Consider the following 243,997-nt stretch of genomic DNA (forward strand, 5'->3'; position numbering starts at 1 on the left):
AGGCTGCCCTCCTCCCCCTGCACCCACGCCTCCCCTCCTCCCAGAGCCCTGGGTCGTCCTGTCCCACGGGGGTCACCACTGTGCCACAGCCCATGCTTCTACTCCAACTGGCCTGCCTCCAACCCAGATTGCCTTCTTTTACCTCTGAATATTTTCTCATTTATATTTTAAAATTCAATATTCAAAGAGTATGTATTATTTATCTGACCCTGTGTAACTACTCCCGAAGTGTAGCAGCTTATGATAGCAAACATTTATTATTTCCCAGTTTCCGAGGGTCAGGAGTCCAGGAGCAGCTTAGCTGGGTGGCTGTGGCTCAGCATCGCTCACGCAGTTGCCATCAGGTTGCTGGCTAAGACTGCAGTCATCTGAAGGCTGGGCTGGATCCACTTCCAAGCTCACTGCACAGAGCTGTCGCCCACAGCAGCCCTCAGTTCCTTGCCAGTGGGGCCTCCCCATCAGGCTGCTAGGGACGTGGCAGCTGGCTTTCCCAAGGGCAAATGCTCCCAGAGAAAGAGAGCAAGAGAAACCAAAACAGAAGCCGCAGTGTCTGTTAAAAACTAATCTCAGACGTAACATACCGTCATGCCTGCCATACTCTATTGATAACACAGGCCAACCTGGCACAACGTGGGAGGGGACATGAATTCCAGGAGGCAGGGATCCTGGGGTCCTCCATGGAGGCTAGCTTCCACAAAATATATTTTTAGAAATATTAGCTATCAAACAAATTACGATCAGCACCCATGAACCCACCACTCACACAAGAACTAGAACATCATCTGTTCCCTTTCATCCACCCTCTGCCTGCCTGTGTAAAAGGTAATCACCAGCTTGAATTTCATGTTTGTCATTCTTTTGCATTTTAAACAGTTTTGCCATGTAGGTGCATACTCCTAAATGACCTGTTTAGTTTGCCTTTTTGATCTTTATAGAAATGATAGGTCGTTGGTAGTCAGGGGGTGCTCCCTCCTCCAAGCTCCTACGCAACTTGTCTTCTCCCTCCCGTTCCCCGCTCTGGGGCGGGGCCAGCTGCTTTCTTCTTATTTCTGGGTTACTTCAGCATTCTTTATTTATCCACTCTCCTGTGGACGGACATTGCACTCCTTTGCCATCTGGATAATGATGCTAAGTCCCTGTGGTACATCTCTCCTGGGACACGTGTGAGTTTCTCCACATTGATACCCAAGCACGGGACACTGGGCCCTAGGATATGCAAACATTCCATTCTACAAGAGAATGTCAAATTGTTTCCCGAAGTGGTTTACACTCTACATTCTCACCTGCAACTTATACAAAATCCTGTCGATCCACATCTTCTCCCTGAGGTGTGCGTGGTGGGGAGGTGGTCCAAGGGGCCTGGGAGAGGAGGGGGGCTGAGAGGCCCGGAGGCTGACAGTGGGAGGACCCTGGCCCAACTCAGCCAGAGGAGCTTGCAGGACCCCAGGAAGCATTTGGCTGGCCCTTCCTGAGGAGGGCTCACTTAGAGGGGTACACCTTTTTACCTGGCTGCTTCTATTGGTCTAGGGAAAACCATTTATGCCCTCCTCCTTGTAAGGATTGCATGTTATAAGGGCTTGATAAGAGTCCCAACGAAGAGTCCCATTGTACACAGCAGACACTCATTACAGCATCTTTCCTTTCTTCCCCGCCCCCACTGAAACTACTTCTTTGGGAAAGTGGAAGTAAGTAAAAGAAACAAACTCCTGAGCAAATCACAGTGCTCTCATCGCCATCATCATTAACAGAGCATTAATTAATTGCTTACCCAAGGAAAGGAAAATTTAATTACCTACCACGGAAATTTTCAAAAGAAAAAAGGAAACATGAGTTTAAATTTTAATTAGGGCCCCTGCATGGTGGGAATGGGAATGAGCTGGTTTCTCTTAGATCTAATTGTTGAAAATTAAAGTGAGGGGTGTAGTGATTAAGTTCACGCACTCTGCTTTGGCTGCCTGGGGTTGGCAGGTTTGGATCCTGTGCAAGGACCTACACACCTGGGCAAGGACGCTCATCAAGCCATGCTGTGGTAGCATCCCACACATGAAATAGAGGAAGACTGGCACAGACATTAGCTCAAGGCCAATCTTCCTCACCAAAATAAAAAGAAAAGAAAATTAAAGTGAGGGCCTCTGATCCCTGGGCAGTCTCCTGCTCCCACTACCTCCCTCCCATGCCTCCAGCTAGACCTCTTCTCAGAGGAGACATGGAGGGGGCAGACCACTCCCTCCAGGACTCTGGCCATCGCCCCTCAGGGAGCTGCTTCAGTGCAGGGTTTCAGAAGCATAGGACAGGTCCCGCTGCCTCAAATCCACCTTTCTTGCCTGGCTCACAGCTGCTCCCTATTCACAGGAATAGCCGTAGACGCCGTGATGTGCTGCAGCCCAGACCTCTCTCCAGGACAGGCTCCCCAGCCTCTGGGATTGCTGCCCGCAGACAGCCTCAGCTGCCAGCCCCTTCCAGATTGCCCTAGGTCACACCGCCTTCCCAGGCCTGCCCGCAGCCAGTGGGTATAAAGGCCCAGCATTCTTGCCTGGATTTGGGTCAACTCTGAAGGTCATTTTGGCTCCTGTGCTCCAGGCAGCATTGCAGGGCTTTTGTTTAGACTTCAGCGCAGCTCACCTTCTCCCTCCGGCTAGTCCTGCTGCTGTGTCCTCTCTTCCACAGGTGAAAATCCCAAGAAAACTCCCTAACAAATGTCCTGCAGGCTTAGCTCCATCTCAGAGTCTGCTTTTTGAGCGTCCCAACTTGTGACAGAGATTTCAATTCAGCATTGTTAAAAATTTACATTTTACAGAGACATCAAATTAAGGGAAGCTCAGAAAGCATCCAGCCCAGCCTCCTCCCAATACAGCAATACCTTTAGGATCTGACCCAGCTAATGGGGCCACGGCTTGAACGCTGACCATGACAAGGCCTCGTCATCTCAAGAGCAGCCATTTCAGTGCCTGGACAGCTCAGACTGCTAGAAGGCTCTTCTCATGCTGGTCAGCTCCTGCCAGACAGAGCCACAGAGCAAGGGTCTATGTGGGTGCCAGGACTGTGCCAGGCTGGGAGGAACACAGGATGGTGGAGACCCTGTCCCAGCCCTCAGGACAGACCAGGTCCAGAGCAAGGATGGCGGCAGGGTCCTGGCTCCCAGCCCCGGTGGCAGCCCTGAGGATGCACACTCGACCCACATTCGAAGTTCCCCTGGAAGATGGAGCACAGACACCCAGTGGGACAGTCCCTGATGGCCTGGACACTCCACCTCTGCAAGCAGCCTGGTCACCAGCTGGCTCATGCCTGATATTTCTAGGTGCTTTTGATAAGCCCAGTGCCCACATGGGGCTCCTCTGAGGGCCTCCCCAGCCTGAGCCTGCGCCTCCCTTTCAGCAGCCTAGGTCGCCAAGCTGGGGACCAATTAAGCTGAGGTTGTGTCACCCCCTGTGTGGTAGGAAAGGCCACTGGTCTGCTAAAGAATTAGCCAGCGCCCAGGGACTCCCTGGGTGATGCCCCCTTTGTCCAGGCCTGCTCTAGGTCCCTGTTGTTGCTCTGGCCCTGGGTGCAGCTAGATGGCGTTGTCCCATCATGCCTTGCACCTGCCCTGGCCTGAGCAGCGGGCTCACCTGGCATCCACTCATGTGACCCCATGGACGCAGAGGAGTCTGCACACAGTTCCTGGACCCCAGCCCTAGGCCTTTACTGAGGCCATAGTCACAGGCCATTGGAGACACTGCCCACCCCTTCCTCAGGGCTCAGAGCAACACATTGATTCAACAAGTATTTACTAAAGTCCTACTATGTGCAGGACTTTATGCCAGGTGCAGGCGATGCAGCACAGCAGACACTTCCCTGTCCTGCCTGGAGGAGACAGAGTAATATGGGAGACAGAAATAGACATAAATTCACACACCTGGGGAGCGCCCCAAAGCACCAGGATAACATACAGGTGTGTGCAGGGAGGACGTTGGACAGGCCTCTGCCGTGCTCTGAGAGATAGCAGCTCTGCAGTGAGGTTGGAAGGAAGGGTCAGGGTTCACCAGGCAGAGGAGACAGGGAGGAATGGGCTCCTGGAAGCTTGGGAAGCAGGGAGGAGTCCTCCTTGAGGTCCCAGGGCTGCAGGTCCCACTTCCCTCCACACCTGGCACAGGGCTGGGCGGTGGTGAGGGACAGCCCAGCTGTCTGGAGGATGGAGCCCTGAGAGAGGAATCCAGTCCCGGATGCCAGGCTGAGCTGCGCCAGAACCTGCATGTCTCGGCTGCCTTATGGGTCAGATGGAGTTTCAGACTCCAGCTTCTTCTGCAGCCCTGAGAGGTGGGCGCCACCCTCTGGACTCTCAAGTGAGCACATGGAGGCCCGGGGCCGCCCCTCGCAGGAGACCAGAGGCAGGAGCTGAAAACAGAGCCCAGCACACCTCTCCTGGTCTCTCAGCTGAGTCACGCTCTGGGATCCCCAGAGGTTTCACCAACTTCACAGGGATGACGGAGAACGGAGAGTCAAATGATGGTCATGGGAAACGTGCCATGATGTCACATGGCAGTCATGGGAAAGGACATGCCTGGCAATGGCGTTGGCCTTGTTTTCTTCTGGGATGGGGTCACTGGGCTGTGCTGGGACTGAGAGGATCTGGATCTGAGCCCCCAGCTGTGACAAAGCCCTGTGAGCCTGGGCAAGGGGGAGGCTGCATTCGCTGGGAAGAAACTCCTTTGATTCCAGTGTGGAAAGAGAGAGAAGCGTGCAGATTTAAATTGCATCAGGAGAGACTCAAGCCAGACACGTGGAAGAACATCCAGGCTGAGGGTGCTGAGAAGGAAAGGGCATGGAGGCATCTGCCGATGTCACAGTGTCATCTCCAGCTCTAAGGCAGGAAAGGCTTGGAGGACTCAGGGTGGGCACCAGAGGCGGCAGACATGCTCAGTGATGCTGACTGAAGTTGGCCATGACGTTTAGTGGGGAGAGCATGGATTGGGCCACAGGCAGGAAACAGACCCTGAGGGGCCAGGAGGGTTGGGAGCTGCCCAGAAGAGCAAAGTGAGTGCTGGCTGTGGGGAGGGTGGAGGGGTGGAGGGATGCCTGCGAGCCAGAAAGCAGCTTTCTGCAGGCTGGGCCCAGACACAAGGTGTGGAGTGGAGGGGTGGGCAGGACTGTTGGCTGGGTGGCTGCAGGACCCACAAACAAATGTGAGTGAATGAGATACAAAGAAGCAGGCAAGTCCCCTGAGCCGCACACAGCAGAGCGCTTCACCCTCTGGCTCCCAGCGCCACAGGACTTTCCCTCTCCTGACACCCCACCATCTCCTGAACCCCACAATGGTTCTCCCACTCTCTCCCGGGGCTGTTCCTCTGGGGCATCTACAACCAGAGGCCTCCAGATAGTCCACACAAAAGTTTCTCCAGGTCTGATGAAGAGGACCCAAGTGTTAACCCTCCAGGCCTCAATTCCCTGGGCAGGGGCGGGGGTGGGGCAAGCCAGAGCTGCAGTTAGGAAGCTGCCATCTGTCTATACTGGGCGAGCTGTGCATCAGCCTGAGAGCAGGGGAAGGGACAAAATGACCTCCTGGGGAGACTTCTAGCCCAGGGACTGCCATGGTAGCTGGATAAAGAACATTAAATATTCAGCAAATGCTCAGCAGGGATAGATGGAAGGGCCCAGAGCAAGGACCAAGTCCAGGGTGGGGCTGAGAGTTGGGCCTGTTCCCGAATTAGGACCCAGGCAGGGTTGATTAGCAAGAGCCACAGCCAAGGGGAAAATCTACACAGAGGTGGACCTTCTCCATGGTGTTCTGGACTCTGAACGCTGGAGAGGGTGGAGGGACGGTAAGGAGATGGTCTCCCGAGCCGAGGCCCAGGCCTATGTAAAGCCTTAATATTTGCAAAGGTCTGGGGTTGGGACAGGGATAAAGGAGGGCTGAATAATTCAGAAAGCAAGTGCAGAAGTGGCTGTTGCTGATGTTGACTGAGCTTTGTGCCTGGCTGGACTCCAAGCAGCACGCTTGGCCTCCCGGCTGGTGATGCTGGGGGCCAGAGAGGGAGCGAGCACAATCAGCCCTCAGTGCAGCTTGCTGGGCTTTGTTTCTCAAGGCTCTTTCACAGGCCTCTTCTCTCACCTCACCCCTCTTCCCCAGCACCCTGTGAGGTGAGCAGGGCAGGTAATGATACTCAGGGAGGCTGAATAACCTGGCCGTGCTCATGTGCCTGGTACATGAGGCTGGAACCCAGGAGCTCGTGAGTCTCCTCTCCCCATCCCCACCTCCCAGGCAGGAACCCTCACCTCTGCGTGGCGGTCTCACTTTTCATACCAGTTTCTCTTCTCTCTTACGCTTTCTGGTCCTCATGATAATCCTGCGAGGTGCATCAGGGATCACTGGTCCTGGAGCAACCAAGCAAGACCTGGGTTCTGAGCATGGCTTTGGCACAGCTAAGCTCTGCCATCCTGGGCAAGTTCCATCCCCACTCTCGGCCTCCATAGCTGCATCTTCTCCTCTGTAGGATAAAGTCATATGCATCGATACTCCTGGGGTCCCTTCTACCTCCGACATTCTCTGGTTCTAAGCACCATATAACAGATAAGAAAATAGAGGCTCAGCTTGTGGGTGGCACACATGGGAGAAAGACCTCTTCCAGTTGCCCCATGGGGACCTGCCTCCTGCCTGCACCCTTCCCTCAGCTCAACCCAGGAGCAGGAGAGGGAAGCACTTCCTGCCTTCTCTGCATCCCAGAGACTCATTTAAAGGAGAATCCAGTTTTTTGACTCCTTTTCTTGTCTGGACCCAGAAGCAGGAAGCTTATCAGTGTTTAATGAAGCCAGGACCAATCTAATTATCAAAGGCACTTGTGTTAATAAGCCCCTTTCAATCTGTGCAGGGAGCTAACACTCAGAATAAAAGGGAAAGAAAAGCCATTATCGTGAAATGTCTGGGCTCCTACCTGGGCTGAGCCCTATGAAGTCATTATGGGTAATTATGGGCTGTCAGCCCAGCACAGCACGCAGTCTACAGTCTCCGTTAGGTAGAGGTAATGAAGAGGAGCATGTGGCCCCTGCGAGGCAGACAAGTTGAGGTCATAAAAAAGGGCAACTTTCCATTTTTAGTTCCCTTCCATCTGGCTCCTTAGGAGTGTCCCCACCCCACTTCTCCACTTCATACTTCTAGTTTCACTCCCAACAGATTTGGCATCCCAAGTTTCCTTTTGCTCAGGAGAAAAGTCAGTGTGCTCTGAGATTCTGTACCTGAGTGCTCTAGAAGCTTTACTTGAAGAGCTTTCCTAATTTCCCACCTGACTCACGCTGAGCTGACGGTTGCTCGGACTAGGGTGAAGCAGTGAAGATGGTGAAAAGTAGTCAGGCTAGACTTGCTGATGGATTGGATGGACAAGGGGAGTGATGAGGGGAAAAGAAGAGTCTGAGATGACCAGGGATTTTTGGCCCGAACAGCTGGACAGATCGTGGTAGCGTTTATTGAGATGAAGATGAAAGGAGAAGTTTATTTGAAAGAGGAGAAACAAGACTTTATGTTTGGCCATGTTAAATTGAAGATGCCTATTATAGACCCAAATGTCTAACATTTCAAATATGAAGCATAGGGAAGGGTCACTACTACAGATACAGAGCTGAGAGTCATCAGGATATGTGGCACATAAATCCATAAACTGGCTGAAATCCGTTAGGCGGAGTGTGTACATCGGGAAGTGATGGACACACAGGACTGGCCCCTGGCCCTGAGACACCCAACGTTTGGAAGTTGAGAGGAGGAGGAGCAATTGCAAATTGGACCTGACTGCTGCTACTGGAATGAACTGCCTCTGCTGGTGTGAAGAAACAAGGATAGATGGTGATGACAGGAACAGGAAGCAAAGAGGAAAATTGTATCCTTTCTTCCTCCTCCCGCCTTCTGTCTACCTCCGGCAACCCCTACAGGCAACCTAACAGGGCGCTAAATAGGCGAGCCAAAACGTGGTTTTCAAAGTTCTTGCCCCAGCAGCACAAAGTAGAGTAATGAAGGATACGTTTGAAGCTGAGAGATCATAGCTGAATAACTGCACACACATCAAGGTGCTTGCCTACTGCCTAAGGCCAGTCTGAGTAGGGTTTTCTCCTATACAGTCAAGCGCCACATAACAATATTTTGGTCAATGATGGACTGCATATACGACAGAGGTCTCATAAGATCAATACCACATAGCCTAAGTGTGTCGGAGGCTATACCACCTAGTTTTGTGTAAGTACACTCTGTGATGTTTGCCCAACGATGAAAACGCCTAGTGATGCATTTGTCGGAATATATCCCCCCATCATTAAGGGAGGCATGACTGTACTAACCTCCTGGCCTCTGAGAGCTAAGAGGTGGTTGAGTAAAGCAAAGATTAGGGGAAGCAGGCATGAGCTGAGAGAAGTGCCATCTTGGGGAAAGTCTATTAGCGCGGAGATCAGACTGGAGCTGCTGGGAACCGGCAGTGTAAGAAACCCATAGAGAAAGCACTTGAGTGTCCTAAGCTGATGGAATGATGGGAGGGTAGGCAAGAGGGAGAGGAGGTCAGCATTCCCTAGGAAAAAGGATGAGAAAATATTTAGGCTTTCAGCTGGAATTCAGAGCGTAGAGCTCAGAGAGCTAATTCCATCTTGCCCCCCCTCTCCCCACATCCATCTCTGGTCAGGGCAGGGAGGAGGCAAGGAAGCCTTAGTAGAACTAAATGACCCTGTCCTTCCTTTCAAATCCCTTTGGATTAGGTTCTTAATGCACTCCACCTGGGGCGGGGCAGGGTCGGAAACGTCAGAGATCTGAGGAGGGTGTGGGGATACGGGTGATGGGGGAGCCTAGGCAATTCAGTCTCTATCTGGAGAGCTCCCCTACGCTAACAATTCTTTACCTCTAATTTAATGTTCTAAAAATTAACAAAAGATGCGGGAAATATCACTGCCCCACTAGGTCCAGACTCACTTCTGTCAGCTCACCCATCAGATTCTTCCCACACTCACCAGCTGCCAACCAGGATTGCAGCTCCCAAGCAAACATGATTTATAGACCTGTCACCCATCTCTAATCGACGGGCTACCTGAGCTTAGTCTTCTCAATCTCCAGCTATCCGAAGTTTCCTGTGGGGCTCCTAATGCTTGGTAATTTGAGTCCCCCTCCCAATCTACATGGTCATCTATATTCCCCTACTCTCCCTTTTCCCTACACAGCCTCAAGGGACTGGAACATTTTAGGTGCTGACAGTCAAGGACTGGGGAAGACATCCTATAATGCTCTGATGTGGCTTCCCACGATCAGATGAGCCTTGAGTCCTTCAGCCTAGCCAGTGCCAGTCCTGGGCCCCGAGCGAGGACCCTGGCCACTCCCTGCATCACATCCTCCAGCACCACATAGCTCTGTGCTTTCTGCCTAGGGCGGTCACTTGGTGCCTTTTCCTGGAGCTCTCAGCTTGCGCTCTACACCTGATCTGTGCGCAAAAGACGAGAGAACCTAAGCTCACCACAGATTTGGATGAAAGCCTTGGTGACTATTTAAACTGAAATGCATTAATAGCTCTGAATATTTCATGCCAGGTACATTAGAACAACCAGCATTATTTATTGAAGGCTGATCGCCCATCATGGGTATTAATATATTTGCTTCACAGTGTCAGCCAAAGGGAAGCTAGCTTCAAGGAACAAGGAAGGAGGCTTTTGGCCTCCTAGGCATTTTTGCCTCAGGAAATAAATCTTGCATAGGTGGAAGGTGTGGCCTCCTGGTATTAGCCAACCTCACTCCTGGCTTCTGACAAAACTTCTGGAAGGCTCATTTGGAGGGCCCTTAAATGACCATGTACGTAGGAGTTCCCCCATCACATCCCAGACACAACCAGGCCGGGCCGACACAGCTTTCTCCAGCAGATGTTAATTCCCCAATGTCTGAAATGGAGCCCAGTGTCTAGCTCTTCTGGTTTTCTACAGAGGATAGTAAAGGAGTAAGTGGGCTTATCTGATTAGAGAAGGAGGGATTTGGTTGATATGAGAAAGAAACTCACAGCAATGAGAGCTCTATTCTCTCTCGCAGGACTGCTGTCATCATCGTCTTCAGTCTCTGACGCTACTCCCTTTGGCCTGTGCCCTCAAACTCGTTTATCAGTCGGGGTCTGCGCAAGAAACAAACCACTCTAGCTGTTTTAAGCAGCAAGAAATTTAATACAGAGGCGTAGGTGCTTATAGAATGTTGGAAGGGTTGGAGGAGTGGGCTCCAGGCTAAGCTTCCGGGGAACTCACGGAACTTCACCTGGTGGACCCACCAGAATTAGCAGTCTAACCTTATCTTTGCCTTATTTGATGGTCTTGCTGATGTTAATTTACTACTAAAGAAATTAAGAAACTATAAAGAAAATATATCTTGATACTAAAGCAGTGTAAAATATTTTAGTTGTATTTAAAATTTTTTTGTCATAAATATCTGGCTCTTCAAGCCTGCTGGGGGAGAGTGAATTAGACAAAAATTCCTAGGAGCGTTTCATGGGCTCGTTTACTCACAGGACCATTTCACTAGTATGTTGCATCCTGCCTGTTTACCTGGCCTTGCTCTGATCCCTTCCGTGGGCTTGTCCCCTCAGCATTCGGCCCCTCCATCGAGTCCAGCCTGTTAATATCAGCAAGAGTGGAGTTCCTGGTTTGAAAGTCAAGAGAAAAGTACCACTAAAATATAAAGCCCTTTCCTTTCTTCCACATCTTCTCTCTTGACTTGTTATAGTGTTTATTTGCTATTTAATGTCATTCTAAATTAAAAAAAATAACCCTTATGTTCATTGCAGCATTATTCACAATACCTGAGACTTGAAAACAGCCAAAGAGCCCACTGATGGATGAACGGATAAAGAAGATGTGGTATATATACACAATGGAATACAACTCAGCCACAAAAAGAGAAATCTTGCCATTTGTGACAACATGGATGGACCTTGAGGTTATTATGCTAAGTGAGATAAGTCAGACAGAGAAAGTCAAATACAGTATGATTTCACTCATATACGGAAGATAAAACAACAACAAACACGTAGGTACAGAGAATGGATTGGTGATTGCCAGGGAGGTAGCAGGTAGGGGGGAGTGTGAAAGGGGTAAAGGGACACATGTTCATGGTGACGGATGGAAACTAGACTTCTGATAATGAACACGATGTCGTCTGCACATAAGTCAAAATATAATGATGTACACCTGAAATTTATATGATGTTATAAACCAATGTTACCCCAATAAAAAAATTAAAATTTTGAATTATTAGCATAAATTTTACCGTTTATCTTTATATTCACAATTCCAGGGGTTTTTTTAAGATTTTATTTTTTTCCTTTTTCTCCCCAAAGCCCCCTGGTACGTAGTTGTATATTCTTAGTTGTGGGTCCTTCTAGTTGTGGCATGTGGGACCCCGCCTCAGCGTGGCTTGATGAGCGGTGCCATGTCCACACCCAGGATTCGAACCAACGAAACAGTGGGCCGCCTGCAGCGGAACACGAACTTAACCACTCGGCCACAGGGTCAGCCCCTCACAATTCCAGTTTTAAATGCAAATATAAGGTCATTTCATTCACATGCAGAATCACCAAAGTTGCGTAATTCATATTTCACACTTTGTACGTCTATACGTATTTTGTTCTTTCCAAAATAGCGGAAATGCACAAAGCTAACTCAGCTGCTTTTACTTTACTTCCTGAGATGTGCACCTTCTACCGACACTTTCTACTTACAGTTTGCTCATGACTAAGAAAGACTGAAAGGAGAAGGAACTATGGGTTATCCTGTCTTTCTCTTTCCTGCTATGTCATCATTTTCAGTGTAAGTGGTTGGCTAATACAAGGAAGTAACAGGAGAAAGAAAGGAAGTGATAAGGCTCCTTAGTTGTTTATGTTTCTTAGAACTCTATTGCCTCCCTTCTGGTTTGAAGCAAGTTCTGATTTGAAGAGAAAGAGTGGCCTCCAGGGGCCGCCAGTGTCCTGGCACCTTACTCAGACTTAAATGTAACACACTTTACCTTGTATTCCTCCCACACATCTGGGCCAATACTTTTTGGACATCGTGAAAGCTACATGCAAAAGGGGCAGCAAGGAATAACAAACATGTAGATTGCACATATCTCTTCTGTTCCTGTGCAGACTCCATTGTCCCACTGGACTTCACAGCCATAAGTTCAAAGACAAAATTATTAAAAATTTCAAGCAGATAGCATTAAAACAAACATGTAGCCAGGGTGTAAGGAAACCAGAAGGGATAACACATTATTCTGGGCTAGCTGCAACAGAATAGTTAGTTAGCCCTTTATTCTGAAGGGACTAGCACCCTGGAAGGAGAGGGTGGTGTTAAAAGTGCTGCCTTGAGAGAAGCTGAGACTTTCAGTTGAGGGGCACAGCCACTCCTAGGCAACTCCACCAGGAAGGAACTGGTGAAATAAGTACCTCAACCTCATCTTCCTCCCTCTCTCCAGTCTCCTGCTGGAGCTCCCCATTGCCAAACCCAAAGGGAAGCCAGAGGGCAACTGAGCCCATTCATATAGGTCAGCTTCCCAGAGCAGGGAGCAGGGTGGATAGTGGAACTAGGGGGAAACAGAAGATATTCCTGGGCTAGAGGGTAGGATCAATACCCCAACTGAGCCATTCAGAGTCTGCCCCCTTGGAATCTGAATTCTGAGTTGAGCAATACAAAGATGGGAGGTGATTAGAGCTGATTCACCTTAACCATTGTGTTGTGACAAAACCATTAGTTCTTGCTACCTAGATCCCTGGAGTTGCCTTAGTTCCTGTCCTTTCTGAGCCTTGGTTGTTCAATTGTTCCTGCTATGCTATAGGATATTCCATATTCTTCCAGTAAATTCTTCTTTTGCTTTAGTTAGCAAGACAATTTTTCAAACCAACAAACCCCCAATGATAGAAACTCCTAAACATGGGTGAAAGGGAGGAAGGCCTCAAACTGGCCGCCAGATGGATTTCGTGGATTTGATATGGGAGAGCCAGGAAGCAGCAAGACCAACTAGGAGGCTGCTTCAATAGTCCATGTGCAGGATGATAAGGACCTGAACCAGGAACAAGAGGAAATGATCTGGTGAGCATCTAGCTGGTCTCTGCCACAATTTCCTACTTCACATATATAACATCATGTCAGACCGTGTGGTGAACAGTGAAAGTCTACTATTGGAAAATGTGGTCACCATATGTGTTGACCCCTAATCACGGGCCAGGCATGGTGAAATTTTTGGGAGAGGAAAAGATTAATAAGTTCTAGGGCTGGCTGGTCCTTTAGGAGGTCATCTGCATAAAGATCTCTAATGTGAGGTAGACATTAATGTGGGCCCTAATGGAGGCAGCAATGAAATCCAGTGGGAGAACCAGGGAGGAGCGAGATTCATTCTGACAGTGGGGATCTGAGAGAGCAGCAAGGAGGACTGGACTTGAAGTTTGTACACTTGATTTTCTCCTTAGTTTTGTTAAAGAAAAAATTTTTCTGAGCCAGCCCTGATGGCCTAGTGGTTAAAGTTTGGTGTGCTCCACTTTGGCAGCCCAGGTTTGGTTCCTGGGCACAGAACCACACCAGTTGTCTGTCAGTAGCCATGCTGTGGCGATGGCTCACATAGAAGAGCTAGAAGGACTTACAACTAGAATATACAAATATGTACTGGGGCTTTGAGGAGGAAAAACAAAAATTAAAAAGAGAAAGAGGAAGATTGGCAACAGAGGTTAGCTTAGAGTGACTTTCTCAGCAAAAAAAAAAAAGATGATAAATTCTTAAAAAAAGGAAAACTTGTTCTGACACTTGTTAAATTGGTAAGAAAGACTTTATTCAGGATTATTGTAAGAGAGGTATTGCAATAGGGGAGAGAGATTGGGCTCCACTCCCAATACAGCAAAGACAGCTGGGGATTTATGGACATAAGCAGAATGCAGGGGTCAGTGAATGGAAAATTATTAAGAGGAGACATCAAGGGTAGAAGGGTTCCTGCTAAACTGACTTAACAGGATGCCTGCTAAAGGCAAGGTCAAGGATTTATACATCAAAGGCAGGTGAGGAACTTGATCAGATATCAAGGTGAGGGAATTCTCACCAAAATGACTTCACAGGCTTCTTTGCTAAGACTGGGCTAGGCAGGCACACGGGGCAGAACACAGAATGGGGGCCAAGGTCAAGGCCTAGTTGAGAAGAGGGACTAGAGGAGCCTGACTACAGTTTGGTCAAGGAGAGTGTCAGTTCTCAGTACTTTGCCCAGAGCTATGCACGCATGTTTACTGCTGTGGCTGCAAGTGTGACTGTGGGTACAGGGAGGGACGCGTGTGGGTGGCAGGAGGAGGGCGGTACACAGACAAACACAGGCCTCAAGGCTGGAGATCTGGCTCTAGGACCTTAACTGTAGGAATTTCCTCTGCTTTGGGACAAGTGGCCGAAACCCTTGCTGTACAGAAAAAGGGGGTTTATATGAGCCCGCAAATGAAGCCAGCAAAAGCTCCAGGGTTCCTATCCCGACTTCAGTTTTTCAAAGCCCCACCGTCTCATTTCCAGGGACTGAGTTTGGGGTGGGATGGGAGAGCTGCAAGGACCAGGATGGGAGAGGGTGCAGGTGAACCTCATGACTGGAGCCTCTTGGGATGATCCACACTTCCAATGCTCACTCAGAGGCGTCAGCCGCCAGATAATTGAACTCTGGTAGAGTTGTGGGGTGCTTCTGGCTGTTAAGAAATCATCCAAACCTTGCAGCAAGGCAAAAATATCCCTGCATACCCTTTCAGATTTATACCAGAGCATTTCCCTGCCTACGCAACTTCTGACTCTCAAGGGACTGTCTTTGTCTGACTTTGATTGGAACCCACATTCTGTAAAGTTAGATGTTAACTTTTAGATGATTGATAAGTTGTGAACGATTTTTCTGTCCAGTAGAGGTGCAAATGTATTCTGTCCGGTAGAAAAATGGACCCAGACGTACAGTTTTATTGCCCTGTAGGACATTAAGCAAGTTTTGTAGTTAACTTAGCAATCTGTCTTTCTCTGGCTGTATATACAGTCTCACATATCCTTCTTTGCAGTGCCTTTACCACTCTGCTCGTTCTCTCATTAATGAATTAAAGAAATGCTCACTATATATGTGTACGTGAGAGTCCTGTTTTCACTTTTTGAAAATTATATATATATATATATATATATATATATATTTTTTAAAGATTGGCACCTGAACTAACATCTTTTGCCAATCTTTCTTTTTTTTACTCCCCAAAGCCCCCCGGTACATAGTTGTATATGCTAGTGTGGGTCCTTCTAGTTGTGCTATATGGGACGCCACCTCGGCATGGCCTGATGAGTGGCGCTAGGTCCACACCCAGGATCCGAACTGGAGACACCCAGGGCTACCGAAGCTGGAGTGCATAAACTTAACCACTTGGCCACAGGGCCAGTCCCTGAAAATTATATTTTGACAAGAACTGCCCTTCACCTGCAATTTCTATCCCCTGTAAGACTCCCTCATAAGCAACCACATTATCTAAAGACAACCAGGGAGAGAGACCACAGGATGTTTGAGCGATCGTGATGCGGGGTGGGGGCTCCCAAGGAGGCCACTTCTCATTTTCCCTGGGGTATAGGACATCTTCCCACATTCATCTCACAGCAACCATTTCACTCTGGAGTGTCTGAATCCCACAGGCCTGAGTGTGGGCACACAGAGATGGGTAAGATGACTGAGAATCCTGAACCTGAGTCCCTTAGGCCTTCCATTGTCCTTGCTTCACGGACCCATGTGAACAGTAATTATGCTGCCTCCTCTCGCTCTGCCCTGCTCTCTCAAGGGAAGGAGAGGTGAGAGGAAAGCACTCCATCCAATCAATCAGTCCGTCCACCCAATTTCCGTTCATAAGGGACAGTTTTCCTTTTTGCCCCCATGTGAATCCTTCTGTACCCAACTCTTTCTCTCTCTCATGCACGCACACACACACAGAGCTGGCTCTGTAGGTCTCGGCCACCTTTCCCTCTTTCCTACCACCCCTCAGTGCTCCTCCTCCTTTTTTCCTATATGCATTAGGGAACTTGGAGTTAGAATGAGAAAGACGTAAATGGCAAGGACCCAAAGCCAATTTGTTTTAATATGCTAATGAAGCATTGCTGAAATGTATTATTTTTGCATATATTACTTTGAAATGCAAATTACAAGAACTGTCAGTAACTATCTCACTAATCTCCTGGGGTTAAAGGACAAAGGGGAGAAAATGACTTGAAAACTCATTTGCCAACTCTTTTGTATTAGAGAAACCTCTGCCCTTCCCTAGCAGAAACCTCTGGTCCCGATAAACAGAGTGAAATCCTGGAGTCCTTTTCACACTGAAGTGAACTTGTTCTTTTCAGAGCCCATGGCCTTGCAGATAACTACCAGCCTGGGGGACAGTTCTGATAGTCAGGATGAAAACATGGTGCCTTGTTTCACCTATGTTTTCCTCTCTATGACACCAACCGAGATGCCAAAAGAAAAGGGACCAGAGAGAGTCAGTGAGGGGTGTTGAGGAACGACTAAACTGTCCTTGGCAAATTTGATTAGAACTCTGAAGTTCAGAGCCCAGGCTAACTCATCCACAGCTCAGCACTTCTGTTCCTAACCTTATATTCATTGGACCGGCCTTGTAGTTCACAGAAACACTGCTGGTCTGACATTCCTTTATTATGTACCTTCTGAGGAGTCTGCTTCCTGGTTAAAAACCTGCGTGATCAATAGCCAAGACATGGAAGCAACCCAAGTGCCCATCAGCTGATGAATGGATAAAGAAGATGTGATGGGGCTGGCCAATTGGCACAGTGATTAAGTTCACACGTTCTGCTTCTTGACAGCCTGGGGTTCGTTGGTTCATATCCCAGGTGCGGACGTGGCACCACTTGGCAAAAGCCATGCTGTGGTAGGCGTCCCACGTATAAAGTAGAGGAAGATGGGCATGGATGTTAGCTCAGGGCCAGTCTTCCTCAGCAAAAAAAAGAAGAGGATTAGCAGTAGTTAGCTCAGGGCTAATCTTCCTCAAAAAGAAAGAAGATGTGGTATATATACACAATGGAATACTACCCAGCTATAAAAAAGACAAACTCGTCCCATTTGCAACAATACAGATGGACCTTGAGGGTATTATGTTAAGGGAAATAAGCCAGACAGAGAAAGACAAACACTGTATGATTTCACTCATATGTGGAAGATAAACAAAGACATGGATAAAGAGAACAGATTAGTGGTTACCACAGGGGAAGAGGGTTGGGGGGGTGGGCGAAAGGGATAAAGGGTCACATATGTATGGTGATAGGTAAAAATTTGACTATTGGTGGTGAGCACAACATAGTCTACAGAGACCGATACATCATAACATACACCTGAAATTACACAATGTTATAAACCATTATGACCTCAATAAAACAATTGAAAAAAATAAAATCATTACAAAGTTAAATTTAAAAATTTTAAATTATTGGTTAAAATTAAATAAAATAATTAAAATACTAAAAAAAACCCCAAAAAACCTGTGTGATTTTTCAGACCAGGCCGTAGGCAATTACAAAGGCTTTACCTGGCAGGTCTCATGGGAGAGGCTGCCCTCCCACAGCAGACTCACAGTCTCTTCGGAGAACTGCAGCCAAGGACTCACGCTCCCTGATCACGCTCTTTCATTTATTTATGTTCCTCACCCGGTGCCTTCACTCCTAGATCTTTTCATCTGAGGCATTTGCAAGGTCCCCCTTCTGCCCAGGCCTCCTTACTGGGGAGGCGGGGAAAACCCTTTTCCCCTCCGCCGTTGTAACCATGGGCCCTCTAGGACCAGTTCAACTTACCCTATCTTATCAACAGAGTAATTAAGAGTGGTTTTGTAGGAACTGAGACCCCTCGACCAGTTCTGGCCAGTTGAGACCATCAACCCATCAACTGGGCTTGCATAAATGCCCAAGTGACATTTTTGACATCAAAGGGCAGAAAACTCCACCCTCAGATCATGCTAACACTACCATTTTGTGAACACGCGTCCTATGATGAGCCATGAAGCTTGACTACACTTGCGCAGATCATCAACTACCTCACTTCTCCTTACCTCCAATCACCGATGTCCAACTTCAGACCGCCCTGCCCTTCATCCCATAAATTCCCCAAGCCCTGGACTGGGGAGACAGATCTGAGGGCATACGCCCCCTGTCTGCTTGCAGTTTGATCTAGCAATAAAGCTATTTTCTTTTCCCAAAAGCTGATGCCATAATAATTGGCTTTTTGTACGCACCTTGGGTAGGAGAACCCCAATTTTGTGTGTAACACACTGACATAGGTCTTTCCACTCCCAGCCCTCCCTCCTCACTCCCCTTCCCCTCAGTGTCCGTAAAACTGCTGGAGCCTTTTGTTCAGGGGTCGGGGGTTGGGGGGTGGTCTGATGGGTGCTCAACAGTGCGATGACCTCTCAGCTGTGCTGATCTACTTGACCCTCGACTGGTGCACCACTCTATGGAGGAAAATGGAACAGAGGGAGGCGGTGCTTCCCTGGTTTTAGCCTCTTACACCAGCGCAGGAAGTGGTTAAAGGCTTAAGGCTTTCATTTTTGGCTGGCTGCTTTAATCAGCTGCACAGATACCTGACAGCTCATCTAGCACTCTGTCTCTGTCTCTGTCTCTACTCCAGCTCAGCTGAGCTCCTAACACCTTCTCTTGCAGTTTTCATATACATTAGACTACAAGAGCCTTAAGGTCAAAAGTGTTTTTTCCTGATAATAACAGGTAACAGTTAGCATTTGCTGTATGCCAGACTCAATGCTATGCACTTCAATATGCTTTATCTTGACTAATCCCCATGAAAATTGCCTTTACTATTGATGATTATATGCCCAACACAGTCTTACTCCCTTTCTTAAGATGGGAGAATTGTGGTTTAACAACATTAAATGACTTGCCTAGGGTCACACAGCTAATAAGTAGCAAAATGGGAATTGGCACGCAGATGTGTGTGATCTCATGTCTAAGAGTTTCATTACCCTGCTTTCTGACTGTGCTCCTAGGCTCCTCCACATCTGGAACTTGCCTGAATTCCTGGCATGCAGTAGGGGCTCAATAAACGTTTCTTCTATGAATAATTCTCAAGTCTCCATCTTCTGCCCTAATTGCGCAGTCCTATGTCTATCACTAAGGGCATTTCAGTTAGTTGCCCCAAAGTCACTTCTACACAACATGTCCAACACTGAGTTCATCTTCTTCTCCACTTATCCCTTCTTCCCAATGGTTCCGTTTCTCCTCATAATACCACCGTTTTCCAGTTCCCAGGCTAAGAATCCTATAGTCATTTTGTACACATTATTCCCCGACCCTGCCCAGCCTCATATCTAATCTGACATCAAATTGGATTGCTTTCCTCTTTGAAGTGATTCTTAGATTTACATCTTTTCCACCTCTCTGAAACCACTCTGATCTCAGCTCTCCTCACCCAAGCTGATGACCAACACAGTCTCCAGTCTCTGAGCCCATCCCCCTGAGGACACTTCTCCTTCCCCTGGCTTCTCAGACCCTTAACAGCATACATTCCCAAATTCATAGATCTTGGTGATGAGCCATACAAAATTGCATTTTATGATGAAATAATATGCTTGTTTAGGCTTGGGTTAGATGGGAGTTGAGGTCTGTGTCTTGTTTCTTTAAGGAAAGGAGATTGGCAGTTTCAGGTCATCCTAAATGAAATACGAATTCATGAACTTGTCATGCTACAAGGACTACAAGCTGCCCTGGTTGCCCTCCCAGATCATAATTTTCAGCCTTTCACTTCTGATCTCCCACCATTTGCTCCAAAATTCCAATTCCCATTGTTAGCAAACAAGAAAACAAACAAAAAACCCCACCTACTGTTTGTTTATTATGCTTATTATATTTATTATAGTTGTTATACATGGCAAGTTTTCTAGGCACAAAAAATTGCATTGAATAAGTATTTCTATGGCTTTAAAGTATAAACAGAAACAATCCTATTAATAATTGAAAATTATAAATATACTGGTAAGAATCACGTTTGCTGCTCGGGGACCATAAAACAAAGATTTTAAGAGGCAATACAATTGGCTGATTGAATCATGAATTATCGGACAATTAGACTTAGGGAAATGGGAAAACTACCCTCTCGTTCTTAAGATATCCCTACCCTGGGCCACCATCAGTCCCATCCACTAATGGGACCCCATCAGCTTTGAGGCCAGGCCATGAGGAGGGGGTGGAATGAAGGCCTGGAAGTGGGGGTCCAGAAAAGAAAGCAGGTCTGTGCACCCTCTTGGGACCTTGAAACCACTGGTGCCCACCAGCCCACAGTCTCTACTTTCCTGTCCTAAAATCAGAGCACAGGCATTTTAAAGACCATATCCATCAAGAAATATGAAGACTTTGCAGACTATTATGAAAGTTTACACAAATCTGATTATCTCCTCAGTGAACCAAATTACAGTAAGTTCTTCCAACAAGATTAGCATCAAATAGATTTGCTGAATTTACTGCCAGCAGCCTTGGCCAGTAATGGGGAAAGAGCAGAATAAGCAGACTTCTGTCCCTTTCTTAGTCCTTTCCTTCATTCTCCTTTCCCCTCCCCACGCTGAAACTTCTAGATCTTCAAGGGTGGGCTTGTAAATCACACATGCTATTCGTTCAATGATCTGCATCCACAGGGGCAGAGTTTCCTCTGTTTCCTGCTGCAGGCTGCTCTGTCCATCCCTCCTGCCACACGGTAAACAGCCCTTCATTCTCTCAGCAGCTTTGTCTCTCTTCCCTGGCAGTTCCTGCCCACTGGGAAGTAATAATTGAAGCAAAGGTTGGAGCTGAGATGAAAGTGATTTTTCCTCCCAGGGGTCTGGGTGTGGGTTGGGTGTGAATTGACCCATAATTGGGTGCAGCCTGGGGAGGTCCTGCCTCCATCATTACCTAACTCAGAAATTTAATCAAGATCTAAATCTAAAGTCATTTCCCCTTCGAGGCACCTGCCCAGCTTTCTCTTTGGCATTCAATTTCTAAATCTCTCTTTAATGTACCAGGAGACCAGGACTTGCCATTAGTCATAACTGTCAATCAGCATCCTCCTCCTCCACCTTACCGAGTGGTGTCACATACCTTCACTGCCTCTAACCTCACCACAGCCCAGCTGGAGAGGTGGATTGTTACCTCTCTCATGGAAGATGAGGATGAAGCTCATATGGCACTGAGTCGGGTGGAATTCCATCCTGATGAGACCTCAGGGGACTCTACCCCGTGCTCTGCCCACGTGCCCTTGGCATTCACCTCTGCACATCCAAGGTTGCCACTTAGAATATCTGCATGCCTGGCAAACCAGGAGTTCCAGAGAGCTGAAGGCCCCAGGAGCAGACCTCAGCAAATGAATACAGAGTAGGGGACAAGCACCTAGCTTCCTCGCCCTCAGTTGAGATGACCCCACAGCACGTTCCACACCACCTCCTAAAGTTCCCCAGCAGGACGGGGCTCCAGTTGTCCACAGTGGTAACTGGCTTGATAACACCTTTATTGGCTTCCTTCCTTTCCCTATTCCATTTTCCTACCTCCATGGGTGTTTCCTGGGATTACCTCCCAAAAGCACTCTTGGCCCTAGGATCCGTGTCTCAAGGTCTTGCTTCAGGAGAATCCAAACCAAGACGCATCACTCCAATCTTTGGTGCCCTAACTTCTGGCCTTGCAGTGGCAGCAGTAACAACAGTAGATGATGGGCTTCTCTGGAGCTCCCAGTGGGGCACAGCAGGGGTCTACAAGGTGGGATCCGGGTAGAATTACCTTCCCCCACTCAGAGGTGCAAATCCCACTACTGTGCAGCATGGGATGAATGATGGGCACTCATGAGAGGGCAATGGAGAGAATGCAGCACTGGAAGTCAGGACACCTGGCAGGAGAGAGTGGAAAATGCTTAGTAAAAACCTGAGTTCATTCTGCACTTATTCAACTTTTAAAAAGTGTTTGCTTTTCCATTTATAATCCTAGCTGAGTGACCTCAGGCAAACCATTTAACCACTCTGTGCATTGTTCATTCATCAGACATTTCTAAAGCTGTGTGCCAGGTACAGTCCTAGGTGCACAGATATAGAGATGTCCCTGCCCCCTGGGAGCTCCCAGTCTAGAGGGCAGATCCAGACTGGATCTCTGCTATGATAGAATTAAACTCAAGATGCAGTGAGGAGTGCACGGAGAGCTTCTAGCCAGGCTTAGAAAGCCAGGAAAGGGTTCCTGGAGGAGCTGCCACGTGAGATGAGTCTTGAAGTAGCAGTTAATAAAGGGAAGAGCATCTGCAGCAGGGGGAACAGTACATGACAGATATGGAGTGCAGAGAACCAGAGGGAGACGGCGGCCTGAAGCTGGTTCCACATGGCGTGCTCCTGAACAGGTCACTTCACCGGGTTGGACTGCGTCTTCCCCACTTGACCTGCTTTCTCCAACAATTGGTATAAGATTAAATACCATAATGAATATGCAAGTATAAAGTTCTTTAGAAATATGAAAGATTGAAGAGTGAGCCTGACAGCACTTACCCACCCCTGATGTTGGGAAAGAAGATGGTGGTGGGAGAGGGGATACTCTGAAGTAGCCAGAGTGGTTGGAGGGGCCATAAATCAGACTGAGCAGCAGTAAACGTAATCCTGTGTAATGGTATTTGACAGCTGAGGAGGCCCTTTTACAATGATAAATTCTGCATGCTTTTATTGAGCCCCTGTGTCAGGGACTCTCTAGGTGCTGGGAACACAATGATGAACAGGAAAGACACACTTCCGCCCTGGAGAGCACGGAGTGGGAGGGTCAGACAAGTAGACAGGTAATCTCCACAATCGCATTTCACCCTTACAACAGCCACGTGAAGGAGACAAGGCCGAGATTCCACTTCCTGATTTATCAATTAGGAAACCGAGGCCCAGAGAAGAGCAATGACTTGCCAAAAGTCACAACTAGTTCAGGGTGGTGCCAGGACCCACATTAAAGTCCTACCCTGACTCCACGCCATCGTCTGTCCACAGAGACAGACGTTGTCCTCATCCCTAGGCTGACCAGAGTCAGAATAAAGGAAGCCAACTGGGTCTCGCAAGGTGTGAGGTAGATGGGAGAGGTGGCCCCTGATTGCCTGGCAGTAGCCCCCAGGCAGCCGAGGTGGAGAGAATAAACAACTGAGCTTGGAAGTTTCTGGTCCTAAATCCAGGAGGGCCCTCATTTTTCGTATTGGATCCCTTCCACTGCCTCCAGCCCCTCCAGCAAAGCTTGACTCAGGCTTCCTCAGACACTAATTAATTTATTCTGAGAGGAAATAATGTATCCTTGGACTTCCTATGTCATCCTGGCTCCCTCCACGGCTCCCATCTGCTTCCTTCATGCCTGGAAACAAGGAGACGGAAAGGGATAAAAATAAGAGTACAGATAGGTTGCTGCTGATCTGAATGCCCCATATCGAAATCTCTCTTCCAGATATGGCTTTGGGGGCCGTGGAAAAAGGTTGCCGAAGCCTCTGATAAAATACAAACAGCTGTGGGGGGTGTGGCTTAAACTGGGCATGCTGAATGGGAGTCATCAATAATCCGGCGTTTCATCAGGCAGAGCCAGATGTTGAGGCTGGTGGAGGGGGCGTGCTGGGGAGTAGGAATGACAGCAGATTAGCAACCTGTTTTCCAGGAGTGGGAGGCACAAGAGCCCAGGTGCAGAGAGACGATCCCAGGCCAGGGTCAGGGGAGTGACCTTGGGGACCCTCTGTCCAGACAGCTGAAATCCTGGTTAGAGAAGCTCAGTTCACTCATCCACTAGCCACACGTTTACTGAGCACCAGCTGGGAACCAGGCGCTGTACTCAGTGCTAGGAAACAAGGTCAAAAAGACACAGTCTTTGTAATCAAGGGGCTTAGAGTTTAGGATGGGAGACAGGTTAACAACGAGTGAATAGAATATTGTAATCTTTGCACAGTGGGGGCACACAGATGCACCGGCCAATTCTACTTGGGAATATCTGAAAATATTTTATGGTGGAAGGTCAGTCTTGAAAGATGAGTAGGGTTTGCTAGGCAAAGAGGGAGGAAAGGCATCCCAACATTAATAACATTAATATCGACACCCTTTATTGGATGTGTAAACATTCCAGACACGATTCGAAGAGCTTTACATATATATTCTTTCATTCGATGCTCACAATGGCCCTATGTGGTAGGTTTTATTATTATTCTGGTTTTACAGACAAGGAACCTGAGGCCCAGAGCGGTTAAGAAACTTGCCCAAGGTCAGTCAGGGGATCTGAGGTGATTTAGTGGGACTGGACTCATGAAAATTTAAATGGGGGGGGGGGGTGTGCCTTAAATGATGAAGCTAGAAAGGTGGGCAGGGGTCGGGTCATGAAAGGCCTCGACAGCTTTGCTGAGCAGGATGGATTTCATCCTCCTGCACAGGGAATGGCATGACCTGGCTTCTGCTTTCCACGATTGCTTTGGCAGCAGAATTGAAGGCAGGTAGGCAAAGAGGCCAATTAGGAGAAAATTTCAAGTTCCAGCTGAGAGATAATGAGCTTATGACTAAGTCAGTGCCATTAGCAATGGAGACCTCAAGACCAGAAGACAAAATGGGCAAGAATTTCTGGCTACTCAAAGGAGGAAAAATATGCTTTGTAGAGGCACACAGACCTGAATTTAAGTCCTAGTCATGTCACTTAGCAGTCTTGGGCAAACTGTCCTTTCAGAGTCTCTCCATCTGTAAAATGGAGATGATAATATAAGAGATGATCCTCTGGATTCTAATCACTCAAATCATAATTTTCCATTTGACTGTGAGCTCCTCGAGGGCAGGCACTGAGCCTAAATATTCTTTGTATTGCTAGTACCTGGCACTGTGCCTGGAACACAGTGAGTGCTCAATGCTTCTTTGAATGAACGTGCAATGGTTAGGGATGAGGAAAGTGAAGAATCGAGGGTGATATCAGGTTTCTGCTTGGTTAGCTGATGGATGGTGGTGCCATTCACCAAGACAGAGGATATGAAAGGAATATGGAACATCTGAGAGGGAAAGATCAGGAGCTTTGTTTCAAACAGGGGGGTAGCATTCACTGTGATGAGGCCCCAAGAAATGGTCATGGGAGTGAGTGGCAGCTGAGGAGGAGTGGGAGGCTTTGAAGTGTTGGAGAAGTTTACTCCTAATGGGCCTCCTCATCTTGCTGCCTCTAATTCAGCCTCTCTACTGCTGCCAAAGTGATCCTGGGAAGCAGGAATCAGGCCGTGCCAGATGTATGTGGACTCTGCAAGGCACTGAAGAGTGTAAATAGTATACTATTTTGTTTAAAAAAAAAAAAAAAGTGAGTGGGGGCAGGCCTGGTAGTGTAGTGGTTAAGTTCGTGCACTCCGCTTTGTTGGTCTGGGGTTCATGAGTTTGAATCCTGGGCATGGACCTACACACCGCTCATCAAGCCATGCTGTGGTGGCATCCCACATACAAAACAGAGAAAGATTGGTGCAGACATTAGCTCAGCCACAATTTTACTCACCAAAAAAAAAAAAAGTGGAAGGTGTATTTTGGGTTAAATTATGTTCCCCCTAAAAGATATGATCAAGTCCTAACCCCTAGTACCAGTGAATAGGACCTTATTTGGAAATAGAGTCTTTGTAGATATAATCAAATTAAAATGAGTTCACACTGGATTAAGGTGGGCCCTAATCCAACGACCAGTGTCCTAACAAGAAGAGGGAAATTTCGACACAGCGACTGAGAAGAAGACCATGTGATGACAGAGGCAGACAGGGGAGCAATACAGCCATAAGCCAAGGAGCGCCAGGGATTGCTGGCAACCAGCAGAAGCTAGGAGGAGTCAAGGAAGGATTCTTCCCCAGAACATCAGAGAGAACACGGACCTGCCAACACCCAGATTGCAGACTTCCAGCATTCAGAATTGGGAAAGAATAAATTTCTGTGGTTTTAAGCCACCCAGCTTGTGGTACAGTTGGTTACAGCAACCTGAGGAAAATAATACAGAGGGGGATATGAATACATATATATAATTGCTTATGTTTTCAAAACTAAATGATGGAGAGACCTATGAGCTGTTGGCTGATCTAGGTTCGCCTTGTTGGAATGACTAGGGGGGCTCAGCTCTGCTTCATGAGTCTCTAGCAGGGTTGTCCAGGCACATTCTCAGGGCCTTTGTAGAGGTACAAGGGAAGAACAGAAACAGCCAAGGAGCCTTAATGCCTGGGCCTGGAACTGGCACACCATCGCTTCTACTTCATTCCACTGGCCAAAGATAAGCACAAGACCAGCCCAGAGTCAAGGGGATGGTAAAACCGACTCCTCAACTTCTTTGAGAGAGACTAAAAAACATGTACGGCAAAAGGTATGTATGTAGAAGCACACAGGGTGAAGAATTAGAGCCATTAATGCAGTCAGTCTACCACGCTAATATATATGTGTGTGTGTGTGTGTGTGCGCGTGCGTGTGTGTGTAACGGGATAAAGCAAATGAGTCATGTTTTTATTCATGTTTTTAAGATAAAAAATTTTCAGAATAAGAGACACAAATCAAAGGAAATGCAAAAACAAAAAAACAAGAAGTGCAAGTTGTCATACATATTTTGAGTTGGAAATAACAGTATGAACTCAGGATAAGTTTTTCTTTTTCTAATAAAAAGAAAAATATATTTAAGAATATATTTTACTTTTTCATTTAATTTTTAAGAAAAATTATATTTTCATTTTTCTAAGAAATATGTATTTCTCAGCTCTGTACACCAAAAGACCTAGAAGCAGTACCAAGCTGGTAGCAATGAGCACTGCTACTGTTCATGTTGTGTTCTCAGAGACCATTTCCCGCTGTCAAATGACACAACTAAAACAATTTAGTAGCGAGTTGATGGCCTTTATTCAAAGGAAAACAATCCACAGATTGCGTGAGTACAGTGCCTCACAATCCGCGGAGTCGTCTTCCTGAAGGATTTTGGGCAAGGGTGAGTTTTATAGAGCACTAGAAGCAGTGACATGGAAATAGGGAGAGATTAGCTGGGGTTGCACATTTGACCTCATTTAGAAAGATCAAGGAACAAAGGAAAAAAAGTATAGACCCCAGAGTTGGCTTGGCATTTGGAAATTGGCTGACTGGATATACTTCCTTTCTGGTCAAGAAAGGCGTTTACAGGAACAGGAAGCTCAGTTTGCGGACATGGCACCCCGAGCAGGAGCACTTCATCTTGGATCTAGCTCCATCTTGGCCTAGAAATTTATTTCAACATGCTAAAAGGAACCTGGGCTATTTAGAGAAATGGTTAATTCTGGGCTGGAGCTAGAAACGTACAAGATAACCCTGCATCTTCTTGTTTTGCCAAGAAGCTCTTGAAGACTTCTGGGTTTATGTCGAAAGAACATTGCAGTCAACTCGACTGGGCCCCTACTAGCCACAGCTGGGAAAAAATGAGCATCAAGAAGAATAAAGACAGCAATGGATTATAGCATGTCATAAATATAAATTCTAAGGTTCATAATTTAAAATACTTTTATATCTTAAAATAAAAAACTCATCATTTGTCACCTTTGGAGGTCGGTGAAAACTGATTTAAAAAAAAGAAAACAATCAATGAAGTGTTTATCCTGCCTTTCTTATATAAACTGTATTCAGGTTACCAAACAGATGATGTTATTTTTAATGGCGAGATCACAGCTAATAATTTCAGGAGGAATTATTGAAACAAAAAACCACCATCATTACAACTCATGATAAAATAATGAATCTAAGCAAGCCTCAGGCTTGTTGGGAAATTCATAATAAATAGGTTACGCTGACATTACTTGAACCATTGATCAGTCTTAACTTTAGCAAAAGTGGAACAACCGAACATCGTGTTTCCCTGACGTGACACAATAGGAAATATACAACACAAACTTTGCCACGTTCATTTGAAAAATGCGAACCAAAATCTAATTGTCTTGGTTTGTGTAACCACAGAAGCAGACCCTGAGACTAGGATTTGTTTGGGAAGTGACCCCAGAAAATTCCAGTAGGGGAGTGGGAAAATGAGACAGGTACACTGTGGATGACTGGACCTCAACCTCACTGGAGAACTTAGCGCAGAACAAATTTCAGAGTTCACCCAACGGAGGGATGATGGAGCTGGGGCCTTTTGCACCAATTCCCGATCCACTGGTTGAAGGTTGCTTCTCATGGATTCTCCCGCATTCCCATGGTGCTCAGAGCACAAGTAAGTGTGCTTCACAGTGAGACAAAAAGTCCTTAGGCAGCAAGATGCCAACCTTCAGCATGTGGAAATGAACGTCCAGGGGTACAGAGAATGCCTCAGTGTCTGCTACAGTAATCAAGACTCTACATCTCACTACTAGTCTGACTACTAGTCTGACTACTACTACTACCACAGTAGAGTAACACATCGAACACTACCACGAGAACAGAATCAGCCAAATCCAGAATGTGGGAAGTGCCTCAGGAGAAATGACCGAGTTTCTTCGACAAATTAATAGCTTCAGAAAAAAAGTGTTGTAGATTAAAAGAGACTTAACAGATGGACCAACCTTATGCAATTTGTAAACTTTGGATCCTCATTTACATAAAACAACTATAAAAAGACATTTTTGATATATGCAGAAAAGATTGAACATGGACTGAGTAGTAGACAAATGAAGAAACCACTCACTGCTAGTTTAGTTTAGGGTGATTATGGTGGTGTGGCAATGTGATTTTTTAAAGTCCTTATCTATTAGAGATTTTAAAAAATAAATGAAGCAAAGATGGCAAAATGTTAGCAACTGTTAAATCTAGGTGATGAGTGTATGGGAATTAATTATTCTGTCTACCTTTCTGCCTGTTTAAAACTTTATAAGAGAGGAGAAGGGGAAAGAGGAGGGGGAGAAGGAATGAGGGAGGAGGGGCCCCAGACTACTTAGGTTTCCATCCTGGCTCTGCAGCTTCTGACTGAGTAAACTTGGGCAAGTAACTTAAACTCTCTGCCTGTTTCCTCAACTGCAAATTAAGCTAATAACAGTGCCTAATTCATGAGATTAAAGACTAAGTGAGTCAGTACCAGTAAAGTGCTTACACCACTACACAGGGAAAACTAGCTATTATTACTCCATCAAGAGCGAATTCCAACCTATAACATCCGGGGACTGCTGAGTCGTGGCCCAATCACATCTGGCTGGGGGTGTGGTTGGGTAGGAACAGGCAGCTCTCCCTGAAAGCAGGCGGTTGGGGAGCGGCAGGGAAGCAGCGCTCAGGGGATGGCAATCCCAAGAGAAGGACAGGTCAGTGCCAGATACACAAAATATGTGAAGGGGACGTGTGACTTCCTAGGTGCATTTCACGACCAGGAAAGAGGTAGCAGTTAAACTGCAAAAAGGCAATTTGGGCACCAATGCAATGGGAGGTGGGGGTGGTGGGGTGAGGCAGAGCCCAAAGGTTTACGGAGGGTCTGGAGGGTCGGTGGGAGAACGCCAAGGAGAGCAGTGGGGGAGCAGGTGCTGACATTTGCTTTCTTCCAGCTGCCACGGGGAGCCCAAGGGTCTGGAACAGGAAGCGTCTGGAAGCGGCGGGTGTAGCCTATACCCATTCGTGAGGCCCCCACGTGCCCAATGACGTGAATATCCATGCTCATCAGACTTCTAGTGACTCTCTCATTCTGGAACATGAGTGGTGTGCAAACTTCAAAGAGCTTATAGGGCCGAAGTTCTATTTTTCTGGCTCAACTCAAGGTTCTGAAACCAAAGGAAGCATTAATGCCCCACCCTGGAAATGCGGTTTATGTTTCAGTTCTCTCCAGTGGCATAAATACACTTAGCCAAACAGAATGAGCAGTTTGCAGAACGGCTTAGCATACTGGGCTCCGCTCCCTCCTGCGGAGCTCCTGGCAGGTGCAAATCCCTCTGAGGTCACCTCTCTTGACTCCTGGGTGGGGCGTTGGGTTTGCTAGGTTTGGGGGACAAAACTTGCTCCCACACCCCAAACAGCCTTCTGGGCCCTGGGGAGAATTCTCAGGCCCCAGAATTCTGCTAATGCTGCTTCCTCCTACGCTCCACCCAAAAGTGACCATTTTCAGTCTGTCCTGGACTTGAGTGCCCTCTGAGCGAGCACCAGCCTCAGCACACACATTGCCAGGAGCGTGGGAATGAGTGGAGAGAGCAGTGTGGTACAATGGGAAGAGGTTTGAATCTGCAGTTGGGAGAACTGGTTTCAAGCGTTAGCTCTGCCCCTTACCTGCTTATTTATTCATCTGTGTATTTGCTTCTTTCCCTTGGGAAAATCAGTCAACCTCTCTGAGCCTCTGCTTCCTTATTTGTAAAATGGGAATAATAATAAAACCTTGATTGCCTGTGGCTCCTGGGAGACAATGGGAGAGCAGAGGAACTCTTCAAAATTCAATTTCATGCAGAACCCCAATATAGAAAACAGATTTAAATGGTATTTTATATGAATAAATGTATTTGATAAGTTAAGATTTATAATATTAAGTTATTAAAGCCAATAGCTGTAATAATCAAGAGGTTGCTTTGATGAATAGAAAAATTTGAAATTGAGATATTGGCTGATTGTTGCAATCTCATGGATCCTATTTATTTCCCAACTTTATTTTGGTTACACAGAACAAAAATCCTAACTCACACAAATTAGTAGCTGTAAATAGTAACAGTATTTTAAACCTTGTAATCTTAGGATCCTCTTTAATTCTCTTAATACTGGAAGCTTCAAAGAAGAATAATGGGGATTTCCCCTCAAACAGAATCAAGAACAATTTCCAACAGCAGTGCAAATTCTTTATTTTAATATTGAAGTTGAACACAAGGTAACCCACACTGACAACAGATGCTAACCGTCTAGAAAGACAATATCGTCACAATGCATTGTGTTAACTAATTGTGCAGCAACAATCATGCCGTGAGACAAAATTCACTCCAAACCCAGGAGCCTCATCTTGCATTTTACTCAGTGTTTTTGAGCCTGCTGTTTCTGTGTTCTCGCCAGTACGACTGCCAGCAGACACAGGTAGGCCTGGATTTTTAAAACAACAAAGCTACACCTTCCTAGTCAATGAGGCTTAAAAGTTCTAACTGAGTGCACGGCAATGGTGAGAAAAGGTTTATCTGGAGGTCTGTCTGCCAAAGGGGAGTTGGGGAAATATTGCCTCCTGTCCTGCCCCTACGTACCCCTAACCTGAGCACCTGGAGGACGGGGGCAGTTGTTTCCCCTCCCCACTGGGCCATTCTGGAACTCCACACTGGTGAGGCAGGAGGGGCCCCGGCAGGTGGTCGTTCTAATACCTTCCTAGCAGCAGACATCCTGCTTCATCGCTCTCGGCTGTGGATGGCAGGAAGTCCTTGCGGCCCTCCAGGATGAGAGACCCCTGCTGTTCTGCCCTTTTAAGGGGGCTGGGGGACCCCACTGCCCCAAGGGTTGTCCGAGACCTGGGCAGCCTGTACCCCAACCCCCTGACAGACTTGTTTGCTTCAGAGAACTAGGTTGGTTGAGGTCAGTTGGAGAATCCAGTCGGAAAAAAACAAGTCACAGAACCATGCAAGGCTTCCTGAATGAGCACAATTAAGACAGAGGGCTGCCCCTTGAGGGGACTTGGAATCCGTAGTCCAAGAGTAGCTGGCACTTGACTTACTTTCCAGGGAGGAGAGGAAAGTTTCCAGCAACTTCTGCAGTGACTGGACTTCACGGGATGGGCCCAGTCTGTTCTGAGGAAGCCAGTAGACAGCTGTGGTACGTTGAAAAGAGAACTAAACTCGGAATAAGGAGACCCTTAGCTCAAAATTACCAGCTGAGGGACCTTGAACAAGTCACTCGACCTCTTAGAGCCTCAGTTTCCTCATCTGTAAAAAGATACAATACCTTCTAGGGTTGTGGTGAGGATTTTTAGAACCATGTCCTTGGAGCACCCAATGCTGCACCTCCAAAATTAGGACTTACATCTGAATATAATACATCTCAATAGGATACAAATCCTTTAAAAGATGCTAACAGATACTAGGAGCTGGGGAAGGAGGAAAGTGTGAGGAGATATTTAAGTAGACTAATGTCACTGTCTAAGGAACAGTAGGTATCCAGTCAATAGTAGCTACTATTATCTCACTTTCGAGAGTTGAAAGGGACCTGAGAAGTCATCTAGGCAGGCCCAGAGCAGAAGAACTGTTCAAGTGGCCCACAGAATTGTGAGTATTATAAATGCTTGTGTTTAGCCACTAAGTTTGAGGGGGGGACTGGTTATACAGTAAAAGGTAACTGATACAAAATATAATGGACATCTTTCATTCTCGCCTCCCTAGCATCCGTTTTCCTTTGTGTTTACAGCACCCATTTTTCTCCCACTAGTTTCAGTCCATGTAATTGTGGGAAAGCAGGGTCTGTCACAGCTCCAGAGGTGAACTTGTGAACAGGCCTGGCCAATCAGAGCACTGCATCTGTGGCAGACCCCATTGACTGGCTAACGCAACTCCCATTCCCAATCCCCTTCTCCCTAACCCACTTCAATTAGAGAGTCTGGAGGAGCAAAACGTTTTTCCCGGCCTCCCTTAAAGGTAGGAGTGGCTTTGTCAACCTGTTGTGGCCCACAGGTTGTAAACAGAAAAAATCTGCCAGCAGCCTCTGGAAAAGCTTTTCTTTTTTTCATAAATGAACAGTTGATGCTAGTACCTTTCTTTTTCTTCTTACTGCTTTGATTTTTGGAGTTGCAGCAGCCATTTTGTAACCACGAGGCCAAGGCTGAGAGCATTTTCAAGATGTTGATCTGTTGGTGAACCACTAAAGCAACAGTGGCAACTGCCTACCTCCAGACTTCCTAACATACAAAAAAAAAATCTCTATTTTGTAATCACTCTTATCTTTGTGTTGGTAGTCAAGTTGTCTATTTCTTACAGTTGAAAGCATTCCTAGCAGAGCATTTTGCTAGCTACAATAATTATCAAAACCATAAAGAAAATAGAGATCACTATGGATTATGAATGATTTTTATATTCTTTTTTGTAACTTTCAGTATTTTTTAAATGCCTTTTAGTAAGCATGCATTTACTTGGTAATGTGGGAGGGAAAATGAAGACTGAAATATTTCAATAGCAACAAACCAAACTTTCAAGACCCAAAGGATAGAAGCAGCCTCGTCCACTATCAGGAGACAGGCTCAGGCCTGACCTTTTGATGTTCAATATCCTTGTCTATAAAGTGGAGATAATATTTCCTAAGTATCTACTTCATATAGATATAATTAGAATTAAATAATATAGTGTTTACAAACATACCTGGTGCTAAACAAAGATTCATTTTTTTGTGCTTCCTATTAAAGTAGGAGTTCAGATGTAAGTGGTTGGGGGTTAGCGGGTTCAGGGAAGAAAGACTGGATGTGAGAGCCTGGCCAGCTACCCTCAGGTCACATCCCATACTCCAGCACCTACTGTGCCCACCGTGGGTGGGCTCTGCCGTCCTTGTGCAGGGGGCACCTCAGCCCCCTGCACTTGCCTCTTTGCAAAGGGGAATTCTCATGCCAGCTCCATCTCTCGTCCTACTTACTCATCTCTGGGATCAGATCCTTTTGTTGTCTATACTTAGTCTTTTTCACCTTCATGAGACAGGTGTATCCTTAAGGTTATTTTACAGAATTCAAGGAGTAATTCCCTTTTCCCCTGCTGTCCCCGCAGCATTTTTCTGGCCCTCTACAGCTCGGTGTCTGTTTGTGTCTCTCTTCTATTCTCTTCTTTCTCCCTCTCTAGAGGCTAATTAGCATTCACAGACATGTTCTTTATAGTTATATCTTCAGTGTTAAAAAACGTGAATGGCAAGGAAATTTCTAGTCTGAAGTCTCCTTTGACGTCTTTTAACAAGTCACCGGGGACTGAAGTAGACTGTCGAAGTGATGTCTAGAATACTGAGACAGGAGCCGAGAGCTGTTGCAGCGACAGAGAAGGGGTGCTGCACCCCCACGATTCCCAGACAGCCCTTGAGGAATCCCCTCTGAGGCTCCCTCCCCATCTTGTCTAGAGACCTCTACAAGGACAGAGAATGAGGACTTCTCACCTACAGAGAGACCACACCACACAGACTCTCGGAGCTCCACTGACACACAGCTGCCCTCCACACGCTCACCCTCCACATCACGTACTTACCCCGCCCCTCACACACGTCATATATCCTGCTCCCCACACCCACATATAGGTAAAATTCATAATGTCTAGCATCCAATCAAAATTTATTAGACATGTCAAGAAGCAGAAATGTGTTACTCAACATCAGAAGATAAAATCAGTCCATAGAAACAGATCAAGAAATGATGAAATTAGCAGACATGGATGTTAAAATATCTGTTATAAATATGCTCTTTATGGTCAATGAGACCAAGAGGAATATGAAAGTGACAGAAATGGAAAATATTAAAAAGATTCAAATGAAACTTATAGAGATAAAAAAATATGACAGCTGAATTGAAAAATACATGGGATGGGATTAACAGCAGATTAGACCCTGAAAAGGAAAAAAATGAGAATAAAAATTATACAAAATGAAGCACAGAGAGAAAAAAGACTGAAAAAATTGTTCCTTAATGACCTGTCAAACAACACCAAGTGGTCTTGTTTTACATGTAATTGGACATGTATAACAGCTACAGGTCATACATGTATTTGGAGTCCCAGAAATAAAGAAAAGAAAGTGGCAAGTAGAAAAAAAATCATGGCTGACTAAAATTATAATCTCAATGATATAAGAAGCTCAATAAACCCCAAGTAGACAAATTATAATCAAATTGTTGAAAGCCAATGATAAAGAGAATATCTGAAAAATAGTGAGGGATAAAAAGACAATATCTACAGAGGATAACAAGGGTAAGAATGAAGCAGATCTCTCATCAGAAACTATGCAAGCCAGAAAGCAATATTACATCTTTAAAGTACTGAATGAAATAAAACAAAAATCCTGTCAAGCAAGAATTCTATACCTAGCAAAAACGTGTTTTTAAAATGAAGGTTAAGGGGCTGGCCCCGTGGCCGAGTGGTTAAGTTCGTGCGTTTCGTTGGTTCGAATCCTGGGCGCGGACATGGCACTGCTCATCAAACCACGCTGAGGCAGCGTCCCACATGCCACAACTAGAAGGACCTACAACGAAGAATATACAACTATATACTGGGGGGCTTTGGGGAGAAAAAGGAAAAAATAAAGTCTTTAAAAAAAAAATGAAGGTTAAATAAAGACTTTTTCAAACAAAAAAAAAGTTGAGAGAATTCACTTTGAGCAGATCTACACTTTAAAAAATATATTAAAAGAAATGCTTGAGGCAGAAGGGAAATGATGCCAAAGGAAATCTGGATCTACACAATGGAATAAAGAACACCAAAAATGGTAAACATGGGGAAAATATAAAAGATATCTTTCTCATTTTTAATCCAGTTTTTAAAACACTGACTGTTTAAGACAAAAATAATAACAATGTATTGTGGGGTTTATAGTATATGTATAAGTAAAATGTATGACAACAATAGCCCAAAGAATGGGAGGGGAGAATTGGAACCATCCTGTTAGAAGGATATTACATTATACATAAAGTGGTATACCATTACATAAAGGTAAATCCTGGAAAATTAAAGATATGTACAGTAAATATTAAATCAACAGCTTAAACACAAAATTAAAAGGTGTAAGCTAATAGTGAAGACAAACTGTAATCATACATATACTCAATCAAAAAGAAGGCAGGAAATGGGGGGAAGGAACAATAAACAGATAAGACTAGTAGAAAACATGAGGCCAGCCCCGTGGCCGAGTGGTTAAGTTAGTGTGCTCCACTTCTCGGCCCAGGGTTTCACCGGTTTGGATCCTGGGCGCGGACATGGCACCGCTCGTCAGGCCATGCTAAGGCAGCATCCCACATGCCACAACTAGAAGGACTCACAACTAAAAATACACAACTATGTACTGGGGGGATTTGGGGAGAAAAAAGTAGTAGAAAACAAATAGATGTTAGATTTAAACTTAATCATATCGAAAATTATTTCAAATGTAAATGCTCTAAACATTCCAGTTAAAAGGCAGAAATTGTCAGATTAGAAAAAAGCAAGATTCTACAATATGCTCTCTACAAGAAATCTGCTTCAAAATATGAAGATTCAGTGAACGTAAAGGTAAAAGGATGAAAAAAGATATGCTGTGCAAATGCTAACCAAAGAAAGCTGGAGTCACTGTGTCAACATTAGACAGAGTAAACTTTAAAACACAAATACTACCAGGGATAAAGAGGAACATTTCATAATGATAAATTCATCAAGAAGACACAATAGTTTTAAAAGTATAATCAACTAACAACAGAGCTTCAAAATACAGAATTATAACCTAATAGAATGAAAAGGAGAAATCTACAAGCATAGTCGGAGGTTTCAAACTCTTTTTTCAGTAATTGTAGAAATATACAAAAAAAAAAAAATCAGTCAGGCCATAAAAGACTTGAACAATCCTAACAACCAACTTGATCTAACTGAATTTGTAGAATACTCCACCAACAGTAGAATACATTTTTTTTTTCAAGTGAATACTAAATATTTACCAAGAAAGACCATATCTTAGGCCAAAAAATGTCACAATATATTTGAAAGGATTAAAACCATGCAGAGCGTATTCTCTGACTAGAACGAAATTAAACTTAATAAAAAGATTTGAATCCCCAAATATTTGGAAATTAAGCAACACACTTCTTTTTTATTTTTCTGCTTTTTTTCTCCCCGAATCCCCCCAGTATATAGTTGTATATTTTAGTTGTGTGTCCTTCTAGTTGTGACATGTGGGATGCCACCTCAACGTGGCCTGATGAGCAGTGCCATGTCTGTGCCCAGGATCCGAACTGATGAAACCCTGGGCCGCAGAAGCGGGGTGCACGAACTTGACCACTTGGCCATGGGGCGGCCCCTAAGCAACACACTTCTTAATGACCCATGAGTAAAAGAAGAAATCACAAGAAAAATTAGAAAATATTTTTAATTGGATGACAAAACCACAACATATCAAAATCTGAGAGATGTAGTTAAGCACCTTTGAAGGAAATTAAGAGCATTAAATGCTATAGTTGAAAAGAACAAAGATCAATGATTTAAGACTCCACCTTAAGAACTAGCAAAGGAATGGCAAATTAAACCCAAAGTAGGCAAAAGGAAAGTAAAAATAAAGATGAGCAAAATAGGGGCTGGCCCCGTGGTCGAGTAGTTAAGTTCGAGCACTCTGCTTCGGCAGCCCAGGGTTTCACCGGCTCGGATCCTGGGTGCGGACATGGCACCGCTCATCAGGCCACGCTGAGGCAGCGTCCACGTGCCACAACTAGAAGGACCCACAACTAAAAATACACAATTATGTACCGGGGGGCTTTGGGAGAAAAAGGAAAAATAAAATCTTTAAAAAAATTAAAATTAAAATTAACAAAGGGGAGGAATCAAGTCAGCTGGCACTTTTACCTTGGACTCCCCAGACTCCAAAACTGTGAGAAAGAAATTTCTGCTGGTTAAAGCGCCTAGTCGGCCGGCCTGGTAGCACAGTGGTTAAGGTCGCACATTCCGCTTCGGCCGCCTGGGGTTCACCGGTTCGGATCAGATCCCAGGTGGGGACGCGGCACCGCTTGGCACGCCATGCTGTGGCAGGTGTCCCACATAGAAAGTAGAGGAGGATGGGCACGGATGTTAGCTCAGGGCCAGCCTTCCTCAGCATAAAGAGGAGGATTGGCAGCAGTTAGCTCAGGGCTAATCTTCCTCAAAAGAAAAGAAAAAGGGGCACCTAATCTGTGGTATTTTTGTCATCAGCCCAAACTGACCAAGAGAAACATTGTATTGATTGCACAGATCAGCCATATTCTACAGGGGCCTGAGTACAGAAGGTATCCATTAGGCGCCTTCTTAAAGGCTGACTGCCGTCAGTGCCAAGGTAATTTAATGGGGGAAAGGGCAGACTATTCAACAAATGATGCTGGAATAATGGGCTATCCACATAGAAAAAAAATGAACCTCAACTGCTATCTCACACCATAGTCTACAAGATTTAACTTGAAATGGATCATAGATCTAAATATAAGAACTACAACTCTTATGTTTAGGATAAGAAAACAAAGGAGAAAAGCTGTGCAGCCTTGCGTAAAGCAAAAGATTTCTTAGATAAGACTCCAAAATCACAAACCATAAAAGAAAATATTGATCATTGGACTTTATCAAAACTAAAACTACTCTTTGAAACATAGAGTTACAATGTGAAGACAATCCACAGACTGTGAGAAAAACAGGTGAAAACATTTATCAGATAAAAGATTTATATCTGAAATATATAAATTAAAGCAAATAACCTGATAAAACTGAACAAAAGATTTGAACAGACATGGCGCTAAAGGAGGTGTATGAATTTAAAATATGAGCATATGAAAAGATGCTCAATATCATTAGTTATTAGAAAAATGAGATTTAAAAATACAGTGAGATATGACTGGGCACCTACTAGAATAACTAAAAATTAAAAGACTAACAATACCAAATGTTGGTGAATATGTGGAGATGACAGGAACTTTCAAGCACTACTGGTGAGAGTGCAAAATGGTTCAACCACTTTGGAAAATAGTTTGGTAGTTTCTTATAAAATTAAAAATTCACTTTCCATATAACTTAGCAATTCCATTTCCAGGTATTTACCTAGAGAAAAAGGAAATCATACATCCATACGGACTTGTTCAAATGTTCAGAACAGGTTAATTCAAAATAGCCAAAAACTGGGGAAAAGTGCAAATGTTCATGGACAGGAGAAAGGATAAACAAATTGTGGTACAACCAGATAATGCAACATTCCTCAGCAATAAAGAGGAGTAAACTACTGATGCTTTCAACACTATGCTGCGTGAAAGAAGTCAGACACAAAGGAGTTCACACTGTATCATTCCATGGATACGAAATTCTAGAAAATACAAATATATAATCTGTAGTGACAGAAAGCAGGCCAATGGTTGCCTGGAGTCCAGGTGCCGGGTGGGGGTGGGGGTCGCAGGAGCCCCGGACGGGGCACGGCCCAAGGGAACTTTCGAGGAGACGGAAGTGCTCTGTATCTTGATCATGGTAGTGTTGTACAAATGTGTCAAGCCTAAACTTAAATGGGTGCATTTTATTGCATATAAATTATACCTCAATAAAGTTGACTTTTAAAAATAAGGAGGCACAGCATTCAATTGGGCTTCAATTTGAACAGACAACACGTGCACCTTCTGTACTTCTCCATTGGTACCCACGGGGCCCTGGGCCTTCCTGCCTGGGTACGTTTTCCGAGCGCCACAGGGCTCCCCTTCGATAGGAATCCGACAGTTAAGACCGTTAGCAGCTCCGGTGTCCTTCTGGGCCGCGGAACGGGCAGAGGTGACGCCGAGTTCGGTCACAAGGGCAACCGTAGGACGGGGTGGCGAAGGACCTTCACGGTCGCCTCCTCGCCCGGTGAGGAGCTCGAGCCAAGCCCGCCGCGAGGGGCTGTTGCGCGTGCAGAGGACGGAGATGCAGACCTCTCAGCGGCAGCGCATCTCCGCTCCACCTGCTCCCGGCACGGCGCGCGGAGGCGGGATGGACCCGGACGACTCGGAGCGCGCGTCCACACCGCAGAAACCCGCCCTTGCGTCTCCGAGGACTCGGAATCGCACCGTCTGGTCCCGAGACGTGGATTAACCTGACTCGGCGGGACGGGCGCGGGACGCCGGCCACCGTGGGCCCCCGGGCACTGAGGGGGAGACAGGAGCCATGCGGGAGAGAACAGCCTAAGGGGCGCCGAGTGCGGTCGCGCGGGCCGGGGGTGGAAAGGAGAAGCCTCCGCCGTGCTGGGGGGCCTTGGGGAGCACCCTGCCTGACCCGTCGAGTCGGCTAATGGGCGTTGGGGCTCAACCCTCCGCCTTCCGCGATGGAGTCGCCTCTCCGCGGGCCGCCTCCCCCGGGACGGGCTCCTCACTCTGGCCGCGGCCTGCGGCTCGGAATGGCCGCGAACCTTCTCGGCCCACGGCGCTGTTCGCCCACCAGGGCGCATCTTGTGAACACCGACAGCCATGGGGAGTTCCCTCTCTCGAAGCCGCTGCGTGCCGCCCCCAAATCTCCTGCGGGCTCAAGGGCTCCCCTCTTGACACGGCCAGACTCTCCCCATCCCACCGCAGAGACGCACCTCCCTCCCCGCATCTTACACTCATCCCTCTGTCTGCCCAGACCCACCACACACACACACACACACACACACGCACGCACACACACACACACCCCTGCACCCTGGTCCCCGCTCCCTCTCGCTCTAATTGGCTACATCTTCCAATTGACTAATGTCTATAATTGCAACCAATTGTTTCCATGTAAACGTAAAAGATTTTCTGGAAAGATTGTTGATGTTCAATCGGCTTACCAGCAGCTTAATCCTTAAAAATCAGCAACTAAAAGCAAACAACGTGGGAGTGAGGGCGAGAACCTCGACCATCCAGCCTTGAAGACTGCCCCAGGGATCGCTCCTGAGGAGAAAAGTTCAATGCTCTCGTCCTGGCGGCCGCTTGGCTCAGTCCTTGGCAAGCGCTTTAGAGACCGTGCAAGGCCACACTAGGGTGCAGCTGCTACTCCTCCTGCAATTTGGCCCTCAGCTCCAGGAGCTCTGAGGGGCCCAGAGCTGCCCTGGGCACCTTTGAGAGTCTTAGCCAGCTAGGAACAGCTTTTCAATGTCCACCTCGCAATCCTTCTTGAAAACACATCAGAGGAGATGCTGAATCACATGGATTCTCTGGGTTGACCCAGACTCTGGCTGGAATAGACCAAACTGGGTCTGGGAATCCATGTGCATAAGGAGAAGGTAAAGAGAAACTTGACTTTTGTGCCCGAGTGAAAGGAAAGACCAATGCCACAAACCTCGTGGGAGACAGAAGGCAGGAATTATTTACTGCGGTGACTCCCTGCCCCACCCCAGCTCCCATCCCTTCTGGGCAGTGTGGCCTCCAATCTTGCCCGGGAATTCCTGGGCATCTGGTCCCCTGGAATTGCCACAGTCCATCTCCAAACTCCAGCCTTTCCTCACCCTTAGCTAAGTTTTGATTGGTAGCCCCTTAAAATGTCATTAACTAAAACCACCAAAAGGGCTTTGCTTTTGTAGGAATACTACCCCAAAAAAGGGACTCTAGTGGTGGTGGGGGGCGGGGGGGGGGGGGGGGGGCGTGGTGGTTACAGGCCATGGAGAAGGCAGCATGTTGGGATTCTGGGCTTTCAGTGTCCTTCAAACAGCAGAGAGGCAGACACCTGCATCGTGCATGGGGTCATTGTTGGCACTCATACCTCTGTGACTGTGGGAGAGAAAAAAGCAAGCATCCATTAGGGAACAGAAAGAGACCTCAGAGCTTGAAAATGTCCCCATCGTCCTCTCTCCCCTCTCTGCACCTCTAGGCAACCACTGCTTTGGGTTCAAGGCCTCATTATTTCTTATCTGGAATATTGCCAAAGCTTTTAGCTGCTCTTCCTGTTTGCATATTCACCCCCTCTTCTGGACTTACAGCTCTGTCTCTGATGTGGCAGTGTGCCTCTGCCCTTGTCCCTGGGCTCTCGCAAGGTTCTCCATTGTCTTGAGATAGCACTCAAATTACACATCATCCAACTTCTTTCTGAGCTTACCCTTGGCCAACTTTCAGCTTCATCTCTCACCATCTCTCATTGCCCCTTATATTCCAGCCACAGCTAGCTACTTACTTGAACTTGTCTCAAGCCTTGCTCCTTTGCAGAGGTTTTCCCTCAACCTTTACTCTCCCTTTCCTTCTTTTTTTTTTTTGAGATTACCTCTGAGCTAACTACTGCTAATCCTCCTCTTTTTGCTGAAGAAGACTGGAGCTGAGCTAACATCCATGCCCATCTTCCTCTACTTTATACGTGGGATGGCTACCACAGCATGGCTTTTTGCCAAGCGGTGCCATGTCTGCACCCGGGATCCGAACCGGCAAACCCCGGGCCTCCGAGAAGCAGAATGTGCGAATTTAACTGCTGCGCCACCAGCCAGTCCCTCTCCCTTTTCTTCTAACACACACACACACACACACACACACACACACACTCTTTTTACCTGGTGATTCCCACTCATCTTTAAAGACTTGGTCTTTGGCATGCCCTCTCCATGTTGGGTTTAGTTTCTTTTCTAGTTTCTCCTACAGCACAGAGGACACACCTCCATCATGGCACTCATCACCCAGCCCATCCCCTAGCCCCTCTCACCTTCCCTAATTGTGAAGGGTTTGGACTCTGGCCAGCTCAGTCTTGGAGGAGGTAACCAGAACACGGTTCATGCATGGTGAAAGGATATCAGCTTTCGAATGGAGCAGACCTGGGTTCAAACCCTGGTTCGTCTGCTTTTTTTGCTATGTGGCCTTTAGCAAATTACTTAAACTCTCTGAGTCTTAGATTCCTTGCCTGTAAAATCAGAATCATAATGCCTACTTTATGGAATTATTGTCAGGATTAAATGAGACAATCCACATAAAAAATGTCTGTCCCTCAATTCTCACTTACCATGTGCTTTTTCCTGGTCCTGAACTCCCAGCCAGGAAGACAGCTATTGAAGGCCCTCGGGCTCTTTTTCCTCTGAGCATCTGCATCTGTAAACTGCTGTTAATAGTACTTACCTCACAGGGTCTTGTGGAGATGAAATGATTCAAGGTATGTGAAACCAGTTTATTGACATGATAGGGCTCATGCAGGAAACACTTTTATTCTTGCCTTCATCCTGAACCTCAACATGTGGACTCATTTTTGTGGTTCTGGATGAAATCTTGGGCATCTTCTGTAGATTTTTCTGATAGCTTTCAGGTAATAAACAGTCCTGGTCACTTTCAGGAGTGGGAAAAGGGAGGAAAATCATTGGTTGAGATTTGCATTAGTACATTCATATTAACGTAAGGAAGAAATACTTGTGACCACTATATTCTTCATTTCTATCATTGGTCATGTGTTCAAAGCTGATATTTTTAACTTCCTTCTCTGCTATTCATTCCATAGTCTCTTCGCTTTCAGCAAATACCTCACCTAATATAGTCATTGAAAGATATTGATATCAACATATTTTAACCAAGGCAGATAAATTATTTTCTAAATCAGAAGAGCCCAAAGTTGTCGGTCCGGCAAGAAAAATTTCCCCTAGTGGATCATGAGGAGTAACAATGAGAGGAGACGTTACCATTTCAAGCCATTCTCATTCTTGATTTTCAGACTCATGAATCCTGGCTAAGGGAGAAACAGCACCATACATTGCTCACTGACTGGGGGCACCTAGAGTGTCCTGGAGGACTTTGTCCTGCCCAGTTTTGGCACTCAGCTAGTGTTGTAACTGAGTGTCCAAAAGACCGTTCTACCATTCTTTCAGGCCATTTACTTTAAGGCGATCAGGTACATTGTAAGACCTGTGAATTCTGTGATCACGAGCCCCTGGGCAAAGACAAGGATGACTGGAGAAAACGGTTGTAGAAAGAATGTGGCATCTTGGCGTCCTGACTATTAAGAGCCTCATCTAATGAGGTTGCCTTTGGAGAACATTTATGAAAGACACGATATTTTCACACTTTGTGTAACTTTAGAGTGGCTCATCCACATACCTCGTCCCCAGACTTCCTTCCTTATCACCAATTTCCAAACGTATTCCCTCCAATCCCATGAACATCACGTCAAACCTTTAGCCACAGCACACACACACTCTTTGTTTAGTGTGTGTTTGTACCTCTGGCCGTCTTCCTCGCAAAATGAGCAACCATGTGTGCTGCTCAAAGTTCTGTCCACTGGGAAGATTCTCCTTTACCCTTATCCTTTAGGGTCCCCTCTGAGTGGAGCAGTTGTGCTGCAACTTCCCACCTTCAGGTGGTACCTGAAATAATTCAAATCATGCAGAACCAATTCAGCAGTGCCCCCCTATGAAGATGAAGTATATGTTATGTTCAGAATCCAACAAGGCCCACTAAGCATTGTACTTCTTTTTTTTTTTTAATGATTGGAACCTGAGCCAACAACTGTTGCCAATCTTTTTTTTTGGGGTGGGGGGGGTTTCTCCCCAAACCCCCCCCAGTACATAGTTGTATATTTTAGTTGTGGGTCCTTCTAGTTGTGGCATGTGGGAAACCACCTCAACATGGCCTGATGAGTGATGCCATGTCCGTGCCCAGGATCTGAACCGGTGGAACCCTGGGCCACCGAAGTGGAACTCGTGAACTTAACCACTCTGCCATGAGGCCAGCCCCAAGCATTGTACTCCTTTCCTACCGGTAGGAGAAGCCAGAGGCAGCAAATTGTCTTTCTCCTTAGCAGGGATTTTTGACATGCCTCAGAATGCTGGGCCCCTAGAAAATTTACCAGGGTGGCAAGCTCCTTAATTTCTAAGGGATTTATTTCCCAGTCTCTGGCATGCTTGTGTCTTACCAAAGTATCTAGAGCACTTCTCACTCACCAGGTCCATCCAGCATGATATCATCCACGTAGCTGATAAAGCCCTGAGGAAGGAGAGTGAAGGTGTATTGCTGGCCCTGCCAGTTGAAAGTAAACTGCTTCTGGTGATCTTTACTAACAGGTATAAAGAAAAATTATTTGCCAGATTAATAGCTGCATACCAGGTCCCAAGGGATGTCTTTGCTCTAGTAAAGAAATTGTGTCCTGAATAGGAGCTGAAATTGGAGTTAGCCTGATTAAGTTTACGTCACTGCCATTCTCCAAGGTCTGTTTGTCTTCTACACAGAACCAATAGACAAGTTGAAAGAGGATCTGGTAGGAGTCACCACTGCTATATCATTTAAGTTCTGATGGCGACACTAATCTCTGCAATCTCTCCAGGAATGATGTGACTTTGGGTTTACCATTTTGGTAGGTACAGACTGTTCTAGAGGCTTCCACATGATATTTCCCATTGTAATAGCCCTCGTTACATGTGTTAGGGAGCAAATGTAGAGTGGAATTGGGAGCAGCTCTTCTCATTGCTCTCCCTAATGGTTCAGTAGCAAAAGGCTACTTCTTCTTCCTAAAACTTTGGGCCTTGCTGGTTTAGAGGTACTAGTCCCCAGGAGAAGAAGGTCTCCACCAGGGGACATGAAAACAATTCTCTTAAAATGAAAGTAGAGACTGCCCCCAGGCTACTTTGAGTGTGTTTTTCAGAAATCTCAATCCTGCAGCCACAGGAAATAAGAGTCTCTTTTAAGGCAATCATAGAACAATCCTGCTTTCTCATCCAGGCCTTGAGCTGAGAATTTAAAGCCCAGAGCTCCTAATTTTCTTTCTCCAACTTCTTGAGTATACTTAGAAGCAAGCAAATAATCCCATTATACTTTCTATTTTCATTAAGTTGTTCAGTGGCAGCAAAACTTGGTCACCCAAAGCCTTGCCTTCTATAGATTTTTGATTACAAGTGACTACAGCGCTGTCTTGCCACTGCATGCCATAGTCTACCAGTGTCACCTTTACCATTGACAACAGGGTTATTAATGCCTTTAAATGTAATCAGATCAATTCAAGATTCCTTTCCTCAAGATTCTATTCCTCTAGAACCATTTCCAGTAGCTATAATGGTATTTGATCTTGATTTGATATTGATACTACTGATATTATTCAGGATTCATTCAGGGAAGGAGAAACACTAAGAGTATTATGCAATAAGGGATTTATTAGTGGAATAAGACATTACACATTTTGGAGAAACTGGGGAAGTAACCAACTGAATGGAGAAGCTGGTGGATCAGAGAAAAGACACTAATCAACGCTTCTGAAGTCAGGCATGTCCAGGTGTTAGAGCAGGATCCTAGAGAGTAGGTGGAGAAGTTTATATGGAAGCCTGTTGCCTCCATCTGGGGGTTGGCCTGGGGTTGCTGTGGGTTGGCCTGAGGTTGCCATCGGTTGGAGGAACCAAGAATTGCTAAGAAAAGTTTCATGTGGAATGAGGGGACCTGGAACCTACTGGCACTTCTAGTCATGACAACTTTCACAGAGTAATTGCTACTACTGAACTTTTCTGCCTTCCCAATCATTCACAAATTAATCTTTTGGACAACTCTAATCTAGAATCATGCAGGGAAGAGGATTCTGGGAAATGTAGTTTCAGCTTACCCAAATTGACAGAGTACAAAAGAGTACACCACATGCCATTTATTAGCTGCTTGATATTGAGCAAACTATTTTGTCTGTGAGCCTCTCTAACTCTCTTCCCATCTCAGGGTTTGGACAAGATCTTCTGGGACATTTTCCTGGATTTCTATAAGATCCTCTGTTGCTGGGGATCTTCCACTAACAGGTCCCTTGATATGGGCCATACTCCCTCCCACTGGCCACTTGTGACTCTCAGCCTCATGGCTCCTGGCAGTCTTTCCCTAGCTGGGGTCACCTATCCCTTCCAGGCAGCCCTCTTGGGCAATACACATCTGGCCCTTGGAAAACATGCAAACATCCATGCTCTGCTAAGCTCTCGAGGTGCAGCTCACTCCCAAAATAGTTCTCTAGACTCACTATCCAGGCCAGCAAGCCAGTCACAGCCACTTGCCTTCAGATTATTTTCAGGCCTGAGTCTCTCTGCCACTGCACTCCAATGGATTCAAGTCAGACTCCTGGAGTTCTTTTCTGCAATCTCCCTCTTAAGTGGATTATAGTAAGAAAGAATCAGCACCTAAACCTTCCCTTTGGCTGGGGGAGGAAGGAAGTGACCACCCTCTCCAGATGAATCTTCATTACCACATGCCTTTCAACCTGAACTCTTAGCCCTCTCTTACACAGTCCGGAGGTGGGTAATGGTCTAATGACCATCCTTTTACAAATCTGTAGAGTCTACTGTCTTGATTTAGAATGTTGGGGTAGTTGAGAATTGCTGATACTCTTCTTTTCCTGACCTTTAGGGCCTGTGCTCAAATTTTGAGATGGGAAGAGTCCCATTAACATACTGTTACTAAATAAAGAGCCTAGCACAGTGCTTGGCACATGGTAGACATTCGCTAACAGAAGTGATGGTGTATTGCCAATTACTCAGCATGTAGATCAATCCAGCGTTTGAAAATGGTTGGAATCCTCTTCCTCTAAGACAGACTGAAGGGGAGTTTGTACCCTCATGTAAGGCTTGAAAGGCAGTTGCCTGGTCCTCCTTATGCCCAGTCTACGTGTCTATTCCAAATACAATGTTTACAGCCATCTAAGTCCAGTAGCATCTGCACCCAAGCACACACTCGGACCCACATTCAGTGACAAATCACAAGCCCAAGGAAGTCAGGAACCAGCTTGGCTGCTCACACTGCGGGAAGGGAGAAATGAGCCCTCCCCTGTTCTGAAGTCCCATCTCAGCCACAGCAGGTGGAGCGAGAACGTGCTGCTGTGCGCTGGGCTACGTGCAGCCAGCGTGCCCTGGACTGACGTACTGACGTCTGTCTTGATTAGTCAGTCTCTGCGCTGAACTAGTTTTTATATAGTTTGAATATCATCCTTGCTGTGGGCATAGAGATACTCAAATCCACGGATGCACAGAAACACCAGCAGCATACGTGCATACACCATTACATCTTCATACAGGGGTGCACATGCAGTCACTTTCCTTAAGTTTAAAAGAAGTTACGTGAACTTGGAAAATATGAACTGAGCTGATCTGGGGTGTGACAACATGTTAGGGAAACACTGATGTATGTGTTTCAAGTCTTTCTCTTGGCCTCTGTCTTAGTCTTTAGGTCTTCATTTCTTTGGTTGTTAGATCTCACAGGCAGCACTGGAAAGGATTAAAGAGGACACAAGCATATCCTCCAAAAAAAACTCCCAAACCCAGAAATACAACATAGAGTCATCATTTTCTAGATTGTAAGGGTGTACTGAGAAAGGTTCAATAAACACACTAGGGCAGGGGTTGGTAAAAGTTTTTTATCAAGGGTCTGATAGTAAATGTTTTAGGCCTTGTGGACCATATGGTCTCTTTGCAAACTCAGTTCTGCTGTCATAGCAGAAAAGTAGTCATAGACAATAATAAACAAATGAGCATAGTTATGTTCCAATAAAACTTTATTTACAAAAACAGTCAATGGGCCAGATTTGGCCCATGGGCTGTAGTTTGCAGACCCCCACCGTAGGGTCTAAAGAGCCCAGAAGCCATCAAGACTGGCTTCACAGGTCTTCCAAAGGTTGATAGGCGCTCCATTCTGTCTCCTGCAGGAAGGACAAAAATCAACTGTGTTGGATGCGGCACCAGTTTTAATTATTTCGTGCTGTGCTGTGGTGTTTTGATGTTCTTCTTAATGAGTGATCTCAATTCCTGCTTTTTGTCTCTACTTCCCTCTTTCTGTGTATATATTTCTAAATGCTTCCCATTCTTCTTCGTTCTGTCCCCTTGCACTGACAGGGTGGGTGATTTTGGAATGAGAATCTTTCACATTCATCCGTGCTAAAATCCTGGCTTCTTTTCAGGCTCCCTGTCTTTACTGGAGTAAAGAGGCAGTGTGCAGTGATGTAAAGAGCACTTGTCTGGATCACTGGGCAGGACACGCTACCAGTTTACTGTGCGACTCTGAGCAAATTACCTAATCTCTCTGAGCCTCCCTTTCCTCATCTATCAAATGAGAGAGTTGGCGAACTGATCTCTAAAATCCCTTCTAGCTCTAAGCTTGTAATTTTAAGAAGCTGCAGCCTCAACTCTAGGAACTGTCTGGGGCCATTAATTAGGATGTCACTCACAGACCTTAATGAAACTGCCAGGAGGTCACAGAAATTAGCCACACAATCTCCTGTAGTTGGCAACCTTCCTGAGGCCTCCACAGCTGAGGAGGTGGGGATAGCAGCTAACTTCAGGAATCTGAGATGGCATCCTACTAAGGGGGGAAAGGAAGACAAATGTCTCCAGGACCCCTATGCTCCAGGGAGATTAATTTGCATTCCTAAACTGCACTGAAGCAGCTATAAATGTGCACAGAGGTTGACTTGGTTGGAAAGAGGACCCTAGGTAGCTGGTGTTGGGAGGTGGGATACTTTCCCTTCTCCGCCACCCCTCGCCCTGTGGGACTCTTCTGGCCATATAAGGGACACCTCTCAGAGCCCACCAAATACATATACGAATAGGTCAGGAGGAAACAGAGGCTTTGAGGGATTAAAAAAATGCATTAGCAAATCCCAGCATGTGCCAAAGGAAGGAGGTCTTCTCTGGAAGCAGAGATGAGGGAGGTCAGGGAAGCAGGATGTCAGCTGGGCAGGGCTGGCGCTGGTTGGCAGCCTGGGGGAATTCGTACAGCATCATCCCCATTCTGTCAGGCTCATCCCCCAGCTCAAAGCCCTGAGGCTTGTGGATGCAGCAGACAGACAGGCAGAGGGCTGGAGCCCTCTCCCCTCCTCCGGGACAGTCACAAGGCGGGTGGGGAGGGAGTGGAAAAGCCCACAGCCTGGCCTCCAGGAGAGCAGGCTCTTATTGTCTGACTGCTAAAGCTGTCTCATTCGTAGCCTAAATAATTCACTCACCAATCTCTCAAGGAGCATTAGAAGAAAAACAGAACCCGACCCAGCCCTCACGCTCAGGTTGCCACTGCACTGAAGGCAGGCTAGGAGGCTGGGAGGCAGTCCCCAGCTGCAGACACTGCCGGTCTGCAAAGAGTCATTGGGGCTGACAACCTTCCAAGAATGGCCTGGGGCCTGCTTTTGTACAGCCCTCGAGCTAAGAATAATTTTTACATTCTTAAAAAGTTTTTTTTTTTTAAAACAAAACAAACAACAACAACAAAAGATGCCAAAGAGACCATATGTGGCCTGCAAAACCTAAAATATTTACTATCTGGCCCTTTGCAGAAAAAGTTTACCAACCCCTTAATCAATTCCCCAGCCTTGAAGGAGGTGATGAAAATCTTTGACCTAATCTCCGACGACCCCACTACCTGCAGAGATTTAAAGTTTCAGAGTTCTGATATTTACAGTCTAGTGAGAAGGTGGCATCATTGTTCACCCCATTACCAAAAACAAAACAAAACAAAAACAAGAAGATAAACCCTGGAGTGGGGTGAACAGTCTTGATTCTACCACATGGTGAGGGAGGGAGAGAAGGGAGAGGCTGAGACTCAGACTCAATCCCTTGTCTCATTCACCTTCTCTGAGGGTCAGACTTCAGCCCTGTCCAGGTCGATCTCTACTGAGAGCCCTCCCCTCAAGGCCCCCACCACACCCTGAAATCCCAGTGATCCCAGCTGATCCCAGCAGTCACTGAGGCTGTCATTCTCTTCCTGATGAGATATCCAAGTAGCCCGCGTCTCTGAGTCCCTGAAGCCCGTGTGTCAGCCTGACTGTCCCAGCCCTCAGTCTGAGACAGAGGCTCCATCCAGCCCAGCAGGGGATCCCCTCCCGCCCAGCATGGCCTTTGAAGGGAGAGGACTCTGATCAGCCCTGGACCCCACTCAGACCCCCTCTTGGAGCCAGAGCCTCTAAGAGTTACAGCCTAAGGACTCCAGAAGAGACGGGCAGAGGTGGGCAATGGGGCTGCCAGCTCAGAGTGCCCCAGACATAACTGGGCTGAGTGACCTCTGGGCTGTCATGGGTATGTTTGGAATTTTAGGGGCTGAGGGCAGAGCGGCGATCCAATGGCCCTGCATCCTGGTGTGTATTCTGGATTATTTCAGATAGGAGAACAGTGAGCTAGGGTAAAATGCCTGCCCTAGCCTCTCTCAAGAAAAATGTTTCTGCTGTCCAGCCAGTTCTTTGCAGGTTCCTGTTCTTGAGATGAAAACAACACATGGAACGTCCAGGCTGGAGTCCCAGCACCCAGGCTAACGGAAAGGGCAGCAGTCCTAGAGACTTGGGAGCCCACGCTGTAAGACCTTGAGCAAGTCACCTCACCTCTCCAGGACTCAGTTTCCTCATCTTTGAAAAGAAGCAAATAAACAAAAACCTGAGGAGCTTGTATGGGGGTGATTTTAAGGTCCTGTCCATCCCCTACCCAACGAGTAGCCCAAACCAGGCCATGCCTCTGCAGAAGCTTTGCTGGGAAGTTGTGTGGCTTCATCTCTGCTTTCCTTCCCCAGATCAAGCCAGTCCCATCCAAACGAGATCCAGCTGGTCTGGCATAAGGGGAGCAGGTTTTCCTTCAGTATGTCAGCTGCTTTTGGGGTCTTTGGACTGATGTGAGGAAGGGAAGTGGTAGGGAGAGAATGTGACCTTTGTCTCTGTGCCCTGTGGCCAGGGGGTGGCTGAAGAGCTGTGGGAGTCTCAGCCCCATGCCCCCAACACGCCCACAGCATATGGCCCAGAAGCCACAGTCTGATACCACACGCTTTAATCTAACTTATCTAAATTGTCTTTTGTCAACTCTCCAACTTGACTGGACATTCCTCGAGGGCAGGAATTGTATCTTGACCTTCTTCTGTGTGCCCCGGCAGAGCACAGCACAACACTAGGTATGTGGCTGGAGATCTGTCCACCTCTGCTGAGCAGCTTAACTGAAACGCCCCTGGAAGAGGGATGCTGCATTTGGCAGGGCCGCGTGTCCACGTAAGAGAATCTCCATATTTGCTGGCTGATAACCGGATACCATTCTTCAGTCTGTGGCTCAGTCAGGCTGTCCTGTCCAGGCCATGACCCCAAGAGCTATCGTGTGACCTAGCAAGCAAGTAATGGAGGAAGGTTAGAGAAGGGAAGGCCTATCCCATCCCAGCATGCCCAAGACTCCCCAGGACATGCAGGCCACGGAGAGGCCGCTGCTGCCCATCCCCTGCCCGTGCAGCAGTCCAGACTGGGAAAATGTGGCCGGGGGGGGAGGGGGTCCCTTGCAGACATAAACCAGGTGCGCCTCACACTGTTTGCTGCAGAAGAGCCATCCAAAGGGCCAGCACAGTGCTACAAACCCAAACCTATCACATGGTGGCAAATGCCACAAGATCTGTGGTGGGTCTCACTCTCTTCTATTCTCCCATATCCTCAGAATGGCTGTCTCCCTCACCTGCCTGCAGACAGGAAGCTCTACTTTATATGCAGCCATACTTTTTCTTGCTGTAGTTCCCTCTGTTCCGTGCTCTAGGAGAATTCCGCTCTCTTCAGAACCCCGAGGGCCACCTTCCCTTCTCTGTTTTTCTGTTTGCTCCTTTGCTGTGTGCGGTGGTGGGGAGGGAAGGCAGAGGTAGAGTTTTGGCTTGCCCCACAGTGTCACTCATGTGTACAAATGGCGATGACACAGCGATGCAACTGATTAACCGTGATACACGTGGAATTGCTAACGAGTTTGATAAAATTTTAATTACCCTTGTTCTGCAGGGCAGGCAGCAAACCATGAAAATAATAATCCTCTCGGGTGCTGTCACGGCAGTTGGACTAGAGGAAGGCAGGTGTGAGCTGTAGGAAGTTAATAATCATGGGAGTGTGGGAGTGGGGCCTGTGTAGGGGAGGAGGGCAGAGTGGCTACTGTAGAGATTGGCCACTGAATTATCTAGATAATTTCCTCAACTCTCTACTTTGTTCTTATAGACCTGACATTTTCTGGGAGGCAAACTTGCTCTAGGCAGAGGAAGAAACCAAAGCACATGGAGCATCAGGAATTTGCCCATAAGGACACAGAGAATTTCAAATCCAGAGGCCCTAACTTGGGTCCCCAGAGTTAGGACAAACTCGGCGGGACTGTCCGGGGATGTGCTCACACGGTTTGCAGATCTCATTGGACACTGACATCCTAGACCCTCAAGGCTCTTGTGCCCCCTTTCCCACCTTTAGCAGCTTAGGTGAAGGGGGAACAGTGGGGGGATGCAGTGTCCATCCTTGGATACCTTGGTGGTTTTGACTTTGTGTCCGCTGCTGCAGCTCCATCCCGAAAGGTCTGGAAGCACTTTACATTCTTCCCCCGGCAGGCAGGGCTCCATCTGACACCACCACTTCTGCAGGACAATGGAGGCTGTGGGAGCAGGAGGCAGTGAGGCAGCTCTAAGCCCCCTGCAAGTGCAGCATGCAGTCCAGGGGGTCTATGTAGAATGAAGTGCACCTTTGCACACACCCCGGGCTTTGAGCCCTGCATTTTCCCCTTGTCTTTCCCCTACTTGGGCTGCCCAGAGAGGCAGGACTCAGGCTAAGGCCTGAACACACAACCGCATCAACTTCAATCCCAGTGACAGCGACACCTCATCAAAGACAGCACAGGGGGAAGGCAGGGGAAGTCGTCTCTAAGGCAACCCGTGAATTGAGCCACCACATCATTAGCAGAGAGGCACAGTCTTCAACATGCTCCCTAGGTGTACGCGAACAAGTCTGCGAGCTGTTTGGAGGGGTCTACAGACCAAGAGTGCCAAGCAGGCGTGCATGTGAGCACAAGCGGGCATGCTTACAGTGCCACCATGAGCATGAGCAAATGAGCATGGGTGGCGCCGTGGGAAAGGGGGTGGGTATGAAGGCATGCACGTGTGAGCAATACACATGTGTCCATGAGAGAGGAGGGTAAAGTCTGCTGGAGAATGAGAGGAGGGCACGTGTAAGAGGCCTGGGAAGGAGCAGTAGGTGAGGAATTCCATGTCTGGAGAAGTGACAGAGAAGTGAGTGTACGGCAATGAGTCTGACGGGAGGTGTGACAGGATGTGTGTGAGGGAATGCGTCTGTGCATGTGCCAGGCAGTGGGCGTGGATGAGGGAAGGCGAGCGCATACCAGGGCCCTTCCTTATCTGTGAAACGGGGATGGTCACAGCTGCCCTCTCCCCTGCAGAAGTTACCCCATCATTTGAGACTCTGAGCACAGAAGCCCTGGGATGGGTATGAAATTGTATCCCCAGCAGATGGTGAGGCCTAGACGCATCTTCTTATCTCTCTGATCAGGCCCTCCTCCCGGGTCCTGGCCTCTCACTCACCGTCCACACAGGAGGGCTTTGCCCGCGTGGTGCCAGCCACCTGGCCAGAAAAGCAAGAGCATTTCACAGTCTGGGAGCGCTCTTCGATGTGGTTCCGGTTGCAGCAGCGATGAGCAGCAATCACCTCACAGGTGCCCTGCTTCACGAGGACTGAAGGCGCCAGCGCAGGATCAGGTTCCCAGCCCAGGCCTGCAACCCTGCCTGCCTCCCGCCCTCCCTGGATGTTCTCAAACCCCTCCTCCCAGCTTAGGGGAGGGGTGTTTAAGAGATTTTCAATTGCAGGGGAGGAGGAGACAGATGAAATCTCTCTGCCGCTTCACAATGTTCCTGTCCTTCCTTCCTCCCCAGGGAGGCCACACTCATCACCTATTGGCAGAGCCTGGCCCTTGGGCAGAAGAAAGATGGAGTCCCACACCAACCCCCACCTCCCCTGCTTCCTCTGGGTGAGGGCAAGGGCCCCGGGGGCTTACAATGCGTGGGGAGGATCATCCGCTTACACAGGCTTTAGCCATCCCAGAAGGAAAACCACAGAATTAGGCCAGGATGCTAGACTTAAGCCCCCACCCTCAGGCCTCTCTCCCTGCAGAACACCTTCCAGCCTGGAAGGGAAGGTGAGCAATGGGTCTGCCCATGCCTTCTCCAGGCTGGGAGAGCAGAGTGGGCAGAGTTTTCTGGGTGAAGAACAAAAGAGGAGGCAGAACCTTTAGAATCTGTGGATTTCAATCCATCTTGGAGATCTGCCTGCTGTGGAACGGGGCTGGGTGGTGTCCAGCTCTCCAGGCATCCTGGGAAACCCCCTCCCCAGGCCCCACCACCTCCTTCAAACCTGTGGGAGCTGGAGGCTGCAAGGAAGCAGAGGCCAGGAGGGTCCACAGCCAAGCCAAGCAAAGTGCCAGCAGCCAGCCGCCAGTGCTCCAGTTCTGCGCAGCCCTGTCATGCATCCTGCAGAGAGAGTGACACCTGCTAGACTCCAGGCAGGTTTTCCCCCAGTGCCCAGCTCTAGCACCTCTGTGCCAGGCATGCTGGGAGGCACAGAGGTGGCTGGGATGCACACCTTATCCCCAGGCAGTCTCAGCCCGGCACACTCTCTATGGAAAGTGGTGAGGGCCACAGTAGAAAGGGAGCAGGAAGGGAGACTGTCCTGCTGGGAGAAGCATGGAAAGCTTTATGGAGGAAGTGACATTGAAGAAGGGTCTTAAACAACGAACCAGATACGGTCCCATGAAGGGCTGTGACATGAGGTGAACAATAAGGCTGACACCTAGTTTTTGAGCACTTCACAAATATGCTCTTGAAGACTTCCCAACTGAACTACAAAGGAGGATTATGTGTACCCACTTTACAGATGAGCAGACTGATACTCAAAGAGCCTGGACACGACCTAAACAACCATCATAAAGGACTGGCTAAACACACTGTGGAGCATCTGTACAAATGCAGCCCCAACTAGGCAGCTGTAAAAAGGAGGAAAGGCTTCATGTACTGAGGCATGCAACGATGTCCAACAATAACCCACTATTAAGGGGAAAAAAGCAAAGTGCAGGGTGCTGTGCATAAATTGTGTAAAAGGGGAGCCAGCCCCGTGGCCGAGTAGTTAAGTTCGTGTGCTCTGCTTCAGCAACCCGGGGTTTCGCCAGTTCGAATCCTGGGCACGGACATGGCACTGTTCATCAGGCCATGCTGAGGCAGCATCCCACATGCCACAACTAGAAGGACCTACAACTATGTACAGGAGGGCTTTGGGGAGAAAAAGGAAAAATAAAATCTTTAAAAAAAAAATGTGTAAAAGGAAGGGATTATATGTTGCTCAAATATGCATAAGCTAGCTCTGGAAAATATTTAAAAAAAGAACTAATACAATTGATTGCCACCAAGAAGGGGAATGGTTGGCTGGGAGACAGAGGTAGAAGGGAGATTTATTTTTCTCCTTATTGTTCTTTCACTTTTTGGGTTTTGAACCGTGGGCAGGTAATAGCAATTCAATTTAAACAAATTTAAATTTGAAAAGGAAGAAATGAAACAAGGCTAATGGAAGTCAAATGACTTGCCCAAGGCCAGGCAGCACGTGGGTGGCAGAGCCCAGAAGCCTGCTCTAGTCCCACTGCATCACCTTGCTTCTGCTCTCTTCCTCATTCCTTCTACTCCTCCATCGTTGATAGTTTAGGCTTTCCAGATCTGTTGCAGAGGGTGGGCTAGAAATGGAGGGAATCCCAGGAAAGCAGAGCCACAGAGCGGCAGGGAGCTGTCCAGGCATAGAAGGTGCCTGGACCACCCCGTCTGCTGCACTGCTGACCCCTTGGGGCATCGCTGGGCTCCTTCAGGTGCCAGCACAGTGCTGGGAACACCAGAGGCCAAACCAAATGCCAGGACCCTGATGCTCCCCTGGATAGGATGCCGGATCACTCTCCCTCCTTCAACTCTCCCTCTTCAACTGCCTCCTCACTCACCTTTTTTGGGATCTTTCAGCTTCTGTCTGTTCATCCACTGGCCTCAGACTCGCTCTACCTAGACAAGTAGGAAAGATTCTTAAGAGGTTGTATAAAGGACGGAGGGAGCCCATGGTCCTGCAGGGGGTGAACGGGGTCTGGGTGAAGTCAAGCGGGTGTGCTGGGCACTGAAGTAGAACCCAATTGTGAAGCTGTTCCCCAAGATGCCAGGGCAGGGGGCAGAGCCTTCCTCTGCCCTGGGAATTCACAGGGGTCCTTGCAGATTCTGGCAACATGTAGGGTAGGGAACATGAGAAGAGTGGCCTGAGGGAGTCTCTCTGTCCCCAGAGTGAAGCGGGGCTGACGGTAGGAGGTGTCTAAGAATCAACATTCTCACCTCCCTGGCCTTGGGAGGGAGCTGAAGGCCAGGGAAGGGTTCCTGAGCAGAATCTGACAGAACGCTGCTGGAAGAGGCCCCTGAGGTCCTGAATCCTCTCTGCCTCCTCCTCCTCTCCCCGTCGCACCTGCTTCCTGGACTCATATGGAGCTGGCTCAGCTCCGCCGCCTTCGCCCCATTCCCACTCCTGAAGGCTAGAAGGGGGGTCCTCCAGGTCTCTGAGCCTCAGAGGCCACAGCCCCAAGGGCTTCTCCATTTCTCCCTACGACCTCTCCTCCCTCCCTCAGCCTGCAAAGGGAGGTGGAACTGAGGCAGGTAGGATGGTGGGGCCCAGGAAGGACGGGGAGCCCTGTGTCCCAGCTCCCCCAAGTAAGAGCCCAGAGAGGACCATGGGGGCAGATGGAGGAAATGGTGCCAGCACCCCAGGAAAGGGTGTACTCTATGGGCCCTTCTAGATGTACCTCTTTCCTGAGTAGGTGTCTCCTCTCCCTGTCCATATCACAACCTTCATTTTGATACTTACAAACGCAGCTTTGTTTTCTTTCTGGTGGTCCCCATCCCATTTCTCTCTGAGCTGCCACACCCTCCAATCCAGCTCTCTCATCTCTCCTGTGAACCCCAAGACCCAAAAGACTGGGGGTGGCCATTTGAGCTGGGTTCTCTGGCATTCTATTCCCTCCCTCAGAGACAGCTGGAGAAGGAAGCTTCTGGGATTTGTTCTGGGGCTTCCACACTCCTGCCTCAGTTTCCCAGGCCGTTTTCCCCAAACCCCAATCCAGGTTATGTTGAGGCTGACTTAGCAGTCTGCTAGCAGCCTGGGGTTGCGAATGGAATCCACAAGCCCTCTTAACCTTTCCCTACCTTCCCCTCCCCCAAGGCCCACTCCCTCCACGTTCTGAGCCCCCACGCCTGAGACCTACCCGGCCCACGGCGGTGCCACCGGTTCCACCGCCAGCCTGAGGTTCCCCCGGCCTCGAAGCCCGGGACCAAGACTCGGAAAGGCAGACTTCGCGCTGGAGCGGCCAGCTCGGGTGCTGTCTAATCCGGAGCCCTGTCCCCCTTACCAAGTTGCTGTGTCCCCGAGGCAGCGGGGCTCTGGCCAAACCGGGATCATGGTCATGCCTGATCCCGCTCCGGGCCCGTCGGCGCTGCAGAGCTCAGCCGGGGTCCCTCCGAGGCTCGGGCCGGCAGGTGGGGAGCGCTCATCTGCCGCCGCCTCCTTCTCGCCGGGGCCGCCCTCGCTTCACCAGCCCCGCGCGGGCCCCGCCGCCGCCACCCGCGGAGCGCTTGGCCGGCCGGGGGGAGACGCAGCGGCCCCTGGCGGCCGAGGCGAGACGAAGGCAGAGAGACCCGCGGCCCCCGCGGTCCCGCCCGGTTGGACTTCTTCGCGGTGCAGGCTCGGGTAACTCCGTGAGGGCCCTCAAAACTCTCGAGGTCTTGGGGATTCTGGGGACTAGGGGACGAGGGGACGGGGCGGGGGGGGCGGTGCGCTGAGCGCGAGGAGTGATTGCTCAGACCCTCATGGGTTCTGAGCCTTGAAGATTCTAGACTGCACTGTCCAATACTGTAGCCACTAACCGTATGTGGTTAAATTAAAATGTAAATTAAATAAAGTTAAAAAATTAAATGTCTCATTCGCACTCATCACATTTCAAGTGCTCAATAGCCACATGGAGCTAGGGACTACTGTATTGGGCAGAAAAGATATAGAATATTCCAATTATTTGCACAAAATTCTAGTCTACAACGCTCGTCTAGATTGATATGTTAACCCTCCGCTGTTAAAATCGAGGCGGGAATAGCAAGTATCTCTACCCCAGGAGTGGCGTCCTCAGGGACAGGAAGGCCCAGGGGAGGTATGAGGGTAGAGGCGGGCAGGCAGGAGGGCTACCATAGGCTTGTGAGTGGTCCCTATGAATGGTGGGTGTGACCCCCAGCTTAGGAACCAAACTCTGAGACCCACTTTTTAATCAAAAAAAATGCCACATAATTGCAATTTTATAATTCTTTTACAGGGTAAGATTTTAGATGTGACAGTATTAGACAAATGGGAGAAGGAGGTGGTCTGTGAATTTGTCTCAAAGTGAGGGACATTCCGTATGGTTTAAGAGGGCTTTGTAGTTGGAGTAATGGGGAGGAGAGAGGCAATGGGAAGAAGCCCGTTTCTGGGCCCTGAGCCACTGCGTGTGGCCGGGGATAAGGGGACCCGTCTTGAGGATGCCCAATCCCCAGTTCTAGCTGAGGCCTTATGCCCCCCCCCCCGCAGGGCCAGCCAGAGCAGAGAGTCTCAGTTCTGAGCAGAGCATCTCACAAGTCTGCTTCTTCCCACCCTGCCTCCTTCTCCCTCTTCCTCTCTGCTGCCTCAGGGACAAGTAGAGGTGTCGATCTTCCCGCCAGGTTCTGGGGCAGTCTGAGGATGGAGGAGGTGTGACGATGCCAGGAATAGGAGGTGAGAGTTTCAGGGAGAGGAGAGCCTTAGGATTTGGGTATGGTCAGGGGGCTGTTCTGGAGCCCAAGGGAGCCGATGACGTCCCTGCTGACCATCTGGTGCTGGAGCCAGGGGGTATCTGGGTCCTGGCTCTGTGGCCCACTTGCAGCCACACCCTGGTGTGTGCTTTGAAGAGCTGGGCTTAGGGAGCTGGGTGACACGGCAAAGTGGTAAGTAAATTGTCCCAGAAACACTGAATAATAAAAATAGCCAGGATGTTATATTTTTTTCTTCAATCTTTGCCTTTGTTTATGCCATTTATCTTAGAGCTGGCTCCAGTTTTTCTCAAACAGGAGGGAAATACTCATAGCACAGCATGTTCTTTGTCCCCCGGTCTGCCTGTATGTGCCTTAGGGTCTGATTTTTTTTCTCATGACTTCTTTTTCTCTGGCTGTCTCTGTTCAGAGTGCAGGCATAATTATAACAAGTCTACAAACCTGAATGACTATTGAGATTTTCATGTGGAAGCTGCCAGGAAAGCCACCCGTTCTAGGGGCACAGTTTAGCCCAGGGAACGGAGAGGGTTATGATCAGGCAGCACTCTGCCAGCGGAGCTCAGAGGTAGAGTCCCAACCCTCAGCTGGGTGCCAGGGGTCCCTGAGGGCTACCCCTGACTTGCATTAGGACCACAAGGGCCTTGTCCCCATCTGGACCATGCATGGGGTAGGAGGTTCCTCTGGAGGCCTAGTGATCAATTCCCTGACACCAGGTTTAGGTACGGACCTCTTCCACCATAAGTACCATCCTCCCCGCAGGCAGGCGCTTAGCTTGGCCTTTGTCTCCCCCTGGCGGCAGCCACAGAGATTGTTCAGCATCCTGGGACTGCCCTCAGCCTCGGCCTCAAGAGGAGGAGGAGGGTGGGAGAGAAGGCACCCCCCACCCCTTCTCTCTGCCATTCACCTCCTTAACCCTTCCTCTGTCAGACCCACAGATCAGCTTGGTTCTTAACACAGAATCAAGTTGGCTGTCCAGGGAGTGACAGTGAATCCCTGTGAGGGAATGTGAATCCCTCACTGGCTGTGTGACCTCTTGAGGCAAGTCATGTAAAATGAAAGGAGTTCCAGTACTGCCTTATCAGTAAAAAGAACATAATAAAACCCACTTGAGGGGTTGGTGTGAGGTATACATGGCCTAATACATGGAAAGTGCTTTGTAGAGGGCCTATGATGTAGTAAGTCCTCAACAAACGGTAGTAGTTGTTGTTATTGTTATCCTTACTAACTAGTCCTGCTGGGGTCAGGTAAGGTCCAAATGTGGGGGGAGATTGGCTCCTGAGAAAGAAAGTGGAGTCGAACTGGTAACCGCTCTCCCACATCTAGAGGTGGTCTTCACCGGGAACACCGCCGACAGGGGCCCAGGACCTTACCTCCGCTCCCTAATTCAGGGTGGTGGCTCCAGCCTGGGTTGTTACAACTCCCATCCCCCGCACTCCCGCACCCAGCACCAGCTCGCTCGCCCTCACTCTCTCTCCAGCAGCCCCAGCCAGAGGTGTGGTCACACCAGGTGCTTCACACTCAGCGGTCGCCGAGGCGGCTGGTTTCGCTGTGAGGTCATCAGCTCCATCACCCTCTGGGTGGGCTGGCCACAACGAACCGAGGGGCGAGGGGACACCACCCTCCCGTCACAATGGGGAAGTTCTAGCTGATTCTAATCCAGAGCACGACTGAAATAGGGTTTCCTTCTCTCCGTCCCCTTCCAACAACAGCAGACCCTTCTTCCCCAAAGAAGCTGAGGCAGGGCGAAGCCGGAACGGGGCGGGGAAGAGGCCGCGAGCCGGCTGGGCGGCTCCTGGGGTGGCCCGAAGTGGGAGGAAGTTTTGCCGGGGACCGGCCCTGCCCGGCGCGAGCCAATGGCAGCGGAGAACCGGCAGGACCGAGCACCGCCCACCGCCGGCCCTAGGGGGCGGGGCCTGCCTAGGGGCGGGGCCACGGCCGAGGGCGGGGCAGGGAGGCAGCATGCTAAACCGGGTGCGCTCGGCCGTGGCGCACCTGGTGAGCTCCGGGGGCGCCCCGCCTCCGCGCCCCAAGTCGCCGGACCTACCCAACGCGACCTCCGCGCTGCCCGCCGCCCCTCCAGAAAAGCCCAGGAGCCCTCCGGCAAGGAGTAGGGGCGGGAGCGCGGCGCCCGCGAAGACAGTAGAGGCTCGAGCGAGCTTCTCCAGACCGACCTTTCTGCAGCTGAGCCCAGGGGGGCTGCGACGCGCCGACGACCACGCTGGCCGGGCTGTGCAAAGCCCTCCGGACACTGGCCGTCGCCTGCCCTGGAGCACAGGCTACGCCGAGTGAGCGCCCCCAGGGGCTCCCTAACTGGGGTGGCAACCTCACCCCTACCCCCTCCCCACCTCAGCATCTCGAGCCCTGGGATGCGTTCCCCTCGCCGCGCTCCGTGCCAGGAGTTTCGTTTTCCCAGGACCTTTGCAGTCCTCTGGGCTTTGAGCCGCACTCCCTCCCAGCCCTTTCTCAAGTCGGGTGCAGCCTTCCTCAGGACCTTCCAGCTCGTTGACTACCCTCATCCGCGCCGCCTCGGGACCTTCTTCCCTCCCGGAGCCCGAGGGTGGAGGGCCAGAGAAGGATGAGTTGGCCAGTTCTCGGTCTTGGCCCTGTCGTTTAATGGCTAAGGGAGGAGGGGTTTCAAGGAGCTGGGGGTCCCTTTTAATAGGGCAGATGGCGGCTAGGAAGACTCGCTCCTGGACTTCCCGACCCCAGCGCCCCAGTTCCCTGTTCCTCTTACCGTTCCCCTCCCCCTCCACACCCAGAAATAGCCCGCGACACCAGGCGGCCGCAGTCTTCCCCAGGGACGGGGGAGGGGGCCGCCCGGGGAAGCGGGAGGGTCCCCTTTGAGCGCCCCTCGGCGGGTGAACTTGCGCTGGCCAGGCGAGGAAGTGGATCCCCGGCCCGGAGCGGTCGGAGTGGCGGGAGCAGCCGGCTTGCTACCAGACTGCGTGTATTTTTAATGCATCTGCTGGGAAAGCGGAGCACTGAGAGAGATGGGGCCTCTGAGGTCGCTGAGGGTGGTGGCTGGTGGGCCCGTGGCCCCACAAGCAGCTCTTTTAGCGTCCTATTTGGGAAGAATTGGTGGTTATGTGGCCGCTGCGCAGTCCAGGTGGGCTTCCTCCCCTACCCTATTTCAATTCCTCTTTCCCGATGTGGGCTGGAACACTTCCTCATTGCCAAAGCAGCAAAAACTTTCACTGAATGGTTTTAGGATAAGGGTGGTCATGCCCATGAGGGTGGGGTGCTGTGGACAAGGTACTAGAAGAGTTCTCTGGGGTTCAGGGTGGGGTGTAGGGTCTTGGTAAAAGGAAGTAAAACCTCTTGCCCCCTATGCAGACCCTCCCCCAGCAGTATCCTTAGAGATGCCCCCCTTTGCCTGGGATGGGGGAACTGAGGCAGGCAGGTGCTGCTGCTCGTCTTTCTAGGAGACGGTAGGGCCTGCCACCCAGACAGTACTCCTTGTGCCTTGCCCTGCCTCCCTTCTCTTCCTCCCTCTGGCCTGGATCCCAGGTGGCTGTGACCTTTCTCAACTTGGCCAGCAGGCCAGAGAGGGTGTGTGTGTCTAAGGTGGGGGTTATTCCAGGACCTGGTCTGGTGTCCAACCTGATGTGGTCACTCTGGCCTGGCAGGGTCATCAACGCTGGCAAGAGCCGGCACAATGAGGACCAGGCTTGCTGTGAAGTGGTGTATGTGGAAGGTCGGAGGAGTGTTTCCGGGGCACCGAGGGAGCCTAGCCGAGGCCAGGTAAGCCCCCACCCCTTTTCCTAGCCTCCAGACACACAGTGACACTTCCTCAGGGATTCCAGGCATCTAGTTTTCAATCTGAGACATGTGGAAGACATACCTCCTAATTCACTGACTTTCCATCTTCTGGAATAGAACTTTTATCTGGCATTGATCAGTTATCTTCTACCATGTCCGTATGAATGTTTAGTTTTCCACTTAAACTATAGATGCGTATGAATTTATGGATGTTTTAATTAATTACCAATACTTATTCTTATCTTTTATCCTCTGAGTTTGGTTTTTTGATGCTTTCCTTTCTCTGACACATAGTAGGCCTTTGGTGAATAAGTGAATAAATCTAATTTGCCTTTACTACCAGGCTCTGACCTCCTCTCTGATGTTTATAAGGATGTCCAGAGTCTTGCTCTTCTCCTGCATTACACATACACACACTCACAAACACACTCATCTCCAGCTTTTCCTCCACCAGGGACTCTGCTTCTACTACTGGGGCCTGTTTGATGGGCATGCAGGGGGCGGAGCTGCTGAAATGGCCTCCCGGCTTCTGCATCGCCACATTCGGGAGCAGCTAAAGGACCTGGTAGAAATACTCCAGGACCCCTCGCCACCTCCGCTCTGCCTCCCGTCCACCCCAGGGGCCCCCATTTCCTCTGATTCCTCTCACTTGGTTGGTCCTCAGTCCTGCTGGTCTTCGCAGAAGGAAGTGACCCATGAAAGCCTGGTAGTAGGAGCCATTGAGAATGCCTTCCAGCTCATGGTGAGTGGACAGTCTGGGCCAAGGGCCTGCTAAGCAGACACTCTGGTCAACTCTGTATGGGAGTCGGGTGGCCTGAGGGGGTGACCCCGGGGAATTCACAACACCTTTGAGAGCCTGAGCGGAGCCTAGTTCAGAGGGCAGGAGAAGGGGAAGTTATACCCATGTCTTCCCTCCTCTCTTTCAGTGTGGCTTGGCTGGGCCAGTTTATTTCTGCAGATGGAGGGTGGGTGGCTGTGTGCCTGGAACCTCCTCTTCATCCACCCCCTTTGACCCTTCCTCACGTGGCAGGATGAGCAGATGGCCCGGGAGCGGCGTGGCCACCAAGTGGAGGGGGGCTGCTGTGCACTGGTTGTGGTCTACTTGCTAGGCAAAGTGTATGTGGCCAATGCAGGTGACAGCAGGTATGGAGGGGGGACTTTGAAAATGGCTACAGGGGTCATACTCTCTGGGATGGGAGAATAGAAGAGAGTGAGGTGGCAGGTGCTAAAAATCATATTGGAGCGGGTCAGCAGGGATCACAGACATAGGGAAAGGCCTGAAATATCCACAAGGGGAGAAAATATAGGGGTCTGGGTGAGGGATCCTAAGGGTCATTATGGAGAGGGCCTAGTCTTTCTGGAATTCTCCATGAGGGGGCTGAGGAAAGCCAAGCCCAAACCTTTTCTTTTTCTGGGCAGAGCCATCATTGTCCGGAATGGTGAAATCATCCCAATGTCCCGGGAGTTCACCCCGGAGACTGAGCGCCAGCGTCTTCAGCTGCTTGTAAGTAGGAACCAACTCTCTACTCCCGTTCTCTGTTGAGTCTTTTACCTCTCTGTACCCTATGTCCCCAAGAACTCTCAAACTCCCACCACACAGACAGCTCCTTACTGGGAGCTTACTGGGAAGGCCGCTCTGCAAACTATGGAGGGCTGAGCTGGTGGAGGGTGCAGCAGGAAGTTCGTGGGCTGCTCCAGGGCTCCCACTGTGGCCCCAAGTGAGGAAGGAAGTGGACTCAGAGGATGGGGAAGGAAACAGCAAAGGCCCCTGAGAGGCAGTACAGCTTAGTGTTTTAAAGCACTGGCTCTGGAGCTCGACTGCTGGGGATTGAATCTGGGTTCAAGTACTTTGCTAATTGTGTGACCTTTGATAGTTCCCTTAATTTGCATCAATAGTTCCTGCTTTAGGGTTGTTGTGAGGATTAAATGAATTAATATATGTTAATATTAGAACAGTGCATGGCACATAGTAAACTCCTTTTAAGGGTCTGCTGTGATTAACATCATCTCTACACCAAGGTGTGCTGTAAGCCTAATGCCCCCCTGGCCCTTCTGCTCTCTCTGCCCACTCCCAACCCCAGGGCTTCCTGAAACCAGAGCTGCTGGGTGGTGAATTCACCCACCTTGAGTTTCCCCGCAGAGTTCAGCCCAAGGAGCTGGGGCAGAGGATGCTGTACAGGGACCAGAACATGACCGGCTGGTAACACTTCCCTCAGAGCTGGGGCCCGTTCCCATGGCAACACAACCAATCCCTCACCAGCAGCAAGGTGGAAGCCAGAGGCTGGACTAGGCTGGGAGCTGGGGGGATGTGGCCCTTCTAAGGGGTTTGTGTGAGGGGAGTGGCTCCTAGGGGAGAGGGGCTTTGATGCCTAGGTGATGCCTCTTCTACTCCCCCCTCCCAGGGCCTACAAAAAGATCGAGCTGGAGGATCTCAGGTTTCCTCTGGTCTGTGGGGAGGGCAAAAAGGTAAACTCCATGGTAGAGGTGGGAGAGGGCAAGAGGACCCACCACAACTTCTCTAGGGAGGTGGAGGTTCTACCTGAGGGTAGGGTTGGGAGGGGTCCTCAGTTCCAGAGAGTCGGGGAGAGGGCTATAGCAGCACCCCCTCCTCATTTCCTCTAGGCTCGAGTGATGGCCACCATCGGGGTGACCCGGGGCTTGGGAGACCACAACCTCAAGGTCTGCAGTTCCACCCTGCCCATCAAGCCCTTCCTCTCCTGCTTCCCTGAGGTGAGCCCTACGGGGGCCCCGAACCACACCTTCCCTCCTCTGGGGGTCTCAGGCTGGCTTTCCCCCCAGGTCCCTTTATCCCCGTGGTCCCTCTCCATCCTCTTGCCTATCAGGTGCGAGTGTATGACCTGACGCAGTATGAGCATTGCCCAGACGACGTGCTAGTCCTGGGAACAGATGGACTGTGGGATGTCACTAGTGACTGTGAGGTAGCCACCACGGTGGACAAGGTCCTGTCGGCCTATGAGCCCAATGACCCCAGCAGGTATGGGTTGTATGGCAGCAAGGGGATAACAGTGGGGAAGGAAGGGGTGGGGCAAGGGAAGCAATGCTCGGGGACCCACATCAGGGCCTGTGTGTCTATCTTCCTATATACATGTTGGTACATGAATGTGCACATATGCTCCTGGCAGGTACACAGCTCTGGCCCAAGCTCTGGTCCTGGGGGCCCGGGGCACCCCCCGGGATCGTGGCTGGCGTCTCCCCAACAACAAGCTGGGTTCCGGGGATGACATCTCAGTCTTCGTCATCCCCCTGGGAGGGCCAGGCAGTTACTCCTGAGGGGCTCAGCCCTGACCCTCCTATCACCGTGCCAGCCTCTCCATGTTTACCCCTCTTCCAGTGCAAATTCTGAAGTTGTCTCCCTGACCTTCTTTAGCGGCAAATTAACTGAAGAAGGGGTGTCAGTTAGATCCAAAATTATAGCTATTGGTAAATAAATCAGATGGATAAAGGTCTGTGTCTTCCTTTATTTTGACTTGAAACCAAAAGGTAAGGAAAAGCTCTTTGGGGTAGTGGAAAGAACAGCAGAAAAGTCCTGAAAATGTAGTGTTCCCAGGTTCTTTCTTCCACCCTCTGCCCTTCCGACTCCACACACACTCATCCACTTCTGTGGCTTCACTCCACCTGCTGGTGTTTTCCAAATCAGGGTGTCTAGCCCAGATCTTTCCTGAGCTTTAGACCCACATATCCCAGTCATCTCCCAAACATCTCCTAGACATCCCACAGGCACTTCAGCTCAACATACCTCAAACTGAATTCATCATTTGCCTCACAAACATGTTCCTTTTCCTGGTTCATCATCTCGCTGGGCACCAGCTCAGCTGCTTTAGAAATCTTGGAGTTGTTCACCTTTGGCTTCCATCTCTTCCTCATCAAGCTAATCAGTCACTAAGTATTGTTGATTATATATTTAAAAATATATTGCATATTTGTCCGCATATCTCCACCTCCACTGTCATTACCTTAGTTCTTTACTACAGCAGCCTCCTAACTCATCTCCCGGCTCTGTCTCCAGGCCACCCCCCTGCGTCCCCCAATATGCCAGGGACACAGCAGTTGGGGTGACCTTTCCACAGTGTGAATCTGAGTTGGTTATTTCCCTGAGAGAACATTACAGTGGCTCCTTACTACACCTACACCAAAATCGACACTCAACTCTTGAGCATGGCATATAAGGACCTTCATGATCTGGCCACTGCTTCCTTCTCCCACCCCCTCTTTCACCACCACCACCACCTTCCTGGGGTTTCGGTAACTCTGTGGGCCTCTAGTAGCTCCAACTCATTTAAAGTCTACTGATCAGCTTATCTTGAACACTTCACCTGCCTTCCATGACTGGGTATCCCACAGCCCACAGGCCCCACTACAGCAACTGCCTCCTGTATTATGACTATCTATGTGAGGAGTTGGTGGGAGCAGCATCTAAGAGCAGGGGCTCCAGAGTCCTGCTGTCTGGGTTCTGGTGCCAGACTCAACACTAGCTCTGTAACCTCCCTGAGCCTCAATTTGCTTCAGTAAAGTGGAGATAACTAACAGGACTACCTATAAGGTTGCTGTAAGCTCTAAAGTAATTCATGTGTGTAGAGCCAAGTCCAGGTATTAAGGGTTCGGTAACTGTCAGCTAGCTTTAAGATATCTGTATTCCGAATTTAGGCTAAGTTCTTTGAAGGCAAAAATCGATCTGAACTGAGCACACAGCTCTCAGTTCACACTCAATAAATGTTTTTTTTTTTTAAAAGATTTTATTTTATTTTCTTCCTTTTTCCTCCCCATAAGCCCCCTGGTACATAGTTATGCATTTTTAGTTGTGGATCCTTCTAGTTGTGGCATGTGGGACGCCACCTCAGCATGGCTTCATGAGCGGTGCCATGTCCACGCCCAGGATCTGAACCTGTGAAACCCTGGGCTGCCAAAGCAGAGCGCGCAAACTTAACCACTCGGCCACGGGGCTGGCCTCTTGATAAATGTTAACTGAGCAAGTTAAGGGGCCTGGGGACCAGACTGCTCTAGACCTGTTTCCTCATTTATCAAACGTGTGGGTTGCACTTCATATCTTTAAAGTATGACTTCTACGACTTCTAACATTCATTCATTCAGAGGGTAATTGTTGAAAAGTGATTATGTGCCATCCCCTGTGTTAGGTGGTGGGAAGAGCCAGGCCGGAGGAGCACGGGGGCCAGCAGGAGGGATCACTGCCGTTAGAGCCAGACAGGCTTGACTGTGTGAATTCTTACTCTGTCACAAATTGCCAAAATTTGGGCAAGCCACTTAACTTCTCTGAGCCTCAATTTTCTTACAGGCAAAAGGGGATGGGTATACTAAACCCAAACATCTAAGGGCTGAGCTATACAGTGTACGGAGCTAGCAAGCTGTTGGGAGACTTCCTCATCCTCTATCCTCCACCTCAGCCCCCTCACAGGGAAGGAGAGACACTTGTAGGTGAATACCCAATGGGACACATCAGACCAGGCTGTGTCTCTAGCAGCTGAGAAACAATACAGTGGGGGTGGGAACTGAATTCCCAGCTGGGGATATGGAAGGATTTCCAAGAGTGCCCTTTGAGGGCTACGTAGGAATTGGCTCATGGAATTTCCAGGCAGGGGGAAGGAAGGGGATTGTGAGGTGGAACCATGGCATGGGCCTCATAGGTTCCGAAAGGTCTTCAAGACGCGGGGATGACGTTCAGCTGTACTTACTCTTATTCTAGGAGCAGAGGGTGGGCATGTTCCGCAGGCCCCTCCCCGGGCGTCCCGGAGGCCGCCCTTTCCCAATCCCGCCTCCCGCGAAGTCCCAGGTGTTGTAGGCGCGGGTGGCCGGTTGGCCACCGGAGGGCAGCAGCGGCCCTCTCCTGACCCCACCCCGAGCGCCTTCAACTTTCCCGACGCCGGTCCGCCCCTTGGGGCTGGAAGGCGGGGCAGAGGCACAGTCCTCGGGGGTCGCCCCCGCTCCCCGGCCTCGCCTCGCCGCCCATCCTCCACAGTCCAGGCATCTCTGCTGACCCCAGGGGTCAGCCCCGCAGGTTCCACGGCAGGCGGCGGGAACAGCCCGCGGCAGCCCCGGGCTGGGGCGGTGGGCGGGCGGAGCCAAGGCCCGCCCCCGGGCGGCCCTCCCCGCGGACCCGCCCCTCTCCTCCCCTCCCTGCCGCCGCGCCGAAGGAGGGCGGGGCGGGCCCCTCGGGTCAATCTCAGCCTCCGGCACCGGCCGCGCAGCTGGAGGCGGCCGAGCGGAAGGTACCCTGGGCCGGGGGTTGGTGGCAGCGGGCGTCCCGGGACCTCGTCCCCGGGCCAGCACTTTCCCCTTCTCTGCTGAGCGGGAGCCCGGGGCGCCGGCCGGGGAGGGGGCTTTGGCCAAAGCGCGGGCCGTCCTCCCTCCTCCCGGATGCCGGTGTCTGGCCTGTGCGGGGTCGGGCTGGCTGGGCCCCTCCCTGGGCTGCAGTGGGGCACCCCCGGGAACTCCCCGCAGGGCCTCTCGCCTCTTGGTGTCCGAGCCGGAGTTCCTTCCCTTCCCCTCCCGGCTTCCCGGAACCTGCCCCGCCGGCGAGGGGTGAGGGGCGAGGGGGCAACTTGGGTCTCCGCGACGGAGTCCCAGCCTAGCTCCCAGGCCGGGCGGCCCGAGGTGGACCTCGGTGGGGTGTGGGTCTGGGCCCCAGTCCGACTGTAGGTGGGAATTCCCCCGGGCCAGGCCGGTGGAATGGCGGGAATAGGGGCGGGGTGTGACCATTGGGGGCTGCCACCGCTCGGCGGGATCTGGACGCCGCCCTAGACGGTTCCTGGAGCCTGCCTGGGGTGGGAGGTAGGGGGGACTGGGGAGGATCCAGCTCCTCCGTTCATGTGTGTCCTCCCAGCCCTCTCCGTCACACTCCCCAACCTGGCTAAAGATTATCCTAGGGGTTTGGGCTGGCGCACCCGACGCTGAGTCCTGCCCTAACTTGTGGTTTTCAAGTTGAAGGGAAAGTATCTGATTCCTTCCCTAGACCCTAGGGGTGGTGGGCAAGGTACAGTGGACCCCTGGGTCATCTGGAAATCTAGAGAATGATTGAGGAAAGGGTGGCTGTCTTGTCTCAGGGAAGTGTCTTATCTCTGGGAAGGCCCCCGGAGTTCCAGGCTCCATTCCAGGCCCTGTGTGGGGTTTCGTTGCCCCTCTTAGGGTCAGTGGGGCAGTTCCTCTGAGGCTGTTTCTCGCAGGGAGCTGTTGTGCTTGCCATCTTGGCCTTGGGCCTAGTGGCCGGGCCTGGCCTGGCCTGGCCTGGGGTAGCTTCTCCTCTGGCTCAACCAGAGCCTGAAGGGAAAGTCTTCTAATTGAGCTGGGGGGCTCCAGGTCACTGAATGCATGCCCTTGCCCCTGAGTTCTGGCCTGTGCCTCGCACGGTCTGGTGCCACCTAAACTGCCCTGCTGGGGGAGAGCAGTGGCATGAGCATACCTAAGCAACTGGTATTCATCCTCCACCGACACTGCCTGTCCCAGGTTGGGGCTCTCCCCACCTGTTTTCACACAGCTAGACCAGTGGAACTGGTGGGAGTGGGTGGGGGGAGTTGGTCACCTGGGTAGGATTTCCAGGGATCCCCTTTTTGAAGGATGGTTTCCATTTTCGGAAGGGACCTGCTGGCATGGTGAATGTCTTCTTGCTTGTTTTTTGGGGTATCGGGGAGAGTCCCTTTTGTGGTGGGGAGAGTGTGGCTGTGTACTCTCAACTCCTATAAATTCTCTCTGACTCATATCCACTTCCCCTCATCCCAGTTTTCTGTGTGTGTGTGTGCACTTGTGTGTAGGGGAGGGAAGCCACCCAGGATCCCACTGTTGAAGAGAGCTAGCCTTAGGCTGGAGTATTCACTTCCTAAAAGGCAGATGGAGGCAGGGGTGAGGTAGTGGTGGTATGTGGGGAGTAAAGGAGTTCAGCCCAGTTTGACAGGATGTGGGACTGAGAGAAAAAGCCAGGGTTGGGGCAGAGATCGGGTTACCATCCCTTTCTTTCTTAAGTACTCCCTGTCTGGTTGGTGCTGGAACTGGCCCTCATTTGTCTCTTTTTTGGGGCTCCTCCCAGCTCAGGCTCTAGCCCCCTCCCCCTTCCCAACAGCCTCGACTTCATCTCCGCTCCAGAGCCCGCCCTCTCTTCCTCCCCAGCCGGCCGTGGGCCTGGGAACTTCAACCGACTGGAGGTCAGCTCCTCTCCCCAGGGAAGGAGGAAGTGAGGCTCAGCTTAGGGGCAGGGAAGCTGGGAAGGTGTGATGAACTGTGCAGATGCTCATTCCTGAGTGTTGGGGGCGGGGGACACATGGAAACCCCGGGAAGCTGACTCCTTGCCCTGAGTCACGGGGAGGGGTGGGCAGGGCCTTGGGGTGAGCTGGACAGAGGGGAGGAAGGGAGTGGGTGGAGGTGTTTCCCTAGTGGATTATTCTCAGTCACTCTGCTGTGGTGGATGAGTGGCTCCCTACAGTGTGGTCATTGTCCCCTGCCTCGGGCTGAGTGACCCAGTGTTGCTGCCAGGCCCAGGAGGAAGGGGGGAGGAAGGCAGGCTGCCCGAATGTGGGCTGTGGGCACTGCTGGGACTGAGCCTCCTTTGTGTCACTCGGGGCTTTGGGGACCAGTTTTGGGTGGGCCAGAGAAGCCGGCTGGCTGCTGCCACTGCCCTCTGTCTGGGATTCCCTCCCTCTGCTCTCCGTCCCACCTCTGGGGTGATATGTAGAAAAGGCAACAGACTTTCGAGTCACACAGCCCTGCTTTGAGTGCTGTCCCTGCCACGACTCTGAGCATGTCTTAACCTCACTGTGCCTCACTCTCCTAGTTTCTCAAAATGGGAAGCGCACCATCTCTCTTCCAGGCTTCTGGGGACAGCGAGAGATGATTTTTGTCAAAATGCCCAACACAGTGCCTGGCACCTAGTGCCTGGATAACTATTCTTTTCCTTACCCGCCACTCTCATAGCTGGGTCTGCTAGCTGTGGTCTTGGAGAGGGACTCCTCATTTGTGACTGGGCAGGCATGACTAGTGTCGAGGGAGGGACAGTGTGTTCTAGATTGGACCTCAGCCATTATTAAAGTTTAAAAGTATCAAATTCCTGGTAACAAATGAAGTCTGACTTGAAACCCTGATATGGACAGTTAGGTGCCACATAATGATGTTTTGGTTGATAGCGGACCACATATATGACGGTGGTCCCATGAGATTAGTACCACGTAGCCCAGGTGTGTAGGAGGCTGTGTCATCTAGGTACACACCAGCTAGAGTGTGAGTACACTCTGATGCTTGCCCAACGACGAAATCGCCTGACGACGCATTTCTCAGAATGCATCCCCTTGTTAAGTGACGCATGGCTGTATAGCAGATAAAAGCTGACTCTTCTGGACTTGTCCCTGATCCCTGAGCACCCCTCTGGGTGTCCAGGGTCCCACAGTTGGTGGGTAGGTTGGATAAGAACTCATGTTTTCTTGGCTCCCAGGTGGGTGGTTCTTCCACCTCCCACTTCTGTATTCTGACCTGTTGGGGAGACCTGTCCCTGACCCCGAGATTAGGAATTTCAAGCTTAGTTGCCTGAACAGTTGGTTCTTGGCCAGAACATGCCTGAACAGGTCCCTTTTGCCTCCCTTCCCTCCTTTGCTGGATGCCTCAGTTTCCAGGGAGGTCTTGGGGGCCGCAGAGGTGTTTTTGGATTTGTTGGCTTTTCCCAAAATGTCCATTGCCTTTTCCCTGCCAGCCCCAGCCATGGCTGCGATCCGAAAGAAGCTGGTGATTGTGGGGGATGGGGCCTGTGGGAAGACTTGCCTCCTCATCGTCTTCAGCAAGGATCAGTTCCCAGAGGTCTACGTCCCTACTGTCTTTGAGAACTACATCGCAGACATAGAGGTGGACGGCAAGCAGGTGAGGCGAAGAGCCCCTTCCTGTCTCACCTTGGGACCCCGCCCCTGCCACTTCTGGACCGGGCATGTCCTTCCTCATCACCTACCCAGTGCTTGCTCCACTCTCCCTGCTGGAACCAGTACAAGTTAGGAAGTGGAACTGCAGTCTTGGGACATCTAGATACACCTGGCTCTCTACACACTGGCTCTGTAATCTGGGCCCAGCCCCCTTGCCTCTGAGCTTAAGCGCCTTGACTGCAAAGTAGGGACAATGAAGGAGAGTAAGGCCTCCTTCAAAGGTTTTTCTGAGAATTAAGTAAAACAGTGGTACTCACAATGACAACGGTGCCATCGCAGACTTTGCCATTGCACAAACTGCACAAAGATCAAGCACTGATGTCTCAGTATTTTAAACAACTCACGTAATTTATGTCGTGTGACAGTCATTAGCACTATCCCTGGCACGTAGAGGGTGCTCAATAGATGTCCAGTAAGCCTGAAGGGCCAGTGGTTTGAGCTGGGTGGGAGGCTGGGGGTGTAACTGGGGCCCTCAGACCGCTGCTCGCTGGCCCTGTGTCAGGTGGAGCTGGCTTTGTGGGACACAGCAGGGCAGGAAGACTATGATCGCCTGCGGCCTCTCTCCTACCCAGACACGGACGTCATCCTCATGTGCTTCTCCATTGACAGCCCCGACAGCCTGGGTGAGGTGGGGCTGAAGGCACTGGAGGGAGGGAATCGAGAACCCCTTGGGATCAACCAACCAGAGGTATCTCTTGCCTTGGCTCATTTCAGCCGTCCTCAGAGGCGAAGGCTGTGTGGGAGCAGGGAGGGGGCTGTCAGCCTCCTTCACTGCAACTCTGGCCCTTGGGAAGGCTCAGAGGGTACTGTGGGGGGGTGAGGTATTGAGCTGTGAAAGGGACTTTCATGCTGAATAGCCTCTAAGACTGCTAGGGGGAGACAAGGTGGCCCCCCTTCCCTCAGGAGCTTTCTAGCTTGAGAGGAGGGACCAACGTCTTTTCGGACACATCTCTGCAGAGAACATTCCTGAGAAATGGACCCCGGAGGTGAAGCACTTCTGCCCCAATGTGCCCATCATCCTAGTGGGGAATAAGAAGGACCTGAGGCAAGATGAGCATACCAGGAGAGAGCTGGCCAAGATGAAGCAGGTGGGTGGGGCTGCCAGGCCAGGAGCCCTGGTGGGAAAGTGTTCTCTGAGGGGTTGTAGGCTGGGAAAGGGAGCCCGCTCTCTGGCTGACTGCCCTGTGCTAGGGGGCATGGTGGTATCCACCTCCTACTCCTTGTAGTCTGCACCCTGGTGAGGAAGAGCCAGAAGGGCCCTAGTGCCTGACCCAGTATCTGATGCAGTTGTCACAGAGTGATTTGTCTAAGGCCACTGGCATTCTAATTTATTCATCTCTTGTCCATTCTGTTTGGACTTGGGGCTGTTCAGTCAGATGAGGAAGTCCCTTTCCTCAGGGAGACAGCTTCTCATCAGATGGTTCCCTTGGGGTGTGCAGGGCACGCCCTCCCAGCACACCTGGGGAGGTGTGGCCTGAAGAGCATGTGGGAGGGCGGGCATTATTTTAAGTGGCTGGGAGAAAGGCCCAGAGGGAGGGAGATGGCTTATTTGGGCACCTGGTACATGGGTCTCTAACCAGAAGATGAGTGTTTATTAGAGAAAGCTGCCAGGATAAGGAATATAGACGATCCTGCGAGGACAGTCATGGCAAGGTTTTAAACTGGGCACAGACACAGTCAGGTTTGCTTGTTAAAATTATTCTGGCAGCCACAGAAGATGGATTGGGAAGGAGAATGGAGGTGGGGGGGGTCGGTTAGGAGATGCCAGATCCTCATTCAGGCACGAGAACGGCACACTGTTTGGTATAGGGCTGCTGGAGAGAATTTTCAATGTAACTGACTCTTGAGTGCCTGGCCCTAAAGCCGCCCAGGGTGGCTAGGGTTTGGGTGCTTTGTGCAGTCAGGGCTGGAGGAGATATTTTAGTTACACTTATAGTTGAGGTGGTCAGAGGTGCACCTAGCTACCAGCTTCCTTTGACCTCTCACCTTCCGTCTTCCCAGGAGCCGGTTCGATCCGAGGAAGGCCGGGACATGGCGAACCGGATCAGTGCCTTTGGCTACCTCGAGTGCTCAGCCAAGACCAAGGAGGGGGTGCGGGAGGTATTCGAGATGGCCACTAGGGCTGGCCTCCAGGTCCGCAAGAATAAGCGCCGGAGGGGATGTCCCATCCTCTGAGATGCCCAAGGCTTCCCCTACTTCCCCGCTCTCTTCACAGGGGTACAGAAACTACCCACCCCCCAGCCCCATCATCTTAGGGCTCCATGCCCAAGGTTCCCTTCTTCAGTTCCTCCAGCCCCAGGACTGCATTGATTTCCGGTGGTGTAGACTGCCCTCCCTCCCAGCTCTGGGAACCTACGGCTATGCCCTGTCCTTCCAGAGTAGAGTCCTTCCTCCTGCTGCCTCAGTCCACGGGTGGGGCTTCTGATCCCTGATCCCTTTGGCCTTCCCCAGAGGATCATCACACACCAGCACTTTAGACACACCTGGCTCACAGAAGTGTCTGGGGTAGGGCACTGGGAGGGTGTAATCCTGAGCCCCTGGTGTTTCTGCTTTGGGCAGGGGCCTTGTCTCTGGCTATACTTAGTAGGGGGCATGAATAAAGGCCACAGGCTCCAACATGTGCGTAGCAGCTTCTTGTCTTTCTCTCCTGGTCCCTGTCTTGGCTGTGAGCCTGGAGTCCCATCTCTCCAAGTTGCTGGCCAGGCTAGCCCCCTGTCTGCAAAGGCAGGACTCCCGGGCAGAAGGGTGCAGTCTTGGAGGCAAGCATGAGGTCATGCCTGGCTCTGGGCCTGGGAGGCGGGTGAGGGGAGTGGTCTGGAGCAGAGGCTAAACTTAGAAACCTGTGGGTGGCTTCTCTGCCCCCTCCCACTAGCTATCCTCCCCCAGACATGGGGGCTGGGTTCCTCTCTAGTGGGGATGGGGAGATGGCCCTGGGCGGGGTGTGAGAGTCCCATCCTTCCCTGGGGGGCCAGCTTGCGAGCTCAGGAAGCTGAGGCCAGGCGAGGAGACATGGAGGCTTTTGCATAGAATAAGGTTTTGTTTACAGAGTTTTTCTTCCTCCCCCTTCCCCCAATTGTTAGCAGCTTGATGTGTCATTCTCTCCAGCAGGGGAGGGGGTGGAATGGCTTGGGTTGTAAACTCCCTCCCCCAGCCTTCCGGTCCCTTGGAGGGGCAGCTTGGCTGGGTTCTGGTTCAGGGTCGGGAGGGCGATTAAGGCTTGGCTGGTGTGAGAAGGCCGCTGCCGTGTCTTTAGAGCTCATTCCTCCACTCTGGCTCCACTTGCAGGGACAGGCCGCCGTCACCCTCCCTCTCCTGGGGGAGGTAGTCATGACTCTGGGGCCCTAGAAAGAAAGGAGGTGAGCTTTGTCTTCCTTACCTCCTCCCCTAGCCCTGTCCCTTACCTGGCCCACCCCGGCCCAGCCATACCTGAGGTAGAGGGGCTGAGCTTGCTCAGACCTTGGAGTAAGTTCTGTCCCTGTTGCAGGTCCAGTTTGGCAGGGAAGGGGCACCCGGTGTACCCCCCATTTTCTTTACAGAACTCCAGGAATCTGTGGGGAACAGGGACATGCACACACACAGCTGCACAGGCCTGGATGAGGAGCATCAGAGGCCGGACGCTAAGCCTTGGTCCTGCTACAGCAGCCTTTGGGCAAGTTGCTTAACCTCTGACTGTCAGGTAACTTAAACGGGGTTATTATGAAGATGAACAGACCTGAGGATTAACTGAGCCACGAAGACTTGCTTAATGAAGATCCACCTGCCCTAGGCTGGGGGATGTGGCCACCAAGAAGGATTTACAAGGTGGGAATGCTCACGTTTTCCAGTCGGGGTCATGGCCCAGGAGGAGTGGGTTGCCCACCACGATGAGCAAGGCCTTTGCCCGGGTCACAGCCACGTTGAACCTCTGAAGGAAGAAGTGGTGGGGGTCACAGGAGGGAAGGGCCCCAAGGAAGAAGAGCTCCAGTCACCCACCTGCCCTCAAACCTTGGGGTTCTTTAGGAAACCCAGGTTGAAGTCCAGATCCAGCTGCACAAAGCTCTGGCTGCTTCGCACGGTGGAGATGAGGATGACGCTCCGTTCTTGGCCTTGGAACTCTTCCACGGAGCCCACCTAGATGGGGGAGAGCCAAGGCATGAGCCCAAGGGCTCAAAGGGAACCAGAGGGACAAGCCCTGCCTCAGAGGGCTTCAGCTCCAAGGGGGTGTGGAGAAGTCACGGTGGAGTGAGTGAGTGTCCTGACCGGGGCAGGCAGGAAGGAGGACCGGAGGATGCCGAGGAAGCTGAAACCTGAAGGGTGAATCCAGTTAAAGGAGCGGGAGGTGCAAAGTGATCTAACCAAAGAAAACAGGGTTGCAAAGAACATGGAAACTCAGAGCAGTGTTTTTCAAACTTTCCCGAAGATAATCCCTAAGTACTTGTTTAAAAATATACAACCAGACCCCCTGAATCAGAATTTCTAAGGGAGAGGCCTCTAAATCTTAAAGCCCCAGTTTTCAGCCCTGGCTGCAGACTAGATCACCTGAGGGGCTGTAAAAAGTACCAGCGCCCTGGCTCTGCTCCCAGACAGCTGTGTTAAGTGGTTGGGTGGGGCCCTGGCGCCCTGTACCGAAGGCTCTCCAGGTGATTCTTATCTGCAGCTGGGGCTGAGAACCACCACCTGAGACAAGAGTCAAGCTACTGACTGACTCAAAGGGTGGGAGAGGTGAGCGGGGACACTCATGACAGGTGGGACAAGTTGGAGAGTTTGGACTTTATCCTTAGGGCAAAGGCCTTAAACCAGCCTGATCATAGGAATCATGTCGGGTGTTTTCTAAGCACGTAGGCTTCCTGATCCCATCCCAGACCTACAAGGCGGGAGCTCCAGAAGTGAGAGGCTTGGGTTCCGTCTCAGGCATCAAGGGTGGGGCGGGGACATTTGCTGGCCTGGAGCATCAGAGCAAGAGCCTGAGGTTGTCTCAGGAAGCAGAGAAGTGAGGGGCACAAGGCAGGAAGGGACTGTGAAAAAGCAGTTGAGTGTCACCTTCAAGTCCTTGATGTCATCCAATCCCCGAAGCTCCTTGTCAAGTTTGGTGATGCAATAACGGATTTTCTCCACCTGGAAGATGGGGACAGGTGCCTTTCTCTCATGCCATTACTCCAATGCAAGAGGGAGCCAGGCAGGAGGCCAGGGAGCTGGGGGCAAAAAGGGAGGGGGCCTCTGACCTCTGAGCTCTTTTGAGATATGGGGCCAGCGGAGGCCTGAGCTCCTGGAACCTGCGCCTACTGGTCTGGCTACGAAGGAGGTACCATCTAGCGGGTCCCAACCCTGATGGGAACTGAGGGCCTGACCTGCTTCCGGTATGGGGAGATGACGCCCACGCTTCGGGGGCTCAGGCGGGCTTTGCCCTTCTTGGAGGAGGGGGCCAGGAGCAGCTTCAGGTAGGAAGTCACTGTGGCAGCCTCTTCGGGGTTGAAGAAGGACGGGCTATTGCCCTCACGCTCATCCTTGCCCATTACGCCATGAAAGATGATGGGAAAGCCCTGGACATGGGGTCAGGGGAAACCCTCAGCCGAACCTCCCTGCCTCCCTTCCCTCCCACCCCCAAACCCATCCAGGGAATGTGGGATCCCAGGCCAAGGTGACAGAGAGGGGCCTATAGCTTCCACCCAGAGGCCCCTCCTACCCCCTACCTTCCATAGGAGGGCAGCTAGGGTCCAGGGGTGGGAGCCTGAGCCCCTGCCCTGCTCAGCCTCACCTGTCGAGGCAGACCCTCCCAGCGGCAGAAGCGCTCTCGGTCCACAACATCAGCACAGGCCTGCAGCTCCCCATCATAATAGAGCCGGTTAGGAATGTCCAGGATGGTGGGGTGGGACCTGGTATGCAGAAGGAGGAAGGAAGAGCAAGACCAGGGGCCCATTACTTCTCCCCTGCCCACCCGGCCCCCGCTCTACCTGCTCTGGGCCCATACACATTATCCTCCTGCCCCACTGCCCCCTGGATAGCAGACTCGTTCACCTCCAATGTCTGCTGTTAGGCACTGTAAACCACAGAAAGCAGAACCAAATGTGGTTCCCGAGAACCTCTGGACCAAGAATTTCATAGACCAAGCACATTGAAAAGAAAAAAACAAGAAATTAGGGACCCACTCTCAGGTTTCACTTTTGCCAAGGAAGGATAGTACAAAAACAAGTACCATCTACTATCACCATTATTTGATGAGATAATGTGTTAAATCCAAAAATATAAGTAGTACTAATAATAGCTACATTTATTGAACTCTTAGTGGACTCATCTGAGGAACTAAGCACTTAGGAACCATCTGAGTATTTTAGATGTGTGAACTCACTGACTAAAGGAAGTATAGCTCTTAAAATTAGGTTTATGAAAAACTACATTGTTCCTGTTTTTCTCGTTTCTCTTTGGATTTCCTGGGAACTTCCTCTGGGACCAGACACATCCCAGTGTCTGACCATCCCCATACACAGACAAGCCAACTGCTCTAGAGGGAAGCCACTTGCTAAGTCACACAGCCAAAGAGTAGCAGTGACGGGGCTGGAGAGGAGACCTCCGACCTTCCAGTTTATAGTTTTTCTTCGTCACACAGCATCTGAGCAACAGGACTGCAGGAGGGAGCCTCCAGCCAGGGCTGCACAGAGGGTGTGAAGGCATGGGATTGCAGGAGAGGGGAGGGTGCAGGGTACCTGTAGTTGCGTAGCAGCTTGGTTATGAACTGGGGGTCGTAGCCGTCAGGGCCCTTCTTGTACAAGGCGTTGTAGGTGAGCAGCCGCTCCAGCAGTGAGTACCCCAGCCCATGCTTCTGGGTCAGTGGGGAACGCAGCACAGGCCCCAGCTGCCGAGGGTCTCCTGCCAGCACCAGCTGCCCTCCTGGATTGTCTGTTTCCTTGACTTCCATCAGCCCTGGGAGGCAAGGTAGGGTGGGGAGAAAGGTGTGGTGAGACGGCCCCGACCCCCACACAGGGTGGCATACCCACAGCCCACCTTAAGCCCCTCACCTGCTATGGCCACCAGACTCTCAGGCTCCATGGAGTGGCCAGCTTCATCGATGAAGATGTGTGTGAAGTGATCAATGGGAAACTGGGCCGAGACCAACCTGGGAGGTGTCAGGCCGTGCAGGGGTCATACCCAGGTACCCAACTGCAATCTGAATGCTCATCCAAACTGCCCCTCACCCACCTCCCCAGGCACCATTCTTCCCCATCTCCCCAGCCTGCCCTTTCCTTACACACGCCACTGAGACACACATACACACTTCCCACCTGCTGGCAGTGATGAGGGTGGTAATTAAGACACGATATTCCTGCAGCTTCTTCTTGGCGGGAAATACGTAATCGCCCTTCCTTGCATCCCAGTTACAGCAGGGCTGTGATTGTGAAGGGAAAGGGGGAATCAGCTTGGCTCCACCCATTCTCACTCTGTCTCTGGCTCTGGGGTCCCCAGGCAATTTTATTTACCTCTCTCTTTATACATGGGGAAACTGAAGCCCAGAGAGGGGTCCTAACCCACCCAAGGCCACACAACAAGTATCAGAATGCAGGTCTCCTAGTTTCCTGGCCCCAGTGACTACCCTGAGAGCCCTCACGGCATCCACCATCCCTTGCTCTTTGGCACTTCCCCAGGTACCTTGATGTCCTCAGGCACCATGCGGATGTCCCTGCTGGGGGCCAGGAGACGGTAGATGGAGCTGGGCAGGTGGACCCGGAGCCGCTGACAGAGGAGGTCAGCCCCCGAATTGGACGGAGCGCAGGCCAGGATGTGGGCATCAGGCAGGTGCTTCACAACCTGGGGTGGGGATAAGCACAGTGGGAAGCAGCTTCCTGGTCTCCAGACAGAGGGAGGGAGGGAGAGACTTGGGGGTGCCTCAGGCTGGTGCAGTATAGCATTTGCCTCCCCTAGCTGAGGGAGCTAGTGACACAAATGGCAAGTTCTGATCCACAGCCCCTTGCTAGTCCAAATAGCACTTTAATGCTGGAAAACTGCTGCAGTAAATATACAAGCCTACGATGACTGACTCATGAATGGTGACTCCAAGAGTCATGCAGTACACAACCTGTGCAACAATGCTCAACAGTCATACTGACCCTTGATGTTAGCTCAGGGACGTTCAGGAAGCTGGACAGAACCAGAAATCTGGGGACAAGGGCTTGATCCCAGGGAAGTCAGAGTGTAGGCCCCAGGTCTTGGCTCATGACCCACCTGCTTGATGGCTTCCACTAAGGTGACAGTCTTGCCAGTGCCTGGAGGCCCAAAGATGATGTAAGGGGCTGGACGAGTGGTGCCCATAACAATGTGCTTCATGGCCTGTAGCTGCTCAGGGTTTGACTCCAGACTCCGGTCATACAGCCTGGCAAAGGGGCCAGGAACATGAAGTCATCCAGTGTCCCAGAGGCCTCCCCGACTCCATCCTCTATGCCACGCTCCAGGTAGCCCCAGAGCCCCCCTGCCCACAGTCTCACTTGAGCTTCACATCTGAGGGCAGCAGTGGGACCCCACGGGAGGCCACAGGAAAGAGCATGGGCCACAGCAGCCAGCGCCCCGTCAGCTCCAGGGCGCGATGCTGCACCCTCAGAGGCTGGCGGTTAAAGGTGAAGTTCACCTTGAAGGTCAGCCCATCCACAAAGCGGCTCAGGAGGCTTTGGGAAGGGAGAGAGGGGGAAGAGTTCCAGTTAGGTGGGTGGGCAATAAAAGGCCAGGACTCCCTCCATCTACCCCGACTCTACTCCCTCTTCCCAAGACCTCCACGCAATCCCTCCAGGAGAGGAAGCTGCCAAGGTATCTCAGGGTCCCCCTGAAGAAAAGCCTCTTGCCCCGTCCCTGGGGTTCCACTCATCTCAGGGAGAAAGACCCCCCCCCTCCCCTGGCCTAAGGGGCATCTGTAGACCCTTCTGGCAGCTCAGGGTTTCCCCAACACCTACCTCATGGAAAAGCTCAGCTTGACACGGTCCAATTCTACCTTGTGTACAAAGCCCTTATAGGTGACGGGGTCCCCTTGGTGTGTCTCAGAGGACAAAAGGGCAAACAGGTGGTCCCCTCGTAGCACTGAGGGGCGGCTCTCGGTCACCCCGGGAACCTAGGGGGTATGAACACAAGCAAGCTTCTACCCCCTGGAGGGCCCAACCCCCAGGCTCTCCAGGCCTCCTCTGAGCGACAAGGACTGAAGCTCTACCCTTCGCCCCAAGACGCAGGGAGCTTTGCCTTTTTCCTCTCCCACCAGATAGCACAAGAGTCAGGGGACAAGGAAGGAGATAAGTCTGTCCAGGCTGCTCAGCAATGCTAAGCCCAGGAATCCCAGAAACCCTCCAGTGCACGATTTCAGGACGTGGAAGCCAGCTTTCCAGCCGGTTCAGTTGCCATCTTGGACAGCTCAATTCCTACTCTGCTTTTAAAATCTTTTTCAAAACTCAGTTCCTGCAGGAATCCTTCCCTGACATCCTCATACCCGCCCCCCCCCCCCCCCCTCCACCGGGTCCCTTCCTCAGCACTCAGTGTGCAGGATCCATTCTCATGTGTAATTCTGGGCTTATGTGTACACGTTCAACATCTGAGAGCTGGAAGGGGCTCTAAGAATTATCTAGTCCAGCTCTGTGCTTTTCAGATGAGGCGACTAAAACCGAGAGAGAGCAAGGGACTTGTGAAGGCCACACAGGCGGTGGTAGCAAGTCTAAACTAAAACTCAGGTCCTCCCCACTGCCTTGCTCTGCCACCTCTTTTGGGGCACGTTGCTAAGCCCTCTGGGGCAGGAACAACTTCGTCCTTCCTCTTGTTATGCCCTGCCCTCAGGAACAGTGTTCTGCCCATAGCCTGCGGGCTGGTGGCTGACCTGAGCCCACCTCCCCGCACACAATCCAAGCCCCAACCTCCAGTGTGAGCAGCCTGGGGTTCTGGTCTACAGGGTCCCAGGTCATGGGCACCGACTCCAGGTCATAGTGCCGGATGTCATGTTCCATCTGCAGCTCCTCCAGGTGCAGCAGCAGCCGGAGCTTCACCTCGTAGTTCCTCCACTTGAGGGCTGTCTCCAGCTGGGCCCTGGCAGTGATGGTTGGGCGGGTGGGAGGGGCAGGAACAGGAATAGGATGAGTCAGGTAACCCCCATGCCCAGGAGCATCCACCCTCTCCCATCCTCGGCTCTGGGACTATGAAAACATCAGGCATCAGGGAAGACTAGAAGGGCAGAGAAGTGGATGGCTCAAGGCCTCGAAGAAGACAGCCCTGGGCCCTGCTTCTCACTCCCTTCCTTGAATGCCCCTGCCCTCTACCTCAGATCTGACTTGGCATTTGCACTGTGGACCCTAGGGTCTGGAACATTCTCTCCCCAGATCCTCCTATGACACACACCCTCACCCCATTCAGATGTCATTCCCTGCTCAGACGTCATCTCCTCAAAGAGGCCAGGACTAACTGCCCTCAGTCTGGCCCAACCCCTTACCCTGCTTTAGTTTTAGTGAGCTTCAGTTTACTTCTTCATAGCACTCATCATGACATGAAATTATAAGACAGATGCTCACTGCTCCCGACTAGGATGGACAAGGCCATGAGTGATTCACCTTGAACAGTGCCCGGAGCACAGTGCGTGCTCAGTAAGGGAATGAACGAACGGAGCATGGGAGGCCGAGGACAGAGGTTTCGGGGCAACGTGAAGAAGCCAGCAGGGAAGAGACAGATAAAGCAGCATGAGGGGTGCAGAGCAGTGGTACTTACTTGATCTCAGCAATCTCCTTTGGAGCAGTGAAGATACTTGTTCCCTGAAGAAGGGTGGGGAGCAGCTGCCGGAGGCGGGGTGGTGGGTAGTACGTCCCCAGCGCCATACTTAGCTCCAGGTCATAGCCCTTAGCGCTGCAGGGGTGGGGAAGGAAAAGCTATCAGGAACACAGAGACCCCTCACCTTCAGAGACTCTGAGAAGGCCCCTCCCTGGAGGATACACAAGCCCTTCTACAAAACTATCATTGACGGGGGTCAGCAGCCTGGGCCCGAGGAGGCAGAACTCACTACCTCATGTGGCCGCTCGCTTCAAGGTTGGGCTGTTCTCATTTTTGGAAGCATTAAGAAAATATATATGTAATACATATATAGGAATAGAATACGTATATAAGCAATACATGTTCATTAGAGAAAAAAGGTAATAAATAAATGAGTAAATAAATAACATTCTCACCATCCAGGGATAACTGACATTAACTTTTTGGTAGGTAGTCTTCCAGACTTTTTTGTTGGTTTGTGTTATATACACTTTTTTTTTTTTTTTTGAGGAAGATTAGCCCTGAGCTAACTACTGCCAGTCCTCCTCTTTTTTTTTTTTTTGCTGAGGAAGCCTGGTCCTGAGCTAACATCCGTGCCCATCTTCCTCTACTTTATATGTGGGACGCCTATCACAGCATGGCGTGCCAAGTGGTACCATGTCCGCACCCGGGATCTGAACCAGCGAACCCTGGGCCCCCGAGAAGCGGAACGTGCGAACTTAACTGCTGCGCCACCGGGCTGGCCCTATACACGTATTTTTAATAGCAAAAGCACAATGGTCTATAGCGTGCTTTTACAGTTCAGCATTTTGTGAACACCTAACCATGTCAAGAGATGTCTACACATACTATTTGACTCCAGTCATATGAAATTTCCAGAATAGGCAAATCTATAGGGACAGAAAGTAAATGAGTGGTTGCTTAGGGCTGGGAGGGAATGGGGAGCTAAAGGGTGGTGGGTAGTACGTCCCCACCTAGGTAGTACCCATTCTAGGGTAATGAAATGCTCTAACAGGGATTGTGGTGAAGGTTGCACATATCTGTGAATATACTAAAAACCAACGCACTGCACACTTTAAATGAGTGAACTCTATGACATGTGAATTATCTCAAAATTGTTAAAAAAGAGAGAGATGTCTACCACGGGCTGCCTGACAATCCATCATACTGTCAAAAATGCTTAACATTTTTTCACACTGTCGTATCTGCTGCCCAGAGGAGTTAAGAACTCGCCGTTAGGAAAGGGGGCTCCGGCCCCCAGCTCTGTGCTCTTCCCCAGGGCCCGCACGGTTGGGTTGGGGCCCCCCAGCCCCGACTGCGCTGGAGAGAGGAGTTACCGGTCAGGTCTCTCTCCTTCCTCTATCCGGTTGGTCACTACAGGGTTTCCAGTGATCCGAGTCCGCTTGAAGGGAGTCGTGGGCTTCAGTTGTGCTGCAAGGGGACTGTGGGCGACAGCAGCCAAGAAGCGGGCAATGTAGAAAGTGCCAGCTCCTTCTGAACCCGGTTCCCCGGGTCCCAGCAGCTCCCAGAGCACCGTGGCTGGGAAGTAGCCCACAAAGCTGGTCTGACAGTGGACATGGAGCTCATAGCATTCACCTGCAAGAGGATGGGTGAGTGAGCGGGGGGCAAGGAGGGAGCCTCCTCCCACCAGCCTCTCTACCCTGGATAACCCCCCGCCAAATAGCCCCATCCCAAGCCAGGAGCCCAGAGGACAGCAATGGTAACCCTTCCTAGGGCAAGACCCTATCCACCAGAGGCCTTTTCCTTTGGAAACCCACTCACCGGGGCCCAGCGGGCAGGGCAGCTCCTGGTCTCCATTGTAGAAGGCAAACTGGGAGGTCCGGCAGAGTGGGAAGAGGTGGGTGAGGGTGACCGGCTGCGTTCCTCCGTTCCGAAGCCTCAGGGTCAGCACCTCCTTGCGGTTCAAATCCAGGCGGATAAGGAGCTGCCCATCTCGGGCTTCATGGGGCCCCTGGACTTCCACGTCCACCCCATGTTTCCCGTGAAGATACTCAGCCCTGGGGAGAGTGGGAGTCAAGGGCGGGGGCTGGGGCGGGAGGGGCCTGGACTGGAGGCAAGTTGCTTGGGGCAAGTTTTAGGCTGGGGAGGCTGGCAAAGTGCCAGCTGTGCTCAGGCAACCCACTCCCTCCCCCCAAACCAATTAGCTCCTTCCCTACCCTTCCCCCACTCCTTGAAGGAGGGGCCTTACCCCAAGCTGAGACAACACACTCTTTTCTCAGCCGGACAGCTTCCCCACACCCAGGCCCCTCTCTACACAACCCCCTCACACACATACACACCTGTCATAAAAGATCTTGGCTAGCAGTGACTTGTGGTGTTTGCTGATATCTGACCCCAGCTTCATTCTCCTCTTTTCTGGGAGCCACACGTCAGCCCAGCGGTCGAGTCTGAAGAACCTGACCCGTGTCTTGGTGACGTAGGCCAGATTTGCAAACTTCATTCCATACAGCATGGAGGAGAAGCCAGGGGCGGGGGTCCCAAAGCTGCCGGAAGCAGAGGAGACTGGGAAGTGAGGGAAGGCAGGGCGACATGTTGGGAAGGGCGTCTGAGGGTCACTCTGTGCTGGACACACCAGCCCTGCTGGGGAACAGGACAGGGCCCAGGGACAGAGACTCAGGCGAGGGATCGTAGGAATTTTTAATGTTTTAAGGGAAGGCAACGGGACTTTCCTAGACAAAATATGATTGTTTTAAGCAGCAGATTGTGGATTGTGCAATTCTGAGAAAAGCTCAATCATGGGCTGTTGATTTGGAAAGCTAAGGGAAGAGAGAGAAAGAAATGAAGATTTTTTGGGAAAACTATTGGGGACAGAAAAGATACAAATAACCCAGTGGAAAGAGCTAAGGCTAAGGGGAAGCTGAATTGTTGATTCGAAGGGGTGGAGCTGGGGTCCAGCCTGATGGTGCAGAGTGAGAGAGGGGTCACAGAGTACAGATGTCCAGGGTGTGTGGGCAAGGTGGCTGATCAGACAGCAGTTTCCACCTGAAGTCAAAGGGTGCAGGTGGAACCCAAGCAGGAAGGGAAAGGATCCTTCTCCAGAGATCAAATAGCTTGGCTTTGTGCCTAGAGAAGGTGAAGACAGGGAAAAGTGGTCAGAAGGACAATAACCGCAAGATTCAGCGCCTGGAATTCAGTTTAGTCAAGTCAACAAACACTTACAGAGACCTGTTATGTGCCAGACACTGCGCTAGATGCTGGGGGTTCAAAGAGGCAAAAGACTCAGACCTGCCTCCAGGAGCAGACTGAACATAGCAATTCCAGCAAGCTGCCGGGAGCACAGCAAAAAGGAGGCTTCCGGGCAGCCTGGGGACAGCGGCGGGTCTAGGAAGGCTTCCCCAGGAGACAGGGTCAGAATTGAGTCCTGAAGGACCAATGGGGGTCAGCCAGGTAGGGTGTGAGCTAAGGTGGGCGGATATACAAGAACAAGTGCAAGGGGCTGGGGGGACTACCCACTCTGTCACTAGTAGGCCACCTCGGGTCACTTCATCTCTCAGAGCCTCGCTTTCCTCCCTATACAATGGGGCTAACTACAGACTTACCTCGTGGAGGTGCTGTGAGGATTACATGAGATGGACATTGCAGTGTCCACTTAGCCCAGTGCTTGGCACATAAGGAGATCTCAGTAAGAGATGCTAGGATTAGTATCACACACAGTCTGGTTGTACTAGAGTGAAAAGTGCAAGGAAGGGAGTGGCAGAGGGCAGCAGAGGTGGGCAGGGACCAGGTCACACATAGTTTTGTATGCCAGGTCCTAAAGCCTGGACTTGACCCTGAAGGCCAGCAGTCGTCCTCCTTTACTAACATCCAGGAGCCAGAGGACATCCCCATATGTGACATACTTCATGGAAATATTCAAGATCTGGACTACTGAACACCCTCCCTCTTTCCTTTGTAGGGAATGAAAGCAGATGCTAGTTCCTAAGGACCATGGTAATCCCTATATAACTATTAAAGCTAAATCAGCACGGTCACTCATGAGCATATAATAAGATCATTTATGGTTATGGACATCTCCCTGGTGCCCCCTGCCTGTAACTCTGCCCCTCTCCCTCACCCCGGGCCAATGAGAATGATACTATTTGGAAGACTTTGAATTGGCTCTCACTTGTTTTAAAAAGATAATAAATCATTTGAAAACATCTTAGCAAATACTCAGTAAATGTTAGCTACTATTATTAGTATTTGTATTAGTAGTAAACAATAGTACTAACAGTAGCAGGAGGAGGAGGAGTAACAACTTACTTTCAGCCCGCCTCAGATGCTACACTGCGGTTACAGAACCACCAGGCGGTGGGTTTTAAGCAGGGGAGTGGCAAGATCAGATCTGCATTTCAGATCACTCTGGCATCAGGATTGGAGGATGGATTTGCTGGAGGCAAGACTGCAGGCAGGGAGACCAGTTAGAAGAAAGCCATTGTAATAGTCCAATTAAAAGGTGACTAGGGTCTGAACAAGGCTGTGGTAAGAATAGAAGAGGGGCTAGATCTGATAATATTTAGAGTATAAAATCAGCAGAATTTGGTGATTGACAAGAGGGGGAACGGAGGCTGGGCTTTGGGGACTATTTGGGGACTATACCTGAGACAGGAGGTAAAGGGAGGGGGGAGAGTAGGAGGGGAGGAGGGGGAGAAAGAGGTTGCTGGAGGGACTGACCATGACCTTTGGATTTGGACATGCTCAGTTTGAGACTCCTGTGTCCAGAGGCAGCTGGTTCCATGAGTCAGAAGCTGAGAACTCAGGCTAACGTTAAGGTAGAGCCTAATATTCGGCAGTCCTCAGGTAGTAGTTACAACCATGAAAATGTCTGTGATCGCCCCAGGGAGTGTGAGCAGTCTGAGAACAGCCAGGGCCAGGACAAGCCAGGGAGGAAGAGAAAACAGAGAAGGAAATGCCCCCAGGAGAGGGAGGAGAATCAGGAGGAGTCTCAGAATCAGGTATCAGGCTCAAACGCCACTGAGAGGCCCAGTCCTAAAGGGACTGAAACCAGGAAGCCACCAGTAACTTTCACCAGGGCCCCTTGGTCAGTGAATTCCATGGATGGGGCACAAATTCAAATGCTGACAGAAGCCAGGCCCTGCAGGTGTCTTTGATACCTGTAGCCCTCTCAGGCACCTGTACAGTCCCATTTTTGAATCATTAGAGTAAGAAGGACTCCACGCCCCTCATAACTACTATAAGAAAACAAATGCTGGGGTTGGCCCCTGGGCCATAGTGGTTAAGTTCAGGGTGCTCCATTTTGGCAGTGGGGGGTTCCTGAGTTTGGATCCTGGTAGGGACCTACACTACCCGTCAGCCATGCTGTGGCAGTGACCCACACACAAAATAGAGGAAGATTGGCACAGATACTAGCTCAGGGCAAACCTTCCTCAAGCAAAGAGAGGAAGATTGGCAACCGATATTAGCTCAGGGCCAATCTTACTCAACAACAAGACAACAAGTGCAGGTGCCGTGAAATGCCGCGGAGCTCTAGGCTTGGTGCAGGGGAGGAATCAGGGCTCTGAAGGGACTGAACCATGCCGTCGAAAGGGATAAGTGATGCTCATCTCCAGACAAATGCTCCTAGCAGGAAAGGTAGGCCCAAGATAGCCAGATCTTCTGGGTTTTAGGAGAAGCCCGAATCAAAACATTAATGTGAAATCTGTCTTTAGAAACTTCTGTGTGGGTGCATGGGCAGGAGGAACTCAACTTTGCAAGTTTTGTAACATCTACTATGGGTGCTACCATCTAAGTATTTCTCAAAATTATTCCCCATATCTGTTACGACTACCCTAATTCACCTATCCCTGCCCTAAGGTGACAGCCATAATAAATATTCATATATATATTTTAAACCCACAAACTTAGTACATACTTGAGAAACAAGCCCCAATTCCTGTATTATACATCTAGTCACCTAGATTTCTAGGGAAAAAAGGCAGACAATTCAATTGAAAAATTGAATATTCAACTTAAAGAACAAATCCAGATGATCAAAGAAGTATAAAAAGATCTCCAAAAGTAGAGAAACGCAAATTAAAGTAAAAATGAAATATTTTGTTTGTTAGACTGACAAAATGGAAAATAGTCACAACATGCATTGCTGTTATGTATATTTGGAAAAGTGAACTCTCATACATTGCTGGTAGAAAGGTGAAGTGTATTACAATCTTTTGGAAAACAATCTGCAAACATCTGCTAACATTTGAAATACAGGTATCCTTTAACTCAGGAATCTCATTCTTGGGAACATATCCCATGGAAAGGAAAGTACCAATGTGTAAGGACATACAGGCAAGGATGCTTCTGCAGTCATTCACAGTAGCCAAGAACTGGAAACAAAACAAATACCCATCGAGAGAGAGGGCTGAATAAATTCTAAACACCTGTACCATGGAATATTATACAGCCATCAAAAAGAATGCATCACACCCACCTGAATGGCTAAAATTTAAAAGGCTGACAACACCAAACGTTGACAAGGATATGGAAACACCAGAATGCTCACGTGTTGTTGGTCAGAATATAAAATGGTACAATCACTTTGGAAAAAGGTTCGATAGTTTCTTGTAAAACTAAATATATATTGTAATGTTCTGACTTTTAATGAAAAGAATATTATATTATAATTGCAATAAAAATTCATTAAAAAACAGTGCAACTCTAATACCTGGTGTAGACCTAGTGCTGGTATTTATTCAATAAATACTTGCTGGTAGAATGGGTGAAAGTAATATCAAAGTAACTCTAGATTGTTGTTTTATAGACAAAAAAGATGACAATGCAAACACTGAACTGCTGGCTGACATATAGCCCCACCGTGCAATGGCCTGGAATGTTAGGTGTCAGGTAACATACCTGTCCAACTTGCACAATATAGATAAAGGAAGGAAGGAAGTGGAAGGGAACTAAAATGTATGAAGGCATGGTCACACTACTTTCAGATGGCTGTGTACATTTGGAGTCATTAGTTGTAGGCAACAGAATAAATTATGGATGATTTAAGTGAGAAGAGCTTAATTAAAACTGCTGAGAGGTTTGAAGAAGGCGGCTCAGAAAACCGGCAGGAAGTAAGGAAGGCTGAGCAGTCTAAACCCCACACAAGATCACAGCAGACCAGTCCAGAAGACTCGGCTGCTGCCACCGAAAAAGAGGTTAAGCATTCTGCCCAAGATTAAAAATAAATAAGTAAATACCCCCTGACCCAGCAATTAGACCCCTAGGGATATCCCCAAGAGAAATGAAAACATATGTCCACAAAGCGACTTGTGCAAGAATCTTCATGGCAATTTTTTTTTTTTTTAAAGATTTTATTTTTTTCCTTTTTCTCCCCAAAGCCCCCAGGTACATAGTTGCATATTCTTAGTTGTGGGTCCTTCTAGTTGTGGCATGTGGGACGCTGCCCCAGCGTGGCCTGATGAGCAGTGCCATGTCCGCGCCCAGGATTCGAACCGACGAAACACTGGGCCGCCTGCAGCGGAGCGCGCGAACCCAACCACTCGGCCACGGGGCCAGCCCCCTCTTCATGGCAATTTTATTCATAATAGCCCCAAACTGAAAACAGTGTCCGTGAACAGAACAGATAAACAAACTGTGATTTGTATTCATACAAGGAATACTACACAGTGATAAAAAGAAACTACTGATGCACACTACAACACGGATGAATCTCAAAAACGTTACGTCAAGTGAAAGATGCCTTACTGAAAGAGTGCGTGCTATTTGAGAACAGGTACTCTCTCTGAAAAAAGCAGAGCACTGGTTGCTTTTGGGTGCTCAGGGTGAGGACTGACTAGGAAAGGAGATAAGGGAACTTTCTGGGGTGATGTCATGTTCTGTATCTTAACAGGGGGTTGCACACAGGCATATGAATTTGTTAAAATTCATAGAATGGTACACTTAAAATGTGTCCATTTCATTATATGTAAATTTTACTTAAAAAAAAAGAATCGTAAACAAATTTTGAACTCCTATAGTTAATGATAATCATGCTGAAGCGTTTAGGGGTTAACTGCACTGATACCTGCAACTTACTTTGAAATGCATCAAAAAATTACGATGGCTGGAGGGATGGATCGATGAGCAGACGTATAAAATGCTAATTAACAAATCTAGGTAAGGGTGTAATATGGGTGTTCACTGTACAATTATTTCAACTTTTCTTTATGTTTGAAATCTGTCACCATAAAATATTGGGGAAAACCCCCAATGCATTTGACGGTCAGGAGTGATTTCCACGACATATTTTCGAGTAAGAAAATTGAGATGTAGAAAATGTGCGTAACATGATCTCTTTTCTAATAAAATAACAACTAAAAAGATACCCTGGTTGATATCATGAATTCCTGAGCATGGGGCAGAACAAGGAAATGGAGGTGGGACGCTGATATGGGGAGGGTCCATAATAAAAAAAAGGTCTATTATAATGATCCCATGTGGGTAAATTTACATTGTGTGATGGAAGTATCACGCATAAGGAGAGAGACGGACGAAAGGGTGGTCACCAAAAGTACTAAAAAACATTTAAACAAGATAAACATCTAACATAAAATATTAAGGACCCCTACTCACTCACTCCCAACTACCTGTTTAAGTGCTTGATGTATATTTTTCCACTTTCTTCTCTGCACACAAAAGCATTTTTTAAGCATACATATTTTTTATATTACACATACTATTCTGCAACAGAGTGCTTTCACCACCATGGATATCCTTCCATCACAACATTTTATCAAGCCACTTCGCTCTTTTGAATGGCTACAAAGGATAGCACAGTTTGAATGCACTGTGGTAGGCAGGCTAACTACAATTTTTGCCTACTGTATTTCAAATGTTATAATAACCATCTTGCACAAAAACTGTTTACTATAGGTGATATATGGGACAAATCCCTTGAAGTAGAACTTCTTCCGGGTCAAAGAGAAGGAATCTTTACAACTTTAGTAAGTTCTGCCAAACTGTCCTGTAAATAGGTTGTACAGACTTACAGTCTCACTAACAAGGATTTGAGAAAACTCCTTTTCTTAGACACTTAACATCAGAAACCTCCAATCTTTTAAATTTCTGACAATCTGAAAAGCAAAAAATGTTATCTTGTTTAAATTTGCACTTCCCTGATCTCTAATACAGTGGAGGATCTTTCCTTCTGTTTATTAGTCATTCTATTTCTTCTGTGAACTGCCTGATCATATTTTTCTAAGCCCTATGAACTGCTGGTTTTCCTCTTCACACCCCTGTCCTGGTCCATCCCCTAAATCAGCAGGAGTTATTATCACACACAAATCAGGGCCGGTCCCTCAATTTATGACTCCACAGTCAACAGGATTAAGTCCTCTACTTGGATCCTCCCACATTAACAATGATAACGCAACGACAACACCACCATCAACAACAACAATAGAGAACATTTATTGAGCACTTACTGTGTGCTGTTCTAAGTACCTACATGCGTTATCTCATTTAAACCTCATGACAACCCTTTGAGGTAGCAATTATCATCACCCCATTTTACAGAAGAACCTGAGGCACAGGTCCGCACTCCACACGGGGCCTCTAGTCAATTCATCCTTCACGGCACCTCAGCCATTCCCAGCTACTTGTACCACTGCACTCCCTTCCAGACTTCTGCTGCTGTGGACATCCTTGGTCTGTAATGCCCTGCCCTTGGCCTCTGTTATTTGTTGGGTGAACGATGACTAATCTTTTTAGACCAAGGAAAGACTAATAGCTAGAAGAATGGTTATTCAGAACAGAATATCAGATTTGGAAGTGATCTTAAAAGGACATCTAGTTCTGTGTGTTACAAACTGTGGGTTGCAACTCTCATTAGTGGGTCAAGGCCAGGATTTTTATAAAATTGAAGTAAAATAGAATAAAAAATATCAGAGGGCAGGGAGTGAGGTTAAGATTGTTTCAAGGACACATATTGTTCTGTGAAAGCTGTGTGTACCAGACCCCAGAGTAAAATGTAGTTTTTTTTTTACCGTGGATAGGGGTCCAACCACCAAGCCATTCTCCACCCGGAAGCCAGGATGATCTTTCTAAAACCCTGATTCTGTCAGTCTCCTACTTTCAAACTGTCTGTGCTTCCCTATTCTGTTAAGGTTAAAAAACAAAACTAACCAAAAAAACCCCACAATACCTCTCCACCACCCACAAGGACCTGCCCAATCCAGCCCCTGCCTCCCTGTGGCCTCATGTCACTGGGTTCTCCCCAAGCCTTTGAAGGTTCTACTCCCTTTGTCTGGAGTGCTCTCTCCTTGCCTCTTACATCTGCTAACTCCTGTTTATCCTTCAAGATTCTGTTCAAATTTCACTTTCTCTCACAAACCCCTGATTCCCAGACTAGGTCAGATGTCCAAGATATACACTTGCAACGCACGCTGGACTTTTTCTTACAAGCCCTTATCACAACAGTAATTAAATACTTACTTGCCGCCTCCTGAAGACAGTTAGGCTCCTTCTGTGTACCTGCAGCAACTCCCAAAGCAAGAATAGTCTTCTCTCAGAAACTTTTCACGACACCAGTCCTTACTTCACACAACAGACTCCTAGCCATCACTGTACTAATGACAGCTACTACTTCCAAAGCCCGCACAATATGCTACTCAGGGTAAATCCTTTACCTACAATAACTCATTTTGGCCTCATACAACCCTGAGAGAAAGGCATTATTTTACACACTTAACAGTTAGGAAAATTTAGATAGTTGTTCAAAATCAAATGCAACTAGCAAGTGGCAGAGCCGGGATTTTAACTCCAGTTGTCTAACCACTATACTAGCACCGGCAGAACTGTATTACATGTTTGTCTACACATCTGCCACTCCCTACTAGACTACACCCTTTAGAGGCAGGAACCAAGGCACAGGCTCATAGTGAGCCTCATTCAATACGTTTGCTAAATGAATAACAAGAACTGAGAAAAGGCAAGAGTTGGGAGCAGAGCATCTCATCACATCATAAAATAACCTAGTTGGAAGGGCCCTATCCCTGCCAGTGTAGGAATCTCCTTGGCATTCTTGACAGACGGTGACTTGCTATACCTCCCCTACAGCCTATTCTTTTGTAGCTCAACTCTTTACTAATTCAATTAGATTCTGCAAGCATTTATTGAGCATCTACTACCTACAAGGCTCTATGATGGGGACTGAGGGCAGGTGCAACCATGATGAAAAGCCTGTCTGTGCCTTCAGAGGATCTGACAGGCCGGTGGGGGAAGACAGCTCCGTACTAGCTCTAACACAAGGCCGAGTGTAACTGGGCCATAACCAGGGTGTGAAGAATGAGCTACAAGAGCCCAGAGGAAGAAGCAATGAATTCCCATCGGGAGGATGAGGGTTGACGTCACAGCATTCCAGCCTGGGTTTAAAGGATGCATAAGCAATTTCTCTCTAATCAGAATTAGAAATCTCCTCCACCCGAAGGACGGAGCATGAGGGGGCATGTTCAGAGAATCTAGTTCTGCCTTCTGGAATGACACGGAAGTACAGTGTCTCCACCAGGACAGTCTTTAAAATATTCAAAGATAACTACCTTGTCCTCTCCAATTTTTCCTCTTTTTAGGGCAAACATTTCTTCGTTTCTTTGACTAGATCTCAGGACAGAATATGGATCAACACAGAAGCCTTTCCTTCTCCTCCAAATACTAAAACTACATCCTTCAAGGCCAAGGTCAATGCCACCTTTTCCATTGAATTTCCTAATAATTACAGGGGAGCGGTATCTTACTTGCAGAAAAAACAAGTGCATACAAAAAAAATTACTTTTGAAAACCTCTTAAATTCACCCATAATGTACAGTATATTTGGTGTTCTGTGTGTAATCTCACATAGCTTGTTTTTCCCCAGTATTGGGACATAGTGTGTATCTTTGCTTTAGAGCTGACAAACTCCTCCTGACCAAACTTAAGTCCGGCCCCTCCAAACCCTCTTCTTGATTGGGTCTCAACTTTGCCTCCCCGCCCCTGCCCACCCATCTCTGGCCAGCCTAGCACAGTCTCAGCAAGAATCCTGCTGTCAGTTGTGTAAGAATCCCGGACCCTCGATATCTTACCAAATTCCTCATCCCATACCTTTCATATGTAAATCCTTAACCTTGCCTTTAGCCAGAATCCCTCTACTCTTCATGTCTCCTCTTGGTAATTTTCTATCTGCTGACGTCCTTGTTCTGCTCCTTGGCTATAAATTCCCAGCTGTCTTTGCTGTATTTAAAGTTCAGCTAGATCTCTCTCCCCTATTGCAATAGTCTCGACGAAAGTCTTCCTTACAGTTTTAACAAGTGTCAGAATAATAATTTCTTTAGCAGAGCCAAAAGAAGTAGTTGACTTGTGTTTAGAGCCATGTTGTACTCATTTTTTGTGGACACAGCTGAATTCACATATGTGAAGTGTTGATGATGTGAACTCAGTGGTGTCTGCTTTATGTTCCTCCAGCATTTTTCTTATTATCTCTATTATAATCTTCATTTTATTTACGATTTATTCTAGTATCTTGGATGCATGTATATTGTATGCACATCATAGTCTCTACTGTTCCCCAGGGATTGTGTATTTTTCATCTTTCTATTCCCCATAGTGCCCAGTACAGTGGGGGAGCATAAAACAGATCTCATCTTTGCCCCTTCTTCAGATGGTGCTCAAGCCCGTTAATGCCCCTCTTAAAATGTGACACTCATTATTGAAAACAATAATCCAGATACAATCTGGTCAATATGGAGAGTCACTACCTCCTTCCCAACCCCAAACCACACTGTTAATACAGTCTAATGCTCCTTTCCTCTGGCAGCAGCCATACTGGCCTTTTCGTCTGCGAAAACCCAGTCTTTTTCAGGAGGTCTGTGGTTAAGCCTAAAGTCCCACCACGCTGTATTTATTTGTATGTCTTTACATTTACTCATGTTAAATTGTTTCTTGGTTTTCGGCCCAAGGCTGCAGCCTGCTGACAGAGGTGTTTTTAAAGCACAATTCCGTGGTCTGACAGAGGGAAGTCTCTTTTTTACTTGGATGGTAACAGGAAAGGGGGGTGACAAGGGGCCTCCATGATCCTGGTCCTGGCCCTGGGTCTCCATGGAGAAGCCACAGGTGTTAACGGAGGTTTGGTACGCATGTAGTTCGTGCTTTTTTCTTCTTTGCCGAATGCCCTGAGATTCTCCCTCCCACACTAGGTCTCTTAGCTCTCTGGGATAGCGGCCCCCGAAGATGCAGCCCATCCAAAAGGGGGCGGGGGTCCCGGGAAGCCCAAGCCCGGGCTCGGCGCCTCCAGCAGGCAGCTCCCTCCCTGCGCTCCCGCGCCGCCCGGGCCCCCTCCCGGGCTCCCCTCCCCCACGCCCAGCGCCGCCCCAGCCCCCGCCAGCGGCGCGTGGGCGCAGGACGCGGCTCCCGGCCTGGGGCCGCAGGGAGCGGGCTGCCTGCGAGGCTACCCGCGGGGACTCGGCGCAGGGGCCCGGCCGGGGCAGAGCGGGCGGGCTCCGGGCGGCGCTGGCGGGGCGTGGGCACGGCGCGGGAGGGGAGGTCTGCGCCGCCCCGGGACCGGCCTGAGCCACTGGGGGAGCTGCCTCCTTCCGCGCCCCGGGGCGGGAAAGGTGGCCCCGCCGCGGGGGTCTTGGCGGCGCGCTGGGCCCACGATTCTGGGCCAGGGAGTGGGCCGGCCCGTACCTGCTCTTGAAGTCCCGATTATAAATGGTCCGCAGCCGCTCGCGATCTGTCTCCATGTCCAGTCCCCGAACGACCAGGAAACTCTCGAAGCATTGGCCCGTCTCCCGGAGCTGCCGGCAGCTGAACTTACTGGGCATCGCGGCGGCGGCTGCGGCCCAGGCAGGAGGGTTGGTGGAAATGAAACTGAAAGTCACCGCCGCAGCTAGAAGTTAGCGGCCCTCGGATGCGGCTGCAGCAAGGGGGGAACCCCCTAACTCTGACCCCTGATCCTGCAGGATCCCTTCTCCCTACCACGCTTCCCACCTCCGTTCTTTTCCTACCTGAGCCTTCCCTTCGATCTCTTCGTCCTATCCCCTCCCCCTCTTCCCATTAACTCTTTCCTCAGGAGCCTGACCCCTCCCTCAGGGCCCTCCCCTTACCCCAAGCTCCCTCCCCTGGCTTCAAGCCAGAATCAGAACGTGGCTACCGCCTGGGGCCCCCGAACAGTCCAGGAGGACTTCCGAGGCTCAGCTAGGGCTACTCCCACGCCCAACCCCCAGAGCCTGGGGACCTAGTGAAAAGCAGAAGAGCAAAGGGCAGGGACTGGGACCTGGGTCGGCTGCAGCTGGACTGGGGCAGCTCATCCAGCACCTCCCCCAGACTGCCAGGGACATAAACCAGTACGGAAGCGAGCGGCACGCCCCCCTCCCCCATTTTCCCTTCTTGGGCTTTCAGACTCAGGGAGGAAGGCATAAGAGCCAAAGAAGTTTGGGGAAAGAACCAAGTGTCTCTGAGATAAAGGTGTGTACGTGTGTGGGAGGGAGGGACAAGGGGCTCTGCCAGAACGAACAGTCACTACTTTTCTCTGCCGCACAGACTTCGCGATGTGGAAAGGCTGATAATCTCTACCCTTGAGCCACATATTAGGGCACTTAATTGCATTCCAGTCTGTATTGCCTTTTAATTGTTACTGGCATATAAGTAAGGGTTGCCCAAGTCATCAAAATATTAGCTTCTTGAGAGGAAAAGACTGTTATGTTAGGCAGTAAATGGTTAACAGCTACAGCATCAGTACCAGGAAGAAAAGTAAAACACGGGCTAAGACTGACTAAGACAAACTAAAGGGGGTGGGGCCAGCACCACAAGCAACAGAAAACAACAAGCCTCTGCATCTGCTTATCCTCTGCAATAACAAAAACACACACTAGAATGGGGCAAAGATAATAAAAGTATATAAAAAATGTTTTAAAAAAAATATACCAGCATTCCAAATATATCTATTAAAACTGAGGCGGCAGGCCCAAAGTGGAATCGTTTGCCCCCCAGGAGAGCCAACCAAAACTCAAATGCAATTTCCCCCTTCCTAGAAATGTGACCTTTAAAACAGTCAATCTGAAATTTCCTGATTACCACTAGTGAGGTAATCTGCATGATAAAACCGCAGCGTTTCCTTCCCCCCAAAACAAGATGACCTGGTCTGAAACAATTCTTTTCTTTTGCAAATAACTTTTGTGCCCCACCCTCCTCCCTATAAAAACCTTCCATTTTGTTCCACTACTCGAGTGCCCTTCCGTTTGCTGGATGGGATGCTGCCAGATTCATGAATCGTTTAATAAAGCTAATTAGATCTTCAAATTTACTTGAATTTTGTTTTTTAACATATCAAAGGTAGTGTTGTTCTTCAAAGTAATTCCTTGTAGGAGGCCACACCCTCAATATGACCTAGTGTGAAGAATATCCAGAACCCAGGTCATGCAAGCTGGGCTACCTTTTTGCCTTTCCCCAGGCTACCAACTAAAGCCAAGAATAACAGGCTGTAGGCAACAGGAAATGCAATGTCACTGGGAACCAAAAATACAATGTGGGATGGACAAAAGTGGGGAGGGGGAGGTACATTATGTCTTAGAAATTGATTATGCAAAGTAGGGGAAAGAACTAGAAAAGTACCCACAGATTATACCATTTTTCTTTCCCAATTACCTGATGAAGACTGAGAGTAGGAAAGACAGTGAACTCCTCAAAATTGCTTTGTTACTTACCATTTCAAAAACCTACTTACTATCCACCAAACCCAAACTGAATGTCTGGCTCCATTCTGGGCAGCAAATCTAAATTCCCTTATTCTTGGATACATAACCTCCTATCTCTGGTTAGGCCTATCTCTTGGATGTTCTAAAAACACACAAACAGCTGTGAAAAGTAAAAACTTGGGTACAAATGTGATGTTATGTGGCCTTGGTTACAACGGAACCTCTCTAACCAGTTTCATCTGGAAAAATACACTTTACATGGAATTGTAATTGTTTTTTCACACTTGGATGTCTAGGTGTCTAGAATGGTCTTCCCACCTTTCACATACAGCTCAGGTCTCACTTCCTTGGATCCTTCCCCATGTGCACTTAGAAGAATCTGACTTTAAATAAGTAATAAGGTTGATTTTAGTATGGGTCCAAATAACACTGAAGGCAATCTGAAAGTTAACTTTGGCCAGCAGTGTTACTGGAATAAACCTATGGCCTCCTAGGATAACTACTTTGGAGAAGATTAAAAGCTCCATATTTTCTTAATTCTCATTACTCCAGTTACTTGGGTTCTACAGTTTGGCACTGAACGTTCTTTAACTGTATTCTAACCAGACTGTATGTACTAAGGCAACCAGAAACAGCCATTAAACTGAAATTCTGAAATTGGTCAGTCTACCATAGACCAGAGGAGAGGCCGTGGCTGGTACAGTGGATCCTCATTATTTGCAGATCATGTATTTGCCAATTCACCTACTCACTAAAATTCGTAACCCCAAAATCAATACTTGCCGTACTTTTGCAGTCATTCATGGACATGTGCAGAGCAGCAAAAGAATTTGAGTTGCCCAATGAGCACATTTCCAGCTGAAATGGAACAAGGTATCTTCTGCCTTCTTGTTTCAGCTCACATTATAAACAAATGTCCTTTCTGTGGTCACATTTTTTGAATTTTTGTGCTTTTTATTAGTGATTTCACTGCTTAAAATGGCCCCTAGGCCTGTCTACAGATGTCTAGTGTTCCTAAGCACAAGAAGGCTGTGACGTGCCTTACAGAGGAAATTCCATGTTAGGTAAGCTTCGTTCAGGCATGAGTTATATAGTGCTGTTGGTCATGAGTTCAATGTCACTGAATAAACAATGTATATTAACTAAGATGATTTAAATAGAAACACACACGAAACAAGATTATGTATTATTCAGTCGACAAAAGTATTGTGACCATAAGCTCACAGGAACCTTACCCTGTATTTCTCCTTGGAGCAATGTTTCAGTATTTGCTAATTCAGTTTTTGCTGGCAACTTTAGAGAACACAACTACAGTGAATGATGAGAATCAACTGTATATATTCTTATACATAAGAGTGCTTTTTGATACTGATAAATAAATGAAAAGCAATAATATATATTGGAGTTTATGAGGAAGCCATTTGTGTAAGACTAATTTGGCTGAATCTTGTTTTTCCAAAAGGGCCTGACGTGGCCTGTTGAGCATGCGTTGTATATCTGCTTTAAACATTTACTATGTCCCAAAGACAAGAATGATGCCCTTAAAGATAGGGATGTAACTTCCACCCCTAGATCGGCATTCTTTAAGGATAAGCATCTCTTCCTGGAAACTAAGGATTAATTACCATCCTGCTATGCTCACCTTGTGACCACTGATCTGCTGTGCCAGCTAAGCATCTCGTGACAGTAGCAAAAGATATACTCCTGTCATGTGTGATGTAAGCTTTGTTCCAAGATGGTATATAACCACTCTGTACACCACACTTCTTTGGTGCGCTTCCTTCCTTGGGGAAAGGTGGCTCTGGGCTATAGTCCTCAAACTTGGCTCATAATAAACTCACCCCAATTTTGATTTATAGATTGACTATGGAAGTCGTGTTGACAATTCTCTGAATTTGAGGGGGTGTGAAATTGGTTTCTGCCATCAGAAGGTTTAGATCTACCTTGTCTTCTTATGCATACCCCATCTGTTCTAGGGAGAATTTTAGTTAGTTTAACTTATCTTATGGGACCATCCAGGTTTGTTCTCTATTTACCAATCTTCCTTTCTTATTCTTTGACTTCCCCAGTAGTAGGTAGCTTGGTAGTTCTATATACAATTATAAATTCATAAATTGGCATTCAGGTATCTATCATTCTTTTGTGAGTTTGGAAAGAATGCGCCAAGGTTTGCCAAGTATCCTATGAACCTAGGTGAGTCCAGCATCAAAGTTCTAGATTATAAAACAGAGAACAGGCACTGAAAATAGCCGACTAAGAGGAGCACAACCATCCAGGCTCAAATGAAACAAACAGTCTTCAGCAGCGTAATTTCAAACAGACAAGTGAGGCCTCACAGAAAAGTCCTTTCCATCTGGCTGGGAAACCTTTGCCCTAGGATACCATCAGCTGATTTCAGCAGCATGTGATAAAATAAGACACAATTCAAGCAAATATTCTGTTGAAGGAGGTTAAGGAAGTCAGGAAGTCTCTGCAGGACTTGGCAAGGAGGGTTGACTTCCTCCCAATTAATACAAGTAACTAAGGGCTTTAGATAGCCAGGAGATTAAGAGTTTTTATGCAACTCTGTATGGGTTAAGGAAATCGATGGGATACCCTGGGGGCAGGCTGACAGAGTTAATAAGTTAAAGGAAAAGGCAAGAATGTTTGAATTTGTTTGCACTACAAGTACAGTATAGTACAGCTGAATGTCCCTCAAAAAGGTGGGAATTTTTACTGGCCTTGGATGGAGGTGAAGCACTGTTTGAAGCTTCTCTGGTTCTCTCTTGGGAACCAGGATAAAAGCCTTTCCCACATGTCTGTAGCTAAGCCAGACTTTTATGGAAGGAAAGCAGCAGAGTTAAGTCAATGTGAAATATTACCCAAATTCAAAGTACAGGGATTCTTTCATTTCTACTTCCTGCCTAGTAACTACAACCATACTTGGACCTTGTTTTCTGAGTGATATGTAGAGAAGACAACTAGATTCTTCTTTTTGACAGAAATGAAAAACCCAAAACAAAACCTTTGAACCACCGGTAGCCTCTGAGAGAAGAGCTGTATGATCCATAGAGACACTGCTCAAACTCAAAAAAGGAAAGACCTGTTCTTTGCAAGTCTTTGGACATTCAATGAAGCTGCAATAGTTGAAGGTAGGAACCAATTTCAGAATCCCTGAACGTTCTCATCAAGTAAGATCAAATACAGTTCTACATCTTACCTTGAGAACAAAGGCTAAAGAGATGGATCAAAGAGGAGAGACTCAGACAATTTAAGAACAAAACAGGTATATTTCTATTGGACTACCTGATACAGAGGATAGTGTGGTAGGGATGGATAGTATGAATGACAAATAATACAAATATATTTTATTTGAAATAAACAAAATGCTTACACAGCTCAACGGATCACCTGGAAACAAACTCTTGCTTGACTGTATTACTGAGCAAAAACAAAGCTTGAAGCACAAACACCCTTCTTTTTTGACATGTATTTGGAGATAGGTGGGAAGACACTACTTGGTTTTTAAAAAACTGACCTTCCCTTAAGGCCTGGTCATAGAAGTGTAAACAATGTAAATGAATCCACCATTACCGGTTGTCATATCAAATCTATGTCACCTGCGTATTCTGAGATCACACATATACCTGCCAATATACCTGGGAAGGGTTGCTATATCACAGTTACATTTGAGTTCTTGGCAGGCAGGACTGAAGAGGAGCAATTTGGAACAAGTTGTACATCCTATTTAGAACAAATCACTAGTATTTCCTTAAATAACAGGTTACAATAGAAACATACTGCCTGGAAGCTATCCTTTTCACTTTGGTTCATTTTTAGTTTTTGTTTGAGATTTACATAGTAGTTTGACTCATTTGCTTACAGTACAATCCTGCCACAAAGTATTAAAGCACAAGATACCTATTACTCCTTCAACATCTGCATTTTTCAAGTTTTATACTCTACTACATCCCTAGTATGTCAGCAGTTCTTGAATATAAAAAAAAATAATAAATGGGTAAAACTCTTCTAAAAATGCAGATGTCTGTAACTATAATGGTGCTAAATGAGGGAAGACAATGAGGGAAGATAAAAAGGCAAACATGTTCATGTGCAGGGAATGTGGTTCAAGTCTTTGGATTAAAAACAACTTCCCCAGAGAAGCTGGCTATAATGGAATTTCCAGAAAACTTCCTTTGCCCCCCACCAAAAGGACCTGAGAAGTCCCAATCCAAACTTTCAAAAACTACAGTTATGAGATGCTATAAATGATGATCAAAGCAGTTGCAGAGGGAGAAGGATGAGTGTGTCTTCCATTCAGCTATAGTTTGTAGCATGGCCTCTTTAGCTGTTGGTGGATCAGTAAAAACCACTGAAGTACCAGAAGTGCTTGGAAGGACAGGGGTTGAAAAGTACTGAACCTATTACCTGTCTCTATCGATACAGGGCTTCATGGCTAGGAAAATTTTCTAAACAGTAAAACAACTCCAGGATAGAACTCTTTCTTCATCATTAAATGTGGCAGAATTAAAAAAAAATTTACAAGTAGATATAGTAAAAACAGAAAATTACAAGGCAGAGAACACAAAGGAATCAAGACAATGCTATAGGTTCAACAGTATTCCATGAGGCTAGAAAACCTGTTAACTCTGAAAGCCCTAGCAAAATACCACTCTTGTTTATAAATCACTTATTTATCATATGACCACACGTTGAATCCTTTCTTTCCACATATTGATGAATCCTACATCCAGCCTTTAAGCATTTTGCATTTCTTTGCCAATCTTGTAGCTGAGTATCTTGTTCCAGTCGATTTTGGTGCGGGTAACTGGAAGCTGCCGGCGCAAGGCCTTGAACGTGGTGTCTGACATTGTTTGATAGTTTTCACTAATTGCTGTCTGCAATAGACAATTGAAGATAAGTTGTTTGAACAGAAATGTGATGGCTGTAAATAGGAAAGTAAGTCTGTAGTTAAAGGACATGCTTCAGCCCCCTAAGAAGGACAGACAGGACATAATGTTTCTAGTAAGCTCTTCTCCAAACTCTAAAGTGGGTTAAGAAGCGCACCTATATTATTTCTAAAACTAGGGCTATAGTCCCTTCCAATGTTGAAACCTTGATTGTAAGCAGAAGACCAAGTTGCAAGGTCTACAAAGTCTCCATACTTAGTAACACTGAACAACACATGTATTTATGTTAAAAGGACACAGAGAAGTCTAATAAAACATGTTAACAGCAAAATAATAACGTACTAGATCTAGAAAAACTAGTTCCACATCTTCTTACCTGATACTCATTTTCTGCATGTTCTATGATTTTGATAAACTCCTTGGCAGTTTGAGCTTCATTCTAATGAAAGGAGGAGGAGAAAATATGAATTTTTTAAAATGTGTAAGCAATGAGTGAATAAAGATACTGAAAAGTCCATCTTTTTTTAAAGATTTTTAATTTTTCCTTTTTATCCCCAAAGCTCCCCAGTGCACAGTTGTATTTTTTTTTGTTGTGGGTCCTTCTAGTTGTGGCATATGGGATGCCACCTCAGCATGGCTTGATGAGCAGTGCCATGTTGGTGCCCAGGATCCACACTGGTGAAACCCTGAACCACTGAAGTGGAATGCGTGAACTTAACCACTTGGCTGCGGGGCTGGCCCCATGAAAAGTCCATCTTAACTTACGCTTTATAACAACTTATAGTTTATCCAGTGTTGCCATGCACATTACTTTCTTTGATTCTTACAACTCTGTGAAGTAGATCTGTTATCATCACCTTCCTTTTGCAGATGAGATAACAGAATCCTCTCAAGTGATTTGACCAAAATTATACAGCTTTTGAACGATAAAGATGGGATCTGAATCCAGGTTTTTGCCCGAAAAACCCATGCTCTTTCCAATCTACCGCAGTATGCCCAGAAGACATCATTATGATGTCTTGAAATTTTTACGCCTATATCTCTGGTTTAATATGACATAAACAAAGCCCTCAGACATATCAGTCACATGTGTTAAGCTCATATACTCCTCTATTTGCTACTTATGATATTAAACCAACCAATCACATTCTGTTTTACATGATTCAGGTACAAAATAAACTGAATCTCTCTCTTCCTTTCACCATTAAGTACAACAGAATTAAGGGTAAGAGGGTAAGATTTAACGTCTAGAGCAGTAGTCCCAAGATTCTTTCAAATAGTCAAAACTATTCTATTTTCATAATAATACTAAGACAAAGTTACTTGCCTTTTTCATTCTCACTCTCATGTGTATACAATGCAGTTTCATAGAAGCTACATGATGTGTGATGACTTCATCACTTTGAGGGCTAATGGAATGTGTGAAGCACATATGAGAATCCAGTTGTCTTTTATTAAGTCAGACATTACACAATTTATAAAAAGGTAAACCAATGCCATTCTTTTCACTAATTTTTTTTTTTGGTTTGAAAAACAGTTGTTTTTCATGAAAATGTTATTTAGGTTAACAAGTAATGGGTTTGTTACTGTTATTAATAAATATTTTTAGCATTTCTCAGTTTTAATTTCTAATAAGGATTTGATAGATATGACACACCTAAAGAAAAGCCATTTGAGGGTGTTTGATAACGTCTAGGAATATAAAGAAGTACTGAGAATGCAAGAAAAATTATGCCCCTTCTTTCTAGGTATAGAGCACCTTACTTTTTGATTGAATACTCCTAAAGATGTTCAGTTTCTCTAACGATATGGATGCAGCTCCACAGGATTTAGTCTGGCAAACTTTCCTGCCTCCTGGTATTTACTGATGGAAGATACTGCTGTTGTTGAGTAAATCTCACAACTGAGAAAGAAGGAAGTTTGAGCTCTCCAAAGCCATTAGCACTATTCTGAGTCAGACTAGGAACTAATATAGCTGGTTGGTTATAAACTCTTATAAGCTGCCAAAATCAAAGCACTGAAAACAAACTGAATTTCTAGTGGCAGAATCAGTACTCAGGATCAAAACTAATTTTTTAAAGAAAAAAAAAAAGACACAAGTCAGGCAGATATTAAATATTTCACACTCACCGAAACAGTTACTGAATCCTGTACATCTTTATGACTAACCAACTGAACATTGCCATCTTCATAATAGTGAACCTGTGTGAGACAAGTTTGAGCAAGTTTATGTGTAGTTCACAGAGAAACCTACTGCTTAGACACAAATCTATGCCTTACGCCATCCCCAATCTTTATCAACTCTGAACGAATAATTAATATGACCAATGTTAATTTACAATAGTGGTTAAAATTCACAGAACATTTAAATTGAAAAATTCTCTCTTTCAAACAGATTAGAGGTTACCAGAGGGGAAGAGGGTTGGGCGGGGGCCGGGGGGGGGGGGCGAGAGGCATAAGGGGTAAAGGGGCGCATATGTATGATGACTGACAAATAATGTACAGTTGAATTTTCACAATGTCATAAACTATTATGACCTCAGTTAAAAAGAAATCCTCTCTTTCCTTATCAGGGAAAACTATTAATTAAGTTCAACAAACATTTTATTATATGCTTATTGCATTTCAGGTACTATGCTAGGCAGTGCAGACACAAAGATCCTAAGATTCCACTCTTAACAGTATTAAAATAATTTAAATCATGGAACATTAGCATTCCTCTGTGAAAACCAAGGAATTTTAATGGATTTTAATCCCTTACACATCTCTCCAATACTCTATCATCAATATTGGTAAGTAGATCTGATCAGGTGCAGGAAAAGCTTAATTGAGGGTTAAAGATAGGATTGAAAAACAAATATTCTACTGGTAAATTAGACTACAGAAATAAGTAAGACAAAAGCAGTTCTGAGGATATGAGGTAAAGTAGGGTGCTACAATTATGGAAACAATTAGCAAGAAGGAGGGGTACACAAGACACAGACTAACCAACCAACACCATATAAGGCTCAGGAATTTTTGGCAACTTACAAGAGAGGTTCAGTCACCTTAACATGGCTACAAACTGGTCGTACAGAACAGGATGAGAGTATCCTTTTATTAAGTGCATTTGAACAGGGTCTTGAAAATAGGAGTTGTCACCTAAGTGGACAAGGTAGAGAAGGGGATCTAGCAAGGGGATTAAAAAAACCACAAGAGAATGGAACACAACCTTTTTAGTTTAGGGAGGAACAAAGAACTCACCGCAGATGAGTATGTGTAAAGAGTAGTGTGGCAGGAGGACACTGCTATGAAGTAAGCTGGAGACAGACTGTGAAGAGCTAATTGCCTTCTAAACCATGTTAAGAATTCGGGCTTTATCCTATTATACAGGTGATGGGGACTCAGGGAAAGGGAATGTTTGAGATTACACAAGATTACACTTGTGTTATGAAGAAAATAAAGTGGAGGGAGCTGAAATCGAGGGCATAATGCTAGAACAGCAATCCAGGTAATGCCGGTTTCCTTCATCTAGTCCATACTACCAGGAGATATTTGAACAAAAAGGAATATTTTTAGAGATAAAGCAGAAAAGGAGAAGAAAGGAGCAATAATTTGCATTACTATAGCTATTATTTATTGATTCCTTACTATTTGTTAGGCACTACGCAAACATTTTACTTATTACTTATTATCTCATTCAATCTTTACAAAAACTCTGAGATAGGGACTACTGTTAATCCTATGTTACAGATGAGGAAACTGAGGCTTGAGGCAGTTTAATAACTTACCCACGTTCATATATCCAGTAGGAGAAGGAGCTAGGATCTGAATTAGGTCAAATACCCAAATTAAAGCCTTATTTAAAATGCATAATATTTCCCAATGCTATGTTTTGTCAAGAAATTAGAAATTCCCTCATCCAGGTAGAAGTAAAGTGTATCATAAGGGACTCCTCTCTCCTAAGATGTCATCAGAAGGGGATAAAAACAGCCAAGCTTCATCTAGGCAGAAACCATGATCCCATTAGAAACAAAAGGACTTCCCTGGACAACATAAACCCACTATGTAGCCTTGTTTAAGGGATAAAAATTGGTGTCTTCCCTAATGGGGACAAATAGCTGGCTCTGTCCAGACAGGCAAGAGATGCTAGACTTTCTATACCCTCTCCAAACACTTAAATTTCATCTTTTGGCTTTCTAAAAGAGATTAGAGAGGAAAAGACAATCTAACAATATACTGGAAAAGCAGGGAGTTGATAAATGCCTGTGATACATGCAAAAACCAGAACAGCAAAGATATGGGCAAAAAAGACTGGGTTAAATAATGATGACATATAAAGGCTAAAATTCCAATAGACAAGGACAAAGATATTCAAAATACAGGTGAATCACAACCCCAAACACCAGTTTTGTTTTTTTAACTAAAAAAACTGAAAGTCCAGAGGTTGAAAAGAACACTGGGAAGGGGAGAGAATACAAATAGCATGGAAGACAGTAAAAAAAATAGAGATCTGTCCGGAGAAGACACAAGAACTTGTATATTTGCAGCATATCTCAGAATCCATGCAGGACACATCTTTTTTGTCCAAGAATAAAAACTATGCAATTCGTTTGAATGTCTATCATGTTTCTCACGAATCAGGACATGGATAGGAATATAGGGTAAGGCCAATAAGTCTTGTAGTTCATGAACTCAACTGAAAATTCTAAAAATATCAATTTCATTATCTAACACACTAATGATAACTTTACTTTTTGCGGGAGGCGGGGTGGGGGGAGGAGGGATCAAACATTTTACTGAGGGGTTTGGGGGAGGAGTTGAAGGGCTGGGAGGACAACGAGATCTGATATTGTTGGCTTGGCTGGGATCTCCCCAGCTTCACAGTTGCCAAAAGCAACGAAACCTTTTCTTTTTCTTTTTTTTTGAGGAAGATTAGCCCTGAGCTAACTACTGCCAGTTCTCCTCTTTTTGCTGAGGAAGACTGGCCCTGAGATAACATCCATGCCCATCTTCCTCTATTTTAAACGTGGGATGCCTGCCACAGCATGGCTTTTGCCAAGCGGTGCCATGTCCACACCCAGGATCCGAACCAGCAAATCCCGGGCCACCGATTAACTGCTGCACCACTGGGCCAGCCCGATGAAACCTTTTCTAAGTCTCATTCACTAATAAAAATTTCAACATGACTCCAATCAACATAAATCCTCAGAAACTGCTGCCTTCCCAGAGCTACTCTTTTGCCTATAGAATAACCAAAGGGCTAAATATCTTAATGACTTTTCCAAATAACTCTCTGATTATTAAAAGATATGTAAATGAAGTAAGCCTTTCCCCAAAATGTGATGGGACACACTGTGGTTAAAAGGGGTAAATAAGGTCTGGGTACTGGGCCCTGTTATAAAAGTCTTATCAGAAACTATCACTCTTTGTGATGTGTGCTCTTAATTTATAGGTTTGCATTGGCAAAGCTGAAACACAAGTAACTATTTCCTTCTAGAAGGAAAATAAATTTACTTACATAAATTTATAATAAACTGCCAGGTTAATGCTGACGCCATAGTTACAAGAGGTCTAGAGCGTTAGGCTCCTCATAGATATGATTAATAGAAATAGAACAGTATGTTATCTTAGTTTGGGCTCCCCCAGAAGCAGACCTAAAGATTTGAAAGGAAGTAGTTTATTTGAAACGTAATCTCAGGAAGCACTAGTAAGGACTGAGGAAGTGAGACACAGAAGGGAAGAAGTATGGGTGCATTAATGATCAGGTTACAACTGTGGGCACTGGACTCTGGAAGACTGAGTAGAACATGCTTCAGAGTTACCCCACCAGAGGGGCGAGGAAGCTGGCATATTTATCTACCAACTCTTACACCACAATAAGGGCTGCTCCAGAGCTGTGAACTTAACACTTCCAGCTTGCCTCATCTGAGCTGGGCATGATCCTATAGCCAGGAAAAGTTCCCAGGAAAAGTTGCAGCTACTTGTATAGCAGGAAGCTATCGGTAGGTATGAAAAGAGTGGGTACAGACATCTATTACATATGTTTTGATTAAATTATACCATTAAAAAAGGCAACTCTTGCCAACTGTTATTAAAGCAAGACTTAATACAGTATAACAAAAGTACAATTAGGTACTGCTCTTCTCAGTTATCAGTAACTGTTTACTCTGACCTTAAGAGTTAGTTGGGCCTAAGAACTGAATCACCCTCAATTTTAAAAGTCAAACCTCTGCTAGCATATCAGAAGACTTCAGTCCAGATAGCCATCAAACGAGTTGATAAGCTCCTTATTCACCTTTCTGTATTTCCTGACACCAGCATTAGAAATCTAGTCTGCTTGGTTATTTATATTCCATTACGTGATGACACTTGACCATTCTCTCTAGTTTCTGTTTTATTTACTTGATTTTAAAATATGCTGTCACTACTGTAAAAAAAACAAAACAGCAAACCCATTCGTGTAGCTTTCTTCAGAGCTAAAAGTTAAGTTTTATATTCAGTAATGTGCTGCATAACGACGTTTCAAAGATGGACCACATATACAACAGTGATCCCACGGTGATCCCATAAGATTAGTACCATATAACCTAGGTGTGTAGTAGGCTACACTATCTAGGTTTGTGTAAGTACCCTCTATGATGTTCACACAACAACAAAATCGCCTAATGACACATTTCTCAGAACATATCCCCATCATGCAGCAATGCATAGCTGTACACGTTTATGTGCACACTTAAATGAGATGATATACACGAAAGACCCTAAGTAAGTCACAGTAGCTGCTATATAGTTACTTCTTAATAATTATTTATTCTCTTCTTTCCTAGAACTGCTGTTTGATAATTTCTGGAAAGATCTTAGGTTATCTTTGAAAAAGAAAAATAACAAGCAAGCAGTATACTCTGCATGACCATCCTTTATCAGCCCAGAATAGCTCTCTCTGTTTAACTACTTCCCCAGGAAAGAAGTTTCTATTTCCATTCACTACCATAGATCTCCCTTTGCATCTACATATACTTGTTCCTTATTTCTAATACCAGCACAAACACCAACTTGCATGTTTGTTTTAAAGATGTGATGTTTTAACATGACCTATTAACATGTTGGGATCTCACCTGAATCTTAAGTACTCCAACCACCTGGGCTGTAGGTGGTGTGATAGTGAACTTCCACTCTGATCTCCAGCGACCATTCCTATAAATTAAACACACACACATATATCACTGCAGAATTAGCAATAAGCTCAAAAAAAGAGGAGATTTCCCACTGAGACAGAGAATTTAGGGAAGAGGAAAAAAAAAGAAACAAGTCATTTCCAGTTTGACAAATGCAAAGTTCTCTCCACTCAAATTTAAGTTTGTATCCAAGTGGCCTAATCATAAGCCTTTTCTGAGTTATTTTGACTTTCATTTTTCTTTTTTTTTATATTAGAGTAGAAAACCATACCTATTCTGTTCATGGGAGGGTTTCCCACAAACAGATGGATGGGCACCTGAGTTATGTAATTAATTCAAGTATTAATACCTAAACCCAAGCAAAACTCAGACTTTCAACTGGGCATTTTATTAATCACTTATTCTCACTCAACAGTACTTTTTAAAAAGACAGATTATAAAATCTTAGAATTGGGAGAAATCTAAATGATCATGTCTAAATCCTTCATTTTGCAGATGGGGAATAGAGCCTCTAAGCCAAATAACTTATCCCAGGCTAGTTACATTAAAAACCAAGTCTCAACTGCTGGTTTGGTTTCTTTCCAATAGAAATTAAATACAAATAGAAGAGAATATTACTTTCTTACCAGAAGTTTTTGGGCTGAAACTGGTGGCTTTCAATACATGCAATAATGGTCTGTTGCCCATCTATAGTTTTAGCATAAACCTATTGTTTAAAAAAAAAAAAGTTAGACTCCGAAAACATATTTACTCTAAATGATAAACACTGTACAAAAGCAGTGTGTTAAATCGTTGGGGGAGACAAAGAATCAGATAGGATGAGCTTACAACATGGGATATGAACACAAAGCAGAACAGGTTAAGTTCTAGAGGAGACAGTGACACAATGAATACAGAGGGGAATACTGCTCCTGGTTTAGGGTACAAGGGAGGTGGCCATTAGGCTGGGCCTTACAAGACAGATGAGATTCTGATAAGCAGAGACTAAGAATAAAGGTAAGTAAACAGTTCAGGCAGGAAACTGGGGGCTTGTTCAGTGAAAGGCAATTAGTTCTGTCAGGTTAGAGAGCGTGTGTGAAGTAGACTAATGGAGACAATATAGGATGGTAGATTTAGGTGATGTAGTAGTAGATGTAAGGTAAGAAGTGTGGATTTTATTCTACAAGCAATGGACAGACACCAAAACAACAGGACCAGAACTATTACTTTGGGAGAATAACCAATATGAGTGTGCAGGGTAAAATGGAAGAAAAGCTGGTAAGTTGGTAACGAGGCCACAGAATTAATCTAGGTAACAAGTTAGGGCAGTATCAATGGGTATCAGGATGCAGAAGCACAATCAAAAGTCTAGGAATACATTGCAAGCGAAGGGCAAAAGAAAGGAAGGAGCCAAAGTACTTGTATGCTTGGATGACTAGAAAGATGGTGGTGTCATTAACAAACTGGGAAATTCAGATGGAGATGTCCAGCTAGCAGGTAGAAACACCAACTGTTATTTAGTGTGACGGAGGTGAACAGAAATGTGATTACCAAAGGAAAGCAAAAAAAATAAATAGTGCTGTATAATCCACAAAATGTTTTTACATGTACTTTCTTTTGCTCTAATAAATCTGGTGAAACACATTGTTACCATCTACAGATGATAAGGTCGAAGTTCCTAGAGCTTCTCGCCCAAGGTCATTCAGAAAGTCAGAGGTAAAGGTAGACTCCAAACACCAAATTCTGTTACTTTCTCTACATTAAATAAAGAATGAGTTTTCAAGAGAAAGAAATACAGCAATGGGAAATGCCTACATTTATAAAAGTAGGGGAGGAGAAAAGAAATAAGTAGAGACAGAGTAAGAATAATGAGAGGGTGCTGACATACCAGTCTAAGGAAAAGATAATTTCTAGAAGTAGCTGGTTGGTTTCAGCGTGAAATGCCATATACATGTCAAGGACCAAGAAAAGGACACTGGATCAGGCAATTCAGGAACCATGAGTAACCTCAAAGAACAGTTTCTATACAATAGAGACTGAAGCCAAACTTCACAGGGTTAAGAAGAGGGTAAGTAATGAGGAAATGGCACTGGTAGGAGCAGAATGTTCCCTGGTTTGGTTGTGCAGCAGACAGAGGTGAGGGCAGGGAGACAGTGGAGGAGAGGGAGGAAGGGCAGGGTGGAAAGAGGTGAAAAGAGAAGTAACTTACAGGAATTATTATGACTGAGGAAAAGGTTTTTTCCCCCTTAAGGACAAGAGAAATAAAAATATTTCTAGGTAAAGAGAAATAGATCAGAAGAGAAAACAAAGTCACAAGAAGACATCTTGAAGTAGACAGAATAGTATGAAATCAAGAATAAGGATCCTTCTTCCTCAGATTCAAGTACAATGGAAGAAGAGGAAGACTTCTGAGTGTAGAAAGAAGAGAAACAAAAAGGTTTCAAGTCATTCTCAATCCTGTTAAAATGAGGGGGATTAGATGCCTGTCTAAGGACAATGAGAAAGGTTTGGAACACACTATATGGAAAATATCATAGGAAATATTGCGATGAAATTAAGAATTACTAAGCAGAACAGATTAGGATATAAGACACTTGGGTACAGTGGATACTGTTAGAACAACTCCATGACTTTCCATAGCTCATTAGTTAGCTAAGAGAAGAAGCGAGAAAAGGACAGTAGGGTTATTCAGTATGGAAGCTTTCCAAATTAGGAATGGGTAGTGACAAACTTTGAATACGTAACAAATGGTAAGTTGAAAGTATATTTAGAATTGAATAGTCCATTTCTAAAAGAGAGTGTGTCATATCTCCCTTATCCACCATAATGAGTTTTCTCCGTTATTTAAAAAGAAAAAACCTCAAACACATAATAATAATGATATCCAACATTTATGCAGAGTTTACTTTGTGTCAGGCACTTTTCAAGCACCTTATAAGCATTAATAACTCATTTAGTCCTCACAAAAAGCCTATGAGGTAAGAACTATTATTTCCATTTTATAGATGAAGAAATTGAAGCACAGAGATGTTAAATAATTTGCCCAAGGTCACACAACTAGTTAAGTGGCAGGGCTAGGATTTAAACCACTTAGTATGGCTTCAAAGTTAGTGTTCTTAACCAATATTCCATACTGCCATTTAACTCAGTATCATTACATACTTAAAATATTCTAACCAACATTTTTCTTAATCATATGCCACAATTTTACAAAGGAGAAATCATGATAGAGCCAAATTTATCGTTTTTTTAGAGCCAAGAGGTAGTAAAAGAAAGTCACATCACCCATGATTTTTAAGACACTGTTTTGTTCAAATAGTTTTGACTATCCAGTGAAAGCATCTAAACTATGCAGAAACAGCTTTCTGCAAAAATATCTATACCCAAAAGTCATAAATGCGGCCAGTGGCTTGACAATCTTTACTTTTTTCCCATGTCCAAGCTAAAGACCTTTAAAAACTTTTTTTGGATGGATATAAGGGAATTTATTTGTTTTTAAAGATTGGCACCTGAGCTAACAATAGTTGCCAATCTTCTTTTTTTATTTCTTTCTGCTTTTTCTCCCCAAGTCCCCCCAGTACATAGTCGTATATTTTAGTTGTGGATCCTTCTAGTTGTGGCACGTGGGACGCCACCTCAGCGTAGCCTGACCAGCGGTGCCATGCCTGCGCCCAGGATCCGAACCAGCAAAACCCCAGGCCGCCGAAGCGGAGTGTGCGAACTTCACCACTCGGCCATGGTGCCAGCCCCCAAAGCAATTTCTGATGAGTAAATAAGACAAATGTGAAATAGGTTACACTGGAGGTCTAAAATTTTTATGCACTGAGGTTTTAAAAAGGAATTTTCCATATAAAATTTTCCATTTATACCCCTTTCAAAAACTATTTAGGGAATACAATGCAGAGGAGACAGTAACTAAGAAGAAGTGATGTTTGGCTGGCCAAAGCCCCCAAAGAAGAAGGTAATGTAAGAAATAAAACACTCTGTAATAATGAAGCAAAGAGATACTTAACAGTACAGAAGCCGTTGGAATAATGATCTTTCACATAGGCCTTTAAAGCACTGTCACAGGATTCTCTCCACGACTTCAGACCTCCATCCACTTCCTCTGGCTGGGGGTCACTTGCTTCTTTCCGTAAGTGATCAAACTTAAAGGAAATTTTGTTTCTTGGATCTAAAAATCTGCTATTACCCAGGTCACCGTGTTCTGTAATTAAGACCTTCCAAAGAATAATTACAAATATGAGTAACTATACAAAAGATAGTTCTTCCTGTCACATTTTACAAAACAAATAAAAATTCTGAAGAAGACAGTTAACTTTTCATTTAGTCACATTTCTCTGTCATATCAATTTTTCAATCAAGTCACATTTTTATTCTTATAAAGTACTATGTTTATGGGCAAGTCAACTCTAAACTGCAACATTTCCCTCATTCTAACCATACCCTTCATTTCTTGGTTTCTATCTATTACCTATGTATATATACTTTATACATAGCTGTAATAACTTACATAAACACGTTTGTTATTTGTTTTTTACATATTTCATGAATCTTTTCCAGTCATTATACTTAGCATTTAAAATAGGTAATACATTTACATGGTTCAAAAATGAAACAAATATATAGTCATGTCTTTTTCTCACCTTTATTTCCCATCCATCAAATTCCTAACAAATTTCCCATTCCCCACCAGGTAACTGGTTTTACTAATTGAGAACAAGGGTTGGCAAGCTATGTGTGTGGGTACCACCTGTTTTTCTAAATAAAGTTTTATTGCACACAGTCCTGCTTGTTTGTTTTTGTATTGTCTACAGCTGCTTTCCTGCTCTAACAGCAGAGCTGAACAGTCGTGACTGACGTTATGTTCCACAAAGCTGAAAATATTTACCATCTGGCCCTTTACAGAAAAAACTTGCCAATTCTTGATTTAGAGTATTCTTTCAGCATTTCTTTTTTACAAATACAAACATGAATATGTATTCTCCACCCCGCCTTTTACACAAAAACTAGCATACTATACTGTACTTTTTTTCTTTTTTTAACTTAATGTATTTAGAAGATATTTCCATACAGTACTCAGAGAACTTCCTTCTTTTGTATTACAGCTGTATACTACTCCATTGTATGGATGTACAAAAATTTATTCAAACAGTCCCCTACCAATGGACAGTAAAGTTGTTTCCAATCTTTTGCTATTATGAACAATACTGCAACAAATGTCCTTGTATGTTTACTATGTAAAAATTATGTACATGTTTCAAGTATGCCTGTGGGATAAATTCCCTGAAGTGGGACACATAGGCCAAAGGGTAAATGCATCCAAAATTCTTTTTTTTTAAGATTTTATTTTTTTCCTTTTTCTTCCCAAAGCCCCCTGGTATATAGTTGTATATTCTTCGTTGTGGGTCCTTCTAGTTGTGGCATGTGAGACGCTGCCTCAGCGTGGTTTGATGAGCAGTGCCATGTCCACGCCCAGGATTCGAACCAACGAAACACTGGGCCACCTGCAGCGGAGCGCGCAAACTTAACCACTCGGCCACGGGGCCGACCCCTGCATCCAAAATTTTTATAGAGATTGACAAACTGCCCTCTATCAATAGGGTGTTGTACCAAGTTACAAGCCCATCAGTAGAAATTTTAATTGGCATTTCTTTTCACCTTTTAAAAATAGTCATTTATATTTCCTCTTCTGTGAAATGTCTGCTCTTATCTTTTGCCCACTTTTCTACTGGGTCTTTTCTCTCTCTCTAGTTGAACTCTATTAATTAGAGAGATTAACCCTTTGCATGTGTTTTTGGTTCCGTGTATTTTCCCCCTAATTTGCTATTTGTCTTTTGACACATGTACCATTTTTAATAATTCTACATGATATCACAATATTTACGTACCAAAGTATACTTAATCATTTCTGAACCGAGGGAGGTTTAAGCTATTTACAGTTTCTACCATTAAGAAAGCTGCTATAAATTCTACATAAATAAAATCTTCTCTTTAAAAAAAATTCATTGGAAAGAATTCATAGGTTTGAGATTCCTGTCCTTATCACCAGACTACCCTTAAAAAAGCTTGTTTGTAATGATGGTAGAAACAATACATGTAACTGTTTTCCTAAGTCTTACCCTCATAAAGCTTTCTCATTATAACTTTGTAACTTTTATAACTAAAACGTAAATATATTCACATTAAAATTTTAATCTGCACCTCCTTAATTACTATTACTAGGTGATGTAACACTTTTCCAAGTTTACTTTCTATTCCCCAATTGGGTGCAATAGGTTCATGTCTGTTGCTCATTTATCCACTGAACTCTCGGCATCATCCTTAGATATTCAAATAACCCCTTTATCTATTATGTTTGAGGTACATATTTTCTCCTTTTTAAGTCTTATTTTTAAAACTTTTTATTATGCAGAAGTCACTTTGTAAATAAACTTTTCTAATGTTTCATCACTCAAGTTATGATTCTCTTTCCATTTCCTTCCTACTAAATTTTTATAATTTAGGAAATGCCTTTAAACTCCACTTAATCTAAGCATATTGTTGACATGAGGAATCAAAGTTAGATTAATCTCAAATATTTTATCAACTGTTTCCTCTTCCCTTCTGTTTTATGATACTTAGGTTTAAGGACTCTACAAGTGTTGCTTTACATCTTTGTTTGCTAGTATTAGTGTTCCTTCATTGTTGTTCTTGATCAGAATAATCTTGTACAGTTTATTATAATTTTCATAGGAATTGTATGAAACCTATTTCAAAAACAAAATTGCCCATACCATTTATATTTCTTATTCAGAAATGTGGCCTTTAAATCTATTTAATTTTCCACTTATTTCTCTGATTAAAATGTGTGTGTGTGTGTAAGTGTATATGAACTGTGTGGCAGACTCTTGCTAGTTTCTTATGCAATATCCATTCTTTTCTCCTTACTAACAGAACCTTAAAGGTTTTCAAGAAGCAGGTGTAGAACTAAAAAAATGACACTTCTCAGCTAGGAATGATAAAGTGATATGCATTCTGGCAGTAACTTATCAGTGTAAGTTGCTTCTAGAATGGCCAATAGCACCTTTTGCACTTTCCTGCTTACTCCTTCCTGGAACACGGATTTAGTGCCCAGAAATAAAGCAGCTATCTCAAGAGCATGATAATGAAAACCATACCTAAGGATGGCAGAATAGAGAGCTAGAAGCAGCTTCGGTCTCTGACGACATCATGGAGCTGCCATAACAGTCCTAAATATTATCTCTTTACTTCTTATGTGACAAAAATAAAATCTCTATTTAGTTAACCATTGTAGTTGATTTTTTTAATATGCAGTGATGGCATCTACTTTAATAACTCACACATCTTTCCTTATTTTAGTGTCCATATAATGTCTTCTTCCTGTTTTGTTACGGCTAAGAATGTGATCTCTTCTTGACTACATTTTTAAGCTGGCTACTACTGGAATATGGGAATGTTCTTATATCATGCATCTGGATACAGATGTTATTATTTCAATAATTCCTCTACATTATTAAAGTATACAATATCAACTACAAGCAATATTTATCATTTATTTTCCAGTATTTTTGTATTTTATATTTGTAATTAATCTATTCTCATTGAGAAAATTAAGATAAGCAAAAATATAAACCAAAACAAACAAAAAATAACAAACAAAACAAATTCCAGTAATCCTGTAATCCCAACACATAGGGAGTTAACATTTTGGGGTATGTTTTCCCACATTTCCTTTTCGATGTACAACTATATACTCTGATTTCTTTGATTCTTAAGATGCATATATTCATTTCCCCCATGATTTAACATCTCATAAAACGGGATGCATCTTACACTTGGTGCATCTTAGGACTGTGTCATAGTTTGACTGGCAGTGTTTTTTTTGTTGCTGTTTGTTTTCTTTTGAGGAAGATTAGCCCTGAGCTAACATCTGCTGCCAATCCTCCTCTTTTTGCTGACGAAGAATGGCCCTGAGCTAACATCCATGCCCATCTTCCTCTACTTTGTATGTGGGACGCCTGTCACAGCATGGCTTGCCAAGCAATGCCATGGCCGCACCTGGGATCTGAACCAGCGAACCCCAGGCCGCTGAAGCAGAATGTGTGCAGTGAACCGCTGTGCCACTGGGCCAGCCCCATAACTGGCAGTGTTTTTTTCTTTCTTGGTGGTAGATAAAATGATGCATCTTTCATTGAATTTAAAATGCATTGATTCTAATACAGTATAACTGTTCATTTAAATATTTAAAAAATAAACTAGCATAATTCAACATATGTTGCCTTATGTTCTAGCTTAATACATCATGAACATCTTCCCAGATCAATATTTATATCAGTTTTCAATGGCTACATAACATTTTGGTCTATAGATATTTAATTTAATATTGGACATTTACATTACTCCAAAATTTCCAATATTAGAAACCTTGCTTCAAATAATCTTTCTACACATTTATATATTTACTTTCCTCAGATAAATTTAGTGGGCTTGTGGCCTCGATTCAGACTTTTAAAAGGCATGTGGTCTTTAGTGCCACATTGCCTTTGAAGTGTACCTTAATGAATCTGCACAGCCCTGTCATACAATGTTAATAACTATAGTAATAATGGGAACATTTGCTTTGTTCCTGTATTTGAATAGGAATACCTGTTTTCCCATTAAATATGTCTCCTGTTATTCTTACCAAGGAGAATTAGAGACAGCAGGAGAACTTGTGTAAAACTCAACTCCTTTTATTTTCACTGCTTTCGTTAGGGCCAGCTCTCTTTTCCTGTCAAAGAAACTCCTAGTTCTATCAGAGAGAGGAAGAATTTCCTAATATGTAGAATATTTACAAAAGCTATGAAAACTAAGACATGAACTTATTCAGCATCTTATCTTCAGATATCTGATTTGGTTTACAGGATTTCTACTACCTTCCAGGCATAGCCTATCTAATAGGAACAATTATTACCTGATCTTCATATCCTTCTATCTTCACAGGCGTGAACTGATCCATGTTATACTGGGCAAATGCACTGTTTTTTAAAAAATTTAAAAAAAGGGGGGGAAGGGAGAGAAAAGAATTACATATAAATAAACACAAAAGGTAGTTCACATAATAGTGAAAGAGAATGTGAAAACACTCTCTGGTGCTTTTTCCCTTTCTCTCCAGACAACTGCTTTCATCATAATGCCTTCTAGTTCTCTGAAGGAATGCTTCTTCACAGAGATCTCAGAAGTGCCCCAAGCTCTGAAAGCACCTTCTCCTCTCCACTCCTAAACTCCAACAGAGCTGCCACTCAGAAAATTCCCAAGCTTTAAGCAATCTGATTATTGTGACCTACTAACAATTTTAATCACTGAGACAGAAGCTTTCAGTAATTCAAAAGAATCTTCAATTGATGCACTATTTTGGAAATGTCATCTTCTTTATTCTGGACTGTCTGAGGCAGGAAAGGGTAGGAGAGACCGTAATTAAATGTACTGGAAGGCATCTGACATGGGGAGAAGGTGAGGTGAAAGCTGAGCATCAGTCAAGTCTCAGAGGAGAGCCTAAGGCAGAGTAGAAGTTATTAAAGAAAAGGGATATGAATAATCAAAGTGCATGTCTAATATTATTATTTGTCAAGTGCCTAGATTCATGAAACTCCACATTTTCCGTGGCTCTCTAGAATATCTTAGAAAGTAAGCTAAAGTAAAAGGCAAAAGAAAGATGGAAATAAGCTGTAGTATAAGAAAACATAATACACTTCTATTATTATAAAGTTATCAGTCTTCTCACAGAAGTCACTTGCCAAGGCAAGAGAGAAACATCTCTCTAGCCCAATTTTAACCTACTAAAACACCTGCTAACTAAATACCTCTTTGAAACTTTGATGAAAATGAATGCTGGTGTGTTTAGTGTATGTTCTTTGTTCTAAAAAGACGTACTGAAAACCACACTTCTCCACAATGCTAAGGCCTTCTCAGGTTATAGTCCTCACTCTGGCTCAAGTAAAACTCACCTTATTTCTCTTATCTATTAAAAAATAAAATAAAACACCTGCTAGACCACTGGTTTTAAACAGAGCATTAAAGTTTTCCTAGACTTGTCAAGAGAAACCAAAGTAACAAATATTTAAACTTCTTCAAATATTTAACGCTAATCTTCAATCTTCTCATTTTAAGTTACTGGTGTTTTCTTTAACAAATCCTTTCCTTATAACACCACATCTCCATGCAGCAAAATGAGTCTTAAAGACACTGGCTCTTCAGAATGGAATGAAAATTAAATGTTCATGGAAAATGGATTAATTTTTTTAAAAAAAGGTTAAAGACTAGGGAGTAAATAAGCATTCCATTCTAGGATATGTCCTAAGACTATAGATTACAAATGCCAACACTAAAATTTAACATTTAATCCCATCTCAAGTAAATGGCATTTCCATTCTACCAATTGCACGTGCCAAAAACTTGGGATCATTCTTGATTCTTTTTTTCTCTCACACTTTACATCCATCAGCAAATTTTGTAGATTAGACCTTGAGTATATATTCAGAATCTGACTCCTTCCCACTGCCCCTACTATCACCACTCTAGTCCAAACCACCACAATTTATCTCTGTCCTAATCTAATCATCTTCTAAGTAAGTACTCATCTTACTTCAATCTTTGGCCTGCTGCATAGCAGCCAGTGATAATTCTAAAATATAACCCTCATCATGTCATTCTCTGCTCAAAATACTCAATAATTTCCTGTCTTTCTGAGAATAAAATCTACTCTTTAACGTGGCCTACAGCACCCTACTTAGTCCAGAAGTGCTGGGAATTATCAGAGAATGGTTCTGGTGGTCAGAAGCATAGGTGGAAATCCAGAGAAGACGGTAAATCCTAGGTAGTTCAGGCCTCCATCATTCTATATAGAAGGGAATAATGATGAGGATGATGATTACTGATACAACATGTACTGAGTGCTTACTATGAGGACTATGGTCAAAGAACTAAAGCGCCTCATTAGAAATAAAACTGAACTCTTCATCCCTATGGAAAATCAAATATTTGGGCATAAGACCATTCTCCTTTAGCAAGAAGGTTCTTCAAGAATCTAGAGTCTGTAAGAACCCAAATATTTCTAAACATAAAGCTTTATTGTCAGTGCAGTGAAAGCACTTGAAGCTTCTGAACTGCATACCAAATTCCACTGTCACTCTTAATTAGAAATGGAACAATAGGCTTAGGATGCAATTACCCTTGGGTCTTGGCATTCCATTCCCATCCCTCCTTTAGCAGTACCTTATCAAGTGAAGTACATATAGATTTATTCTGGGTAGCTCTCAAGGATAAAACTAAGACCAATATGGCCGGCAAATTGAAGAACTTGCCTTATGAGACAGTGAATTCCTTACTATTAGAAGCATTCTGATTGGATAACCATGTATTGACAGCAAGTAGATGAGATTCTTTCTATGAAAGGGCAGAGCGTAGACAGGGGTTGAACTAGCAAATCACAAATGTCTTTTTCTATGGCAGATTCTACGCATCTAAGGGAAATCAGCATTAGAATGTATCTTTAGTGTGTGCCTAAATTAATGCAAAATTTTCTAAATCAATGTATAATTAGGGTATCATTCATGATAACAAATTAGAGTAATGGTATGCAAATTTTAGGTTTGCAGAATCTGTGTCCCAAAACGAGTTCCAAAACAGCAGCACGGACAGGGCAGGAAAAGAAGACTGTTTCTCAGGAAGCAGCTCTTAAAGCAGTTTTCCACAGCTAAAATCTAAATCAATTAAATATCATACCAAATGCCTTTATGATAATTATTCTTGTTCTGCATCAAAATCTTTGTCCCATCTCCCCACCCTACCCTTTCCAGTCATTATCCAATTCTGGTTTCCTCTTTACAAAGGAACTCTGGGCCAGCTGAATAGACTGTAACTGAAACAGAACTTTCTACGAAGAGTAAAGGACAGTGAGCAGTGATAAAGCTAGATAACAGGGGGCCTTGAAAGCTAGACAGTGCTCAGACTTGATGACAAAAAACAAAAAACACCACTAACGCTTTTGAGGACAAGGACAAAATAAAAATGGTATTTCAGAAAGATTAATTAGCCTGACCATGATAAGGAGTCAACGACTGGGTAGAATAATCACGCTATTATCCTATGGTTAATTCTAACTATTAAGGCACTTTACAAATATCTGCTATTCTTTGGCAATTTGAGCAATATCATTTCTCAACAGTAGCCTAATCTTTCTATAACTAGCAGTTCTAAAAAAATTCAACAAGGAACTATAGAAAAAAACCTAACAGTTAACATTAAATTCTGCTTTAATAGGGAAAATCTGGACAAAAATAAAATAAAAATAAATAAGACCATATATAACAAGCTTTAAGGAAGTAAACAACACTTTGAGGAAGCACGTTTTCTCCAAGAAAAAAACGACTAAAACTGCTAAAACCAACTGCTTTAATTTGAAGAACTTAAAACTTAATTTTCAGGTTACTATTAACATGGTTTGCCCAAAATTGGAACAACATGTAAGTGGATTTGAAAAGAGACTTACTGTGCTGCCCCTTCCCTGAGGAGATTGTCATTATTAAGTAGTAGCCGAACATCTGAGGAGGAAAAAAATGTTAAAAGATGTTAAAATTAAAATGTTCAGTAGAAGACAAACTTGAAAAATTTTAGCAGATTTTCAGATTAGATTTTTTAAAAATCAGGCTTTGTGAGGTCAGTCTTTGGATACAATGTATGTGTGGAAATTCTAAAAATGCAAACAGATGCGCATGTTCATAGATTTGTAAATAATTATTTGTGGTACAATAATCCAACAATAACTTCTCAAGGTATTCCATAGCAAATGAAAAACATGGTTTACAGAAGGTTACAGTTAGGACTGTTAGTTTTGTATCTAAAGAATTCTTTAAAATTAGATTAAGAATTGCAGGCTTTTCTATAACATCAGACCAAGAAAGCTGGGCACCACTCAGTTAGTAGCAGTGAAACTGCTAAACATATTTTTCTTTGGAGAATCTAACGTGGGTGCCTACAATCTTTTTAAAAAGCTGTGTGTCAAGAGCCCAGTCACTTATCTTTTGGAAGAAGAGGGTCCTTGTTACTAAGAAACTACCAAGCATTAGCTCCAAGAAGGAAAGCTAATTATAAGCCAAATGCCACTGACACTCAGAGCTTCTGAAAGGTGCTGGCAGAGGCCAATGTGTAGCATGCCAATAAAAACCAGCCCTCAAGTCACAAGTAGCTTGCCAATTCTTAATCTAATGCTTTGGTATCAATTATTCTCATGATTTTCTTGTAAAGTACTTTCAATTGTCAGAAATAAAACAAGATACTTCTAACTACAAAGACCATAAATTTTTGTTAAGTCAAGAATTTATCTGAGCTAATCAGTTGGATAAAGTTTAAAATAGAAGGAGAATCTTCTGAGAGCTCAGTTACTGAAAGTTTACATTTGGTCAATATGGAAGAAAGACTAGGGAAAGAAAGGCTGCATTTTCTTCTCTTGATGTTAGTACTCAAAAGCCACAAACAAGTATAAAAGAAGAATGTCTTGATTTACTTCTATTGTATTATTTACTCCTTATAGTAAATGTTTATATGTTGACCGAGTTACTTTTCCTCTGAATCATTAATTTACCAATGGAAATTATTGGTTGTTCTCTGACGTGTGGGGCTCTGGGCCAGGGACAGATGAATATCACACAGTTCCTCTAAACAGATAACCTTCTAATGTAAAACTAGAATTTCAAAATAAATGTTTGCTAAACTGAACCAAGATGCACAAAGATTATGATTTTATTTAAGGGGCAGGTAAAGAATTAATTTAATAACTTATAATGGGATTATGATGATTGATATTACCATGAAGTTCAAGATGCCTCATCATTTTTCATTCTGTAAGTTCAGACAGTGAATAGTATGGAAGGTTGTAAATGTATTGGAATAGTCATTCTCAAACTGGCTGTGACTCAGAATCACCTGGGATAACTTGATGAAACAGATTATCCAATTCTACCCCAGACCTCAAGAATGAGAATCTTAAGAGGATGATGATACTGGAATCTGTATATTTAACAAGGTTCCCAGATAGTGTCAGTTCAGTGCCAATGGCTCTAGAAAGTGTCCTATATTATGCCTCTTTCTGAGTAAAAGCAGTGAAGAAATTTATGATTTATAATGACAGATATAAAACTATGAAAATAATTTAGTATTGTTTCTACATTTGTTCATATTAAACTACTTTAAATTTTTTCTCACGTAAGATATGTGTCCCAGCTTATGGATTAAGAGCATGCTTTTTCCTCAGACCTGGGTTTGAATTCGGGCTCTGACATTTACTAGCTGGGTGATGTTAGATAAGTTATTTTAACCTCTTTGAATCTTGATTTCCTGAGCTATAGCTATAATGTTGTAAGGATTATAAGAGATAGCAAGCACTTAATAAGTGCTTATATGTAATTAAAGAGAGCTTAAAATAAAATAAATATTAACCTTTACTCACCATTGAACACTTCGTTAAATTCCCCTGGGGGTGCATGAGTGATGAATTTAGCAGCTATGCGTACCTAAAGAGAAATAAAATTTACAATAAGAGAATAATGAAGAATAACATAAAAGGAGAAGAAATTAACAGATTACAAAATTTTCATCACATCACATGAAATAAAATTTCCTGTTTAAACCTTTACTGTTTAGGAGCCTTCAGTCTTCTTTTCACAAAACATCCCAAAGCTTTCATATCAATACAGGTTTGTACTGATTTGGGGGATAAATGTGCTGCTTTGATTAACTTTGACTTTTTCTTTTAAAAAAGCTGAATAATCAGTTCTTGGCCAAAATATACAACAATCACAAAAAGAGAAAGCTATGATCCTATTTCACTTCTGAACATTTAAGCAAAACGAAACAAAATATTAGCAAATTGGTAGTATACCAATTTGTGTTTACAGTGTTTATTCCAATGCAAGGATGATTCAATACTAATAAATCAATGTAACTTGCAAATTAAAGGAGCAAAATCTTGTGATCATCTTAACTCATGCTGGAAAAAAGAAAATTCAACACCCATTCAAATATCGTAAAACAACAACAAAACTACTAGTTTTTGGTAGGAATAGAATAAACTCCCTCAACTTGATAAAGCGTTATCTACCAAAATTCTACAGCATATCTAGTACCAGTGAAACATAAGCAGTGTCACTAATTTTAAAAGCAAGACAAAGATGGGGCTGGGCCAGTGGCGCAGCAGTTAAGTTGGGCGCTCTGTTTCTGTGGCCTGGGGTTCGCTGGTACATCAAGCCATGCTGTGATGGGTGTCCCGCATATAAAATAGAGGAAGATGGGCACAGATGCTAGCTCAGGGCCAATCTTTCTCAGCAAAAAGAGGATTGGCGAAAAAACAAAGAAAGATTAGGGGAAAAAAAGGGCTGACCCTGTGGCCGAGTGGTTAAGTTCACAGCAGAACCAGAAGGAACCTACAACTAGGATATACAATTGCGTACTGGGGGGCTTTGGGGAGAAGAAGGGGAAAAAAAAAAGATAAAAAAATTTAAAAAAGAGCATTGGCGGGGGATGTTAGCTTAGGGCTAATCTGCCTAAAAAACAAAAAAACAACAGAAAAGCTGGCAGGACAAAGATGACTTATCGCTGAAGCTATTCAACACTGTTCCACAGGTCCTAAAGAATGCTATGGAAAATATTTCTTCTGTTACTCATTCTGATTCCCTCTCCTGCCCCCTACGGCCATTCTACTTTTCTGGATCTCCTATACAGATGGATGCTGAAATGTTAGGATGTAAACTGTGTATCTCATTTTTTCTCCTATATTTTATCTTTTTTTTTCATTCTATGTTTTGTGTGAGAATTCCTCAGTTCCAATTTTCAATTCACTAATATGTTCTTCAGCTATGCCCATTTTGCTATTCAGTTATTTTAACTGTTCTATCTTTAATTTCTTAGACTTTTATTTCTTTTTTGTACATGCAATAATCTCTCAAGTCTCCGTGAGGATATTAACTATACTTATTTTAAAGTCTTGTTCTTTTGACCATTTTCTAAGAATTTACATCTACTGTTTGTTGAATTTGGTGCTTTTCTTTCATGGTACCAGTTTTGCACAAATGTTTGGTGCTCCTCTTTGAATTTAATTTAGCTTGCCTGTTCTGTTTACCTAGAGTGACTGTAGGGGAGGGACTTGCTGTTGCTGCTGAGGGGGTGTGAGCAGATTATCTTCTGAGTGAGCCTCCTAAGGGCCACAGGCTACCTGGGGCACTGCGCTAGTTACCTCTGCTCCCAGTGCTCATTCTCAATGCTATATTCTGAGGACAAACACTATTTGTCTGCAGCTTAGCCCAAATGGGAGAGAAGGGAGGAGCCAACTGGTCTGGTTAGCTTAGAAAACAATTCCCCAATTAATCTACTCCAAGATTGTTCTGAGTCCTTTTCTTCTTGCTCCTTAAATTGAGCTCCTCCAGAAAGGCTCCTACTTCCATGACAGTTTTCAATGTATATTGGGCTATTGTTTCCTCTGATCTTATTTTTTTTAATGTATTTGAACCATTCTTCTTCCTCTCTATCAAGAATGGCTCAAAAAATTTTGGTCCACTGATGGCACACTCACTTTCTAAACTGTCACTAATTTATTTCTCTTTCTATTCTATTTTTTCCTACTTTTTCATTTTAAAAGGCTTGGAATAAATGTGACGTAAAACCATGTGCTCAGTCTGCCATGTAAATTAATCTCATCTCTCATCAAGTAAAATGTGAAAGACAAAGAACGTACAAACCTATTTAAAAGAAAAAACAATTTGGAATATCATTTGGCAGTACGTATATATACGTAATAGTAATGTTAGCAATAATAGGACTGATCTCAAATGGGCCTACCAGTATAACTTTAACATACTGAGAGCAAAGATGTTGAAAATTCCCTAATATTTGATGTGATGAGTATGATGTGATGTGATTTAACTCACTGATGAGGGGCAAAGAGGAACATGGTATATCTAACAATAAACTGAGCCCTACTTTCCAGATAGGCATCCTCTGTTGAGTTTTCAATTCCTTCAAACTATTTTAAGTTCTTGTTGACCCAATCAAATTAAGATTACCATCAAAGTCAAAACATTCTTAAGTAGAAAAAAAGAGAGACTTTCGAAAGTCATCATTATTTTTTTTTTTAGAGATTTTATTTTTCCCTTTTCTCCCTAAAGCCCCTGCTACATAGCTGTGTATTTTTAGTTGTGGGTCCTTCCAGTTGTGGCATGTGGGATGCCGCCTCAGCATGGCTCAATGAGTGGTGCCACATCGGTGCCCAGGATCCGAACTCGTGAAACCCTGGGCCGCTCAAGTGGAGCACACGAACCCAACCACTAGGCTACGGGGCCAGGCCCTCAAAAGACTTTTGAAAATAAAACTGGGACTGAGAAGAAAATTAGATAAAGACAGAAATAATTTTACAACTTCAGTATCCTTAGAATAAAAGAAAAGCTGCTCCATGGCCAAACATCTTTTCAGTCAAGAAAGGCCTACTAATTGATGGAGTTAGTAAAATGGAAAACCTGGATTCTAATTACTGGCTCTGCTGGTCCATTATCTAACTAGATTTGTGATTCTGGAAACATTACTAACCTTTTTTAGTCTTGAGTTTCCTCATTATAATCCAATTCCTAAAAGAGATTAAAAGATCTGCAAAATTTCTTTCAGTCATAAAATTCTACATGGCTTTTTAAGACTTAGAATACAAAAAGTTTGAGAACCCTGCCACGAAGGGTAATACAGATAACATATTATTTTTCTGGGATCAAAACTGGTGAAGATTAAGAGGAAATACTCCATAAAGCTCTTTTTTTTGGGGGGTGGGGGGAGATTAGCCCTGAGCTAACTGCTGCCAATCCTCCTTTTGTTGCTGAGGAAGACTGGCCCTGAGCTAACATCTGTGCCCATCTTCATCTACTTTATATGTGGGACGCCTATATGCGTGCCTAGCAGTGCCATGTCTGCACCCGAGATCGGAACTGCCAAACCCTGGGCTGCCAAGAAGCGGAACGTGTGTACTTAACCACTGCACCACCAGGCCACACCTCCATAAAGCTCTTATATTAACTGAGCAACAACAGTAAAAAGGGTTCTAATTATGAGGTAAGAAATGCTGCTCAACTCATGAAAATTACATCACACAGGACTAACAGTTCCAATATGGATTTCAAACTGTGTATATTTGCCTTGGCATGTACACTTAATCATATTTCTATACTTGTCAACTGTTAGTGTTAATCACTTAAGGAATTAGTAAACCTATTTTGAATAGCAAACCTGTTTTTTTTTTAGTCTATTTGTGGCAAATCTGCTGAGCAGCTATAGTATATCCCACTTTCTGTCAAGGTGTATTTCCCATAATCCTCACATAATTGTGAAACTCCCTTTAGTCAAGCAAATTTAAGTGTATATAGTTCAAAACTATATTCATACACCACCAAAAAACCATCTTCCTTAAAAAAAAGCCACAGTCATATTTTACATACCACTTATGTAACATAACGTTTGAATGTATAACAGTAAAAGTTACCAAACTGAAAATTCAATTCACTAACATTTCTGAAGTTATCCCCAAATTTTCAAAAGTTACAAAATCTGGGACGAGCCCAGTGGCCGAGTGGTAAAGTTCCACACGTTCTGCTTTGGTCAACCAGGTTTGTGGGTTTGGATCCTGGGCACAGACCTACTCCACACTTCAGCCATGCTATGGAAGCACCCCACATACAAAATAGAGGAAGACTGGAACGGATGTTAGCTCAGGGCAAATCTTCCTCAACAAAAGAAAAAAAAGTTACAAAATCTGATGGAATTGACATAATTGAAAGAACAGTCATTCCGATAATGGGTGAACTGACACAGCATATAAAAAAGTAATAGTTCATCCATTCAGCAAACATTTACTAAGCACCCATAAAGAGAAATATCAGCAAATAAAGATTAAATACTGACTAATATATTGTCACTGTCCTCAAGGACCTGACACTTAGATAGTAACACAGCAAGCAACTATTAAAAAGCACAGTGGGCCACAAAGGAAGGTGCACTCAACTCTACATTTGTCTAAGGAGGGAGTGGGGTGGCCTTCAAAGGCAGTGATGTTTGAGCTGGATTGGAAGATGAGTAGATACCAAGGAGGGCATTCCAGGCAGAGGTAACAATATGTACAAACTAAGACAACATGGCACAACAAACTGAAAGTAGATATTAAAAAGATCGGTGAAATGTAAAACAATGCTACTTTCTCTGCTAATTCTTTCTGTGTTTTGGAAAATAAAGGGTTTTTTCCTTTAAACAAAATATTAATCACTTATGTTAACCTGTAATAGATTTATTACAGTATTTTTAAATGAATTAATGTTTTAAAAATCTCTAAGTTTTTATATCTAATACAATAGATTTAAGCCACATAAATAAAAACTCAATTTCTAAGAGTTTAAGGGGTCCTGAGGGCAAAAAAATTTGAGAGGTGCTCTTTTGACATGGGTTGATGTTTGTCATATACTGTTAAGTAAAAAAAGTTCACAAAATGACGTATTCCTGTTTTATTTAAAGTACGCATATTTAGAAATAGTATAGCTACTAAATTTTAACTGGGACCATTTTTGGTAGCAGTAATACAAAATATATTTTTCTTCTCTTTTTTGGCATATCTCTGTTCTAAAAGTTGTACAATGAATGTAAATTATTTGTATGAAAAAGAGGATTTTTAAATTTTTTAAAAATCAAAAAAGAAGTATGCCAACATCCTACACCCAATAAATAAACTTTTTTAAAAGATGAAATGGGGGGCTGGCCCCGTGGCCGAGTGGTTAAGTTCGCGCGCTCTGCTGCAGGCGGCCCAATGTTTCGTTGGTTCGAATCCTGGGCGTGGACATGGCACTGCTCATCAAACCACGCTGAGGCAGCGTCCCACATACCACAACTAGAAGGACCCACAATGAAGAATGTGCAACTATGTACGTGGGGGCTTTGGGGAAAAAAAATCTTTAAAAAAAAAAAACAGATGAAATGGGACATAAACAAAGATAAAGGCTACTGAGGGACACCAAAATTGAAAGAACCAGGTCAAGGAAGCCACAGGTCAAGGAAGCTAAAGGATGGAATAAAGTGAGGTTGTCAAAATGCTAAAGACAACAAGGAAGGCTTTTTAAAGTTATACTTTGCATATGATCATTGACCAAGAGCTTTGCCTTATTCATTTCATATCTGCATAGTGCCTTAGCTTGAAAATATCAGTTGATTAACTCGTTAAATGAGAGGATTATACCAAAAGAGAAAAGTAAACTAAAAGCTTGCTTTCATTTTCTAAAGGAAAAAAAAATGCAGTGTACAAAAGTCAGAGAGGAAGGAACATCAAGTAGTAGTATTTGAATTCAGGTTCAAATGCTGAAAAAACTAAGTGATCCCACTACATTTGAGAATATCAAGAATAGGAGAAATGTCCAATTAAAGAAACCAAAACGTCTCCAAGTTTTTAAATGAAAGTGGGGAGATTTGAAGAGATGTATGCAACGGCAAGAGTGAAATTTTAAATGAGTGGTTAAAAAGAATGCAGTCATCATTAGATGCCATCATGGTATCCTAAAACATTGTCATGGTAAGCAAACCCCATGTTATTTTCTGAGTTACAAAAAAGGTGGATTACTTAGTATTAGATAAACATTTGACAGTCTTTACAAACAGACTTTCAAGTGTTAAGTTGATTTTATAACAATACCATAAAAATACCTTGGGGTAGTAGTAGAAATCATAATGAACATTTACACAGTCACTATAAAATCTAAAGTCGGCTCCATGGTCTCCAAGGCCCTTCACTACTTGGTACCCACTCTCCCATCTCCCCATCTCTTACTGTGTAGCTTCTAGACCTACAGCTACACTCCTGCCCCAGGGCTATTGCATTTTTTGTTCCTTTTGCCAGAAATGCTATTCTATCAGAGAGTTTACTTCCCTCTTCATTCAAGTCTCTGTTCAAATGTCACCTACTAAAGTACTCTTCTCTGACTTCCTGACTCCTATAAATTAGCTACTGTACCCTCGGCATCCTTCACAATTCTAGCTCCTTCACCTTCTTTATCTTTCTTCAAGGAACTTGCCACCACTGAACATATACTTATGTTTACTGCTCAAAACTCCAAAAAGAATTCCAAGAGCACAGAGCAGAGTTCAGCAAACTGCTAATGTAAAAGGCCAGATTGTGAATATTTTAGGGCTGTGTAAATGTGTGTGTACATATTTAGTGTACACACTTACAATGTGTATAATATGATTTATGTATACACATACCTATACTACATTATGAAAGCATTACCCGTTGAGTTAATTAACACATTATTTTGGATGCTTAAATATGTATTTTATGCAATATTTTATGAAATATTACTCTTCTTTTGATTTTTTCCAGTCATTCAACAAACATTAGCTTGTAGGCTATATAAAAACAGGCAGTGGACCAGATTTGCCAAGCCCTGGCACAGAGCATAAGAACTCATTTTGTTTGTTCACCGCTGTATACCTAAGACTGAGACCTAGCACACGCTAGGAATGTAAATAAATGAATATTATTTTATTGTTTACAAAACTGTCACACTCTGTCTCTCTTTTGATCTTAAAACAGCTTGTTAAAATAGGCAGGGAAGAGACTATGACCCTTATTATAAATGAGGGAATAGGTTCAGAGAGTATAAGTGCTCGGTCCAAGGTCATGTCCCTATACAGGGGTGGAGCTAGAACTAGACAGTCTACTGTGCAGTAGTAACAGGTAATAAAATTCAGGAGGATGGGGCCAAGTGGTTAAAGTTTCATGCATGCTCTGCTTCGGTGGTTCAGGGTTCATGGGTTGGGATTCTGGGTTTGGATCCCTGGTGTGGACCTACTCCACTCATCAGCCATGCTGTGGAGGCATCCCACATACAAAGTAAAGGAAGATTGGCACAGGCTCAGGGCTAATCTTCCTCAGGGTGAATCTTCCTCACCAAAAAAATAAATAAATAAATAAACAAAAATTGTGGTGTCACATGAACTTGGCCTTGTACTTTTAGAAATTTTTTTTAACCAAGAATTGAGTCAAAACTTTGCTTGTGAAAGCTGCAGTTGCCACCAAGTTGGGACAGATAAATAAAAAGATAAAAAATAACTTTAAAAGTCAAAATCTTATCATCCAGCTTCAAAACTGGATCAAAACTAATAAGATGAAATTTAACAGAGATAAACAAGATCACTGGCACAAGCAAAAGGGGAAAGAGAAATGGCTAAACAGCTAGTGACTGCAAAAATGTTTTTGCTGCATTACAAATGATGGATGAAATCTCAATAATAGGGATTTAGTCAATCATTCTCTAGATTGGAGTGGGAAAAGAAAGTTGAAAGCAGGTATACCCCACAGAGGTGAGGCATGTCATCTCCTGCCTAACTGAGAACAACTGATAGGGAGATTTTAGTTGGAAAAAAACTTCGTTGATGCTTTAAAAAAAGTGTCCCTTTTCCATAAAATAACAGTTTCACTGTACACAGTAGTCATCTGATAGTATGTGCACTAACGGGTATAACTCCATGTATATTTTAATTAATTAATTAATTTTTTGGTGAGGAAGATTGGCCCTGAGCGAACATCCATGCCAATCCTCCTCTATTTTATATGTGGGACACCTTCACAGCATGGCTTGATGAGTGGTGTGTAGGTCCATGCCTGGGATCCAAACCTTTGAACTCCGAGCTGCAGAAGCTGAGCATGCAAACATAATCACTATGCCACTGGGCCAGACTCTCCACGTACATTTTAAAGGGAGAGTAGCTCAAGCCTTATACATAATTCCACTCCTTCATATATTTAAATATTCCAATAATGTTAATTTCATGGAATGCATTGTATTATGTTTCTAACCAACCTAAAAAAGGGAATTTAAAATCTGTAAGTATCAATGAAAGAGAAGTTTTCCTATATTTCAGTTTCTTCCCGTTCTCCTTCTCTCACCTCTCCAAAAGGGGAAACAAAAATATCCCATCTTTGCAAGATTCAGAATTTCATTTTTACATTACTAATACCTGTAATGAAAGTTTAAAAATCAAACTGAGAAAGTAATATATCCCACTGCTCCCCAGAAACTATTTAATTTTGCTAATTTTCACATACCAGATTTTAGTAAGAAACTTTAGAAAACGAATTAGAAAAAGAAATCTACAAAATTTATAAAGCTCAAGTTTTCAGCTCACTAAATAATCTTTTACTAACAGACTCCACACATTTCAATGTTATATCTATTCATAACTAGCTTCTGAAATGATTTCCTTGACAATCACATACAAAAGTATTCCAAATTGAGTATATTTAACAACTGTAGCTCTTTGTCAATATCAGGTGGGTATTCTAGACAGGCAAGGAAGAAATCTTTCACTAGATAATATCCACATTCCACTTTATCAGCAAGGCCCAGGTCAGTTTATACTCCTCAAATTTTGTATACTTCAGGAGTCAAATGTCTGCCAGCATGTTTCTTGGGTGTCTACAAAAATCTTTACCTCCCCCATTAGTTTCTGAGTGCATAAAAGACTGCTTCTGAGCCTTGACTTGCACTGTCCTCGAAAGTTGTGCCTCTCTCCTCACCTAAATCTTAGTCTATCTAAACAAGGATTAAATCCCTCCTATCTTTTAAGGTTGGTTTCTCCTTTCTTTCCAAGAACTATTCCCCAGTACTTAAGAGTTTCAAGAATCTACTGTCCTCCTACCATACTTTGAACATTTATCACAGCACCTGAAATATAACTGCTGTTGATAATTAGTTCTATAGATACCATTCTGTCCCCAAAGACTATCAAGTTTTCTTTGGGTAAAATGCCTTGCTTTCCTTTTCTGTACTACACAGGGTCTAGCAAAGTAAATGGCACATGACAGGCAATTAGCAAATATTTACAAAATCTCTTAAATAAAGTGACACTAAGGAAGTGTTCTTAGTTTTTAAGATTATGAGGTACTATGGCAAAATGGAAAGATATAGGTTCTAGAGTTGGACTGACCTGGATTTGAATTTCAGCCTCTTAATCTCTTTGAATCACATCCTCTCCCTAAAGAGGGATAGTATCTACTTCTTAGAATTGTTTTGAATAGATTAAATAAGATAATATATGTCAAGTCTTTAGCAGAATATTTAAAATATAATAGGCAGGCTTAATACACGTCAGCTACCATTAACTGGTCACAGAAAGACAACTGCTGCTTTAAATTATTAAACTGAACAAAGTCTTCAAATTACTGAGAAAATAATTCTTTTCCAGAAATTCTTTGGGTCCTAACTACCTTATATTCTCCATCATTACAATCTTTACCAGTAAGCATAAAGAGCAGCAACTTTTTTGCTGACCAAAACAAAGTTTTCCAAAATGTCTCTGCTCCACTTCCCTTTAAACACATCTTTCAAAGTTTACTTATGTTTTCAACTAGGTTAAACTTCAAAAAGGAATAGTAATAAATTGTACTTTTGTAAATACTTATTTTACTTATTTTTATTCTACATCATTCCAGAAGTATTCAAGGATAAATAGTTGCGTTTCTCCTCCTGAAAGAGCTATACCTTATTCTTATCCTGGTGAGAAAGTTAAGTTCTATTTGCATAGAATTCAACACTATTTCCTAAGGGAGTTTTTTCTATTTGAAGATATTTAGGATATTATTATTTTTTATTTTAAGACTTTATTTTCTTTAAGAGCAGTTTTAGGTTCACAGCAAAATTGAGAGGAACATACAATCATTTCCCATACACTCCCTGGACCCCCATGTGCATAGCCTCCCACATGATTAACATCCTCACCAAAGTAGTATATTTATTACAATCTATGAACCCACACTGACACATCATTATCACCCAAAGCCTACAGTTTACATCAAGGTTCACTCTTTGTATTGTACATTTCTATGGATTTGGAAAAACGTATGACATGTATCTACCATTATAGTAACATAGAGTGTCTTCACTGCTCTAAGAATCCTCTGTGCTCTGCTTATTCATCCCTCTCCCTCTAGGACATTATTCTGAAAAGAGGAAAGAAAATAACTTTTTAAAAAACACACGTTGCTTCAACATGGTTCATTGTTTTCAGTCTGGTTCTAAGGTTTTCAGTATACCAACAATAAATTGTCTGGGGCAAAGATTTAATAGGTGTAAGTTCCAAGCTGCTGAGATGCATATATTTCAGTATCAAACTAGCTCTAGAATTCCAGTTTCAGTGTCTTTATCAAATAAGCAAAACCCGTGTTGGCTGAGGTTCTCAGAGGCTAGTGAGAATTTATTTTGGGGCTGTAATTCTGGAAAAAAATATATTCTCAATGATCTCCAGGACCAAACGGCATACCGGTTTCACTAAATAAAATTTACTGTTACTTATGTTTTTTTAAATTTCAAATAAGCTAAATATTACTTTCCCAGTTTAAACTTGGAGACACTATAAAGACTCAGAATGCACTTAGAAACAAAACTTTAGATGTATATAGTTTATTTTGATTTAACATTATTATCAATAAGGGCTAAGGCTTAAAAAGCATAAAAATATGTCTCAAATTAGGATCAACATTATGAAAAATACATGGTGACACTTTCAAATAATTTGCTTTATGTTTACTCTTTTAAAAGCCATTTTAATACCACAACTAGAAGGACCTGCAACTAAGATATACAACTACGTATGGGAGGGGGTGGGGGGGCAGGGATTTGGGGAGATAAAGCAGGAAAAAAAAAAAAAAGATTGGCAACAGTTGTTAGCTCAGGTGCCAATCTTTTAGGGGAAAAAAGCCATTTTAAATAGTTCTTAGAAACCCTTTTCTCTATTATAACCAATTACAAGTTTTGTCAAATACAGACAAATAGGTAGGGAAGGCAGGCAGGTTTTTTTAATTTATTTTTTTAGGAAGATTAGCCCTGAGCTAACTGTTGCCAATCCCCCTCTTTTTGCTGAGGAAGACTAGTCCTGAGCTAACATCCATGCCCATCTTTCTCTATTTTATATGTCAGATGCCTGCCACAGCACGGCTTTTGCCAAGCGGTGCCATGTCCACACCTGGGATCCAAACCGGCGAACCCTGGGCTGCCGAGAAGCGGAACGTGCAAACTTAACTGCTGCGCTACCAGGCCAGCCCCGGCAAGTTTGTTTTAAGGAGAGCAATTTCATTTTTAAAAATTCTACCAACGCTTAAGGAATATTGCTCGAAGATTTACGAAACTAATTAACACACACAGAGTGCCAAAGACTCTCTCCTCAACCAAACTTTAGTCAGGCTCCTCCGAGTCCTCTTCTCAACTAGGCTTTGTTCTTGGTTCCATCCTGTCTACAGCCTGCCTAGCCCAGTCTTAAGGACCCTGTCAAGTTTAGCGAGAATTTCCCTACTCTTGATATCTGATTACCCTTGATAACTAATCAAGTTCCTCATCTCCCACCTTTGATGTATAAGTCCTCAATCTACCTTTAGCAAGAATCCCGTTAGGTCAGTTTAGCAAGAATCTCTCTACCCTTGATGTCTCCTCTGAGTAGTTTTTCATCTACTGACCCCTCACTCTGCTTACTGGCTAAAAATCCCCAGAGGTCTCCTTTATTTGGAGCTGAACTCTTCTCTCTCCTCTAAAGCAAAAGTACTGAATAAAGTCTTCTTATCGTTTTAACAAGTGTCAGAAAAGTTTTTTCTTTAACAGAGAAAAGTTTTTTCTTTCTTTCATCAGTGTATTTTTTGCGATTTGGTATAATGGTATACAAAAACAACATACTTAAGCATAAAATTTACAACATACAAAAAAGAACCAAAAAAAACAGCTCCCATTTTATTTTCTAGTTATCTCTCCCAACCATTCCCTTTTAATTTACAACTTCTCTATGAACCAAGTTAAAAGAAAATCCTTCCTTAGTTCTCATTCTGGACTCTCTTAATATAAGACATACAAAATGCTGATAAAAAGATTTCTAAGTATACATTTTAAGTGTTCATTTAGAAGTTCAAAGTAAGTGGTAAGCCTTAAGTCATCAACTATTAAACAGAAAAATTTTAAGTACTGGCTCAATCTCAGTGAAGATTAAAAAAGTTGTCTTATCTTAAACGAAAAATAGCATTTCTATACATATGGAAGGAGGGAAAGGACCTCACTTGGTTTAATTAGAGGATCTGCCTAAATGTCTAGATGAAGAACACAGAAGTAAAAAAATCTGAGATACAATGTTTTAATGAGTTAGAAAAGAAGATAAAAATGAATGAAAAGATCATATAAGCAACTTACTGCTTAGGAGATTGAATGTGTTAAAATACACAAACTCTCATCTCCTACCTTAGGTGACTGGGCAGACAGGTAAAGGGTTTCAAGTGGCCACATACAATGAGTATTGTTTTGGAAATAGGACCAAATTAAGAAATTAGGGGAAAATCCACACCAAACACCCTTAGATTCAGGTGCCAGAGAGCAATGATGCAAATGCCAAGTTCAAAAGGGTAGAGTTCAGCAGTGAGAGCCCATGCCGGATAGAAACAGAGCAGTGGGAAACAAGTATTTTGCTTTTAAGCTCTGGTGCATATCTGACATGTTATGGTATTCTAACTTAAAGGTGTATCTTTTTACCAATTTTATTTTTTCTTCAAAATCATTGGGAGTCAGAACTGGTTTCAGATGCCAGGTTTAGCACTTAATTGCTTGGGTCTTAGTTTCTTCATTTGTGAGTAAAATACCTGTTTGCATCTAGGACTGTTTTAAGAATCCAATGAGGTAACTAACACGAGACGAACTTAGACATAGCAGATACTTAACTTTCTTTCTCTAAGCAAATGCCTAGATGTTACTGAATTTTGAGTAACATATCTTCTCTAAAAGTTCAGATCTTTGTATTTACCAATTTGTTCATTCATTCAAAACAAAACAAAAAATACATTATTGGGTCCCAGGCACTGAGTACTAAAGATAAAGACAAAAAGGAGAATAGTGAAAGAAGTAAGCCAACAAATTCCAACAAAGCCTTTTTGCCTTAAGCCTGCAGTTCTGAATGTCAGCTATATACTAGAACCACCTAGGGACCTATAAAATTACTGATGCCTGGGTTCCACCCACAGAGATTCTGATGTAACAGATCTGGGATAGGGCTTGGGCATCAGGATTTTTAAATGCTTCCTCAGATGATTCCAATGTGCTGCCAAGGCTGAGAACCCCTACCTGAAGCTGATATTAAGTGCAAATCAATACGATGGACACAAATAACGTAAGACAAGCATACAGGCAGCATCTTGTCTTTTCAAATCTTTGTATACATTACCACTGATAGCAAAACAATTTATACAAATAATAGCCCTCAGTAAAGATGTGTCAATTATTTAAAAATGACTATAATTTAAAGCAGCAAAACTGCCAAATCAGTAGTACAAATAATATAATATATATCATAGAACTTAAGAGGAAGGAGACGGATATGGGTTGGGTTGGTGAAAGCCAGCTACAAGGAAGGGGAAGGTGGGATCTAAACTGGACTCTACCAAGTGCTTTAGACAGTAGGGGGGAAAAGAGGGAGGGCATTACAAATGAGGAGATGGAAAGAATGAAAAAAAGGTGGGGAAAAAACAGCCTTTTCTAAGCCGACCAGTTAGAAGATTTATTTGGAGATAATAAAAGAGAAGGGCAGAGTAAGATAAGATGAGTCAGATGGCAGTAGTTATGCTAATATCAAGTCTGGTTTTACTCTACAGGTAATGGAGAACTGCTGACGCTTTCTGAGTGGGAAGCTCCATTAATAAAAATTAATGTTAGTATTACAGAAGTAATGGAGCCATCAACATGGCTTCATAAAACCTGGAAATCAGTCTGTTCTCTAAGAGTTAACTAGGAAATCAAGACAGATGCTATCAAACCAAGAATCATTCACTCATTCATTCAACAAATATCTGAAGGCCTACTATGTGTCAGGTGCTATTTTAGGCTATAGTGATTGAATAGTATATGGTCCTAGTGGAACTTACACTCTAGTGGGTAAAGAGACAATAGATAAGATTAAAAATTAAACTACACGGTATGCTAGCTAGTAATAAATGCTAAGGAGTAAAAAATAAAGCAGGGAAAGAGGTTATGAAATGTTAGGCTTTGGAATTGAATAGGGTGACCAGAGAAGGCCTCACTGAGAAGGCGACTTCTAATTAAATATCTGCAGGAAGTGAGGGATATAGAAGGAAGAGAACTCCAGAGAACAGAGGAAATGCAAAGATGCTTTAAGTGAGAGTGTGTGGCTCAGAGAGGACCAGGGAAGAAGAGGTAGGAGATGAAGTCAGAGAAGTAAGTGTTAAAGAGGTAAAATCATAGATCATGTAGGGACTTGTAGGCAGGGCAAGAACTTTTATTCTGAAGAAGATGGGAAGCCACTAGAGGATTCTGAGCACAGGAATGACATTGTTACGACTTACATTTTTTAACCAGATCACTCTGGGTGCTGTGCTGAGGACAGACTGCTGGTAGGGAGGCAACAGCAGGAGGAAGACCAGAGAGAAGGCTAATATGATAATCTGGGTGGGAAATCACAGTGGCTTCTTTCAGAGTGCTTGGAATAAGGATGTGGTGAGAAACAGTCAAATTCTGGGTAAATTCTGAAGGCAGAGCCTACAGGATTTGCTAATGGACCATAAGCAGATTGTGAGAGAAACAGGAATCAAAGATGACACTAAATTTTTTGGCCTGAGCAACTAAAGAATGAAGATGTCATTAACCAAGAAGGGAAAGACTGCAGGAGAAGCTGTCATATGCAAATTTTTGATACATAAGGGCTTCCTTTCAGTCCTGTAAAATCTGCCTAGAGAAAGGATGTCCACTGCTGTTAAAAGTTAGAGGGTGCCCTACCCAAAGACCTGATGTGGTTTTGGTATTGGGTATATATCCCTACTATGGAGGAAAATGCCATGATAACGTTAGACTGCATGGTTAACTTCCCTGGTTCTGACTCTACATTTAAACTGCGAAAAGATTATAATTTGATTTCCCATGTGCCTGACCTACCTGAAAAAGAATCTTATCCTTTCTGTATTTATTAAATTAGTTGTTATTCTCCTTTTCTACATTAGTTTCATTAGGCTACCTAATGTGAGTTTGTCCCTGAGAGATCTGGTCTAAATATCCTGATGAATCAAGCTTCTGAGCTTAACAGGCAGAGGAATAAGATTTAGATAGTGATTCTCAAGCTGCACGATAATTATTGGGAAGCTTATTAACAATAAAAATAGATTCCTGAGCACTGGTCCCCCCAAATTCTGATTCAGTTGGTCTAGTACAGAACCCAGAAATCTGCTTTTGAAAGAAACACAGGTGATTTTACTGTAGGCAGTAACATTCTAAGGTACTGTCATACCCTAAGGTTCCCAAGAAGACAGACAGTGTCCTTGCCCTTGTCATGAGGACTTTCATGATCTTTAAACTCAAGTCATGTTTCGCAACACCTTGAGTTTATAACATTTTAAATACTAGAATTCTTAGTAGCACACTTGAAGTAAAGAAGCTCAAAAGAGCACTCAGTTAATTTAGCAGTAATTATAATGCAGTCACGACCAGAGAACATCAATGTTTCAGTGTCTACAGAAGCATCCATGTTACTATGTCATTAAACTTGACTGCTCTTTAGGGCTGTGCCATTATTTCAGTAAAATTGTTTGCTATCTTAACTCACTACCTACCATCTCCTCAAAGGAATCAAAGTGGGTAGGAGCACAGGTCTGGAAGTAGACTGTCAGCATTGTATCTGCTCTACTAATACTAGTTCTGGACACTTGGCCATATTTTTTTAACCTCAAATATGCCTGTTCACTCAACTGTAAAATGGAGATGACATAAGTATCTATCCTGTGGGGATGTTTTGAGATGAATACATGTTAATACATAAAGTATCTTGTACATAACAAGTACTTAGGTGTTACCTAGATGCAAAACCAAGAATTCACAAGGCAAAGTTCTCTCATGTTCCAATACACCCACAACCTTTCTTTGGTGTAGTTTGGCACTATGCTGTCTTCTTATTTATAAGTTATACTGTGACCTACAATGCATCATATGATCCATTCAACCAAACATTCCATCTCATAGACACTGCCTTAACAATATGTATGTGCAGTTATAGTAAAGATAAATTTTATAAACCACTCAAAATTTAGTACTGTGAAGGAACTGTGGGAAATTAGTGAAAATGTGCAAAGAAAGGAGAGGCTGGAGGCAAAGAGAACAATTAATGCTGTTAAAAAAATAATTCAAGCGTAAGAAAAGGTCCTGAATAAAGACAATGGTAGAAGGAATGTGGATAGGTTAGACATATTGTTAAGTGAAAAGTCTACCTGTTTGTACATTCATAGAACAGAAAAGATACAAAAGAAACTGGTAATATTGGCTGCCTCTCAAGGGAACTGGGTGGCTGGAAAACAGGGGTGGAAGGGGACTTTTTACTCATGTCCTTTCCTATCATTTTAATTTTAAGCATGTGATTATGGTTCCTATATACCTAAAACAATTTTTTAAAAAAAGAAATGGAACTGGAGGAACAGAATCTAATGACAGGAAGGAAGAATTTACAGGACCGGAATACTAATCGAACACAAGATGAGAGGCTAAGGGCGAAAAACATGATGCCAACGTTGTGAGCCTGTGTGACTAAAAGAGCAAGACGGTGGGATGAACAGAAATGCAGAGGTTAGCAGGAGGTTCTGATAAAGGGAGAAGGGAAAATGACAGTAAGCGTATATGAAAATTATCACCTAGTTCAGAAATCCCCAAGTAGTCAAACTGTCTTCAGTATCATGACTAATTTCCCCTATTCAGGATTTTTATTTTCAGAAGCTGATCCATATAAGGACTTTTAACTTTTTTTTTTTTTGCAAGAAGATAAGTGTGTGCACTGACGAGACAAAAGAGCAAACGATACCTGATCCTATAGTGTGCATTTTTCTGAGCTTTAAAGGAGAAGACTTTCCGTAGATGAAGTAAATACTTTCATAAAAGGTTTTGCAAGGCTCGGAGTATATATACACAGTCATTCTGGTAAGTATAAGGCTTTGCAGCTTTATGAGATTTCCTAGGAAGATGCTTCCAGGGTGGGTAGAATGTTCCCAGCAGTGGTACAACAGAGCACCAGTAACGGCAGCAAATGCTCAAGCACGATGGATGCCCACAGAGCCACTCAGAGTGTGGACACATTCCTGAACACAAGAAATACCTAGAGATTACTGAAATAATTGGGGGGATGAGGGAGCACGAGCTGGGGAAATAGGAGAAAGAATAAAGCTGTGACTGATTGCTCTCTTTCACACAATAGGTTGTGCCTACACTATGTATACCTGGTGCTATGCTAGGCACTAGATAAAAAGACATGGTTTCAGTTAGCAAGGAATTCAGTTTTGTTATCAGAACAAATGTGTAAAAGCAGACAATGACAGCAACTCCTGGAACATTTTAATGTTTCAATTTTTAAAACAGAGGTTTTTTGCTGTTTTTTTTTTTTTTACTAAAGTTCAAAAAAGTACATTAAACTTTTTTTTTTGATCCAATTCCCCTTACCTCCCCATTTTAGAAGAAAACTGAGGGCCACAGAGGTAAGAGATTTTTCCAAAATCATACTGGTGACTAAAAGCACAGTAAGGAGAGGCCAAATCTCCTGACACTCAGAATCACTCTCTCCCACTACATCACAATACCTCATTTATAATTCATCAAATAGATGCCTCTACTCTATTTTTTTCATTCATGGTTACATGAAAAAAACTGTAATAAAAAAAGCATAGCTTCTGAATCAGACCAACCTGGGCTCTGAATTTTCTAACAAATTACACTGTTTTGCTTAGCATTAAGGCTGGTCTTAATAAAATAGCTAGATGTTCTAGAAGAAATGATAATAAACCTACACTCTTAACCAAAGATTGGCATCTGAGTTCGCACCTGCTTAGGCTTTAGGCTCCTTCCAAGGATATTGTAACAGATTATATGAATACTACTTGGCAAAGCTAATTAAAAAGAAGGGAAGATAAACGAATGGCAGTATTGATACCAATCGAAGACTTGTTAGAAAATACCCCCATGGCAAACAAGCTTTAGAGTTTACGTCATTCTAAATTAAGGAAGTAATATATAATCAAGGAAATCCAGTTTTAAAGTATAAATATTTTTCATGAACTCTAACAGAACCCTCAAATTTCTACATCTATTTACAATTATTTTCCACATCTCTCCTAACTAATTTTGATAAACCTGTTTCTCAAAAAGTGCCTTAAACATGACATACATCATTGTCTAAACTTAAAGCATACAGATCCATTTCTCATTTACGGTATTTTTGAAGTAGTACATAAATATTCTACTAGTTAGGCTGAAGGGAAAAATATGCTAATTATACTTTTTTTCAGCCCTAAAATTCTCTCTGCATTTATGTTTTAAAAATGCTGAGGGGCTGGCCCCATGGCCAAGTGGTTGGGTTTGTGCTCTGCTTCGGCAGCCCAGGGTTTCGCTGGGTGGAATCCTGGGCGTGGACGTGGCACCACTCATCAGGCCACGTTGAGGCAGTGTCCCACATACCACAACCAGAAGGACCCAGAACTAAAATATACAACTATGTACCGGGGGGCTTTGGGCAGAAAAAGGAAAAATAAAATCTTAAAAAAAAAAAAAAACGCTGAATCATGAAATAAAGGAAACACAAGGTGCAAAGAACCCAAACAAGCAGTTCGTCTCATATTTCAAATTTCCTAATTATGGTATCCTGTCATTTTGGTCTTGTTAAGTATTTCCAACCAAGTAACTGAGGAGTCAAAGTACCTAGAGGAGTAGAGCTCATTCTCAGAAACCGAACTCGAGGATAAGGCTAAAAGCATTTATTTCTGCAAGTTATCACACTTTCAACTTCCTGTTTTATTTAGGCAGTTCATCATGACCATTTCAGGTAACAATGCAGAAGTTAACAAACCCAACTTCCTCTTTATAAAGTGATAAAAACTTCAGCAGTTAGTTATGAGCATGGTTGATCTTACCAGCTTTTACAGAAATACTTGCAAGGAAATCAAAGACCATCACACCAAATTCAACTCTGGGTTCACTGCTTTCAGAAAATGTTACAAAGATAAAAAGAAGTACTAAACTATATTCAGAATCATGACAGAGACACCTTAAAAAAATAAATAAATCAAATGCAGTTTGAGTCTTAGCTAAAAAGAGAGAAAAAAAGGAAACTAGAGTTCCCTCAAGGAAGAATCAATAGAAACTAAGGCTTAAAATACCTTGTATTAGTGTCTTGGTTGTGAAAGTTTTATAGGACAAGAATCTCATTTAAGGGTCACATTGCTTATGAATGCTAAAATATTCACATCAAGAAATCTTGTTGGAAGACTACTTTCTCAATTCTTGAATTCAGTTAAAAGGAATCAGGAGCCTGGAGGAAAAGGAGGCAGAGTAGGTAAGAAGTTGAAGGAGAACTGAAGTAATCTTACAAGTCAAAGCCCTTTCTTTTTACTTAGAGATTCACAACAGAGAGAGAGATGGGTTTCATCTCTGTCTGGGAATAAGGATCCAACAAAATTTCCGTAATCTCAAATCACATGTATTTATCCTACAAGATTTTTACTGTATCAGATATTCTTAATTATCCACACTAATGAAGACAATGTGGTTAACCTAAAAACTGTTTACTGAATATGAGATTCACCAATATTTTCTTGCAGTCGATTTACCTTACTAATTATGATTTGCCTGCTATGTCATTATTAAAATTAACAAAAGCAGGCTGAGAGACAAGAGGAACCTGGTCACAGATCTGCTGTTATAAAATCAAGACTATTAAGTTATTAATTTAAACACTGTTAAGATCCAAAGACATCTTAATTTGCACTTTGAAATATATACATATTTTCCGAAGTTTAAAGAAAAGGCATTCTAACCTCATGTCAAAGTCAAAAACCCAACAGCACTGGTAATGTATCGCTTGGGCACAATAAACTTCTAAGTTTATTGTTATTTAAATCATTAGTGAATTAGTGTTGTAACAATATTTTTGCTTAAAATAAGTGGACCATCAGCTGAGCTAACAAATGTTTTGTTATCCCACAGTCTTCACTGTAACTTAAGTTCATCTGAATCAAAACTATTTGCCTTATAATAAGCATTTTATTATAGTTTTCTCTCCAGCATAAGTTCACATGTAAGATGCCTTTTTTCCCCCTAAATCTTATACATCTATGAGAATTTCCAAGGAAGAGAAAATCTAATGCTGAAATGTTGTTCAATGGCTTGTGAGTGTTTAGCACATTCTTCAGCATTTCAAAATGGCATGCCATATTTAGGTATGATGTATCAAATTATCTGGTACAGAGGACTCATGGATCATAAACAGCCCCCTGACACCTCCACCTCTTTTATTAAAAAAAGAAACAGCTCAGATACACTTACAGAGCACTCCAGGGTGCACATTTTGTAACAACCACTGTGGAAACAAAAGGCATAATTCTTGTCCTCTAACGAGTCATCTAGTGAAATCATTCTAATTTCTACAGATCCTAAAATCACCTATTTACCGAAAAGCCTGACAAACTGTTAAGTGTGCAGTCGCCAGAAAAAAAAATTACTGCATCTAAAGGAGAATACACTTTTGTATTTAAGACACTTTTTAAGAAATAAGGATACAAATTACACACTGGCAAATTCAACTATAATCAGACACCACAGTGGCGCATCAAAGAAGGCACAATGCTTTGTCTAGACTTGAAAGTGTTAACATGAGGTTTATGTGCTATATAAAGGCTTTCTGGAGTTTTAAAAGAAAATCCGTTGGCTATTCTTGATTTGTTAACAAGACATCGAAAACTGTTTTTCAAAAATTATCGTAAAGAGGATAGGATGTAAGACGCAGTGGACGGAGGCACCGCAGGGCCGTCTGTACATACAATCAATCAAGGGGGTGCCTACAGGGAAAAGAGTGGTGTTCAAATTCTGAAGCAAATGTCCTGGGGCTTACACGTTTATTACTGTGAATTAGTTCAGCCGATAGCATGTGACAAAAGAGATGGATGTGTGGAGAGGCAGACAACACATGGGGACCTTTCCCTGTCGAGGAGTCGTGACAGCAAAATCACTTCCTGAGGAAGGAGGAGCAAAAGGGAAGTTAAGAGGCCACCCTGACCAGGAAGTGACTCGCCCTAAACTAGCCTCAATCATATCAAAAAATGGGGGATGGGGTGAGCCCCAACAGCTAAAGGCGGGTAAAATAACTGCTTCCTGATACGTCGCGACATCACCATGGCCCCCTCTTAATTACAGAAGAGAGTCCAGTTAGGATTAAAAAGGGAAAGTCTCCTCTCTTGTAGAAAGGCCACTGGATTGTGCCTCAGGCCCCAGAGGAAAAGAGAGTTGAGGAACGGGGAACTGGAGCCACCGTGAGGCAAAGTAAAGCCCCTCAAGAGGGAAGCGTCCCGACTGCGGAGAGCGTATACCAACACGGGCTAGGAAGCTGCTTTCTCCTGGGGATGCTGCCAGGGTTCCCACCGCAGCCGGGCCGGGCCCCTGTTCCCTGTCGCGTGACCAGGTAGGAGAGAGAGGCGGACCCCTTACCTTCTCCTCATCCGACACCCGATCCTCGAAGTCGGCCATCTTGGGCTGCTCTGGCCCAGCCCGGCCCCGGCGCGAGGCAAGCCGGGAAGGAAGCCGAGTGATGGAATCACCGCAGGGGCCGTTGGAAGGACCCGCCCGGAAACGCCGACCGAGAGCGCGCCATGTCAGTTACGGGCGGGGGTGCTGGCTTTGGGCGTCCACGCCTCAGGAAGTCGGCTTTGCCTTAAATGATTTTAAGTCTAGTATCTTTCTCAATGAGTTACATTTATTTCCGCATTCATCTATTGGACGCTGGGAGCGGGTTTTCACTGTTCTTGGCGCATGAGCTCCATCCGACCAAATAGCAGTTGCTACTCCTATAGGTTTTCCCAGTGCCAGTGATCTCCATGGCAGCCGAGTCCAAAGGGCTAAGGGCTGTTCGGCCCCTGGAACGATCGGCGGCTTTTCCAACCCCAGGAATGACCCTCACTCGTAGGGAAGCAAAAACACTTCATTCCGGGTTCACATCTCGGTCCATTTCCTCCGGAATAGGTGCCGCTACCCGCCCCTTCCCGCCCTTCGAAGGAGTGGGTAGCCCCCGTCCTAGCGCGCTCCTCCACCTTCCAAATCCTCTCGGTTCCCCGTTCCCTGGAACGCTCAGCCTTCACAGAGGCCGACTTCAGGTCCGCCACTATCCCAGGATTCCCGACTCCCGGTTTCCTGCCCTCCCCTCCCAGCTGCCGGCGTCTGAGGGAGCGGCAAGATGGCGGACGGTGACGGCTTGGGTGAAGCCGCGGCTGCGGCGGCCTCGCCTCTTGCACCTGCTCCCGGCCTGATCCCGCCGCCGGGCTGGAGGGAGCGGCTGCGGGCCGGGCTGGCGGGGACTGGGGCCTCGCTGTGGTTCGTGGCGGGGCTGGGGCTGCTTTACGCTCTGAGGGTCCCGCTGAGGCTGTGTGAGAATTTGGCAGCGGGTGAGAGGCCCAGACTTCCCCGGGGATGGGCGGCGGGGCCAGGAGAGGTGCCGGGGGCAAAGGCCAAAGGGCAGAGATCCTCAGTAGTCACTGGAGGGCGTCGGAGAATGAGTTGGTGGTCCGCGACCAAGTGGGTTCTTGCCTCTTGGGCCGCAACCCCGCAGCTGATTGTCAAACCTGAGCTGCCGCTGCCGGCTCCTCCCTAGAGCTAAGATCCGCCCTCTCTCTTCTGTCCGCGTTTGCCCGAGGAAGAGCCACCTGAGAAACTGCAAGCATCAGGTGGTAGGACAGATGAGAGCAATTTCAGAGTTGGATGCAGAATTTATATACACCCCCTACCGTTGGTAGGATCCCTTAAAAACCGTTCTTTGAGTCTCCCGCCGCTCAGCTGAGAGTACCCGCACCCAGACGACAAAGAGGAGCGCTTCTGTAATTCAAAGATCTAAAAGAAACAAAATGCCTTGATCTTAGCCAACTATTCTTATGTTTTAAAATAGTTCTGTCGAGAAACCGTTTTCATGATATTTTTGTCTGTTCTTTGCTTTAGGCTTTATCTTGAGTAATAAAATAGAACAGTGCAGGAAGTAAAGAGAAAGAAAGACACGAACAGCAGAGGTTCTTTCCTTAGTTCTTTCTTTCAACATTTATAGAGAGCTTGCTATGTAGCCTGAAGATAGAAAGATGTGTAAGAAGTGATGATCCTCGTGGATTCTGCAAATATTGTCCCTTAGGCGCAGCCGAGACTAAGTGGATGAGAGCCAGGGCCTCTCGCCCTGTCGTTAGAATATTTCAACTCAAGTTCTGAGCGGCAACCTTAGAACAAGATGGAAGTATTTCTGTTGTGTGATGATTGTGAACTATCGGTACTATGGTTTATTTTTCCGTAGCAAGAAAAGGGCAAATATCTGCTTTTGTATTCTTTGAGATTACATGAAAGACTGTGAGATAATGTTCTGAAATATTTTGGACTTTTTAGCGCATAGGTACTGTGTAAATTTGGAGATGACTAACACACTAAAACAGGCTAAATAAATTGGCCTTCCTAGACTGAAAGAGCTAATTCTGTAACAGGTTAATGAAGTGCTTACTAGTGGTTTGTATGCTCAGTGAAATGTTATTAATTGGGTTTATCATTTATTTCTCTACATTATCTAAATACACCATTTAGATGAGAGTAGTTGACTATTATAGATTTTTATTTCTTTCTAAAACCCAAAGTATTTATCAGACAATTATTAGAACTGACGAATCTGGTCCAGGCTTTCAGTCAATCAGGCCCAGGGAGCTCTCAGTTTGTTGCTGTTGTCTTTGGGCTATTTTGCCTCTCTAGCTGACATACCTCGCACATACATTGTTTGCTGCCCTCTAATTTGAAACACTTGTTTGTATCTCACCAAAATCATTAGGGAGTGGTTTTAAACCTTCTTTGTAACAGGATGTTTATTTAGCTTATCCTTATAGATCTGCAAAGCTTCTTGTCTAAATTATGATTTATGAGTTCTTAGTTTTATTCTCAAAAGTAAGCTAAATTATCAAAATGACATAACTGTCTAACAGATCAACAGTGTAAAATTCTACCCTTACATGTGTGAAGGCATTTTTAAGATATGATACAGTGGGAATTTAGAATAGCTTTTTAAAAAATTACAGCTTTCTCAAGTGAATCTCATACTAGGTATTAATACCAGTTGTGTTCCTCTACTCATAAAGGTACCTGGCGTATGTGTAATTTGAGTACTTTGAATTTGCATTTTTTTAAACTAATTTTTTTTTTCCTTTTGGCAGTGACAGTATTTTTAAATTCATTGACACCCAAATTCTATGTGGCACTTACAGGGACATCTTCTTTGATATCAGGACTAATATTTGTAAGTAGTTTCCACTGCTTTCATGCTTTGGTATTTATCTAAAGATCAAATCTCTTTATATGGTTGCAGTAATTATAAATACTTATAATCAGTTTTCTCAAAATGTGTTCAGCATTTGGAAAAACACTGCATCTTCCTCTCCACTTTTAGAGATTGGCAGTATTCATTTGCATATAAAAGACTATTGTATAGGGGGCAGAGGCTGGGAGGTAGGTTGTGAACTAAATACCTGCAGGGCCCAGCTGGGTAACAAAAATGAGTGAAATGGGCAGTGTAAGAATTAAATTCCTTTTACTTTGAGGACTGGGTAATCTGGACAGCGCATGCTCCTTCTAAAAGGGACTAAAGCTAATTGTTGCCGTATAGACTTCAGACCAGTATTACCAGATCTTCCAATTCTTTAAATTATTTCCAAAGAACCTTATTATACAAGTTTTTATATAAAATCTCCCAATACTTGGCAACATTGGGTGGACTAAAAATTTATCTCTGTCTTGAATTTAGCCTATAGGCTGCCAATTATCTTCTCTGGAGTGTTTAAGAACAGGGTTTTGAAGCCAGGCCAACCATCACTTTAGTTGCATGACTTTGAGCAAGTTAACTTTTCTAAACCCTAATTTATTCATCTGTAAACTGGGGATAATAATAGTATCAACTTCATAGGATTTATGAAGACTGAATGTGATAATGCGTGTAAAAGCTTGCAGCAACATGGTAGCTAGCTCAGAGTGAACACTTAATTAATTTTGGCCATTGTTATTCTGAGAAGTCCCACAATAAAGAAATCTGTTTAACTTTAATTCAGCTTTTCCTTGTTTTATTTGACTAAACTATCATTTTTAATTAAAAAAAATTTTTTTAATTTTATAATCTCTATTAACATCCCTAGGAACTAGTGTTTCTTAGTATAAACTTTGTAAAAATACTGCCTCAGCTAAAAATCTTAGGAAGTATTATGGCATGCATGACCAATGAATTTTTCTGTACTTTTTTCTCATCTCTAGGTGGTGCTCTCCAACTGTAGTGGAAATAATGGCATTTGTATTGGAGTGTTTTGGTTTTTAAAATTTTTTGTAGAGACTAACACTTGACCATTTTGTTGAAGTGAAATGCTAGACAAGAAAGGGATTTTTATTTTGACTTAAAAAAAATGATTGAGGAATTCAGGATGAAAATTATGTATAAATATAAGCTTCAAAATTTATTGATTTATAAAGCCCACTCATAATTAAGCATATTTTAGTGTATTTATTCAATAGCATGTAAATGTCTGAATAAACTGTCTTTAAACAGCTGATGTAGTGGAAAAGGCATTGACCTTGGAACCAGAAAATAGAGTTTTGAGTCTTGACTCTGCCACTTACTAGCCGATAACTTTGGGCAAGTCACATAAATTCTCTGAGTCTTAATTTCTTCATTTATAAGAGAGGGGAAACTTACATATATATTATATATATATAACATATAGCTTACATATATAATACATAAAGCAGCTTTAAAAATTTGCTGTTATTCTTTTTAAACCAGAATTTTAAATTTACAAAAATTAGGAAATTCAAGTAACATTTCAAAGGTTAAACTATGTCATTACCCTTGTGATATTAAGTTTTATTAGCAATGGTTATTCTGTTTATAATTTATTTTACCGCCTGAAATGAGGAAGCTAGCTGTACTGCTTGTGTTACATCTACCTGATGGGGTAGTATGCTTGGAAGCTTAAAGAATAGCAACAAAGCCAATTGTCTAACTAATTATTACAAGTGAAAAGATTACTCTGAAAGGAAAACACAAGATCCAGTAGGAGTGCATAATACAGCTTTCTGTTCTGTGGAATCAGGAAAATTTCCATGAGGATGTGTCTTTTAAGCTAAAACCCAAATGAGCCAGGCAAAGGGAGTTGAGAAGGCTGGAGTGTCCAGATCTGAAACCTTCTGCTAACTCAGCACAGAGAGCTTCTGTTTATAACAATGATAAACCATGGAGATAGAAAGAAGTGAATAGCCTGATTTTTCAATAGTTCAATTTGGGCATCAACCTGGCACTTAACCTACATTAATAATACTGCTGAATACTGGAGTAGTACTTTATTGTTCAAAAGGCACTTATAATTCTTGTTAATCATATTTAATAAATAGGACGTTGAGGCTCTGAGAGGTTAGAGGTTAAGTGATTTGCCCAAAGCACATGGCTGACGTGGCTGAATTGGGAGTTAAATGTGGGCATTCTAACCCTAATCTAGTGCTTTATCCACCACATTAGATGTCCCTAAATTGTTTTTCTTTTAATTATATTACAAATAGAATAAAATGACAATGTAACATGACAGTTAAATTATTTGTAGATTAAACGCTTCTTATTTTTTAATGCTTTATTTACAGATGTATTTCTTCTAGTTTTGCCTGGGCTTGTCTAAATTTCATGACAAAGCTATAAAAAAAATCATCCACTTTTGCTTGGCATGTGTTATTGGGGAATCTTGTGTTTGATTATTTTTTTAAAAGAGAGCACATTTAAAATGCTGAATTAAACAGGAACATCTTGAGAGAATGTTTTGATTTGAGCTCATTTTTCTGCTGATCAGTTCCTTTATGAATGAAGGATGTTTTTTTGTTTGTCATAGATATTTGAATGGTGGTACTTCCATAAACATGGCACATCTTTTATTGAGCAAGTATCTATAAGCCATTTGCGACCGCTAATGGGAGGAACAGAAACCAGCATTTCAGAGCCAGGTTCTCCTTCCAGCAACAGAGAAAGTGAAACCAGCAGACATAACTTGTCAGGTGACTACTTATCTAATATGTTTTCAGAGCTATATAGTTAAGACTGTGGCTATGGGAGATAGAAAACACACAGCAACATAGAGAAATTTCTTTGTCTTTCATGTAAATATAGATAATCCATGGCTGATATGGAGAGCAATGATCTTCAGAAACCCAGACTCCTATTTTGTTAGCGTGCCATCTCCAAATGCAGTTTTTCCTTGTGGTCCGAGACAATTGCTTTGACATTAGCCATCATATCCACATTTCAATCATCAGGAAGGAGAATAGGCCAGGAGAAGACAGCCTTTCCCTGACTCCACCCCACCGTAGTCAAGAACACTTCCCAGAATGTTACATACTATTTCAACTTAACTTCCTACTGGTCAGACTTTTGTCAAATGGGTAGAATTATCTGAGGGAGGCTAGAAATTGTAATCATCTTCTCAGTGTATATATGCCCAGCTAATAATGAGGAGATTTTATTAGATGAAGGAGAGAACAAAGAAAATTAGCCATCTCTGCCAAGAGAGCAAAGTTAAGAAAAATACTTTTTCTTCTCAATGTATTTACAAGGACATGAAAAGCTCATTTATGTATGATATTCCATTGTCGTAATATAATTGTAGATTGTTCCTCTTTATGTATCCAATAATACAAAGTAAATATTGTTAATGATATGCAATGGGGAAAGTAAAATTTTCAAAGCCAAATAGAAGTGATATTTTTGGATTATTGTTCCTTTCATTTGGTATAGGTAATAATCATACAGTAATAATACAAATGACTTAATTCTACAGATTGCCATAATATCTCATTTGTTCAATAAACCTAACCAGTAGAGTTATATTAGTTTAGTAGAAAAATACTACCTGAGTGCAATTGCAGGCACTTTTTAGGTGTAGTCAGGGAAAGTCTCTGAGAACGTACCATTAAAGCTAAGCCCTGAAGCATGAGTAGGTGTTGATTAGGAATAGCAGAGATGGGATTGGCAGCCATTCAAAAGTACAGGAAGGAATAATGGTAATTTTCTTTCCCCTTCTCCTTTTTCCCCTTTCATAAAATAATTACAGAGCTCCTAAGGATGAGATATATTAAGATGAATATGACATAGATCTGTCCTGAAGAAGCTCAGAGTCCAGTATGTAAATAATTACAATAATGCATTATATAATCTTATTCCCTGTTGTAAGATTGAGTATGCCATTGTGTGAAAGTGAAGATAACCTTAAAAACATTCCAGCTTGGTAGAGGATACAGACATATAAATGATGGCAAAAGATATGGAAGATACTTTTATAGAGTATATTGAAGATACTGTGGTGACAGAAAAGAGAGAGTAGTCAGTTATTCTTGGAAGGAGGGCCACAACATTTCACAGAAGAGATGCTTGAATTGACCTCTAAAGTGAGTCAACGTTCTCCTTTGGTTCAACTTTCTCTGCCTGGGTAACTGCTTCTCATTCTTTAATATTATTTTCCATAGATATATATGCTGGGAGAACTAATTTTAAATTTCTACCACAAAGGTCTCTTTAAGTTTTAGACCCACATTTCGAATTCTTTGCTAGAAATCCACACTGGGGCCGGCCCAGTGGTATAGTGGTTAAATTCGAGTGCTCTGCTTCGGAGGCCCAGAGTTCACAGGTTTGGATCCTGGGCGCACACCCAGCACTGCTCTTCAATCCACACTGTGGTGACATCCCTCATAGAATAGAGGAAGACTGGCACAGATGTTAGCTCAGTGACAATCTTCCTCAAGCAAAAAGAGTAAGATTAGCAACAGACGTTAGCACAGGGCCAATCTTCCTCAAAGAAAAAAAAGAAAGAAAAGGAAAAGAAATCTGCACCTTTGATGGCCCTCAGCACGCTGAACTCACTCTGTCCAAAACGAAACTAATTATGTTCTTTCAATAGTCCTCCCTCCACAATCCTAAAATCTGTGAACAATACCCAATTCCCATATCAGAAACGTTTGAGTTGTTTCAGATTATATCTTTTTTATTTCCCCTTCTTCTCCAAACAGTTGACCCTCATCATATTCTATTGATTCCCCTCAAAAGTTATCTCAACTCTAGCCTACCTACTTTTATTTCAACATTTGTTGCCCTATATCTATACCCTCAACATTTCCTTCCTAGACTATTGCTATAGTATTAGCATCGTAACTGGTTTCTCTGCCTCTGATACTTCTCCTTTTAGTACATCCTCTTCCCTTACTGTGTAAAAAAGTGGCTCTCAAACTTTTTGGATTCAGGAATTCTTTACACTCTTAAAAATTATCGAGGACCTCAAAGAGCTTGTGTTTATATATATTGATTATATCCTTAGTATTTACCATATTAGAAATTAAAACAATTTTTAAAAATATTTATTAATTATTTGTAAAGTAACAGTAAACCCATTGTTAACATATTTTTACGGACTGAACTGTGTTCCCTCCAAAATTCATATGGTGAAGCTCTAACCTGTTATGTAACTATATTTGGAGATAGGACATTTAGGAGGTAATTGAGCTTAAATGAGGTGGTTAGGGTGGGGTCCTAATCTGATAGGATTGGTAGGTTTATAAGAAGAGGACGAGAAAGAGTTCAATTTCTCTCTCCTCTCTGTAAGGAGACATGTAAGGACACAGAGAGAAGGCAGTCATCTGTCAGTCAAGAAGAGAGGTCTCACCAGGACCTGATCATGTTGGCACCCTGATTTTAGACTCTCAGCTCTCAGAACTGTGAGAAAATAAATCTCTGTTGTTTAAGCCACCCAGTCTATGGTATTTTGTTATGGCAGCCTGAGCTATTACAAAAAATAATTGTATTTTCCAAAACAATGTTTTACATTTGTTTAAATCTCTTTAATGTCTAACTTAATAGAAGACAGCTTATTTTGATATCTACTTCTGCATTGTCTTTTGTGATATGTTGTTTTGGTTGAAGTATATGAAGAAAATCTGGTCTCAGACAGATATGTAGTTGGAAAAGGGAGGATATTTTAATAACCTTTTCAGAAAATTATGGATATTCTTTTTTGACAGTATACCAAAACTCACTAAGAGGTACTTTCTTAAAGTTTAGTTGCCATGTGGCATCTGAAGCTATACCAATGAATTTTTCATGCTCTGTTACCTTAAAATCCATTGGTATATCTTACGTTTTGAACAAGTCTTACATAATTTTATACCATCGTGCATTGATCATTTAGAAAATACTTATTCAATGAGTTATGCCTATCTTCCAAATGTTGACATATTTTATTGTATAATTTTTGAGAATCACATTTGTTAATATCACCACCAATCTCACAGAAAAGCCTTCAAGTATTGGGAAATTGCCAGGCTTGCTGTAGCAGATACAGGTTTTTCAAAATTCTAATATTTACTTTAAAGCTATGCTCTGTGATTTTATGATACTTCCTCTGCTTATCTGGCAACCTTCTGCTCATCTTTTACAGTGATTCAATGTTAGTTCAAATACCACCTCCTTTCTAAAGCCTTCCCTCATTTCCCAGAGCAAAATTAATCACTTTTCTAAATTCTTAGACTCATACGCCTCCCAAAACTGAACCAAGAAGAATTAGAGAGTCTGAAGAGACCAATGACAAGTAAAGAGATTGAAACAGTAATCAAAAACTTCCCCCAAAATAAAAGCCCGGGACCAGATTGCTTCTCTGGAGAATTCTACCAAACATTCAAAGAAGATTTAATACCTATCCTTCCCAAACTATTCCAAAAAATTGAGGAAGGCAGAATACTTCCTAATACATTCTACGAGGCCAACATCCCTGATACCAAAGCCAGACAAGGAAAACACAAAGAGCGAAAATTACAGGCCAATATTGCTGATGAACATAGATGCAAAAATCCTCAACAAAATATTGGCAAACCGAATACAGCAATACATCAAAAAGATCATACACCGTGATCAAGTGGGATTTATATCAGGGACACAAGGATGGTTCAACATCTGCAAAACAATCAATGTGATATACCACGTTAACAAAATGAGGAATAAAAACCACATGAGTATCTCAGTAGATGTAGAGAAGGCATTTGACAGGATCCAATATCCATTTATGATAAAAACTCTCAATAAAATGGGTATAGAAGCAAAGCACCTGAACATAATAAAGGCCATATATGACAAACCCACAGCCAATGTCATACTGAACAGTGGAAAACTAAAAGCCATCCCTCTGAGAACAGGAACAAGACAAGGGTGCCCACTCCTACCACTCTTATTCAACATAGTACTGGAGGTTTTGGCCAGAGCAGTTAGGCAAGAAAAAGAAATGACAGGAGCCCAAATAGGCAATGAAGAAGTGAAACTCTCGCTGTTTGCAGATGGCATGATTTTATATATAGAAAACCCTATAGAATCCATTGGAAAACTATTAGAAATAATCCACAATTACAGCAAAGCTGCAGGGTACAAAATCAACTTACAAAAATCAGTTGCATTTCTATATTCTAAATAACTAACAGAGAACTCAAGAATAAAACTCCATTTATAGTGGCAACAACAACAAAAATATCTAGGAATAAATTTAACCAAGGAGGAGAAAGACCTATACAATGAAAACTATAAGACATTATTGAAAGAAATCGATGATGACATAAAGAAATTGAAAGATATTCCGTGCACATGAATTGGAAGAATAAATATAGTTAAAATGTCCATACTACCTAAAATAACCTGCAGATTTAATGCAATCCCAATCCGAATCCCATTGAATTCTTCATGGAAACAGGACAAAGAATCCTAAAATTCATATGGGGCAACAAGAGACCCTGAATAGCTAAAGCAATTTTTTTTTTTTTTTTTAAAGATTAGCACCTTAGCTGGCAACTGTTGCCAATCTTCCTTTCTTTTCTTTTCTTTTTTTTTTTGTGGGGGGGAAGATCAGCCCTGAGCTAACATCTGCCAATCCTCCTCTTTTTGCTGAGGAAGACTGGCCCTGAGCTAACATCCGTGCCCATCTTCCTCTACTTTATATGTGGGACACGTACCACCACATGGAGTGCCAAATGGTGCCATGTCTGCACCCGGGATCCAAACTGGTGAACCCCAGGCTGCCAAAGTGGAATGTGTGAACTTAACCGCTGTGCTACCGGGCCGGCCCCCTTTCTTTTCCTGCTTTTTTCCCCAAATTACCCCAGTACATAGTTGTATATTTTAGTTGTGGGTCCTTCTAGTTGTGGCATGTGGGACACCACCTCAGCTTGGCCTGACAAGTGATGCCATGTCTGCACCAAGGATCCGAACCGGCAAAACCCTGGGCTGCCGAAGCAGAGTGTGCAAAGTTAACCACTCAGCCACCACAGGGCTGGCTCTGCTAAAGCAATCTTGAGCAAAAAGACCAAAGCTGGAGGCATCACAATCCCTGACTTCAAAATATACTACAAAAGTATAGTAATCAAAAACAGCATGGTACTGGTACAAAAACAGATCAATGGAACAGAATTGAAAGCCCAGAAATAAAACTACACATCTACAGGCAGCTAATCTTGGACAAAGGAGCTAAGAACATGCAATAAAGGAAAGTCTCTTCAGTAAATGGTGTTGGGAAAACTGGACAGCCACATGCAAAAGAATGAAAGTAGACCATTATCTTTCACCATACACAAAAATTAACTCAAAATGGATCAAAGACTTGAAGGAAAGACCTGAAACCATAAAACTCCTAGAAGAAAATATAGGTAATACACTCTTTGGCATTGCTCTTAGAAGGATCTTTTTGGATACCGTGTCTACTTGGACAAGGGAAACAAAAGAAAAAATAAACAAGTGGGACTTCATCAGACTAAAGAGTCTCTGCAAGGCAAAGGAAACCAGGAACAAAATGAAAAGACAACCCACCAACTGGGAGAAAATATTTGCAAATCATGTATCTGACAAGGGGTTAATCTCCAAAATATATAATGAGCTCACACAACTGAACAAAAATACAACCTGATCAAAAAATGGACAGAGGATATGAACAGACGTTTTTCCAAAGAAGATATACAGATGGCCAATAGGCACTTGAAAAGATGTTTAACATCGTTAATCATCGGGGAAATGCAAATTAAAACTACACTAAGATAGTGTTTTACACCTGTTAGAATGGCTATATCACCAAGACAAAAAATAAGAAATGTTGGAGAGGATGTGGAGAAAAGGGAATCCTCAGACACTGCTGGTGGGAATACAAACTGGGAAGCTGCTATGGAAAACGGTATGGAGATTTCTCAATAAATTAAAAATAGAAATATGATATAATCCAGCTATCCCACTACTAGGTATTTATCCAAAGAACTTGAAATCAGCAATTCAAAGAGACTCATGCATCCCTATGTTCTTTGCAGCATTATTCACTATAGCCAGGAAGTGGAAGCAACCCAAGTGCCCATTGACTGATGAGTGGGTAATGAAGATGTGATATTATATATATATATATGGAATATGAAATATGGAATACTCCTCAGCCATAAAAAAAGACAAAATCGTCCCATTTGCAACAACGTGGATGAACCTTGAGTGAAATGAGCCAGACAGAGAAAGACAAACACCATATGATTTCACTCATGTGTGAAAGATTCACACACGGACAAAGAGAACAGTTTAGTGGTTACTAGAGGGGAAAGGGGTTGAGGAGTGGGCAAAAGGGGTGAGGGAGCATATTTATAGATGACTGACAAATAAGAATGTACAACTGAAATTTCACAATGTTATAAACTATTATGACCTCAATAAAAAAAATAATCACTTCCTTTTTTCCTCTCGGATCAGTGTATCTCTACTATAGCACTTATCACACAGATTAGTGGTGGTTTACATGACTAACTCTCGTGCTGCATTTAATTCAGTTAAACAAGCTAGTTCCAAATCCTGTGCTAGGTTCCAGGAATACAAAAATGATCAAAGTTTTAAGGACTCATATTTCAAAGGGAGAAACTGAAAACCAAACAGATAATCAGATTGTAAGATGGTAAGTGCTGTAATTGAATTATGAACCATATGCTCTGGACACAGAAATAAGAGAATCACTAGATTTAATTGTATGTTGTGTGACAGCAGCCTTATTGATGCCTTATTTATCTTTGTGCTCTCTGTGGCTAGGACTGTGATTAGCATATGGTGACTATGCAATAAATGTTGGTTAAATTAGGGTTTAACTGCATTTGATTAAACTCTCTCATTTCCCCCCTTTTTCCCTTTGTTTTTTAGAATGCAAGGTATGGAGAAACCCTCTAAATCTTTTCAGAGGAGCAGAATATAGGAGGTATTACATTTTGCTTTCAGTATAATTATGGCATTGGTTTTAGAGTGAACGTGTTATGGAAACATTGGTTTTTATAAATATATCACAGCTCTTCCAATTGGAGATACTGATGTATAATAAGGAAAATGATTAGCCCAAGGTTTACTTGGCAGCATCTTGACTGTATTTACTTTTATAATCAGGATAAACATTGCTTCAAACCGTATGTTTGTGATACATAATATGTATACATTTGGCCCCTGGTTTATGGCAGAAAGCCTTTTCAAATAATTCATGAGATTAAGAAAAAATTACAAATGTCAGCATGTTCCTATGCATATGTGCTCATTTTAAAAATTTATTTGAGGATTCGCTAGGAAATATCAATATGAATATGAGCTTTATTTGTGCAACAGTACAGGATGTACTGTTTTTATACTGTATTTTATATTGCCATTTCCTGTCTGCACTACTGTGTCGTTTCTCTTCCAGTTTTTACTCTAAACAAGAAAACATCTTTTGAAACTTATAACCAAAGATACTTTACTTTTGTTTTGAGAAGTCTGTGTTTTACCTGGATGTAGACTGGGGCATGTTATTTAATTTATTGAACAAGAAACATTGCGTGTCAACTATGTATGGGCACTGTGCAAAATGATAGGGATACAAAATGATCAAGCAGTAGTCCCTGTGCTTAAGGACTTGATAATGTAGGACATTCACATCCTGGGAAGGGAAAGCTAGTCTTTGGTGAGAGATGCTATTAGCCTGTATTAAGGGATTCTGCAAGAAACAGATCCTTGAACTTCTCACAGTGTTTATTAAAAAGTTTTTAGGCTATTCCTTGTTAGGTGATACGGTGTCCACTTCATGAAGATCTTAAAGAGAAATTTCTTATCTTAGTATCAGGAACACTTATGCTTCTTTTTGAATGATTAGTTTATCTTTACATAAAAGTCTAGGTTGCATTGGTAATCATCGTGTGGTTCTAGAAAGCTTAAAGTCATATTGTAGCCAACCTTACCAAGTGCATAGAACTCTTTGGTATGCGTTTCATATGGTAGCTTCATTCCAGGCTCTGTTTCATGGCCCAAGCCTTGTTTCTACTTTACTGAGGCTTTTTTATTTACTTCTAATTTAGGTGATTGATATTGTACATTACGTTTTTAACTGCTTAAATCATTTTGGGAATAATGTAGATTGTTGATAAATAATTTTTTATGGTTTTAGAATGTGTAGCAAAACTTTACTAAGTGAACAAGGATTTGTGTGTTTTTTCCTTCATGATAATTTCTCACAAAATAGCAAAAACTTTAAATGGCAAGGCAACTTACACTATTAAATAACTTAAAATCATTGATTGTATATGTGAATAACACATATAATGTGCTTTTTAAATGCTTATTTTTGTGGTTATAAAATGTATGCATGTCCGTTGTATAAAATTGGAAAATAAAGAGAGGTATAAAAGAGAAAGTAAAAATCGCCATTTGCTACCACTAAGTAACAACTGCTAATATGTATTTCCAGCCAGTCTCTCTTCTATATGCATATATAGAGATAAAACTTGAACATCATAATGTATATAAAGTTTTACGTCCTTTTTTTCTAACACAGTGTGTGAATTTCCCACAGAATTTCTTCAAAATATGAATTTCTTCAAAAAACATGATTTTTAATGGTTGTACTATATTCTATTACAGGGAGGTACCTTAAATCACCTACTGCTCCCCTATCTGGGTCACAGATTATATTTCGCTGTTAACATTTACACTAGAGGGAAATCTTTATGTATATATATAAATATTTAGCCACATCTATGATTATTTCCTTAGAGTTGATTTGTAACACTAGGATTACTGAATCAAAAGGTGTGAACAGTTTTTTTTCTTCCCTTTAATCTTTTCTTTTTTTAATTATGGAAAATTTCAAAAATAAACAAACGTAGAGAGAATTACTGTTCCATATACCAATTCCCTAGCTTTCTGTGAATATTTTTAAGACATCTGATAGATATTCCCTAATTGGTTTCTGGAACGAGACGTGTAAATGCCAATTTACATTTATACTAGCAGTATGTGTGAGTCTGTACCCCACCTCACCCTTGACAACGTGCTGTATTAGCCGATTTGATAGGTGAAAAGTAAAAATATTTTAATTTGTTATTTGTTAATTACTAATGGAATTGGACAGTTAAAAATGTATTTATTAGCCAGTTTGTTAACTTGAAATTAATTATTGTGGGTTTCAGGGGAATCTGAAAGCTTAAATTTATAGTTTAGTAAAATCTAGAAGAAGTTTCTCTTAGCTTTAATGCTTTGAAAGCCCTTTACGATCTTGACATCTGGTGAAAATCCCTATGTTTCCTCCTAGTGTCTTTCTAGTTTTACTTTTACTATTTAATTGTAACTCACTGAGAATTTATTTAAGTGTGTTTAATAAGGTATATATCTAAGTCAAATTGTTTTATCCCTTCAAATCCAATTTTGAAGCATTGTCTATTGAATAATCTAGGCTTTTGCTTTTTGGTTTTTGATGTTTTATCATCATACTCTAAGTAGTTTGTATGGGTTATCTCTTTTGTTTTACTGATTATAATAAGCCTTTAAAACATCCTGAAATAGAGTTTGTAGCAGTTTATTTCTGAAATTTAAATAATGTCTGTTATAGCAGACAGATGCTTTCTCATCTTGAATTTGCCTGTTCTCTTGTGTTTTGGTAAAGATACACTTGGGTGACTGGTAAAGAGCCTCTTACATACTATGACATGAATTTGTCAGCTCAGGACCATCAGACTTTTTTCACCTGTGACACGGACTTTTTACGTCCTTCAGACACAGGTACGTGTCATATCTGTGCATGGGGTAAAACGGTAGTCATGAGAATTATTTTTAAAGTTCTTTAGAGTTATTTGTTATAATATACAAAGTTATTTGGCTTGGAGTTGTTTGCATCACTGATAAGAAACCCAGATTAAATTGAAACTAACTATGATTGTAAGCTAGATTGTTATACTGCCTTTTCCTCTTATAAAGTATTTTATAAAAATATTAAATAGCTTCTTTTATTGCTTAAAAAACCTTTCAGATCAAACATGGCAACTGCTTATGCAGAGAACAGTGTACCCACTTTTGGTCTGGGAAATTAACACCTGCGATTATACATAAAAGAAAAGAGTAAGACAAAGTGTAAACATTGGGGAATGGCACGTAGAGAAAAATGGGGTATATTTTATTCCAGTTGTAAGTTAGAGATGCATGTACAGTGGTGGAAGATCATAGAAATGTCTATGTTTGGTACTCTCTAAGCTCTTCTCTGTAGAAGAGAGTATTGAGACTCTTAAATGTACCACTTAGAGACAGGGATCTTTATCACAACTATTCTACTTTGAACGCGCTCTTCCTTCTTACTTATCCATCTACTTTTATCCCTCCTACTTTTATCCTTTAAGATCCAAATTAAAAGCCACGTTCTCTAGGAAGCCTTCTCTGGGATCTCCTGTCAGAGTTAAACACTTTCTTCTCTGTGGTTCTACAGTACTTAGTCCAGACCTCAGTGAAATAATTTTAGTTAATTTGTTCAACCACAAATATTTATTTGTTAATGTTATCATGTTGCTTTAATATTTGTCCTCCCTAATAGGGTGTGAAACTTTGGAAAGCAGGGACTATATTTGTCATGTTTCAATCCCTATCATCTAGCACATTGCCTGGCATACTGTAAATATTAATATTTATTCTTTGATGAAAATACAAATGAATAAATTACCTTGGTGTCACAGATGCCTTAAACAATTTGACTAGTAAAAGCTAACACTTGTATAACACTTATTATGCACCAAGCACTATTCTAAGCAATTTATATAAATATACTAATTTAATCTTCCCAATCATTTTGTAAGATAGGTGCTGTTATCAGCCTCATTTTAAAAATAAAGGAGGGGCCAGCCCGGTGGTGTAGCAGTTAAGTTCACACATTCCACTTCGGCAGTCCAGGGTTTGCCAGTTCAGATCCTGGGTGCAGACCTACTCACCACTTGTCAAACCATGCTGTGGCAGGTGTCCCACATATAAAGTAGAGGAAGATGGGCACAGATGTTAGCTCAGCGTCCCACATAAAATAGAGGAAGATGGGCATGGCAGTTGGCTCAGGGCCAGTCTTCCTCAGCAAAAAGAGGAGGATTGGCAGCAGATGTTAGCTCAGGGCTAATTGTCCTCAAAAAATAAATATGTAAAGAAAAATAAAGGAACTGAGGCAAAGGGGAATCCAGTAACATGCCCTAAGTCACCTAGCTAATAAATGATAAAGTTGGGTTTCAAACTCAAGTCTGGCTCTTAACCACTACACTATTGCTGCGTCTCCTCACCACATGGATATGCGGAAGAAAACCACCAACAGTAAGGGTCTGAAAAATAGCTAATTTTCTGCCACTGAAGTGAGTTCATTGTGATACACCTCTGCTGGATTAAATATATTAAGTGTAGATGGTAGCAGGAAACCCAAGGATCTTTGGTGTGGTTTCATGAAATGGTTTAATTGCAAAAAGGAGAAAAAGGAATTGCTTTATGTTTATATGCTTAATGTTTATATTAATGGCAAAAGTGTAGGTGTTGGGGAAGTAAGCAGTGGAAAATCAGTATTGTGTGTTAACTTTAAGGACTGAGATGACTGGAAATTAAGGCTTCACCTCCTTCTCACAGGTAGAATTGCAGTCATTGGCAGTCTTTTCAAGTAGCAACTATGACTATCCACCAAAGCTGTGGTCTTAAAACACTTTTGTTCAGGACCAGCCCGGTGGTGCAGTGGTTAAGTTCACACCTTCCACTTCGGCAGCCCAGGGTTCATCAGTTCAGATCCTGGGTGCCGACCTACACATTGCTTGTCAAGCCATGCTATAGCAGGTGTGCCACATGAAATAGAGGAAGATGGGCATGGAAGTTAGCTCAGGGCCAGTCTTCCTCAGCAAAAAGAGGAGGATTGGCGGTAGATGTTAGCTCAGGGCTAATCTTCCTAAAAAACTAAAATGAAATAAAAAAATTAAAAAATTAATTAAGGGATTTTGATGTATGAGGACCTAAGAGGAGTTGACAGGTCACATGGTCTCTGAAAGCACAGGGCTGGCAATCCATTTAAAAAAAAAACATTAAAACATTTTGTCCTAAAAGAATTTTGAAAAACTATGGATCCCTTCACACATTTTTAAATTGACATTATAAGGTTAAATAATTGCAAAGAATGTAATTTTCAACATATTATAAATATAGACATTTAAAAATAAAACTAGAATACGCTATATTTAAATGTATCTCAAGAATCTAATGATTTGATAGCTACCATTATCCATTGAAAAATACATGAACAAGTACTCTTTAACAGTAGTTAATTTTATATAAGACCTTTTTCTTCTTGAACTCATATTCATTCCACAACTCTATATGATTTTATTATAATTATTTTATATTTGAGTCTTTTATTTATCATGCTTATATGGTTTTCCACAATAAAATCTTTTGTATACATTTTAAAAAATTTAAATATCTTTGATAATAAGGTTCTAAATGGTATCATATACTTTATATTTTTGTCAAATCCTTGGAGATACATATTTGGCTCTTTCAACTTTGGAAAATGTCCTCCATATAATCTGATTGGCTGGGTGAGTTCTCATTGTCAATCCTATCAGTCATATCAGACTTACTTTCTGGCAGAGAAGTCTGACTTCATTTTTCTTTCGTTTTTTTTTTTTTGAGGAAGATTAGCCCTGAGCTAACATCTGCTGCCAATCCTCCTCTTTTTGCTCAGGAAGACTGGCCCTGAGCTAGCATCTGTGCCCATCTTCCTCTACTTTATATGTGGGACGCCTGCCACAGCATGGGTTGCCAAGCGGTGTGTAGGGCCCATACCCGGGATCCAATCTGGTGAACCCTGAGCCACCAAAGCGGAACGTGCAAACTTAACCGCTCCCGCCACCAGGCTGGCCCCATCATTTTTCAATTCAAATAAACATGTTAACATGCATCCCCATGACAACCATCTCCCTTCTGAATTCAGATTCTAAGATAGAAAGATAGATAAGTCTTGGAGCTTTCCCTCGAGCTTATCACTTCTCCAAAATAAGATTCCACCGCCTTTATTATCCCTTACTAATGCCCTGTTTGCCTTATTGTATGGGGACCTTCCCTTAGGAGCAATGCATTCTTTGATAGTAAAAGGAGAGGGGTACTGAAAATAGAACTGATAAAAATTGTTATCACTCTCTTCTCACTCTACAATATACTTGAACTCAGCATATCCAGAGGCCAAAACTCTAAGGCGAGCTTCACTGTTAAATAAGTAAAAGGCAGGAATCCCTATTATAGGTGCCTTGATTTAAAATGGCTGCCCCCAAACCTGAATTTGAATTGTTCCTTTGGCCGCTGGAGATTTTTACGCTCTAGGGCAATGCACCTTGGAAAGATTCAGGATGGGTGAGAAGTAAGCCTTTCTTTTGTAAAGTAGGAGAAAGGATGATATCTTTTGAGGAGTAGGGGAGTGGATTTTGGTTAGGAAAGGGAAGTCAGCATGATGCATAGACCAATCAGAGGAAGATTCTTAAGGTAAATCAGTTATAGGAAAGAGTCATATAAAGTTGAGGCTTTAAAAATTGATTCTTTTAAAATCATGCATCCCATTTTGGTCTTTGCAAAGTTTCATGTACTTCTAGAGGTGTGCATAATCCCAGCTAAAGATTGAACTCAAGGATAGACTTTATCTGTGAATGATAACCCAGAAATGGACTGTTGATTCCATAATGATCTTTTCAGACAGTCATATAAAGGTAATGTTTAAAGCTGTAGTTTTATATTAAAAAAAGACAAATGTGTATATATGTGTGATGTGACAAATTTCTCTTGACTATTGTCATCAGTAATTAATAAATTAGTAGATTTTGTTTTACTCCTTGATTTGTTTATCTAAGACAGAGAACAAACATATCTTCAAGGCCAGACAGTGATGTTTTTTGGATAATTTGTATTCATAGTATTTCTTTTTTCAACACTTAAAAATCAGGAAATTAGCATTAAAATCCAGATTTCTTCTTCTTCTTCTTTTTTTTTTTTTTTGGTGAGGAAGATTGGCCCTGAGGTAATATCTGTTGTCAATCTTCCTGTTTTTGCTTGAGGAAGATTATTGCTGAGGTAACATCTGTGCCAATCTTCCTCTATGTAGTATGTGGGATGCCGCCCCAGCATGGCTTGACAAGTGGTGTGTAGGTCTGTACCTGGCTCCAAACTCGTGAACCCCAGGACACCAAAGCGGAGCACATGAACTTAACCACTGCACCACTGGGCTGGCCCCTGGATTTATACTTTTTGAAAGTTGGAAAATACGGCAAAACTGGACCTGCATTTCGGCTTGGCAGCAATCACTTAGAGCTGAGCTGTGACTCTCTTTTAGACAGTGCATGTGCTTTTCACTCATTTATGTTTTCTCCTGGTCTTTAGAGGCATTTATATTTGTGACCCTGACCTTGGGATAAATGCTAATCTCTTTTCTGCTTGTTAGCATATTGGAGTATTATTTAACTTGAAAAATAGGTAAATTTGATTGAATTGCTAACAGCTTGTATTATTTTTTAAAGCATATTAACAGTTCTTAAACAGAACAGTTGAATACTAAATCAGCATTTTGCTTTAAATTATTCCTTAACCTTGTTTTAGAAAGAAATAGATATTTTTCTCCCTCTACTTTATTTCCCTTTCTCCTTTGGCTTAGAATTGCATAGGTTGTGAGGAATAATCCTGAAAGGCTGGATAGAGCCATTGAAAACATAAGAATAAGAAAAAATGCTTAATGGTGCATTTGATGACCTTACTAGAAATATAAGAATTGGAAATGGAAATGAGATAGTTTTCGTGTTTTAGCAAATGATACTCCTCAGTGTTGGTAAGGAAGTAGGGAAACAGTCACTCTCCTTCACTGCCTGAAAGAATGTAAATTAATACAATTTTATTTAGAGGAGTTTGGGAGTATATATCCAAAATCTTTTAAAAGATGCATATATTTTAACCAACTATTCTACTTCTAGAAAGGAAATATTTGGTCACATATGCAAAGATAGATGTTGAAAGATGATTAACACAATATTTCTATATTAGTAAAATTTGGGTGTAACTTAATTGTCCATCAAAAGAGAATTGGTTAGATAAATTATGATACGTACTTAATGTAGAAGAATACCAAATAACCATTTAAAATATTGGTAAAGATTCAGTATCAGAACTTGCCTTGTAAATATCACGTAACTTATAGAAGAGAGCCTCATCATCAAAAATGGCAAGTCTAACATTATACTTGATTTTTATGTACTATTTTAATGTTACAGCAAAATGCTATTCTTTACCTGGTTATGATCAGATGAGTGGTGACTTACATCAGTTTGTCAAGTTCAGGAAGCATTAGCTATCAGCTAGCTGGTGACACGTTTGATATGAGAAATGTATTTTTGTTACACATATAGAATATATTGTCTCCTTTTCTAAGCCAAGACTAATATTTTGTTTCCAAAGGAAAACTCAAACATTTTCCACATTATTCTTTCTGGACAGTTGTAGGTTTTGTTCCAAAAGCAACATTCATAAATTCTCTATTTTTCTTATCAAACTTGAAATAGGCCAGATAGTTTCATGAATCTAGTTTGTTTATTTGTTTGTTTAATTTTTTGAAAACTTTATTAGTGTGAAATTTCAGTTTGGTACAGTAAATGGTAGCAAAACTGCTATTGTTATTCCAGAGAGATTCTAATTATGGCTTTTGTTGAATCTTGGTAGAGACTCTCATTTTTCACAAATGTACTATATTCTGAATTAATTTTTTGCCCCTTTTTATACAAATTGCAAACTCAAACATTCTTCCTAGATCAAATAATTGATTAGACAAAGACTTTGTTTTTAAGTCTCTTGTATATTTTCAGCAGTTTTGTAGAACCTTTTCAAAATGATGAAAGAACTAGAATATTTCACAGATTATAATCTGATGTCACTCAAACTCAATTTTAATATGCATTTAGATATATAAATATTCCTGTATAATAATGATGTAATTAACTTAAGTATCTTATATGTTGTTATTCAAATAAATCAGAGAAAGAATATATTTATTAAATATGAAGCTTCCAAATTTAATGTAAATTTCTCATAACATTAATGTGAGCTAGCACCCCAATTTCTTGTTTCTTATGTTTAAGAACATGTTATTTAAATCTTTGTTTTCTCTCCTAGCTCATTTGTCATGCATTTTGCATAAGATTATTTATGTTTACCATCTCATCTACTTTTTGAAATATTTTTTCTACAGTTATGCAGAAGGCATGGAGGGAAAGAAATCCTCCAGCTCGAATCAAAGCAGCCTATCAAGCTTTAGAATTAAACAATGAGTAAGTTTGGAATATATGGAAACTAAGTTTGTTTGGAAGGAAACTCAGGCAAATGATTTTATGTTTCCTTTTGTCTGTTTCTAAGACATGTGGAGTTGTTAGCAGCCCCCTTTCTCTTTTTGTGTAGTAGAGACAAATTTGCAGTGTTTACTGACATGTATTTTGCTTCTGAAATGATAAGCTTATCTATCCTTTTGAATAGAAATTATACTAGAAATACTTTTTAAAGTGAAGAATGCTGATCTAATTGGTGATAATACTAGATAGAGTACTAAAATACTTATGCCACCTGCTTTAATTTTGTTTTTCATTTAAATCATTCATTTAAAGCATTCATTCAGTCCTGAGAACTTTAGTTGCTAATAGGATTGGAGGCATGAGAAGGGGATTCAAAATAAGTAAAATATAGCTCTAACTGAATTTTTTTTCATGTTAACAGCATTTATTTTTTATAGTTCTTTGTATCAACTTTATATTTTGAAGAAACAAAATGTAAAATCGTTAAGTCAACTTAATATTTAAAGGGAACAGGTTAATAAGTATTAATCTAATACTAAATAAATGCCAAGAGTAAAAATATGGCCACAGTTGGGATTAATCAAGGAATACTTCCTTAATAACGTGAATTTAGCATTGTCCCCTATGTCTCTCCCCTCACCAATATATTATCCTTATTAAGAAGACCATCCAAGGTGGAACAAAAATGGCGGTGTAAGGAACTCCATAACAGTGAATCACCTTTATTCAAAGTCTGGAAACTAATCAAAAGTTTATAGCAGGGGCCAGCCCAGTGGCCAAGTGGTTAAGTTTGCAAACTCCACTTCGGTGGCCCAGGGTATCACTGGTTCGGATCCTGGGTCCGGACATGGCACCACTCATCAGGCCATGTTGAGGCGGTGTCCTACCTGCCACAGCTAGAAGGACCCACAACTAGAATATAGCAACTAGGTACTGGGGGGATTTGGGGAGAAAAAGCAGGAAAAAAAAAAAGAAGAAGATTGGCAACAGTTGTTAGCTCAGGTGCCAGTCTTTAAAGAAAAAAGTTTATAGCAGCCTGGAAAATACTTAATCAATTAAAAAAAAACAGTCAAATTCCTATAAGAGAGCTTTGTGATGTTTTAACTTAGACTGGCCCCATCTCCCACTCCCTAGCTCAGCAGCAGCCTTGAAGATGACAGTCTGCATTCTGGATATAGGTTCCTGCTATCAGAGGAAGTAGAATGAACCTATTTGCAAAGAATTGTGGGTGTTTATTTTGACCTGTTTGGTGGCTCCCTGAAGGACCAGCTCAAGGAGCTTGTCTTTATTTCCGTTAATTCAGAGCTCTCCCAGCACTAACACACCTACACTGTGGGGGCATTTGTTGCAATCATTTAAAGAGAAATGCATTAGCCCCTGCTGCCTGGGCCAAGGGATAAAGCTGGGGAAAACAATAGACAAACCATAAAGCTTGGGAGGAAAGGCTGGGGAATGAGATACTTTGGGAAATAAAGGCTTTGAAAAGCTCCTACATATTCCTGGGAATCTCAAAGGCCCCACACATACCCAAGGTTGGTCACATGCTCAGAAAAGACTCAAGAAGGCCCTAAGCTCTCATGTCTGTCTAACTTTCAGGTTCTGCACCACCAGAAAGTAAAGGCTAAGGCAGAGTTGTAAATTGCCTGACTGAGTGTTGAAGGTGTGCCCCAACACACACGCAGAACCCAACTTCAAAGACTTATTTTTTGTTTTGTTTTTGGTTCCAGGTATTTAAGGCAATCTCTATCAAATCACTGGCTGACCATTAAGCTAAAGGAGCAGAGACTTCACTGGTCACATATGACAGAGAGAATACAAACTTCACAAAATTAGTTCAGGAAAGTCATTAAACAAAGTATTACAACAAGCAGCAACAACGAATCCTGGGGAGGAGGGGAAATTTGATTTCTAGAGTTGCTAGATTATAATATTCAAAATTTCCAGTTTTCAACAAAAAATTACAGGACATACAAAGAAACAAAATATGCCCATACACGGGAAAGAAAGGAAATGAATAGAAACTGTTCTTGAGGAAGCCTAGACTTCAGAGTTTCTAGACAAAGACTTTAAAATATGCTCAAAGAGGTAAAGGAAGCCATGTACAAAGAACTGAAGGAAACCATGAGAATGATGTCTCACCATTAGAGAATATTGATAAAGAGGTAGAAATAATAAAAAGGAACTAAGTAGAAATTCTAGAGTTGAAAAGTATAACCGAAATAAAAAACTTCCTGTAGGAGTTCAGCAGCAGATTTGAGCAGGCAGAAGAAGGAATCAGCAGACTTGATTTAGGTCAGTTGAGGTTGCCCAGTCTGAGGAGCAGAAAATATAAAGGAATGAAGAAAAATGAACAGAGCTTAACAGACCTGTGGGACATTATTAAGCATGCTAACCTATGCATAATGGAGTCCCAGAAAGAGAAAGGGGCAGAGAGAATATTTAAAGAAGTAATGGCTGAAAAGATCCCAAATTTGGTGAAAGATATCGATCTACACATCCAAGAAACTCAATGGACCCCCAAGTATTATATACTCAAAGACATCCACAATGAGACAAACTATAATTAAGCTTTCAAAAGCCAAAGACAAGGAGAGATTTCTGAAAGCAGCAAGAGAAAATTGACTCATCACATATAAGGGATCTTCAATAAGATTAATAACTTAGTTCTCATCAGAGACCATAGAAGCCAGGAGGGAGTGGGATGACAAAATTCTGAAAGAAAGAAAACTGTCAGCTAAGGATTCTATATCCAGCAAATTTATCCTTCAGAAATGAAGGAGAAATTAAGACATTCCCAGATAAACAAAAACTGAGAGAGTTCATTGCTAGTGGATCTGTCCTATAAGGAATTCTAAAATTAGCCCTTCAGGCTGAAATAAAAGGATACTAGATAAGACTCTACACAAAGCAATAAAGAACACCATTAAAAGTAACTACTTAAGTAAATATAAAAGTCAATATTAATGCAGTTTTAGTTTGTAATGCTTTTCTTCTATATGATTTAAAAGACAACTATGTAAAATAATAATTACAAATTTATGTATGATGGACATACAATTTATAAAGATGTACTTTGTGACCTTAATAACATAAGGAGTGAGGGAAGAGCTATATAGGAGCAAAGTTTTGTATACTATTGAAAGTAAGTTGGTATTAATTCAAACTAGATTGTTATAAATTAAGATGTTAAATATAATTGTTAACTGTTAACCACTAAGAAATAACTAAAAAATATATGGTAAAAGAAATAAGAAGGGAATCAAAATGATATACTAGAAAATATCTATCTAACACAAAAGAAGGCAGTAATGCCAGAAATGAGGATAAAAATGATAGGACGTATAGAAAACAAATAGGAAGAGATGCAACATATAGAAAACAAAGAGGACAGAAACAAGTCCTTATTATTAGTTACTTAAATGTAAGTAGATTAAACTCTCCAGTTAACAGGCATTGATTGGCAGAATGGATTAGAAAACATAGTTCAACTATATACTATCTACAAGAGACTTGCTTTAGATACAAAGATGCAAGGAAGTAGAAAGTAAAAGTTTGGAAAAAGATATTCCATGCAAATGGTAACCAAAGAGTGAGGGAGTGGCTAAACTAATATCAGACAAAATAGAGTTTAAGACAAAAATTTTATAAGACACAGAATGACGTTAAGTAGTGATAAAAGAGGTTCACTCCATCAAGAAGATATAATAAGTATAAACTTATATGTATCTAATAACAGCCCCAAAATGTGTGAAGCAAAAGCTGACAGAATTGAAGGGAGAAATAGACAGTTTAACAATAATAGGTGGAGACTTCAATAATGAATAGAATAACTAGACAAAAGATACACAAAGAAGTAGAAGACTTGAACAACACTATAAACCAATTAGACCTAACAGACTTCTATGTAACACTCTGCAACAACAGTAGAATACACATTCTTCTCAAGTGTACATGGAACATTCTCCAGGATATGCCATAGTTAGGACCTAAACAATTCTCAGTAAATTTAAAAAGATTGAAATCATATGAAGTATCCACTCTAACCACAGTGGAATGAAATTAGAAATCAATAACAGAAGGAAATCCAGAAATGTCACAATATTAGACTATGTGGAAATTAAACAACAGACTCTTAAACAAGGAATCAAAGAAGAAAACACAAGGGAAATTAGAAAATACTTTGGGATGAATGAAAATGAAAATACAGCATACTAAAACTTATGAGATACAGCAAAAGCAGTGCTCAGAGGCTAATTTATAGCTGTAAACACCTATATTAAAAAAGAAGATCTCAAATCAATAACTTTATAACAACTATAAAATGAAGAACCAACTAAACTCCAAGCAAAAGAAAGGAAGTATTAAAGATTAAAGTGAGATCAACAAAATAGAGAATAGAAAAACAGTAGAATCAATGAAACCAAAGATTGGTTTTTTAAAAGATCAACAAAATTGGCAAACTTTTAGCTAGACTGACCAATTAAAAAAGAGAGAAGACTCAGATTGCTAAAATCAAGAATGAAACTGGGGGTCAGGAGCCGGCCCTGTGGCCAAGTGGTTAAGTTCATGCACTCCACTTCGATGGCCCAGGGTTTCACCGGTTTGCATCCTGGGTGCGGACATGGCACCACTCATTGAGCCGTTCTGAGGCAGCATCCCACATGCCACAACTAGAAGGACCCACAACTAAAAATATACAGCTATGTACTGGGGGGCTTTGGGGAGGAAAAAAGGAGAAAAAAAGGAAAAATAAAATCATTTGAAAAATAAAAGAATGAAACTGGGGACATTACTACTGACCTTACAGAAATTAAAAAGATTATAAGAGGATACTGTGAACCATTGTATGCCAGCAAATTAGATAACTTAGATAAAATGGACAAATTCCTTGAAATGTACAAACTACCAAAACTGACTCAAGAAGAAATACAGAATCTGAATAGACCTGTAACAACTGAAGAGATTGAATCAGTAATTTTAAAACTTTCAAAGAAAGCCCAGGACCAGATTGCTTCACTGGTGAATTCTATGAAGGACTTAAAGAATTAACACACATCCTTCTCAAACTCTTCAAAGAAATAGAAGATGAAATAATTCTTTCTGACTCATTCAATGAGGTCAGTATTATCCTCATACCAAAACCAGACAAAGACATCACAAGAAATGAAGGCTACAGACTAATACCTGTTTTGAATAAAAGTGTAAAAATCCTCAACAAAATACTAGCACACCAAATCCAGCAGCATGTTAAAATAATTGTACACCCTGACCAAGTGGGATTTATCCCAGGAAGGCAAGGGTAGTTTAACATATGGAAATCAGTCAGTGTAAGCCACCACATTAAATAGAACAAAGGAAGAGAACCACACAATCATCTCTATTTATGCAGAAAAAAGTATTCAACAATTTCCAATACCAGTTTATGATAAAAACACTAAAATCAAGGAATGGAAGGAAACTTCCTCAAACTGGTAAAAAGACATCTGTGAAAAACCCACAGATAACTACATATTTAATGATGAAAGACGGAAGACTTTCCCTCTAAGATCGAGAACAAGGCAAGGATGTCTGCTCTTGCCACTTCTATTTAACATGGTACTGCAGGTACTAGCCAGTGCAATTAGGCAAGAAGAAGGTAAAAAACTGGCTTCCAAACTAGAAGAGAAGAGGTAAACAATCCCTGTTCACAGGTGACATGATCTTATATGCAGAAAATCTTGAAGACTCCACACACACCGAAACTATTACAGCTAATAAAAGAGTTCAACCAAGTTGCAGGAAACGAGATAAACATATAAAAATCAGTTGTATTTCTATACAGTAACAATGAACAATCTGAACAGGAAATTCAGAAAACAATTCCATTTACAATAGCATCAAAAATATTAAAATGCTTAACAATAAATTTAACCAAGGAGGTACAAGGAAGTACACTGAAAACTAAGCATTGTTGAAAGAAGTTAAAGAAGAACTAAATAGATGGAAAGACATCTAGTGTTCATGGATTGGAAGACTTAGTACTGTTAAGATGGCAATACTCAAATTGATCTACAAATTCAATGCAATCCTATCAAAATTTCAATTGCCATTTTTGCAGAAATGGACAAGCTGATCCTAAAACTCATGTAGAATCACAAGAGACCTCAAATAGCTGAAACAATTTTGAATAAAGAAGAACAAAGTTGGAGGACTCATTTCCTGATTTCAGAACTTGCTATGGGGGCAGGCCCAGTGGCACAGCAGTTAAGTGCACACAATCTGCTTCGGTGGCCCAGGTTTGCCAGTTCGGATCCTGGGTGCGGACATGGCACTGCTTGGCAAGCCATGCTGTGGTAGGCATCCCACATATAAAGTAGAGGAAGATGGGCATGCATGTTAGCTCAGGGCCAGTCTTCCTCAGCAAAAAAAGAGGGGGATTGGCAGCAGTCAGCTCAGGGCTAATCTTCCTCAAAAAAGAAGAACTTAGTATGAAGCTAGAGTAATTAAATCATAAGGATAGACATCTAGATTAATGGAATCAAATGTAGAGTCCAGAAATAAACCGTTGTATCTATGGTCAATTGATCATTGACAAGAGTGCCAAGACCATTGAGTGAGAGAAAGAATAATCTTTTTAACAAGTGATGCTGGGCAACTGGGTAACCACATACAAAAGCATGACCCTTCCCTCACACCACACACAACAATTAATTCAAAATTAATCAAAGACATACATGTAAGAGCTAAAACTGTAAAACTTTTAGGAAAAAAAACATAGGGGCAAATTTTCATTCCTGGATTTGGCAGCAGTTTCTTAGATATGACACCAAAAATAAATGCAACAAAAGAAAAATTGGATAAATTACACTTTATAAAAAAATTAAAAGCTTTTGTGCATCAAAGGATGCTATCAGGAAAGTGAAAAGGCAACCCACAGAATGAAAGAAAATATTTGCAAGTCATATATTTAATGAGGGTCTAGTATCCAGAATATATCAAGAACTCGGCCAGCCTGGTGGTGCAGTAGTTAAGTTCACACGTTCCACTTCTCGGTGGTCCAGGGTTTGCTGGTTTGGATCCTGGGTACAGACAAGGCATCACTTGGCAAAAGCCATGCTATGGTAGGCGTCCCACGTATAAAGTAGAGGAAGATGGGCATGGATGTTAGCTCAGGGCCAGTCTTCCTCAAAAAAAAAAAAGCTCTTATAAATCAGTAACAAAAAGACAACCCAAGTAAAAATTGGCAAAGTACTTGAATAGACATTTCTTCAAAGATATACAAATGACCAATGGGCACATGAAAAGATGCTCAACATCATTCATCATTAGGGAAAAGAAAATGAAAACCACAATGAGATACCCCTTCACAAGATGGGAATAACAATAACAACAAAAATCTCCCCAGAAAATAACAAATGTTTTCAGAAATGTGGAAAAATTGGAACCCTCATACGCTGCAGGTTGGAATGTAAAGTGGTACAGCCACTGTGGAAAACAGTTTGACAGTTCCTCAAAAAGTTAAAATTAGAATTACCATGACCCAGCAGTTCTACTCCTAGACATTTCCTGAAGAGTACTGAAAGCAGGTTTTCAAACAAAAACTTTTACACAAATGTTTATAGCAGAGCCAGCCCTGATGACCTAGCAGTTAGGGTTCAGCATGCTCTGCTTTGGCAGCCTGGGTTCTGTTCCTTGGTGTGGAACCACGCCACTTGTCTGTCAGTAGCCATGCTGTGGCAGTGGCTCACATGAAAAAGAACCAGAAGAACTTACAACTATACACAACTATGGACTGGGACTTTGGAGGGGTGAAAAGGAAGAAAAAAAGAGGAGGAAGATTGGCAACAGATGTTAGCTTAGGGCAAATCTTCCCCTGGAAAAAAAAAATGTTTATAGTAATATTATAATAGCCAAAAATTGGAATCTACTCAAATGTCCGTCGCCTGATGAATGGATAAACAGAATTTCGTATATCCATACAAAGAAACATCATTCAGTCATAAAAAGGAATGGAGTACTGCTACTTGCTACATGAATGACCTTGTAAATATGTTAAACGTCCCTGAATTATACATTTAAAATGGTTAGTTTTGTTATGTGAATTTTGCCGCAATTTAAAGAAACAGCATTCCCAATAGTAAGATTCATTGAGTATTCATAAAATTAATTTTTTGTGTTAAGATCTCCACTTAAAATACTTTTGAACAAGTACAAGAAAGCTTTAAGGGAAAAGAACCTCTTTTTATCATACAGCTATACTATAATTTAAAATTATGCTAATATTTTTATTCTCCTGCATCAGTTTATACCCCTCTGATCTTTTAAAAGTGTTTTTATTTTGTTATTTAAAAGCATTTAAATTGGATTTTAGAATGGCTCTTAGGGAGCCTGGTCTTTAAAGCAGCAGTATATCTAACGCTTCAGAGCAATCCAATGTAATGCAATGGAGAAATGTCTGTTGATTAGTGAAATCTTTATATATTTCAATTTAGGGTATTATTTGAAGGATACTCAAATGATATGATTTGCATTTTCCATATCTGAAAGACCCTTTTTGTCCCCAATTGCTTGATTGCTATTTTGCCATCAGTTTTGTTTTGTGCCTGGCCTTGTACTTTTACCAATAATTTCTCTCCTCTTGTTTAAACACTGTTCAATAGAAACATAATGTAAACTATATATGTAACTTTAAATTTTCTGGTAGCCACATTTAAAAAGTAGAAAGAGGTGAAATTAATTTGAATATAGCTATATTCAAAATATTAAAATATCATTTTAACATGCATCAATATTTTTTAAAAAACTGTTAACGAATTATTCTACATTCTTCTAAATCTTGATCCGATGTGCATTTTACACTGACCATATACTGACCAGTGTGCATTTTACACATCTCTAGTGTGCATTTTACACATCTCTATTTGGACTAGATACATTTCAAGTGCTCAATAACTACATATGGCCAATGACTGTAGTACTGGGCAATGCAAGCTCAGATAATCAGAACTAGGCCATTGTCTTAGAAGATATGTACTTATTATTTCTGGGAATGGAAAGGAAACTTTGTGTTTCTCTTTTTTGCCTGAAAACAAGTTAGTTTATCCTATTAGCCAGCTTTTGACTTACAAAGAGAAACCTCTGTTTTAGCAGGGTGAAGAAAAGGAAACTTGGAGTAAGCACGGGTGTGATGAGTGAGAGTAGGAGTGTAGGAGAAAAGACTATAATTCAGACCAAGAGAAGTTTTGCTGTAGTACTATTGTGGATAAGTCCAAGAAGGGATGGGGCAGCACACAGAATACTCAGGGTTGGGAAAGAAGTCTAGTCTTGGAATCATATGTTTCTGAGTCAAATGTTAAAGGTGCCTAGTTGGCCATGGGACTTTCTTCTCAGTCGTCACCCTTAACTGCCCCATTAGACGTATATTACAGAGTGTATAGTGACTCAGAGCAGGCATGACCACTAGAATGTATAGTCCCTCGAACTACTTTTCAGGTAATTATTTATATATCTTTTTTTCTCCCCCCTTCCACAAAAGGAAAATACAGGACAAAGGGTCAGAGAATGCAAATAGAAGTAAAAAAGAAAATAAAGAGAGGGAAAGAAAGATAGGAAAGAAGAAAAAAACAAACATAAAGAATATACCAATATGCCCCTAATAAATTAAAATATTGAATGAAGTTGTTTTTCTTCAAGAGATGGAAGGTGTAGGTAAAAGTGGGGAAATGTGACGTAGAGCAAAGGGACATACCCAAGAGAAAATACTTGCTTTACTGTTTTATTTAAAATTGCTTGCTTACTTCATAGCTGTGCCACTGCGTATGTTCTACTGGCTGAGGAAGAAGCAACAACTATTGTAGATGCTGAAAGGTTATTTAAACAGGCACTCAAGGCAGGAGAAACAATTTATAGGCGGTCACAGCAATGCCAGCACCAAAGTCCTCAGCATGAAGCTCAACTGAGTAAGCAAATTTGACCTGATTTTTAGCTGTCTTTTAGCTTCTGCAGTAAGCTTTTTTATGTTTAAAACACAAAACAACAACAATAAAAGTACTTTAATGCTTAGAGGTTCACTACTTTTCATAAGAGATAACTAATCTATTCATAATATCTACAAGCCAGCAGGACAGAAATATGTATTAGCTAGAGAATACTTGTGGAAGGGAACCGATCTGCCCTGGTTATGGAGAGATGTGCTGGTCTGAGATTTAACAGTAATTTATTTCATGGGAGAATTGGGCTGGTTTTTGGAGAAACACAACTCAAAAATATTCAAGATTCAGGAGAGCCTTTATCCTCATCCTTACCCCAAGCAATAGTAGAGGTATATCATTTGGTTTGCTCTTCAGATTGTATGTATCTCCATGTAGTGAGTGGCCCCTCTAGCACAAAGATCAGCCTTATACTTGGCTTTGATTCTTTGGTTGATTTTTCTCTGTGATGTGTTTGAGATCATATGGGCCATAGCAACTGAGATCCTTTTTTCCTACTAGGAATACTTTCTCAGTTATGATTGAGACACTTTTACCAAAGATGTTAGAATCTGTAATGCTGCTGCTTCCTGCTATTTTTTTGTGGCCAGAGAGTTTAGCTTCATGATTTTGGCAGATGGTGAACAATAAATTGAAATATGTTTATATAATGCATTATCTGCTAGCAATTAAGTTCTAAATCTTTTGTTTGTGAAAATTAAAATTTGGATAATGTTTTCTTTCTAAACTAAATATTGATGTATACAGTATATTTCATTAATGCATGTTGTTAAAACACAACTGTTGGAATATATAATTTTGCAGTCTGGAACTAATGAAACTACATCTGTAAAAAAGTCATGCCATTTATCCTTGTGTAATCTCAAATATGGTTGAGATAGTTACAGAAATAATTGCTAGCCCTTTCTCAAAGTAGTTTTACAGTTTGTTAGTTACTAGCTGTTGAGCAAAAGTTTACACTAGCCATGGAAATTTGGTTTTAACATCTTTTGTCACTTAAAACAATAGAGAACATTAAAATAACAGATTCTTTATGCAGAAACTTAAAATAGTAAGTTAATATTATTTTTTCCTATTAATGTATGTTTCTTTTATATTAATATTAAAATGCGCTTGTCAAGTATACACAAATTGCTTTGTATATACTGTACTCATTACTTACTGTTAGAGGCAAAAATAATTCAGTATATGTTTTTTAAGCTTTTAATATAAAAAACTTCCAACGTATACAAAAATAGAGAAAGCAGTATAATGAACTCTCATTTCAATGTTAATCTCCCAAATTCAACAATGATTAGTATTCTTCCATTCTGACACAGTTTAATTTTAATTGAAACTTCTAGGGTAAGCAAATAAAGTTAATAGATAATATATTAATGAAATAGCAAGTCATGATACAAAAGTGAAAGTTGTGTCATTTTTTGTTTTATTAAATAGGAAGAGATACCAATGTACTGGTATATATTAAAAGAAGATTGGCAATGTGTGCAAGAAAATTAGGAAGAATAAGAGAGGCAGTTAAGATAATGAGAGATGTAAGTAAATTTGATGACTGGACCTTTATATTTATTCCTCCAAAAACTGAAAATGTGGTTTAAGTTGCCAGTTATATTAATGCATAATCATTGTTTTTTAATTAGTAGTTTTTATAACAAGATATTTATTTAATATACATACATTTCTTAAGGGTTAAATCTCCACAGTTTTGTTAAGAAACAAAAGAATTTCTACTTTAATCTGAGTCAGCTCCATTGAGTTCTTTTGCTTTAATTTTAATCTTTTTTCCTTTTAATATACAGTTGATGAAAGAATTTCCTCCTCTTACCATGTTGAACATCCATGAAAATCTCCTAGAATCACTTTTAGAATTACAGGCCTATGCAGATGTTCAGGCAGTCCTAGCAAAATATGATGGTGAGTGATATCTTAGTTGATGGCATGGTTAAAGTATTTTTTTTCAATTATGTAATCATAAATGTGATCCTGTTCTGGTGTTTCTGTGACTTTCCCTTTTCATTCTTATCAGTCAGTATTTAGAAGCCATGGGTACAACCTTGCTATTAAATATTTTCTTTATCAGGACTTTTGGTAGCAAAAGCCTGCAAGGAGGAACTTTTCTTCTGTCAAGTTTTATTTGTTTGTTTATTGAGTGCCTAATATGAGTGAAGCGCTTGGAATACAACAGTGAAAAAGACATGGATTTAGCCCTCGTAGGATTTACAGTTTAGTGGAACACACAGACCAGTGAATAGTAGTTATATTGAAGCCTGGTGTGTTAGGTGAGATCACTGAAAAAGTGTGTGGTATCATGTACATAGGATGGTACCTCATTTGTTTTGAAGTGTCAGGGAAGGCTAACAGAAGTTGCTTAGCAGTATGTATAAGAGTAATTCAAAATAACATTTTCACAATGCTTTTTAGTTACACAGTGTAATTTATTCTCTCATCCCATCCTTATAATAATCTTGTGAGGTAGTAGGACAAGTAATTTTTATTATCTTCAGTTAGTAAATAAGGAAACTGGAATTGAAGAAAGTTAAGTAAATGGGTAAGGTCTTCCAGCCAGTAAGTAGCAAGCCTAAACTTAAATCCAGGTATTTTATTTCTTTGTTTACTAGTCTTCCAAATGTAAGAAATCAATATATATTGGCTGTTTTTATTATTAGAGTGTAACAATTCCAGTTTACCACAAATGGAGTTGGGAGAATTTTTAAGAAGCATACCTTTGTCATTCTGAGTGAGGCATCAGCTTTTCACCCCAAGCTGAAAATATCCTCACTACCATAATATCTTTCACTATAACGCATCTTTCACTATAACAGAACACATGTAAGTCACTTATTCACACTTGTCCTGTTGCAAGTTCCTACCCATTGACTTGGCAATCCCATGACTTGGAAAGTTTGAAATGTGTTACACTTGGAAAGAAAAGTTTATTTCTTTTAAACATTTGGAATTCTTAGGAAGTACTACCAAATAGTGCAGGTTCATGGAGAAATTTGTGAGAAAGTCTTTCCATATGTAACTTACCGGATGCATGACCTGCTTATGGTACTTATGATGAACAAGTTTAGGGACTGAATATTAAAAAAATCAGATAGGACCTGATTCATTAAAAATAAAATAAAACTAACAACTTAGATATGCCTCTATGTTTTCAGTTATTTTTATGAGTCCCCAGTTTTTTACCATTCTAGAACCCTGAAGAAGTTAAAAGCAAATTTACTTTTTTTAGTTTTCCATTTGCTGGTATAACTCTGAAATCTAAACAAGAAAGTTCTTCAGTCTTACTCTTCTGATAACATTGTTTTGACTCTTTAAGAAAGAATTTGTATAATTAATTTCATTCTAGTTCCCAGTTAATTTTTTTTTATTTGATAAAAAATCATCAATTAAGAAAATGTAGGAAATACAAAAACATAGGAAGAAGAAAAAATTGAAATCACTTGTGGTTGTATCACCTGAATTTAACTACTGTTAAATTTTTTTTCCGAATCTTATTTTTTCTCTGAACAGGTGGAATTTTTACATAGTTTTAGCTATGCTATGCCTTTTTCCCTGAATAGTAGTATTGTAAGCAGATTATTATAAATATGTGTTGAGTACTTTTCACCATTGTGCTGAGGGCTTTCACAGACATAATTTAATTTAATCTCTGCCAGAAAAGTACTATTTCCATATTTTGAGAAAAGAAAACTGAGGTTAAAGAAGTTGCTACTAGTTCAAGGATGCATAGCTAGTAAATAGAAGAATCAAGATTCCAACTCAGGTTTTGCAATTAGGTGTCACGTGCTTCTACCATTATATTTTATCTGTTGAATTTATGCTATGAATTATTCTTATTAAAAATTGTTGGGCCAGCCCCAGGGGCTTAGTGGTTAAGTTTAGCATGCTCTGCTTTGGTGGCCCAGATTCGGACCTACACCTCTCTGTTAGCAGCCATGCTGTGCTGGTGGTCCACACACTAAAAAACAGAGGAAGATTGGCATGGATGTTAGCTTAGGGTGAATCTTCCTCAGAGAAAGAAAAATTGTCTTAAGATATTTTTTCTGCTTCTTACCTAAGTTGAAAATTGTTATTACAGATATAAGCCTTCCAAAGTCAGCGGCAATCTGTTATACAGCAGCACTGTTGAAGACAAGGACTGTTTCAGATAAGTAAGTGGTTATGAAAACTACAATAATTTGGAAAGACTGCTAAACTCAATATTATGTTTTTTATCCTCTGCCTTTAAATGATGGTCTTTCTCCTCCCTACTTGCTTCTGAATGACCCTTGACTTTATAGGGCTTTGAAGCTTCTTACTATGTGTAGTAGAAAGACCAAGGGTTTACAGGTAAGTAAACCTGGGTTCAAATTCAAAGTCTATCACATACCAGGTGTAGTACTTTGGGCAAGTTAATCAGTTTGAGTCTCTTCCTCTCTGTAAAATGAGGATAATACTGTAAGGTGGTTGTGTGAGGGTTGTGTGTGTTAAGTGCCTAAAGCAATGCTAGAAAGAAGGTACATATAGTACATAGTAGCTGCAATGATGATGATAAGGTGTGTGGTAGAGAAATAGGTTTCGTTTTGTCTGTTCTGAGATAATTCTGAGTTAGTCTGTTTTCCTTGTATTTTTGGCTGCCCTTAATGAATGTCTCTTTATTCCACAGGTAAGATATTCAAAAGCCAACCAAATGGCAACCATTTTCTTTTACCTTGTATTACTGTGCCTTGATAAGAATAAGAATAGAATATTCAGTCTGTTTCCTCTCATTGAAAATTGATAAGAAAAACTGTTTCATGAGATTCTCTGTATGTCCCTGTGTAGCATTTCTTGTTTTATTATCTTTCCCAAAGTGTGCCTTCAGTGGACTTCTGAAGGCTTTCTTTACCTAAATTTGAAGATTTCCATTTCTTATGCTGCCTTTCTTTACATGTTGAACCAAAGGCTTTACTTTCATGTTGAGGAGTTATTTGGCTTTGGCCATCACCAGAAACCTCTGGTTCAGGGCGCTAGATTATGATGTAAATTCATGTATATGTATATATATATGTGTGTATGGTTTTTTTTAATATTCATTTTTTCATCTTGTGGTTTTCTTACAGATTCTCTCCAGAAACAGCATCCAGAAGAGGCTTAAGCACAGCAGAAATTAATGCTGTGGAAGCAATTCACAGAGCTGTGGAATTTAATCCTCATGTACCAAAAGTGAGAAATTTTATGATGGAAATACTACTTATTTAATCTTATCAAATTGATGACAATGTATAGACCAAAGTTTGGGTCTCCATAATTTGAGTCAAAATTGTTTCAGTCAGCCGTATTTTGATGCTTATAATTTGCCTTAAAGGGGATGTTAGAGGTCATTTAGAAAGGTGAATAGGAGCAGTAGTTCACTATAGGCTTTGTAATTGCTGTCAAAATAAAATTTGAAGTGTGTTCACTTAGCTATTCTTTTACTGTAGTTATAGAGAAGAAATAAAATGGCTTGGTCCTAGTAAAAGATTATTCATATTTCATATCATTAAATAAAATTTCCTGATACTGTAAAAGCTTTTTACATCTAGACAGATGTCTAGATTTTGAACTAGGGCTGGGTCAACAAAGACTGATGACAAATAGATTAAAATAATCAATGATAGGAAACAGATGTGGAAGTTACCTGAAAAAGCTGAGTTCATGTTTATTTAGCCCAATATGAAACTGTACCCATCTTGTTTGTCTTTATATTATGCACCTTGCAGGCACAGATTGTTGATTAATCTTTGTGTGTTATCACTCAAGATTAACTTTTGGGTTTTAAAAACAATGCCCCGTGTTAGAAAATATGGAATATTCAACAATAGATGCCTTTAGTACAAAATGTAATCATAACTGTTGATTCCAGTATAATGTGTGTTAATGGAATTTGGAAGCTAGTAAACATTAAAGAAATTAATCTCTAAAAGATAATCTCCAAGAAGTGGAAGCTGTCTGTTAGAGTAAGTAAAGATTGAGTCAAGAAAATTACCAAAATCTAGGGGCCGGCCCGGTGGCACAGCGGTTAGGTTTGCACGTTCCACTTCTGGTGGCCTGGGGTTCACCGGTTTGGATCCTGGGTGCGGACATGGCACTGCTTGGCACACCAAGCTGTGGTAGGCGTCCCACATATAAAGTAGAGGGAGATGGGCAAGGATGTTAGCTCGGGGCCAGTCTTCCTCAGCAAAAAGAGGGGGATTGGTGGCAGATGTTAGCTCAGGGCTAATCTTCCTAAAAAAAAAAAAAAAAGAAAATTACCAAAACCTAAAAATGACAGTCAACAAATATTTATACCATTCTCTCATTAAGTGACACTGGTCCCATAAATTTAAATAAAATTTTTAGTATGAATTATAATGCATATACAGCAAAATGTGAAAAACGGAAATGTGCATCTTAGTGATTTATTTTAAAGCAAATGAGTGGAAACTACCTCTGAGGTCAAGAAACAACATTGTCACCCCCTAGAAGTCCACTTGACTGCCCTTGCCCAGTTACAATTTCTTCCCTATTCCCTAAAGGTAACCACTATTCTGACATTAATTATGGTCATTTTCTTCTTTTCTTATATTTTTGGTCTATACTTTTCCTTTATTGTTGGCTTTATAGAACAAGTTAAGGAGTAGTCCCTCTTTTTTAATTCTCTGGAATAATTTGTGTAAAATTAGAATTATTTCTGCCTTAAATGATACTTAAATGGTACAATTTGCTGAAAAAGCTGATTCTGGGAGTTTTCTTTGAGGATTTTTGTAACAAATTTGATTTCTTTAGTTTATTTCATTTCACAAGTTCAATTTCTTTAACCAGTCCATAAGTATTCAAATTTATTGTTTCTTTTGTTACTTTTTGGTAAGTTGTATTTTTCTGGCAATTTATTTTGTCAAAATTTTCAAATTTATTGCCATAAAGATTTCATAAAATCCTTTTCTCACCATGTTAATATTTGCTGGATCAGTTGTAATATGTACTTTTTAATTCCAAACACTGGCTACCTTTTTTTTTTCCTTGATTAGATTCCCCAGGGATTTATCAATTTTATTAGTCTTTGCAAAGAACTGAGCTGTAACTTTGTTGATCTTCTCTACAGTTTGTTTCCTGGCTCATTAATTTCTGCTCTTTATGGCCTTCCTTCAACTTTCTTTGGCCCTATTATTTTTTATTTCCTGTATCTTCTTATATAGGTACTTAACCCATTAGTTTTCAGCCTTTCTTCTTTCTGATATATCCATTTATGTCTATAAATCTATCTCTAAGCACAGTTTTAACTACATACTAGAGCAATAGTTTTTATATAATTTAGTTCAAAATATTTTCTAATTTCTAACAGGATAATTATTAAGGTTTTGTGGAGAAATTTTAAGCTCCAACAACTTGAATAACATCCCACTTAAATAACATTGGTGTTCTATGAACTGGGAGAGCTCTGGAATTTGTGGCTGTCTGTTTGTGCTAGGGTTTTACAAGTGATGATGTATGTACAGATATTCTCTCTCTTTCTCTTTCTCTCTTCTGTTATGGTGTCTATTCCTGACTCTTAGTTGGAGCCAGCAAACAGAAAGGGCTTTAGAGGTTTTCTTCGTCAAACTTCAATTCTGGGTCATGATAACTTATTTATCCTAATGAACAGTGACATTTAAATATATATATTTTAAATCTTCTTTTGTGCTTACAAATTTATTATGCAGATTTGTCAAATGTTGTATGAATCTTACCAGTAAAATGACAAAGGATAAAGCTGTTTTAGCAGAAAATATTTTTTGGCGACTTTCCACATAACTGCAGCAGAAACGGCTGTAGGTGTAGAGCTGTGCAATTTGTTAAAGCTGAAAACTATTAAAAGTGCAATAGAGGAAGATCACATCAATCTTTTCGGACTATGAATTTGCTTTAGATGTTTCACTAATATTGATTGCTTTTACAGATTTTTTTAATCTACTGAATGAATTTCAGTGTACGGTAACTATGATAATAATAGTAAAAAATTAGAACAGCATGTTTTCATGGTTTTTGACTTGTTCTTCATCACCTAGCTATGGTTTTGGTTCAACAAACATATTTTTTAGTCACCAAACAAGAAAAAGACTGTGAATCTTTCAGCTACTATAGAAATTGTCAGTTTTTAAATTTAATACTAGGGGCTGGCCCCATGGCCAAGTGGTTAAGTTCGCTCACTCTGCTTCAGTGGCCTGGGGTTTGCCAGTTCGGATCCTGGGTGAGGACCTAACACCGCTCATCAAGCCATGCTGTGGCAGCATCCCACATAGAAGAATTAGAAGGACATACAGCTAGGATATACTACTATGCACTGGGGCTTTGGGGAGAAAAAAAAGAGGAAGATTGGCAACAGATGTTCACACAGGGCTAGTCTTCCTCAAAAAAAAGAAAGAAAGAAGGAAGGGAGGGAGGGAGGGAGGAAGGAAGGGAGGAAGGGAGGAAAATTAATTCCTTTAAAAGAAAAAAACTGAGTCCAAAAATAAATAAGCAAATAAATTTTATAGTAGAAAATGTTTCACACCTTTTCAATTTTCCACAGCATCCTGTTTCAGTCATTCTAGTGTCTCATATTCTTTATTATTCAACCATCAAATAGTTTTATAGAAGGTATTCTTTTTTTAATTGAGATAATTCACATACCATACAATTCACCCTTTTAAGTACATAATTTAGTGATTGTTTAGTATATTCATGCAATTGTACAATCATCACCACTATCTAATTCTAGAACATTTTCATTACCCCAAAAAGAATCCCTGTACCTATTCACAGTCACTCCCCATCCCTCCTGCTCCTAATCCTTGGTGACCACTAATCTACTTTCTGTCTTTATGGATTTGGAATCGTACATATGGTGGCCTTTTAAGTCTGAGTTTTTCACTTAGCATAATGTAGCATGTATCAATACTTCATTCCTTTTTATGGCTGAATAATATTCCATTGAGTGGATATACCACATTTTGTTTATCCATTCATCAATTGATGGGCATTTGGGTTGGTTCTATTTTTTGGCTATTATGAATAATGCTGCTATGAATATTCACGTGCAAGTTTTTGTGTGAACACATGGTTTCACCCCTCTTGTATATGTACCTCTGAGCAGAATTGGTGGGTCATATGGTAATTCTACGTTTAACTTTTTTGAGAAACTACCAAACTGTTTTCCAAAGTGGCTGTGCTATTTTACATTCCCACCATCAATGTGTGAGGGTTCCAGTTTCTGTATCAACACTTATTATTGTCTGTCTTTCGATTATAGTTATCCTAGTAGGTGTACAGTGGTATCTCATTGTGGTTTTGGTTTGCATTTCCTTAATGACTTGATGTTGAGCATCTGTTAATGTACTTATTGGCCATTTGTATATCTTCTTTGAATAAATGGTCTGTTCAGGTCCTTTGGACATTTTTTAATGTCTTTTTATTACAGAAGGTATTCTTTAACATTATTATTACAGTAGGCCATTGACATTCTTAATTAATATGTTCCAAAACCGTTGTGAATCTCCATAGTTGAAAATACGATTATAACATATAATTTTACCCATGAAATGAAAACAGGGTGGCTCATGAACCTTGCTGAGATATGGATGCTGAAGAGTCAGCTAGGGTTATTCATTAGGTAAATTACTCACATATGTGCACAAGCCTCAGCGCACATGATTCAAATTTGTGCCTTAGTAAAATGATGGCTTTATAAATCCTGGATGTTTAGAGATACTACAGATGATTGAAATTATAAATACTAAATCTGTGAATGTCAGTGATCTGCTGTAGATGTAACTGTTCTTAGTATGACACTATACACATCAGTTAGAATAGTATTGTCCACTTCTAATTTAGAATCTAGCAATAGCTTGCTGCAATATTTCACTGAAGGTTTTTTATAAGCATTCTACCACCAAATTTTTCTAAATTTTATTACTTTTATATTTAAATTTGAAATAATTTTATATTTGAAATTTGAAATAAAAAGCCAAAATCACAGACCATAATGTCCAAAAATATATCTACGTGTGTATGGTCAACTGACTTTTGACAAAAGAACCAATGTAATTCAATGGGGAAAGGAAACTCTTTTCAACAAATGGTGCTGGAACATTTGGATGTCAGAATGGGGGAAAATCATGAATTTTTCTCATAGCATACATAAACATGAATTTAAGACAGATCATTGACCTAAATGTAAAAACAAAGTATACAATATCTAGAATAAAACATTTAAGAATATCTTTGAAACTTTGGAGTAGGCAAATATTTTCTAGGACAAAAAAGTCACCTAAGAGAAAAATTATAAATTGGCCTTTTGAACAATTTAAAATTCTGCTCTTTGAAGACAGTGTTAAGAAAATGAAAAGGCAAGCCACAGACAGGAAAAAAAAAATTGTATTTTGTTTGGCAAAGGACTCATATCCAGAATATGTAAATTAGAAAAGACAGTATGAAAAATTGTCAAAAGCCTTGAACAAATATTTCATGAAAGAAGATATTGGAATGTCCAATAAACACATAAAGAGGTGCTCAACATCATTAGTTATCAGGGAAATGCAACATAAAATCACAACAAGGTACTGCTTCACCCCTACCAGAATGGCTATAATTAAAAAGACTGATAAAATGTTGGACAGAATGTGGAGCTGTTAGAACTCTCATACATTGCAGCTAAGAGTATAAAATGATACAACTACTTTGGAAAACTGTTTGGCAATTTCTTATAAAATTAAACATATGCTTTATCCTAAGACCCAGTAATTCTACTTCAAGGTATATCCCCAAGAGAAATGAAACCATATGTCCCCCAAAAGACTTGAACATGAAGGTTTATAGCAGCTTTATTCATAATAGCCCCAAACTGGAAACAACTCAAATGGTATATTAACAAGTACATGGACAAATTGCAATATATTTATTCAGTAGGATACCCTTCAGCAATAAAAAGAAAAAGCTACTGATACAAGCAAAACATAGATGAATCTCAAAAGTACAGTGTTGTACAAAAGAGTACATACTGAAGGATTCATTTATGTGGCATTCAAGGTAAGTGATCTATGGTAGCAGAAATTAGAACAGTAGTTGCCTCATGTGGTCAGGATAAGAGATTAACTGGAAAGAACTTTCTGGGGTGATGGAAATGTTCTGTCTTGAATGGGTGTTACTTGTCTGCATTTGTCAAAACTCATTGAACTGTATACTTAAGATCTGTGCATTTTACTGTTTTTAAATTATACCTCAATAAAGAAAAAAGAATCTGACTCTGCTTGGGAAGCACTGTCAAAGTGTCATGCCTTCTGATTAAATGAAATGATACATGTGAGGTGCTTAACACAATGAGTGTCAGGCAACAGGATTGATTATCATGGCAATCACTGCTTTATTATACTTCTGTTACCATTTTCTCTTCCTGTTTAAGCTGTTCCAGTATGTACTCTTTCCTGGTGAATTTTTTTTAATGCTTATAGCCTTAGAATGTGTAAGATTTGGGATTCTTTTGTTGAGATGAGGTGAAGGTGAAGATATTGAGACAGTTAGGAATTAACTAATTTGAATTAGTTAATACTCTGAGGACAATTTATTTGTGTCTTACAGAAGAAGCCATTGGGGAAGAGTAAAGTAGAACATTTAAAAACAAAACAATAACAAAAACTTGTTTAGTAAATCTCTACAATTTTAGTACATGTTTAGGAATATGTTATTTGTAGCTTTAAGAAATTATTATTTCTTGGGGCAGGCCCCCTGGCTGAGTGGTTAAGTTCATGTGCTCTGCTTTGGCAGCCCAGGATTTTGCTGGTTTGAATCCTGGGTGTGGATATGGCACCGCTCATCAGGCCATGCTGAGGCAGCGTCCCACATGCCACAACTAGAAGGACCCACAACTAAAATATACAACTATGTACTGGGGGAATTTGGGGAGAAAAAAGCAGAAGAAAAAAAAATTATTATTTCTTATTTTACATAAAACTGTTTTTAATATTGTGCTGCCAAAAAAGCAGACTGTGCCTGGAGGTTTTTATAAGTGCAAGGGGAATTTTAAAAATAAACTGATATATGGGGCTGGCCCCGTGGCCGAGTGGTTAAGTTCGCGCTCTCCGCTGCAGGCGGCCCAGTGTTTCGTCAGTTCGAATCCTGGGCGCGGACATGGCACTGCTCATCAGACCACGCTGAGGCAGCGTCCCACATGCCACAACTAGAAGAACCCACAACGAAGAATATACAACTATGTACCGGGGGGCTTTGGGGAGAAAAAGGAAAAAATAAAATCTTTAAAAAAATAAAAATTAAAAAAAAAAAAACTGATATATAAAAGGTAAAATCCATTCTGGTTGATGAGAAATTGAAGCCTGTAGGATGTAACAAGGCTCATCCACCAAAGAAGATACTAGCTGTTTAGCAGCAGGCTTACATTTCATTGGCCAAACTACCTATGTTATAGCAGCATATATAAAAGATAAGAGGGAAACAGGCACTCAGTTGAGACTCTGGCATAATAGGAGTAAAGAGAGAAAAAGGGCAGTAGTGTTGAAGTCTGTGACCCACACTTAGAGCCCAGTCAGGCCTTTGTCTTCATGTTCTGTTGTACTGTAGCCTGGGTGGAAGGGTTGAGATGTGGTTGCTTGTCTCTTGAGGTGCTGCTCTTTGGGGTGATATGGAAAGGAATTTTCCTGTGCGAAGTGCCCTCTAGCCTCCCTTCCCTCTCCTTTCAACATAAGATTACTTTCTCTTTGCTCTTGAGGCCGTTAGCTAGTATTATGTTTTCTTTCAGTTTATTCATATAGCAGTCCTGTTTACTTTCTTTCTGGGAACCGTCTTTAGTCTCCTCGCTAATACACATCTCTGTGGACTCTCTGCTTTCATCCTGCCTGTCCAATCTCATAGAATGTGCACTGAGAAAACTAATTGCAGAGATAAATTGGTTCTTGGTGTGCATGACTGATCAAGAGCAAAGTACCTTAATTTCAGATGCCTTCAGAGAGATTTTTCTTTAACCTCTGCTTTTAAGAGGAAGATTATAAAGCATTATCATTACTTCAGGTCAGAATTATATTGCTTTTGGTCAAAAGCTGTTGTAAGATTTACAAAGTAATAGAAACAAAGTAATCTAAAGATAAATTGTAAAGATCAAAGCAATTCAAAATTAAAGTGAATTTGAGTGTAAGCATAGGTATGGTTTTAGCGTTATAAAAGAAACCATCAGACCATACATCATTATGTCTTTTTAACTATAGCTTCCAAAATGGTGTTAATTTCTTATATTTTTAGTGAAAACCAAGAGACTTGAGTAGTTATTTGAATATGTTGTCTATAGTTGAATCCTAGTTAAAATTGTCACAAGCAATTTCTGATTTATTCCAGACATAACAATAAGGTGATTTGAAGTTAAAATGGAAGGTCCTTGCAGCACATACTAGGTGCCTGGCTTGGTTTATGTCTTCAGCTATGTTTTATTTACTGATAATTTCCAAATCTGTATCTTTTAACTCTGGCTTCCTTCCTTGTTGATAAACTTGCATTTCCATCTAGTTGTGCAAATTTTTACCTGGATATCTAATAGGTACCTCAGATGCTTTAATGTGTTTCAAACTGAATTTAAATTTTTTTTTTTTTTTTTTTTTTTTTTTGCTGAGGAAGATTTGCCCTGAGCTAACATCCACTGCCAGTCTTCCTTTTTTTGTATGTGAGCTGCCACCACAGCATGGCCACTGACAGAAGAGTGGTGTAGGTCTGCGCCTAGGAACCAAACCCAGGCCGCTGAAGTGGAGTGTGCCAAATTTAACCACTAGACCACTGGGGCTGACCCTAAAAGTTTATTTTTAAGTCTCTTCTCCAACTAGCCTCTCCTTCCTATTTCTATATTGTGATTTATAGCTTAATTATCCTCTTCTCCTCATTAACCTTTACCTCTGCTCTTCCTAAATTACCAACTCGTATTATAACCTTTGAAATGTCTTTCAGATCTAGCCCTCTACTTCATCCCCACTGTCACTGACCATTGTGCACCTTCATTACCTATTCTTTAAAAAATTATTATTGGTCTTGTTATAAAAGTAATGAGTGCTTTTTAAAAATTCAGACCCTGTAGGGGCTGGCCCCCTGGCCGAGTGGTTAAGTTCGCGCGCTCTGCTGCAGGCGGCCCAGTGTTTCGTTAGTTCGAATCCTGGGCGCGGACATGGCACTGCTCATCAGACCACGCTGAGGCAGCATCCCACATGCCACAACTAGGAGAACCCACAACGAAGAATACACAACTATGTACCGGGGGGCTTTGGGGAGAAAAAGGAAAAAATAAAATCTTTAAAAAAAAAAAAAAAAATTCAGACCCTGTAGAGGTTTATGCAGTAAAAAATTCCCTATTTTTTCCCTTAAAATTCTAATTCTCTCAGGTAACCTCTGTTTTTGTTTGGTGTATACATTGATAGACATTTTCTATGCATTTCTGAACATAGAGATATAGATATAGAAATAATCTCAAATACTTTACCATCTCTTGCTTGGACGATTAAAACAGATTCATCACTGGTCTCCCTACCATCAACCCCTCTCCACCTTGGCCGTTGCCAGAGTTATCCACCTAAACAGCAGATCTTCTCTGCTTAAAGAGCTCTGCTTGTTGCCTATCACCTATAGGATAAGGGCCAACCCCTTAATATTGCTTATATGGAAGCCCTTCACAGTCTGGGCCCATTATCTGTCTCCAGCCTTACTCCTTGCTGTTTCTGCCTTGCTCCTTATCTCCAGTGCTGCTATTCCCTGGATTGGTCATGTCTGATCATGTCTCCCTACCTTTGTACATATGCTCAATCTCTTCTCTGGCAAATTTCTACCCATTCTTCAAGACCCTGCTCATCTATTGCCTCCTTTATAGAGGTGTTTTTGCTGCGTTTCCCAAGCAGAGGTTATGGCTCTCTCTTCTCTCTTTCTTCAGTACCTTAGTCACATCTTTTTTTTGGTTTATTTGCATGTCTCTCCCTTAGTTCCCTTTGAGTTTTATAAAAGCAAGACTCTTGTCTTACTCATCATTTTACGTGTGATACTCTGCCTAGCAAATAACAGGCATTCAGTAAATGTTCAGTAAATAGACATGTCTGTAGTTTAGATCTGCATGGCTATAAAGGCCTATCTAAGTTAAAGAAAGTAAAATTTTAGACCACATCATTTTTTGGAATTTTTAAGCCATTTTAACTTAATATTTTTATAAGTTTTACTTAATGATATCAATTTTGGCCTTTTAAAAAGGATGGTAGTACAATTCCAGCATGACCTATTTCTTAACTTATAAAATAACTCAGCTGTTAATGAAATAGTATACAACAATAAAAAATAGTGAGTTAGATCTATATAGAGACAGTAAGAGATATACAAGATATATTGTGAAGTAAAAGGTGAATTGCATAATGGTTTGATCCTATTTTTAAGAAAAATAGTAAGTTATGCTTAAAAAAGAAATCTAGACAAACATAAATCAGATTATCTTTATTTTCTTTATTCTTTTATTCTTCAACCTTGTAATATATTATTTTCTACTATGTAACTGCAGTGTTTGCATTTTTATACACTGAGCAGCATGTACTTTCATAAGCAGAAAAAAAGACCAAAACAAAACAAACCACCCTTCAGTTTTTAACCTTTCATATTCTTCAAAAGAAAGTTGTCTGGGTAGCAGAATTTTTTTGTCTTTGTTTTGTTTTGTTTTTGGTTTGCCCAGAGAGTTAGAAAATATCTTTAACTAAAAACTGAAAAATGAGTTTGAAGACATTTTAGCTATATATGTCAGATCAAGTCAGTTAAGTAATTTAGTGCCTACTGTGTGTAGTGTAATATGCGAGGTGCTGTAGTATTGAAGGATGTGGTTTCTATTGTGTAGTAACTGATAGCTTTTGCTGGATAGCAGAAATTCCTGAGTAGCAATTTGTGAAGGAGATAAAATAAGTAATAATTCTATAATTACCTATTTTAAATATGTTTTCCTTAAACTGGAAATTTTCCCTTATATTTTGGGGAATGTGTATTTTATTTCAATGTCTTATTAGAAACTGAAAAATAAGAATGGCTTTGTTTTAAAGCAAATTGGAAAGGACATTTGCTGGTAGGTAAGACATGATAATAAAAACTAAGAGCATACGGAAAATTTGTCTTAGTGGTTAAATAGCAAAGATTTTTTACTATAAAATCCTGAAGTATCATTTCCTAATAAGTGTACCATATGTGTTTGATTACTGTCTGAATTGTCACTTAGATTATTAAACAGTGAAAATATAGATACATAGTTGCTGTTCAAAAAGTATTTTATTGACCTACTAAGTTGATATTTTTTATAATATAAGTTTTACTGAATGATGTTAAATGAATATCTTCGCTTACCATTTGCTAAGTGGCTACCAAGATAGGTTTTAGTTTAAAGGCATCAGGGTTCTAAAACTCATTGAAAATAATTGGGGATATTTTGTCTCCTCTATCTGTAAAATGAAGCAGAATTTTAATAGAAAGGACTTGGTTTAAGTATTAAACAGTTTTCTTCCAAAAATGAGATACTGTTTTTATGATGGAGATTCCACTGTGATTGCTACATTTTCTTTGCTTCCTACTGAAGAAGCTCTTAGTGCACTTGCAAAGAGCATAAGGAGTCATGTCAGAGGTCAGCTATTTGAGTCCATTTTCCCACAGCCGCCTGGTGCGAGTGATCTTTTACTGTGTTTTAAAAAAATGGGCAAGGATTAGAGAGGATTAGAAAGAATATTATCCTCCTGAATATAGGCCCAAGGCACTAAGGGGAGAGAACCCAACCAGGCAGCAAATGGGCTTTGCTTGACCAGGACACAACCTCTGCTGCATTCCTGTAAGAAACTGAATGGGAAATGTTAAGTCCCCAAACTGGATTAGTAAATAATCTCATAGCTTGTGACATCTGCTAAAATAAATTGATGAGCAGATTGCATTCTTACACTTTGAGGAAAGAGCCAGAGACATCAAGACTAAGAGTAATTAATCTCTTTTATCTTTTTTTTAAAAAATTTCAGCCTTATTAGGGTATAGAAGAATAACTAAAGATGGGCATTAAGCTCACTAAGTGTCGGAAAGGCGTATTTCATAGACAAAAATAAAAAGTTACTTTAGATATATTAATATGATGAGTACAGATATATTGATTAATAACCTAAGGGTTAAATTTTGAAACTACAACCTTTTGTTTTTAAGAGTCTTCCTGCTTGTAGCAGTTTTACAAAGTGTTTCACAAATTCAACTCTTTAATTTATGTTGTTTATCTCATTAGTTTATGTAACAACCTGAGGAACTTAGAATTTGAAATGTGAGAATATATCTTTTGAGACACCTCTGGAATGTTTCTCTTTTGATATTAACAGAAATTAATGTGGTTTGGATCTTATGACTCATAATGTGGTACCAAATTATTTAGGACCAAAGAGGTTGTTTCAAATCTATTTTAGTAGGGGAAGTGTACTCTGGTCTCAGTCCTTGGAGCAAGTGTTTAGCTAACTAAATATTTTTTAAAGATTTTGTTTTATGTTGACCATTTTAATAGTAAAGATGATGTACAAGTGGTTAATTTTGCATCTTTCTTCATATAATTAGTACATTTGGTTAGTGTAATAACTGATTATACAGCTTTTGTTGTGGATTACAATATTAAGGCAAGTATTTTCTTCAAGAGTTTAAGATAGAATTGAATTTTATTTGTGACTAAGAATTGATAGGCTCTAACTTCTTCAACATGCATACTCACTAATCCCTTAAATGCATTTTGCATTATACTTTCTTGGCTCAGTGCCTTGGTAAAGTTGGCCCTGTACTTTGAATATATCCTCCTATTCTTCTCCGCCCACCCTCCCCCCCAATCTGCTCATCCCCCACATTCCATCCATCTTTATATATCAACTCAAATCCCAAATTCCAAGTGGTTTATTTTCAGCCCCTAAGTCATAATAAATACCTCCTAAACATAGAGTTACCATATGACCCAGAAATTCCACTCCTAGGTATATACCCAAGAGTGGTGAAAACACGTTCACATAAAAACTTGTACGTGAATGTTTATTGCAGCATTATTCATAATAGCCAAAAGATGAAAACAACCAAATGTCCATCAGATGATGGATGGATAAACAAATGTGTTATATCCGTACAATGGAATATTATTCAGCTATAAAAAGGAGTGAGGTACTGATATATTCTACAATATAGATGTACCTTGAAAACATTGTGGTAAGTGAAAGAAACCAGATACAAAAGACCATGTATTATGTGATTCTCTTTGTATGGAATATCCATAATAGGCAAATCTATAGACAAAAAGTAGATTAGTGGTTGATTAGGGCTTAAGGAGGATTGGGGAGTAGAGGGTGATAACTGAAGAGTGCAGGGTTTTCTTTTGAGGTGATGAAAGTGTTTTAAAATTGACTGCAGTGATAATTGCACCTATCTGTGAATATACTGAAAACCATTGAGTTGTATACTTTAAAGATTGGCACTTGAGCTAACAACTTGCCAACCTTTTTTTTTTTGCTTTTTTCTCCCCAAATCCCCTCCAGCAGATAGTTGTATACTTATAGTTGTGGGTCCTTCTAGTTGTGGCATGTGGGATGCCGCCTCAACATGGCCCGACGAGCGGCGCCATGTCCGCGCCCAGGATCCGAACCAGTGAAACCCTGGGCCGCTGAAGCTGAGCGAGTGAACTTAACCACTCGGCCACAGGGCCAGCCCCTGAGTTGTATACTTTAAATGGGTGAATTGTAAAATATGTGAGTTATATCTCATTGAAGCTGTTATAAAAGACTAAATTAAAAAAATTAATACTTCCTATCCATATTCTTATATACATTGTTTATAGCTCTCATAAAGCACTTAGCACATTCTGGTTGTCATTATTAACTTAAGAAATCTGTCATTCTCAGCACTTTAGAAAGCTCCAGAGAATAGAGTGTTTTTTGGTGCTCCCTGACAAGTATAGTGCTTTGCTCTCAGTAAATATTAATTTAATTGAACTTCTTCACAATTAGGTTGCTTCATCTGCAAAATGGAAATAAGAGAAAAAAAAGAATTGAATCTTACCATAAAGTGTTGTTCCAAAATTGTTCTTTATAATTTTTACACTTAATTCTTTTTGGAAAAATAACTGTTTGCTCTCACATTGTTTCCTCAGCTTGAGTTTTCATTTGGTATTTGGCAAGGTCACACATGAGCCATTTATCACTTTATTTTTACCTATAGGAATATTCTGCTCTTTGGAATTTGCATATATAAGCATGTTATATACATGTTATCAATAGGACCCTCTTGTCATTTCAACTAGCTTAATGTTTGTTTTTTAAATCAAATTGACTTTATAAAATTTGAATCTACATTTTTGTGGGCGTTTGAATTTAACATAATTTTTCTTTTTTCTGTGATGTGTCTATGTCTGTGTGTTATTTTTCTAGTATTTACTAGAGATGAAAAGTCTGATTTTGCCTCCAGAACACATTCTGAAACGGGGTGATAGTGAAGCAATTGCCTATGCTTTCTTTCATCTTCAGCATTGGAAGCGAATAGAAGGTGCCCTTAATCTATTACAATGTACATGGGAAGGCAGTAAGTATTCTTTCCAAAAGTAACACTAATCTCTTTGACTATCCATTGCATTCACAGGCAGTCTTTTTTTAATGAGATTGTCTGAGTTTCTGTAAGGATTTATTGTTCAGATTGGTTTCAAAGTAAACTCAATGATGTTATATTTTGATTATTGGTGGAAGAAATTCTTAATGTATTTATATGGATTCCACATTTAGGAAAAGCAGAATGAGAAACTTTTATGGTATTCTGCCATATGTTCATTTAAATTGCATATTTCTAAGGAAAGAAAATGAAAACTTACATCGTTGGTTTATAAGCATTTTAATGTGGTTGAGCTATTGTTCTAATATTTTTTAAATTGAACTGTTTTTGTTTTGTTATGTGTTATTTTCAGATGTGTACAACATGAAACTATTTTCCTCACAACTAATATTAATTCTATTCTTTTTTAAATCTTTTTTTTATTGTAGTAAAATATACATAACATGAAAATTATCATTTTAACCATTTTAAAATGTGCAGTTCGGTGGCATTATGTACAATCACAGTGTTGTGCAACTATCACCATTATCCATCCCCAGAACTTTTTCATCATCCCAAACTGAAATTCTATACGCATTAACAGTAACTCCTCAGTCTTCCCTCCTCCCAGCCCCTGGTAAGCATTCTGCTTTCTGTCTCTATGAGTTTGCCTGCTCTAGGCATCTCATATAGTGGAATCATATAATCAGTGGATATTTGGGTTGTTTCCACCTTTTGGCTGTTGTGAATAATGCTGCTGTGAACGTGGGTATACAAAAGCTCCTGCTTTCAATTCTTTTGGTCATATACGTGGAAATGGAATTTCTAGATCATATAATTCTGTTTAATTTTTTGAGGAACTGCCATACTAAATTTTATAACAGCTGCACCATGTTGCATTCTACCAGCAGTCCACAAGGGTTTTACTTTCTCTGTGTCCTCACCAACACTTGTCATTTTCTGGTTTTTTGATAATAGTCATCTTAATGAGTGTTAAGTGGTATCTCATTGTGGTTTTGATTTGCATTTCCCTAATAATGAATGATGTTGAACATCTTTTTATTTGCTAATTGACCATTTGTATACCTTCTTTGGAGAACTGGACTGTTTTTCAATTTACTACTAGGTCTCTTATTTGTAATTTCCTAAAATCACTAAGATAATGAAGAAGCTTAACCAAAATATTTTATCAGTTGAATTTTTATAACAGTTCTCTTGGAAAGTATACCTCTGCTACCAATAAAAATTCAAAAGTAAATTCAATGCTCATTCACTAAAATTGGTTAATCCCCTCAGTTCCTAAACTTTGTACTGAGGCATCTTCGGGCACTACAGTACATTTACACAAGTACCACAGCATATTTTAAATTTTCAGTGGAAACACAGCAATATTCAACATCTGTCAGACGCCCATTCAAACTGTTAGCTCTAGATAGTTAATGGTTTCACCATTAGGTGTCTCTCCATTCTCTATTTCTTTCAGTGTTGTCATAGCTTCACAAAGCTGGGTTTTTGTTAGTTTCTGTGCTTAAAAGAAGTACCACACAAAATCATTGTGGAACAGGAAATGAGGATACTGGTAGTCAATCTGATTCCAAGTTTTGAGAAGTTATGCAGTGCCCAGCAGGCTCATACATCACATTAATAAGAAATGATGGTTATTTAAAAATGAAATAATTATTTTTTCCTTTAATTTATGTCTATCATTTTTTCGAATAACTGCTAAGTTGCTAGAACATAAGCTCTTAAAGTTGTTTGGACCCACTACTTAATAAGTGGAATTGTTAGATATTTATTTCATCATAGGGGCATCATAAAAAATTACTGAGACACGAAGGGCACCATGTGTCCTTGAACCAAGAAAATTTGGGAACCTCTACATTAACCATTTGCTAAGGGTCAGACACTGTGCTTGACACTGACAATTTACAGATTAATGAAACTGGGACTACTAAAACTGAGGAGCTCAACGTCTTTGGGTAATTAGACTTTCTTTTGCTTTTTCTCAGTACTATGAGCTCCTCAAAACTCTATCTCATTTATCTTGTATATGTCTTTAATCCTAGTGTTCTGCTTGGCACACAGGAGGTTTTTAATAAGTGTATGACATACTGTATTTCATAAATAGTCATCTTGATGGAGGCCGGCCCTGTGGCTGGGTGGTAAAGTTTGTGCACTCGACTTCAGCGGCCCAGGGTTTTGCTGGTTTGGATCCTGGGCACGGACATGGCACCGCTCATCAGGCCATGCTGAGACGGCGGCATCCCACATACCATAACTAGAAGGAACCACAACTAAAATATACAACTAGGTATTGGGGGGATTGGGGGAGAAAAAGGAAAAGAAAAAAGAAAAAAGAAGATTGGCAACAGTTGTTAGCTCAGGTGCCAATCTTTAAAAAAAAAAATCATGGTGATGAATGATTTCCTAGTGTTACCACTGATTTGCTCTGTGACTTTGGAAAAATTACTAGTTTTTATTGTGGCAAAACAAAATTCATATTTTTACCAAAGTTTATAGAGTTAAGCACTAAAAGAAAAACAAAAACCGTATCACAATTTTGCTGAGTTTTTAGCTAGCTGAGTAGATCGAAAAGGATTCCTTCTTTAAGAGTCTACAAGAGTTGGTGATAATCTACATCAGGGATGGGTAAGTTTTTTCTGTAAAGGGCCAGATAGTAAATATTTAATCCTTGCATGCCGTAGTCTCTGTCACAACTACCCCACTCTTGTATCCTGAAAGCAGCCTTACATAATATATAAATGAACAAGTATGGCTGTATTCTAATAAAATATTATATTAGTTTTGAGGAAGATTAGCCCTGAGGCGAACATCTGCCGCCAATCCTCCTCTTTTCGCTGAGGAAGACTGGCCCTGAGCTAACATCTGTGCCCATCTTCCTCTACTTTATATGTGGGACGCCTGCCACAGCATGGCTTGACAAATGGTATGTAGGTCTACACCCAGGATCTGAACCAGTGAACCCCAGGCTGCCAAAGCAGAACGTGCGAACTTAACCGCTGTGCCACTGGGCTGGCCCCTCTAATATTATTTACAAAAACAGTGGGCCAGGTCTGGTCAGAGGGCTATACTTTGGTGACCCCTGATCTAAATTAAACTTTCCTCATAGAAAACTTTGCTGGCATCTCACATGTGAAGCTACCCATTGAGAACTCTTTTAGGTTGCCAACGGTTATAGCCACAACAGTTATACATGTTGCAATTTTATGAATATTCTTATAAGAAGTGGAATTCATACCTACAAAGTTAAGTCTCTTGTGTTTATAATGAGGAGACTAAGGCAAGAAAGACCCAGCCAGTCTTATTATCCACTATTCCCTTTAGTTTTATTCCAGCCAGACCATTCATTATTCTCTAAATAAATCTTATTCTTCCCCTTAGTTCTTCTTTTGCTTTCTTTCATCTAAAATGTGTCTCTAAAAAAGAAAATAAAATGCTATGTGAAAATTTTGTAAAAATATGTCTCCAAAATAGCTTTGATCTATAGTATAGGATGAAAATGAATCTGAGTTGAATGCCAACATATGTATTTTTTTTCTCAGCTTTTAGAATGATTCCATACCCACTAGAGAAAGGCCACCTATTTTACCCTTATCCCAGCTGCACAGAGACTGCTGATAGAGAGCTGTTACCTAGTAAGTAAATATTCTAGTTTTCTTAAACTTAAAAGTAGTTGTGAGATTGTTTTTCATAGTATTCTCCCATTTTAAAAGTGCCTTTAGTTGAAATTTAGGATACTCTTTGAATACTATTTTAGCCATTTCTTGCATGTAGTTGCATAATCATTTCATTCCCAGATATTTTTTGGGTAAAACCCTATGCTAGATGCAATGAAGGACACCAAGATTAAAGATTTAAAAAGAGAAGTCATCTTATAAACCTTAAAGAAGAAATAATACCAATCTTTCACAAATTCTTTTCAGAAAATAAAGAAGGAAGGAACACTCCCCAACTCATTCTGTGAGACCAATTTACCCTGATACCAAAACCAAATACATTATAAGAAAAGGAAACTATAGAATGACATCCCTCATGAATATAGATACAGACATCTTCAACAGAATATTAGCAAACTAGATCCAGCAACATATAAAAAGGATTATACTCCATGACCAAGTGGGATTTACCTCACAAATGCAAGGTTGGTTTAACATCTGAAAATGTAATGCACCATGTTAATAGAATAAAGGACAATAGCTGCAGAAAAAGCATTTGACAAAAATCCAATGCACATTCATGATAAAAATTCTGAATAAACTAGGGATAAAAGGGAACTTCCTCAACCTAATAAAGAATAGCTACAAAAAACCCACAGCTAACATCATACTTAATGGTGAAAGACTGAATGCTTTCTCCGTAAGATCAGGAATAAGGCAAGGATGTCAGCTCTCATCACTTATATTCAGCATTGTGCTAGAGGTTCTAGTCAGTGCAGTCAAGCAAGAAAAAAAAATAAAAGGCACTCTTATTGGAAAGGAAGTAAAACTCTTTATTCACAGAAGACATAATCTTCTATGTAGGAAATCCATATAAACACTATTAGAACTAATATACAAGTTCAGCAAGGTTGCAGAATATAATATCAACTTACAAAAGTCAATGGCATATTTAAATACCAGCAATGAACAATCCAAAAATGAAATTTAGAAAATGATTCCAATCATATAGCATCAAAAAGAATAAACAATTTAGGAATAAATTTAACAAAAGAAGTGTGAGACTTCTACATGAAAAACTACAAAATATTGCTGAGAGGAATTAAAATCTAAAGGAGAGACCTTCCATGTTTATGGGTTGGAAGACATAATATTATTTAAATGGCATTTATCTCCAAATTGATCTATAAATTCAATGCAATCCTTATCAAAATCTCAGCAAGGATTTTGCAGAAATTGACAAGCTGACCCCAAAATTTATGTGGAAAGGTAAAGGACCCAGAATAGCCACAACAGTCTTTATAAAGAGAACAAAATAGGAGAGACTACACTTCTCAATTTTAAAAAAAGCAATCAGAGTCAGGAGGAGAACCAGAAATATGTAGGGTTATGATTGCTGAGAGTGTTTCCGTCTAGTCGCTGCTTTCAGGAAGCCAAACTTCTCAAAAGAAGAGTCTGTACCTTTTGTCTCAGCTGCCTTGGCATCCACTCACTCTTTTTCTCTGTGAACTGATAAATTTCTCTTTAACTTTTCTTTTTATGATTTAACCAATAAGTTATGATTTAATCAGTGGCTGGCCCGGTGGCGCAGCAGTAAAGTGCGCACTTTCCGCTTCGGTGGCCCAGGGTTCGCCGGTTCACATCCTGGGTGCGGACATGGCACTGCGTGGCACGTCATGCTGTGGCAGGCGTCCCACATATAAAGTAGAGGAAGATGGGCACGGATGTTAGCTCAGGGCCAGTCTTCCTCAGCAAAAAGTGGAGGATTGGCAGCAGTTAGCTCAGGGCAAATCTTCCTTAAAAAAAATCAATAAATAAAATAAATAAAAAGTTATGATTTAATCAATAAGGTTATAAACGCTAGCACCATGTTTCCTTATATGATATAAACGTGCCAAAATTTTTACAGTTCTGGGACCATTAGAACTAAATTCTGGGAAGGAAAGTTACAGTTTTACAGTCATCAAACTTAATGAGCTGAAAGTTGAAACAGAGAGATGAAAATTTAGGAGAGATTATGGAAGTTGAGTAGGCTGATATTTTTCTCCCAGGGTCTTTTATTTTCCTCCATCCTCTGAGATAAGTTATCTTTTCTTTCTCTGAACTCTCAAAGTGCTTTGTGTACTTAATCTCCCCCTTCTAGATTATAAACTTGATGGCCAAGATTCTCTTCATTGTCCCTCTATGTATCTCTATAATGTTCACCATAAAAATTGATATTTAATAAATATTGTTTGAATTAGTCAAATTTATTAATTTATTCTTATAAACATGCCAGGTACGTTGTAAGTACTCAACAAAAATGTTAAATGTTAGTATCTTTTTCTCCTTATCCTACTCCAAACTCCTAAGCTGCTCACAGGTTAATAGAAAAACTGATAAACAATGTGTTAAATATGTATGGAATAGATTATAAGGAAGCTCGAGTTGGGAGTGCCTATCTCTCCAAGGTCAGAGATGATTCCCAAATATGACGTGGGTGGCTTGAAGAATGGTAAATCTATCACGCGCAGGAGGAGCAGGTTCGGGGATAGGAGTAGGGGAAGTAAATAAGTTCAGGCTTTGCGTATGTTGCATGTATGACATCTCACCCATTGTTGTTAAAAAACAATCCAGTTAAGTAAATTTGAAGATCTAATGGGCTTTATTCAATGATTCATGAATCGGGCAGCATCCCATCTAGCTCTGAGGAGCTGTACAAAACAGGAAGCTTTTATAGGCAGGAGGGAGAAAAGAATGGATTGTTTCAGGCAAGGTCACCTTCCTTTAGGAGACAAAAGAGGTCTGTCAGGCAGATTGCCTCACTAGTGCTGACTAGGAAATTCCAAACTGACTGGTTAAGATTACATTCCTGGAGAAGGTTGAAATTGCAAGTAGGTTACATATTAAGTCTCTGTTTGGTGATATGGGCTTAGCACAAGTGACTCCATTTTGGGCCTGTTGTCTCTTTTTTTAACAGTGTATGTACATATATATATGTATATATTTTTATATATATAAATATGCTTAAATATTACATAATCTACTTAACACATATATATATACACACATAGGCTTTATATTTTATATCCCTAAATAGTATATGTCTAAGATATATTTGTAAGTAATATAATGTGTTTATATTAAAAATATATGTATTGTATAAATAGTAAATATTGTAGATATTCTTTGGGTATAAATAATAGAGAGCTGCTTCAAAGTAGCTTAAAAATAAAGGAAATTTGTTGGAAGAAGACTAGTTTATCTCAAAGAACCCAAAGGCAATAATTACAGTTGGATCTCAGAAGGGTCTAGAACCAGGAACTAGAAGGCTATCAGGATTTCCAGGAGTCAGTAATCTGTATATCTCTATCTCAGGCTGCCTTTTTCAGTTTCTCCTATTCTCACTTTGTTTTTCTCCTTCCCCAACTCCATCTTCTCTTTGTACGAGCTCTGATTTCTGCTTGTCTCAGTGTATTTGTTTCATTTTTATCCTTCTGTCTTTGCAGTTTGGCTTTCCCTTCTTGGACGCTCAGGTAGCCAAATTTGATGCCCCTGTACAGCTCTGAGTTTACATGTCATCAGTGCAGGCAAAGAATACAAACTGAATGATATCTCAACACCACTTCTAAAACTTCGGGGAGAAAGAATCAGATTTACTCAGGTGTTCATCCCTGGTCCAGTCAGCCATGGCCTAGGGACAGGATTACATTGTGTGAACAAAATTGCCAGGAGTCCTGCTATCTCTTTCTCTCTACATCACAAAACTGACTTGGGAGTCATCTGTTTTTAGACATGAATGAGATCACTAAGGGAAACTGTATAGAGTGAGAAGTGAACTAAGGGTGGAACCATGGGGGCACAAAAATGTCTAAGGAATGGGTGGCTGATAAGGAGTCTGGAAGATTCTGTGAAGGAGTCGTCAGAGAGACAGGACAAGAACCAGAACTAGATATCCTAGAAACGAAAAGGAGGAAAAAATTTCCAAGTGAGGAGGAGTATCTGAGATATTAAGTAAGGTAATTACTGAGAAGAATCCATTGACTTTGGCAATTAGAAAGTCATTAGTGAGAGAAATTTTCTTTTCTTTTCTCAGATGGTGGTGGTAGTCATCGTTCTTGTTGTTTTTCCATTTTAACAGGAACAAAGATATTTAAGGCAAAAGAACAAATTATTTAATTATGGAACATCAGTATGCAAGAGTGTGTTATATTAGGATAATACATTTAGTCTAAAATAATGCCCCCTAAATTATTACAAAGGTTGCCTGATATAAGGCCAACTTTACACAACAATATGAATAAAATCAGGATTATTGTCATGCATCATCAGAGCCATAGGCTATAAGAACAGACAGTTTTCTTTTTGGCAGGCCTTTATTATTCTTAGGTTGCTACTCATTTGCAAATTCCAGGACATAGGAGAGGAGGGATGTGCTGGGGGGTTTTGTTTGATTATATTGTATGTTCTTGGAGTATTTTTTCTTTCTCTGACTGTGGTAAAATGAACAAATTTTTAGTAATGTGGAATTCTAATACCCGAGAGTACTTAATGTTTTTTGTTTTCAAGTCTCCTTCAACCCTGATATGAGTTACAGCATTCTAGAATTTACTTATTAACCACATAAGTTCAGACTTGAACTATTCCCTTAGTTCACGTAGCTATTTAGTTGTCTTTTTTGCCTCATGATAAATTTTTTCTCTACAAGCTAGTGATGAAATTTGAACTTTTACTTCAGGGAGTGTTTCCGTACTAGCCATCCATTATATTAATGTATTAGCCAAACATTGACTGACAAACACATCTACAGAAAGCAATACCAGAAAGGAATAATTAGGTCTCCCCTTTAGTATAAAAATCTCATATTTTAGGAAATTATCTTACTAAAAGCTATACAGTTTTCTACCTTATAAAGTGGGAATAATACTATTTCTTAGGGTTATTGAAAAAATCAAACAAACTAATATAAATTAAAGCTCTTTGTAAACCATAAAATGCTATATACTTTAATTAATATTATTAATTTTGCAGTCTCTCATACAATAGCAATTATAGTAACCATTGGTATACGTAAGTATTTGTTCCCTGTCTTCATAAATACCATAGTTTGTTTCCCTTGGTTTGCTGGAAGAAGTTGGCCTCTCGTGGCTGACGGATAGGGCAAAAGGGACTGCTGGTTTTTTGGGTGCTGAAAGCACACCGTTGTCCACAGCTTCTAATGTTTCTAACTTTTTAAAAAAAATTCAGACTTGGTGTGCTTTTGCTTTAAACATGACTCAAGGCTCTGGAAATTTTATGAATTTTTAATGAGTTTGGTTTTTAGTATATACTCTCCGAATATAGTATAAGACACAAAAATATTATGGCTACTGAAGGAAACTTAGGTGTAATCTTAGGTGAATCATTATATTTAAAAAAGTGAAATTTACAGCTGACCTTGATTCAGCACGGAATTAGTCATCCCTTACTTATGCAGGGTATTACATCAAGAATTCCTGGTTTGTGTCCAGACCTGAGTGGTCAACTTCCTGGACTGATGAGGTCCCAGAATAGCTCTCAGTTTACCAGACATTTATTGAGCACCTACTGTATGCCAAACATTGTAATAGGCTTATCTCAGCATTGTTATTCAAGTATTTTCAAATTTCAAATAAGCTGTAAATACTTGAATACCATTGGTAATGAAATATCTAATCATTAGAAGAATAATGATTACTTGAGTAAATATCCGAATGTGGTAAATAAGACAAGGGACTTCATTTATGTACAGAATCCTAGGGCTTTGATATTCTAGTTTGATTTTTACAGTGCTCGATGAAATGCCACATATAGAACCTTGTTAATAACTGGGTAAATTTATTAACTGATGGTTCTGGGAAGTCTCCAACCACATATCTGTCTCTTGATCTCTATATTCATCTCTTAGCTCTCCAAAGAGCAAGAATTATAACAACTTACATTTATTAAGGGCTTACAACGTTCATCATAACAATTCCATAGCAACTACTAGAGGGTTCAGCAACTTCTTCAAGATCACACAGCTAATAAGTGACAAAGCTCTTTTTCAAAACCACCTCAGCATGACTTTACAATTAATATTCTTTCCCACGATGCTGTCCTATTCCCGGTCCCCAGCACAGTCATCTGACTATGTAGATATGCTATCGATGCTGGAATAGATAAGGGATAACTTTCTTCTACCTTGCTTGGCCAGAGACTTCTTGTTCTTTTTTAAAAAATTATTTTCCTTTTTGGTTTTTAAAAATAGATTTCATTTGGAAATACTAAAACTGGCTTGTTTATACTGTATTCTGAAATAAAATCCATTTCTACCTTTTCTCCCTTGCAGCCTTTCATCATGTTTCTGTTTACCCAAAGAAGGAGCTTCCTTTTTTCATTCATTTCACAGCAGGACTGTGTTCTTCCACAGCAATGATAGCTCTTCTCACACACCAGTTTCCTGAAATCATGGGTGTTTTTGCTAAAGCTGTAAGTATGATCTCAAGGACTTGTGTAGAGTATTTGTAAAACACACAAGAAACCATCTTTGATCTGTATCTGGCAATCCAGTTTATCAGTGGAAGATATTTGTCATAGTAAATTACAGGAATTGATTTGTAAAGTTGCTGCCATAAATATGTCAAATATAAATTTTTCAGTGATTTGAGCTATTTTTTTGTTGCTTAAAAGTTTAAAGAATACAATGGCATAACATTATAAAATTGATCTTTGGAGATCACTTTTGGTGGTAAACATAGCAATTATTTCCTGCTAAAGAATAATCCAACACTTCTAAATGCATTTTCTTTGGCATTTAAAACATTTCCCTATTTTATAACAAGCTGTTTGATTTTTCTGTTTAAATGAAATTGTTAGTTCTAAGGATTTGCTGAACTTTAAAGTCAAGAGTGCAACTAGAATGGAGAATAGGTAGGTAAGATGAGACAGATGGGACATTTGCCCTGGATACAGGATGTGCCGCCCTGTTACTGTATCTGCATGTCCTTATTGACTTTCCCCAACATTGGTTTTAGAACCATGTATAGAGCTTTATTTTCATTTTTACCCTTTAGTTTTGAAGTGCTTCCCCATTTCCTGACCCAGGTCCAGGAAGTACTTGAGGACTGATATTAAAAAGGGTATCCCATGATTATTTACTCTTCTACATGAACATAATTAATGTCATTGGCTCAAAGTAAAATTCCCAGAGATAGGTCCCTTTAAGTCTCCAAACCTTTTAAAAAATGTGTCTTTCTTGTACATCTTTGCATTTTTAACAGGTAATAAGAGTTCAAACCCAAAAAGAAAATGCTGATTTATTATATTGTCAAATAGAAAAGCACTGAGAACGTAGAAACACTAGCCCTTACTTGGTAATGTAATTTCTATGTTCTTCTCTATATGCCTCCATTCCAACTCCCTGTTTCCTCACAATTTCTTTTCCTGCCTTAAGAATAGTTTATTTTGTGCCTTAATGATTAGTTGGTTTTCTTCTGGCACCAGTAGTAAGAGCACTGGTTTCCCTTTTTCCCTGAAGGTCAACTGTATAATGTGTTAAGTTGCCACTGGCTGTAGGCCTAGGAGTCTGAGACTGCACTTGATTCTGGGTCAAGCTTCAAGAAGAATGACTTTCCACTGTTGTTCAGGGAGTATAGATATTTGGGTTGGAAACTGACTGTTCTGTTTCTTTTTAGTGTAAAAAGGAAGCTTAGTGATCATACTATAACTCTGTTATTTGCAGTGGTACTGACTGGGGAGTGAGTGTGTCTCAGACTGAAATAACCTTACTGTGTAATCTGGCATAGAAAAAAAATTGACTAGAAGGGGAATCCTGTCCATTTAACAACTGGAAAAAAAATGCAGCTGTGTATTTGAGATCAGTCAAGCAATGAGAGAGATGGCCCTTGGGTAGTGAGAAGAAGGTGAAATGGAACAAGGAGGGATATTTAGAATCTGGAATAGGTATGTATTGATTGTTAGTAGTGTACTTCCATGAAGTATTGGCTAAAATTAATATGGAGTGTACTCACTATCTGCTCTATCCATCATCATTGGTATATAGTGTCTGCCTTTACCTGAAAGATTACAGATGAACCAGAAGAGCCTTTAAGATTATATAGCACAAGCTCCTTAGCATTCCTGTAGCAGAGTCTGAGAATGAATACTTATGCATTTTAAAGTGGAAACTTCTTTTTTAGACCAAAAGTTATTAATTTACTGTGATTCTAGTTGATGAACAATAAACAGGCATTTATTTACTATCTTTTGATGTTTGTATAGTTGGTGGTATATAGTATTAAAATGTTAAAAAGACAGCAAACTGTTACAGCCACATTTTATCCTTGTGGCCTTTATGTGTGCATTTTAAGTTCCTAAAGCTAAGTATTTACTAAAAGTACCTGCACACCAATATTTGGTATGCAGCAGTTCCAAGGGCAGGTTCCATTTAAGAATTAATGAAAAATGATTACAGTATGGACAGTCTCCAGCTTATACACACAATGTATAAATGCCTCAACAGACAGATAGCCAGCAAGGGAACTAGAGGACCAAATACCACTTATTCCCCACTTAGTAAAGTGTGGTCTATGGACTAGGAGCATCACCATCACCCAGGAGTTTGTTAGGAATGCAGAACCTCAGGCACCACTCCAGACCTCCTGAATCTGCATTTTTAACAAAATTCCCCGGAAATTCTATATGCACATTTAAAACTTGAGAAGCCCTGCTCTACTCTACCCCCAATAAGAGGAATTTAGAATGCCAGGTGCCACTTCTTCGAGGTGGAGAAGGGGCAGCATTGCAGAGTACTTATGATCATAGGTTCTGGAGCCAAATGCTTTGCTTTGAATTCCAGCCCTGACACTTTAATGGCTGTGCAATCTCGGGTAAGTTACTTAACCTTTTCTCCCCCTCATTGTAAAATGAGAATAGTACTACCTCATAGATTTTTGTGAGGGTTAAATGAGTTTAAAATATGTCAAGTGTTTAGAACCGTATCTGCCCATAGTAAAAACTAGGTGAGTGTTAGCTGTTGTCGGCACCGTCATTGTCATCATCACCAAAGTGCAGGTATAGCGGGAAACCCTACCCTCTTCATGTTTGGAAGAGCTATGTCCTGATAGTAAACTCAAAATGCATTTTCCCATAGAAACTGTGGTATAAATGGTGGTTGAGTGTCATTTAACCAATACTAGTAGTGCTATGCTTCTGGTACATCATGTGTTGTGAACCACAGAAAGTGGAGAAATGGTTCAAATTCTAGGCACTGCCAAACTACATTTTAGAACAGAACCTATTTGTAAGTTACAAACTGCCTATGTTAGGATTTTCAATTAAGTCAGATATTTGATGGTCAAATACAGTAGAAATCAATGAGAAATCTTGGAAACATACTTGTTCTTTTATTTAGAAAGGCAAAACAATTTAAGAAAATATCCTAAATTTCTACCATTGTTACCATTGTCTCTTCTTCATCTAATATCTTTTTTGTGTTAGCTCACAAGTTAGAGTGAATTCAATTTGAATTTGTTAAAATGGATTTGTTACAAAAGTTTCTTGTTTGTGAAGAGGCACTAGGGATTAAATGATTTTTAGTAATCTTTACTACATCAGATTTAAGTAAATGGAAGGGAACGAACTAGAACGGTTAGTGGTTTTAGTGCCCCTTCTCCTTTTGCATGGTATAAAGCTATGTAGAATAAGACTTCATTTTCAGCAAGTTAGGACTTTTTTTTCCTGATTTTTCTCCTGGCTGAGATGAAAACCTAGTCTGACATGAGACATAAAGCAATGAAAAAAAAATTACATAAATCCCTGGAGAGGTGGAATGTGCTGATATCAGAACTGATATTCTCCAAGGCCAGAATTCCTGAAAAAGAAAACATTGCTTTTAAGTGGTAGGTCATTTTCTCACCTGCTTTGAAGCCTGCTGGGTTAAATATGAGAGTTCAAAGTAAGGGTAGCCAGCAAACCAAATGAACTGGAATCTGATTCTGCTTATCTGAAAGGAGCTTCTTTATTTAAGAGCAACACTGCCCTGTCCTTAGAGAACCAATCTTCATCTTCTCTGGCCCCTTTCATTTCTCTCTTGCAAGAAAAGCTTTCTTCTTAGTAAGCCTTGGGAAGGCATTATCACAACAGTGAAAAGACTAAAGATGGTCTTTGGAGATTTCACTAACTTACTGATGAATTCAGGCTTGTGGCACGTGACCTTAGTGCTTTGAATTCAGAAGTGTATTGGAATATAAAAATCCCTAGTTGGGTTTTAACTAAAAAGGACACAGCTTGCAATGTTGGCAGAAGAAGGTGGTACTGGTAAAGACGGAAATCAAAAAGATTCCCAAATAAATTGTTTGTTTCACTAAGGCAAAACTTTGTTGAAATTTGTTTCACTGAAAGCATATTTTAGCTCTGCTGAGGTGGGAATGGGCCCTGTTTCCACATATTTCTACTAATCTTTATCTGGGAAAATGTGGTTGGACATGCCAGTGATGAATTTCTGAGCAATTCATAATTGGCTCACTTCACTGTAACTAGGGCCTAACAATCTGCTTGATTAATTCTTTAAGGACTACATTAGCCAAGTTGTATGATTTCCAAAGATATAGAAGGTCAGATGTTACACTAACAAAAGACCTCTCTACAGAATGTCTCACTGGGATTTCTCCAGCCCCTTCCCAAAAATAATTAGCATTTTTCTCATCAAATTACATTTTTAAAAATAATAAGTAGATATAAATGCCAACTGTCTTTTACTGAATAGTGATCAAAACTTTTGAGAAGATTTTTCCACTTTTCTCATCATTTTTTCCAGGGCAAAGATCATCTTCATAACTAGGGGAGTTGATAGACAGTTATAACTATATATTGATATACACCAGTAGAAAAAATATTCTTTTTAAAGGTTCCTGATTTTCTATTGTCATAACTAGTGAAATGAACCTGTTTATAGGTGAAAGTTTTTTTGATATTCTCCATCTGACTTCATTAATACTAAAAACCTATGATATTTGTATTACTCTTTATTAAATACATAGGGCCACATTCAGAAATTAAACTGACAATTAAAATAAGTTTCTTCAAAATGGATTCTTTTTCAAAGCTGTGAGACTTCTTTAGTTCCTGAGAAGTGAGAGAGTTTTTAAAACATTTTGAATTGTAACTGAGCTTATATTCCTGTAAAATATTGTTCTGTAACCATGCTATTTACACAGTAATAAAGCTGAGGTATTTCCCAGAGACTGTACTGATAATAAAATGAGACTATTAGGTGACAGGTCAAAATTTTTAAATGTTTACATTTTTGTTCCCTTGTTTGTGCTGCTGAAGTCTTTATTTGGGCAGTCTAGCATATCCCAATTTTGCTTTTCTTAATTAACTGGGATATTTGTAGCAAGAGAAAAGATGTTCTCTACTTCCTATAAGGGTATTTCTCATCCTTCATCCTCGTTGTTTTCCTTCAAAAAGAACTAGACTGAGAAATTTGTGAAATTGCTCAAGTTCGTATTTATCCAAGTTTTCTAAGTACTGAACTCTTCAAAGGAAAAAAAAGGAATAAAAGTTAGAACAATGTACTTTTTAATGCATGTCTATATCCCTTCCCCAGGGTTTAATTCAGTTTTGAAGTTTGTGGAAAGGACCCTCTTTCCCTGTTAACATGTGCCTGTCAACTATGAAGTTCACAAAAGCTCTCCCTGAATTTATTTGACAGTATATTTAATCATCCTTTCCCCCTCAAAGCGAAAGTCTCAGTGCCAAAGTTTAGGACATCCTGTCACTAGCTGCTACTAATATGTTTATTGCTTAATTATTAGCACTTGGGGCAAATGGACTGCATAGCAGTTTTTAGAAGCACTGTGCTTAGGTATTGATGTAAATTGCTCATTCCAAACCCATTACACTAGTGATATTAGAATTCACATTAGGAAACCTACTGATTTTTGGTTTAGAAAATGTCGTTGTTTTTTGCAGACCCACTATAGTCCTCTAAATGCAGAGAATAATGGGATACAGAAGAAAATTATAAGCTTGAGGAATAGTTTTTAGCTTTTCTCTTGAGTGGAATTTTGCTCCTTCCCCTACTATTCAAATTTCTAATGCTCAAAAGAACTAAATTAGTATGACTACTTAATATATTACAATTCTAAACTAAGAGTAATTTGGACTTCAGTTAGTTATCTTTTTTTAACAGTTTATAGTTATTCTCTCATTTACTCTCACTAGAGCCAATGGAGGACGGATTGTGATCTTCCAGTGTTATAATGGGGAAGTTTGAGTCGTTAAAGTTAAGTGATTTGCTTGAAATTACACAATAGATAGCCCTATAGTCATGATATGTATGCTTGGTTTCAATAATATATCACTTCACGACTTATGCCAAAACAGGTACAAAAGAATAAATTTCAAACCAAATATAGTAATGCTGAGGGGATAGAGGATGATGGAGTGGTGACAGTAAAGTGGTTTTGCTAAAGTCTTCCTGTAGGAGATGAATTTGGAGAAGAGTTTTAAATGAAGAGGCTGATGTGGATTGTCAGAAAATATAAAGGGCACTTAGGTTGCAGAAATGCTTACTGCAAAGGCAAAGACATAAGTAGACAAATAAGCTGCCTGGAGAGCTCTTTATAGGATAAGCCTATTTGATGAACTCTGATGCTTTAAAATAAAGAATGCATATTTGCTTTTCTGCTTTCAAACTGATTCACTCTAATTTCATTCCTGTTGTTGCTAGCAAGTCACTTAAGAAAGAATGCTGTTTGGTCATTTATATTACATACTCACACAACTGTACAAAGAACTTCAGCCTTTCTAATTATCTGAAATGTACAGTAATACCAAAGAAACAGTAGGCACTGTTTGTAATGATTCAGGGGGAATTTGACTCTCTGAAGTGGTTAAAAAAAAGTTTTAATATAAAGTACAAATGTATATCTTATGTTTCAGTATCACTCTTTAAAAATCAAAGGGTAAGTTTGTGAAAGATTATGGGGTAACTTTAACTGAACAGAATATACTTTTGGTCCAAAATACCATAACTTGTGGGTATTTTTTTGCTAAAGTGGGAATTTTAGGTAGCAGGTGTACTTCTAGTAGTTGTACCAATAGGTAGGAAACCTGGGTATGTTCTTTAATGCTGATGAGGCTCAGTAAAAGATTGGGTGTTAATGGTAATCTATCTGAATTTAAGGAAAAAATAAAATTACCTCTCTCAGTTCTGTAATAACATTAAGATTGCCTTAGGTCCATCTCAACAGCCAGCTTCAAGAAAAGAAATTATTTGGACTTCAGATGGTGCTCAACAAAATTAAGAGAACTGATATTTAGAGAATTCAGACCACATAATCACCCTCTGACCTCATCCTGTAATTTCAAGCATTCTGGAAATGAAACATATATGTACTATTCAAAGTGTAGAAAAGGGCTATATTCCCATTGAGCACTCTTGCATATTACCAATATGCTATACAGAGAAAGAAGCAGTTTAGGGAAGAATTTAAGAAGGGAACATATTCTCACACTCTTTGTTAGAAATATGCCAGCTCTTGTTTTCATCTATTCAATATGCTGGAGTCCCAATTTCTTTCTGAATCCAGAATTCAAGCTTTTATTCCCAGGTAGCAGCAGCTTTACAATTAAATTTTAATCCCTCAGTATTGTTAGACTCCTATCTAGAGTATAGCCACAACTATTCTTGGCAGGCAGATACATTGCGTTTTTCCTTCCGTCACAGTGAGATAGAAGAATGTTCTTTGGCTGGGGTGTGGATGAAGGCACTTTACTAATCTTATAAATAATTCATCCTTGGTTGCTGGGGTGCTCAAAGTTGAAACTTTGCCCTCTGATAAAATTCAGCTGGATTTTTTATTTACTTGACTCTGATCCCTTTGGGATTTAGCCCTTATTGGAGCCCAGGGATTCTAATTCAACTAAGCCCTAGCTGTGTAGACTTTCCTTATTAATTTGCCCTTGGTGTATTTTAGATATTGGAATACTGCCTTAAAAAAAAACCAAAAAAAAAAACTGCAATAGAACATGCAGGTTAGAGTCCTGGATACCCTGAAAAGATTCTTCGTTCAGTATTGGGTTATTGAATGGAAGGATTCAATAGGGCTTATCTTAATTTGTTTTCAAAATTTAGTTTTTAAAGAGCCTCAGTATTTAAAAATATAACTATTGTTCTATATGTTTTATGCCATAATATGGTAATAATTATTCTGTAACATAAGTTTTTGACTTTTGAAGTCATTGTGTTAAGATGTTACTACCAATGAATTTGTTCCTTCATTCATTCAATGAACAGATATTTATTGGGCACCTTTATGAAGTATAAAATACAATCCCTGTTCACAAGTAACTCATAGCCTAACGATAGGGGGTTTGAGGCAGGCAAGAGATGTCTATGACAGGAGCTACTGCCACAACAATAGATTAGTTCATCTTTGCATATTTATTCACTTGACTGGAAGTGACTGATGAGTTATTTTCACGTGGCTCACATAAGATTTAGTGACCCAAAAAGTCAATCTAGACTCATAGAGGACTTTGCTTTTTAGAAGAATTTATTTGGTTTGGATTCCTTTCAGTCAAAGAAGAGGAGATAGAAAGAGGTCTCTATTTCATTATTTTTTCAAATATGAGACATGGAGGACTTTCATCTTTACACCTAACTGACCAAGTTCATGTTTTTGTAAACAGTGGTATTCATTATGTTTATGTGAATAGTTTAGAATTTATCAAAAGATGAAATGCTCCACAATTCAAAATTTAAATAAGAAATGTCTCACCTCAGATTCTCATAATAGCTACCATAAGACAAAGGCCTCTAACACTCATACATTTTCGTCTTCCCCTTTTATATCTTCTCATTCCTAATAATCACAGATTAATAAGGGCTAAGGGCCATCCTGGTTTAGACAATGAAACAATGCAATGTCATTGTGAAGCAGAATGGGATAGCAAGAGTTAGAACTAAAATTACTTGGCTCTCTGGTCATGTGTGAGAGAAGGGAAAGAGCCACTCAGATTTTCCCAGAGCCCACATTGATATCAAAGCTGCCTCCTGCAGTCACTGATTCTGCAAATAGGCACATATCACGTTAATTTTACAAAAATAATAAAAGGATATTGATTAAGACACTAAAATAAGATTCCTTGTCCCTCTCTTCCAAACTGAATTTTGCTCATCAATTCTGCACCCTGGACAACTCTAACTTTTTGCAGGGGGAACCACCAAGATTTTCTAAGTAACTGGAAAATATTTCCTATCTTTATTGCGCTCAGTCAAGTATATGTGCTAACTGGATCATTGGGGATATAAGCTTGGAATACATTTAAAAATAGGCACAGAACCTATCCTTGGGTGAGTTAATACTAATGAGGCATGTAATCAATAAATATGGTAAAATGATGAAGGTATATGGAGTAGAAGAGTAAGAAGAGTAGGCCCAAGGTTGTACCAGAGGATTGGAGAGTATACTGATTTAACTCAGTGTGGCAGCAGAAGAAAGGAAGTAGGACAATTCGAACAATGACTTGGAGGCAGAAGATTGCTGATCAGGCTTTGGAATTTACTGGTGATTGTTAGTTCTCTAGCAATCCATCTGAGCTTGCTATGTTTTAGTTTAGTTTGTGCCGTTGATTCGATTCCAACTCCTAGCGACCCTGTGTACAGCAGAGCAGAACCCTTCCTGGTCTTTGTGCGCCATCCTCTCACCTTCCAGTGCTATATCAGATAGTGCTCTGCTGCTGTTCACAGGGTTTTCATCACCAATTTTTTCACAAGTGAGTGGCCAGCTCCTTCTTCCTAGTCTGTCTTAGTCTGGAAGCTCCTCTGAAGCCTGTCTACCATGGGTGACCCTGCTAGTATTTGACATACTGGTGGCAAAGCTTTCAGTATCACAGCAACACACAGCCACCACAGTATGACAACCAACAGGCAGGTGGTGTGGTTCCCTGACCAGCAAACGAACCCATGCTGAGGTGGTTGGAGTGTGGAATCTTAATCACTAGACCACTAGGGCTGGCTGAGCTTGCTATATCTCCTGGAATAAGCAGAAATTATTATTCTTTGGGTAGGTTAACAGAATATACATCTCTAGATTGTGAGTTAGACGCACGAGGACATCTTCCACTTCAGAAGTCTGATTTGTAGCATGTTTGAACGGAGGCACATTCATACTTCAGGGTTGTAAGGAGCCACTCTCATCCATTCACCTGTGTTCTCATTTATACTAGACTGTCTGCTAACATTAGGTCTCTAGAGAAAGACTTAAGTAAACTGCTGGCGCCCTGAGTTCCTGTGAAGCTACCACCTACTTCCATGGGACTTGGATGAAGATAAGGAACACAGTTACTTAACTTTTATTTTTTTTTAACTTTTATCTTTCAGATGGCATTGAGAGTAACCCTATCTCTTGTTTGGCCTCAAGCTCCATATTGAATTATTTCTCTAAAAATTGCTTTTGAGCAATAACTTTTCCCTGGTTGCTTAACCAGTCATACAAGTTGAGACTTCTGTCTCTATGCCCATTTTATAATAGCTGCTCTGGGAAAACAGATGAAAAATAAGTAGTCAGTTAGATATTTTATGAGTATTGAAATCCCTTCCATTCAGAAATGTAAATAAAATAACCAGCATAAGCAATCAGCTTATGTCAGATTCCATGGGTTTATGTTACATAGGGAAATTATAGTGCAACCTGAAACATGCTTCTTAATGAATTCATAGTGGTGTCACAGTTGAATATAAACCCCTGAGCTTTTCTCGTGTGAAGGGTTTCAGAAATCACCTTTTATAAACTACCTAGGGGAGGAGGAAAGAACTAAGATGATACCAACAAATGCTATCACTGTTAAGTGGCTGCCTCCCAGCACCAAATTGTGCCAGTTAAATAAAGCATAAACTTAGGATTCTGCTACCTTTTGGCTTATTCAGTGTTCATAATATAAATATATATACACATATATATTTTGATATTCTGTTTCTGAAAGAGGTACCAGGAAAGTGCTGTGGAAGAACATGGTTGCCCTTGTGGTTTTGTCATACGAGTTTAGGGAAGTTCAGTTAGGAAGTGTGACGGAAGCCCCATGAATAGCTCTGTTTTTACCTTCAACAAACTGCAGAATCCAGAGTCCTAATTGGAAGTCATGAAATCAGAATTTGTCTCTTATCTTTGGTGCTGCTCTAGCAGCCTGGAGTGCACAAGAACTATCTCCTCACTTATTAGTGAACTGGTTTTGCAGTCCCTAAAGCTCCTTCCTAGTTCTCCTCCTGTTCACTATGGTCTCAGATATGATGAATCTGCTAGCCACAAAAGTCGCCTATGCCAAACGGGATATAGGAGGCCAGTCAAGTTTTAAGATTGGAGGTGAGGGAAAGAAACGTGGATTTTCTATTTTAAATTATTCCTTTTTTATGTTCTAATTTCTTAAGAGTTTGGCTTGATTTATGCCAGGTTCTGGGCCTGTAAGCCTACATTAACGCATCACAGTTCTGGATAGGATATTTGATCTTTTGTTTAGCCCAGAATCTCAAACAATAGGGAGCTGTAGTTGAGGGTACTTAGCATTTTGCTGGGCTTTACAGTGTAGCTCTCTTTTAGTCCCTGTATCTATAACAGATGGGCTCTTCCTCATGCTTTCCCCATAGGTGCCCTGGTGTTTACTGACATAGATCAAGATGCTGTGTGACAGTCTAGGCACATGCAGTCACCTCACATTATTTAAGCCCTGAGCTCAGCATCCTAATTTCTTTGTATTCTCCAGTGTATATAGTATGTACTTGCTTGAAATTCCTTATATATTGCTTGTACTCTCTTGTTTCTAAGTTTCATCACATACTGGTTTCCTTCTATTTAGAATGCCTTCCTCTACCGCCCTCAACCAGTCCATACTTTATCTTTTAAAACTCAAACTCACAAGTCACCTCCTGTAGAAAGCCTAATGAAACTCATTCACGTGGGGCTGGCCCCATGGCTAATTGGTTAAGTTCCCGTGCTCCACTTCGGCGGCCCTGGGTTCGCCAATTTGGATCCTTGATGTGGACCTAGCACCACTCATCTAAGCCATTCTGAGGCGGCATCCCACATAGAAGAACTGAAAGGACCTACAACTAAGATATACAACTATATACTGGGCGGCTTTGGGGAGAAAAAAAAAAAAAAGAGGAAGATTGGCAACAGATGTTAGCTCAGGGCCAATCTTTGAAAAAAAACCCGAAAAACTTATTTACCTGATTTCTTTATTTTGACACTTCTGTTTTTCAGTCTGTTACATAAACTGTTTTGTTGTTTTGTAATTGTTGCTTCTGTGTATTGGCACCCAACAAGCATAGTGATTCTAGGAATGATGTTCCTCCTCCATCCTCTTGTCTTTGTTTATTATACACAAATATTCTGAAGGCCTGCTGACAACCTTTTCATTTTCCCCTGAGTTCTAGTCCACCTTCCATACCCTTTCCCTTGACTTCATAGTTACATTCCTGGAGAAACAGGGCATGTGTTTAGGGCTTGGCCTGCACCTCGGCATGTGTGTGTGTCGCAGCCTGCTGAATAGATCCCTACAGTTGGGAAGGATTTAACCCTTTGGTTTGACAATCTCTGCATTCTATTCAGACACCTTCAAGAAGTAGATGTGAGACCAGTAGTGGACCTGGAGATGGGAGTAGGGAAATTTCCACTGAAAGCTAAGTTAGCTTTTTCCTTCCTTTTTACACAAGACCTATGAAGCTGCTGTCGTCAGCAGCTCACCCGACACTCTCCTGCTCTGCCTCTTTTCCAGGAGTCAGGGTTAGTTTAAGAAAAAGCCTCTTGCTAGAAGCCATGACCTCGTACTTTTATCCCCTCCATCTGGTGTGCGGCCTCATGGGGCTGTGCTGCTATGCAGGAGGTGAGCATTGGAATTCTTTAGATGATGACTTCTGAGCCCACATGCGGAGGCAGTGGGGGTGGGAAGCAGGGAGAGCAGTGAGAGCCAAGATCGATGGACCGAAAAAGTGAGGTTTGCTCTGGAAGAAATACTGACTATAGGTAGAGTGTTTTCATGAGGTGGTCTTCCCCTAGCTCAAGCAGGGGCCCAGGTCGGGGAGCTGTAGCATCCCAGGTCTATGATTGATGAACATTGTGTTCCTGCAGTTTTCCTTTCTGCCTTCACAGTTGGGGTGCAGGAGTGGGATAGGTAGGGTATGTGAGGGCTTATGCTGTCTCTAACGGAATGCATTCCAGGGTTGAACAGGGAAGGGTTCCCCCTGCACACATCATCTCTTGGAGCTGCTTTGTCTCACTGTCTTGGACCTAAACAGAAGTCCAGATTTTGAATGAGGGTGGAGGAGGGGTTGAGAGCCGCAAAAGTTTTTGATCAAGTGAAAATCTGTTGTCTGCCTCTTCTTGCAGGGGTTTCTCTGCAGGGTAGATCCTCTTTGCCTTGGTGTAGATAAATTGTCTCGGCTAGAGGTCCCAGAATCTTTACTACGCTGTGAGTAGGCATATGGCCTGGGATAGGACGGTTTTTTAGCATGCTTATTCCCTGTTCTTACTTTCCTAGCTCAGGGGTTGACAGCGTTTTTAAAAAGAGTGAAGTCTCAAAAGAGATTCTAATACATGTTCTAAAAGCCCAAAGCCTCAATAATTTCCTCTCATAACTTCTCGTGACTACTTCTACACTGTCTGCATATTCAGCATCACTTTAAAAGAACTAGATAAAATTCAAACAAATTTTTAAGTGTTAATCTGAAGAAGAAAAAGGAACAGAAAGAACTAGGAGCCAGAGTTGATTAAACGTGGACTACTTAGTATAGTGATCATTTGGTGGTGGCAGTAATAGTGGCAGAAATGACAAAAAGGAGATTCGTTGATGAGGTCAGGGAAGGCCTATGCTGTTCCTTTTGTCTGCTCAGATATACTCTCCAAAAATATTTTGTGTCAATTTCTGTTCTGAAGGTGCTGGCACTCTGGTGCCTCCAGCCCTAGACATCTTCAGTCTTTGAGGAGAGCACACAGGACTTAAAGTCAGAAACCTGAGTTTGAGTTCTGGCTGAGACCCTCAGTATCTATGTGACCCTGGACAAATCACTGAGCCTCTCTGAATGGCACCTGTACAATGAGAATAACTCCTACCTCACAGAGTTGATGTGAGAATTACATACGTGCTAAAGTATTATATACATTAAAAAGCTTTTTATGAACATCACAGTTATTCTTGGGGAAGTCCCACCTTGAAAGTTGTCAGATAGGATGGACAGCCGTGGATTAAACTGTCTTCCCTTTTTTGCCACTCAGCTTAGCCTTTCTGTTTGGTCAGGCCTGCTTATAGGGGCTGGTGGTGTTGAAGTAAAGTCACCAGATTTTGGCTTCTTTTGGTCAAAGAAAGAGAACTCCCATGTCCAGCTGCTCCATCCATAGTCTCATAGGCAGATTGGAAGTGAGCACACGCAGATTTTAAGCCAGGATAGTTCAGAGTTAGGGGGCCAAAGGGAGAATGCTTACCTTGTTTTCTCAAATCCAGGATGACTAAAACATCTAAGTAAATGAGGAATAGCCACAAAGATGCTCAGAGATCATTTAAGCCATGGATGGGAAGTATAAAAATGCACTTATAAAACTCTCCCTTTCTTCTATCCCTTTGACCTTGGGGGTCAGGGACAGGCATATTACTGACACCTCACTGGCTATTGCCTGAAACCTGCCAATCACTCAAAGAGAATAACAGCTTCTGGGAAAGTTCAGGTCAATGCGAAAATTGTGAAATATTTACAGTAAAGCCACTGCTTGCTCCCCTCCAGAAGCTTTCTCTTGTGGAGATCATCTCTAGACCCCAAAGCTATCCTGTTTTATAACCTAATGAATTAAAAACAACAGGTCCTGAGCAGCAGACTTGGTAATTATATGTCATGCAGTTGTAGGAAATGCCCCATCATCCATAGCACATAGGGTACAAATCACACTGTCTCCAGCATGAACCAGCCAGAAGTTCTGTGGTCTCAGCCACTTTGCCTGGGTGGTAACTGTCTCTTCTCTCCATGCCCTTTCTGCATCCTTCCCCTGCCACCTTGCTGGGGAATATCAGTCTCCAAACCAAACAGCTGCCTGCATGTTGATAATGTAACTTTTTAATATTCCTTGGTTATAACTGAGTCTGTTGTTGGTATGATTTCTGAAGGATTTTACTGAAATCTAGTTTTTTTGTTGTTGTTGGGGAGAGGGAGAATGACTAGAACTCTTATGCAGCCTGAGAGAAGCTAGACGTATGTCCATATATGAGCACCTCATGTGTGTGAGTATCCATAAGATTGTGCGCAGGCTGACAGGGAGGGCAAAGAGGGAAAAGGAAGCATCTCTTTCTTGTTTTCTAACATTGCTTCAAAGATGCCCAACCCCCGTAGTAGGAGGCAGTTCCCAAGTGGAGGGTGGGGGCAGAGGCCTCCACGAAGGCCATCAATAACCAGGTGTGAGCTACAGGTCTCTGTGTAATGTGAAGCTCTCCCGTATTTCATTTCTGCACCCAGGGGGCGGCTCTGCAGGATTGCTTACGGAGAGCTCTGTGTCTGGCACCTCTCTCCACAAGGCCCAGGCGCCCAGGGTCCCACCGACCTGCCCAGGAATGCATCACATTGTTCTCTGGTGCTGTAATTTGGCTGCAGGAGCTAGACTGACTGCCTCTCAAGGATGAGAAACATACTCTCGATGGCGGCCTCCCTTGGGCTTCTGCCCTATGACCACTGAGGGCATTTAAATAAAACCTCAGAAAAGCTGAGGAGAAAAATCTTGATTATCTCTCTTATATTAAGCCTTGTAGAAACCAATGTCCTGAGTGGGTCTGAGAATTTGGCAAAGGACTTAGTGGTTGATATTCTTGCTAAAAGAGATGAGAGAAAGGAGAAGAAATTTCTCTCTGCAACAGGGAAGAAGAGAAATGAGGCAGTGAGTGGTCATAAGTAAGACCTACAAGACTTTTTGCAAACAGACCTTCAAGGCCAGGCAATGTTTGATTCTTTTAAATAATCTGAAGTCTCTGATTTAATTTTTCCAGCATCACTCTAAGGAAGAGTATGGGTTACTGCTGTTATTCAAAGCTAGTGATAATACAAGTTGGCTCTTAACTGCAGGCCTAGGTTAAGGCTGGTATTCTTACTTTTACATTAAAGAAACTGGCTACAGGCTGTGCAGCCGAGGTACTTCAGTCATGTGCCCTCTCTAAAAGACTCTAAGATCCTTAAGGGATAGAAATAATGTCTTTTAAGTTAACTTTGTATCCAAATGGCACTTTCTGCCAGGCATTGTACCTAAATATTAAAAGTTAAAAAAAAATGAAGACCAACAGGAAGGGGTGGAAGAGAGGAGAGAGAGGCTGAGACAGCTGATCTGAGGGACAGACCTCTACTGAATAGAGGAGGGATGCGAGAGGGGGAGATTAGAGGCAATGAGTAGCCGCAGAACTAAATGAAGCCCTAACTGCACCAAATAAAGTTCTTGCTTTGCTGCTTGTTCCAAATAAATTAGTTTCTGTTTGTATAGTGCAGAATGGGTGCCAGTTGTCTAAAGCCAATCGGAATGCAGAGGCAAGCTAAGGACTAAGAGGAAAAATTAATTGCTTGGCCATCATTCCTTCTTGGGGCCACATAGTCTCTGTAGTGGGGCTTACATGGACCTTTTCTCTCTCGCCGTCCACCTCACTTTTCAAACCTCTCATTCTCTGGACAGCTTGCTCTTCTCTTAACCATTTACAGGAAATTGCAAAACTTGGGTCTTTATGAACTAGAATCTGGAGCCCAGGGAAAAGTATGACATGCCACAAGAGGCCCACTTCCTTCCACAGGGTAAGAACCAAAAAAAGAATAGATAACAGCACAGGTAGATTTAACTCTGATTGATTTCCCATGGAAGGCCTATGCTATCACTTACGTGGTAACTTGGATGTTCTTGTGAGAGCAGAGGCTAACTGGGACCTGACACTCTTCCCAGTGGCCCAGCATACAAGACAGCACCCTGTTGTAAATTCATTCAACTCTATTCTTGAGTTCAGACTGACTGACTTTGACCCCCTTACCTTCCCACTACCCCAGAGCTTTCCTCCTCTTAATCCAGCTCAAGCTGTCAGAAGCTCTTCTCTTCCCCTCCCATTTCCCCCTCCCTAATCCTACCATTGGCTCATCAGTTATCCAGTTGACTCCACTCTGCAAGGAAGACATTCCCTTGGCCTGACTCACTCAGTCCCATTTCTCCACAGGAATCCCCTCACCACAGACCACAAGGGCCCTGACTAGCTCATGTTTTGTGTTAATGGATGTGAAACTGGAGCAAACCCCCTCACCAAAAGAAAAACCACCCTAAACTCTCCCACACAGGTCTCAGCAGGTTATACAAATATTAGTCCTATCATCCAAATAAATCTGCCCCCATGGCCCAGAGCTATGGCTCCCCCATGCTTCTGCTGCCTATGCAGAGTGAAGCTGCCCCACAAACATGTGAGGACCTCAAGGGATGTTGGAGAGGAACTTGGGAAAGGAGGGGGGCGGGCTATATTCAGAATTCCTTGTGTCGGCCCCTTAATCTACAGCCTGCTGTTAATACTTTATAGTCCTGAATTGAAAGTTCCAAGAGAAGTCATGATGGCCCAGACCAGTTAGGGGCTTTGGTAACAGTGTCTGTTGGCTAGAGTTTGGGGCGTAATTAAAACTCAATATCTGAGTTGGGTTCATGCCCTCATTTTACAGATGGGAAGATAAAGGCTCAGAGAATTTGGGTATCTTGCTCAAAATATCAAAAACTGTTAAGTGGCACAGCTGTGATTTTAACCCAGGTCTGTCAGAGCTGCAAATTTCTAGTACTCTGCTCCTTTAATATATCAACAGGCAAGAGATAACCACTGTCCAAGTCACATAAAAGTAGGACATCATGGTTTTGGGGACTCTGTGTCCTACCTACTCTCTAGCTTACAAAGGCCACTATCTCTGGAGGCTCCACTGCTGCAAGCTCAGTTAGACAGTGGCGAGTAGCATCGAAGGAACTCCCCTATTTGAGCCAAATGTGAGTGAACAATAATAACCACCTGAACATAGAGAGTCACTAAATAAAGATGTGTTGAATAAATGAGGAAAGACTGCATTCTAAACTGTTTACCACTTTGGCCCCAAGCCCCAGCTCTCCTTCCCTTTGTAGCCCCTGGCTCCCGCTCCTGGCTTCAAAGGCTCCTAAAAACTGCTAAAGCCAGAGAGCCCTAACTGCCTGGTATACACTGAGGCCTCATGTGGGCCCTTGAGATCAGGCCTGCTACCCTCTCCCACCCTCCATGAGTCGCACAGTTTTTCCTCAGTGTTTCCCAGACCTGGCTGACCAACAGAATGTGTGGAAAATTAAAAAAAAATAGAATCCCAAGGCCTAGGCAGACTTACTAAATTACTTTCTCTCAGGAGTGTACCAGGATATTCTAATGATCTGTTAGGCGTGGGAACCACTGCCTATGCCACTCAGTTTGAACAGGCAGCAAGTGAACAAAAAAGGCAGTGCTGTCTGATATAGATTGAAAAGGAGAGAGAGACTGGAAGAGAATGTATGTTTATATAGTTATATAATTTTTTCTCCTACAAAACACAGCAGTTTATAAACATATGAACATGTGAATGGAACTTTGTCCACTATAGCTAACCCTGGTCTAGCAATCCCAGGCTCTGGATAATGCAAGAATGTCGTAGCCTGAGAGTTTCTTTTGGGGTACCAGGCAGTCTGCTCAAACTGACCCAGGGAAGAGATATGTGGTTTCATCTCTGTCCCATCTACCCTCAACCAAGCAGGAACAGAAAGAAGCTCTCTCCAAGTACCCTTCCTCTTGCACACACAAGTCTCAGGAAGCCAGTGCAAGGGAAAGGAAAAATGAGCCTTGACCATGTGCTTTAGTGCAACTCATATCACTCTGAAGACCCCTACCTCTTTCACTCTCCCTTCCAACCTCCAGAGGGGGGAGTCAGGGAGCTGCTCAGTTTCTTACATCCCCTGTCAACTCCTTCCCAGGGCTAAGGAACCAGCCAGGACAGGAGAGTCCCTCTGGATCACTCTCCAAGTCCTTAAATAGAAGCTGTAGCAGCCCAGGGTTGAGGGTGGAGGAAGGTGTGCATGCAAAGATCTTGTGCTTTTTTGAGTCAGGAGATTTGAAGTGGAGGGATGAGTGAGGTATCTATATGTTCAGGTCTGGTCCAGCCACTCTGCCTTCTTGGGGGCCTTGCAAGTATGGACGTCCACAGTGTTTCTGCACTCCTTGCACCGCACAGCACAGCACCAGTGGAATTTGCACTCACACTGGGTGACTCGGGTAACTCGAGTTGTGTCGTACCCTCGGCCGCAACACATGATTTCACAACCATCTGTCCCTTTGGATGTCTTGCTGCAGACACGGCCTGCAGTGCCTAGGGAACCTGGGTTGGGGAAGAGAGAGTGAGAACCAAGTTACCTCTTACTTCAGCTGCTCTGGGTTCCCTTACCCACATCCTCATAAGGAAACCATAAAGAATCCCTTTTCCTGAAAATATACCCACTAGCCAAAATGATCATCTCCTCCCTGTCCTCTGCACCAGACTTGTTTTTTCCCCCACCCTCAAAGCACCCCAAAGACCATGGACTTCATCTGCAGTGCCTGCCCTGCCGATAGACATCTCCATATCCCCTTCAAAACCTAGCCTTAAAATATTCATAATTGTTAAAGCTGGGTGAGGGCTCTCTATTTATGTTTGAAATTTTCCAGAATAAAAAGTTGAAGGAAAAAAACAGCCTATAATTTCTCTTTTCTAAGAAGTCTTGCCACAACTCTAATCCTGCTACCATTTGTTAGTATTTTGGTCCTTAGTTTGTATTTCATTAAGTGGTACTGTGCAGGGTAGTAGTATAGCATGGCCATGAAAAGCATGGACTGACATCAGATTGTCTAGGTTTAAATCCCAGTTTTGCCACTTCTTAGCTGTGTGATTTAGCAAATTAGTTAATCTCTCTGGGCTTTAGTTTTCTCATATGAAAATAGGCATAATAATAGCATCTAGCTCAGTGAATTGTTATATCTGTAATCTCTGTTCAACTGAGGTCAACTGATTAGCGTGACTGGCTGGAGGCATACCCTTGGGGAATTCCTAAAAAATACCCCATGCCTTACCCTTTACAGTGGGGACTCTGAGAGGTGAGGATGATGTTTTCCCCTTGCATAGAGAATGCTCAGGACCTCATTCTGACTGATTTTAGCAAAAGAGATTCTGCCAACAGATCATAAAATCATAGCATTTTGGATGGGATGGATCCTAAGAGAGTATCTACTCCAACCCTTTCCCAGAGATGGGAAAGTGACTAGCCTGGGGGTTGAAGAAGGGGAATAGGTTAACTGATTTCTATAGCAGCAGTCTTCATATTCCACTGGGGCATGGGAAGAAAATGCTAGAACTTCTATATTTTTATATCTCATCAATTTAAAATATCTATCTTGTGTGTATGTTGTATAATGTACATATTAGTACAATGGAACATAGATATAATTTATAAGTAAATATACATATATTGGAGGTACATGCTCAATGTTTTTGTGTGTGTGTGTGTGTGTGAGGAAGATTGGCTCTGAGCTAACATCTGTGCCAATCTTCCTCTGTTTTATTTGGGATGCTGCTGCAGCGTGGTTTGATGAGCGGTGCTAGGTCTGCGCCTAGGATCTGAAACTGCAAACCCTGGGTTCTGCCAAAGTGGAACGCATGAACTTAACCTCTACACCACCGGGCCAGCCCCTCAATTTTTTTTTAATGATAGGAATATATAATGCAAAATATTAGGAGACCACTGCTCTAAGAGTATGGGCTGACTAGGTCTTCTATATGTGTTCTTCTCCTAACTCCAAATGCTGGGTCTTAAGTCCTTCTCTTGTGCACCAAAAGCCTCTTCCACACTCTGGAGTTGAGCTGTCCAATGTGGTAGCCACTAGCCACATGTGGTCATTTAGACTTTAATTAATTAAAATTAAATAAAATTTAAAACTTAGTTCCTTGGTCACACTAGGTATATTTCAAATACTCAGTAATCCCATGTGGCTAAGTGGCTACCGTACTGGAGAGCACAGATGTAGAACATTTCTATCATCACAAAGTTCAACTGGACAGTACTGCTTTGGAGAAAATTCCTGGCTCCATACTCCCTTCTGGGACGACTTATACCACTTTGGGTTTTATGAGACCTAATTTTATGCCTCTGAGAAAAACCAACACACAGGTGACTCATCCTCCCTCCTAACTCCAAAGATCCTTCCCCAAAGGTGCATAGGTATGGTAGCATAGGCTTACATCTTGGATGTAATGGAATTATTTCCAAGCATTTGGAGAGTAGCCCTCTGAATTATACCACATGGGAAAAAAACATACCTAGTGGCAGGAAATCACTAGGAGGATCAGAAGGGCTCTCTTAACCTTTTTTATCCTAGCACCCTTCAAAGTACACAAACTACTTTCTCTGTTACTTGAGTGGAACTCCACCCTGTTTCTGTGCCCAGTTTTGCTCTGAGCCACCTGACTCTCCAGGAATGACAGTGATGGATGAAAACAAACAGTACCGAAGACAACTGAGGTTTTTTGGCTCCACCTCACCAAGTCCTGACTGCTGAGTCTGCAGAGAAGAGCCTGGGAGTCCACAACAGTCACCAGGAGAGGAGCAGTTCTGTTGCATTGCACGTTGTTCCTAGTTTAACCTGTCTAAACCTGAAATATGAGCCAAGCTGGTAACTTCCACTCTTTTGGGAGAATACCATATGACCTGCCAGCATCCCCAAGAATTCCACCACAAATATCTGGAACAGACCGAGAAACAACGATTTGCTGCTTTCTGCCAATGGTTAGCCTTTGGTAGGGATCTCCTCTTTCCTTGCTTCCCCAACTCCACTTTAGAATCTTCAATGGCAGCAGCTGGATAAAGCCTTTCAGTCATTCATGGTCTGTTCCCAACCTTTCTACCTTTAATCTCCCTTACTCAAAACCTTCGCTCAGTCAGATTAATCTGTTCTCTGTTCCTGGAACAGATCATGTGCTTTCCCATCAACACTCTGTTTGTGTGTAGAGAATATCTGCCTGTTCTTCTCTCTAGTTATCCAGATAATCCCCACACTTCAAGAAACAGCTTAAATTCCACATTTTCAAATAAACTGTCCTTGATTTCTCCAGTCATCTCTCTTTTACAGTTGCATTGTCTACTTGTTACATCTCATTTTCTTAGATTGTAAAGTGCCAAAGACTTGGGGCTGCATCTTATGCTTCTGTGTAGCCCACACATTGTGTGGTACTGAAGATGGGTGATTCATTTAGACATTCACTGAGTTGTACCTACTCAGATCCCAGATGCTAGGGATATACAGGAGTGAATAGATGACCTCTCCTCTCTGCTTGTGCAGTATTGGGCCTGGCGGATTGAGGCATAAATCAACAATCTCATTACAAGGTTTTCATGTCGGGAGGAGACTAACTCCTCCCACGGCATCCCCTCCCCTAAATCCTGAGGCTGAACAGACCATGATTAACCAGGGGTGCCTGCACTAAGAACTGGGGCTCCATATCCCTACCTTTCCTGCTTTCCTTACTCACCTGCAGCCTTGTCCAAGACACAGTAGTCTGGGGAGTTGTCAAAGTAGACAAGGTCAGTCCTGGTGGCACGGCGATAGCCTTGGCGGGCTGCTGTGAAGTTGGCACCATCCTGCGTGGCTGTCACCTGCACAGCCCCATCATAACGCCGCCGTAGGTAATCACCTGTGCGGCGGAAGTCTGAGAGTGCACGCCAGCAGGTGCGCAGAGTACAGGAGCCACTCACGCCATGGCACTTACACTCCAGCTTCAGAAACCGCCGCACAGCCTGAGAGATAGGGAGGCAGGTAAGGGAAAGGCAGCCAGTCAGGGCACTTTTTAGTCCTTCCTAGGACTAAAAACATGAGTGCTCTGAAGTCTGCTGGACCAGGCACTAGGCCCTGGCTGACTAGTGGAGCCACTGGTTGTTCTCTCCTCAGTCAGATCCCACCCATTCTTCTTGATCAAATTCAAGAACCTCTTCTTCCAGGAAACCCTCCTGGACCAACAGGGCTTTCCTTTTCAATGGGAGCCCACATGAACTTTAGAGCCACAGGATTCTGTTCATGACTACAGCGTGCTGGCACATCCTCTAGTTTTCGTGTGTTTTAGTGTTTAAGGTACCATGTCTTCTACTTTTGTAGCACGTCATTTTCAAGCACAGACTAGGCACATAGGAGGTGCTCAAATACCAGTGAACTGACTAGAACAAATTCTTATGCTCCTCGGTCTTGATGGAGGGGGTTCTTTTCCTTCTTAAAAAGTTATTTCCCCTCTTTTCTCCACCTTTCCCTACTTTCCACCTATGTGAAGACTCTTTATGCACCTGGCTGAACCTAAGCATTCCCAAGCTCCCTTGCATTTACTGCTCCTGTCCAGGAGGTTTGGACTTTTGGAAGCGATCCACAAGGCTTCAGCACTTCCACCTTCACATTTGGTTCATGATCACACATACTGGTCACCCCCAGCAAATATGAATGTACACACACAGATGTGAGTACTAACCGTGCGACCACAGCGGTTGTTATGCAAGTTCATGAGGGCCCGAGCATCCTTAAGCCTCTTCTCCTTGGCATCCACGAAGGCCTTGGCAAAGCGAACACCATAGTGGATGTTGTCACTACAGCCACCCCAGTCAAAGTCCCCACGTTGGTCGTGGTGTCGGCCACGGGTGTAGGGGTCACAGCTGCACACACTTAGTTCACCCTGGCTACAGGCTCGAGTGATAGCGTGGACCACCCCTGCTGACGAGATGGCATATACAAATGCTGCCTCCCGGCTACCTAGAGAGAGAAAGGAGGAAGGGTGTTTCAGGAAGGCCCATGTCTGTTCCCTTCTTCAGCCCACACAACCTCTGACTTGTAACCTCCTCTCTTCTCCTCTTCTCTCCCAGAGCAACCCCTGCTCCCTCTTTCTTGAAGATGCCCTTCTCTTCCAAGAGCATTCCCCAGAGTATCTGACCTTTCCCCTCAGCCCTCACTACTCTCTATCCACTTCTTTGTACATCTGACCTCTTGAGCTGACCTGTACTCTTGCTTCCTTCCAAACTCCCTGGGTCCATCCATTGAAAAGTTTCACAGTGAATCATCCCCTCCCACTGAGCACCAACCCTGACTCAGCTAAGCCTGCCTTAGTCCAAATTCCAGGCCTTTTCAGGCCCACTCTGTTGGACAGTTCCCCTACAGTGGAGACCCCAGCCCAGGGGTCAGCCTGTTTGAAGAGACATGCTACTTTCTCCTGCCCACTTCCTTCCCTCTCTGCTCTCAGGGATTGATGAATCATCACTCCTGTTCCCCTGACACCTCCAGATTCCCATCTCATTCTCTTTCTCCTAGTTTACTATCTAGCTCTACTTAGATTTTTTGCTGAGCTGGAGCCAAGCTGCTGACTCTCCAAATATTTACATATCACCTTTCTGTTTATCCCTTGCTCCCATTACTGGAGTGTTGGGAGTGTGAGGGTGAGGGTAGTGATGGTGTTGGTAAGAACAGAGCAGCCATTCCTATTTCTCAGACTTACAGTGCATGGAAACTTGCAGGCTGGGGGTTGGGGAGGGAAGGGAAAGAGGAAGAAAGATGGAGGTACTAGGAAATTCTGTTCCTCTGTCCTATCATCCCAGAACACCAGGATTAGAGGGGCCCCTGCCTATATATCTAAAGTACTGAGGATCTGCTCCCAACTGTACCCTGGGCTCTGCTCATAACTGTTTCTCTGATTATGAAGTAGTGTGTAGAGAAGGGAGAGGGGATCATGCCTACCCTACCACTCACCACCCCAAGCATAGAAAGGGAAGGAGCTGGGGCAGGGTGGAAGACGCCCCTACTTCTGAGCATGACACGGCCAAAGACAGTGTGGTCCCGGTCCAGCGTGGTGCAGTTCCAGCGGTGGTGGCGGAACTGGTGTTGACACTCTCGGATCCATTCTCGGGCCCCCTCGCCCACTGAGCGCATGATGTCTGGGTAACGCTGGCACAGCTGCCGCTGCCGGCTCACCAGACCAGGGATATTGTCACAGATCACTCGGGCCCCCAGTGCCCCGATGTACCTGCAAGGTGGAGATGTCTCTGTCAGAGCTTCCTGTCCCCTTTTCTGCATCAGGAGGGGAATAAGGAGGGGTAAGGTTTGGCGTTCAGACCTTGGAGAGGTTCCTTCTCTTTCCCCCAACCCACATTCCCTGAGGCCAATGGGTAGAACTGTTCCCCACAAGCTCTGGAGAAATAGTTATGCAGTTGCAGAGAGAGTAATTGAATGGTCTCCCACCATCACCAGTTCCTCAGCCAAATGCCAAAGTGACACACACTCCCAGAACGCAGGCCAGGCATGTGTCACGTACACAGAAGCTGTGGGCTTGTCACACAAACCCATTGCCTGTTTATTTAATAAACATTAAGAGCCTCACACAAAAATAAACTAGCAAAATGAGAGTCTGAGACAACACTCTTACACCGCATATAAAAGGCATGTCCTGCATGGCTGGTCCATGAAGACATGGTTTGGGGGAAGAAGGATAGAGACAGGGAGGGGCCAGTGGGAAGAGACATAGTGGGCAATTTTGAGTAATGTTTACAGCTCTAGTTGGACCCATGTAGCTAAAAATCCTCAATCCCAGTTCTGAGGTCTGGGGAGGAAGACCCCACCCCAAACTCTCCTCCCCATACCCTTTATTTCCAGGCCCTGGAGGCTTTCTTAACTAATGAGTCTTTCAAAATCATCCTCCCCAACCTATGGGGCATGATGTCCTTTATGGACCTGCATGGGCAGAAAGCTATTTGCAGTAGGTAGCCAAAGGCCAAGATAAAGCAACCAGGTGACACTCCCTATATTCCACTTCCCAAGCTGCCCAATACGAGCAAATATAAGAAGATCAATTGAAGTGGCCTACTAAAAGATAGGTGGGTTGTTAGAGTCATTCTCAAATTTCTCAAGACAATATTTTCTCTTCATTCAAACACTCTTAGCCCTGGACTCCACCACAAGCTCAGGAAGAACATTTCAAAGTGAAAACAGGCGTGCATCACCACCTTTTCTCCCCACAAGGCCCCCAAATGAGATCTGACTCCTTCCCCTAATTCTCACTCCCTTTCTCTCTCTCCAACACCCAGTACCTTCCTTGATTTGCTAGGAATTCTCTATTCTCCTGTCCTAATACATCAAAAGGATACCTTCTCTCCCTTTTTCTGAACAGGTGGGGGCCAAGGAGGGCAGTTGCTGCTACAGACAGAAAAGATTTGATTTGTGCTGTGAATGAGCCTGTGGTTTTGGAAAGGCCCCAAAATAGGTCTAGAAGTGGGTGAGGAGAAGGGAGGGTGGCCAGTGGAGAGAGTGGAAAAGCTGGACTGCCCCAGACTCTACGCCCCCCCACCCCTCCCCCCATACCCCCAGCATTTGTACACTCGGCCCTCACCCACAGACTAGATCACCACTGGTGACACCAACTCAAATAAACACAAGGAGGGCTGATGCTTGCGTCTTCTGGAACTCAGCAGGGCTGATGGGGCCCATCTGTCCCAGGGGAGGGGTGAGAGGGCTGGCCTGCCACTAACAAATCCCATGGAATCAGCGTCCCCAGCACTGTCCATCAGAGCAACAGCTTCCAGGAACAAACAAAATAAACACCCTGGGCTGGGCCAGGCCGGAAAGGGCTGCCTGACGCACAGCCTGGAGTTACACCCACTGCCGTGGTGCTTTGTTTGGGGAATCAAGACCGTTGGAGTTGGAGCTTGTCCCTGTCTCACCACCGTTCTGCTTCCCCAGTTCAGCCCCGAGTACTGCTTTAGGCAATGGGTATTTGTTTTTTTAACTGGGGCTTGGGAAGAGGGGGGTTGGATGGGAATGGGAGACCAGTAATCCAGCCCTCATGAGACAGTCTAGAGTGGAGCAGGCCAAACTCTGGCAAAAAGTTCTTCCTGTGGTCTGACTTAAATCCATTCTGCTGCGGCCCACATTGGTCCTTCTTATTACATCCTCACTGAGCGTGGGAACATCTGTTCAGTCTCTAAGATGGGATGATAATTAAGTTTCTCTACTACCACTCTTATCCCGCTAAACAGCTGCGTCAAGATTCTGCAGAGCAGGGTGCTTGCCTGCTGATCAGTGGTCAGCCCCTTGTAGTCAGTTTAGGGGCCTCCAAAAAAACTGAGCCTGAGCCCAGCCCATCCCCCTCTCAACTCAACACATGCCTGCAAAATGCCTGCCATGTGCCAAGCCTGGAGCTCAGCTGTGAGGGGCACAAATATATTTAAAGCATCTCCAGCTCATGGGCTGGTAGAAGGGATGAGATGCTCCTGGCTCTCTAGATCTGTTTTCCCCTCCAGAAGTTTTCACTTCCTTCCCAGCTTCCTGCCCCAGAATGCTCTCTTCACCTGCTTGTGCCTGTTTCATATCCCTTCCTTTGACAAAGTGACTCATACCCTACTCTAGCCCCTTACTATTCAAAGTGTGGTCCCCAGAACAGCAGTATTGGCAGTGCCTTGGGACCTGTTAGAAATGCAGAGCCTCAGAGCCCCTCCCAGGCCTACTGAATCAGAATCTACATTTTACCAGCATCCCCAGGTGATTCAGACACACTGCTCCATGAAGGCATGGGTTTTTTGTCTGCTTTCTTCACTTTAATATCCCCAGTACCTAGAACAGTGTCTGGCACATAGTAGGTACTTAATAACTTTTTGTTGAATAAACACCTAACCACTCTGATCTACCCCCAATTTCCTTCTCCCCCTAGCCAGCCATAAACTTCATTTTAGTTATAGCTTTATTTCTGTTGATATTGCCAGCCTATTTGTAGATGTTTTATGTTTGTTTGTTTTTTTTAATGAGGCCAGGGATCCTTTTTTTATTTCCCCCCTTTCTTTTACAGCCCCTAGTACATGATTCAGCCCAGCCCATCAAGGGCTTTGAACTCAAGGATAAAACTATTACCCTCCCTTCATCTCTCAATACATCATCATTTATATGGTACTTTACAGTTCACAAAACATTTTTCTACACAAAAATCCTATGAGAAAGTGAGAGATCTCCATTTTACAGGTGAAGAAACTGAAGTTCCAGGAGATTAAGTGATAACGTCCAGCTCTGTCGATCAGAACTAGGTGGAGGACAACCTGGTGAACCAAGGACATCTGACACCAAAGTCCAAGCTCATTTTCATTCCAAGGGCGAGAGAGCCACACAGTGCCAGGAGTAGACCAATCTGGCTCCAAAATTGGTGTGAACTTGAGTTTCTTACCACTCCCCTCCTATCCCTCACTTTCTTCATGTGTAAAATGGGGATAATAATAGTATCCAACTCACTAGATTATTGGGGATTGAAGAAGATGATGCTCGTAAGGTGCCTAGCCACAGCGTCTGGAACTTAGTAAGGGCTCATTAAATGGCAGCTGTGGTTAGGAACAATAATGCTAATGTTATGTTACCACTCTGTCACTCTCCCTTTGTGAATCCATGCATACAGTCCTGCTTTTGTGATTCCCTACATCCAATCCCCTGCAGAATGCAAAACGGAAAGGGAAGCACATGCAAGGAGCCCCCTATTTGTTGTTCTCTTGATTATAGATTACAAAGAAAGGATCCATTTCCTTCCAGTTAAAGATAGGGAGAGGGAAGGCATGGTTGTCAGTAAGGGGAAGGGCTGTGAGGAAGATGAGACTGTTAGCTGGTGACAGTGATGACCTTCTGCTCCGGAGTGGGACAAAGACACACACACAGTCAACAGGCATCTCTTCCAGGGGTTGTACAGAATATCAATCTTGGTGGGTTTTTTCCTAAGGGAAAGAGAGAGAATCACCTTGGGAGCCTGACCTGCATTTAGAAAGCAGCTTTCCACTTTATCCCAGAAGTGATGACCACTGAGGCAGGCATCTAGGGGCTGCAGCTATGACAGGTGTGAGGCAAGGAGACTGAGATCACCTCTGCATTCACTCCCCATCCTGGTCCTTTTGCTGCCTTCCTCCATTTCACAGGGACTGCTGAATCCCTCTGTATCACCCGCCTGCCTCCCTCACTAGATCTTCCACTCAGGAGTTTTTCCAAAATCTTTAATATGAACCACGTGGGGCGAGAGTAGTAGAGGGAGAAAGGAAAAGGGAGAAAGAGCAATCAAGGGGACAAAATGGAGACTAGGAAGAACCCCAGTTGGGTCTACCAGGATGCTGAAATTACCAGAGTGACACTTCCTCACCTAAACACCAAGTGGTCCCCAAGACTGCCTCCTGAACTGGTAAGAAGCAATCAAGAGCCCCTAAAAGCAAACTGCCATCAGGGATGGATAAGAATGTGCAGTGGTCACTTCATCTTCTCTCTACAGGGCCACTGAAGATACAAGTCCCTAGCCAAACTGAGCCCTTGTAGGTAAAGGGTGGCTTTGATCTCACTCTGAACTTTGAAAGGCTTTGCTCCTTGTCCCCCTTCTTCCCTTTCCCTTTCTAAAGGAATGTTTCAAGCCAGATGTAAGATATGGGCCTCCCTGCTTCCCCATCCAGAACCCCCCTCTTTGCCTTCCCCAACACTGCAGAGATAAAAAAGATCCAAAAGAGAGATTTTTCTGAAACAGGAAAAATGGGGGGGGGGGGGGGATATGGAGAGAAACGCATCTTGAAATGATAGGAATCTGCAGCCCAAGCTTGCTGGCCCCTCAGCCGGCTACCCCTCACCCTTCCAGCCAAGATTCCAAGTGAAGAGAAGAAAAGCCACAGGGTGCGAGGGGAGAAGAGAGCACATTTGGTGGGGGATAGAGAGGGGGAGGGGCAGAGTAAGGAAAGGAAGGGGGGCACTGCTTGAACAGAGAGGGGCAATAGCCCAGTCCAAGAGGCCAGTTTGATTGAGGGGTGAAAGAAAGATGAGAAGACTGAGTCTTTTCTCAGTCCAACTCTCTGGGTGCTCTGCCCCCGAGACGGTGGGGGTGGGGGAAAGCAGCTCTTTCTCCCGAGAGAAAAAGATGAGTGCCATCCAGGGCTTGAAGGAAGGGAGAATTCAGAAAAGAAGATACCCAGTGGATTTTTAATGCCTTTTGCATCATCTGCCCTCTTATGAAGCGTCTGGAGTCTAAGGCCTGCAAGAAATCTGAGGAGAGGGTCTCCTAAGACTTTGGGACTCCAGAAGCCTCTAGTTCTTGGAGATGGGGTCATCTGGGGAAGAAAAGGAAGAGGGGAGGGAGATAGCAAGGTTCGAAGTAACATCTTCAAAGCAGAGGCTGAAGACAAATGCCTAAATCATGCAAACCCAAGTGTTTTGTTTGTTTTAATTGTGGGAGTTAATGGGGTAGTTTCTGCCTGGGTTCCAGTTCTAAACCTCGAGCTGGGTGCTGCTGCCTCACCAAAGGCTTACTTCGTTACCGGGTAGGGTAGACTCGCAGGAGCCTCAGCTGCCCGTGCCAGCGGCCCCTTTCTCCACATCTTAGGCGATCAGGGGGTCCTAAGGGACGGCCACCGAAGGCCCCATATGGGTGACTGGTTCCCTAACTCCACCCTGAGAGAAACTCAGAAGGTAGCTTTTGCCCTAAGAGGATTGAGCACAGCATATGAGGGTCTGGGAATCTTCGACCACCGGGTGTCCTTGCTCCAAATACCCAGCGCCCACCTCACCGGGCGGGGAAGGCGCTGCGCCCCATACCCGCCTCTCCCCTACCCCCGCCACTCTGTATCTTCAGTGACAGTCCTGCCCGGATCGCCTAACTCCGTCGAAGCGACAACCGGCTGAGCAGCCGGTGCCGGGCGCTTCTGGCCTCTCTGACCCAGCGCCTCACCCTCCCAACGCTGAGAACCGCACTCACCACCAGGATGTGTCTACGCGGGCCGGCAGAGTCAGCAGCAGCAACAGCAGAAGACAGGCAAGACTCAGGCGGGGCGAAGCCGGCGAACCGTCGGGGGCCGCGGGTCTGGGCGCCGGCGCGGGGACAGGGGCGCGGACGCGCCGAGGGGGGAGCTGCGCGGCTTCCTCCGCACCACTCGGCCTCAGCATAGCTCCCCGAAGACTCCCGCCGCGCGGCCCCGGGGGGGTGGGGGCGTGGACGGGGCACCGGCTGCGGGTACTCAGGCTGCTCCTACTTCACCCCCTTGGGGGGCCATAGGGCTCGCCGGCGCCTGGGGAACTAGGGGCACCTGGAGTCCAGGAGCCGGGGCGCAGGGTCCCGGAGAGGGGCGCAGGGAGCGGCGTCCGGAAGCCGACGATGGCGCGCGGAGCTCGGGGTCTGGGGCGCGCTGCCCGGGTGCGGGGTGCGGTGTCAGGGGGTCGGCGGCGCGGAGTGGGGCTGCGGGCAGAGTGTGCGGACAGCCCCTCTGGCCGCGGGCTCTCATTGGACGGCGCGGGGCGGGGCCGAGGCCGGGGACACGCGCGGCCCTCCGGGCGGCTCCGCCCGCGCCAGCCCCGGGCGCTCCGGGGCGCCCTAGGTGTGGCGGCCGCCTCCGCCCCTCTGCGCTCCGGCGCAGCCCCGCGCTGCGCCCCCACCTGCTCGAGCGCTTCGCGACGGGGCGCCGCGGCGCCCTTCAGCGCCCCGAGCGCCCAGTCCCTGCCGACGCCGCGCCACCGGGTCCTAGCGCCCTTCATTCAAAACCCAACTTCCGTGGTGATGGCCAGGAGCGTGCAGGGCGGGGGGGCTGCAGACGCTTCCCCCTGTCCTCACCTACAGTGACACTGGAGCAAATCCGCAGAGGACGCACTCATTTCCTCAGGTCCTCTCTCCTTTCTTGCGCTTCTGTGAAAGGGGTAGAATCTCTGCTAGGGGAAGTTGCGGGAGAATCTTAACTTCCTTTTCAGCGCTGCCCACGGGGGCGCCATGGGCAGCCGGCTTCAGGCAGGGGCTTCTCTCATCAAGGGCCCGTTGCCCTTGGTTCCTCCGACCCACTGCCCATTGCACCCCCACCCCAACGTTTAGACCTGGCTCCGGCCGACCTTCCCGGCCCCGATGCTTTCCTCCTGCAAGCATCCAATCCGCAATCGATGGCCGAAGCGGAGGGGCACACCTGCGGACCGGAGGCGGACTCCCCGCCCTTTACCGCCCGGGCTCGGCAGAACTTAGTCTCTCCTGGCTTCCCTGGTGCCTCGGTCCTCCACCCCCTCGGGCGGGGCTGCGAGTATGAGAGAATCAGAAACAGCTGGGCGGCTTTCCCGAACCAGAGGCCAGGGTGGGGGTCCTGCTGAGAGAATGGAAGCCCCAGAGCCATTTCTCTCCTTCGCCTTTCCACCCTTCCTGCTCCCCACAGTTCCCTCACCTCCTCCCCCATCCACCCCACCCCCACCCACCGCCTGGGGGAGAAGTAAATCGCAAAGGGGTAGGGAGGTGCTGACTGCTGAAAGTGACTCCCCTCCTTTCCCCCGACACCTCCCAGGTTGGCAGGTAGAGCCTCTTGGGGCAGAGTGGCCTTGTACTGAGCCGTAAAAACTCGTTTTCAAACCCTGGTTCTTCTACTTTCGAGAGTTCGTCTGGGGTCTAGCCCCAACCCCTTCTCCAGCCTCAGTTTCTCCCGTCTAGCCCCTCGTTCTCAGGTGTCTTTCGTGCCTCTCCTTGTGATTTATCTAAACTATAAAGCCCTGGTGTAAACGCGCTGGAAACTGCCCACCCCCCTCAACCCCTAACTCATTGCCAGTTCTTGTTTGGGGGCCGAGAAGGTGGAGAGAGGTGGGGGTGGTGTTAGAGACGCCCGAGTGTGATCGGACAGGGCACAGCTGGCTGCTGAGAGGCTGCAGAAGTCCCAGAGGCAGAGGTGGAGGAGAAGGGCTCAGAGGGACCTTTATACCCTCTCCCCACCTCCCACCTCTTTATCTCACTTTCTGTGGCACAGGGCAGAATGCATTCATTCATTCGATGAATATCTATTTATTCCCTACCATGTGCCAGACTGTGCTAGCCACTGAAGACACATCAGTGAACAAAGCAAAACAAAACAATTTCTGCCCTCATGGAGTTTATCTTCTATTGGGAGAAGACAAACAATAAACAGTAAACATCATAAGTAAAACATGTAATAAGTTAGAAAGTGATATGTACAGTGGGAAAAAATAGAGTTGTAACTAGAATGATCAGGGTTGGCCTCATTAAGGTGACATTCAAGTAAAGACTTGAAGGAGGCAAGGAAACAAGCCAGGCAGATTCTTGGTGAAAAGCATCCCAAGCAGAGGGAACACCCAGGACAGAGACCCTAAGGTGGGAGTGGGCTGGTGTGCAGAAGCCAACAAGGGGGCCAGCGAGCTGGAGCAGTGAGCTAGGGAGGAGGAGAGGAGTTCAAATAGGTAAAGGGGATGGTCCTGGTCATGCAGGGGAGAAGGTGCTCACCCTTCGGGGGAGGTGGAAAGTGGGGGATGGACTGGAGTTGGATGGGAGTGGGAGAGGGCTGAATACAGAGATCAAGCAGGGCCAGCACACTGGCCATATCCCTCTCTGCCAACAAGCTGATCCTTCCCCTTCCCTTCTTTCAATCCAGGAGGCTCCAGTCTTCCTTTCTATTTTCTTAAAAAGCAGCGGACTCCATGCTGAGCTTCCCTGAGAGGGGCAGGTGAGAGAGGAGTGGGCCCAGGCTCATTCCTGGCAAGGCCCCTTTCCTTGGACCACTCTTCTACCTCCTCCCAGCCCAGCTCCACCCTGATGCTGGGCAGCGGTCTGCAAGCTCTGGCAGTCTCTCCCAGACTCCCCCGTGTGCTTAGGCCTGGGTGTGACTCTGGCCCTGTGTTTATTTCTACATATGGGCTTGAGGTTGTGGGGTGGGGAGCTGAAGATGATCACATCAGCCCTAACCTTGGGTGGACTCGCCCACATGGGCCCCAAACTCACTTATGAGGCCCCTTCTTTGGCTTCAGCTGTCTTCATAGTCAAGTGGGACCGTGTCTTGGCACAACATAGATGTTCAACTATGAAAGCATGTTGCTGAGCTGAGGGGGCCCCCAGAAACATCAGCAGCTCCAAGAGGGAGGGAAGCGGATAAGGGGACAAGACTTCTCCCCAATGCCTAGAGGCTACCTCTGGCCTAGAGTGGACAACCCAGGATGGGGCTTTGCTCCTTCCTCTTCTTCCTCTGTCTTCTGAGCCCCTAGCTCCCCAGGAGGAACCCCAGGCTGCAGGAGCCAGCTGACTGCAAGAGCTGCACTCAGCCACTTAACTAGAGGACAAATACGGAGCCAGAGAAGAGGCTTTCTGGGATCTGCCACTTTGGAGCTTCAAATCTCAAAATAAACTTGCAGTCTCAAGGTCCGAGACGCTACTGGAGAGCTCAGCTCCTCACGCAAGGGCCTGTTGTGGGGCTTCCAGGCACAGGGTCAAGGCCAGAGACTCAGGCTAGCCCTGACCTGCTCCTTCTTCCCATGCCCTACCCCCCACTCCACGTACTGTGAGCCAGGGGAGGAATCACTGATTTGGGAGCCAAGTTCTGGTCTGGAGGGCCCTGCATGGAGTCAACTCGGCACTTATTGAGCACCTGCTGTGTGCCCAGCACTCGCCAGAGCAACCTAAATGACATAGAAGGAGTGAAAGGGTCTTACTCCCAGGGAGTTTTCATGCAAATACAATAAAGCTGACTGAGAGGTAGGCTCTGCTGTTCAAGGCTGCACGCTGCAGATGTAGTGAGCAGCGTCTGCAGAGACCTAAGAAAGAATCCCAGACCCCCTCTCCCCCCAAGGCCTCTAGATTCCCTGGGGCCTCCAGCAGGATAGCTTCTACCCAGCCAGCAGAGCCAGGTCGTCCTTCTTCCTCAGGGTGGCACCACAGCCTCCTGCCTTCCCCAAAGTGGATGCCCAGAGGAGAAGGGTCCCCTCTCACCCTTGATATCTCACCTCATGCTCTGCTCCCCTCTGGGGCC

At 42.8% G+C, this 243,997-nt stretch overlaps 7 protein-coding genes and 1 long non-coding RNA gene across 45 annotated transcripts; 4 read left to right on the top strand and 4 right to left on the bottom strand.

The window, feature by feature from the left end:
• The first annotated feature begins 29,112 nt into the window (after window positions 1-29,112).
• Window positions 29,113-30,436, top strand: LOC111773399 (uncharacterized). The gene is made up of 2 exons (XR_002807767.2): window positions 29,113-29,203; window positions 29,441-30,436. It is a non-coding gene; the product is annotated as an uncharacterized lncRNA (long non-coding RNA).
• A 17,475-nt stretch (window positions 30,437-47,911) lies between these two features.
• Window positions 47,912-57,847, bottom strand: TAFA3 (TAFA chemokine like family member 3). 5 transcript variants are annotated; one of them, XR_011439293.1, is made up of 8 exons: window positions 57,603-57,831; window positions 56,163-56,220; window positions 54,542-54,657; window positions 53,716-53,865; window positions 52,651-52,775; window positions 52,132-52,222; window positions 51,834-51,979; window positions 51,154-51,493 (listed from the first exon to the last, which is right to left on the bottom strand). XR_011439293.1 is itself a non-coding variant. In XM_023641397.2 (7 exons), exons 2-7 carry the CDS (start codon window positions 56,792-56,794, stop codon window positions 51,482-51,484), a joined length of 717 nt encoding a protein of 238 aa, XP_023497165.1. In that variant the 5' UTR covers window positions 56,795-57,147; window positions 57,459-57,847; the 3' UTR covers window positions 51,154-51,481. The 5 variants fall into 5 exon arrangements, 3 of the variants coding, with proteins under 3 accessions (XP_070124594.1, XP_070124595.1, XP_023497165.1); XR_011439292.1 differs by lacking the exon at window positions 57,603-57,831 and adding an exon at window positions 57,455-57,593 and having other exon boundaries at window positions 56,163-56,216; XM_023641397.2 differs by lacking the exons at window positions 51,834-51,979; window positions 52,132-52,222 and adding an exon at window positions 56,539-57,147 and having other exon boundaries at window positions 57,459-57,847.
• Window positions 57,848-60,615: 2,768 nt separating this feature from the next.
• PPM1J (protein phosphatase, Mg2+/Mn2+ dependent 1J) lies at window positions 60,616-66,244 on the top strand. Of its 7 annotated transcripts, none has more exons than XM_023641390.2 (11): window positions 60,720-61,307; window positions 62,649-62,763; window positions 63,236-63,346; window positions 63,446-63,523; window positions 63,812-63,924; window positions 64,201-64,285; window positions 64,863-64,981; window positions 65,184-65,247; window positions 65,404-65,511; window positions 65,625-65,776; window positions 65,925-66,244. In XM_023641390.2, the coding sequence occupies exons 1-11, from the start codon at window positions 60,982-60,984 to the stop codon at window positions 66,070-66,072; spliced, it is 1,419 nt and encodes a 472-aa protein (XP_023497158.1). In that variant the 5' UTR covers window positions 60,720-60,981; the 3' UTR covers window positions 66,073-66,244. The 7 variants fall into 7 exon arrangements, with proteins under 7 accessions (XP_001917903.3, XP_023497158.1, XP_023497159.1 ...); XM_023641389.2 differs by having other exon boundaries at window positions 60,933-61,307; window positions 63,221-63,346; XM_001917868.6 differs by having other exon boundaries at window positions 60,616-61,307; window positions 63,236-63,523.
• A 2,518-nt stretch (window positions 66,245-68,762) lies between these two features.
• Window positions 68,763-75,322, top strand: RHOC (ras homolog family member C). 2 transcript variants are annotated; one of them, XM_023641407.2, is made up of 5 exons: window positions 68,763-69,023; window positions 72,485-72,648; window positions 73,207-73,327; window positions 73,662-73,792; window positions 74,706-75,322. In XM_023641407.2, the coding sequence occupies exons 2-5, from the start codon at window positions 72,493-72,495 to the stop codon at window positions 74,877-74,879; spliced, it is 582 nt and encodes a 193-aa protein (XP_023497175.1). In that variant the 5' UTR covers window positions 68,763-69,023; window positions 72,485-72,492; the 3' UTR covers window positions 74,880-75,322. The 2 variants fall into 2 exon arrangements, with proteins under 2 accessions (XP_023497175.1, XP_001917277.2); XM_001917242.5 differs by lacking the exon at window positions 68,763-69,023 and adding an exon at window positions 70,833-70,949.
• Window positions 75,323-75,705: 383 nt separating this feature from the next.
• MOV10 (Mov10 RNA helicase) lies at window positions 75,706-97,718 on the bottom strand. 15 transcript variants are annotated; one of them, XM_070268500.1, is made up of 22 exons: window positions 97,678-97,694; window positions 97,089-97,236; window positions 87,702-87,840; window positions 85,739-85,942; window positions 85,221-85,456; window positions 84,776-85,034; window positions 83,400-83,534; window positions 82,559-82,727; window positions 81,617-81,771; window positions 81,158-81,334; window positions 80,898-81,045; window positions 80,325-80,483; window positions 79,961-80,064; window positions 79,697-79,794; window positions 79,385-79,601; window positions 78,439-78,556; window positions 78,032-78,223; window positions 77,724-77,798; window positions 76,689-76,814; window positions 76,520-76,608; window positions 76,131-76,252; window positions 75,706-76,045 (listed from the first exon to the last, which is right to left on the bottom strand). In XM_070268500.1, exons 4-22 carry the CDS (start codon window positions 85,909-85,911, stop codon window positions 75,954-75,956), a joined length of 2,844 nt encoding a protein of 947 aa, XP_070124601.1. In that variant the 5' UTR covers window positions 85,912-85,942; window positions 87,702-87,840; window positions 97,089-97,236; window positions 97,678-97,694; the 3' UTR covers window positions 75,706-75,953. The 15 variants fall into 15 exon arrangements, with proteins under 15 accessions (XP_070124601.1, XP_070124603.1, XP_070124600.1 ...); XM_070268502.1 differs by lacking the exon at window positions 97,678-97,694 and adding an exon at window positions 97,508-97,627; XM_070268499.1 differs by lacking the exon at window positions 97,678-97,694 and adding an exon at window positions 97,508-97,618 and having other exon boundaries at window positions 97,089-97,271.
• Window positions 97,719-102,346: 4,628 nt separating this feature from the next.
• Window positions 102,347-147,852, bottom strand: CAPZA1 (capping actin protein of muscle Z-line subunit alpha 1). Its single transcript, XM_023641411.2, has 10 exons — window positions 147,710-147,852; window positions 125,611-125,674; window positions 123,655-123,706; window positions 120,079-120,142; window positions 115,136-115,342; window positions 111,770-111,849; window positions 111,084-111,162; window positions 106,117-106,188; window positions 104,363-104,425; window positions 102,347-103,974 (listed from the first exon to the last, which is right to left on the bottom strand). Exons 1-10 carry the CDS (start codon window positions 147,746-147,748, stop codon window positions 103,834-103,836), a joined length of 861 nt encoding a protein of 286 aa, XP_023497179.1. The 5' UTR covers window positions 147,749-147,852; the 3' UTR covers window positions 102,347-103,833.
• Window positions 147,295-237,611, top strand: ST7L (suppression of tumorigenicity 7 like). Of its 13 annotated transcripts, none has more exons than XM_070268514.1 (15): window positions 147,295-147,683; window positions 150,445-150,527; window positions 153,148-153,310; window positions 160,491-160,545; window positions 163,249-163,364; window positions 169,861-169,939; window positions 179,741-179,895; window positions 181,363-181,460; window positions 181,725-181,839; window positions 184,010-184,082; window positions 185,013-185,115; window positions 199,347-199,497; window positions 203,064-203,156; window positions 209,506-209,645; window positions 224,659-226,474. In XM_070268514.1, exons 3-15 carry the CDS (start codon window positions 153,226-153,228, stop codon window positions 224,803-224,805), a joined length of 1,410 nt encoding a protein of 469 aa, XP_070124615.1. In that variant the 5' UTR covers window positions 147,295-147,683; window positions 150,445-150,527; window positions 153,148-153,225; the 3' UTR covers window positions 224,806-226,474. The 13 variants fall into 13 exon arrangements, with proteins under 13 accessions (XP_070124615.1, XP_070124614.1, XP_014595542.1 ...); XM_070268513.1 differs by lacking the exon at window positions 147,295-147,683 and adding an exon at window positions 148,258-148,371; XM_014740056.2 differs by lacking the exons at window positions 147,295-147,683; window positions 224,659-226,474 and adding exons at window positions 148,452-148,659; window positions 237,243-237,611.
• WNT2B (Wnt family member 2B) lies at window positions 227,273-240,602 on the bottom strand. The gene is made up of 5 exons (XM_001494990.7): window positions 239,983-240,602; window positions 234,041-234,261; window positions 232,723-233,000; window positions 231,742-232,006; window positions 227,273-228,561 (listed from the first exon to the last, which is right to left on the bottom strand). Exons 1-5 carry the CDS (start codon window positions 240,168-240,170, stop codon window positions 228,332-228,334), a joined length of 1,182 nt encoding a protein of 393 aa, XP_001495040.3. The 5' UTR covers window positions 240,171-240,602; the 3' UTR covers window positions 227,273-228,331.
• Window positions 240,603-243,997: the final 3,395 nt, after the last annotated feature.

Source organism: Equus caballus, chromosome 5 (assembly GCF_041296265.1).
Source record: "Equus caballus isolate H_3958 breed thoroughbred chromosome 5, TB-T2T, whole genome shotgun sequence".
Classification (NCBI taxonomy): domain Eukaryota; kingdom Metazoa; phylum Chordata; class Mammalia; order Perissodactyla; family Equidae; genus Equus; species Equus caballus.

What these genes read in the sequence shown, in the direction of transcription:
- TAFA3 (XM_023641397.2), bottom strand. Translation starts at nt 56,794, where the DNA reads ATGGAGAAGCCCTTGGGGCTGTGGCCTCTGAGGCTCAGAGACCTGGAG. An exon ending in TCCCTCCCAAGGCCAGGGAG is followed by an intron (nt 56,221 to 56,538) that starts GTGAGAATGTTG and finishes CTACTTGTCTAG; the next exon opens with GTAGAGCGAGTCTGAGGCCA. An exon ending in AAAGCCCTCCTGTGTGGACG is followed by an intron (nt 52,776 to 53,715) that starts GTGAGTGAGAGG and finishes CTGCTCCCACAG; the next exon opens with CCTCCATTGTCCTGCAGAAG.
- PPM1J (XM_023641388.2), top strand. Translation starts at nt 60,982, where the DNA reads ATGCTAAACCGGGTGCGCTCGGCCGTGGCGCACCTGGTGAGCTCCGGG. An exon ending in TGGAGCACAGGCTACGCCGA is followed by an intron (nt 61,308 to 62,648) that starts GTGAGCGCCCCC and finishes CTGGCCTGGCAG; the next exon opens with GGTCATCAACGCTGGCAAGA. An exon ending in GGGAGCCTAGCCGAGGCCAG is followed by an intron (nt 62,764 to 63,220) that starts GTAAGCCCCCAC and finishes ACTCATCTCCAG; the next exon opens with CTTTTCCTCCACCAGGGACT.
- RHOC (XM_023641407.2), top strand. Translation starts at nt 72,493, where the DNA reads ATGGCTGCGATCCGAAAGAAGCTGGTGATTGTGGGGGATGGGGCCTGT. An exon ending in TAGAGGTGGACGGCAAGCAG is followed by an intron (nt 72,649 to 73,206) that starts GTGAGGCGAAGA and finishes GCCCTGTGTCAG; the next exon opens with GTGGAGCTGGCTTTGTGGGA. An exon ending in AGCTGGCCAAGATGAAGCAG is followed by an intron (nt 73,793 to 74,705) that starts GTGGGTGGGGCT and finishes CCGTCTTCCCAG; the next exon opens with GAGCCGGTTCGATCCGAGGA.
- MOV10 (XM_023641400.2), bottom strand. Translation starts at nt 97,458, where the DNA reads ATGGGAAGAGGGGGAGGGGATAGGACGAAGAGATCGAAGGGAAGGCTC. An exon ending in AATCGGGACTTCAAGAGCAG is followed by an intron (nt 85,943 to 97,088) that starts GTACGGGCCGGC and finishes TGCTTCCGGCAG; the next exon opens with CTTTGGGACCCCCGCCCCTG. An exon ending in GGGAGGGTCTGCCTCGACAG is followed by an intron (nt 78,224 to 78,438) that starts GTGAGGCTGAGC and finishes CCCCATGTCCAG; the next exon opens with GGCTTTCCCATCATCTTTCA.
- CAPZA1 (XM_023641411.2), bottom strand. Translation starts at nt 147,748, where the DNA reads ATGGCCGACTTCGAGGATCGGGTGTCGGATGAGGAGAAG. An exon ending in GGGTGTCGGATGAGGAGAAG is followed by an intron (nt 125,675 to 147,709) that starts GTAAGGGGTCCG and finishes ATTTCTCTTTAG; the next exon opens with GTACGCATAGCTGCTAAATT. An exon ending in TTGGAGTACTTAAGATTCAG is followed by an intron (nt 106,189 to 111,083) that starts GTGAGATCCCAA and finishes TGTCTCACACAG; the next exon opens with GTTCACTATTATGAAGATGG.
- ST7L (XM_070268505.1), top strand. Translation starts at nt 148,452, where the DNA reads ATGGCGGACGGTGACGGCTTGGGTGAAGCCGCGGCTGCGGCGGCCTCG. An exon ending in TGATATCAGGACTAATATTT is followed by an intron (nt 150,528 to 153,147) that starts GTAAGTAGTTTC and finishes TGTTTGTCATAG; the next exon opens with ATATTTGAATGGTGGTACTT. An exon ending in ACAATGTACATGGGAAGGCA is followed by an intron (nt 199,498 to 203,063) that starts GTAAGTATTCTT and finishes TTTTTTTCTCAG; the next exon opens with CTTTTAGAATGATTCCATAC.
- WNT2B (XM_001494990.7), bottom strand. Translation starts at nt 240,170, where the DNA reads ATGCTGAGGCCGAGTGGTGCGGAGGAAGCCGCGCAGCTCCCCCCTCGG. An exon ending in CGCGTAGACACATCCTGGTG is followed by an intron (nt 234,262 to 239,982) that starts GTGAGTGCGGTT and finishes TCCACCTTGCAG; the next exon opens with GTACATCGGGGCACTGGGGG. An exon ending in TGTCTTGGACAAGGCTGCAG is followed by an intron (nt 228,562 to 231,741) that starts GTGAGTAAGGAA and finishes TCCCCAACCCAG; the next exon opens with GTTCCCTAGGCACTGCAGGC.